Source organism: Coturnix japonica, chromosome 1, assembly GCF_001577835.2.
Source record: "Coturnix japonica isolate 7356 chromosome 1, Coturnix japonica 2.1, whole genome shotgun sequence".
NCBI classification, from domain to species: Eukaryota; Metazoa; Chordata; class Aves; order Galliformes; family Phasianidae; genus Coturnix; species Coturnix japonica.
This window is the reverse complement of record NC_029516.1, coordinates 59,427,531-59,677,106: the sequence shown is the minus strand read 5'-3', so window position 1 is coordinate 59,677,106 and position 249,576 is coordinate 59,427,531. Positions and strand designations below refer to the sequence as shown.

At 39.8% G+C, this 249,576-nt stretch overlaps 2 protein-coding genes and 1 long non-coding RNA gene across 3 annotated transcripts in view; 1 reads left to right on the top strand and 2 right to left on the bottom strand.

Annotated features, from left to right (window-relative positions):
• PDE3A (phosphodiesterase 3A) overlaps positions 1-3,781 on the bottom strand; it is an 83,518-nt gene extending 79,737 nt beyond the window's left edge. Inside the window, exon 1 of the mRNA XM_015868474.2 lies at positions 3,268-3,781. Coding sequence (XP_015723960.1) covers positions 3,268-3,330 — 63 coding nt within the window. The 5' untranslated portion in view covers positions 3,331-3,781. The remainder of the gene's footprint in view (positions 1-3,267) is intronic.
• A 17,260-nt stretch (positions 3,782-21,041) lies between these two features.
• Positions 21,042-217,163, bottom strand: LOC116653694 (vicilin-like seed storage protein At2g18540; the record flags this gene model as incomplete). The annotated part of the gene is given in 5 exon segments (XM_032446017.1): positions 21,042-24,582; positions 59,799-59,825; positions 135,189-135,221; positions 191,961-191,987; positions 216,807-217,163. Coding segments are annotated over 5 exon segments (969 nt in total), but the record flags the coding sequence as incomplete, so codon positions are not given.
• Positions 151,987-155,579, top strand: LOC107316694. The gene is made up of 2 exons (XR_001556515.2): positions 151,987-154,364; positions 155,014-155,579. It is a non-coding gene; the product is annotated as an uncharacterized LOC107316694 (long non-coding RNA).
• Positions 217,164-249,576: the final 32,413 nt, after the last annotated feature.

The following is a 249,576-nucleotide window of genomic DNA, read 5'->3' as shown; positions in this document are numbered from 1 at the left end:
TGGAGACTTCTGTGATGAGTCTGTAAGCTTACATGATGAACCTCAAATTAAAAATGAAATTATGTAACTCTGTCATACCCCTCCAAAAGCACTGTCTATATCCATTGTAACTGCTCATGTTTTTTCTCTCCCCCTAATTTCAACCTGTTCACTTTTGTCTTTCCTGAATGGGTGTTATTTGAACTGATGGAAAGTTTGTAGGATGAGGAGTAAAAATCTCTGGGTCACTGTTTTAGATTATGTGATACATTCAGTCAGAGAATCAAGCTTCACTGTGAAGTTATGGCTTTATTTCCTTCTTTTAGGATGTGGGATTATTTCTTTCTTTATTTCTTTCTTTATTTTTCTGTGTGTATGTTGACATTGTAGTTTTGTAATAATAATTTTTAAAAAGGAATGAAAATAAAGGTAAATTGGTTTGGAGGGTTTTTGTCATTCACTAAAATAAACACATTTCATATTCTATGAATAGAGAAATAACCTACAGTGTTACTGACTGCCTATCTAACAAGCTATAATGTGATTTGTTCAAGGTTATTCTGGACCAATAAGCCAGCACGTCCTTTGTAGAGCTGAGTAACAAACTGGCACCAGAAGGCAGCAATATTATTTTGCATAATAACTATTTAGCACCATCAGCCTAAGATGCTGAAGAATTTGCCTGTTGCCTTGTGGTCATGATCTTAGGCAGTGAGTGCATCTTCATGCAAGGTGTTGTCAAACAAGTTCCTGTCATGCATCAGCCCCACTCCGCCTGTGCTGCTCAGCACAACATCGATTCAGCAGCCAGAAATCTCTATGGGACTGAAGAGAAACACCATTTTACTCTCTTAGTGTACCTTCAAAAAATCCTTACCTGTTCAGTTCACATGGTCACAAAGAATCACAGAATCACAGGGGTTGAAACAGACCTCAGTAGATCACTGAAGTACAACACCCCTGTCAAAGCAGATACCCTGCAACAGGTTGCTCAGGTAGGTGTCCAGATGGGTACAGAGTATCTCCATAGAAGAAGACTCTACAACCTCTCTGGGCAACCTGTTTCTGTGCTCCATCATCCTTACCATAAAGATGTTATTCTGCATACTTGTATGGAACTTCCTATGTTCAAGTTTTAGGCCATTGCTCCTTGTCCTACCACTGCACACCGCTAAGAAGAGCCTGGCTGCATCCACTTGCCTTCTACCTCACTGAAGATATTTATAAACATTTATCAGATCTCCTCTCAGTCTTCTTTTCCCCAAGCTGAACAGACCCAGATTACTCAACCTTTACTCATACAGGAGATGCTCCAGCCTTAATCATTTTTATGGCCCTCTACTGGACTCCTTCTAGGAAATCCCTTTCTGAACTGGGGAGCCCAGAACTGGACGCACTACACTAAATGCAGCCTCACCAGGGCAGACTAGAGGTCAGCTCCATCTACATGTTTCACTTACTGAATCTTGCTTTTCCCCAAGTGGTAGATGGGCCAGGGAAATTTCCTCTTCTCTTTTAAAATCTTCCAGAGTCATTCGGGTGCTCACAATGAAAAGGATACACAGTTCAGCAAGGTCAAGGAAACACATCACACCTAGTTAAGGACTATCGATTTCTTCCAGATACTTCATACCTAACAGAGCTAGAGTGATTTAAAGGAAACACTGGAAAAATGAAGTGATTAAGAATCAAAATACTGCAGGTATCCCTTGATGGTAAAGTATTTGATCATAACAAACCAAGGATATGCATTTATGTGAGAGGAAAAAGGAAATCAAGAGGCAGCTTAACACTATATCACTATGTCTTCCAAACAAGAACAACAAATGAGACACTCGCAATACAGCATTTATTTACGCCTCTTTTACCAGGACATTTATGAATGCCTGACTGAGCTGGATCAATATGTTCAGTTAGCAGAACATCTGATTCCTTTGAAACTCAGTATTTCAGCTAGGTTAAATGATAGCTAGAAATCAGAAGAATAGCCTGAGTACCTGTTCAGCAAAAATAAATAAATAAATAGATTCTGAAAGAAGGCTTTTTTATTTTTATCATTCAAAGTTGTAGCAAATGAATATGGTTATAGATTTAAATTAGGCAAAGTCATATGTGCAACATTCACGTGTGTATTAAACAAAATGGGACAACTTATCAAGAGTATATGGTAAATTATTATTCATCTGAAGCCTTTAAATTAGGAAAAGGCATATTCTTATTTAAACAGAAAACATAGGAAGGAGATGACAACATGGTATTTTTCTGACTATTACTATGCATGAGATCTCTAGATGTTCACATCAGTCCAATCTGGTTTCAAAATCTACAGCCCTATAGAATACAGCATGGAGCCTCCCCTCCTTGCCCCCTCTCAACAAAAAGAGTACAAGAGAATCCTTCTGAAGAACTAGGAAGTATTTCTGCTTTCCTTCTTTGTTTCCAATGAAAAAAAATTCTACCAAATTGTTGCTTTCCCATCAGTAACAGCATCCAAAGACACACTTCATAGTCAACTGCTCTACAAAGAGAAAACCTGACTTGGTGCATGTAATAAGCCACTTCCTCCATTATCCTTTATATATTATTTCTCAAATTATTTCTTTTAGTGCCTTCAGAAAGAAAAAAAAAAAGCCCACAGAACTCTACAGGACTTGGTGCAAGAGCAGGTTATGTACAAATCCTACTCCCATTTATGACATATTAGGCTTGCCTATGGTTTACAGTTTTTACATTACATCTGGTCTATATCATTTACATCTGCTTTATTCCAGTCCTTGTTAACATACTTGAAATGATGCATCAACCAAGATAATGCTGGAAAAGCTGAGGTTCTGCTAGTGCATTACACCCATGTGTAAGAAGGCTTTTCACACACACATAGACACATATATGTAAGATTAGAAATGCAACAAAGATATGCACAAAGAAACCACCAGGAGTAGATTACACAATTCCTCAGCTGATTTGTTTAAAATACTTGCAATTCACACCTTCCTTTTAATTAAACCTTTAACAAACATTTAATTTGGGAACAGGAACATTCTTTTGGTTACTTAAGCCTGCAATAGTGAGCTGCAGTGGCACCTCCACACTCACATGCACATGCTCTTGTAAAATTGGCTTTGCCTGCATTTTTGTGGTATTAATCATGGAATCAACAGGCAAAAATCAGCTGGATCTCACTGTATTTGGAGAACCTCAAGCATCACAACTAAATCACTGCAGGTCTGTTTGCAGTGGCATTGCAAGGGAGCACAGTGACACAACAGATTCACCAGAACACAGTACCTGGTCAGTAGTGGGAATCGACTCCCATCTACGCTTCAGCAAGTACAGAGATTTCCGGCTCATGGTTTTGAATCTGCTCTAGAGGCTTTTCACACTCAAGAAAAACGCTTCTTCCAAACCAGTGCCGAGAACCTTATTTCTGACTCCTCTGCTTCATGGCTGTAGATGGCAGAGCTCCCCGACGTACAGAAGTTTTGTATGCTGCAGGGTTCAGACCAGTTTTGCCCAAGCTTCCTCCGTTTCTTTAAAGCATCTGTCTCCTTACAGTGCCATGACAAAGGGAATCAGGCGAGATAGTGAAAAGCCTAGCTTTCACTGACGAATTACCTCGCAGAAGCATGAAGTAGGTAGACAACACCAGACGCACTCAATCTGAAAATAGCTGTTGCTTAGGAACTGGAGGGGTAAAACGCAGCACCTCAGATATATAATTGAGAGCTTTTTATATTTAAAGAGAATTAAAACACTGGACCTCACTGTTTCTCTCCCTGATCACCATCCCTTTACGATGCTGGAGGAACGATCACTCAATTCCACTGAATCCTGGGGCTACGCCTACATCTTCAGCAAGCCAAACAAGGCTTGATGACAGAGCAGCAAACAACTCCCATGCACTCAAGGTCCTTGAAAATGTCTGCAGAAAGTGTATTATGGATGACACTTGAAATACCATCGAATAATTAAAATACAATTTGCCTAAATGCCAAGAATTGATTCCAGTAGTCACATTTCCATTTTACACGTACTGACATAAGAAATAAGCATGGATAGCATGGATATTTCCCCTTGCACAAGCTAGACGATGTGGTTTTACAGACCACCTGAATACATGTGAGAAAGATTTTCTTAGGTGAGGTAAAAATTCCTAAACATTTGGGAATTTTTTTAACTTGCAATTCTAATTTTGCAGTTGCGGTTGTGGATCTCAGTCTGTATTAATCTTAAAACTTAAGCATGGAACATAATAAAATCCACTTTGCACTTTCTGCATGATATCACATCTAGAGAATAAATTCTTTGCAGGAAGAATTAACAGCAGGAAGTCTTATCTCTAGAGATTAAAAAGTGAAGGAAGAAATGAAGAGGTATGTACTCCCATTTACTCTTTGTAAATCAACGCGAGATTCAAGCTAGTAACAAGAGTTTTAAAGAAAGGCTATCCTAACTAAAAACTAAAACATATGTTTACAACTATTCAAGGGCTGCTCTGAAAGTAATGCCTTCTACCCTACTGTATTGGCCCACAATGTCAGACGTGGATACTGTAGAGGCTGAACCTTCCCACCAATATCCTGTTACATTTTGTTGCTGTGTGGGAACAGACAGCAGAGGGGCAGTTCGACAAAATGCTGTTTGACATGGAAGTACATGTGAAGCAGAGGTGGGGCACTGAATTCCACCATGCAGGAAAAATGGAAGACAGTGATTCATTCATGTTTCCTGAATGTTCACGGAGGCCAAAGAGTAGATGTGAGCACAGTGAGGGTGGTAGGTAGTGCATTTTGAACAAATATGAGGCTGAAGATAACAGTTTTCTGGACAATAGTGTTAACTGGTAACCATTACAAGCTGGAGTCAAAAGGGCAGTCCATGGAGCAGCAACATGGGAATTCCCCATCAAAGTTCAAGGCACAGTCCTTGGTGGGTAAAGTGATGCTCACTATCTTCTAGGATAGGAAAGGGTTGATCATTCTGTATTTCCTGGAAGCCATATAAACCATCAACTCTGACACTGACTAAACTGAAGTTTCAAACTTTCAGAGTCAAGCCAAAGAAGAAGACAACTTTTCTCTTACAACATGATAACACCAGGTCCCATAGCAGTTTGAAGACCGTGGAGTACATTGCCAATCTTGGCTGGACTGCCCTACCACACCCACTGTATGGTCTAGATTTGGTGCTTTCTGACTTCTGTCTGTTGGAGCCAATGAAAAATGAACTGTGTGAGCAACATTTTCCTACCAATGACACTGTCATGGAAGCTGTGAAAAAGTGGGTCACTTCTGCTCGTGCAGATTTTTATGAGCATGACATGAAAGCTCTTGTTCATCACTGGCAAAACATGCATAGCTAATGCTGGTGACTGTTGGAAAATTGCATTTTGTAGCTGAGAACTTGCTCTACAAAATAGTGCTGTTGTGCTCTTTCTAACTGTTTCCATGGAAATAAATAGGAGGCATTACTTTCAGAGCGATCCCTGTACTTAGGTGTACAGTCTGTAAAGGACCGAGTGAGGTGCTAGTATGGAAGTCAGGAGCAAGTTAAACACTGTAAAGCTTTTTACTTATCCCATATGTTCTACTGAATTATGGATGCTGATCAGGAGACAACCTCCTGCAAACAGAAATTCCCATAAGACTAAAGACTATCTGACATCAAGTGCTACTAGCAACGTCTTCAGTTTGCTCTTAACTCCTACAAGCAGAAAAATTAACATATTTTTGAAATGGTCCATTAAGAACTATGACACGCACAGGAATATTTTCCTCTTATATTTCAAACATAAACCATAGAAAATCTACTAGTTCTAAAACAAATCATGACAGGATTAGAGTTCTATTTAATGAGTCTAGATAGAATAATATGATGAGTTTATATGTGAGTTTTAGCTTTACATTATGGTAACCCAGTGGTTCACTTCCTTTCAAGTGACACACAGGAGGCTTCTTGTCTTTCCACTTTCCTCATAAGATCTAAAGGATCACTGAAGACCACGAGAAACCATGCCCCCTTTCTTCCCCTCTTATTACTTGCCCAGTCACTGGCCAACAGACACCTCTCTTTCCACATTCCATATATTGCTGCTGGAGGAAAGCCCCTCAGACCTAGGGAAACCGCACAAGCAATCATATGGCAGTTCCCACAGGCAATTTCCAGTCCATCTTTAAAGAAGATTACTCACCTTAATCTTTAAACAGGATCTTATTTAATAAAGGGTAAGTTTATTAAGGATAGAAATTAGAAACAATGCAACTGAATCAAAAAAAGGATTAAGCTTCCAATCTTTTATATTGTATGTAAAAATTCTCCTCAGCTTTTCCTCACCTTCAAAGGAATTATGTTAAACATCTGCTATCATGAGACTGTTTTCATAGTCATATAAAAAAGTCTGAGGCTACAGCAAAATGAAATAAGCTTCTTTTTGTTCCCCCGCTAAAAAATTTCTTATTTCCTGTGATGGAGTATTAGGACACCACATGCTGCTTTGAGAGCCTGGATCATTTCTTTTCCCATCCTTTTCAAGAGCCCATAACATTTCTGTGGTATATACTGATTGACAGATTTACAACATTCTTCCAAGATTTATAATACTTTCTAGAAATTTGGATAGCACCCACACATGGAAAAAATGAAATAAAAGTGTACTGAGAAATAACTTGATCAAAATTATGTACTTAAAGATGAACATCTATGCAGATTTTCATAGAACCATAGAATCATAGAATGGCTTGGGTAGGAAAGAACCTGCCTCAAAGATTATTTAGTTTCAACCTCCATGCCAGAGCCAGAGTTGTCAACCACTAAATCAGGCATTCGATCAGATTGCCCAGGGCCCCATCCAACCTGGCCTTGAACACCTCCAGGGACGGGGCACCCACAACCTCTCTGGACAACCTGTTCCAGCACCTCACTGCTCTCTCAATAAAAAATTCCCCCCCTAATCTAAATCTCCCCTCTTTGAGTTCAAAACCGGTCTCCCTTGTTCTATCACCATCTACCTGTGTAAAAAGTTTATTTTCCTTAGGCAGTTTTTTGCAGTTTTGAAGGAACACACTTTCAGGGGGTACCATGACTTAACAGTTTTCAAAAGTTCTCAAACAACTGGATAGAATTTTCTGAATTTTCTATACTTCCATCAAAAACTAGCTTGCTGTTACCAGAAAAATCAGATCGTAACCCAACTTACACTGTGTAATGAAATGCTAAACATCCTGCAAATTTCAAGATGGATTTGAAATAAGATGTGAGGCAAAAGATTAAAAATCTTAGGGGAAAAAAAAATAAATAGATGTAGAATTCTGCAATTACAAGGACAAGAAAGTAAAAGTACTGCTTAGTAAAAGAGCTATGCATTGGAAACAGCAAACCTTGTATATTAACAAAACAAGTAGCAGCTTTCAGATCAACATACAATATTTTGTTAATAAAAAGGCCGCTTCTCCAGTGATTTTTGCAAGGGAAAATACGAAGGATACTCCAGGAACTACCCTACTGAAATTAAGGCTGCAAATAGCAGGTAGCTTCTTAGAAGTAGGGATTGTTTATTATCAATTTAGACATAGGTATTCACAGATCTTTCATCTGAAAGAAAAGCAAATCTAAAATACAGAAGCCCTAATAGCATACGTATATAATTTCAGTACCAGATGGGACATACTGCTTTTCCCAAGCGTGAAAATTTATGAGCATCGTATTAGTAGCAATATCTCCCTTGCAGTAATTCTAATTCTACAGATAATTGTAAAGAGTTTCAGAGTGATGCTATTAACTGTAATAGCGTAACTTCCTTTCAGCGATGAGTCAACAGCAAACCAGTAACTACACATAGTTTCCCCCCACCTCCCTTTACAGTTCTAACACCACTAATCCCTTTATTATTGAACAAGATGAGAAGACCGTCCAAGTTTTACAAGTTTGTCAGGATTTTTTGAAAGAGTATACATTATTTGAAATTGCATTCCTTTGCGTTGCTATCCTGTTGAAGACAGCAGGGTAAGAAATGCTTTTTCAGCACATGTAATCCATCCTTCTGATGCTAAAATAAACTTCTTTCTGCTGTAATACTCAGCTCTGCCTGGTTCAACTGCTTGGATTAGAGATCAGAAATTACAGTAGAGAAAGCTATCACAATTTTATGCTTTTTTTCTACTGGTGCAATCCTTCACATATTAATAAAATGAACGATTTTGTCAATCTTAGAAAACCTTCTCGAATACCTCAGACTTACAAAAGGAAATACATGATGTCAAGTAACTGACCTGTGATCCTCTGGGTCCTCGTTTGTGATCCCATTCAGAATGTCCCATAAGCTAAAAATAGAGCACAAAGAAAAGCACAGGTAAGTGATAAATTGCACCAATTTGCTTTAGTTGAAATATTCACATTTTGATGTCCATTAAGAAATCCCTTTGGGGAAAACAAAAAAGAAAAAAAAATTATTTAATTCACACAGCTTTTAGCTTCACAATGAGTGAGAATTTATCAGATGCATCATTCTAGGTTTGTACCTTTATGGTCAGAGCCAAATCACATCAAGCACCACCATGAGCACAATGCTACTAATGCCAATAAAATTCCCACTGTCAGACTCAGTGTTAGCCAAACATCTGCAGTTGAACTGGCAAAAGGAGAGCTGACATTTCAATGAGATCACCAAAACCAGTGGACACTTGGTTAAGTAGCAGTGTATTTTTTCATACCAGACATGAAAGTCAGCAACAGCCTAAATTTTGTCCCACCACTGAATTATTCTAGAACTTCTCCAGGTAATAAATGAATGGAGGTACATTGTCAGAAGGTAAGCTGGGATTCATTGCATAAAAGAGGAAAGTAAAGACAGAGCATAGAGATGATGGATTCTTGGGGAAATTATGAAGATGTGCAACGGTAGTATGCTGCTCTCGAGTTAAAGAGAAGCATTAATTAAAGCTCAACTTAAGATCTCAGATCCTCTGCAAAGCACTTCAGGGGGCTGTGTTGTGAAACTTATTCAGGCATTGGTTTGTCTAAGATGGACTCCAGAAGAAAAGCTGTGACGCTCAGTGACTTACAGTTGTAAGCATTTTCTTACTCCTTTCCCCTCCCCCAGAATTCCTTCCTAAAGGAAAAGCCTTCTCCCATATTAGAGGTAGGCAAAGAGATTTACAACCTATGCTTATTGCAAAACAGTCATCCTAGGACAAAAGAGACTAAAAATACTTTGGAAAAAAGAGGAAAGGCAGAGACATATGAAATCTGTATTCTCTCCATCAGTTGTTCCTAGATATCCTCCTATCTATAAGTTACTGCATATAACTGGCCACTCCCATAACTGGAGACAAACTAGCCACACAGGTTAAGTATCAAAGATCAGAAGTTTCATACTGTAAAAAAAAAAACAACAAACTGATGCAGCCTTATGACTAACCTTGTTTTAATACAATTATTTTTCTTTCTCATATTCTCTTGGTGGAAATACTGGCAGTGTCAGGTTTCCTGAGTGTTTCTCCATACTGTAGTGTTTGCTTATTTCTGTATTAAGCAGTTTATGAAAACTGGCCTCTTGGTAAATGGTTGGTATGGGAAGGATACAAGATACCTGCTACTTCCAGTATGAAAAAGAACATCTTTACTAGCAATGTCCTAATAGTGAACTTAACACAAAAATTATGGGTTCCATTTCACAGTTTTAAAAAAAGCATAATGCTACAGGTCTGACTGTGGTTGTTGTGGTTCTCTTATAGATGCTTGGAAGCACACATCACCTCAAAAAATAATGCAGCATGAGATCCCACTGCTTCTACCCCCACTGACTCCACAGTCTACTGAAGAGCAAAGGATGGCCTAACTAACAACGCGACGATTAAGAAACATAATTAAGTGTCAAACTCAATTATGTATAAAAAATATTAAGTGTCGAGCTCAAAGGAACCAGGCTGATGTGTGGCAGAGGTGATTACATGTGATCCCCACCAATCCTCAGGCTCACATCCAGTCCTCTGCAACATGTAGCCACTTCAAGCACAACTGACCCTGTTCTTCAGTCATAGTCTGATGTTTTGCATCTCTGACAGCTCCTAGAGCACTTTCCTGCAATTCCTTGACCCTGCTACCACCCCCTGTTGTGCCCTGCTGCTCCTCCTGTGCCAGGGCCTTTTGGCCAGGTCAGATAAGGCAGCTAAGATGATAGTCATTGCCTCTAACAACTAGTCACCAAGGCAGAGTAGACATTGAGGATCACCATCCTCAATGCTCTTTTTAACACACCACAGGATACCATTGGCCTTCTTAGCTACAAGAGCACACTGTTGGCTCATGGCCAACCTGCTATCAATAAGAACATCCAGGTTCTTCTCTGCAGAGCTCTTTTGTAGCTCCTTTCCTACACCTGTACTTATGCATGTAGTTATTCCCCCCCAGGTGCAGAACCCTACACATGCACTTGCTGAATTTCATCTGATGCGTCCTCCACCCAGCTCTCCAGCCTGTCCAGGTCTTGCTAAAGGGCAGCACAGCCCTCTAGTTTGTTAGCCATAATAACAACAGTCAGAAAGGACACACATAAACTACGTGAGTCAGAGGCAATCTTCTGAAACCAGAACATGAGGGAAAAATATATATATTTAATTGGTGTGTGCAAGAAAACAGAGAGGCAGACATAAAAGCACATTTGGAAGTAGAAGGATTTATGTTTATCACTAACAGAAGAGTTTGTTTCAGACCCTCCAATTTCCTCCCAAAACTACTAGGAATTGATTTGATCCAGAGTCATGGTAAATGACTTCAGATTACTCAGTTACTGACCGTGCTGGAGTATAAGCGTACCAGAAGCAGAAAAGGTAGGATAAATCTAAAATCAAATTCACATACGCTGACATGAAGTTTATCTTGCTCAGAAGGCAAGCATCTACTTTGAATTTTATCCAAAACTGCCCTGGAAGCCTAGATCTGGCAGTTTTAACACTTAGAGAGGAAGGCAGCTTTCAATAGCAAGAACTCCTGCATGTTTAAGAATGTTTAAAAAGATGGGCTCCATGGAAGCCAACTGGCTCACTCTACCCTACAAATTGGTTAACAGGTCCGTAGAGAAAACAGCCTCTCTTTTTCTCCTGGATCAACCAGACATGAGGGCCAGGAATGGAGGTGGGCAGGAATGGAAAGAGCCTAACATCAAAATCATAGAGAGAGTAAAAGAGGTGTGAAACAGAGCTAGTTCACTCTCTACGTTTAATGTGGGATCCTGTGCACTACACTACAGAGGTTCTTTGTTTGTTTGTTTGTTTTTTATAAACACTATGAAGTCTTCAGACTTTGTGCCCGTAAAAAAATTGTATGTAAAACAGATGTACACTAATGCAATTATACCTGCAAAGGAACAAGGAACAGTATGAGGGGCTGAGATATCTATGCTAAAGAAGAACAATTAGCATCTTTGGCTCAGTTCTCACCTCTCTATGTGCACTTCTATTTGGAGATTTAGTGAAACTCCCAGCATATGATTACATAAAAATCTCAACTATCATTAAAATTCATAAGCCATATTTCTAACCCTCTTCAGTATTAGAGAACTGCAGGCAAATGTGAGCTATGCATACTGCAAAAGATCTGAATAAATCAAGAGAGAAAGTGAAGAATGACAAGTCGAATCTTCATAAACAGTTTTTTAGGTCTCTTCATTGTCTTTTCTGCCTTGGTTTTGATTTTGGCACTTTTGAACTGCCAATACTACTAACTACGGTAAGGCTTCAAAAAAAAAAAAAAAAAAGATAGAAAAGGCATATTTTTTATAAAGTAACTTCTACAATTAGGCATAAATGTGGGGGGAACAAAGCATTTAAAATATGAGCAGTTTCATGCATATTATTAGGATGGGGAAGGAGACCACTAGCAGAAGGCAACAACGTTTGGAAACCGCAGGTTTTTTTTATTTAAGCAAATATAATACTGAGCAGAATTTTATTAGAGAGAATGAGCAAATCTTTTCATGTTAAGTACTTCTGAGAACCAACGAAGCAGAAATACTTAATGTTTAATAGAAGACTTTAAACCAATTCAGAGCCTACTCTAATTCTATTCAGATTATAGAGTCTATTGCTCTGGAATTTTATTTGGTACACATTCACAAGTACACAGTATTTTTACAGCTATAGAGTTAATTAGATAGTGATGACTATGAAAGGTGAATACAAAGCAGAGCACAGGAATGCTAGAGAAACATGTCCTCGGCCCTTTCTGAATGCAAGCTGACCACTTAGCATCCAATATTCTCTGGTGAACTGTTTGCAATACACAAATAGGATCACCTGAGCTCCTCAGAACAGCTGAGAACCTGGAAAAAAACTGCCTTTTTTGTCACTCCTACTAGTATTCAGGTCATGTAGCAACAGTAAAATTAATTACTGATGAGCTTCTGAGAAGTTCTGACTGGGTGTCAGTCAGCAATTTTAGGAGTTGCTTATACTTTGGGAACTAGTGTCCAGCAGCACTAGATATGAGCATCCAACCATTTTACAGGCTGGCACCAGGCCTCAACCTTTGCCAAAGAGCAGAGCCTGTATATAAACATGAGCATAACATCTTCCCTCTTTGGAAGAGATTTTGTTGAATGAGCATGTTGAGGTTGTGAAACAGTGTCTCACTGTTGAGTTCTCTGACACTGCCTCCTTACAGCTCCCACTGAATGCTGCACAGTCTGATACATATTCTCCGACTGAATGGGTATTAGCTACGCTTCAGTCTGGATCGTATTTCCACCGGTAAAAAGAAACTGTTTGTAACGAGCATGTAGGCACAAAATGTTCCCAATACATTTCTTTTTCAGTAAAAAAGAAAGAAAGAAAAGGCACAAATTATATCCCCGATTGCATATTAGAAGAAACATTTCTTAGAGGAGTCAGGTACATATTATTTTGTACATGCTATTTTGAATGGGACTACTGCTATGAAACAGGCTGACCCCTGTGCGCTCTGCTGGTACTAAACAAGGTGATCTGCTGACCTCACTGACTTAGCATCAGTTTGGTGTGAACACCATCCTTGTTGCATGATGAGCACGAAGGTACAGAGACACACAAGGGCACGACACAGAGAAAGCAGAATGCTCCAATATTTGGGAAACAATCCCTTTCCCACCACCGCCCGCCAGCTCCCAGGGTCAGCCACAGGCACGAGCTGTCAGAGCCTGAGCTGGGAGCCACATGCTTGCCTCATCGATCGCTCTGTCTGTGTCATCAGTGGGAAGAAAGCTCTCCACCCAAATGATCCCAGTGCTTCACAGCCCTATGAACTGTCAAAGTCAACCCCTGTTCTGAGGCTGGTTAAAGAAAGTAAACCAATAAGTCAAAATGAAAAAGACAAATAGCTAAGTGAATAAATTATATAGAAAAAGCAGACATTCAGCTGCCTCCTCATCAAGTAAGTTTGTGGGCAGCTGGACAACAGTTAGAAGCAGAGATGCAGTTTCTAAGCCACAGCACAGCCTGAAAAATTGCTTTTCTTGGTGATGCTTGAAACTGTAGGCAGGGACAGGGAGGTGGAAGGACAGGCCTGGCACACTGCAGCAGTGGGCAGTTTCCCCACAGAAGCACCCCCTGTAGACAGGGGTTGAAGCCCCCGAAGCTGGGGTGCTGGGGAAAAACACAGGCAGCATGAAGAGAACACGACACAGAGCCACGGTGGCAGGGTGGAAGGGAGGAAGCAGGGCAACATGCACATTGGGTGGATGCTGTGGCAGAGGAGAACAACCAGAAAGGCAAGAGGAGAAACCACCCTGAGTGCTTACCAAGGGACTCTGCTCCAAAAGAATAAAAGCCATGAGATCATATCTGGCGCTGGGTGAGACAGAAAGATAGACTACATTTTTGAGAACTTTTCTCATGGCTGCGTATGACCTTTTAGAGTATTTCCAGACAATAAACTGCATCTGACTTCTTCAGGGATGTTGGCTTCATTGTATGGAGGCAGGGAGATGTATGGCAAAGCAAAATGGCCCGGCAGGGAACTGCTGTGCCTATTGCTTCTTGCTGTCTTTTGAAATGAGCAGGTTTAGCTTTCAATAGTATGAAGTGAAATAAAAAATGTAGGTGGGAAAAAGAAAAGGCAGAGGAATATCCACCTCCACACCCTGTCTCTGGATTTATATAAATTTTTGTCACAACTACTTAAACAGATGACAGCAGTAAAACAAATCCCTACAGGTTTTTCTTATTTTGAGTCCTACCATTCAATTTCTCAGGTACCTATTAATCTTTCAGACATCAAAAGGGATTTTAAACAACAGGTTTTGAAGGCAAAAGCTGTAAGAAACTACTGAAAAGATCTGGATATTTTTTAAAATTATTATTCTTTTTTATTTTTATTTATTTTTTGGTTATTTTTAAAGAAAAGCAACTGTTTTAATTCAGTGACCCTCTAAGTATGGAACAGATGTGGATCTGTTGTGGATGCAGATGTGGAACAGATTTCTCCTAGCAAAGGCTTCCTAAGTTAATAGCCTTATCTGGATATTTAAAAGATTTCCGTAATGAATGAACAAAACAATTTAAATGACCATAAGCAGATTACTTATCCACTTAAACTGATCCGGTGGATGAATAATCGGCATGTTGACCTGGTGGACAAGTATTCAACAAGCCAAAGCATTCACCAAATTTTCCATTTACTCACTTTCCCATTTTGAGCACTGTGATGAAAACTAAAGCTCTAGAAAAAAAAAAAAAAAAAATCTGTTCTAGTGAAATAAAAAATGAGCCTCTGATATTTCCCTTCCTTAGCCATGGCCATAATTCACCAATAGTAACACACGAAAGAAGATTGCTTGGTATGGCAGCACTACCAAGACTCCTAAGTCTACCACCAAGCTGGCAAAAGAGCAAAAATAGAAAATTAAAAAGAAGAAAACAAATTACTATTTAAACCTTGCCTACTATTCGGAGTAGACACAGTAAGTGACTGGATTTCAGATCTACACAGTCAAGTCCATTCTGGTGTAATTAAGTTCCTCAAAAAAGTCAGAAAGCTTATTTACTTTTTTCCATTGGGAATCATTAACTACGCATTAAGAACCCCAGTTGCAATACCAAACCTCTCACAGGCTTGATAAACCTTGCTAGCAGCTGCAGCAAAGCCAGCATACAGCCTGAAAGCACTTTTTAGGTACGTAATTCTGATTTTTTTTCTTCTTTTTTTTTTTTTTTTTCAAGGAATCTGAACACTTCTACAAGAAATCTGCTATGTAATATATGCTTGTCATACTGTTTTCACTTCAGTTTTTTCTCTCAATCTTTTCAGAAATTCCAGTTTGCTATACAGTTTTTCTGTTCTTTCTGTTGTTACTCAACAAAAACTCTGAAGGCAACGTGTTCCTTGTTGCTCACCTATGCAAAGGAGTGTGAGTCCCGAGGAGGGCCACAAAGATTATCAGAGAGATGGATCATCACTCCTATGGCTGAGTGAGTTCAGCTTGTTCAGCTTGGAGAAAGCTGTGGGGAAACCTCACTGCAGCCTTCCAGTCCTAGAAATGAGCTTATAAGCAGGAGGGGAACCAACTTGTTGCAGAGTCTGATACTGACAAAACACGGAAGAATGGCTTTAAACTAAAAGAGAAGAGATTTAGATTAGGTACTAGAAGGAAATTTTTTACTCAGAGGACAGTGAGGCACTGGCACAGACTACCCAGAGAAGCTGTGGATGTGCAAGGCCAAGTTTGGTGGGGCCCTTGGCAGCCTGATCCAGGGGGTGGCAGGAATACGGAATTGAATTATTTTTATGATCCCCTGATTCTATGATTATGAGTGCCTGCTTCCTGAGAAATCAGTTCCTTGAAGAGACAGAGGACTCTTTTTGCATAGCAATCACAAACACTTTGGAGGCACAGAAAGACGTTTAAGTGTTTTTCAGTCAAGCTCTCAGTATATTAGGTGAATTACAGTGCTAACTCAAAACATGAAAGGTCATAGTGAAGGCAGCTGAGTCTCAATTAATTCAATCAGTGCACTAAGCTAACAGTTGAGTACTTTCTGGCACACGATATATAAACAGGAATTTCCCAATGCAATTCCCAGTGGATGATTGTCTACCTCATAGGAAAAAAAGAAAAAAAGAAAAAGAGAAAACCTTGTCAAATTGATATCCTTACTGGCAATCTCAACAGAGGGAAAAAGAAACAACAAAAAATTTAGAACTGAGTAGGCATGGAAGCTTGAGCAGAACCTTCAGAAGTGGTTCTTCTGTGAGGGAGCCTAGCCACAGTGATGTGGGAAGGATGAAGTATGACTCGCTTATGTATCTGTTGCATTTACTTTGTGCATACTGGAGGGTGTTTTGTCATGGCTGCCAAATTGGAAACTCTCACCAGAACAGACAGCTGCTTAAAGAAGGAAGGGCACGAAAGGGACCAAATGCTTTGGTCTGAAAAACTGAACGAGCACTGCCGTTCCCCTACAGAAATGGAAATCCAGTAAGCAGCAGAACAAATCAGGTCTCTGCTGCTACTGCATGCACTCACTGAAAAGAGAAAACCAAACATTTTAATGCGGCAACATGATGTCTGACTGGTGTGAAACACAAAGCCCAACAATCACAACAGTCAGCCCTTGGTGAGGCAAAAGAAGGTGTGGCAGAGAGGCACAAAAAGAGGCATAAACACCAGTGGGTTTTGTTAGGTTTTTGTGGGTTTTTTTTTTGAGTTTCAGGAGATAATTTTCCTGAAGCCCATTAACATAAACAGCAGCACAGTGAGGGAGAGCTGGGCTTTATTAATAACACGTCAAGACATCAAGAACGAGGCCTCTCTTGAATGCATTAGAAGGACAGTCCAGCAGTGCCTTCCACCAGCATGGGAGCAGCGCTGCGCCTGCCCAGGTGAAGCCTCAGCTCCCAGGGCTGCCTGGAAAACAGAGAACATCATCCTGCCAACCCTCATTCCAGCCTGACGCCCACACAAACTTCTATCATTAATACCATGTTTTCGTAGCTATGAGGTTTCCCAACACAGAAGAATATCACTGACATTTCAACAGCCAGATCCCAGCTAACAAATGTCCTAAAATCACAGCACACAGCCTGGTAGCTCGCTAAAAAACCTCAATGTCAAAACTCAAAGTACATTCGGTTTAAACACACCCTTGGGGGGATTTTATACTAACTACTTTCTATTTCAGACTATTCACTTTAAGCTCGACCAGCAGTGCCTCATCACTCACCCAGGAAAACTTCCCTCTCTGCCACCCAATCTCAATCAACCTGCCAAATTAATTATCACCCTGCATTTGTCTATTGCTAAGGGGGGGGTGGGGGGGAGGAAGCAAATAGATGAATGTAGCAGTGACCCGAGCAAAAATGAATCCTGTGAAACAGAACTAATTAAATCAGCTCAGTGATCTTCTCCCAGCACGACATGTTTTGCCCACCCCTTCCCCAGCAGCCCGGCTCCTGCATCTCTTCCAGCTGTCCTAGGCATGGCACTCACGTGTGATCAGAGCCCTGCCCAGCAGTAACCAGGGGTCTTTCCCATTCATCAAGACTGTTTCACACAGGCATTCACACGGAGATTCCTGGCTACGGAGTATGTTTAGGGCCAAAACCACAAGGATTGGATCACCCGCTTCAGACTTTGGGGCTCAAAGACACCCAACGGTGATGCTTCCCTATCTCAGTGAGGTTCTGCCTTGGCACTCCAGTGCAGCCTCACAGCAGAGCTGGCAGTACTAACACACAGAAAAGTGAAAGAACAGACCAAACCCTGAACTGTCTGCACTGCTAGCACGGTGAGCACATCCACATGTGTGACCGCAGCACTGCTCACCCTGCTGACGTTCACCCAACTGGCTCAGGAGAGCAAATTACATGCAGGTTTTAGATGTCTCTGTCCAAAGATGTGGACCGACAGTGCACATAAAAAATACATTTGGGCTGTAAATTTCACTGCTGCTCAAAGTGGCACCGTTTTCATGCCCTTGGAGAAGGTGTGAAGCTCTGTACTGGCCTGTAAGGGCATGCCCATGCAGCAAGGACATCAAAAGCTCTTGGTGTACAACAGCAGCAGCAACACCCACCTCTTCTCTTAGCAAACTTCCCACTGCTTTTCTATTTACACAGCACACATTCAGAGCAAGAGCAGGATAGGGAATGGCAGCTCAAACATGGGAAGAGATGCAGGATAACAGGCCTGTGTAGGGAACAACAAAGCACCAATGTGGGATATCTTTACTGGGGAGCTGCAATGCAGAGTCAATCCCACCTTGCTATTCTGCCTCTGCTTTTTAACACAATGGATGCTCCTTCAGATGGCAGGCACATCACTGATTGACTGCCGTACTGAAAGGCAGCAGAATGGGGATGCCTGCTCAGGATCTTTGTCAGGTTAGGTGAGGCCTTGCATGCCAGAGGCCTCTCTGATAAAGGTGCATGGGAACAAAACAACAACACACAGAGGCAGGACTCTGAGTAATATCTAGGTAGGTGCCTACACAGGCAACAGTTTGTCACTCGCACCCATCTGCCGCTCCAAATCACACACACGCTGTCACACGTGCTCTTCCCCATCTGGATTGCAGAGATACTGGATATAAACAGACAAAAGTCAGGCAGAGGAACGCTGGGCTTGTGCTGCACTCACTCAGCTTCTCCCCCTCCAACGGGAGCAGCTTCAGTGGAGGTTTCTGGAAGTCAAAGTAGATTTTCACAATGGCTGCAGGTTTTTTGTTTTTTTTTTTCCATGATTTTAAATCCTGCCTTTCAAACCAGTACATCTCTTCAAAGGCTTTATTTCTAAGATTTTATTTTTAAAGTAATAAAAGAGCGCACATTGTCCTACAGGGATATCATAAAATACATTCCCCTGCAATACTGTCTGCCAGCATTTAATTCCACGTGGTCACCAGGGCAGTGTTTCCATAGTGTCACACTGCTAACAGCAAAACCAGAGTCCACAAGAGTGGCAGACTCTATTGTAGTGCAGGTATAAAGGACATATAGGATATATGCCATCTGGGGGTATCACAGTGCAAATGAATACAGTGGAAGGACTTCTGGAGTGACTGAGAACATGGCAAGGAAGGGACCCCCCATAGAAAGAGGGATTTTGATGTAGGAAGATAAGAGTGGGCTTGAAAAGTGTGGCTACCCCTGTTCTCTGTTTCAGGACATGAATGTGTGGCTGGAAAGTTGTTGAAACATTTTTTTTTTTTTTTTTTTTTTTTGGAGAGACTCTGCTACTGAAAAAAAATATCTTCTACCAAAACTATGTTTATCAAATAGGCTTGACAAAATTAAGAAGCACTTCTGTGGCTGCATATCAAAAAACTCCATCTATTTCAAATGGAAAACTCTGAAATTTGCTTTCTTTCATATGAACAACTACCTGCCCCTTGACCACTGGCCCTTTCTTACCCAGACATTTATTTCGCACATAATCTGATTTTGTGTGTTGCTGAAATACAATTCTAAAACAAACTTGATAAAGAAAACCAACAGAACTTCCTTTTCTAATGACAAGCTGTTCTGCAGTCCCTCAAAAACAGAGCTTTCTTTTCCATTCAACCTCATTATAAAGGCTTCAGCCCCTATCATCTTTGATGAAAAAGTAATTTAAACTGCTTCTTCCTGTGTCCCAAATATTTTTCTTTCATCTTCGTATGTTCAACTTGGGTAAAATATATATTTTTCTTCACCAGGTATCATATTTTTGTAGACAGTAGTATACATCACTTTACTTTAACTCTGAGAGTCCAAATGGAAAGGTACTTGTATTTCTAGCTAGAAGGAAAAGAAAAGGAGAAGGGGAAAGGGAAGGGAAATGGAAAGAAGGAAGAGAAGAAAAAACTATAGCACCGCTAAGTGCTAAGGAGTAGAAGAGATCTGGTCCTGTGACTATCTGAAAGAGATCTCTAGATCTAATGACAGATGCACTAATGCTAATAACAGTATTTCCATCAATGCAGCATGGCCTGATGTTGTCCTTTATTTTTGCTCCTGTGCCTGGGAACCAGTCTGGTCCAGGAGATTAGGTTAAATGCAATTATCCTGACTCTGTAAGATAGCTTCGAGTCTCTCCCTATTATTATGGATCAGCTGCAAATCAGATAAGCCTTAGCAGCAACCACTTCTAAAGCACTTATTTCCAGATCACCATACAAACTTGTGGAAAACATTTGATTTACCTCCCTTTCACAGATGGATAACTGAGGCATTTACCCAGCACAGTTCTGTAAAACTGAGAACAGAAATTAAATACCTCCAGCTCATGAGACCAGACCATGGGCTTCTTTTTGACCAACTATTTATGTCCAAGTTCTTTTTTGGGGGAGTCGAGGCAATACACCAGGGAACTGAATTATTCTCATGTACAGCTGCCAGGAGATCTTATCACTCTTTTGGAAAATGTACTGTTCAGCCCTCTAAATATCAGAGAGAGGACAGGCTTCAAATATCAACAGCCTTCCTTTTTTAAGAAAGCACTGAAGTAAAATGGGAAAGCTAGGAAACCTCAAAGCATCAAAAATAGTGCAACTTTCTCCCCTGTGCTTGCAGCAGAACAGCCTGCAGTCCTCTTTACTCAGCAAGGGCCTTAGTTAGAGAAAACTACTTGAATGAAGAAGAAAACCAACAGCTGTGCCCCAAACCTGACCTAAACCTTTATCAAGCTTTAAACATGGTGAAACCACTTCAGCTCCACACCAGGACAGAGAGATTAACAGTGGGAGGAAGGGCTGCAGAGTCGAAATGCCAAGAGAATAAAGCATCCTCATGAAGCTTTCCAGTTTACTCACAGCAATCAAGTGATTGTGGTGCATGAGGCATCTCTGGCACAGAAGGATTCCCTACAAGAGCTTCATGAATTGAAAAGTATTTTCTCTCTTCCCCTTTCCATTTTTTTTCCATATTATTTCTTTTTCAAAAGGAAAAATGGTAGACTAACTGCAGTTTATCCATTTTATTAGCACCAAACCCCCTGTTCCATAAATGTGTCAAAACAGGAGGAAAACAGAAGGTTGAAAGCAGGGTGCCTGTGCACCTCTGATAGGCTCAATGGGTCCTTGATCAGAACAAAGACTCCTTGAAGGGGAACCAGGGCCACCAGCAATCTTGCTTCAAGCAGCAGTGACAAAAGGTGAGAAACAGATGCTTTATAAGCTTAAGAGAACTGCAGAAGAGAAAAAAAAAATCACTTCCCTTCTCATACCTAAACATAGAATGTAAACTAAAATGTATACTTACTAAATATTTTTCCTAACCTAATACTTTTCTTCCCCCACATCCGTCCCTCTCCCCTAACACACATGGTGTGGCCCTGGGACCAGGGCTTACAGCTGTCCTCAGTGAAAGGCAGGTCATGTTGAACACTAGTGCTGGTTAGGGATAAATCCAGAAAGCTTGGGGTAGTCTGGTGGGAGGAAATGGATTTTGTACCAAGAAGCTGCACAGAACTGAATAGGTGCATTGAAGAGAAAATGCCCTCCTCTGTGGCACTGTGCAGTGTGAAGACAAGGAAGATATGGCCATAAAAAAAGCAGAAGGGCTGCCAGGCAACCATTTGCTTAAAGCATATAATGGCATGCGTTGTTGACCCTAGGACTAAGAAATAGGGTTCAATCTCCATATATGTGATGCTATCAGCATTTTCCACAATGTTAAACACAAAGGTGCAAAAAATAAGGAAGTAAAAATACAGAGAGATAAAATATTTGCAAACCTCTTCCTGTGGTATTACTAAACACTCCCATTACAAGTTACAGAAGATGCATGTGCTGATTTTCTGCAGTTGTACAGATTATATCTGAAGAGACAATAATTCTCAAAGCATTTCATGTTTTCTTAGAAATTCCAGTTCCTGGAATCTGAATTACAGGGGGAGAAGAGGAAGAGATAAATTTCCTCTTTGTCAGACAGGAGCCTTCCAACTAGCAGGACTGTTCAGGGAGAAACAAACAAACACATGGATTGAAACCTGAGGGTTTGTAGCAGCTCCAGAACACAGCGGGTTGCCCTTGTACTGGTGGGAAAGCCCTGAAGGGCAAAGCTCAGCTCTGTTCAATATCGAAAGCTAGGACAGTAGATATGGTAAACCATAACAAACAAGCTGCATCCTTCCACCCTGCGAGGAGGATGGACAGGACAGAACAAAATGCCAGAACCAAAGCAAGAGATTGCTAAGAATAACTTTCTCTCTTCTACTTTATCTCAGGGGCCAGATTATCTTGGTTGCTACTTGAGAAGACAAGCCAGTGCCAGCATCAGAAAGGTCAGAAAGCATGTGAAAATTTACCCAGTAGCTTATCCACTGCCTAACTATCTACTGTTGCAGAAGGACAGACTACCATGAAATTCCTACCGACTTGCTGCGCAAATATACGCTGAGTTTTGATTTCAAGAGGTTGAGAGAAAATGTGCTAAATGGGTGCCATAGCTCTAAAGTCTTCACATATTAATAAGCAAATTCATTATGATTTCAGTTTGAGGAAAGTAAAACCATAATGAATTTATGAAATAGTTCATTTTGAATGCAAATACTGGAAGGGAGCAGAAGGACACTTCCAGGACACCAGAGCCTCCTGTTCCAATATCTAGGAATAACACCATATTATTTCATATTATTTTTTTGTTTGTTTTACTATATAGCATTGGAATTAAAAATTTGAAAAGTAAGAGGAAAAACCCATGGTATCGTTTCAGGTTCAAAAGTGTTTACTGACCCAAATCAGTTTTTCTGCTCTGGTGGTAATGAAACTTCACTCACAGAGTATTTCAAAATATTCAAGCTACTTCTTTTGGACAACAAATTGCTTTTGGAAACCTTTCCTGAAATCCCTGCACAAATCCAGCTGTTGGGTATCTCTCCATGTTGTGAGAGCAGCCAAACTCCCCACCTCCCAGACCAGCCAACCTTCCCAAGGCCAAGGGGTACCAGGCATGCACCCAGCAACCAGCTCAGCCCTGCACTCGTGGCTGGGGATGCTGCAGCTTAGTGCAATGGGATGGCATCGAGAGACAGCCCTAGGGAGAAAGGACCCAGCAGATTTCACAGAATGCAGACATCAGGGAGCAACGACAGAATGAGGTCAGAGTCTGATCTACAACCCATGGAGCACGGCAAGCTGTATCTAGGCCAACAGTTTGCTGTAATCTTGTTACTTAATGGGAGGCAGAGGAGAAGAGGGAATATCCTTGGAGCTCATACAAGAACCAAGTAATATGCACTTAAAAGCAGGCTTGAGCTGGGGCACAAACTTAGAGGACTCTCAGTTTCAGCACAAACACTTCAGCTAGCTGGCACTGCCTGTCACATAGCAACAAGGTGCAAAACGATGGGGGACTGTGTCTGCATGTCTTTCTGCCTGTGATGCACCTTGACAGCCATCTCCTGCAGGAACCCCCCTGGCCACAGACTCACCTCTGCTTGGGGACCTGCATCTAGAACAGGTTCCTTCATCTTCACGGCGCAGAATAGGGCTGCAGTTATTCCAAGAGCAGTCTTTAGTTTTGATTACCATCTATGTTAATATCCTAGTAGTAGGAGGCTGGAAGTAGGATGTCAACTTTCTTGGAAGAAAGAAGGAGAAAAAACAACAAACCCCAAACAGGAATGTACTAAGAACATGGCAAACAGATGGCTGTTTTTATTTTGCTGCATGTGGGGGAGTCATAGGTCTAGAATTTCATAGCAGGGAGGAATTTCACTTGTACAGATATCAACAGAAAGCCTTTCTAATGCTGCTTACACGCTGACTTTAGCCAAACATCTCCTGTGTACATCACACACATCTGATATGCTGGCTGCGTCACTCAATGCCAGCCCATCCTGCGCAAAGGGTGATGCTCGAGGACTGGGAGGCTAGCTTACCCAGGAGAGAATGCATTTCCTCTCCAACCCTTAGTAAGAGAGCCAAGAATCTTCCAGCTCTTTCATTATTAATTAATATGTATCTTACATAATAGTGGGAACATCCGCAGAATGAAACATTTACTGAACATCAGATCATCTAAACCTCTGTGAACAGGAAGGGCCATGATAAGCCCTTCAATTCTGCACTGAAGAAACAAAGGAAGGATGAGGATGGACAGAGCATATTGCGCATGCTTTGTCTCATACACCTAACTGCTCAAATTAACAGAAAAGTGTTTTTTCTTTTCCTTCTCTTCTCTTCTCTTCTCTTCTCTTCTCTTCTCTTCTCTTCTCTTCTCTTCTCTTCTCTTCTCTTCTCTTCTCTTCTCTTCTCTTTCTCCTCTCCTCTCCCTCTCCTTCCTCTCCCTCTCTCTCTCCTCTCCTCCTCCTCTCCTCTCCTCTCCTCTTCCTCTCCTCTCCTCTCCTCTCCTCCTCCTCTCCTCTCCTCTCCCTCTCCTTCTCCTCTCCTCTCCTCTCCTCTCCTCTCCTCTTCCTCTCCTCCTCTCCTCTCCTCTCTCTCTCCTCTCATCTCTCCCTCTCCTCCTCTCCTCCTCCTCTTCCCTCTCTTTCTCTTCTTTCTACTTTCTCTTCTCTTCTCTTCTCTTCTCTTCTCTTCTCTTCTCTTCTCTTCTCTTCTCTTCTCTTCTCTTCTCTTCTCTCTTCTCTCTTCTCTTCTCTCTTCTCTTCTCTCTTCTCTTCTCTCTTCTCTTTTCTCTTCTCTTTTCTCTTCTCCTCTTTAAGGGCCACCCTATTACCGTGGGATACATCCTTAATCAAGGTAGCAAGAGATAGAAATTAAATGGGCAATCTTCAGTGCTCCATTCTTCTTCACCAGTCTCCTCTGGTTGACCCCAAATCTCAGAGGGAGCAAGAGCAACAGAAGCTTCACTTGAGACTACAGACCCATGAGACCAGCTGAACCAGGATGCAGTTAATCTCTGATTTTTTGTCAGATCTTGGCTGAGACTGGTAGAAAAAGCCTGTTCCACTCATGTGACAGAAAGTGGCTTGAAGGCTCCTCACTCGAATAGATAAAAATGGCTCTGTTGAGAAAAACTCCACAGAACAATTGCAGAGGGATTCAGTGGTGCACAGTTGCCTGCCTGATGGCGTGTGAGCACAACCCACACTCACACACCCGGCTGTTCTGCCTTTTGCTCTGGGCTCTCCATTGCTCATGCAGGGGATCCCACCCACTCCTTCCAAGAGAATGGAGATGAAAAGCAACCTGCAAGTCACTTGTGATGCACAAGGATTTGAAATAACAGACCACAATATCTCAGCAGTTTCATTTGCAAGCACAAGGGAACGAAGTTATCTTTTTAAGGCAAACTGAAAACTGTGAAGTCTACTCTCACTGTGCACATTGTTTCTACCACACAGCAGATAAAGCAAAGGAAACTAAAATACAATGATTAAAACAAATATTTTACTACAAAGGTTTTTTCAGAACACAGGTATTTTGTGTGTGCTCTACAATCAGCTATAGAAATAACTACAGAGACTTAAGATATGGAGGTGGTACAGTGCATTGTCCAACAAACATTTGACTTCAAAAAAGTCCCACCAGGTTGACTACAAGGAACTGCTGGATAATTTGTACAGCCCTAAGAGCTGTCGGTGTACTGCCTGTGCTACACCTAAAGCTCAGCCTACAGCAGTCAAATAGATGCTCTAACACCAACTACAGCTGCATAAAGCCATAAATGCAACTTTCAGAGTAAGGAAATGGAGGGACGCACCCTCATGCCACACATACTATTTGGGGCTGGGGGTAGCGTTGAAACAGTTCACGATAAAACTGTCCTCAAGCCCCAACTCAGTCTGACTGTGAGTTCTTTAGGGCTGAAGGAAGTATCCTAGTTTTATGCAGCTTATAAGAAGCTGTATCCCAGTTTGAAGAACTCAGGGGCTGTTGTCCTGAAAATAACAAGCTCTCAAAGTAGCAGTCACACCAGACCCAAGGCCTCTTTGGCTATTGATAGAACTATAGATTTCACTGAGCAATCACTCTCAATGACGTATAAAGTTCAAGCATGAGCATTTGAAGTGACAGTTATCAAAGTAATTGATAGAAGAACAGAACGATCATGCGAGTCTTAATGCCTAGATCTGGGAAAAGCTTATTAAGGTTAGGTTGCAAGGGAAAGAAGTTTTGAAAACATATCCAAATAGCAACAATCCTCAAAAACAACTATGCTTATACTACCCTGTAATGATAAACTAACATAGGAGAAACAAGCAAGCAACAATCTTGAATATCTGAACCAAAAAAAGAAAAGAAGAATAGAACAGCAGGAGATACTTGGTCTATTCTGAGAAAGGTCTCAAAAATAAAATTTTCTTCTCATTACAGAAATGATTTCTCCTGACAAACTGCCTTCACTTTATATATGAAACAGAGCTAAAATAGCATAACTCCAGCCTAAAAAATCTAAGGAAAAAATAATATTGATATCAAGTTTCTGCTTCTCAGACTCCCTGACCTACAAGCTGATTAGGTTAAACAACAATATGATGAAAAAAGAGGCCATGCCCCTGGCATATGGTATTATAAACATGGGGAAGTGCCAGTATAAACCTTTATCAGGAGACTGGGTTCTTTGTCAAGCAGTGCCTTTCTTTCAAAACATCCCTGCTGCCATACGCCTGCAACCAGCCAGCTGCAGAACCTCATAAGAGAGTTCTTATTTGCCCTGCATAACGCTTTACAGCTTCACCACAGGGTTGCTGCAAGCCCTGACGTCACCACCTCAACTGGAGGCCGGAGGCCGGGAAGTGGCAGCTGAGGAGAGGCGGTGAGGGAGACCACAGGGAGTGGGGATGGAATGGCAGGCCTCCCTGCTGGGCCTTCAGCTCTCAAATAGACAGGAGAAAAGCAGAAATGAAAGGCAAATACATCTGATAATGTCTGTGAAGTCCACAAGATGGGGAACCTTGCACAGATGCTCACCTTTTTTTTCATATTTTTTTTTCTTCTCAGATGCTAAGAAGTCAACAGGCAAAACATTTTACTTTGTAGGGAAACAACTGCAATTGAAAGTTAGCTGGAAAACATGAGGCGAGTATTTCCATGGAAAGCTTAATTACTGCAGAAGTTGGTCTGATAAAACTCTTAATGCTTAAATGCCCTTTTTTTTTTCAGAGAAGAGACAGCAGATTTCTACATCCTTGTCTCTCATGCGATCCCCGCAGGATCAGAACAGGAGCATCAGAACACTGCATGAACTCTTAGGGTCATACAATCATGTAAGCACTGCAGTTAACACTTTGGAATAATGATTGTCTCCCAGTGTGAGCATGACCCATTGGAACAAACAAAACTCAGAAAACCAGCATAGGCAGATGAAGGTGAAAAGAGCACCCAAAGAGGCAAGAGAGAATGAAAGGGCCTATTGCATCATCTCCTATGCTTAAATTTATGCAGCATCAGTAGTATAGTAGAGCACTTGCAGGCTATAAATGCAACATCTGCACAAAGGCAACAAACCTGTGTGTATCCCCTCCCCATCCCTGTCTTCTGTAGGAAGGGAGAGCAGTGGAGGAGTAAAGCATTGTGGAGAAATCCAGAAATACACTGCTGAGCTCAAGAATCCTCTTGGTGGAGAAATATGGACCTTTCAGTTCAGTAATCAAAGCCGCAAATATCATTTCAGAGTTGTGACGTACTGTACAATAGCATGTTAAAATGACTGTTACAAGCACTCAAACTACAGTAGCTCTACTCAGAGTCCAGTTAATGAATGTACAGGAAGTGCACATACAAATGCATACACTCCTGTCAGCTAACCTATAAACACTGTGTGCACTAAATCCAAAGTCACGGTCCTGGTCTATTTTTTGCCATTCTTCCCATAAGAGAAACTAAAAATAGGCCCATGGGAACTGTGCATGGGACTCTAATCTTCAAATGTTTAACTCTTACAGTAAAAACTGCCTAGCAATGCTTCTGAAGGGATTCTTCATGGAGTTTGCATAATTATATGCATATGCATATGCATTATATATAATTATATTAGGCACACACGTATACAGGGATACATACCTCTGCAGGGATAATGATAGCCATGAGAAACTGTGGATGCATGCTACTGACTAGTTGCACACATCTCCAAAGTTTACTCATAAATGATCTATGAAGCTAAAAATAAAGATATGGAGAAACCTGGGCATGGCCTCTTTTAGCTCTCAAGTCCTGCCTGCTCACAGGCACAGGCCTAGGGGGAAAGAAACAAAAAATGCAGCTCTTGTAAAGAACAGCTGCTATGCTATCAAGCAAGGCTACAGAGCTGGACGTGAAAGAATATTGTCGATACTCTACAGACAGGAAATTGTTAAATTTAAAATAAAAGATACATCAGTAAGGAGGAAAAAAAAACAAGCAACAAAACAACTCCCTGCATAAGCAGCACTTACTGTCTGTGCTACAAGGCTTTTTGAATGCAGTATCTGAGGCAGCCACTCTGCAGGAGGATTACCCTCAAATGCTGCAAGTGGCAAGTATGAAAACCAACAGACCTCTTCCTTCACCCCTGCTGCTCCTCCAGAGAAATGCTGCCTTGGTGTTAGGATAGATAATCCTCCCTTTGCTATGTCTCACCCATTGTAAAGGGCACTTACAGTTTCTGGCTGCGCCAAGCTGAGGGAAGCATATGGCAGCAGGCACAGATGGCCGCATACACAGGTTCGGGCAGCTCAGAACACGCAGTGCTGAATTATCCAGCAAAGAAAACAAATGCTAGGAGACATCACATTGAGGCTGACTTGACATCCCCGAAGCCAGAGATGTTTATTCTTTGGGGCCAATGCTTTGAGGAAAAATGCTGCTAGATTTCTGCAGTAATGCCCAGCAGTAGAACGGCATGAAAGCCTCCCTGTGCCTTTGTGGAAAATTACCTGAGCACTTGCTATGGACTACAACCACTAACTTCACTTTGGTTTTATTTCCTTTCATTCATTAACAGTGGTGCTTAGTGCTTACAGACTGTTGAATTACTCCTTCATGGATTTTTAAATACTTTTGAGAAGATGACTAAACAGCAGTTTCTCCCTGATAAAAGATGGAAATGCAGGGCAGAGAGTCCTTCATTTTCCATCTTGTACTAGGAAAGCTGAGGGGTAGTGCCAGAATCACAAGTCACTGCCTGAGCATCACAAATCTAGAGTCAGGCTGCACCCACTTCAAAATGATATGGATATAGGAAACCAGAGGGGTGAGGGAGTGGTCCTGGGAAGAAACTTGCAGTATCAAAGGTTTTGAGCATGTACAAGTTTAGGGAAACGTGGTACTCAGAGAGGAGCAGATTTAGCCAGGTTCTAGTAGGAACCGATGGGGTGAGAGACATGGAGCCAGCACAGTGCAGTGGATAACAACAGGATGGAGTAAGGATGCGTAGACCAAGGTCTTCAACAACACATGTCAGTGGTGAACTCCTTAACACTAAGAACAGGCTAGGATGATGAACCAACAATAGAAATCTGGCCCAAAGAAAAGACTAGTAGGAATTGTCATGAGCTGTGAGAACTGGGAGGAGCATCCACCTGACAGAGTGCATGCTCATTTCCAGCTCTTATGGCCTGAATCATTCAAAACTCAGGAATGAAATAAATAAATAAATAAATAAATCTGGGGAAAAATAAATAAAAAAATCCACAAGGCATTTTTAACTGAAAAGTCCAATTCTACTTCACTCTTTCTTCTACTGCATGGCATACAGCTTAATTAAGTGACCACAAAGCACCTCACTACAGAGTCATTTCTCGTTCAACACCCATTCTGTGCGCTGCCTACAAATACCCAAATGCTTCTGAATGTTCTATTTTCTTCAGTGTATACAGCACTGAGATGTCTTAACTCCAAGCTATGACAATTCTCCTATTTTCTTTTTCAGTCTTCATAACCACGGTATCTGTGAGCTTTGGTAATATTTATTTGAATAAGACTTCCTTAAGGAAGAAGGCTAAGACAAAGAGTGTCAGGTCAAACACATCTACTGATTTGAAAGGTACAGTATGAAAAATCTGAGGCTTATTTCTGAGAATTTCTGGTGTTATATAACACTTTCCACATTCAAAACAGTTTCCATTGATCTCTGGAAGCATTCAGTAAATAAGATAAGGAGTCAGGCAGTCATAAAAACAGGAACTCACTTATAAGAATCAGGATTTTAAACAAATTGCCTAGTACTGCACAAAAAGTCAGCACTCTAGGGCATCATTCACCTATCTTAACCCTGATTTTTTCCTTCTGCAGTCTCCTGACTCATTCTCTAAACACATACTGACAGCCTCAAAAATGCGATCCAAGAAAATACTGCTTCCCTCAGTAGAGAACACGGATTTACACTCAACACAGGTTTCTATGCAATGACTGGATCAAGGAAGCTGTAGAAAAATAAATATGCAGGTATGTGTAGGTGATGCATATTGTTTAAAGGCTTTGGACATAGGGTGAAAATGAAAGGGTAATGCAATGTGGGCTAGTTAAGTTCATGTAAGCTATCCCAATTCTAACCTTCTCCTTTCTGAAAGCTCAATAAATTCTTTTATAATGTTTTTCAGAGAAATTTTATGAGGTACACAGTCAGAAAAGTGAGACCTTTCTGCTTCAAGTTTTGCAAACATTTAAAAGCAGGAGCAAGGGAAATTATTCAATGTGAACAGTCTCAGAAATGGTGGCCTGATAGAATGTAATCAAAAACGATTTTAGGCTCATGTTTGCTTTTTGTTTGTTTGTTTTTTTCTTACAGTTAGACAGGATGACTTCTATTTACCTAAAGGCTGTTGATGTAATCTGTCTAGACTTCAGCAAGGCCTTGGACATTGTATCCCACAGCATTCTCCTGGAGAAGCTGCCAGTCCCTGGTTCAGACAGGTACACTCTGCTGAGTAAAGAACTGGGTGGACGGACAGGCTCAGGGAGTGATGGTAAATGGAGTTAAATCCAGATGGTCACTGGTCATGAGTGGTGTTCCCCAGGGGTCAGTACTGGGGCCTGTCCTGTTCAATATCTTTATTGATGACCTGGCATTGAGCGCACCCTCAGCAAGTCTGCAGATGACACCAAGTCAGCAGAAGTGCTGATCTGCCTAAAGGTAAAAAGGCCCTACAGAGTGATGTGGACAGGTTGGATGGTTGGGCTGAAGCCAATGGGATGAAGTTCAACAAGACCAAGTGTCAAATCCTGCACTTTGGTCACAACAACCCCATGATGCACTACAGGCTTGGGACAGAATGGCTGGAAGACTGTGTAGAGGAAATGGACCTGGGGGTACTGGTTAACACTCAGCTGAGCACGAGCCTAGAAGGCCACTGGCATCCTGGCTTGTATCAGAAACAGCACTGCCAGTGGGAGCAGGGAAGTGATCATCCCTCTGTACTCAGCACTGGTGAGGCCACACCTTGAGTACAACATTCAGTTTTGGGACTATCACTACAAGAAAGACAGTGAGGCCCTGAAGTGTGTCCAGAGAAGAGCAACAAAGCTGGTGACACGTTTGGAGTAAAAACCTTAAGATAAGCAGCTGAGGGAGCCAGGATTGTTTAGTACAGAGAAGAAGAGGCTCACAAGGGACCTGATTGCTCTCTATAACTACCTGAGGCAGTTTGTGGTGAGGTGGGGATCAGCCTCTTCTCTTATGTAACTAGCAATAGGACTACAGGGAATGGCCTCAAGTTGCACCAGGGGTGATTTAAGTTGGATATTAGGAAATACTTCCCTGAGAGAGCGATCAGGAACTGGAATGGGCTGCCAGAGGTGGTGGAGTCACCAACACTGGATGCTTTCAAGAAATGTTTAGAAGTTGTACTGAGGGACATGGATAAGTGGGAAATATTGGTGATAGGTGGACAGTTGGACTGGATGATCTTAGAGGTCTTTTCCAACTTTGGTGATTCTATGAATCTACGATTCCATCTGATTCAGTAGAACCATCTGACTCCAAGTGAAGGAAGAAACAACCCATTCATGAGCTTATGAAACTATGTGCTACCTTTAAGAAAAAAAGAAAGCAGTTAACACTTCTCATAGTTTCTAAATGTATGTCTTCATTAATTTGCTTTCCTAACAGTCTGTTTTCCCAGAACATTGTCCTTTAGTCTAATAGCTTGTTAACTTCAGCTTTCAAGAATGCTTTCCCAGAGGGTTTTCTGACATGCACTGTAGTTCAGTTATAGGTACTTATACATAATTTACTACTTCAGAGGAAAGAAAAGTAAGAAACAGTGTTATAACAGAGCCTTGCTATTAGTGAATGGGCAGTTGCATTTTAGGCTACTTCTTTATCAGATCTCTGATTTAATGAAGAACGTTGATGTTTGTGCTCAGGTCAAGGGAAAGACAGAGGGAATGAATATTTCTTTGTCCAGTTTGCTTAACATTAATTAGCCGAGTACATGTAGACTGTAAAAACAAGGAAGGTTTAACATTCAATTTGCTTTTCATGCCTTTAGAAAAGTGACTTTCTCCCCCTCACTCACAGAATTGAGGTAGTTATTATTTTTGTACAACAAATAAGTCTGTAAGGCTTGTACATATTCTGAGTTCCAGGAACGAAATCTGAAAGTATCAGAACAACTAATTACAAAAACGATGAAGCATAAATCCTTCCTACAGCATCCTTACTACTTGCGGTAGCTCTAGTGACCTGGTCAACATGAAAAGATCTGCTTTATTAAAAAAGTACCTTTTCATATTCCACATAAGACATTTTCTCTCACCATCAATAGATCCTGAATTTGACCTTAAACCAGCTCTTATTTTCCACCATCTTTCAAAGACTAATGGTATACACTTCTGCACACATTGCATTAAAAAGTTGCAAAGTATAAGCACGTCTCAAAAAACCCCACTAAGTTTCTGCAGAAGTGAATAATCTTTAACTAAATATGTTCTAGTGCCAAGAATTACTTACACCTTAAAATTTAAATTCTATCCAAAAATCTAAGCTGCTTTCCCTTAATAAATAAATAAATACATAAATTAAAAATTCCTCACGCTTCTCACTTCAAAACAAAATATGCCAAATAACTGTACTGTCCCACACCTGGTGGTAAATACAGAATCATCAGTACCCCAAAACAAATCTCCTTCTCGGCAAAGAGACCCAGCTAACCTGCTGTTACTAGTATGAGCCCATCAAGTGCAGTGACAGCATGGCAGTGACATGGCTGTGTTAACATGACTGTTACAGTAACAGTCACCTGTATGGTAACCACAACATAAGAAATATCTGATTAAGGGGGACTTATAAAGGTTAAAACATCACTGCTTTATCCTCTCCTATGCATAAAGGCTCCCATGCAGAAAAGTGAATCTGTTCAGAGGGAGGAAAGTTCATTTCTGAGCCAAGGAGCTAAGGAATGGTTGGCAAAGCTGAAATGCTGTTGCCTCCAAGGCTCCTTCTCATGGCTGAAATGAGGGTACGTGGCTCCATATTTCTTCCTAAAAGGCGAGGAAAGGCAGTGAAGAAATAGGGCAGAAATTGCACCTGTCTCTCCCTCCTCTGCACACATCCACCTGGACATAGAAGCAAAGAACTGGAACAAGAAAAAAATATCTATCACGTTTTTCCAAAGCATTATTTAAAGCTCCGACTTTCTACTATGCTTTGGAAAGCTTGAAATGGAAGAAAGAAATTAAGCAATATCTTTTGATTACTGCCATGAGCATAGTGATATCACAAGTCACATCTGGTTTGCCAAGGTCAGCTTGCACATTTTAACATAAGTAAATTCTATAATGCAAAAAATCTGCTAACTTGCTCAACAGAGGCCACCCAGAATTATTCCTTTGACAAGACTGCGTAAAAGATACAAAAGGTCTTGACTTCAGATAATTATTAATTCTCTGGAGAAACACAGAAACTTTTAAGGGTAGGAAGACCTTTCCAAGCTAAAGATACAGAGCATTTTGCTTTCCTGCATCACAACCCAATGGACAGCCTTTAGTCACTAGGTACGTACTGAAGAGCTGCCACTGCAGTCACTTTATAAAGATTGTTTTAAGGTGTGTTTTTTTGTGTTTTTTTTTTCTCCAATAAACTGCCTTCTGCTGGAGGGATAACAAAATGAAAAAAAGGAAAAACAGAAAGGAATCCAAAGAAGTCAACCACACATCAGTGCCTCTCCTGTCAGGAGTGATCATACTTTCCAAAGTCAACATTTTTCTTCCCTCTCTCTGGTTTCAGGGGAGGGTAGAAGGGGAGAATCTATCAAGAGTTTATGAAGCAAAACAAGATAAGGCTGAATGTTTTTGGCTTTCATCTATACAGTGACAAATATGGGTTATAAACAGTCCTTCATTTCTTTTATCCAGGGCTGGAGCTGCTAGAGAGTGAGATTGAAAAATACCACTTCCACATTTTTATTCATTACATCACTAAATATGACTCTACAAGCAAAGGAGCACACATGATGCAAGCTAAACCACTTTGGAGAGGAAGACTGTTTCTCTTGGACTTCCTTACAACTTTCTGAGGCCAACAGCACAGTTGAAATTCAAGTGTCTGAAAATCCAAACATGGCATTTTCTTATTTGAATGCTCTACCTGGTTCTAGCACCATTCCCCCCAAGGAAGAGGGAGAAAAATAGATTCCTCCCATCTCTCTTTCTTAAAATTTTCATTTACTTATTTATTTATTCCACTTCCATAAAAGAAATCTCCTCCCATCCCTCTTTTTTTTTTTTGTGGTCAGGGATAGGGAAATAGGAACCTGAAGCAGTTTCTCAGCCCATTCTAAACATGTGGGCAGCCTGTTAGCTTCTCCAGCTCTCTAGCTGGCTCTTTTCCATAATGAGCTCAGAAAACACAGAGCCATCCCCAAACATTACAAACACCAGACTGTTCTGCTTCTGCAGACTCCATCAGTGAAAATGATGAAGCAAGGCAGGAAAATATCCCTCCTTCCTCTACCATTCATTTATAATTGACCTCTTTGATCTTCTCCCTGGAAGGGTCTGAACTTTTCCTTCAGGTAGGCCAGTGTAATGACAGTAAAAACAAAAACTCAGCATTCACTTTGAGAAATGTCAGGAGTGAAAAAAATGAAGTCCTTGAAAGAAATGTGAAAAGGAAAAGCTGGGGAGTAGTAAGGCTCCCAATCTCCTAAGAGAATAAATCCATGACAATGTTGTCTTTCTTTCAAGCAAGAAAATCTTTTTGCATTTTCTAGGTTACTCAAGCATTACTTTTGAATCCTAATTGCTAGGGCAACAAGTAACAAGAAGGAAAAATACCCAGCAAATTAGTACTTTTAGTACTTTTTTTTTTTTTAAATCACTTTTTTGTTGTTATTTTTGTCAGAAGAAACATGAGAGATCCATGAGATGGACAAGAGTTTGGGTTAATGGCACCTGAGATACAAAGAGTTAGAAAAAAAGCAAGTGAGTCTCTCTGGTATCACAGAGACTACAAAACTCAATACATTTGTCTAAAATACTTTATCACCTTTATTATTGCAAAAAACAAACACCTGGAGAGACAAAGAACTTTATTAATTGCTGTATTTGGCTTGCAGAGTGCACACTGCCACCATTGCAAAAAACAGGTGGCCACAAAGGCCCACAATACTAGGTACAACTTTGGAGATTCTATGCAGAAAAGAAGCTGGTACATCACTGCCACAGCTCCTGGTGAGGACGTGTGCTTTCTTGAAGAAAGAAATACAATTAAAACATTAAGGGTAAATCTCAGATTGGATTAAATGTAAGGTTTTGCTGGTTTTGCAATCACTGACGGAGAACCCACTCAAATAGGTAATTTATAGAATAATGAGAAATATAGTTTGAAATGGACCTCTGGAGGTGTTCTATGCCAAGTGCCTGTTTAAAGCACTAGGTTCTTCAGTGTTAGATTAGCTCAGGTTGCCAGTCCAGGTAAGCTTTCCATCTCCAAGTAAATGTGTCACAGTCATTCTGGAAGGGAAGAACTACCCACGATGAGAAAAACTCTTTCTGTCTTATTTTCTCTTGCTCTAACAACTATCTCTATATATTGTAACATACATGTCTAAGTAAAACCTGGTTCCACCTTCCTTATAATCCACTTTTAGGAAGACTGAAGAGAGCATAAAGATCTCCGCCATCACCTAAACATTTCCTCGCAGTCTTAGTGGTGACCTCCTCCTATTTATTGAGATTTCTTGCACAAGCAGCACATTGTGGGCAGTCTTAGGAGCCCCAGAGGGAAGGATCCCTTCCATCAGCTGGCCAGCTATGCTCTTGTAAGGGCAATGGGTTCCTGGTGAGGTTCCACAGCTGGGTGGTGCGGTGCTGACTCAAGGTTTGGCTTGACTCACTGCTGACTCATTTCTCTGGAGCCCTTGGTGCTTTTTGAGCTAATCAGTCAAGAGTGCTAATGGACTGCTGAAAAGGGTAAGTTGCTACTTTCGTCCTTATTAATGCACTATAATTAACAGTATTCTGCCTACCGCTATTAACAGAGCACTTAGACTGAGTGCATCAGAATTCACTGATACCATATTTGTGACAACTCTCACAGAATGGATTTTCTAAAATACAAAACAACAACAACAACAAAAAAAGCATCAGCACTGGGTGTAACAATGTCACCTATGCAACAATAAAAACTGTGAAAAAAAACATGTAGCCATAAGGCTGACAGCTGTTCAACAGATACTGGACTAATGCCACAGTCCTATAAAAATCTATCCTAAAATTAAAGAGTTCTTAGTGCTACAAAACAGGAGACAAGCAGCACCCTGAAATACCTCTCTTTCCCTCCTATTACCAGTATGCAACAAAAAAAAGAAAGCCACAGCAACTTTTCATCATACAGAACATCTGACTCCCACACAACCCCCAGCTCTGCACTCAATCACAGTTTTGAACTTGTCATAGCATGAACCTGGAGGAAATACTTTAATTTGAAAGGTATGTGTAATTATAATCAAGAAAGCGAGCAAGTGTTCAATCTACTGGCATCACTGCTACATTTAACTTCCTCCCAGCTGTTTCTTCCTATATAGAGGCATTTTACTTTCATAGCACTAAAGCGAGCAATTTTTCATAGTGTGCAGAGAATAAGTGCAAGGCTTCAGAATCCTCCCAAAGAATGCTTCTCTTACAGCAGGTACAGAATAACACTACCTTCATTGTCTGAATGGCCTGAATGCCAAAAACCTTTGAGGTTCTGTCAAGAATACTTCAGTGTATTCCCTTAGAAAGGCAGTTAATTTTTTTAAATTACTTTTTAATATATCAATATGTATATAAATATATGTGAATATATTAATATATGCCTTTTAATATGTAAACCACCCCGTAAACTAATAAGGTTAAAGAGAAGAAGAAAAGGTCCTTCTTTATTTGCATCTGATAATTATAGAGAACACCTCTGTCTGATGATGGATAACAGTCCTCCATGCAAGAAACAGAGTACTGAGTCCATAGCAAAGACTTGAGCAACAAGACCAAAGGTGGCTTAAATTAAAATATCAGCCTCAAAAAAAAACTTCTCAATGCTGTCTGACTAGTATGACTGAAAGTATCTGACTAGTGTTTGGTCTTTTGGAGTGGCAAGTGAAAAGGACACTGTAGACATCACTAAGCTGTATGACTGCCACATAAATCAGACTAAAAACGGTGGAATTCACATGAGGTAGCTTCAACTCCATTAACTTTCAATCAAGGAAGAATTAAATGATGTTTAATTCTTCCTTCTGCTGAGGGTAGATGAGAGTGGGCACCTGCAAACAACCAAGACTACACATCTCTAGCATGAGGTAGTTCAGATGGTTTTTACCGTAACACATAAAGAGATCTTTTAAAACTAATTTTAACATGATGTTTTTATGACATTTTCAAAATGAACTGTAACAAATTTCTCAGAGTTCAAAGCCAGAATATTAATATTTCTCAGACTTTCTCCAGGAAACTGTCAACAATCTTCATCTTATAAGCAAGATGCCTGACTATCTTAAACAAAAGAACAGATAATCAACTTAAAATTGCAATGGCAATATGGTAACTTGTGAGCTTACCATATCCTCAAACCAAGTTGAACTGGTGCTTATTTCCTTCATAATTTTCCCCTAAACTTAAATTCCACTTATCAGACCTTTTCCTCCAGCCCCCACTCCTGATTCTTCTGCATAAAACAGAGCTCTCATATATGTGATGGACTAATAGTACCTGATAAATAATTTTTTTCTCTATGTGGAATAAAATAAACAGAGCTCCTGGAATAATTCATGGAAACCTGTTCTTTGAAAACCTCAAATATTTTTTTCTTCACTTTGTTTTTGTGACGCTACTGTAGCCTTTAAATACAATGTATGATGCTACACATACCATGCTACACACACCGTTTTGTTACAGACTTTTGCCTTTCAACTGTATCACATATATTCCAACATACATCCCAATGTACTACAGATCCCACTTCAAGTAAGGCAGATAAATGATCACTGACGTGGTTATTGGGAAATTTATTGTACTGTCAATCTAACTGACAAAAGGAATTTGCTCTCAGCACAGACCCACAGTATCTCTTTTGTAAATTCAGCAGGCCAGCAGGCACCTCCACATCATATTAAAACATCTTAAGTACTCCAAACCCATATCAATTACCACATTGGATATTATGAGCAAAACTATGATTCAGTGCTCTTTTGAAAACCAAGGTAAGGAGGATAAAAAACGTCTCACACATTTGTCCACTGCATGTTGTTGAGGAGATGTGAACTACTGAAGGTTCAGTTTCAGTGCAGCTGAAAGTTCAGAGGAGTAAATAACTGAAGCCAGATTAGGATCTGAGAAGAGGGAATTAGAAGATCGTCCAGTTTCTGGGAGATGACATGTTGTTTAGGCATACTACCAATCAATACATTAAGGAGGAATTAATAACTTTTATCTGTAACTCTTGTCTTTATAATCACAACATGGTATCTAAGCATACCTGGAAATGAACAATTATGGACATGTGCTAGCAACCAAAGGAGCATATGCCTTTTGTAAAGAAAGACCCTTTTCAAGAATCCTTCCCCGTTTACAGCACAACCAGAGCTATGTTCATTCTTAACACCAACCAGCTACTCTTCCCCTTAGACCTCATCCCAGGATTGGGCCAACTTTCTAGTATTTCTTTGCTAAAAACAATAAGCAGAGTGTACTAGGCACCGGGTATATGTATGTTTTCTTCTGTACCTACAGATGAGTATCCATATTGCCAGGCTAACTTTACCAGCCAGCTAAACAGAGATGGCAAAGACTAGAAGAAAGGAAACTGATAGCGGTGAGACTATTAGCAGAATCACAGCTATTATTTTTCATTACTTTTGGGAGGGATGTGCAGAGGTCATGGATGACAGTGGGAAATAGGGAGCCGGTTGCTCCTCTAGAAAAGGCTCAAATATTTATAGCATATTACATGGATCACTGCTATTCTTCCTTTCCGACAGTATCTGAAAACATGAACTATGTAGTTACTGTCTGGTTGTTAAATGGTTCAGTCTATTGTTTGGAACTGCATATGGCTTGTACGTGACAAGGTAAGGATTGTCCCATAACTGTTGGGGCTGCTGTAGACATTTAGCAATGCAATGACAAATAGACACATCTGACAGGTGTTGATAAGGACTCACAGTATCCTTGATTTCCATTACTGAAATTTTTGCCAGTAAAAAAACAGAATTCTAAATGAAAAAAGGCCAATAAAGAAACCAACTTTTCTAAAAAATCTAGCCTTTAAAGGAAATAGACAAGCTAGAAAAATGAGTATTTTTTTTAATGTGATTGGGTGATGTTTTAACAACTTGCCTGTGGTTCCGATGAACTGGGGTATCGAAGATTAGTTGGATGAATAAACTGTATTACATCACGAAGAAAATGAAGTACTTAAATAGAATAGTCAGTCCAAACTTTACTGATTTTATTGCATTTTAAAGGGCTTGGTTTGTGTGTGCATGTTCAGACAAGCACATACTGACTAGCAGAGGCTTGGGAACAGAAAAGCACACATACCTATATATGGCTCTGTTAGACAGAACTACAAATAAGTGCAAAAACAAGTACAGTAAAATATATGGAAATACTCCTATGCTGAACAAAATAACAGCACAGACAGATTGGAGCATTTCCCACCAAAACAGAATTCATTCCTGAGGTATTCATTTCAACGGAAATATGCTTTTTCTTGTATTGAATTTAATAAGAAGATCTGCCAGTTATTACAAATGCAGAAGAAATAGCTACCCTGAGAGACCAAGCTGGTCAAGAACATTAAATCCTACAAGTCTCAAAAGGTTTGTTCCTTTTAATAAAAGGCTCAGACACTGTCTTTAGTAATCACAGCAATCCATAACAACTATTATGCTACATATCTCTACATAGGATGTAGAACTTGCCAGCTTATAGGTATGAGGTCAAATTCCCCCACATCACTACCAGCCAGAATCATTACCAGACCAGTAACTGTTCGGGGCTCCTGCAAAACAAGTTAGGTAAGTCTACACTGCATAATTACAACATTGTGCAAGGCTCCAGGAGCCAGCCCAGGTGCAGGAAGCTGCCTGGCCACGTCAGTGTGGCACACTGTCCAGCCTAATTAGCGGCTGCTCAGGGCACAACCATGCTGCTTTCCAAGACCACAGCTGTATTCCTGCACGGCACTTCACTGTCTGGACACACCGGCTGATTCAAACCTAGTCCTCCTGGCAAGGAAGGCTCCAGACCACTAACAGCCATTGTGCACTTGCCCTGGCTCTGCTTGCAGCCCTGACTCAAGCAAATGTGCAGAGCACAGAGTAGACATGAGCCCAATCTATCTCTGCTGAACAGGAATACGATCAAGCACATGTAGGGCACACAGCTGTACAAACCAGCACTGACTCCCCCAGTTTCACAGTAAGTAGGTCTGTGTAGCCAGACAGGCATGTGATAGTTAGGCATCCCATGGAACACTTTCAAGAGACTGGTAACTTTCTTCTGGAAATTGTAAAGAACACTACTGTTCTGCTTCACGTTATGAAAGACAGAAGTAGCAGGTGATGCTGTGAGCACATAAGAGTGCCTCAGGCACTTCCAATTAACCTATGCATCGTGATACCCTCATGAGGAAAATACCAATTTAGAAGTTGACAGAGTTGTTAAGAAACTGAACAGTGTGGTGTCTAACTGGTAGCAGAGTGCTGGTCATCCTTTGCTCTGGCCAATTTATTATGTGTTGGATTTCAAAGCAAAGAGCAATTTCCTTTCTGCTCTCTGTTGGTAAAGCAAATGTGGTAATGAATACAGTATTAAACATCTCAACTAACAAGCCCTAATAGTGGCAGAAATGCAGAAACATTCGCTTGCTCGCTCCGCTAAGCTTGGAAGTAAAGCAACAGATGACAACCTCATGCCTCAGTGCCTTGTGGTACTTATCTTAACAAGGATGAAGACGACACTCGTGGCAAATGTTAATGCCATTAAAAATCTTACATCTGATGCTCTTTAAAAATGGTTTAAAAAAGCAAGAAAACAAAAAAAACCAACCCATCATTTCAAATGATGAGTACAGCAGGACAGTGATTGTGTCTTCTACCCTGATAGTAGAAAGGCATTTAAAATTAAAGCAATATGTATATACATATATCAATACATATTGTAGCAACAGTTTAATTGCTTTCCATGATAAATTCAGTAACAAATCATAAACAATTCACATATTTAAATGTAAGATGTTAAGCAATCATTTTAAGAATATATCTATAGCTCCTAGACTCAATGAAATTATTCACCTTTGCATCCTGTTTGAGAAATTTAGCTACATGAACATGCAATAGAGCTAATGGTCACTGAGACAGAATGAAGTAGTAAATAAGGTGCACCAATAAACAAATAGAAGTGGGAAGTACTAGTGTTTTAGCAGATATCTTAGTTACAGTTTTACCACCCAGTATTTCTACAGTGTATTTCTCCCTTCCCATCTCAAAGCTGAACAGCTGCTTCTAAAACCTGTGTTGTGTTCTTTTTGTTTTTAACAGTTCACATTTCTCTTTACAATTTTTAACTTCACTGCAGAAACAGTTTTCTACATCAAGCTCTAATTAAGAGGGAGAACATTCATCTCGATATTTCTTAAAGGAAAAATTATGGGCAAACTTCACCCAGAAAGAAACTTCAAAAGACTCAAACTACAAATCATTCACATGGATGCAATCAAAGAGACAAAATAAAGTGCTCTTAAGAATTTGATAAGTTGCATATGTATGCATGAGTGTATTCTTCTCCAAGTTAGCTTTGATCTAGAGAGCAAAATCACAGTATAAAGAATTTTAGAGATTGGTCATCAACACATATATGTGCATAACTATTGCAAGGCACTGAAGTAAGTGAGAAACTGCCAGCCCACATAGAAGAAGAGGATCATTTCGAGCACAAGGCTGACATCACTCTTCTCTCAACCATCCTTTTCTGCTCCGTGTTTTTCTCTGACAAAATTTAACATCAGTTTAGGATTTTAAAAGAGCAAGAGTCAGTTACAATCATCTGGAATCACATTCAGTGGTCTCCACTGCCAAAAGTTACGCTACTATGCTGGGGGTCAGCTCATGGTCATCACTGAATCAAATGATGACTGGCAGGAGTTACCTGAGGTCATACATCCCCACCTTGAATCAGGATCACTTGTGGTGGTGACATTCCTGACAGACACTCAGCTCCCTTTGTTTGACAGCTCTGGTTCCACTGCCAGTGCAAATAATCCTATTCTCTGTTAACTTATGCAATAGATGACTATTTCCTCTTTGTGGGAACCTTTTAAAGACTCATGTTACTCCTCCAGCTTTTTTCGACTCAGCTCAAATTCTGTCAGTCTTTCTTCAGAGCTCATGTTTTCTTTATCTCCAGTCATTTTAAGTACTTGCCTCTGGACTTGGGTTTATATCTTTCCTGGAGCGTGAGGCCCAAAATTAGACATAGGCCCTCTGAAGCCAAATAACTTCAGAGAGAAGCAGAAAGGTTATGTGATTTGTCTTGCTGACACAACAGTTTAGCTTAGGTATTCATTATAGCACTAACCTTTTTCACAACCACATAACATTATTTTTCCAAGTACAGGCTGTGATCCACAACAAAATGAGACTTTTTTCTAAATAGCTGCTCTGAGCAAATTGTTCCCTGTCCTCATTACTATTGTCTAGCTACAGTATTCTGCACTTATCAAACTGAATTGTGCTGCATTTGCCACACTGCAAGTGCAGTCTGTCCAGATCAATTTTGACATTCAAATCTGGTCTGCAAGGCAGTGACAGTCTCCCTTAGCTCCATGCATTCTTCAAAGTTAAGGAACGTTCCTTGAAGTACATCATTTAGATTGTTTGTGCACTCTTCACATGAATTGTGCCAACCATCTTCTATATGACTGACCTTTTCCATAAAGACAGTCACTAGACAGCTAAATTTTGTAAATTTTGATGGTCTGTCAGGAGCTCTGCCATTCCACAAAGAACTGGATTGACTTTTTGTTGCACTCTGCGCACTTCTTATCATTTCTTATCTTTCTTATCATTCAACAACCATTCCTTGTTATTTTGGCTATATCTGACTATATTTAACTTACTTTTTGGCTTAGCTGTTCTAGTTTTGTACATTCCCCTTATGCCCCCAGGTGTTTGACTTAGTTTCCATGTTCTGTATATGTGTGTATATATACGCACACATAAAACTCCATTTTTTCCTTTGCTATCTGTAATTTTCATTCATGTCATATTCTGGATATACTCAACCCTTTGACTCCTATTGATTGCATCTGTATTTGAGAAAGTTTCCTGTTTTTCTGTGCCCTCCAACTCCTAAAATAAAAGCCGCTTCCACCACTTGGTGTCTCCTCATGCACCTAGGTAAACAGAGCTGCGTGCTGCAAATAGGCCTGCCATCAAATCCTTCTGACTGTGTACATTCACCACTGCAAATTCTGTGTTCTTTTCTTCTTTAGTTGCCCCACAAAGACTTTGGGCAAAGTTTCTCCTCCTATACACAGGATCTTAGAACAAGTATGTAACTGATGTACAAGGATGTAACCCTATGGCCTGCTTGTCCTTCTTCAGCCAAATTAGAACTTCAATATTTATGTTCTGATCAAGTTACTTAGTAGGTCAGATGCCTGCCCAGGGCAATATTGCTTATAGTCATCCAGGGTTTCTTTCATGGAACCTCTTCTCATTATAGTAATAAGCTCATGTACAAGGAGGCTCTTTTTTTCCCCTCATTTTCTCTCTCTCTCTTTTTTTTTTTCCCCTCCTTTAATGCTGAAAGATTCACTTATATTTGATCCGCCAGGTCAGAGTTCATCTGAGAATTTTGGTTGAAGTGATTTCCTTCTCTTCATGAGAAAAAAGGATGCTTTAGCATCAGTGTGTGCCATTTACCTATTATAACAATTATTTCAAAGTTACAAATGAATTGCCAAATAAGTGCTACAGACCATGCAGTGGAGAAATGAAATCAAGAGGCTATAAATAAGTAAGGCAATGAGAGAAGTAAATGCCAGGAGAGAATTCAGTCACACAGACTAAGCTCATTGTAATGCTGATGCTCTCGTTATACTCTCTACAGCAATGAGTACTGCCTATATAGTCAATAGGATTACAAGCCAAATACATAATTTGATAACTGCAGTAGTTTGGAATTGGCTGATATAATGCCTCTGAGATTTCCCTGCAATGTTCTGCTTCTGATAAGGCAAATTTAAGTTGGGAAGATTGAAGCTTCTGAATTATCCATGTTCTCACTGTTCCCAGTATATCATTAATGGCTGTTCTTCCCACATGATCTACACTGTATGACATCACAGCTTTCAGGAAATGGAGTGTAAATTAAAATTACCACACAGGTATCAAAGCAGCGTCTGTGACCTGAAAGACAATCAGCCAGTAATTCCATGCCAGGAAGGCATCATCGTTTCCTGTTAAGCTCACAACATGGATGCAATACACAGCTCTGTTCCTAAGAGACTGTATTTCAAATGGTGTCCTTCCTGCATCATGAGTCAGACAGCAGTCCCACACCGCCAGAATAATTAGCCACAGCTTTTTGTTCTTTGACAAAGATGTACAGCCTAACAGCTTGATTTTAATTCCCCACTGGAACAAGTAACTAATTATGACCTGCATTAAAAGTTAGCTGCAGTAATTTAGTAGGATAATTTTAGAGATCTGAAAGACTTCCAAATTGTATGTAAATAGATTACTATAAATGCTTTAGAAATACAAACTTAAAACTACCTAGAGAGCAAGATGAAGCCCTCCTACCTACATACATGAATCCTTCATCAGAGTAATTTCAGAAATCCCCATCACTGCATTTAATAAAGCTAAGAGTTCCCTATAGCTTCCAGCCTAAATAAATCATTAGCTGTCCAAAGACAAATGCAGCCTTCCTGAATGGAGAAAGGTCACTAAAGAAAAAGAAATAAACAAATAACATGAAACAAAACAAAGCTTCTAGAGAAGAAAATGGTAATTCTTCATTTTTAAAAGTACATAATTTTACCATTATGGGAAGGAGGAGACAATCTTTAGTCTTTGTCCCCTACAGCTGATGGTCATCTAACAGAATAACTTCCCAACAAGCACGACCAACTGCACTTTAAGCTTATTAGTACTACTACAACTAGATACAGAAGCCAGCAGTGGCTGTTCTTTGGTGCTAATGAATACTTTCACAAATGGAAGCTGCAGGGAAGGGAGAGGCAGATTCTCTTACTTAGCATTATTTTAAGAAGTGGAAATGTGAGGATATTATCTAGAGAATTTCTGAGAGTAAACAGAACACCTTAAAACTTCATAGTTCAGCAGAAAATGTTATTTAAGTTAGAAATCACATTACCACACACTGTGATCTCAAGAAGTTGAACAGAAAGAATAGAATCACTGAAGAATGTAACATGAAGAGATAAGAAGGTTTTGTGCTCCCATGGTCATTGTCCGCAAGACAAAAAAGGGGAGTTATAGATCAGTTTTGAGTTCCTAAGAGCCTTAAGCATCTCTCCTTTCACTTACATGGCTATGTGACAAAAGCTTGACCTATATGATACTGCTGCACTTCAACTCTAAATTCAACTCAACTTTCATACTACATTAGAATTCATTCATTCTTAAGTTTTCAATGGCAATTCACTGAGTATGGCATATTTCCTGATTTTTACTCACAGTAATGGTTCTATTTCTTTTCTATTTTCTCTCTCACTTTGCCTCTGCACCTGCTTAGACCTACTTTCTTTTTCCTCAGCATGTTACAGATATAGTGTATGCCACTTGGAACTCATTTGAGAACTCCTGGGTCCAAAAGCTCAACTACTGCAAGCCATTCCTTACAAAGAGCTGAGCAAAGCATTCCCTGAGCTCTGCGAGCTTCCCAGCTACACAGAGTACCATAATGATGACTCTTGCTGTCAGCAACAGGCAAATTTAAAAGGTTAAACAACTTAATCCGAAGAATAGAAAAGTTAACAGCAATGGCACAGTGTGTTAGATATTAGAAAGGACACTGACATAGCAACTTTATCAAAAAGAGTGCAAACACTTTAGACAATCACACAGTGTTTTGACATTATTAGCTATTCACACTCTCAATACTTCCCCTTCATAACAGAACATACCCTGAAATAACAGACTGCCACATTTGGTTTCACAGCACAAGGAGAAGCAGCATTTTTCCTGAACTCCAGTGAACTCAAGACATTTTCTAATGCAAACTTTCCTAAATCCTTCCCAGAGTACAAGCAATAAATAGAACATATTTTCATTTGCAGAACAATCCTATCCCTTTAAGCCATTGCAGATTTCTTTCTTGTGTGTATGAGTTTTTTAAATAATACATTTTTTTTTAAAATTTATTTATTTTTTTATTTATATCAAACATTAGCAGTTCAGGAGTTAATTACATCCTTAAAGCTTTCCCCACACATGGTCCTTTCACATCCACATCCACTGTGGTAAGACAGAACTCCAGCTAAGATAGCCCTGTTCCTTCTTGCCCTGTCACTAGTGGTTATCACAGTGCACCTCTAAGAAGTGCCTAAATTCTCCATGCATTGTCCAAATAGCTTCGAGCAGCACAAGTGAGGCAAAGTGCACCTGAAAAGTATTTCAGACCAAGTACAAAGCTAAAAGATCAAGAGCAAAAATGAAGTGGCTGCAGGTAAGTTGTCCTTTATCTCATTGGATGCATGAACATTCTTCTTGCAAAGTTCTCACACAAACTCACAGAAGGAGAATGAGCTTCATATAGGATATATGTCTAGGTAAAACCTTCTGCTTTCATACTTCTTTTTTTTTTTCCCCGATGCTGATCTTCAACAAGAAAACTGCAGCACGAAGACAGTTTTATTTACCACTGGTCACAGGCTCCCAAGAAGGCTACTAGGAATATTAAACTCCCTCAGACCTATCAGCCACTCTTACCCACATGGACACACATACTGCTACCCACACATCTCCTACTTATGCTGCAGAGAAGGCAGAATGCAGTGCTGACATACAGCAAAATCTGCTGATGATATCACAGAATATTCAGAAATGCAGTTTCTTTTGTAACTGTTAAAAAGTTACAATTTTGAAGTGAGGTATATACAATTACTCTGAATTAATCAGAACTGCAGTCCCTAGAAACAGTAGTTCAACCCACTATAAGTAGCTCAAGGCAGATTACTGTTCATGGAAATAACAATAAGGTTTCAGTATCCTTCAGCTTCTAGAAAGCATTTTTTGCAAACCCTTAGCACATAAAGCCAAAATACACTTCCAGAAAACTCACCTCAGAGCAGATTTCAGAAATTATAGTTTTACTGAAAACTGTATGATTAGATATAGCTATGCTATAAACTTTTAGCTAGGGGTTAGCCATACATTATTTCATTACACTTAATTTATCTTTCCCTCTCCACTGTGGTTGCTGAATTAGCAAAATATATTACGGCACACTGCTTATCATCAGTTTCTACAAGACAATTCTTTTGGTCCTTCCAGGACATGTGCAATTGCATTTATTTGCAATTATTTAGACATCAGAACACCTTTCTGTGCTGCAGTCATGTGCATTCTGGCTTTAGGACCTGTCCCATAGTCTGTAGAAAACTCCCTTTCTTCATGGTTTTATCCCACATACTGAACAGTTAGGGGTACCAGAAGCAATTCCCTTCAGGACCTACAGCTCAAGGAAACCCTATAGAACATGGCAGATGCAAATGTATCTACCACCACTACATTCTCTGTGAGGCTGGGAAATCTGGCCATGTCACTAATATCCCTCAACAAGAAAAATTCTATAGTTCATGCATTTGTCACTAGTTTTGCTTTTCAACACTGAAAAGCAATCTTTGTCCCATTTTGCTGGAATGCGGTTATTCCAGGCTATCTTGTCTCACCTATATGTAGGCCAACTTACTCACTTTCATCCCTGGACTCTGGTAGCAGACTCCACACAAGTTCTATCTTATCAGCTTTCCAAGCTCAAATTACTTTTTTTGTTCTTTTCAAGGCTTTGATTTAACATGTAAAAATTCCCCTTGAAACATGTTTAATACTGGTCCCCAGAGGTACAGTTTCCTCTTGCTGCCTCCTTATACTTGCACAGAGCAAACCTGAAATACCCAAACTCTGCTCCCACCACATGCTGATTTTGGCATGCTTAAGTGACCCCAGTGAGAGGAGAAGGCCTCTGCTTCAGACATGTGAGAAGCCACTGCTTAAACGGTGAAAAAGGTACTTGCTCTGGAACCGGTAGCACTAGAGAGATAAGGGCATCGTCAGACAGAATCCTCAACAGTGTAGCTGATAAACCTGCTATCTGCTATAGCTACCAGATAATGTATGAATCCAGTATTTCAGCCACTCAAGGAAACATGCAGCCTCAGCTTTCTGGATTTAACACACTTCAGAAATTACTCAGTCGTGTGCTTCAGACAATGATTGGCTGCTACTAGGCTGTCAGCAAGTGCTCCACACATCCAACCCTCTCTCAAGATGACTAGGTGTTAACCTTTGCAGCCAAGTAATCATCGGTAAGCTGTGCAAGAAATTTAGATTCTCTTTAATGACCAAAATAACCAAACTAATACTTCCAAAACAGCATATCTCAGGGATTTTAGCAAACTGGAAATTGTCTCATGCAACATCTAACAAAAGCACCATTCAGAAGAGAGATGTGGCATAACACTCTGATATAAACTATATTCGCTGAATTAATATATGCATCAAGTCTGTAAGATACCTCAGGAACATAAATCTTTAACATCATTTGGACGTTTGGAAATGCATTCAAATAAGCTTCATTTTGGATTCTCCACTATCCCTACAAGGAATGTTCTTGACAAACTAGCCAAAACAGCCCCATTAAACTGATAACTCCCACATAAATCCACGTATCTCATGCTGTAGAAAAAGGAACTCATCCAACTGACTACAAAAGTTATGGTGAAAAAAACTTTTTGACACATAGTCAACAACATAAAACAAAAAAAACCATCAAACCTCACTAAGCCCATCTGGTCATAACTGAAAGCACAACCCTATTTTCCTATGGAACAGGATGTCCAGAGAGGTTGTGGATGCCCCATCCCTGGAAGTGATCAAGGCCCAGCTGGGTGGGGCCCTGAGCAGCCTGGTTTAGTACCAGATACGGAGGCTGATAGCCCTGCCTACAGGAGGGCGGGTTTGAACTTGATGATCCTTGAGGTCCCTTCCAACCCAAGTCATTCTATGATTCTATGATTCCATGATTCTATGATTTAGAAGGTAAGGCAAAAAATCTTATTTCAGAGAGACACTGCACAGCAGTCTCTACAAGAAGACTGACTAGACATCTCCAGCTCAAGCATGGCCCTCTTTCTTTCTCAAGTCTACCAGAATTTGTTTTGATTTACACTGAAGAAGGTCCCATCCCACTCTACTCAACAGTTTCAGTATTGGATATAATGCCCAACCCTCTGTCTCCAATTACCTGCTCACTTGGTTGAATGTACATCACACAATAAAGAAAGAATCTCACTGGTATATTTGATTATATTTTCATGCAGGTATCTTGCAGCACTGCCTACCTTAGAATTGCATTCAGACTTCAGCATCTTCTGATGTCTCATCTTTAACCTCTGCTGCAAGCCAATGGCTGCATGACTTCTATATTTTCTCAGAAATAAGATGAGGGAAAGAAATAATGGAAAAAGGACTGTCTAGTAGAAATGGGAGAATTATGAGCTCTCAAGAAGTTGACACAGAGGAAGTATCCACAGAGAAGTAGCAGGTTCAGAGAAAGACCACGGCATGTAGAAATCTTAAGAAGAGAACCAAGCTCAGGTTGTTTCAAAGGACAGTGAAAGAAAGTGATTCACAGAGCTGGATTTTGAGCATTTGTACATTTCAAGCCAAGAACGTAAGCACTCACTGGTTCAATTTCTCTTCATTAGCATAAACAAAACCATACATCATATGTACACATATGGAACAGTTTGTGTGTTTAAGATAATTTTTGGTTTCTCTTTAGAGGGATTAAATCACAGTTGACACTTCAGGATTGCCAGCGTGTGACCTTACACAGCATCTGTGTTGCAATGCCTACACGGGTTGCTAGGGTAAGCTAAGGATAGAGTTAAGCCTCAGCTCTACATTTCCTGGCTTTTTTCAACTCATGTCAGCCCTTATTGTTATTTCCACACAGGGAGAGGAAGGTGCGATTAAAAGAAAGAACACTGTTGCTCAGCTTGACTGTTTCTTGGCAGTTGGTAGATTTTGCTAAAACCTTATCAGAGTGAACCTATTTCTTGCTTCCATGTCATGCAGAGGAAGCATTTCCACCTACAGAAACAGATAGGCTGTAAACGAGCCATTCCCCCCATCACTACAGGTAGCTTCCCTATCAGCAGGGGTTTGATCCCCACAACTTGCTCATGGGAAAGGGAGGCAGAGGTAGAATGATTTGAAGATGAACCTTTTCCAAAGTTCAGCATGTTGTGGGAACTAAAACACAAGCACACCTAGGCTGGCAGGTGGTTCACTTCCAGCTCTACCACTACCTCAATTTACCTTTCCTGGAAACACAACCTCCCTAGTATATTTTTGTTCTTTTCAGTCTCCCAGAAGCACAGTTAATACTTATTCAATTATAGACACCTGCATCCCTAAACAACAAAAAGTGAAAAACATATTATGAGCAATTTCAAAGTCTGCAGACAATGCTTGTTGTTCCTAGTAGGCAATAAAGAGGGATGAAAATTAATCACTGTCTGCTATCTGCACTTTAAAGGTGGCAATTATTGATAAATGTGTTCCCACTTCAAGCACATTACTTGGAACTGTTGCTGGTGAGAAGTCTGGACTACTACAAAGCCTTAAAATGTTAACTGGTCAAATAGCTTTTTAGGCCAGAACACAAATAAGAGCTCACTAATTGGAAAGATGACGTCATTGGACTGATTTATGAAAAGCACTGCTGATGTTTAGATTTGGAAAATTTACTTGAGGTGGCCAAAGTAAACTTCATGGCCTTTGTTTTGGATACTCCAGTTTATGAAGCTGTCATTTAAAAGAGCCATTAGAAATAAACAGATGCATGGCGATAGAAGCTATTGAAGGGGTTGGGTGGGGGCTGGTATTGTAGGGTTTTTTAAGCCCACCTACAGCTAGCACAGGGGTGCTGCCCATAGAATCCTGCTCTTTTATCTTCTAAATTAAAAGCTTTCAACTTAGCTTTCTGCCTCAAATATTGCTACAATGATAGCAGCATTTATGACATGGGTCTGCTTGGTGATCCAACAACTGAAAATTCATGAATATTTTACATTTCAAACAGCAGCAGGCTGAAAAGCTTCTCCTCATATCACAGCTTTTAGCTAACCCACAATTCAGTTAGTTTCCACAGCCTTCAAGTTTACCAGTGGCTGAAATTGATTTGTAGTCAAGATGGGTGAATTAAAACAGTTGTAAAGCACTGAAGCTATTATTGGCTTACAGAATTCAATTATAAGTCATTTTCTTTTCTTAGTAATTTTAGGGTTTGGTTGTTGTTTTTTGCTATGTAATGTATTTCACATTAACTACTCTATCCCAGCTGCAGACGGGACAGCAAGAACATTTTAAGGCAGCATACCCTCAGAGCCTGGAGCCTTCCTTGTTTCCTTCTGTGAAAACAAACCCCATGCCCTCCTGTGCACTACTTCATTGAGACAGGGCCAAGAACAGAAGCAACCAAGTGACACCCATTCTCACAATAAAGGGCAGGAACAAATGCAGAACCTAAGCGCCAGACAATGCTATGCACATATAGAAAGGCAGACTCATGCAATAAACTAAGCTTGTTCTGCTTTTACATAAATTTACCTGTGTAACATACCCATACATGAAGTTAAGAGTGTGGAAGCTGCTGCCCAACTAAAATGAGGAGGCTATCATCCACAAATAAATAACTCCCTGCTGTCAGTGGATCTAAAAAATAAAAAACCTGTAAAGGACCACCAAGGCATCAGGCCCAGCTGTTCAATATAAAGCAAAGTGAAGAAAGAAAAACACACACAAAAAAACACTAAAATATGCTTCATTGCTCACATAGACTTCAGACAGTCATCTCTAAATAACGTCTACTGGGACTCAAAATAATTATTGAAAGTTTGGGGTGAAATTGTGGTACAAAGATAAATACCCAGAAGAACAGGCGCAGAACTAAATAGAAAAAAAAAATGTAAATACCAAAATAGATGCTTTATAATAATGGAAAGGAAAAATGGAGAGAGAGGATAAGGAAAGCAGCTGAAGGAGGACATCTGTTCCAGTCATTTCTTATGGCAGCAAAAAGGGTTGCAAGCAAAAGCTCTTGCATATGGTGAGACCCAAAACTGTGGCAGTTATAGCCAGTGTTGCAAAACTAGATATAAATCATAGGATCCAATTTAACAAGAATAGTCTATGAATACTACAATGATGATACTACCTCTACTCTGCCCTGGTAAGGCCTCATCTGGAGTACTGTGCCCAGTTCTGGGCTCCCCAGTACAAAAAAGACAGGGATCTCTGGGAAAGAGTCCAGCAAAGGGCCACTAAGATGGTGAAGGGCCTGGAGCATCTCCCCTGTGAGGAGAGACTTAGGGAACTGGGTCTGTTTAGCCTTGAGAAAAGGAGACTGAGAGGGGACCTGATCCAGGTCTATAAATATCTGAGGTGTGGGGTCAAAGTGGGGAGGCCAGGCTCTTTTCAGCAGTGTATGGAGACAGGACAAGAGGAAATGGCCAGAAATTGGAGCATAGGAAGTTCCACACAAATGTGCGCAAGAACTTCTTTACGGTGAGGGTGACAGAGCACTGGAACAGGCTGCCCAGGGGGGTTGTGGAGTCTCCTTCTCTGGAGATATTCAAGACCTGCCTGGACGCCTACCTGTGGGACCTGCTAGGGAACCTGTTTTGGCAGGGGGGTTGGACTCGATGATCTCTGGAGGTCCCTTCCAACCCCTATAATTCTTGGATTCTGTGAAACAAAAGCATTGCCCTTAAAATGGACATTTTTTATTAAGATACGTACCATTCCATGAGCTTACAGAAGAACTTCAGGTCTTCCCAAAACAGATTTATTTAATTTGAATTTAAATGGTCCCTAGTATCCGAACAAGTATAAAATACAGAAACCATAAAATAATAAATAGCACACAGCACTGTGTGTTCTACAATAGTTTTCCAAAAGCAAAAAGTATCATCTCCATGAACACTACTAAAATATTTGTATCCACTGTCTATAGATTTTGGTATGAATCTCAACACTACAGTACCTTTGGAAGTATATGTTCTAATCATTCACATTTACCAATGCTACTGTATTACTTATTTTCTTAGCATACACTTACTATATGTTATTCAAAAGTAGGTGTCATTCCACTTTACCTGTTATAAAACAGGAACCAGTGTAGACAGCAACAACCCAAAACATACTGGGATGTCCATGAAAGTGTTAAAAGAGCACATTATTCTCTCAATTGGCATAGCATATTAATTTAAAAACCCTGCCTTCCAAATGCTCCACTTTACTCATTAAAACATGAGATATCACAAAACAGATAAGGCATGCCCATGAACACACTGTTGGTAACAATAGCATCTAATGTTTTTGGAAACTGTTTATCAGAGAAGAGTTGTTGTGAATTTGCAGAGCCATTTGCCTGTCTCTGGAGTGGGTTCTCTTTGGGTAAAAAGGAGAAAGAGTATTTGTGTCTACCGTAGGAACAGGAGTGAAAGAAAACTAGTAGACAGACTTGCAATGACAGTGGAAATACATAAAATACACTGCAAAAAGTCCTACATATACTGAATAATTTTAACAGCAATGGTGTATATATATATAAATATAAAAGTCTCCACCTTATTATGAATGCAACTTGAAAGCAAACATGCCTCAAAATTTCCAGCAATTTATAATCCTTGGGAGAATTTAAATAAACAAACAAGTAATTCCTGGGAATTTTAGATAAGTTAAGCACTAACTGTTGAAAGGAAAACAGAGTCATCTGGATAAGCTTCTCCTGTTTTCTACCCACTGAACCACAGTGGTATCTCCTACGTCCTATAAGAAGTAAAAGCAGTTCCAGTTGATTTCAGTAGTTTACACTGGGACTGAATTTATAACCTATATTAATCAATTGGCTTGCCAAGTCCTAGTACAGCACAAAGGCATTTCATGTATTTTACACCAAACAGGAATTAAATAGATTAAATCTAAAGGTGAATAGCACACCTATTAAAACATAAACAACAAAAAAGCAATTGCACAACTTTTCAAAAGTGAGGTCTAGGGGAACAACAACAACCCACTGAAATACTTCCCTTATGTTTTTAATATATTTTGTAGGCAATTAAGGAATTTATCCCTTCAACAGGAAGACAGAATGACTTTTCCAAGGTGAATCAGCAAATCATCAGCAGAGCCAAGATTAAAACCTTATTTTTCCCAATGGCGTGAATTTAGGAAGTTCTCTGTTTAGAAGAGGATTGTTAGGGAGGGGAAAAAAAAGCCTCCAAAACAGACATGCACACACTCCCTTTTGAAAATACCAAACAGCATTCCATTCCATTTTCCCCAAAACCCTTTGGAATGAGAATAAGGAAAAAAAAATCAGCCCTGAATTGCCTGAAAGTTAGCAGCTTCTGTTTTCACATACTTCTAACAAAAAAAAAAAACAAAAAAAAAAACCCTCATTACGTATGTACAGCGTTGTTCTTGCCATAGGAAATCTTTCAAATTACTTCCATGCTGCATGTGGAAGGTCATGCCCTCACTGGAATAAACACAGATAGCTCCAGCAAATCTGTGTTTCAGCTATCTGAAAACTAACCAACTTCCATATCCCTCAAAAGCTTTCACAGTAAAGTTGTGCTTGCTCCGATGTAACAAACCTCAGACCTCGATTTTCTAAGATTGCCTCTTTTCCCAGTAAAAAATGCTCTGCTTGGATTGACTGCGCTTACCCCCTGCAACCAACGCACACAAATCAGTAAGCAATTGGTGTCAATGGACCTTTTGGTACAGCTGCACCCATTTAGGAGAACAGCTGCTCAAGAAATAAAAGAATGTTCTTTTCATCGAGCCACAAAACTTTCAGAAACTTGAGTGACAAATCTGCCTAAGTGGATATTTATTAGCAACAGTAAGGGCTCCTCCTTAGATCCCCAGTGTTTTGTTCCAGGCCCAAATCTTCCCTAAGCATAAAATTACTCATTTTTGTGATTGTCCCAGCGTCTACAAGCATCTGCCTTTGCCAAACAATAATAATACAGATTTGTATTCCAGTACCATTTCTCACATACTAAGTGCAGACCATATACTGACAGCACACATGTGATTGCATCACAGAATGACCCCAAACGCCAGCTGCTCCCCATAGCTGCCCCACGCCTACCTACACAGCCTCCTCACTGCACCCACCCCACCAAGACCTACATCCCTTTGGTTTGAAAGAGGAACATCAGCATCTGGGATCGTGGCAAATGTGGAGTTTTTACTTTTTCCCATGGCCTCTGTGTCATATCCTGTCTCTCAGAGTCCTCCCATTCCTCTAAACATGACTTATCTCCCCAGCACTTCTCTTTCTCAGATTCTGGGCTGACTATCCTGCTGGCAGTGGCGCAATCAGAATGCCAGCTTTGCATATAATAAGATTCCAGCCACGCTCCACCGTTTCCCAGCAAGTCACTTTCAAGTACAGTAATTCTAACAAAAACTTGAGAATCTGAGGGTTTTTGAGTGTTTTGTTATCGTAAGACGATAAAGTACCAGACAGAAGTACTATTCATTTTCTTGTAATGTAATTTAATTCAAATAAACCTGGTGACAGAAGCAAATCTGCATTCATTTGCAAAACTCCACTAAATGGCTAAAATATGTGTTTCCATGCTGAGCTGTAGGTCACAAAAAAAGCGAGGTCCAAATTCAGCTATTCTTGATCAAGTACATGGACTCCAAAGCAGCTTCAAGTCTGAGGCTGCTTACATCGAGAAGAAACTGGAACAGAGTGTTTGAAAAGAGCTTGGCAGTCACCCCATATTAAAACACATAGAAGCCTAAGAACCGATGCTAGAAAGTACTGAATCTGGGGTAAGTTTGGGTGGGTTTGGTTTGGTTGGGGGTTTTGTAGTGTTTGGGGTTTTTCCCTCCCCCCTGATTTTATTTTATTTTTTCCTGGAAATAATCCAGGGACAGCATATGGAAAATAGAACAGAGATTACAGAAAGGAAGAATTGTTCCTGAGAAAAACAGTATTCTCAATAGATTTATGCACGGCTCAGGAAATGGACAAATGACCCTTGCTCGCAAAAGATTTTATCAATGAATAGCTTTTTGGTTTTATAATCAACATCACTGCAGAAGGGTGGAGAAAGACTATACAGATTATGATATCTGCTGTATTATTTCTCAGCTTTACACAGGAGATTTAAAACATCACTATCTAAATACTGGCCATTAGTATGCAAAAACCTTTTAAGGAGGAACTCAGAGCAGGGGTGAGTATCTGCTAAGCAGTTCCATCTGCTGAAGCCAGCAGTCCAAGCAGCCTCTGTGTAATATGAGTCCTTTTCCAAACACACACTTTGCCCTGCTAGCCAAAAAAATAAATACAAGATGTGCTCACATTTGGACCCAAATTAAAGCCTAGAAATTATTAAGAGTTCTAGAGAACATCAGTAAAAACAATCCATTTTCTGTTTTACAATTCTCCCCCCACACACACCTCTCAGGAACAACAAACGCTAGAGCAGAAATCATCTCAGTATTTACTTGGAACTGCAAAGATTGCACATAAGCCAACAAAAATCAGGTGATCCAGTAGTTCCAAAACAGGGGAACCCAGAAGCACCACTGGATGAAGTGCCTGGAAGACAGGATGGAGATGAAGGGGGGGAAAAAAAACACAATGCAAGTGACAAAAATCAGGGCTTGATGCCAAGTCTGAGCTCAGTTCTGTTCTCTAGTATGTAGGCACACATCATTACTTTGTGAAATGAACTACTGCGTTTACACACCAGAGCAGCAGTTGCTAATTTGAGAAGATACACTAAGAAATACACCAGAAGGTGCACGCAAATATGACATTACGTAGAGCCCATCCTGGACTCTGGTGAAACGAACAACTTACTTTCCACTATAAAAAGCTATATCAGAACCGCACAGGCAGCTCATAAAATAATGATTATGTATTTTCCTGTGTTAAACTCATGGAAGAAAGCACTGGCTACAGGCTTAAGGCTCACATTATTGGGCTCAGTTCAAATATTCCCAAATTTCAGGCCACAGACCTCAAAAATGGGTCACCTCATTTTTCTTTTCCTCATTTTTGAAAACACATGGCTGTAAGTCAGACACGCAACCATGGGAAATGAATGACTTTTGGAAGGATTCTTCACACAAGGTAAGGTATCACAAGAGGTCTTAAAACCATTGAGTTCGTACCAACACACTGTTAACAACTTTAAGCGGTGTACCTTATCCACACTGCTACAGGAACAGAGATAGGAGACGATACACACCTTTTAAATTGAATGATCTGATGCAGGGTAAGGGATTTAAAAAATAATAAAGAAGAGAGAGAGAAAGAGAGAGACAGAGAGAATGGTAGGCCTGCAGAATGAGATACCTCTAGGACTCTCAGGTAGTTTTTCATCCTTGGATCATAGATGATCTACTTCTCCATTCCTTTAGGAGATCACTTTGAAACACACAGATCAAGATCAAATGCATTTGCTACCTTTTGCAAATTCCTTAAAGTTCAGCTGAAAAAAAACAAAAAAACAACCCAGTAATTTCAAACCAAAATGTTGAGAATGGAGATAGATGGATAGCAAAACAACTGCTTATTTAATCAATAACTTGAATCTATAAAAAGGGCTGAGGTTTGTCCTAGGACAAAAGCCAGCACGCAATATAGCAATCTTACATTAGATTAAGTAGCAATTTTACTGAAAGGAAAAAATAAAAGTGAACTCCAGTGGGGTTTAGAGGAATGAACTAAAGTCTGGCGCTGTTGAACAGAAGTGAAATGCTTTCTGAAGAAAGTCCCATGAACCAACCTATGGATCTAGGAGGAACCTAAAAATTATCAGTGAAGTTGCTAAGAAGTAATCAGCAAAATGTATGTTACATTCAGTGTCATTTAACTCTGAGCCAGGGAACAGACACAAACCACTATCATCATTGGCATGATAGATATGATTTTTTATCATCTTTGTCTGTGGACTGTAGGAAAACATTCTTCCTTAACAACAGCAGATATTTAACAATAAATCTGTTTCTGAACTATAGTTCCACATCTCCACATCAAGTTCAGTCATCTTGGGCAGCACAAAAAGGCCATGCAGCTTTATCATCAGCCCGCTTTATAGGCAGTGGTAGCAGTGCTCTAAAGTTCAAAGTTCCCAGTTTCACCTACAGCACACGTGGACCAGTATGTGAGCCATTTGAAAACTCTCATGGAAGATTTTCAATCCCTCTTTGTTACAGCTACTTGGTTTGTTGTTGTTTAAATTCAATCTTCAAGGCTTTGACACTCTGGGGACTCCAGAGTCTGGCACCGGATTGCTCCTGCTACAAGAGGCTGCCAGGGGCTCAGCTGGAGAATCAAGACAGAGAGGCAAGCTGCCGAAATCCACACCAGCACGTTCTTGCATTTCAAGGACAACATGGTCAACTTCCATTTTTTGGTGTGATTTTAGAGCAGGGCTGATTTTTGAATGGTTTTATCAAAACAAATGCAAAAGGCTGTTAGTCACTTCTGGGACCACCAGTGCCATAATCTGAGAATGCATACTCCAGTACTCTTGCTATTTGACATATTTTCCCCTTGCCTTGAGACATTCTTTCCATTAAATTTGCAAAGGAATGAACATAAAACAGATTAAAAAAAGAAGAAAGAAAGAAAGAAAGAAAGAAAGAAAGAAAGAAAGAAAGAAAGAAAGAAAGAAAGAAAGAAAGAAAGAAAGAAAGAAAGAAAGAAANGAAAGAAAGAAAGAAAGAAAGAAAGAAAGAAAGAAAGAAAGAAAGAAAGAAAGAAAGAAAGAAAGAAAGAAAGAAAGAAAGAAAAAGGGCAATTAGTCTGAAATAATATCAAACAGACAAAGCTATAGTAATTTGTCATAGAACAAACTAGTGAAATTTAACAAATAGCCTCCCACCAAAGAACTAACTACATATAGATGAAAAGGATTAATCAGGATTAATCAAAAATTATTATTAAGCAAACTTGAATAAAGGAAAGCTTCAACCAAACACTAAAAGCATTTACAATGGCATCAGAGTTCCACACGTTTTTAGTAAGTCAAGAATTAGAAACTTGTTTGTTTTATGAAGAGGAATGCATAACATGGCTTGACCACGATAGGGAAGAATTGGAACAAATAACACCATATGTCCTTTCCAGAACTAAGATTTGAAGATGACTGGGTATTGAAAGCAAAATGATCCAGATGGTTATTTGACAGTCTGCAACCCTGTCCTCATGATTCCTCCTTTCTTTCTGCATTTAGTGCATTTTCTCTCAGCTTCTATTGTTCACTCAACTTCACATGAAATGTGGTCTCAGAAAACAGTACATTACTATAGAGCTCTAGGTTTTATGTAATTTATTAGTGGAACGGGATATTTTTAATGATCAATTAATCTGTTTAGCATTCTGAAGTGCCCAATTATATGGTTAACATAAGCATGTTAAGAGCTTGAAAGCATAGCAAAATGAGTAACTGAATTCTCTGGCTTGGTGACTGAGTTAAAATAAAAAAGAAGGTAAGGGAGCAGAAATCACCTTAGGCCAAAAAACAACATTTCAAATTAACCCAAGAGCAGTTTGTACTAAAGAACAAACTCTTTACATCATTTTGGTTAGCATATTTTCTATTCATCTTTACTAATTTAACATAACACAAGTGGCAAATTCTTTTAATAAGCAAGGTTTTACGATTATTTTTTTTTAACCAGATTGGTCTGACATTTCTTGTACTGCCCTCTTTAATTCCATGTCTGAAATGAACTGAACCATGCTAGTTCTCTTACTTTTCACAAAATAACAGAACTGCCAAAATGGTTCATAGGATTGGAAAGGAAGTCTGGCAATCACCTAGTCCAACCCCAATGCTGAAGCAGGTCTCCTGGAGTAGGTTACACAAGAAAGTGTCCTGGAGGGTTTTGAATATCTCCAGAGGAGACTCCACAACCTTTCTGGGCAGCCTGTTCCAGTGCTCTGTTACCATCAAAGTGAAGAAGCTTTTCCTCATGTTCAGATGGAAACTTCCAGTGTTACAGTTTGTGCTCATTGCTCCTTGTTCCGTCTTCTCCAGGCTGAATAGTCTTCAGTCCTTCCTGAAAGGGAGATGCTCCAGGCCCCTAATCATCTCTGTGGCCCTCTACTGGACTCTCTTCAGAAGTTCCCTGTCTTTCTTGAACTGGGGAGCCCAGAACTGGACACAATACTCCAGATGTGGCCTCACCAGCACAGAGTAGAGGGAAGGATCACCTCCCTTGACCTGCTGGCCATGCTCTTTTTAATGCACCCCAGGATACCATTGGTCTTATTGGCCACAAGGGCACACTGCTGGCTCACAACCAACCTATTATCCAGGAGGACACCCAGGTCCTTCTCTGCAGAGCTCCTTTACATCATACCAGTCCCTAACCTGCACTGATGTATGTGGTTATTCCTCCTCACGTGCAGAACACTACATTTACCCTTGATGAATCTCCTCAGGTTCTCTCTGCCCAGCTCTCCTGGTATATCAGCCATTCCTCCCAGCTTTGTATTATCAGCATATTTGCTGAAAGCGCACTCTGTCCCTTCACCGGGACAACGTACTGATGAAGGGGGAACAGGCCTCCAATGAGACTGGAAGTTTGGATGTCATTATTAAGAATGATGTTCTCCATTCTTTTCCAATTCAAAGGTTTGCATTTAAAAAAAAAAAAAGAAAAAAGAAAAAGAAACAAAACAAAACAAAACAAAAAAACCACACCATCTAAACATTATTTCTTTTGTTAGACTCAGACCATCATAGTTGAGAGAGACCAGGAAGCTCACACATCATGTGATTAATTTACTTGTATACCATTAAGTTCAAAGGTACAAACAGACTGAAGTCTTAGATGCATGCACCTGGGCTTTTGTCAGTGCACTTGTGTCTGCACATGACCTGAGAGAAAAACAAAGTCCTCCTATATGACCTTTAACAGGAATCTCAGGCGGGATTATTTCATATAAGTTGCTGAATATGCACTGCATTAGATTAAACTAGTCAAGCAGAACTCTCCTATAATTAGTAGAGACACACAAGAAACTCCAGCAAGTAATTCACTTTAGTGTAAAACAAGAAGAAAACTGAGAAGAACAGGAAGTAGAGGAATTTTTCAAAATAAGACACAGAATATCACACCTGATTTTCCCTTAAGCCTTCTGAAGTCTTTGACATGGATTTAAACACATATGTTTGAAGGAAGGCTAAGAACAAACACAACACAGTTTCAAGGAAATCAAGGCTAGATCTCAGGAGCTGGTTTTTCAGAAAAATTCTCTCTGCAATGAGAGATATACATTTCATTTACAACCAACCATGCTTAACTGTGCGATATCATATTCAATACAACTTGAGACTGTATTGTTCAGTACTTATTTTGTGCATAATTAACTTTAGATACCACAGAACAAAACCTGTCTTGGAACGTGAATGGCAGAAGGACATGCTTTACACTATTTCTCCTTTTCAAACGTGTCGTTACACTTCACTTAAAAATGTAGAATGGGGGCATAATACCTCATTCATTGCTAACAGCACTGTGAATGAAAGGCTCTCAGAACATCTGTTCAACAATATTTAGTGCATGGTCTAATAAGTATTGGCATTTCCCGCTCACAGATTTGCAGGAATTACATATGGGCTACAATTCTGTTGACAGATCCTTGCTCTTCTGTAAAGATTCTCTGCCCAGAGCTCAAGGCTTTAGTTCAATTCCTTATGGTCATTACCATATGTTTGCAACTCCGGCTAGTTACACTAAGCCAGGTTTGATCATGGCACTGGATACACACTGTCTGAATACCATACAGCATCAAAAACCACTTCCCAAATAAGCTGTTGCTAGGAGAGAAAGTGACGTCACAAAAACACAGGAATGGAACATAAAACAAAATGAACCAGAGTGAGTTTTTCAAAGGAAACTGAAACGAATAGAGTTTCTTTACAGAGCAAGCATTTCCTAGGCATTACTAAAGAACTTATCTACTCAGGTTCTCAGCCTCTTCCAGTTATACTTCCTTTAAGTCACAGCACAGTTAAGGCAGCTATCGCAGATAAGCAGCAAGGAAGCTCAAAAATGACTTTTCTCATTCTGATCAAACAGCAGAATATAAGGAGCACCTCAGTTTTTCACAGTTCAGTACTCTGAACTGCAAAAGCCCACAAGCTAGTTCTATTTTGTAAATTATGGTATATTTACCCCTATTTGTTCTTTTATAATCTAGTAGAGAAAGTCTGTTTCATGTTTCAGGGATTAATTTTGGGGTAGCGGAAGGACAAGCTATTGAGGAAGCTTTTCAAGTTTTACTGTTAGCATTTGAGCATGCATAGAGACAAAAATAAGATTTGAAATTTGTGCAATATTAGTCACACTAAAGAGATCCAAGATAATGACAATGCAAGAGCTAACACAACATCTGCATGGAAAGAAATCTGACCCGGCATAAGTAATATCTTTCTTGGTTTGTAAAGCTCCCTATGGACTTCATCCAACATACTTCATAGATCTGCTCTCTTCCTATTCCCCCTGCTACAAGTTTGCACTCATCTCAAGCTGGCTCCCTTCTCTGCTCTCCGGATAACCTCACTGCTTCTGCTACATAAGCCAACTCCTCTGCAGCTTCTGCTATCTGCAGTAATCTTCCTGTATACCTACACCTGTATAGCTCTCCTCCCCCATACCTTCCCTCTCCAATTATTCAGATTCATGAATGGTATTATACAGCCTTGTGAAGTAGTTTCGAAACACAGTTCATAGCAAGAAAAAAGAAAACCCTCAGTGAAAATAAAGCCGCTGGAAACAATGTGGTATTATCCAGCATTTACAGCTGTACACAGAAAATACTGAGAGCAGGAGAAATACAGAGATGAAAGCACAAATGCGTGCAACATCCAGAATAAGGAAAAGCTAAAAAATGAGCCAGCTGAAAGCACTTAACAGATACAGAATTTTCTGCATTGATCTTCACTGTTCAGTGTCTGTTATCCTCTTGGGCCCTGCATATAATTCCCCAAACAGACCCTTAGAAATCTTCCCTAGATGAAGGCATTGTTTAAATATGAGCAATCTCCTTCGTACACTTAGGACAGAAGTCTTTTTTGATGGTGACTGGCTGCCTGAATGGTCTGGTACAAGGCCATCCTTGCTTCATGCTTCTTGCTCAGATTAGCAAACCATATGGCCGCCACCTTAAACGTGTGCCATCCATATTTATTGCTCATTGACCAAACCTGGTTGGCCATTCAAATGGAGACAGATTTTTGAAGGCTAAATGAGCATTGAAGAGCACCTTCCTTTCTAGCAACAGTCAGCTGCTATGTTAAAATCAAGGCTGAAGCGCAAGGAGAAAGTTTTGCACCCTTCTCATTCTCATAAATTTACCTGGTATCATCTCTCATTGATGTCAATTTCTTGAGAAGTACTACAATGCATTCTTTCAGTATCTGAAGGGGAGCTACAGTAAAGAAGGAGACAGACCCATTATCAGGGTCTGTGGTGTCAAGACAAGAGGAAATGGTTTTAAACTTAAAGAGGGATTTAGGTTGGATATTAATAAGAAGTCTTTTACAGTGAGGGTGGTGAGGCACTGGAACAGGTTACCCAGAGATGCAGTGGATACCCCATCCCTGGGGATATTTAAGGCCAGGCTAGACCAGGCTCTGAGCAACCTCATCTAGCTGTAGGTGTTCCCATTCCCTGCAGGGCTGTTGGACTGGATGACCTTTAAAGGTCCCTTCCAACTCTAAGGATTCTATGACTCTCTGATTCTACCAGTGCCTAGAGTAGCCACACCCAGACCACATCTTTCCTAAAAAGCAATGATAATTCTTTGCACTTTTAGGAAATGAATAATAGAAATGGAGTAAGGTGTCTTTTAGTTAAATATGTCGAGATGTAGAAAGAATGCTGAAGTCATCCAGTTCAGTAAATCAGAAAGTAATAGCCTGAATTATACTCCTCATAATCAGGTTTGTGTAAATAGCACATACCATTCCTCCAATAATATACCACTGTGCATTTTCCACAGTGCACCTTCTTGTTGCCCTGTGTGTTGCTAAATGAAGAAATCCCACAGAAATTTCCCATAGGGAAGCACATGATAAACACTACTTGCACCCGGTTTCTCATATATACAACAAAGCAATAGTGGAATTTTGGGGAGACAGTTCTCCTACATGGGCAGCTTATTAACCATTAACCATTTCAAGACACTAGGTGTGAAACGAATGGTAGAAGTCTTACATATTTGGTCACCGGGCCCTCCATGTTATGTAAGCAGCAAGGATTGCCATAAGCTTATTAATAACATCTTGACACAAAAGATTGCTTAGGGCATGCAGAAAGCCCTCCTGGTCTGAGCTTTTTTCTCATGAAAAATCAATTAATAAAGTTAAAAGAACAACTAAAAGCATGAAATAAAGTGATGCATCGCTTTTCCCTTTGCACTTGATATTCAGGTGGTGATCAGAAGACATTAAATGATGCTTTGCTTTCACTGATGTAGAACAGTTGGATCCCCTAAAGGGACAGGTAAAAAAACAAACAAACAAACAAAAAAAAAACAACAAAGCAACAAAACAACAACAACAAAAGCCATCAAGCCACTCATCTTCAAAAAACCACAGATTTCATAGCTGCAGTATTAAATATGAGAAATGGAAAAATACAAACCTTTACTGAGCACTTCATACAAACAGGATGGAAAAAACGTACTGAAATTCAGACATACTATGAAAAGTGAATGGCCTGATTAAATATTTTTGCATTACTGAGTCTGCCTCAATTGCTCCTAGTAAACTGAAAGGCGTTTTTAGACAAGCTACAACTTCATGATGGCTGAAATAAAGTGAAACGAATTCCCTCAGTCAGTGCCACAACAGACACCTCAACAAAACATTTGTGCCCTGCAGCACAAGCACACCACAGAGACCTTGATCTTACAAGAGCCTACAAACATCCTGAAGCCAAAAGCTTAAGCAAATATTCTCATGATAGCCAGGAGAACTGAAGCTAACTAAATAAAGCAGATACACAGCTGGTGAGGGGGGAACTGCTTGTATCATTCCAGCTTACATGAATTTCCTCTCTGAAGCAATTGTTATGTTTGTTTCTGGATCCAAAGTTACTGACGAAAGAAAGAGGAGCCACAACCTTCCTTAAGCCAAAGTCTTTAAGCTCTTTAAAAGAGAATAACAATTCAGAAGGACAGGCAAATAATACCAGTTCAATGGTAACTTGAAGACTGAAAATTTCTCTCAGTGCTGGTATTTAGAGACGTGAACGTTATCCCCAAAACAGGTAGAACTTAAGAGAAGCAGAACTGTGCCTGGCAAACCAGGTGACTAGAAGAGTCCATGGCACAGCTGCCCTACGCTTGATATTTGCTATGGCACCTCAGCATGACCACTACTTGCTGGTCCAGACATTGGCAGCACTGCCACAAGGGAAAGAGGCAAAGGACATACAATCACCTCCTCTTATTGAAAATAGGAACAGAATGAAAACTGCATGTAAAATAAAACAACAAAAAAAGTAAAACCAACAGTATTTTTAATTAGAAAGCGCTTTCTCTAAGACAAAGCAAAACCCCACACACTGAACCTTCCAAATGAATGATGAGGAGGTTCAGCATTCATTTAAAGGTTTTGCTGTCAACCACTTTTGACCTAACTGTTATTATTTTACAGTCATATATCACTCACTGCTACGTATTGCAAGGAATAGGGGAGAATGAATAGGGGAAAGACATTTAATGACAGTAAGCAGAGTACTTACTAATTTAAATAACTCCCTGAAATGTTCTAATCTACTGAACAAACATTCCACTGTTTTAATTAAGTCAAGTAGACAGAGATCAGATGAAGACATATATTGCAATCTGGGAGTAGCACACAACTGTGCAAGATGCGCTTTTGTTCCTGAAGCCAAGCAGAGCCTTGAAGTCTTCCCTTCCCCCTTGAAATCAGAGTACAAGAGGAAAAATACACTAGAAAATAAGCCACAAAGAAGCTTGTTAAAGTAGTTTGCTACTTACTAGAAAAAATACTTTCAGCATGTCAACAAATAGATAAATCACTGGCATCACTATTACTCAAAAATAAATCAGCTGTTCGTGAGGCACAGCATTCAGTAGTACACACTTCAAGGATTCAAACAGAATTACCAACTACTGATCAAAACAAGGGATTAACATCACAGTATTTAAAGTCTACTTACATTGCTTTTTTTCCATTGGTGTGGCAAGATGGAGACCAGCCTAAACCATGACAGCCTCCCTGACTTGGAACTGCATACCCACAAATTTGAGTGCCTTTGAACATGCATAACCAAGCTTTCAAAAGAAAGCTAATTTTCTTGCTCAGCATCTGTCACAGCTATACATTCAGCACCAGAATTACACACGGGTACACAATGCAAGGCTCAGATAGCCATAAAATGGCTCTAGTGGTTTGCCTACATAGGAGGTGAGGAAGCAAGAAGACTGCTCTGAAGTTCAGATCTTCCTCATGCTCTTAACTAAACAACAAAGAGCTTGGAGGAGAGAACAACATGGACTTAAGCACTCGTAAAAGTCTTGGAATTAAAACTCAAGACGGGTGTGCCCCTGCAGATCGTGCACTGCTTGATTAAATGGGGCAGAGGGGGAAAATGTCTGTTTCTGAGATGAAAGTAACAAGAATGTGAGTTGGGCTTCTTGGACATCATCTCCAATTACACTTCTGCCCTATAAGTACTCAAATTTTGCTCAAAGGTAATCAAGCAAACACAAGTCTTTAACTGCTCAAGTTTTTCTTCTAAGTGCTTTGGAACTTCTACATGAACTTGCTGACTCTGAAATCATTATTTCTGTTAACTTTTCTAAAAGAAACGGTTTATCAGTGGTGAGGCACTGGCACAGGCTGCCCAGGAAAGCTGTGGATGCCCCATCCCTGGAAGAATTCAAGGCCAAGGTAGATGGGGCCTGGGGCAACCTGATCCAGTGAGTGTCAACCCTGTCCACAGCAGGGGATTACAACTAGATGATCACTAAGGTCCCATTCAACTTAAACCATTCTATGATTCTGTTATCTCTAACAAGCACAACAGGAATAACACATCATCAGTTGTAACCTGCTATGGCACTTGGAGTCTTGAGCAAAGCTGTGACAACATGCCACATGTTATAGAAGGTAAGCGTGTGTAGGTGGTGATGGGGGGAGGGTACGCTCATCTTTAACAACTATTTCTCCATGTAATGGAAAAATAAATTAACAGGCATTCTAAAACATAGGCAAAGAGACGAAGGTGCAAAGACATTGCAGTAAGATTATGGTCATCTCAGAATGGAACGATGCCCTTCAATGATTGATAAGGGTATGGTGGAACAAATATAGGTACAAAAATATTGTTTAAAGTATCCTTTAAAATAGAGGAAAGGAAAAACTTACTGCCCCCAAAGCCTATGTATGAATTCACATCAGAAACTGACCTGCAAAAGACCAAGAGGGGATACTGACAGTGTAAGACAGTTATTTCACTACTGGACAAAACAATTCACTCCTTCAGAGCAGGAAAGACATTTGCACCACTGCTCCACTGCATCACAAAATTGCTATGGAATGCTCTGCTTCTTCAACATGTGTCTGATTTCCTACATCAGCACAATAATTTCAGCTGCAATAGACACATAACCAGAAAATTAATGTCTTACAGCTGTCTTTACCTTATCATCAATCATACAAATATCAGAGGCCTTTATTTAAAAAAAGAGAGAGAGATTTAAATGCTTCCACTAGTCATTAAAAAAAATTGTGAGAAAATACAAGTCATGTATAGATTAATTTAAAAGCCACAGTTCTATACAGATTTCACTGCAGTTACTGGAAAACATCAAATCACTTCTACAGCATTCAAAGAAGCCCTATCAATTACAATATTCATCTGAAAAAATGAAGACTAGTGACTCATAGATTTATTTCATGTTTACATTTACAGTCCAGGAGTCAAGAACTGATACCCAAACTCACTGAACTTGAATTCCAGTTTAGGCACAGGACTTAGGGGATGGAGAAGCAGGAGGCAAGTAGTGTACAGGGAACCCTCGCAACACAGGAGACATGAGCTGATTCCAAGCAGTTTTTCCTGAGTCTGAAACAGATATAGAAAGCCAGTAGTCTCCCGGCTGCATCAACTGGGGAATGGCCAGTAAACTGTGGAAAGCAAGCGATTGTCACCTCTACTCAGAACTTCTTAGACCACAACTGGAATGCCACGTGTACAATTTTTGACCCTGGGTACAAGAATGTTGTGGACAAACTATCACAAGCTCAGCAGATGGCTACCAGGGTGGCTGTGACCTGCGGCAGCTGACCTGTGAGGAGAGTCTGAGAGAGCTGAGATGATTCAGCCTAGGGATAACATGGCTTTAGGCTGCATCCAGGGAGGGCATCCAAGAAATGAAGCCAGACTCTTCATGGCTGTCAAGAGACAACAGACATGAATGGAAAACAGAGTGTTTCAAATTGGTTGTAAAGAAGAATTTCTTAATGTGGGGCAGTCAGGAGGTGAGGCAGGCAGCCCAGAAAGGCTGCGCTGTCTCTGTGTTTACAAACTCTCAGGACCCAACAGGATAAGGCCTTGAGCAGCATGGTCTGAGCTCAGAGCTTGGACTGCTTTGTACAGCTTGGATCAGGGACCCGAGACCTCTTACAGCCCAAATCATTCTGTGATACTATGCTATGCCTCAGAATATCAGTTAAGTGTGATTGGCAACATGCTGTGAGGCAAAGAGATGATGCACTCACAGTAAAAACATCTAAATTGTTAATAGGACTGTACTCTTACTGATTTCCCCACTAACGTAATTTAAATACTTTCATCTGGACAAACTAGTGTCTTGAAAAGCAGCATGCAGATACTGTTGAAAACAGCATTAGACTAGAGGAAGATAGAAAAAAACATTTTAATTAGAAGGCTTCTCAAGTTCAAGGCTTCTCAACTGACTTTGTCTTATAGCAATAAATGTAACTTTCTCAATCCTTATAGTATTTTTCAACTTAAAGATGTTGAGGAGTCTAAAAATGAGGAGTCCATATCAAGAGGAGAGGAGACAGTACTACTTCTCCGCAGAAGGGATCACTTACCAATTCAGTTCCCTGGTGAACAGGGGTGTTTAAGACCTAGATAAACTACCTGCTTCACTATAAACAGCTTTCAAAAGGGTTGACCATGCAATATAATTAATATAATATTAATATAATTAATATATAAAAGCTTGTAACATCAGCACCTCCTGCACCTCAGCTTTGACCCAGACTAGACTTCCTCTCAAAGTTGCAGTCAACTATGTAAGACACTGGGAAAGTAGTGCCTCCTGTTTTCATGGAAGCTACAACAGATACAAAGAACACAATAATACTATTTGATAGACTCTCCGCTACAAAACACTACTTTTCAAGACAGTTGCCACCATAAGCTATGCATTTTTTGATAGAAAGCCGTGCTCATAAAAATCTGCGTGGCCATCCAGAACATGGTTTGTCTTTCGCAATGCCATCATACTGAAATGCACCACCTACCTCCTCACTGGGCTCACATCCACCGTTTGTTCCCCAGAAATGTTCAGCAAGCATTGATAAATGTCAGTGGGTGCTATTTCTTCCACATGGAGGAATTTAATGACACACACCTTTGCTTCAAACGCACTTCTGTGTCAGACTCCATTCTGTCAGACTGCCCTTCTGCTGCCATTTGCTTCATGGCAGCAAAATGTAATGGAACACTGGTGGGACTGCCATGCCACCAACATCCGCCTTTGATGTCATGGACCAAAAGAATAAAACAAGAGGTAGTACTTTCAAAGTAGGCCTTGCATATTTCTTGTTGACAGAAGAAAGCTGAATTCTGTTTGCTTTTATGGAGTAGGAGTATTTTGGTCTTTGTTTTTATTATGTTAACTATGCACATCAATAGTTAGTAACTAGCATTTCCAAATTCAATTTCTCTGTTAGTTTAACAGCAATATGACATGAGATGGATTACTCAATGAGTCTAGTACGTCACTTGTTTTTCCTCTGTAAGTAGAGACACAAAGGAGGGCCATTTATAATCAGCAAATAGAGCAGGCACTCAGCACAAGAAATAGGAAAGATCTGAGATGTGGAAAGCAAAGGTAGAAATGGAAAAACACACTGAGAAGTGCTTCCTAAGATCTACTGCCAACATAAAGTAGATGTTGCTCACAGATGAGTCTGTCTCAAGAGATATCAGTGACTGCTCTTAAAAATACAGTTCAGGTATCCAAAATAGCACAGCAACATTGCTGCAGCATCTATCTTGGCTGGCTGCTATTGTGTGAACAGCATTTTCACCCACTCAGCTTTGTAAGGTCAGCCACCACTCTGTTGATTACTTACCAGGAATAACCTTTCCTTTCTGTTGCTACAAGCAGAAAAGGTGGGGACTGGCTCTGAGGAACAAGTCAGTTGGCATCAGCCTGTTCAGCAAAGAAGTCCCTTTTTAAGGCCAACACATTGCAATTGCCAGTTTTCATAAACTCCAATTCTCAATCAGTCAAGCTCTGATGGAAAACAAAAACTAGCCAAAAGCAATGAAAAGACCCCTTCATAGGAATCCCCCACAGAACAGGCAATTTTCAGAGGGTTTAGTTCACAAACAGCAGCAATGACGTAAAAAGCAACATTGCCCTGGCCCTCTGACATCCAGGTTGATGTCTGCTAGGAACAGCATGTGGGCAGTTTTCACAAGAAGCATTGCATAACGGTGCAGGGCTCAGCACTGGACTAAAGGGTGGGACTGGGAGCTCACAGGGAGTATTTGGACATGATTTGAGAAAACAGATTTTCAAGCAGGCCATATTAAAGAAGCTTCCAAACTTTACAAGCCCCAAGAGCAGACGTTGTTTTATCCAGCCCAAACCAGAACAACTTACTGATTGCATTATTTTTTTCTTTCCTGCAAAGAGAAGGAACCAGTCTGGCATATTGATTCATGGCATTACTGCAGTCAGTGGCTTTCTTCAGCTGCAGCATTCCTTTAGCAATCCATGAAGGGCTATTAAAAATAAGTAAATCACAACAACTATCTGTCCTCTGTAGAGAGGGGCGAATGGGAAACTTCAGCGGCACTGTGCTGACCTCTTCCTGTTTGTGAGACCAACCTGCATTATCCTGGAGGCTGAACACTTACAACCAATATACAATATTTTTTTTGCTTAGCTAAACTTCAAGTTGCACAGAAAGAAGTATAAGCTTGACGCCCACCCCATGGGACATAAGTCAGCATAATGGTTATACAGAGAGAAAGAACATTATCTGTTTATTCCCTTCCCAAGCAGAACTTAGTCAGTTGGTTGGGTTTTTTGTTTGTTTTACATTACACCATCTTCTTCCACTTTAGTTGATATCCTTCCTTAAGACTAAAAGAAGTTAAACACTAGTAATTATTATATATATATATATTTGCAACAATTTTTATGGGTAGAGAAAAATATGGTTTTCAATGACAATTCACCACTTACAAGTGTCTGCTCCCAGTTTTTCATTGAAACATTATACAGAACTTTTATTCACACTGAAAGAATACTTTTCTGCCTTGTTTACTCTTCTGCTATCAACAAAGCAGTGAAAGACCACATTTAAGGAAGGATACACTTAAGTAAACGTGAAAACAAGAAAATGCAACACACCTGTAAATGAAACTGAAGAAGGAATGGAGGGAAAAAAAATCCAACAAACAAAACAGGCACTTTTGAAAATATCTTTTAAGAACAGTATGTTTTTGCTTTTAGATAGGCATCTAATCCTTTGTGCCTCATTAGGGGGAAACACTACTTGTCATCAAAGGAAGTTATTGTTCCTAGTTAATTAATGACCGTAACACGCCTTGGGATCTTGGAATGTAACTTATCACTGCTATTACACAATGCTGAGGTCTTTTCCATCAGTTAAGTATTTCTATTAATGCATATAACTCAAGTCTATTGCACTGTTTACTTCAAGCATATCCTTTCTAGGCAATTTCATAATCTTCCCCCAGTCCTGCAAAATATGGTTTGCAAAATCTGCAACACAATATCAACTCTGATTGATCCTCAAATAAAAGCACAGCCTACAGCCATTTTGCTGGAGGTGTGGTTACCCAGTGGCACGATTGTACACAGCATGACAACATTTTGCAGACAAAACAAATCCTTTTATGATTCTCTATACTGAACACAGCTGTGCTGAACTTGCAGAGATGCACACACAGTGCCTCTTTTCTGTTCCTGCAGCAGCCAGTGCACACATACCCCTCAATACTGCAAGTCCATCCTAACTCGGTGGAGCAACACACAGCATATGAGAGTAAGAGAATTTATAGAATGGAAACTTGACAGTGTCCAAGTCATTAGGGAAGAAAACATTCATTACTCTCTATCAAATGCACACATGGCAAATTTCTGTATTATTGGTTTTGGTTTTTTTACTTAAGAACAAATGAAAACATTATGGTAGATACTGTCTAAACTACTTCTTCTGACTTCTGAGTGTGGATACAAAAGGAATGGAATAAGTAGTATATGCTGCAGTACTTCCCTAATTAATGTTAACAGATCTTACCTCATGGATATCTTTACAATTTCATATTTACTAATCATCCTTTCCTATCTCATGGTTTGAAAGACTTTGTGACTTCTTTAAGAAGAATGGGAGACCAAAACATGTCGATCATTGCCAAGTGGTGCTAGACATGCAAAAATATTACTTAGGTCAATCAAAATGATAAAAGGGATCAATACACAGAGTGCACACTTGAAGCACTGAAGTTGAGAGATATGGAATATCTTCCCAAAGGTTTAAGAATTAGAGGAAAATAAAATGCTTCTGTTCACAGACACAGAAAATTTTTGTTATGCCTGAAGCATTTGCCAACAGAACAAATTGAAACTTGATTGCTAGAACCACATAGCCACAAAGAGCACCCCAGTCAGAACCAGCATAAAACCACAAATTAAAATCAGTCTCCTGTGCCAAAGGTCTCCTGAAACCAGGAGGATGCTAAAGCTCTTTATATATTAAAAGAGAGAGAGAAAGAGCGAGAGAAAGAGCGAGAGAGAGAGTCTGATGTGGTTGTCAGAGAGGAACATAGATCTGTGGAGGTACAGCCATGCCCTTCCACAGCTTCCCAGCCCCAAGGAAACTGCCCCGGCTCCTTTCACACAGCTCTGCACCGCAGCGCCAGTTTCTGGCTTTAAGGTCACGACCGAAAAAGCTTGATGCCAAGGAACCACTGCAAACAAAAGCACTTTCAGGAAGAACAGAAAGGGTCAGCGCTGAGGAAAAGCTGTCCTCTACTCGTTACGAAATGCTGAGTAGTCAGCAATTAGACAGGCATGAAGACTTAAGTTTAGAAATGAATTTAACTCTTGGAACTGGAAAGATGGTGGAAGTTGTCAGGTGTAGCCAAGTGGAACCCAACACCTGGTGGCGGGCTTTAAGGTCGTAAATCTTCTATTTCTATCAGGAAAACAGACCGGTAAACTGGGATTGCTGAGGACTCAGCCTCACTTGCTGGGTCATATACAAAGATGTTACCTCAGTTGGCCCCAGCGTAATTTGCAAAGCACAGATGTCACAAAAACTGCCTTGACAACATATGCCATTGGGGATGTGCTGGATTCTCTTCATTCAAGCTAAGAAAAGCATTCATCAAACTGCACTTGCACTTCTCATTCAGGGCCTATAGCCTGAGAAGATAAACTGTCAGAAAAGCACAGTGTTTAACATTTGAGGACAGTGCATTGCTTCAACTATTTTATTTTATTTTATTTTTTCTGAGAGAAAGTTTTAATGTGCAAGCAGCAGCACTATGACATCAAAGGCTCTGTGTAGCCTTGCTGCAATCCCAGTGAGCAACAGCACAAAAAAAAAACAGAGAAAAAGATCACACAGCAAGCACCACCTATGCTGACTGACTCGAAAAACTGTTCTCCCAGAGGTCAATAAGGTTTATGTATTGTTCTGAGGAACCACATATTACAAAAACACATCTACATAAACAAATTAAAAAGTCAGTAACAGTAACATGGTAACAAGGACGACAATGTCAAAAACAATGGAAGAGATGTGCAACGTAGTGCTGTTACCAAACCCTGACTGTCACTACAGGAGAAGGCACACATTAAATGGATAATCTAAACTTGTGTATCTCCTTCTTGCAATTTAACTCTTAGCTTTGTTTTTGCACAAACCATTTCATGGTTTATGTCTCTTAAGGGGCTTTCACTACAAGAAATACATACAGTGACAGTTACATGTGCTTGTATTTTACAGATGTAGCACAGATAATTCACCTATATTGTACACATACGTATACATTAACAGAGCATTCAAGAACCTGTACTGAAAGAGCCACCACACTTACTTGACTGAAGAACCATGTGATAAAGCTCACACAAAATAACTCATTTATTGCTTACTAGAATTAAAGTTGTTTCTAAGACTAAAACTGCTTCTGAAATATGAGCAAACAGGAACAACTTTAACACACTATTTTCAAAGAAATCTCGTTGAACTAACTTCTCCAAAGACTTTTCTACTCATATACATCAACACATTTTTAAATACACATTTTCCCTATGGTGAAATATTACAAGTTAATTCAGCTATCAGGTTCTGGTTTAGAAGTACTATTGTTTATAGTACAGACATAAAATAAAGTACAGCATTTTAGACCCTTAAGAAGGTACACTTTAACCAAACTCGTAGGCCCAAAAATGACATGTCAACATGTCAACTCTTCAATCAAAAGCATACTTTTGGAATCTACTCTATTAATAGAGAATTCTTTAAAAAATAAAAAATGCTTTTACATACCCAAAAGAACATAAGAGTATATTAGTGACATTATTTTCTCAATAACACTTATTTTAGGATGCATGACCTATGGACATGAGCGTGCCACTTACTGAGTACAGATCTGGATCTGCCTGAAAACCCCACAACTTATCCAAATATTTTCCTAATCTGATTTCCACACAATAATGTGCTACAGCATAAATCACTTTTTGACGCAATGTGGGATGAATGTTCCATTCCTTAGGGCAGAAAAAAATAGCAGAATATGCAAAGTGAGCGCAGAATATTTAGTAACTCAGAGCCCACTATATTTATAGTGAGAGAGAACAGGTTCTAGCATAAACCTGCACTTCTTGTCCTTTTTGTTGTAACAATCACAAAGAACAAAACTCTACTTAACACAGCAGAATTTTGAGTATTTCTTTTATACAAACACACCCATCGAGTCTCAGCTTAAAACAATTACAGACCTTTGTTCACCAGTAAACTTAAAGCTGACAGAGTCAGATAAAAAACTCAGCTGCACTAAATGTCTAGTCAACCCCAAGCCAAAATAAGCTTAGATTTGTTTTAATGTGCACTTCTGTTGGTTTTTCTGTTGCTACTACACCAAATACCCTGAGTAAAATACAAATACAGGCACAAATTCAGATTATGGTAGCTCCGTGTCTCCAAGACTCTTCCAAACAAACCAGAATTTACCTAAAACTTTCAATATGACTTCTCATGGCTAAATGAGCAAACTGGACCAGTAAAGTTCATCTTCCATTGGCCAACCACTTCTAAATACAGTAGTGACATCCAGATGGCTCACTAGTTCTTGCTAAAATAGAGAAACAAAGCGGTTTCTTGCAACCACTGAGCCAGTGCAATAACTGGCTGATGACGTAACAGTCTCAAACACATCGGCACTCAAGCGCTCTCTTTAGGACAGTAAATAGGGGGACAAAATGCATCTCATCTTGCATTAATTAAATCACACTCACACACACTTTCTTAGCGTATTTCTTGATTGCCTAGATTACTTTAGAAGTTTCCAAACTAAGTCTTTGCAAATCCCCCATAAGACACCGTGATTACAAGGGATATATAAAATAGTCAAATGGAAAAAAAAGGGGTATTAGGTTTTATTCAGCAGGACACAAGACCAGAGCTTCTAAACTTGCTTTCTCATATTGTTCCTGGTGTCCTCCTTCTAGTCTTATTGCTTTGATCTCAAGCACTTGATAGAGCAATACTGTTACCGTTCACAGCCTGAACTTTCAGGTTCATGAAAGATTACAAAACTCACACTTCCTGACAACGATAGGATGAAGCAGTCGGCGTGAAAATCTAAACATGAGCCTTTATGGGACACTATTTTAACAGAAAGGTAGTACCAGTAAGGTACAGGATTTTGCTTTTATTTCATTTTATTTTTATTTTTTCTTCCATTTCAGTCACCAAGAACAGATTTCAGCCAGAATAAGTAAAAAAAAAATTTTTTTTAAAAAGGAAAATTAATAAATAAATAAATAAAGATAGGCAGAAATAAAAATCAGACTTCCTGAAGTTAAAACATGAAAACTACATGCAACAAAACCTCTGTTTATGAAGGTCCTCCAAATGCTCATGGCCTTTAATTAGAGAAACAGAGCGCATGTCATGTCAACCAGAATCTCACCTGCAGCCAGAAGAAATTTAAATGAGGTTGCAAAAGACAGCTAAGAACTCTAGTCCAACTGCCATCCCACTATCGCAATGCCCACAAAACCATGTCACTAAGTGCCACATCTACCCTCTTGTAGAAAACCCCCAGGGATGGTAACTTTACCAACTCCCTGGGCAGCCTGGTCCAATGCCTCATCACTCCTTCTGAGAAGTTTCTTCCTAATATTCAGCCTGAACTTCCCATAGTGCATCTTAAGGCCATTACCTCTTGTTACTAGTTAACTAAAAGAAGAGGCTAACCCCACCATTGCCACTACCTCTCCTCATGACCTGCCCCTCATGAACTAATACTAGCTGCACCTAATTCTCTTTGTAGGGACAAAATGAAGAGTTAAATATACCTCCTTGAAATAAAAGTTTGATTCATCTCAACTTTCAAGGAGTTGCATAAAAAAACAAGAGAGGAGCAAGCCATAAAAATGAGGACATGTAATGGAAAGTCAGTGAGCCCTTTCATGTTGTCTGTGTATGAACAGAGTTTGTTGAGCCCACTGTAATAATAAAAGGCACCCAAATTAATATATGTGCTGTCTTGTGACTATATAAATACCATTACATTTTAAGTTGGTGACAAAGATTAAACAACCTGAAAAAGAAAAACATAAAAAACAAAATATCAGTTTTCATTAGGATCAGTCCCGATAGCTTACTATGCAACTGATCTGTGGGGAGTTGGTCTAGATGACCTTTAAGAGTCTCTTCCAACTGAAACGACTCCATGATTTAACAGCAGTGTTCATATAGAATGGAGCCACTTGAGTTTAAGAAGACTGCTNGAAACGACTCCATGATTTAACAGCAGTGTTCATATAGAATGGAGCCACTTGAGTTTAAGAAGACTGCTGTGGTTGGGCAATAAATAAATAAATAACCACAATGACAGTGACAGTAACCATGACAAGAAGCCACTACAAAATAGAGAGGGAGTAATGCAGCATGTAATAATCTTCATTTGCAAAAGAAATACATTTGTCTCTGTTTTCCTCTGAACAAAGACTCACATTTCTAGATAAACACAGTATCAGCTACAAAGCAAACTCCGCTTCCCTCCATTGCGACATTTTATCTAATAATCCATGCAGCACTGAAATTATTTTCACTCTCCAAAACAAAAGGAAGTCATGCAATTTTTTCCACTCATTGAAAAATTAAAACTTTGATGAAGTAATAAATAGTTCTTTTCACAAGACAAACAGGCTTGACTGTATTACGATGCAGACATAATAATTTATAGATTGGTTCAGGTGACTTTCTTTATAATGTGCTCTTCAAACTGCATCACTTTTTTTTGTTAATGCACTCAACACATTAGGAAAGAGTACACTCAAACATCTGGAAAACGGATTCTATGATTGTGAAATCCAGTTTGTAAGCAGAAAAATCCCTCTTCTGGGAGAGAAAAGAAAATGGACAGCCAAAGGAGGCAGAGATGGGATTTTTGCCTGCATTGAAATTCAGCATGGGTGAATAAAAACAGTTAGATAATCCATCCATCCAGTACACTTAAAAAGAAAAACAGTAAGGCCCAGAAGTGGGACTGCCACTCAATGAAAGCCAAGGCGCTTGCGTATTCCTGACAAGGGTTCTTCTAGATGGAGAGTTCTGTGGAAAGACCAGGAAATAAACTGAGCTCCAAAACTGAACACAGCTACCCTTATATTGGCACTGAAGAGGAAGAACAAAAATACCATGATAGTTTCTAATTTTTTTTTGTTTCTGTTTGTACAGATAGTTGGTTTGATCATTATGGTGTGCTTTTGTTTGTTTGTTTGTTTGTTTGTTGTTGTTTTGTTTTGTTTTCTTTTTTTTTTTTTTAACATAGGAGTGACTGAATCTCCCTGGTGTTCTAGCTCCGGCTGACACAGAGCAACTCCATCAAGAAAATGCATGGCTCATCCTTTACCACAGCTAGAATTGGCTGCAGACACAAACTCTCTAAAACGCAGTTCAAATTCTCACTTAATGTGCAAATTGCCCGGTCCATCAAAACCATCTGGAAAACTTCTCATATTAGGTAATAAGGTTCAGTCATCCACATTGGCTCTGTAATAGAATGTCTGGTTTAAACATGACAGCATCATAGCACTGTAGCAGAAAGTCTCAGAAGCGTTGTATTAAAAAGCTTGTGTTGGTATATATTAAATAAATAGATAAATAACTGCAGAGATGAGATCTAAAAAAAATGGAAACTGCATCTTCCAAACTGCTGAAAATACCACCAGCATTCAAGTTCTGTAAAAAAATACAGTTAAAGAAAAAAAAAAAAAAAAGAAAGAAAAAAAAAGAGCAATTAAATCTGTATATTTATTGAGGAAGATGAAAAGCCAAGGATCAGATATTGTGCCAATAGCCCAAAAAGTACCTGCAGACAGAAGCTTCTGACATAAACCAATACAAATGTTTGATTTGCAGGCAAGAAGCTGTCGAAGTAAAGTAGTTGTAGCGTCACAGGAAGAGGAGAAAAAAGCATCTGCTGTTGGTATGAGAAAAATCACAGGAACTACACAAGACAGACTGGATTGTGGTTTCCTTTGGGTTAGCAGAAATCATAAAGAGTATTCCGCCGATTGCCTTAGAGTTAAGTATTTGCCAGTAAATTACCACAATTGTTTCCACTTAAGAATAAAGCGTGCACTCGCATTATGATCCTATGTCACTAAAACAGACAATCTGTTATTGATTTGCAGTTATTAGCAAAAAAACCACGTACTAAATTCTTTGTATTGAATCTCTTTAAGGGCAAAACTTACACAGAAGTGAAAAGGTAGAGAGGACTTTATAGAAACAAGCTAAAAATGTGTTGTGTGGTAAATTTTGGCAAACGCTATCAATATAAACAGTGATAGCAAATAGAACTTTATTCCACTAAGCCTTGGGGAAAAGAAATACTCGGACATTTCTCTAGGTGTACATATATTAGTCTTTGTACGTCATTACGATATTTGTGTGTCAAGACCTTGCCTTACAACAGCTGCTTGCCTATTTATGTATTGTCACATTGATTTTGTGCTAAAAAGGAAATGAGACATGCACAACTTTTTCAGTTCACCGAAAGAAGTTTTCAACTCACAAATGATGTGAAGGGAGGGAAGATGATACTGCCTAATAAACACAAGACAAAACATCAACTGAGTTTTGATCTGATATTTTTGGCTACATTGTTTTTTTCTCAAGTATATCTGTTTAGAAACTACAATTAAATTACTTTCCCTTGAAGCTAGCATGGGAAAGAAGTTCAGCTACAAAAAATGCTGATAGCTACTAAATAAAAATGGCTTCTTCAGGAAAGTAAAGGAGTCTGGTAACCTTTTTTATTTTTCAACTTCAAGTCTAAAAGTACTTACTGAGTTGTAAATGACCTTTCAAGTATGCTGTGGCAAAGGAAAATATTCTGTGCTGAAAAGTATTGTCTAGATCACATGTTAAAGAGGCACCACAAATACCCAGCGTAACACTTGCTATTTAAAACTGATGTCTTTGAAACCCCACCACTGCCTCAATCTCCTTTCAGCAGATGCAGCAGAACAACCCAGCCTCCAGCTGGCTCTGTCCCACTCATTAAAATGAACTCATTTGCCTTCATTAAAGATGTGAACTGCATAATTAAATAAGATTTTCAGCTTTTAGTCTTTGAGCTCAGGCTTTTGCATCAATATGCCCTGCACGTATTTATGGTCAACAGAGCTCCCACTCTGCTTGGACATCAACAGTTTGTCTATACAAAAGTGTCAGTGAATAATTTTGATCAGAAGAGACCTCCAGAGGTCATCCAGTCCAAACCCTTGCTCTATGAAGAAACAGATCTCAGTGTGAGATAAAAAATAAGCATTCATACTGAAACAACCTTATTACAGAGTACTCAAAAAAAAAAAAATAAAAAAAAAAAAAAGTTTCTCAAAGTGATTTAACATCTCAGAGAAATGGCAAGAGACTTTACTAGAAATTCAATCATTTCTGCTGGGTACAGAGCTCTCGAAGGGCCAGGAAGCCACAGACCTGTTTCTTTGATCTGAGTGGAAACCCAGCATGATTCAACTCTTAGTCATCAGCAGGCCTAGCTCTCAGCCTTCAAAATCTCACCAGCTGGACTGGAATTGCATGAGAATATCTCTCTTCAGATTGTATGACAGTATCACTGTTTCCTCAAGAAAATTCAATTTGAAGACAACTCTACCATTCTGAATGGTTTATGAGGCAAGGTTTTGGTAGCAGGAAGCTGCAGGGGTGGCCTCTGTGAGCAGCCCCAGCACTGCCCCATGTCAGACCACAGCCAGCTCCAGCTGCTCCAACAGAGACCTGGCACTGCCACAGCCGAGCCATGAGCCACACTGGGTGTGCTCTGGGAAAGCTGAGTTAAGGAAGGGAACAACTGTGCAACAGCAGCCAGGAGAGGGGAGTAAGAAACTGAGAGAAGCAGCCCTGCAGGCACCAAGGAGGGCAGAGGTGCTTGAGGTGCAGAGCAGCAGCTCCCTGCAGCCCAGGAGAGGCCCATAGAGGAGCAGGCTGTACCTCTGCAGCCCATGGGCACCACATGGAGCAGATCTCCTCATGCAGGCACAGAGGAGCCTGTGGTGCAGCAGAGGATGGGGCCTGAAGGAGCTGCAGCCCATGGGCACCCCAATAGGAACAGCCCTGGGCTGTAGCTGCCACCTGTGGGGAGTGTCCGTGGTGGGGCAGAGGCAGAGTGACCATGAAGAAGCAGCAGAGACAAAGCATTGTGTAGTGACCACTGCTCCCATTCTTCATTCCCTTACCCCTCTTGGGGTGGAAGTGGTAGAACAGGGTTTATGTCAAGGAAGGTGTTTTTAGTTTACTTTGAGTTTCTCACTGCTGTAGTCTGTTAGCAATAGGCAATAAATTTATTTCCCTGCACTGAGTCTGTTTTGCCCATGATGGTAGCTGGTGAGTGACCTCCCTACACTTATCTAACTCCCAAGACCTTTTCCATTGTATTTTCTCCCCCTTTACCTTTGAAGAGGACAAATAAGAGAGCAGTTTGGTGGAATTCAGCTACCCATCAGGGTGAAACCACCACCAGGATATAGTCATTGCTCTTGTGTAATACCTACCACACCCTTCAGTAAAACTTATAAGAACAACCACAGAAAAATAAAATTACATAGCCCCCTCAAATCCAACATCATCTGTGAGTCACCTCTAGAAGGAAGCTGTAGTTAGGAATCTTATAATTCTGAATCAAACTACTATTTTCATTATTTTGTACCCTGCAGCCATCCTGCAGTAAGGTACTGCTTTCAGCTGCAAAGAATCCTGTGTTCTTGAGCAGTCACAGTGCTCAACAAGAAACCATGTGTGGGGGAAGCTTTATGACCTGGAAAGCAGACGTACTGTTTGAATGATGCACAGAACCCAGAGAGTAAGACGTCATCATTCTATTTATACCTATAGGCAGAGAAAAAAATGAGTTCAGTTTAATGATGCTGTATTTCATACTGTAAGATTTTTTGTTTGTTTGTTTGTTTATACAAACAAATCAGAAAATAAATCACAAAGCATCCTTATGATGCAAAAAATAAATTATCAAATACTTATCAAATTGCATAGTATTGGCCAGTTTGTTCTCCTGGGCATTCAGTTTGCCAGTCACCATCTGTCTAACATGAAGCAACAATCTGCGGTTTACAATATTGCTATCAAAGCCCATTTAAAACTTTTGTTCATCTGTTCCTGGTAATCTCATCAAATATTTTGAAATACAGTTCTTTTTTTCCCCAGTTTTTCTTCAATGAACATACATCTACTTTCCTCTCCTTTGGCTGCATACTCAGATGGGCATGTGAGCCAGAAACACTAGAACAGGTGAGGTCTGTCAGACCAAAGCAATGCCTGGATAGTTTGTGGAATGGCTTTCGGAGTTTACTGGAAACAGCAGAATTCATTCTGATTTTATTTCGATACAGATTAGTAAAGTGCAATGAGGAAGGGCAGGATGACATGAGGAGAACCCATCACTGACAGGAAATCACAAGGAAAGATGGCCTCAGTGTCCTCAGATCCCAGTGTAACTCACTAAGCGCTTTTAGCATTACGTTTCCTTACACTCTCTACTTAAGAAACAGCATCATCACTGAGTAGAGGAAAAACCTCCAAATTTTACTGCTTGATATCATTGAGTCCATTTGTAAGAAGTAGTTGTCATGACAAGAAGAATTTCCCTCCTAATTCTCCTACTCATTTAAGCCTAAATTCACACAATTGCCTCTCCCATTTTCATAATGTTCTGCGAGAACACTGGAAAGTACAAAAGAGTTGAGGGACCCACTCAAACACATTTAACCTACATACAAAGAGCTCAGGGAGCTATTACAGTGCTGTTATCCAAAAAAAATAAAAGCACATGCAAAATCAATTACCAGTTCTGACTTCTTGAGCCTCTGGATACAGCGGATATAGCTTACAGACTTTCTCGTATCACATGCTTATACGACAGCCCTGAGAGTACGTACTTTAGTCATGGAAAAAACAAAACTGTGATTTCCATTTCAGTTGTTTTCAAAACAGACCGAAACTTTATCTGCTTTTAGTCTGCATTTCCTTCCTTGTGTTCACCAGTTCAGCAAGATCTCTAGAAGATAAACTCTCAAAATATCTTTTCTAGAGGATTCCCAACCTGCAGTACGATGAGAAGCTGCACTGGTTTTCACAAGCACATCTTCTGACGTAGACCTGAAGTACATTTCCTCTGCATTATTCTTTAAGCACAAGGCATGTTCTCTTGGTGTACAACTGAAGTTGCTGCCAACTAGTGAGCAGGTCTAAACTCTTCAGAAACCCTCCACGAGCCTACTGAAACATAACTAACCAGTCACACAACAGTATTTCTTGCAGAACCAGGGTACTAAGAGAGAATGCACACAACTTCTAAATGTTCCACCTTAATTGAAATGCCAGTAAATACCACTATTTGCCTTCTTCAATAGTCACCAAAAGACCTTAGTGACCACAACGTTTACGTAGTTTCAAGTAGTTAATAGCTTATAGGATAAGAGAAAGAGTCCAGTGGGATGGGAGCTCAGAAAGAAATTAAATCCCACATCCTAACACGTATTTGACAATAATCTTAAGTCCAGTTAAAAACCAACATTAATTCCCTACAATTAAACACATGCCTGATGCAAAGAGTTAAACAACCAATTTCAGAAGCTTCCAGCACCTACAAAATCTGTTCTTTGTATATTTTACCTCATGTTTGGTTTGCCCACATTTTTCAGTGGAAACTATCGTTTGCCTCATATGCCAGCAGAATCTAGGCTAGAGGCTGCCAGCTCTGCACCACACCATGTGCTGTGTTCGGCATGCTGAAAAACGTTTGGTACAGTGAGACCTAAGAGTGCTAACTCATGGTCATGGAAAACAACAACTACACAAGCTAAGGACTGTTTTTTTTTGATGTTGGTGGTGGTGGTGGTGGTGTTTTTTTATTGTCTTTTGTTTTTGTTTTTTTAAATCCTTTGCAGGTTAAAGTACCTCATTAAAAAGTGGTAAGTTATATCTGTTTCTTATATCTGGCCTGCATGCATACAAAAATAAACTAAAGAGCATGTGGTCCATGATGTTTGCTCTATTCAGGCAGCGAAGTTAACAAATACAACTTTTTCTTCTCTTGAGCCATTGGGCTCAAAACTAAATAACTTCTTTTACGAAGAAGAAACTTTGGGCTACACTTAAACAGCAATGTGAAAATAGGTCAGTTTTTGACAAGTCTGAGTTACATGACAGAAAGTCTATGAGGAAACGGGAGATTTTTCTGGGAAACTAACCTACATCATATTTCCATTACTGAACAAATAATAAAATCATGAAAACAGAAATGAAGTTTTTCACTGTAGACTACTGCATTTGTTTCTTTGTCTTCTATTACATTTCACATCCTGTGGATATTTTTGAGTCCATTTATTCCTAGAATAAAAAAGTTAATTTTTGTTTACTTATATACACAGTAATACAAAAAATATACTTTTATAACAACCAACAGAAAAGTTCACCTTGGAAATCTAAGTTACTTCTTTTCAATGAGTCAACCTGTACATTTTATGGCAATATATATTCTTTTTTTCCCAAGGAAAAATTAGTGATAAAATCTAAATTTTCATTCTTTCCTGTTTTAGGCTGAGAACACAAATATAGATAGGTATGAAGTCACAAATGACAAGGTTTCTATTAGGAAAGCATCTGGGAATGAATGAATAACTTTGGTACTAACTGAGCACACAGGAAGATCATCTGACCTATGAGAAGGGCATGCTAGAAAACATCTGGCATGACTTCACCCTTTGTGGAACTCCAGTGAAGCATGACCAGGAATGAATCTCTGTCTGCAGAAACCAAACTGTTTCACCACTTTTAGGACAAACTTATTCAAGTGAGGACATGGGGACAAAGAAAGAAGTCCATTTGGGATATGCCAAACAGAGGACAGCCAATGTCAGGCAAACAGAGCTGAGAGATCTGCAGTTAACCGTTCTTCCCTTCCCCAAGATCTATCCAAGATGGGCCACAGTCCACAAAACCACATAAGGAGGTGCTCAAATTTAAGCAAGGAAAGAAAACCTTACTGAAATCACTGCAGTCTTCATTTCTATACTTTTGAGCTTTACACACATAGTTATAGAGCTCTTCTGGTTCAAGGCCAAAGTATTCAGTTTTTACTCAGTCATGCCCATAAAAAAGATTATCAATGATCTACTTAAAATGTTCCTTTGCAGTGTTTCCATCCTTCTGACTCCTCACCTATCTCTGTTGAAGATAACCTTTTTTACAATGATTTCGAGTTAATGATTCTCATTAGCGTACAAGGTGTACATCGTGTGCTTGGAAGAGATAAAGCCTTGTGCCCCATAAAAACTTACATTCAAAACAGACAAAAAGTATGTTGCTTTCACATTACTTTGTTTCAGCTTACTTACAGTCAGCTGTCATGAAGATCTGATATACTCCTCTCAACGATCACCATTTCAACAAAATTCAGGTTTCCAAATCCTTGCTAATCCCAAAAGACAATCTGAAATCAGGCCACAAATTCCTTATTTTCTTCAACATTCACTGATTTTATTCTGCAGAAAGTCTCATGGTGGCTGAGGTCCTCTGAAAAACACACATCTGTTGTAATCTCAAATACAAGACAAGATCTTCCCTTTCACTAAGGGAAAAAAAAAAAAATCATTAGCCCAAGTCTTGTATTTAAAGATTCTGAAAAACAAACTTCTGCAGGGATCGTGTGTGTTAGTAAGCATATTTACTTAAACAAAATACCCTCAGAATAGTTCCTATCTCATGATTTTCAAATTCCTCTCGTGAATATAAAGATGTTACATTAGCCTGTTTTGGCTTTTAAGACTGTTACATGTTGGTTGTATACAAATATTTATGCAAGAAACTGAATCGCTCCAGTTAGAAGTTGTTATACCAGCAGAGGGAGCACTCACTAAGTATCAGATTCAAGGGCATCCCTTTGAGCTTCCATAAACTCTAATTGCAGGGGCAATAAACACAGAGCGCCAGCTCACATTAACTAGAATAATAAAACAATGAGGTGATTTCTCCATAATGCTTATCAACATTTTATCTCAGGTAAATGATTTATAGTACTAGATTCTCTCAGGCTGCTCCCTTTTCCATATAGTCAAGCTATAGCTCACTGGCTTTCACCTTTCAAAAGAAGAAGAGACAATCTTCCCTCAATTTGATAGTTGACATTCTTCAACAATATGGTAAGATAATGTCTCAAACACACATAATCTTTTAAAAGGTATGTTTTCTCCTGAAACTAGACACAAAATCAATGAAGCATCTGTTGATACTTCACTATCTGCACTGATTCTCACAATGGTGTAAATATGCCTTTTACGCGCTGTGCAGGTGGCCAGGGCTTATTGGATAACTGATCCTATTCATTTGCACTTGAAAATAAATGAGCCCTTTGAGTGTAATCATCTCTGTTTGTCATTTCTCACACTTTTCTATTTTGAGGGTTATAAAGGATGCAATGTGCTCTCTTCTTTTGCTCCACAGGCCAAGCTTCTATAGTGCACACCAGAATAGAAGAGAAAAAGACAGAGGATTGGAGAGAAAACCAAGACACCTCACTCACTTCACCTTCACCACCACCTTTCTGCTTCCAATAGGATACTGCTTCAGCTCCCTCCCAATGATATACAAACAGACGAGATATGTGAGTGGCCAATTCTGCTTTTGAGAGCATGTAACAGAGGTGCCATTTTCTTCCTTAGGGATACTACATATGTTCACACATACATGAAGAGCATAAGTTTGTTTGTATACCTTCTAGTATACACCAGTATATATACACTAGTATACAACAGTATATATATACTAGTATACCACTAGTCTGGCCATATTATAATGAGAGACCAGAGCCTGCTCTTCCTGCCCCATGCATCTTCACTACTACAGGCTATTGAAGAATTGCTTCATCCAGTTCAGAGATGAAGACATTTCAGGCAGAGAAGGGGAAATTATGCATAAGCAGCTGGTAAAATAATTCCAAAGCATAATTTCTGATTCACGAGAACCCAAAGGTATTTATTTTACTTGTCACTGAATTGAACAGAGCCACTGACTTCAACTGCAGCACTGAACCAAAGGACACACAGCAAAGGACAGTGTTACCTGAAACTGCAACACTGAGAACTCCAGATTATTTTGACAGGGATGCAGGGTGACCTGGGAATGCTTGCCCTCAGCATCAGTTATGTAAATTTACTGAGTGTTAAACTTTTCTTGTCTAGGATGAAACTTGTCGTATGACATTGTCACCAAAGCTAATTCTCTGAAGCACACTGTGTAATTTGCACAAGTTGTCTAACAGCTTAGCCTGTTTATTTGTATTTTTCCTTTTCCTTACTGACTTCTTCTCCTCAGTTTTCACAGGTAAAGACAAATAAAATGAAAACAACAACAAACATCTGCATTGCACTTTCCTGTCTTGTCCTCCCACAGCCCACGTCATTGCAACCAGAAGGGGAAAGGAAAGCTCTGTTTGAAAGCAGGAGCAAGGAGCAGAGAGGTTAGGAGATACACCCATGGTTGTGCAGAAAGCAGCGTGAGAACCTGGAACTGAATGCTGCCGCCCCCACTAATTAAAACATTCAAATGACCACACTGTTTACCCCTCCACCCCCCGGTGTTCTTCGTTATTGACACTATATGTGAAACTGCACTTCATAGCCCTTGTGGGTCATTTTCTGCTTCTACATATTCTCTTTTCCCCATGAGAGGCTTACGCAATATCCTGATGTTCAAACAAGAATGGAGTCACGGAAAATGTGCTCTTGCATGACAACTTGAGGGGGATGGGAGGTGATGGAGAATTGTCCTATTATCCTCAAAGTTTCAATTTAAAACAGCTGTACAATAAATAACTTCCTGCACTCTGCCACACTGAAAGGCTGCTCTTTGAAAACAGATAATTTTGGGTCAAGTGTGTATATCCACTCTAATGATAACACCATGAGTACTTCCTGCTAACTCAGTGACAGCCAGATGGGATTCCGCACATTGCTACTTCTGAACGCTGTTCTGCCTCAGAATCACGACGTCCCTCTATATCCTTTCACCATGAGCAAGCAGTTTTCCCTAATGCTAAGTTTTGCCCTTTGCTATGGAAATCTGTCTGCAATCTCTTGTATTTCTTGGTGCACATGCTGCTAAGCCCAAGCTTTATCCCATGACAAGAGACTTAAACATCTCTGCCCCACATGGATGATCTCATGTAATACTCAAGATTAGGTCATTTTCTGTTTCTGCCTTCAATTGTGAGAGGGAGGGAACGCGTCCCTTTCTCTCTCCTTTGCCTGAACACCATTTTCCCCACAGAACTCATAGCAACTGAATTCCGTTCACTTCTATTGTCTGATCAGTTTGGCTGCAAACAGTCCATAGGCTCAACAGCTCTTAGCATACACAGCAAAAACCATGAATAATACAAACACTCTTGTCCAAGTGTTAAAAAGCTAAAAAAATTACTTCATGATCTGTTATCATGAGTTAATATATTTTCCATACAAAGAAGGCAACCATCAATATTCACTAGCAAGATATCACAGTGCACAAAAATTACCTAGAAGTTGTATCTCTTTCCAGACCATATAAGTTCATATAAATAATTCAGCATAAATACTGTAACTTCCCTTTTTCTTTTTTCTGTAATGGAAAGCAATATTCTTAAAGCTCAATTTTTCTTTGTGGAGCCACTATCACACTCCTACTACAAATATCTTTATGATATTTGCTATATATATTTGCTATTTTGACCAGAAATCTCAATGTCTTCTGGAAAGTAATAGTGATAAAATATCTTCGGTTTAAAAAGGAAGTTTAACAAGAAAATAGTTTAGGAAAAGTAAAATAAATGTACATTAAAACAAACAAACAAACAAACAAAAGAGCAAAAATCAGTATATGCACATTGATTAATATTAATACACACAAGTATAGCAAGTATATATTAACAAATATATACAGTCTACACAGAGGCTGTTTCTTTGTTTTTGTAACTATGGAATGCCAACACTCATTGAAGTAAATACCACAGTAATACATAATATACTTGTATGGGAAAGTGGAGCTGTGTTTCTTTTCTATCAAAACTTCTTGTGTTTGTATTGAGTTATGCTGCCCTATTTTGCCAAATACAGAAGCTGAAAAATGAGTCCAATCAAACAACTATGCAAAATACGCGTTTCATATCTAACCTGAATCTATCCGTCAAGTCTTTGTGGTTTCAACAGCCTCAACTATGACAGACTTAACTATTCTCTTTAAAATCTTGTTACCATTGAAGGCTTTTATAAGACTTTTACACAGAGCATCAAAGCACAAGACCAGTCACGCTACAGCAGGTCAAATATCTTCTGGAAGAACACCATCATGCCACCCATAGGAGCCGGGAGCAATCATGTCTCCACTGACCTCAAGTAGCTGTGCAAGCCCCATTTCTCAGAGGTCACTCTCTTTGGACTTCTGACCTTGATCCAAAAGCAGGGCAATTAGTTGCTGATCCAGGCAGCTCAGCTGTTCAAGACATCACAGTGGACAAATGTACCATTAAATCGCTTTTCCATGCACAGATAATAAATGAAGATATAGTCCATGTTAGGCAAGAAAAAATATGGATGTTTTGTGTAGATTGTATATGATTAACATATGAGCTAAGTTGACCATCATGGTGACACAGGACCTATTGCTCTCCAATCTGATGTGACACCCTTTTGTCTACTCTGAAACCATAGTGACACAGACATTCATGGCCTGGTCACTTTGACATCTATGTGACACTGCCATAGCTACCTGCCAGCTACAGGGAAACCTTGCTGGCACAGACTGCTGTCCTTCTGCCACTGTGACACCTCTACCCTGGTGCCCACAGTGATCCTTTACCAGCTGTCACCAACTGAGCAGCCATGGAAATTTACCACAATGAGAATCTCTCTCCAAAACGAGATTTTTTAAACCCATTGCTCACTATTTTTTATTACTAAAGAGGTGGAAAGATCTTTCTGTAGGTTGCTCCAACCTCATATTTATTTCCATGGAAACTGCAACAGATACAAAGAGCACAATAACACCATTTGATAGAGCAAATTCTCAGCTACAAAACACTATTTTGCAACAGCCATCAACATCAGCTGTGAATTTTTGCCAGTGAGCACACATGCTGCACTTGTAAAAATCTGCACTAATGAAGGTGACTCACTGTTTTACAGCTGCTACGACAGTGTCATTGCTAGAAAAATGTTGCCCATGCAGTCCAACTTTCACTGTGCTCACATCTACTGTTTGGTCTCCATAACCATTCAGCAAGTGTAAATGAATGTCAATGGGTGCCATTTTTTCTGCATGGAGGAATTCAATGACATACCTTCTGTGTAAGATGACCTTCTGACACATTGCCCCTCTGCTGCCATTTGTTGACGGACAACAAAACATAACGGAGTATTGGTGGGAAGGTTCAACCTCTACTGCCATACCACCAGCGTACACATCCAATGTCACAGGCCAACACAATAAAATAAGAGGCATTACTTTCGGGGCAGCATTTGAAGGTTATCTTTTCCTTGATACTAAATGCTTGTGTTGATTACCACCTTACCTTCCTTTGAACTCTGATAGTTAAGCTAATTGCTGAAAGAAGCAGGTCACTGACCTCCCTGTAGTGCTCCTGCTATACAAGTCAGCTGCCTTTTTACCTTTCTTCTATTTATTTATTTATTTATTTTTAAAGCCTTCATATGTGGAAAGTATAATGAAAGGCAGTGACAGAACTTGTAAGCATGAAGGCCAGTGAATACCTCACTCGTACTCAGTTACAGTACCCTGACAAATGCCAGCCTCTGCCTTCTAGCTCAGCTCCTGCTCTCCAGAGCCACCACCAACACCCCTCTATAACCTCCGCCTCCTTTAATTTTTTAGCATTCAGCTCTCAACACAGGCATAATGAGAACAGCTACTGGAGATTTTCCTGCTAATTTATTAATAACAACAGCCCAGAAGATTATTTGAAACAGCAAACAAAAAAACAACCCTTCAATTGCTTTTAGCAACTATCTCAGGATTCATTTGATAAGTCCCTTCTATACAGTCTTCTCTGTTAAGCCTGGGGCAGAAAGCAGAAGCATAAGGCGGGGAAGTCAGCACTGCTAAAGATGTTGGGAACAAAGCGACAGAAGCCCTGGGGTCTGGCTACCTCCATGCAAAAATATCCAGGCTTCCGAAGCCCTAAACCTGACTCTTCACATGGGGAACTCAGATTGCCGATACTCGCATTGCCCTACCAGGTGCTCAGCACACTTATCAGGATTATATGGGAGCCAAGGCCTGCCCCTGCCTCAGCCCCAGCTGCCCAGTCCCTCCAGGCTTCCCTCAACAACTGAACCCCTCTGGCTGTTGGTCCCTGCAGTACAGCTGTACTGTCTGTCCATGCCACATGCTGCTGGCTTCTCCCTGCAGCCCGCTTTTCCCATCTGAAGGGAAGCTTCTACCAGTGGGGCCATTAAAACATTGCTATTTACTTAGCCTGACGAAATCTTGATGACAAAACGGACCAGGTTTGCTGGCAAAGCACAAGAAGATAAACAGGCATAAAATAATCAAGAGTTAAAATGGTACTTTTCATCCCCATTTGATAAAGTCTGCAAAATCAACATATCAAATGTTCAGCACAGTGAACATCTGCACAGAACCAGGAGGGGGAACACATGTGGCCTGCTGCAGAATTTACCTTTAGAGTGTTGCAACAGAACTCAGAAGCAGAACAAAAATCACTTCAAAACCAAATCTAAAAGATGATACATTACCATGCTGGAAATAAAATCACAATAAAAAATTACTCTGGTGAGTTCCCCGCTTCTTTTATTTTTCATTTCTCATCTACATTTTTCCTCATTTATGCTTATAATCAACTTTAAAAACACCTTGTTCCAAATTTGTTTTAGATATCCTCCCTCACTGAAAGAGAAGGCTGGAGTAAAGTGGAAGGAGCTGGTGCTTTTTAATTCCTCATTCCCAAATAGAAAGATTGACCATCACCTTTGGATAGGAAGACATTGTATTGTGTGTACGTATCTCCACGTGTATGCATGTGTATGGTAACAACTGGTTTTTCACTGTTAGAACTATTTGCTTTAAGACTGGAACACTGTGATCCTGGCAAAATGACATAACTTATTAGTGGCAAGAAGTGACTCAGTGCCTTGCACTATCGTAGATAGCCAGATGAGTTGATCATTAAGTCTGCTTCTTCAAGTTTGTGTGCATTTCTAAATTCAAACTTTATTGTGGGAAAAAGGGGGGAAAAAACAGAAGTGCACTGGAAAAACTTCCAAATGAACCCATAAGGAAGTACAAAGAATACTATAGATCCTTCAACTTTTTCAGGTTGAGAATGAGAAAATACAAATACCTGACTGACTGTATCTTGTAATGAGCTCTCCTTCAACAGAAGAAGGCTGCTAGATGACATAGAGAATGAGTAGGGTTTACCAAGAAAGTCAAGCTTTTTCTCCATCGATAGCTCCTTTAAAAACAGCAAGGAGATCCACTCAACCCACCCTTATCCACGTCACACAAATACAATTACTACCCTCTGCCAGAGAAAGGAGATTGTAATCAGGAATCTGACACTGACTCAACAAATTAACCTGACTTGCAAAGGCATCTGTTAGCAGATGTGTACCATGGATTAATCAGTGCACCTATTACACAAAAATCCATTTATCTCAGGAAGCAAGATTATACTGAATCAAAAAAAACAAAACCAACACTCTCTCAAAAATGATTGAAATCAGGCACTGCATTATTTCAGACAATATTATTTTCAACCCAAAACACTATCAGGTATAATCTGGTACGATCTGGAAACACACAATCCCCACCCTTCTGGCTTAAACTGGGTGAAATTTGATGGAAGTTGACACACTCCCTAGAAGGGAACTGTAATATGCTAGTGTGTTTTATTCCACATTCAGCATCAGCCTCCCACATCGGGGCTCCCATGTAAACACACAAATCCATTACACGCTGTAGAAATGTGGTTCCTCTGCAAACCAGGCCAGGTCTGATGGGGCCGTGGGCAGCGTGACCTAGTGGATGGCAACCCTGCCCATGGCAGGGGATTGCAAGTGCATGACTTTTAAGATACTTTACTTCCCCAGACATTCTGAGATTCTACAGTTCTTTCATCTGCTATCAGCCCTGGCACGTCACACCCTCTGCTCCACACATCTCCCCAGGGAAGTTCATCTGGCTGAGGGCTGCCTGAGCTTGGACAGCCACACATTCCCATACACACCCAAGAGCAAAATTGAATAGAGGCAGGGAACAGCACTGAAATCTTACCACAGGCTCTTGAGAACACAATGGTGGCCATAGCCTGCCAATGGACTGTAAATTCTTCACCCCAGAACATACCACTCAGCCCCACAGGACTAGTGGCTGAACTGCAAGATCATGCATGTGAGGGAAAGCATAACTATAACCTACCATTAAAACAAATTTTTTTTTTCAACTTAAGCTGTGAGTGCCTCAATTTGGGCCTACACCATTAAGCTTCCAGGGGCTGATTAGCTTTTTGTTGCCACCTTCTTACCTTTTGCTATCTACTTCTACTTGCGAAACCAGAAGAACAGCTCCCACAACTCAATCTGGGAACTCATAAATACAGACTAGAAATGCAAAATCACCCATCACTACATGGGGGAAAACAAAACAAAACAAAAACAAAGCACCAGGGATACACTGTAGATTGTAGCATGTTGTTCCACAGCTCAGCTGAAGCATCCTAATGTTTAAAACAAATGTATAGAAAATGGACTTTTGTCCAACTCTCAACTACAGCACTGATTTACTGACCAGGTCATTCAATGTATTTTTTATTCAGCAGCTGCAATGTGAGATACAGACCTATAAGGCTTGGTCTGAAGAAGCTAGAAAATGCTTTGAAGAATAAGAAAGTAAGTGAAACAGTACAAATCATAAACATATGGTAGTGAAACGGTCACTATGTACTCAAATATTTCTCTTTTAGAACAACAAAAAAAGGTAAGGGGCAATGGAAGAAGTTAGCTCAAATTCTACTGTACTATAGTACATGGCTGGGATGTTCTGAAAGTTCTCTAAACAGCGAATTTACATCTCAGGGAGAGCAATGTTCCAGAAACACAGCTTTCTAACAAATTTATAACAGCATTCAGATATTCCTGATCTGTTAAGGTTTTGATTCTACCTGCTCCAATGCATGTGCATTTTTGATCTTTTCTACTCATTCTTTGTTATTTGCTGAAGCATTTGGCAAATACAGGTACTGAACATGGGAAACTTTGTCTCATATGCTAAGTATACCCTAAAAATCCTGAATTGTTTAGTACAGACAAGCAAATACGCAAGACTATGTAATATGAGCCTTTGTACATTTGACCTGGTTTGGAAACGACCACCTCTTTTTCCAGCTGGTTTCTGTTCTTTCCATTTGCACGGACACTGTCCTGCCCTCCCAGATTTTAGTTTCTCTGTTTAAAGAACAAATACCAATCATTCTCTGCTCCACAAATCCAACCTTCCCCCATCCTTTTTTAAGCAATACGTTTGAATGAAAGGATGAATGTCAATGGATGAAAATCGCATCTATGCTGCAGTCATTTTGGCAGTTCTAAACACATCAAGGAACAGAGCCATAGTCATAGCAGTTACCATATGGTCAGCCTTTCCCTGAATCTCACAAAAAGACAGGATACATGTGTCTGTAATCTGTATGTTTTATTCTTTGCATTACTGCCTTTTTCTTTTGATTTACAACACTAGCCATTCAACCAACAGCCACAGGCATTCAGCTTCTGAATTAAAACAATGAACTGTTCTGTTTACCTTGAACACCATTAAATCCACCACAATAAAAACAAGTGGAAGAAGGGGAAAGCATGCAGAAATGCAGGTTGCAGCATTTAACTTTGTCAGCTCAGAGATTAATTTATTCCAAAAATCTGTTAAATCGGGAGCATATCCCTGTAATTAACTCCACCCAGTATGTGCTACACAGCGTTCACCCAACAGCCTTGCTCTGCAATACTTTGCTTACTCATACACACACAGCACCAGGATCCCCTGGTCTTTAAAGTACACACGCTGCAGCCTGACTTCTTGCCAAGAAGGGATTTTGCACACTATATTAGCTGACTGTACACTTTTAAAACTTCAGCTTTTCAGTTTCAGTTAAAGAGAAAAATTCCATTCTTTTGACTGCTTTCTTGGGCTGACCTCTGCAACTGGGTAAGTAAAGCTCTTAAAATTACAGCATTTCAGCCACCATCCCTTACCCTATACCTCCCTCTGATAGCAAAGCAGCAAGCACTCTGGACAAGAGCTTCCTCACTTGTTAGCCACAAACCCCTTCTCAGAAAAACAGATATTTGTTGCTCAGCCCTTTGACAGTTCTCTTTAATTGCCAGCATCCACCTTACAAGTGAGCATCTCTGGTGTTTAACAACACACACAATTAGCTGGCCCTGGTACTGTTTATCTCAGAGGCAGGCACGGAAATTTCCAAGCGCGCGGTGCCTGCCGTACCCATTAGGAGGAAGAGCGAGGACATTAGTCTTTGTGACATATGGTATTCAGATGCACCCCACTGACACAGAACATAAATGGCCTTGGGGCACTGATGGCGAACACGTAACTCTTGAAGCCATCATGGTCCAACTGTCCACCAATTTATCACCATGTTACAAAAGCCATGTGTACTCAGTCACTCCTGCTAGCTATCAGTTCAAGGTGGGGGTGGGGGAGCAGTGTGTCATGATGAAAGGGACAGTCAATAACTGCCATGTACTCCTGAGCTTTTTCCTCACCGAGTGCTTTGCTTGCATGCCGAATTTTCTCCTGTGAGATGGGAATCACCAGAAGTTCTTCATGCACACCTCCTTTCCCTGCCTACAAACTTACCTTCAAGAGCAAACATTTAAAAGATCTCCACTGGGTGCAATGAAAATGAAAGCCAAGGTTCTCACCTCTCATTTCATTTCTTATATCCTGAGAATCCTCTCAGAAACTTCTTGTAACACAGCACAGAAAAAGAGATGCAAATGCAAGCAGAGGAACTAGTAAATAATTGACTGTCTGATTACTGTTGTCTGCTCCCGTGCAAGGCTCATTTGATAATTACACGGAACTGTAAGTAAGCCACATGCTGCTCTATGCATGAATTTAAAATCAACACATTTGGCAAAAATGAAGTGCTTTGGATCACACCTTGTGCATCGTTCTTCCTTTCCACTGCCTTTCTTGTTTTGTGTGCATGAAGGGCACTCAGTCAAAGATAAGCGTTCCGGCTGCTGCATTTAAGAGACATGAAAATCTTGCAATAATATCCTAGGATGCTGCGTAAGATGGTCACGCAATGACTGTTCTTGTATTTCTTGTTTATCTTAAATTACACATTTTCAAGATCAATTTCCTTTCAGACACATGCATAGAAGTACTATGTTTGGCACAGGAAAATGGTACATATCCAGTGCAACACAAAATAAAACAGGCCTTTGGCATTGCCGCTAAACCTAAAAATTTCCCATGCTACTTATAGTGACTGACAGGAAAAAAGAGAAATCAAACAACAGAGAAAGAAAAAAAGATCAGAAGGTGAAAGCTGAAGATGTTATGCTCAGTAAAACATAGAAATAACCTTTCTGTCTACAGTGATAGAACCCTATCAGAAGCCTTCTGCAATTGTTCTCTGAAGTATCTTTCACCAAAGGCAACAGAAGTTAAATGTGGGTGCTAAGGCCCCTTGTGCAGGTGACAGTTGTGTGCCTGCATCTCCGGATCCATTGGAGGAGGTCTTCTAAAGTTACCACATATGTGCAAAGCAAATGGAGAACCTTCTGAATACAGTCAGATATTTTTAATATTTGTTTGTGAAAATGAGAAAGAGCTACATTGACACGAACAGAGAACAGAAACAATGTATTTCAGAAATCCCCTTAGATCAATAAAGGGCTGTCATTAGTAGGAAAAGAAAAAATTCAACTGAAACATCTCTCTCATGTCTAGCATTTCTGGTAGATGTAATATATTTATAATTGCAAATGAATGTGATTCTGATTCCTGCCTGTTTTTAACCTTTTCTTTCCAGTCACTCTAAAAGTGGTCTTATTGAGCCAGGTAAGTATGCACAGACTATTCCAGCACAAATCCACAAGGTCATGGTGCTAGATAGGATTCTTGGCATTTCAGCCAACATTTTAAATTGTCAAAGAGCAAATAAGGAAAAGAAATCTGATTGCTCCCATGACGGCATTCTAACATGTTAAGTTAGGTAAAAAGAACGGAGTAGAACCCTAAGTTCCTGTCCATAAGTGTATCCAAGAGGAAGAAGCAACCAAACAACAACAAAAAATTAGAAAGTTAAATGCCAAACACTGAAAGTAATGGAAAAACAAGTTTAACTGTAGTTCATATAAAAACAGAGAAATGCAAAGCAAAGTTATTTTGAAAAGATACACAAACAGATTTAGAAAATTTTAGCATTCAAATCCATCACATTTCTATTAGACTGATCTTGATATGATTTTTAGTGTTTAAAGGCTTGAATTTGGAAAAATAATACACAAATGCCAAAGATCCAAGCACACAAATAATCACTTGTACTGACTAATGCAACTGCTCAAGTTTCCAAACAGAGAAGATCACAGCCAGGACTAAAAATGCTTTTGCTGCAAGGTGCAAACACTGTCCCAGTCCCTATTATAATTAGTAGGCACAGCCACACCACCCTTGGTGATGAAAACATACCAGCACAACATAGGTAACACTTTTCAGATTATGTAGGATGTACACTGTGCTCAGTTATTACAAGCCTCGGGGGAAAAAATATCCAGCACCTAAATAAAATGCCCTTGAAGACTGAAGTATGGATGTGGTTATGGCCAGTACTTCCCTGCTCACCATGCCAGACTAAAGCAGCTGCAGAGAACAGAAACATTGGTATTTTTGAACCACTTAGGACTCAGCTATTCTCTTCTGTTCTTTCCCAGATCTCTGCGTGAGGAGCATGAGCTGAGAGGCACTCACCTTCTCCACCCCACTGTGCTTTTGTTTCAGTACCAAATCTATAAGCCTGAAAGTGATTCTCATGGCATTCCATACAAATTGAATCTGGTTATTAGTGCTTTTTTTCTGAATGCAAGATTACAGGGGCACAAACAAGGATAACTGGGATGCCTTAAACAAGGTCTCCTCAGAGATTAACAGCAGAGCTGAAATAAGACTGTGAGGAAATACCTGCTAATTAACTGAAAGGTTGCCAAACCATTTTTTGTAGCGTATTCTTTCCAATTGTCATCTCTGCTAGAGGAGGGGATCCTAAAAGCAGCTTATGTTATTCAGCAGTGCTCAACACGGTTGCCTAATTGCCATGTCATAAAGCTCTATCTGACCACAATTCCACTGCCAAAACGCAACATTAATGACAATCATCCCTACATTTGACAGTCTAATTAATACAAATTTCAGAGATGTTGTGAGCCAGCAGAGGATCCATTCTCTTCTTTGAAAGTTACAGAAAAGCTTTACTTTACTTGTTTAGTGTACTTTTTCTTTACAGGCATGATTTCTATGGAGTGCACAATCTTTGAGAGGAGAAAGCAAAACGGAGGGGGAAACAGTAGTAAGAAACTTTTCACTTCAGCAGGCTACTAGAAATTTATTTTAAACCCCATAAAATTGGCACAGGTTTCAGTACGCATTTAAAATCACAGTGTCTCAAAATAAGATTAAAATTCATTTTCATTTCTGTTTAGAGCAAGCGTGAATTGCAAGTGTGAGAGCATTTCCTATACAAATCTAATACCTCACCTTCCCCAGTAAGTGACCCAGGGGACCAGATTACAGAGTTATACTGCAGATGTAGATCAAACATTTTTACAACCAGTGAACAAATCTTGACGTGTTCAAGGCTTTCCTCATGCATAGAAAAAGGCTTTGGAGCAGCATTTGAAACTAAGTTATTTAGAAACAAGGTCTTTTCCCTAAAAAGGCCCTGAATTGCTGACAAAATCAAAACGTATTTACGTAGGTTTGCAGAATTAGGACATCTACCCTAAATATTGTTACAAAACTGGGTATGGGGAAAAAAAGAATTGATTCTTTGAATATTAAAAAAGAGATGGTTTTATTTAGCACAGAAAGTTAAATACAAAGTGGGAGGGCTTGAAATGCCTTTGGCAAGACAACTAATGAAGCTGCTTATGTTTTCTGAGCTTTAGTAGACCTGATTTTATCCCTTAACTAATATTACTCAAGGTCCTGAGCGACGTTAATCCACTAATTTTACTGAGCTGGACTGAATATCTTCACCAAATCCTGCTAATTTGCAATAGATCGCCTTACCAGAGGGTGAACGTGCCTCAGCCCAGCCAAGTCTTGTTGGTCATGGTGCCTGCACAGTGAGAAACCACTGCGCTGCACTTCTGCAGCACTACACACACAGAAATCAGTTGTAAATAAATAATTACATAGATAAGGACATCTCCCTCAAGACAAGGTGTTACAGATCCCGATAGCAGCCTATTCTTTGTGTAGATGTAGTCCAGAGTACTGTGGAGTTAAGTTAAAAACTGCACATGGACAGGACTACCCGAGGAAAGCAGGACTGTGAATGATACAGCAACAACCTAATCATCACCAAAAATAATAACAATAATAATAATAATGAAAAGCATGTGTCCTTTCAGAATTTCACCTTCAGTTCCATTTAACGGTGATGACTGCAAAAAAAAAATGCAACCACAAGTCATAAGTTTGCCCGCTGATAAATGAATATCAAATCCTACACATAGGAGCAAGGTCTTTTGGTGCTAAATGCTAAGACTGTGGCTGAGATGAATCCAGTTCGAGGGTGATTAGAAGCAGGAAGTAATAAAGAAGGAGAGCCAGCTTAGACTCAGTAGAAAGTCTTTAGCACTCCATTACTATAACTATAAACAGCAGGAAAAGTTTTAAATTTTATTGAAATCAGGCTAACGATGCATGTGTCCCCATGTAGGTTGTTTGGTTGGGGTTTTTTTTGTTTGTTTTTTGATGAAACACCCTGCCACACTGATCAGCTTAAAGAAATAACTAACAAGTTTTAACACTGAACTTGCTATTAACAGCAGGAATTATTGGGCTTGCTATTGATTTGCCAATATAAGGTTAATGAGTCTTCATTACCTTACCGATTACAAGCAGAATTTATAGGAAACAAAGATTAGAAAACAGAGTTAATAAACAGCAAATTTAACGTAGAGCTCCAACTTCCCTTCACAAAAGGGGGAAATCCTAACAATATTTCAACCCTAATCCTAATTTTGCTTGCCACAATGGGTACAACTGGATCAAGTAGAAAGAAATGTTCTCACCCTGAACTACATCTAAACATGAAAGTTACTTTAAAAGGCAAGACCTGTGAAAACATGCTAATGTCACATAAAGTCGAGCCATAACTTAAGCACATTTACAAGAAGAAGATCCTATTAATCTCATACATAAAACATTATAATGCTTTAGGAATTAAGAATAAATATAGCTAGATCATTTGTGTACTACCCAATAAGATGCAGATGCCCGAAAAGCTCCCGAGTAGTTTGTGGATCGTGCCCTAAAAGTACCATTACCAAGCACCCTTACTCCCCTAGCCTCCAGTCAAGACAACAAAGACATAAATTCAGCTCCCAGCAAAAGGAGTCAACAAGCTTATTTATTATCAATAAAATTGTTAGTAGCAAGCATATAAACATATTTTGAAACTAGTTCCATATCTTAAGTCACGCCCTGTAAACTAGTTAGATTGGTGGTAATTGTTCAGTCCCCTACAATCCAGTTTTGCCTTGACTAACAAAATAAAGCTGGAACTAAAAAAAAAAAAAAAAACAAAACCTAAAAAACACCACTAACAACAAAACAAACAAAAAACAAAAAAAAAAAAAAAAACCCTTTGTTTCCTATTACAGTGTATGGGTTTGTTGATGCAAGCACCACCAAAAGAAGTCTAGACTTAATTCAGTACTTCACTCACAGGCAACTGTAGTTGAGTAGAGTAGATTCACGAGCAGGGCTACAAGCATTAATTTGCCCAATACTTCCCATGATATGGTTCATTTTAAGTTACATCTACAACGACTGATTCTTTTTTTTTTTTTTTTTTTTTTTTTTTTGGCCTGAGATTATGTATACGTATGGCTGAATGTTCGTTATGATTCACAACACGTTGTTTTGCTCATGAAGTCTTGGTTTGGATTATAAATCTGAGAGTTTGTAATGAGATATGCTATCGGATACATGCTGTTTGTTATCCCTTTAACAAGCTCCCTCAAACTGACCACAAAATAAGATAACAAAAGTTCATTTCACTAGCTTCATTAGCAAACCTGGAAGAACTTCCCACTCACTGTTCAGGCACCTTTGATGCCCAGTGAAGTTCTACCTTCTTCCTAGTGTGTCCTAGATAAAAGCTGCAAAAATTATCTTTAAAAAAAGATATAGGAAATTTAGTTTAGGCACCTCAGGCAAATATGGAAGAATTCAAAATGACCACAAAAATCACCCTAGAAGCTTGCAGAGAAAGCTGTAAATTGGTTGTGATTCAGGTCATCTCAACATTACTCTTTGATTGCTGTATGACCTCAGACAAGTTACTCCCCTGTCTCCAGGGCTCTGCTTTTTTACACCATGCTTGCCTCTGTTACCTTATAATTTCTTTCTGTAGTGGGCATTTTAAGAGCTGTACAAGAAATAAAAAGATGAGGTTACTCAACAGGGGCAGAGAATTAGAGATGATATTGAAACACATGGAAAAAAAGGATTCAAATAAGATAGTTAAAATTTTTTCTTAAGGCGTGTAAAAAAAGTGTGCATATAAGAATTAATCATATTTTAAATGGGGATAACTATAAGCTATTTGATAATACATAGAATCCAACTACTGTACATGTCAGAATTCCTCTGAGCAAGAGAAAATTTACAGTCCTACATATTTTTCCTTTGGTAACTCGTTATTTCTTTTGACATTCACAGTTTTATTTCCCTTTGCACTGAGGAAGAGGCACCTGTGTATCTTCAGTCATTTATAATATTCAAATCCTGCTTTTAAACTTTCCTTTGCCCCAGTTTCTTGTCATCACTGCTTAGCTATCAGTGCAGGGAAGCAAGCAAGTAGCTTTCTCTCTCCCTTCAGGCAATACCATTGCTGCACTTTGATTTGCGTCACAGAGACAAAAAAAAAGTAGAACAGCTGCAGCCCTTAATTGCAGAAACCACGTATGCAAAGCTGTAGCTGTTTCACTGTTGTTCTTTCAGCTAGAAAAATTATTAAAGGCCCAGAGCCGCTTGCCCAAAATCATTCTTACTGAGCTGCACAGCAACAGTGAAGCACAGTAAAAGAAAGAAAAACAACATTTTAAAAACAGATTAAAGGCAATTTTGAGAAACAGAGGTATCTATATGAGATTCATCACTTGTGCATTCCCCAAAAGACAGCATAACTATCATTGCTTCTTCTCCATCTCTCTACTCTGGAATAGACAATGCACTAATACCAGAGGCTGAAAAGAAGATGGAGCCAGACTCTTCGGTGTGATCCAGTGCCCGGAAAAGAGGTTCCCTCAGAGCAACAGGCAGCACTTCTGTGCTCTGCAGGTGACAGAACATTGACGTGGTTTGCCCAGAGGGGCTGTGGAATTTCCTCTGTGGAGATCTTCAAATGCTGCCAGGATGTGGTCTTGGGCACCCTGCTCTGGGCATCCCTACTAGAGCAGGGCTCAGAGCACATGGACACAGAGATCCCTTCCAGCTTCAGCCATCTCCTATTTCTGAAATATACTAATATCAGAGAAAAAGAGTATGGGTAAGGCTGAGCTTTTTCTTTAAGCTGTACAGGATTCTCATTTAGTCCAAGCAGTTTCAAAAAATATGTTTTCATACAGAAGAACAAATTAAGTAACACAGTAAGAAAGAGATGACTATCATTTGAGATCAGAAACAACACTGATGTATTAGGAAGAAAGCCTGCAGTAACTCAGGCCATCAGCAAATCACTATCACTAGGCAAATTCAGATGCAAAATGCAGTCAGACTGTGTAGTGAAGGGTGAGATACATCTGCAGAAGCCACGTGCTGGTGATGCAACAGCCAGATAAATCCACTCCCCCATCCAACCTCTACCAGCTGACTCAAGAACAACATAGAGCATGAGACATTTTTCATTAGATTGTGATCATTTGCCTGTTACAGATGCTTACATTGTCTTGCTTTCATGAAGAAAAAAAAAAAACAGACACACACACAAAAAAAAGCCTAAAGTAAGAATACCTTTAAAAAGCACTCTGTTATAGTTGCATTTAGGTTGCTACAGAAGTGTAAGGTTTGTATTATGAACATGGGCTATTCATCAGATTCCCAGAAAAAAAAAATGTAAAGTCTGAAAGATTTTGCCTTATTCAACTTCTTCAAGAAAAGTTAAATCCCTTCTAGACAATTCTGTAGCCTTGTTTAAACATGTTGCAATGCAGATGAAATTTGCATTTCACACACACAAAAAAAAACCCACAACCATCCATTTGCATTACCTTTCCAAAAGTCACCTCCAAAGCCTTATGCCATTGGCTTAAAGAACAAACATCCAGTAACACAAAAACACATCGCTAAGGTAAGTCTTCCACATTATTTATTCTGCACAGGTGAGCATGCTGAGGGGTTTCATCTTTAACATCAGCAAGTCCAGCCCTCCTTTGGAGAGAGCTCAGTTCTGCCATGGCAGCTGTTACTGCATAATGGTCAGGCAGAAATACAGCTTTTTCCATTTTGTTTTTAACAAACTCAGGCTTAAAGCACAGAACTGTACATTTTTCTGAGTACTCATTTTTGTGCTTCATGGTCAAGTTATTTGCTCTGAGCAGCTTCTATGACTTGTGCCCATGAACACACTTTGTTGCCAAATCTCCTTCCAGACATCAGGAAGAAAGAGTCTGACAGCAGAAAGGGAAAGGAGAGGGAAAGACAGCGGCAGAAATGTCTGCATCAGGGCAATTCTCACACTTCTGCTGCCAGGTCTAGGATGTACTTTTGGATTCATGGTTGCTAGCTTCTTTTAATTAAGTTTGTCATGGTAAATTCTGACTGACATGGAAGATAACCCTGTAATGTTCCAAAAGTCAAAATGTTTGGAGAATAATTTTCTCCTTTTGGTAAACATGCATATAGCCTGTCTTTTGTTTTTTACTTGGATGATATTTAAAGTGTTTTTAGAGCAGCCACTTTTCTATTTTCTGAAATACCAGCATCCTTACTTTCCATGCCTGCTCTCCAAAATGCAGTTCTACTGATCTCTTCAATCAGACACCCATCCCCACACTTTCAGGGCAGCTCACAATTCAAAACAGCCCATCTTGGCATTTGACTACCAAAGCAATACTTCAACAAGTAGCACCACTTAGACACTCCACTTATTAGTCTTACCTGGACAGCAGACAAAACAGTGCTATTTCTACTTGTCACAGGATTATGGACAAGAGACAGACCAATGGGACCACATCCAGATGAACAGGACAACTAGTCAGAGGAGATCTGTAGCGTGACAAGTTCATTCTGCCGCAGGCAACAAAAGTGTCACACCAAGATGAACCCAACTCTGAAGAGCATTGGCTGAATTCCATTTCTATCTTCCAGATAAGTACCTAATGTCCCTTAATTTCATTCAAGTTTAGCAAAAGCATCACATAGGAACAAGGCGTGCATGCTGGAAAGGCACCAAATGGTGACATGTTTGTACTGCTGTCTCACTAGAACAATACAGCATTTATCAAAAGTTAAACATTTACTCAAAACAAGGCTTCTGAACACTTTCTTTTGCAGTGTTAATTACTGTAATACGACATGAAGTTCCATGCAGAGGAGCACACACAATAGGAGAGGTAAAACAATCTTGCTAACTTGACCCAATGTTTTTCTTTTTTCAATTTATATTTATTTATTTATGTATTTATTTGGAGAGCCAGGAGAGAAAAAATGGAATAGAATTATTCCATGTTTGTCTTCAAGTAGATAATAAATTACAATAACACCTTTTCCGCTTGGATTTCACCTTGATCTAATGCAGGTAAGGAGAGAAATAAAGAACAAAGACAATCGTGCAACAAAGAAAGTAATGGATTTAGGCTCTGTTAACCCCATGACCTTGCTCCAGTTGCAGCTCTTGTGTTTAGGCAGCTAAACAAGAAAAGCCAGAAAAAACACTTGCTATTCTAAACAATCTATACAGCATTGATCAGTAAATTTTCAATCAAATTATCCAGCTTCTGGATGATGAAGAATTTATTTGAGGGCACCATACTGCAAGCTGACCATCAGCAATTTAAGGCCCTGGTCTAAAACCCTTTAACTTTCACCTCCTGTTTTAGAAGGGTAGAGGTCAGTGTGTAAAGGGTTCAACAAGCAGCTCTGCCATATGAAACTCTGTCAGTGTTCAAATGTTTAAGACTGGTGTTGCTCCAACACTGTATTGCCAGTTGAGCGGTGCTGATTTTCACGAGTGCTACAGTGAGCACACAAGGAGTTTATTCTTAGTTTTACTTGAGCTAATTATTAAGACACAATGCTCCCAGCCTCCAGAGGCAAGGGGATGGCCTGATACCTTTGGGAAAAACAAACAAACAAGCAGTAACTTGTGTGCTCCTTCAAGCCACTGTTACTCTAGTGTTTATGCATAATACATCTACAGATGGCCTACACATCTGAAACTTTCCCAGCACAGAAAATGGCAAGAAAGCCTACTCCTGTGCCCAGAAAGTATAATCTGGAAGAACTGTAAGCTGTCATCATAGAGATGAAAGGTGTTTTTTTTCTCCCCAAAAGTCTTGGCTGTCCTGCCCTACTGCCAGTATTGTCTATCGCCTGTTGAACTGCCATCTGACCAAGATTAGCATGAATTCGCCCATCCACAGATCTTTGTCAGCACAGAAGTGTACTTAAAACAGGCACCGTGGAGACATTTCCATAATTACCTAGCACGCAGGTCACAATGTGCTGTACTGACTCCTTCATGTATTATAAACATGCAATTTCTGCAGGACAGAAACACAGGCAACATTGTTTTGCTTACCTATTACAACGTCTCATCAAAACCATCATTACAAGAACAGAATACATAAGCAGAGAACAAAGTGATCTAAATGTCATCTTCCTCCTCCACCTCTCCCAGCACCACTTGAATCACAGTGGTAACCGTGCCTTCTCATTACATTCAACAGATCTGAGACCGATTTGGTCAGTTTCTGTCACAATCACTCACTTCCAGAAAGTTTTAGAAAAAATAAAATGACACACACGCCCCTTTTTTTGTACACCCAGGAATGACGCTCATTCTATGCCTGCTGGCAAGCCAGTCCTCTCAGTCCATAGCCTCTCAGCCTGCTCCCAGCCCTGGGGTTTCATTTACACAGTGCTCGTGTTTCTGCCATCTGCCCACCATATTGGTGGTAAAGTTTGAAAAAGCACAGAACAAAGCAGAGCTTGTCTCTCTCCAACAGCCAATATGAAGCCTGTACTGGCACCCAGCAGGCAGTCTCTACATCAACAACTAGTCAGCAGTCTGCGAGGGCTAAAAACAGCAAAAGATCTTCTAGTTTCTAAGAAAGAATTTAAACAGAGTTAAGACTATAGCAAGAGTTGGAAAAAGAGCCTACTAAATATATATATATAAAAGAAAAAAAAAAGAAAAAAAAAAGAAGAAGTAAAAGACCTCATTATATATCTGTAATAGAAGACAGAACGAAAATCAAAATGACATACAAATTTATTCTTCCCACTTCTGTGAAGCTTCTTGATTCATACCTCTCTAGACGTGTATCCACATTCCAGTTACTGACTGGGTGTGCTGGCACCACCTCTCGAAAAAGCAGTTTACCAGAGCTCCTATTTCTGAGCTAGTTTTTACATGTATTGTCATAGACTACCCTGAAGTTCAGAGAGCAGCTCCAAGTTCAGGACCTTGCTTCTGCAGCTTCTGGAGCAGCAGGGATGCTCAGAGTGCTCTGGAGTGACACAGTCCAGGGGTCCGGGTTGTCAGTATTGTAATAAATGTGCTGTCTAATTGACTGCTCCTTCTTCACTGGTGTAATTGCATCACAGACCTGCTAACAGCATCACAGTTCAGTCACGGCCCTGCTACTGAGAATACACCATAATTAAAAAAGCAAATATGTTTATGTGAAATGAGTTAACACAGGCAAAAACTACATAAGATGAGGGAACAGAGCTTCAATGTGTTCAATATCTTTTCCAGAAATAGAAATTCTTTGCTGGAGGTTTGGAGGGTAGGCCCACAGGTTACCTCCAATGACTCCAGGCAAGAAACTAGGACTGAAGACACTAATGTGTCAGTAAAGTCACCTGCTTCATGCTAAAAGTAGACACTGCCACAATAATGGGTGATGTCTGACACTTCTGTAAAAAGAATTTTTGAGCAGACTAGAAGGAAATTTCCAAAACTAGATCTTACATCAGTGAAGAACAAAAATACCACAGGGTGCTCAGTCACTCCCTCAGCTTGCAGTTTACCTTTTTCTAGTGAGAACAGTTGTAAAACACTAAACAGCAACAACATGGGTTCTACACAAAACTAAACATTTCTGAATAGGTGCTAACAATCTGGAGCCCTAGTTGGATGTTTAATAAACAGCTGCTGGAATAAAAACCATATGTGACCCAAACCAACCAGAATACATACACTGATCTTGACATCTCCAAGGGAGATGTCTACTGCATTAGTCTACTGCATTACACAGCTCCTTTACCAGTTATCAAGGGTGGAGAATGCAGGTCTGACTGAGGACTGGAAAGAGTTAATTGTTTCCAAAAAAGCAAAGAAAAAGCAAATAAGAAGTATTAAAAGAAGCAATAAATTGGAGAACTAAAACAAATCTTGTAATTTTCAGATTAAAATAAGTTAACATGGTCTGAAAATTAAAAACATCCCAGATTAAAACTCAGTCAGCCACACCATTAATACATTCCTCCCAGACCAAGTGGTCTGAGGAATTTATACATTTGGCATCGTATAAAATGCACTATTCCTGGCAGGACATTGAAACACGGGAAGTGAGAGGGCCAGCAAGACAGGCAGAGCAACAGGGCCAGCCTCAGGAGTGGGGGAAGGAGCTGTAGGGCTGCTGGGCCAGGTTTTAATCACAGGCTGCCTGTTGTCTCCCAATCTCAAGCCCAATCTACTAAGCCCAATCTCAAGCACGTTCTACTTAAGCCCAGTGTTCACCTTCCCAAGTCAGATCCTTCTCTGCTCCCTTGTTCTTCTCTCCTACATAGATGGCTAATAAACTTTCAGTTGTTTTTAACAAGTGCATTAAGGACCCCGTAACACAACAGTCAGGGCTGCAAGTGCTAATGAACCACCCACATCACGCAGAACTCTACTACATGCACTGGCTGCAGTTTCCACTTCAGCCATCTGCTGCTGGGCTAACTGGGTTGACAACCAGTTACAATGCCTGAGCATTGCTGCGGCCTAAGTATTTTATTTCCCAATCCCAGAGCATCAAAGAGTGTTAACACAGTGTGCTTATCAGCCTGCACTCTGCTCCTGTACCTGTTGCAAACTGTGGGAAATTGACAGCAAGTTTAGTCATGTTATATTTTCAAATAGCAACATGTAGTCTCTTTTTAGTCATTTAATTTAAAAGTATAAAAGTCATGAATAGGTAGAGATATCCATTTTAAGAGATGTCCCTTTAAAGAGGTTTAACATGGAGCAATTCTGAACTAGAAAACACTAAATCTCTTCCTTTTTCCGTGCTAAACCAATACTTCTGAAAATAAAAAAAAAAGAAGAAAAAAAAAAGACTGAAAGCAATACAACATTCTTTTCCAAGTCTCAATGTATAAAGTTACCTTCCACAGACTAAGCAGTTGGTCTGCTACAGGATAGAAAGACCTGGGAGGTATCTGTCACACACACCAGCAACATGCGAAACTGCAAGGAACACACAGAAGAACAAACTGCCCAACTAGCAAATTGCAGGGTTTTTTCTTCCCAGAGCAACAGCATCAACATAGGAACAACAAAGCACTTCTTGGTAGGGTTGGATCTTTTTATGTTTTAAACATTCATTGCAAATATAGAGCTCCTCCCAGATTTTGGGAAGATCTTTGAAAAGCAGGCAGCTCTCATCCCATATACAAAACAGCTCCATTACTGACTTCCTGACTGAAAGGAAAAGAAGGACCATGGAGTCAGTTGGCATCTGCCCCAACAAGCTACATGGCTGTCAGCCGTACCAACTGCATCATACAGCTCCAGTAACTGAGTTTGTTGACACAGATCAATCTCGCACCAGTCCAGGTGCACAGCAATCATTCACTCCAGCAAAAGTGGGAGAAATGCTACACTGTGCTTGAAAACAGGTTTGTTCTGCGTCTTGGCAATTAAATCTTCTGCAGTTAAACAGGATGTCTTATTTTTTTTTGCCTATGGTAACAAGCCTCACAACTACTACTTATTGAAAGGAGTGCTATGTATAATGTGCTTACACCTATTCCAAAGCATGTTCAAGAGAACCAAGCTGTCTCAGGGCAGCCTGAACACTCTGGCCAGCAGGTCTGAAACCAGGAATTTGGGCTACGGGGTGGCTTGCGTCCATGCTGGGAACTGGGAGGGAGGGGAAGAGCTGTCGGTTGTGAGATTATCAGAAATACAGCTGCAGTGTGCCCATAGGTCAGCTCCTCAAAAGGCATTTTGGAACCAGTTCTCCAGCTGCTCCTGACATACACCAAAAGTTAAAGAAGAAGACACAAACAAAATACTTGCCTTAGAAAGCAAGTGAGGGAACCAGCACTGCTGAAGCAAGCAGCAGTTCTGTTTCTGCATCACACCCACACAATGGCTTCTTCAAACCCTTTGGCATACCTGCCATCACATCCCACCTCTCTCCTCAAATGCCTAGAAGTTTAGTTTGCAGAAGACAGAATACTTGTAGGTAACAACGATCCTACATGCTTAGAGGCTTGGGAATCCTTGCACAATTACAACAAACAAGGAAGGGCAAAGGCAACATTTTAAATCAGAGGCACAGTGTTGAGGCAAAAGCACAGACTGGAAGGATAAAGAAGGGAATGCTAACAACCAGAGGAAGAAATTCCCCATACTTCACACATCCTCATGTTCCCCACTTCCTTTGCACTCCCTTAATTCAATTTTTTGTCCGTCTGAATAAACATGTGTAATGGGAACTCGGCTCGTGGCCTTGCTCCCATTACTGTATCTCGCATTTAATTTCAATGTGTAATCTCACAGAAGCCCAGACATTTAACCCATTTGGGAGGGGTGACTTTTAATAAAAGCTTGGTGTTTTTTCCTAAAGCTCCAGCTGCTGAAATCATGAGACTCAATGAAAATCCAAGAGTCTCAGTTGCAGGACTTTTGCTTTGTTTATTTTAAGATATCTCAAGTTCTCATGCTTGTGGGGAAAAAAATAAATATTTTTTTTTAAAGCTTGAGAACATGGTCTGCAAGTCCCTTAAAGGCTCAGGAACAAGAAGAGGAGATAAACTTTCCATCTAAAAAATTCTTTAATGCTAGTCTCCTAGCTGTTAGCTCCTGCTTTGGGGGATGAGGTGTTTGTTTTTTCAGTGTTTTATCTCCAATGGAATTTTTCTACAGAATCAAATTATTCCTAATGAAAGCAATGGATGATGGGCCATTCCTTCTGTAGCCTTGCTGAAGATGATTATCCATTTAGTGTGTCCAAAGTAATTTCTCTTCTGTGCATATAAGGAGGTGCAAAGCTATTTCAGGAGTTAATTGAGACTGCAGTACATCAGGTGAGGCGGACAGACATATGGATCTATCACAAGATTTTTTAGACAAAATATTAAATGGGTAACAAATTGTCTGTGCAGCTTCAAAACAAAGGAACTGGGCCGAAGCTGATCCAGTCAGTGCCCACGATAAACAAATGCCTGAACTAAGCTACTCTTTACAGGCATCTCAACAGGAATTCACTGGAATGCCTTACCTGCAATACCAACACCATTCAATTCAAGAAATAAAACCACAAAACTACTTTAAAAGTTGCTTCATTACTTTTTAATGGAAATTTCAAGTTATTTCCTGACTATGTCTTAAGTTTAATTGCCTGATTCATGGTGGATTTTTGTTTTGTTTTGAATGTGCACTTTAGAATTGCAATAGCAGCTTATGCAGTGTTCCTTACTCCATAGCACAAGAAGACATTACATGCAACATGCTAGCAGTACAGCTAGTTGCAGCCCCTGCACTGGAAGAGTAAAAGAGAACTCATTTTCTTCCTTGTTGTTATGAGAGAATTAACACATACTTTGCCCAGCTCTTGCATGTTTGCATTTTCCTTGAGAAAATGAAATCAACATATTTTCTACACAACTTCCATCTTCAGGAATCTCAAGCTAGATAATTGAAGTCCAGGAAGTATAACAAGCTGACTGGTAATGGAGATGGTAGAGAGAGAAACAGAGAATGAGAGTGCAAGGAAGAGAGCACGTGTTTATGTGTCTAATATTGTATTAAGCTATGCATAAACACAGCTTGGACAAATTAATTTATCAATTAAACTCCCATTACTGAAACATAGATAACATACAGTTAGTTTAAAAATACCTTTTAATGATGCTTGCTGAGTGAAGTACACTACAGCTACATAATGGCAATGGAAACCTTTACCAAAATTCAGATAAATCACTGTGGCAGTTAAATAAGTTAAATAGGTTAAATAGGTTAAGTATTATAAAAGAGAGTGGACTGGTTCACTGCAATCTCACCATTATGTTGCACCCTCAGGAAGTCTAATTGGCTGAAATGGACTGACCCAGTTGCTACAGCTGCTTCCAAGCAGATCTAGCCATTCACATGTGCTTACAGTATTCCTGTCTCTTCTACGGGGCATCATCAGCTTTCTAGCTGACCACAGCTGGAATGGTGGTCCAGAATGGACTGAGCATGCACTTCAGGGCAGTGACTTTTCAGACCAACAAATGAAGGAAGAAACTGTTTCATCTGTCAGTCTCTTGTATCAGAACGTTTACCAAACAGCTTTTACATAGACCCTGTCCTAGTGATACATTTTATTGCATCCAAGCTTCTCATGCTGCCCCAGTAGGTATTTCAGCTTCAAAGGAATCATGAAGCCCCTGAATGCCAGGTTGCATAGAGAAGACTTAATTATCCATCAAAGGAGTTTCAGAAAGAAAAAAAACAAAATAAAACAAATGAAACAAAAAACATGCCACCATTACTATGAGGGACTAGGGAAAAAAATAGGAAACAAATCAATAATGAATAAATAATGTTGAAGTAAACAAAGTCCTTGTTGTGTTGAGCACAGCTGTTCTACAGCATTTCTGAAGTCTCTGGCTACAGTGAGAGAGCTGTTTCCCAAGAAAGGCATTGTATTGTACAAAAGGGATATACACTGACTTACTAGCAGGGGAGAAGATCAGCAATCTACAGCAATTTTAAGAAAATAACCAACCTGATGCTGTCACTGGGTTTACACTAGGATGATTACACAGGAGGCAGGATTCTTGCAATGTCAACATTCAACTTACCGCGTCAGGCATCTACTTATGTGCAACAAATTTACCTCCTGGAAGCAGTTATATGGATTACAGAACAAACTATTATATAAATGGTAGACGCAGAGTAAATCATTGCCCTTGCTCAATTCTAGAAGAAAGAACAGGTTGTTCTACTTTGTTCTGGACTTCTCATCCCTTTTCAGTACATACATTATTGACTTCATGTATGTGTAATCTGTTGACCTATCCATTCCTGCACAGAGATATGAAGATAAGTAAAAGATGTTCAAGAGAGCAAATACGTAGAAAACTGAAGAGGTAAAGTGTACCGATGAACCATAGAGTTGTTCAGTTTCAACTACATTAAATTAGAGTAGAATTTTCCTTTAAACTCAGAACAATTCATAGGCAACGAAGCTCTCTCCTTTCTCAAGGCAACAAAAAACAAGCAAAATAGCAGCAAAATTAAGTGGGAAATTATCTTTTCTGGCAAGCATGGAAGAGTACTGGAACACACTTTCCATCTCTGAAGATCGATGTATGTACACATGTAACTACAAGAACAATCTTTTAATGTCTAAGACTTGATCTTCTCAATCTGATGCAGTGTTAGTTCAGTTACAGTTAGTTCAAATAGCCCTAGCAGCAGAGGTGGACATTTGAGCCGGGGTTCATCAGCTCAGTCAGAGAGAAGTTATGTTCCTTCTGATATGGAAAACAGCTTAGATGGTTGCTTATAGTATTTATAAAGATTTATAAAGTGCTAAATATATATGTGTGTGTGTGTGTGTGTGTGTGTGTGTATACACACATATTTAGACATATATATACACACACACTAAGACACAGGTAAATCTTACTCCTGTGTTTACTACCTTTGTATTTGTTGCTCCAAGTCATCCCATCTTGCAAAACCGGGTTTTCTGCTTAACATTTACAGATGATTGTGGTGTAACAATTTCATTCTGAAAATGAAAAACCCATGCTTTCCAGTTCAAGAAAGCAAACCATTAGTCAGAGCAATCTCCTGGCGGTAAGAAACCGCTGATTGAGTTTTTACTCCACCCAATTCAAAGGTCAGAGAGTAGTTTTCCATCCCACATCTCTCTGTACCACACAGACCAGGAAGCTGAACCAAGTCTTCCACATCTCAAGCCAGTCCCTTAGCTACCCACCACACTTTACACATCTGCACACCCATGAACCCTACAATCTCTCTGGATTTTTTCAGAACTCTCTATTTCAAACACACTTCCCCCAAAAGACAGTATCAAAACTGATGAGTCTTGCAAAAGACTTTGGCTCCAAAAAGAAAAAGCATTTCAACAAAATTTCAAATCCAAGTTTTCTGAGTAACGCTAGTATCACCAACAATTGCCAAGATAACAAAACCAAAGTGCACTGGCAGAGTAAGTCTAACAGTATGAGACCATGAGCTAATTAGGATGGGAAACAGACTTCTGTGGTATTAGGTTTGTATTGCTCAATTCTTGTGAGGTTTCAGGTGGTGTTAAATAGTTCCGTATTCTGTGCTGTTTTACTGGCACACATCTAGAGCAACTGTTACACACACAATAATGTAGCTTTAATATTATTAGGGAAGGGGGCAAAGGAAGGTAAATCAAAAGTAGACAAAAAGTAAAAATCTAACATACTCTGTTCTTTAAAACATCAAGGGAATATTGCACCGAAAAGGCATTTTATTTAGAAAGCCATTTTACTCTGATTGACCAGAGGGAGAGAGAAGCGAAAGAGAAGGGAAAAAAAGAATCAGAAGCCACATTCCTACTCCTTTGACTTCTTGAATGAATCCATTATGAAGCTGATTTAATTAAATCAGTTCCACTTACCAACCAAACCCTACCTATTTCTTTGCCAGAGACACCATTCCTTCTTGTTCCCAAGGGGTTGTTGGGAGGAGGCAGAAAGGAGGAGCAAAATGGATTTTAAGAGCAGGAAAGCAGAGGGTTATCCAATTTAAAAATAAAAAATAAAAATAAAAAATAAAATTAAAAATTAAAAATTAAAAAATAAAAAAAAAATAAAAAATAAAAAATAAAAAAATAAAAAATAAAAAATAAAAAATAAAAAATAAAAAATAAAAAATAAAAAATAAAAAATAAAAAATAAAAAATAAAAATAAAACCCAAGCAGTGACATCAAGGCATTTGTTAGTGCCAAGGCACCGCCACTAGGACTCTTCTCATGAGGATGTACGGTACCACATGCAGAACTCTTGGATACTAAAAATAAGTACATATTCAGAAAGAGCTTCTGCTGAATTGTACTTTCACAGCACAAGCTGGACCAGTTCCAAGAAGAACCATGAAACTAAGGCTTTCTGTATATTACAGCCACTAAAATATGCAGTATGTTAAAGGACTGCAAGGAAAGCCTCTACTGTGGTAGCCTCTGCTAAACCTCATAACCAGCTCTTTCTTCCCAACTGTTGTACTAGGGGAAAAAAATATCATTATCACTGAAAATCAAGAATCAACTTCTTTAAACAGATGAGTCAGCAGCTGCAAACTTAGCAAAACTAATTCTCCAAGTGGATGACATCACCACACACAAGAGAGACCACCTAGGAATTACTGCAAGTATTTTACAGGCCTGAAAATCAGGGCATGACGCAGAACAATCTCTGTGATGCTACATAGGTACTGTTTTACCATCCAACTATGATTACCCAGGGAAAGTGCCTCTGGTTATCCTAGATATTCTGAGCGCTATGGGTTTTGTTACTTAGACTTTCCTCATTACATCAGTTCACACCTATTAGCTTTTGACTATGTGCCTGGCCTTGTTCCCCTATCTGAGCAAACAGCACAGGTCCTCGCAACATCCAAAGCTCTGTGATAGTGTCTGAGGGCAGATGAGAATTTGCTTCTGCAGAGGAACATCCCCACGCACCCATCATCTCAGCTCAGCAGCTCATCATTTCCCAGGTGCATGCCATGGCAGCTGCCTTTACAGACTGCTTGGAGGTGGCTCATGTCACCAGTGCTCTGCAGTCAGGGAACCTTCAGACAAATTATCCAGTCCTCAGTGTGTGGGAGGAGAGGTATAGCACAGGACCACAAGGGTGGCTCAGCACAGAACCAGACTGTGACACAATCCCAAACTGCGGGGCTGAACCCAGGTTTCACTTCTGCAGAAACCCAAGGTCAATTGTCCCTCAACCTCTGTGGGATGCCTGAGCTTCTCAAAGCTCAACAGTCGCCCAGTGCTGTCATAAATCACACTGCCGTCTCTGCTGTGACATTACAGTGTAGGTTCACATTCACTACTGGACACATACCGCACTGCAGCAGGACGCCAGTTCTCACGAACAAAGGATCCAGCTAGTTAAACAGAAAAATAAATCTCAGTTGCCATTAGGAGAAAAGTGAATTTACAGTTTAAGTAGCTGCAGTGTTTCTTAGGATTGTTGGTTGTTGTTTTTTTTGTTGTTGTTGTTGTTCTTGTTGTTAAGGCTGGAATAACTCGGACCTTAAAGAGTCGAGAGTCCTATTATGCCAAACACGGAAAGTTAAATCCCAAACCACACTCAATTTAGGCACCTAGCCTGCTAAGAAGGCTGCATTTTTCAGCCTACCTAAATGACAGCATAGAAGAAAATCTCACCATGGTTATGGCTACAGTTCCTTTGACAGTAAAAACTTATCACCTTGTAGATACAAAAAACTGTATTTATAATACAGATGAAAATAAGGATAACATTATAAAAGATCTCAGCAAACCATACTTTTTCTTCTATTTATCTTAGCAAAGGTGGGAAAAAGTAGATGAAGGAGTTGTTCACTATCTGTTTTGAAGATTAGAGTGACACTGACAAATGAACAGTCAATTTGCCAAAAATTTGAAGAACTTTGTAAAAGGAAAGAGATTCTGAGTGTATTACAGCCTGTCACTAACTTTGTAATACAAAACACTGTGCTTACCCATGAAAATCAGAAAGCTACTCTGACTTGAAAACAGAGCAGTCTACAATTTACTGTAAGTAGTAAACAAGTGAAAGGTTTCTTCTTGATGATTTTTAAGTATACTATAATAAACAGATTATTGTACTTTTTCCCACTCACCATCAACAACTATCTGCCTTTTGATATTTGTGCATTCTACAGCAAATTACTCATTTTCAAAACAAGTATTCAGAGCCTCTCCAGAAATTTTGTAGCCAGTTTATCCTTGAGATGCCTGTGCAACACATGCATTACCTGCCTGAGATAAAAGCTCATCCCTAGTCAAATAAAGCACAAATAAAAGTTTGACTACTTAGCTATGTAAGCAAACGAGATCATCAGAAGATTCAGCATATATGATTTTACATTCTTAACAAAGGCTTAAAATCAGGCTCTACAATGTTCTAGGTTAAGAGTGATCCCTACAGCTATGCAGCAACCCACCAACAGAATAAAAATGAGCAAGATAATGACTACTCACATACGCTGACAGTGTTATGTAGAAAAACCTACATTATTTACTCACAAGTCATATCAAACAATGCTGCTACACCTTTCAAATTAAAAAGAAAAAAAGCAGCGTAATCTTTTGCAAGATGTCCACTAAAATGACGTGATCAAAATTAAGAGCATTTGTTTCAATTTATACAAATGTATAGATCCCATGTCCTCCCTTCATGATGCACTTTTGCATGCTGCCCTTGCTGAGGATTAAAAAGACTTAAGTAAGACAAAACTGCATAACATGGCTGAGAATAGAGAGCCTCTGTTCATGTTCAAGAACCAGGGAGTGTTTTCAAAACGTTGCAGGCTCCCCCGGCAGCTCGCTGAGGAAACAGAGAGATTCACGCTGCACATCGGTGTCACTTCCAAGTTGTCACACAGCATACCACGGAGATAAACACCGCACATGTGAATTAGCTGTCAGTTACTTGAGACTGTCAAACATTTCAATGGAACATTGTCATCATAGTGGCAGATGAGCAAAATAACTGTGTTTATTCCAGTCTACAGTCATCCAAAACACACCTCATGAAATCCCAAGCTCTCAAGAGGGGGTGGTGGGAGGACAGATAGAAGGCAACCTTCATTTGTTCTTATCACATGTCAGAAGTTCATGACAAAGCACTTAATACCACATTTAATATCTATTTGCATAGCATTAACTCCAATTACTACAAATCCCTCAAGCACAGTAGTGCAACTCCGGTATCTCAATGTCATGCCCACCGCCCTCTGGGGCACAGCCTTTCCCTCACCCCCACCTGCCCTCCCCTGACACAGCTCCATGTGTTCCCTCAGACCCTGTGGCTGTCAGAGAGCAGAGCTCAGTGCTGCCCTCCACTCCCTATGAGGAGCTGCAGCTGCCATCAGGCCTCCCCTCAGCTCCTCTGCTCTGGGCTCAAAACACCAAGGGACCTCAGCTGCTTCTCACACACCTTGCTCTCTGGATCCTCCCCCATCTTCATAGCCCTCCAAAACTGCGCACCTTAAAAGCTCTGTTATTTCAGCTGGCAAAGACAAAATGAAACTACAAGAAACACAGGCAGGTGTGTAGAGCTTCAGCTATGCAGACAGGCTAGGGTTGGGCCTACACTTTTTTTAATGAGATGGAAAAGGTTCAAAATCTACCATGGAGACAAAGCTGGTGCCAGTGCAGCACTACTTGGCAACATAGACATCTTGGGCATCCACCATAGGGTCACTGGCTAGTTTTAGGCACAGAACACAGCACAGATGAATGCTTGATGTTGAAGCATAAATCTGTTATCCCAGCTACAGTATGCATTGAGACACCTTACCACGGAGAGGAGCATGTGCATGGAGGCTTCAATAACTCCACTCCTTAATTCCACTCAAGCTATAGAAAGCGAGCCCTGGGGATTCATTGGGAATGAGTGTCTGGTGAACATGTGCTGTTCTCCACAAGGGGAAGAGACATCAGACAATTCTTTCACTGGGACACAGAGAGAGAAACAACTCAGACTGCAACATATGACACCAGCCACTGCAGCTCCATACATGATGTTCATATGTATACTCCAACCATCCTGGTAGGCTGATTCATAGAATCAAGACCATGTGAAATGATACATGTATAAAGATAAGAGAGAAAAAATATATATATACAGACCTTTTACACTTCTCCTAAAGGTGAATTCTTCTACTCAGACAGCCAATTCATAACAAACTTCATATGGATGCAAGGTGTGTAAAAGACGCTTCCAAGAAATACACCTCCATTTCACAAGTACAGCTTAATCCACATTGACTAAATACATTTGTAAGAGGGAAGTTGTGATTATTTATCTATAAAGGGAAAACTAAAATGACAACACATGCACAGCCACTAGCTAAGCTCCTTCTCTTCTTTCATGCTTTTTCCCTGTTCATTTTCTTTCATCTTTTTTTCATCCCTACTTCTTACTCTGCTCTCCCTCCCCATTTTCCTTTGAAAGATTTAAGAGAAAAGACAGAAATACCTCCCTGTCTCTTTTGCATGATGTGTCCAGACCTAACCATTGCTTGTGCTTCCATCCACATGCAAAATTCAACACAAAAACTGGGGTAACTGAAACTCTGGGCATCAGCAGATTCATTTTTTCAGGGCAGGTGCCCAATTAAGTACTACCTGTTCAGACTACACACAAACGTTAAGCACTGGCCAGCATCGCACGCACCCTTTATTACCAAAACAAAGCAATCTGATTTTAACTAGGCACTCTCCATCAAAAATCTGTAACTAAGTAAAATGGTATCACTAATTTTCTTCAGGCATCAATGGAACTGCAAAGCTGTCAAAATATGGCTTGGGAATTTCTAGTCACTCAAATTCCACAAGCCTAAGCCAAACCCTTCGGGCCTTCTACAAGGATTTACCTTTTAGTAAGATTCACCACACTGTCATAGACCACATAAATATCAAGAAAGCTGTTTTCTTCCCCACACCCTAATTGCGGCACAAAAATCAGATGGTGCAGACTATCCACATAACTAGAGATTACAGAAACCCTGCTCACTTATCATCCATTGCCACTGTGAAATGCAGTCAAGGCCACATCAGTATTTCATGCCAAAAAAGCAACAAGGTTACCTACGCTTACAGAGAACTCTCCTGTGAGCAACTTACAAGAGACTTTGCAGACTAGGAACCGATTGCAGAAGTCTAGAAAACTGAATATTTTAAGTACCCATTAAAGAATGACAAGACTATGAAGAGACACAGCAAGAAACTTCTTAAACATTAAAAAGATAGAGCAAAGAGCCCAACATTCCCACTGGAACTCCATATGCAGAAAGATTCCAGCTGGCCATTAAAAGAGCTATGGTGGAGAAGTAATACTGAAACCCTGGGCTAGGTTCCTCAGCTTCCCTGAGCATCACTGCAATCATCAGTCCAGAATGTTTTAGGTAAAATTAGTCCCACTGCAATGGAAAATAATAAACTGAATAGCCTCCTAGATGTTACTTTCCAAGCCTATTTTTTTTTTTTTTTAATTATGAGCAAAATATTCTATTTTATTAGAGTACAAGAGAAGGTTTATCATGTCATGTGTCACAGAAGCACTAATTAACGCTAACATGGGAGGCAAAATATTCTTTGACTCTTCTGGTAAGACCATGCCTGGATATTCTGATTTAAGTACAGACAAGTCAACTATAATCTCTCCACCAGAATGTATCTACCTCCAACAGGACAGAATGTAAGGTAATTTTATCTCCTCACCATCTGCTTGCAATACACTGCACAGCCCTCAAGGCTAAGACTACTGCAAGTAGTGCAAGGCCTGACAAACAATGTCTTGACCTAAGCTGTTACCTTCAGAGAGAGTTTTTCAGATTGTGTCAGTACTTTGCCATTTAACAGCAAACACATCTTAGGTTGCAAACAATTACATCAATTAAATGAAGAATTTTTGGAAGGGTTCTCCTGCTCTGGAAAAGCTGGGGGATTTTACAACAGGACCACAAATGGCCACAAATTGCCTCTTCAACAATACTTAACATCTAAACCACTAGCATTATTAAAAAGAAAATACTTTAGTTAACTAAAATACGGCAAATAAAATTACTTATTTTAAAGAATAAGCTAGTCTCTTGGTTTCTGGAGGCCTGATTTTCATTAATGTAATATTTCTGTTAACAGCCTCGTCTATGTAAGGCATCTGTAGAAAGTTTTTATTGTTAACTTAATAGTGAAAATCTAATAAAGGTTGTATTTGAATTTTCCTATTAAACTGACGTCAATGGCAGTCTGAGAATCAGATTGTTACAACCCAGACTATGAAACAAACATTCAAGTCAGATGCTATAAATGTAGCCATTGCATGCTGGTAAGTGTGTTTTAACATTTTTAATCAGGTCTCTGGGTAGAGCCAAGATACACTTGGCATAGAGAAGGGGGGGGAAATTATAAAAATGTACACATTTTTACTTGGAAAGTTGATTATAATTTATTTCCAGGAAAATGGAATGAAAATTTAGAATACACACAAACATACAGAGTTGCACTTGTGCAAGCATATGTACAAATACTGGAACATGGCCAAGTTGCTGGATTTTGATGTGACTGTCAGTACTTGCCACAAGACAGACTAAAGCTGACATGTTATCATCCCTGCAAGGTTCCATCCAGGAACCCGTGTGGCACATGGCACCCTAAAAAGAGAAAGGAAACATGAGAACCAATGGCACAGGAAACAACATGCTGGTAGGATGCAGAAATAAGAAAAGGAAGGTGTGTGTGTAGGGAGACATGCTTGTGGTTGGGGATCTGAAGAGTTTCCTGAGAGCAAGGTTACAGGAAATTTGAAAATTCCACCTGGGATTTCCATCAAAGGGAAGAAGGGGTCCTACACCTAATCAAAACCCTTGCTCTGTTTAGGAAAATAATTTACCTTCTTCAGTGTTTCAGACTTTTAAAATGACAAAAACAAACAAACAAACAACAGAAAACCAGATAAAACCATCAGAACAGAAAGGCTGTGGTAAGGAAGAACTGGTTGGGAGTTGAAAATGGCTTTGTTGGCCATTGCCATTTTGGTCTCTGGAAATCTGCCACTATGGGCACTGGTTGCCCACAAGCACACTGCAGATCTCCTGGTAGAGTAGCACACAGCGGGGCACCAACAAGTACCATGCTCCTGTATGTGCTGACAGCTTTTCTTGCCAGAAGCCATGATAAGATCAAAGAGAGACTGGAAGAGTAAACAAAAAGTCAACACACACGTACATATGGCTGTATGATCTGGAATTGTTTATTGCAACCATGCAGAGTCCGATCCTTATCAGATTTCAAAACCTTTCAAATGTGTGAAAGAAGGATATATTGGAGTAGATAAGTCTCCATTTTTTTCCCCACAGAGAAGGATTATACATTTGTATTTTCAACTCAAACAGAAAGGAAAAGCACTGGAGCTTTGTAATAATTATGAAATTACTTTGAATATAATCCCAATCACAGATTATTTCATTAACTAGAGAACTAGTGTTTAAAGCTTTCTCCTCTTTCAATCCACAATGTTTTTAAAGCCTGCAATAATTAAGTTTGAAATCAAGGAGAAAAACAAACAAAAACAAACAAAAAAAAGCCTGCTTTAAAGATCAACTACAGTTCACAGAACTTTGGGCTATTTTTTATTTGATGCTAAAGAAGCAGCAATTTACAGATAAATGTCAGAAAACTGAATTCTGTTGCCAAATATATTCAAGACTCTTGGCAGTAATCAGCAGCTTGGTCTTGGATGCCAGATTGGGAAGGGATGCAGCGCAGAAGGGAAAGGGGCCTTTTGCCCCACGTTGTGTGTAAAGTTAGGACCAAGAAATGGCAGCGCCAGTGCAGAATCAGGTTGCCTGCTGCATGTACAAATCTATCTGCAGGCTAGGGATATGCTGTGACATTGTACTGGAGAATGGAGTGATGCCAATACTTCAGAAGAAGATGGAAGTGCTGAAGTCCCTTCAATCCCTTCCCCTTTCAAAGCCACATCTGTAAAAAGCAAAGTCACAGTAAAGGAGAATAAAGAATATTCTCTTGAATAATGTATTTTCTTGATGTGAAAATAAAAACATTCACCTTCCTTCCAGTCAGTGGTACACTGAGACGCTGCAGATGCTGAAGCTGTGGCTTATCACAGCCTGCTGGAGCACAGCCTGGTTCTGGTTACACCGATGGATGTTTGCACTGTGCAGAGCACTGGGGAGGTTTCCTGTGCAAGGCTGAAATGATCTCAAGCTTGATTTACGGTATATTGTTACACCACCGTCTAGACGTGACTAGCTAGCTCAGGAACCGATAACAGCAAGCCCCTGACAATAAGCTCAACAGAGGCTAAAATATCCTGCCAACACTATAGAGCTGGCATACCTCTGTGGGACAAAACGTCTCTTGCACACAACCACCTCAACAGACCAGCCTCCTATTCTTGACTTTCTCTGGGTGAGGGAAATGCAAAGTAAACTTTAGGAAGCTGTGACGCAGTTCGCACAATCTCCCTGAGGTCAGCTATGGGGAATTTTACAGCCCCTTTATGACATCTTGCCCAATTGCAAAAAGGAAGGGTTGTTCAAGTTACGGTTCCAGCTTACAGAGTCTCCCTGGTGCAGGTCAGGCATACTAGGAAAGTGCCGCGTGACTGCTGCAGGGTCTTGGAAAGGATCTGATGGATTACTTCTGAAATACCAGTAAATGGCATTGTCTAGCCAAGGTGGAGCTTACTTTGGCAGAAGATTCTGCAGGAGGATTAGCAACAGCACCAAAAGGACTTCCATGCTTGGAATAAGTGCAGCTACACCTGGGCTTCTGTTGACAGAATTATGCTGGTAAGAGTGGAGCAGGGGGAGGGAAAAAAAAAAAAGAAAAAAAAAAGAAATTACTTCCTGACCAACCCAAATGTGCCAGTGAAATCTGTAAGCATTGATTCAGGCTTTAGAAGAAAGCACTCTGCAACTCCTGACACCTGTCGTTATAGTGGAAGTTTCAATCACAGTAACCTGCAGTAATTAAATGGACCACAGAAGGACTTGTGCCCTCAGGGAAGGGATAAGAAGAATAATATTTCCTTCAGCAAGATGGAGTACATCCAGCACCAGTACAACTGGGCAGGACTGGATGCAAAGGAATCAGTGTCTCATGTGTCAGCTGCTGGCACAGAAATCAGATACAGGAGGTGTGGGAAATCTGAGTCATGTAGCTTTTCATCTTTACCAGAAGCTCCTATTCCACTGTAAGGAAAACAAATTGACACAGCTGACCAATAAGTCAGCTGCAATGCACTGCTGCATGAAGAGCTAGGTGTGAAGTTGAACAGCAAGTTTGGAATGTTCTTGGAGAAGCACGTGTCTGCCCCTCCTTCCTTCCTGCAGGAAGCTCATTTAAAACTTTAGTTCATCAACAGCAGGTCCTGGGCATGGCTGGTCAGACAATACAGCTCTCACAGAGGATGGAATGCAGAAGACTTCAATAAGGAGAAGAGCCAGGTAAGTTTCCAGTAGGTTCCTAGGAGCTTCTGCAATCCAAGCTGCATGTGATAAGAACATTGGGTCCAGCAATAACATGTCATCAGTTTCATATGCTCAATTCTCCGGTATGAGCAGAAAGAGAAATTTCAGGACCGCCACACAAAAAAATAAAAGCTCAACGTTCTGAAATTCGTCTTCATTTTCAAAAGCTGAAGACCTCATCCAACGTAGTTTAACAACCATTTTTCAACCAGACCCACTTATTTATCCAACATGCAAGCCTTCAAAAGATGATAGGATTAATTGTTTTCCTATTCCCACCAGAATACCAGCTTTCATTAAAACTACGCATCTTCAAAGATAAATAGTTACCAATTCTCCGTATGGTAACATTCATCCTATTTTGTCATTCCATTGCAGACTTGTTAATGAAAAGTGTTATTCTGAGCTGAATTTAGTTCTTTCTGGTTGACTTAGCAAATCTTGCCCAAATCAAATGTTAGTCACAGATATATTCTATAAAACGTAATGCTTAGTAACATCCAAAATAATAAACTCATGAGTATTTTTATGGGTCAATTCATCTAAACTCTTGCCTACTAAACATTCTAAAACTTCTTCTCTGATGATCTGGCACTGGCTACTAAGACTAACCCTGTGGCCACACTCATGCATTTAGGAGACCTTTTTATAATTCTTTTCTAATGTATTCAGAAGTTTTCAGGGGGAAAAAAATCCACACACAAAGTTGGTGACTTCCAATAAAGTAAGTAAGAAAGTAAAAAAATAAAGCAGGCTGTGCTAGCAGAAATATAACTGGAGATCTGCTTGTTCTCTTCACTATTTAAGTCTGTCTGTCTCTACCACTTCAGTACCCCAGTGGCCTCTCGTTTCTCAAGGAAATTCTGACTCATCATATACAAAGTGAGATGTTAGAAAAGAGATGGAAAAGGAAAATGACATGAATTTATTACTTTTAATTTTAGGGATGCTGCTCCTCCCTAGCACAGCAATTCACATTGGATCAGCTACCATACATGCGGGGGAAACTGTTCTAAAGACAGGGATTTGGATTAGGCTCTAAAAGTGCCCAGCGAGTACATTTGCTAAGCAGAAATGTGTTAGCTCCATGACGAAGTTTAATACAAAGCCAGTAGGGGCAAGCTTCTAAACAGTACCAGGTAGCAGCAAAATAAATCTTCAGTAAGACACCTAGATGGTCAATAGCACATTGTATTACCTCTCTAGGAGCTTGCAATAAGCCTTTCAGCTACATAAGAAAGATACACTAAGTGTCAGATCTTTTAGTACCAGAAAACTATTTTATTGTTATTCTGTTATTCTTCATATTTGTCAAAAGATTCAAAGTACATTCAACAACTCTGAGTACAACAGAGAGAGCAAGATCTTTCACAGAGCTAAGCTAATAGACATATATGAATAGTAGGACCAAGTGTTTTTACAGCATATTACTAAACAACAGCCATTTAGATCTGAGGTAATGAACAACAGCACTGTTGACATCAAAGAAACAAGACCACTACAGCAGGCCTGACTCTCACCAAGAGCTTTTCTCCACGCAGGGCAATCTGTAGCAGCACAAGGGTGAGAGGTACCCATAAAGAAACCCCATAAAGCAGGTTGACCCCAAAGGACCTAAGATGCCTGGAACTAAGTCCAAGAGCTCACAGATGGCAAAGACAACAATCATGTGCTGATTTACAAGCAGAGATCATTGAAAACTTCTACTGGAAGTACAGATTCTCTTCCTTCTTCTGCTTACAAACTTCTGAGACAGTTCCTAGAAGTATCTAGCTATCACCAAGCCAGTAGCCAGCACTAATCTTCAGTAAGCCAAGCCTCTGATTGAAAGGTACATTTAAAAGCAACCTGGGAAACAAACAAACAAACACATCACTGAGTACAAATCCTACCAAATTCCTAAACATGGACAATTGCAAATAAAAGTTCACTGGAGGCATAAGCATCGTTAGTATTCACAATACATAGTACAAAGTATAACACAAAATTTGTCTCTCTAGAAGAGCTGGCTTGAAACAGGCAGCTCTAGCAGCTGTAATCGCCTTAGTTCTCAGTACCAGAAACAAAGTTTCTATTTCCACTGGCTTTTTAATCTTTTTTGAGAAACATCTTGTAGCAAGTGAGAACCCCACTTTAAAGTTGGAACTAGAAGTAAACGCTTCAAGTTTTTTTATTTACTGAAAACATATTGTATACTACATGAAACATGGTATCAAAATCTACGTCACCCGGATACAATGGAAATGAATAGTATCACAAACAGAGAGAGCTTCTGAGAAAAAACATATGGAAAACAACTCATCTGATCTCAGAGAAAGAAGAAGTTGAACACACCTATGAAGTGAAAACTAAATGGGTTTAATGATCAAAATCTTCTGTCAAGCAGGAAGGGATTACACTGCTTTTAACAACAAGGGAAGGAACAACACTATCAAGGATATCACTAGCAGAAGCTGTCACCAGCATGCTTTGCCTCAGGTCACCACCATTGGTATTACCATGGGCAAAGAAAGGGGTAAAATCTCCTTTCACCAATCAATGAGTCCTGGTTCCAGCAGCTACCTATAATGGAAGTGCACGTATCTCTAGGTTAGAGACCAGAGGTAATAATCACGTTAGGAAGTTCAACTTTGCCCTGTTATATCACTGTTTATTTATACTATAAAAAAGAAAAATCAGATTAAGGTACATCTCTTAAGCACACGTATACACACCACCAGGTACAAGGTGATCTTGGTTTGCCTGGGGCCTCTAAATATCTAAATATCATCATGAACAATAAAGAGGTACGTTTGCCTCTTGATCTGAATAGTTTCTTCACCAGAAGAAAGAAATAACTGAAATAAAATACAGAAATATCCTATTCTTAATTACAGACATGTGCCTCTAAGGTACAAAACCAAAAGGAACCCACATACCCTACTCTCACTCGAGTACACTTACGTACTAGTACTTTCCAATTACATAATGAAATTGGCCTCCAATGTCACCATTGGAAAGAGAGGAACCACCAACCTGTTTCAAAACCCATGCAGCAGAATGAGTCAGTGTAAGGATCTGCAAACTTCCCCTCAGGAAGTAACAAAGAATGGATACATATGATTCCCAGTCAATGCTTTCATCAAATGTCATCTGCATGTTCTTCACTATCAAAAAAATTTCTACAAGGATAACAACCTAACGGGACAACTTAATGTAGCTCACATTGTTGTTCAGTGCTCACTATATTGCATTTCCCATCAGACAAATCATCCTCTTACTATAGTACTGTTTGTGCTAAGGATCCAGTGCATTGTGTCCCTTGAAGTCCTTAATCAGCTGTCAATATACAAAGTATTAATGCTGAAACCTGTCCTCTGTGCTTCAGTTAGATTGCAGGACAGCACCCAAGTACCAAAGTACCCAAGTAAGCAAGAGCTTTACATCAGGATGCACATATATGCAGTAGAATATCACTACATGTAAGTATAAAATATAAATGTATGTGCAAATGTTGCTCAGAAGCAGAAAAACTCTTCAATAAATGAGCAATTAACATCCAGTAACCAGAGTAGCGTTACTCGTGCTTCATGCACAAAGTCAAAGCATCCTGACTATGGTTTCTGCAAAGACTAAAATCAGCTTGCAGTCAGACACCACTCTGGGATAGAAAGTCTTGTAAGAAAGAATCAATCTGAAAGTTACAGGATGATTTTTGCCCCGATGACCACATAGTTTCCAGAAAACTGTAAACAGGGAAGGCAGAAAAAAAACAGCAGACATGATCCCTTCAAGCAATTTGCTGTTGCAATCAAACTTTAAACATGCCATCAATAAATAAAACTCAAAGGATTCTAAAGCTAACACATATGCATTTAATTCAGAACATTTTTCATTGAGAATCATGCAAGACACACATCCTTCTTTTGTTAGCAAAGATAATTTTTCATTACACTCAATGCTATGGAAATGTCATAAAACAAGGCATCTCAGTTTTGATTAGCAGACCATCACCATTTAAGCTTTTCTTATTACTGATGAGGTTTCTTAAGATAAAAAGATCTTAAGTCCCTTAAAGCCAGTTAATGCCTGTTCTAGTGGAAAAAGTTAACTTTTTCCAGCTGTGAAGCAACCCTAAACTCCTAAAGGACTAAAGTCTCACAGTAAGATTTTACTTGAGAGGGTTTTCAGGACCAAAGAATTGTTTTGAGCTCAGGGTGCACTGTCAGGACACAGTAAAAGGAAAATGAATGCAATATGCTGGAAATACAGCAGTAGTTATACACACACACAAAATAATCCAACACTTTCTTACAGTGTTAACGATGCCACTGTGCCTGCCAGTCTTATCAGACACAACCACACTACAGACCGCTAGGCTGTCATATGAAGTATGACAACACAGCAACAGTAAGCCACAAAAGACAAAGCAACGTTGAGTCGCACTGTGTACATCACAAACTTCTGGGCTGCAGTGCATGGCTGAGATGTATGCTGGGTGCAGTGGGCCAGCCCAGTCCCTCCAGCCAGAGTAAAACCAGAGGCACAAGGTGTGAATGCTACTGGATCATGCAGGGCTCTGCCACACAAACCGCTACTAGGAGAACAAGTTCCCAGACAGAGAGGTGGAATCTGTGTTCACAGGATTGTGGGGATTGAAAGGGACTCACAGATCACAGAGCCCAACTCCCTGCTAAAGCAGTTCCTTACAGAAGATCACACAGGAAGGCATCCAGACAGGTCTTTAATATCTCCAGAGTAGGGGATTCCACAGCCTCTCTAGGCAGCCTGTTCCTGTGCCCCTTGTTCTGCTGTTGCCCTCTCATGGACATGGCTCTCAGATTTCGGATATTTATAAGCAGTGATGAGATCCTCTCTCAGCCTTCTCTTCCCCAGACCTCTCAGCACTTCCTCAGAAGGGAGATGCTCCAGACATTTAATCATCTTCATCACCCTCTGCTGGACTCTTTCCATGAGATCCCTGTCTTTTTTGAACAAAGGAGCCCAGACCTGGACACAGAACTCCACATGAGGCTTCACCAAGGCAAAGTAGAAGGGGAGGATCACCTCCCTTGTCCAGCTAACCACACTTGTAGGGACTGGAGTGCATTGAAAAAAGTTTGACAAAACAGTTAATTTGATCAAGGCCAGTTCTTCTTCTTCCTTCGTAGTGAAGCAATAACCTTATTGTACAATAAATCACTGTCACGCACAGTAACACTCCCTGTTAACAGATTCCAAGTATGTGGTATTCCTTTTACAACACTGCTTTTAAAGAAACACCCCCAGGTACAAGCACACACCCCAAACAGAACGCCCAGGTTACAACATCAAGCAGCAGCAGTTCAGAGTTAGCACTGTACAAGGAAGCAATATACATATCTGCACTTTTATTCCAACCACAATGAAGAGATGAAACAAATATACAACTGGGTGTGTGAGCTAGTTGGAGTTCTTCCTGTATGCATAATCAGTGTAGCTCAGTTCCTAGAAACAACCTGCTGCCCTGAGAACCCTGTAGATGCCGCTGCTTCATTTGTCAGCAGTCACAATGTCTGCCGCTCCTTTTCAAACATGCGCCATGTCCTCTGCCTGGCCATCCTGCAGCGCCTACTCTTAAAAGTATCTCTTTTTCTTTTCTTCCTTTTTTCCCCCCATTTTCAATTTTAAAAATACAAATGCTTTCCCATTGTCAGTAAGCGTGCCAATAATTACTTTCAGTTCTCAAGCCTTTTCCCATTATGTTGTAGCAATTGGTCCAGTTTGTGATTACAGTTTGACACATTTGGCATGTCAGTAGCTGAAACTGTGTTTTAGAAGTTGCAGACACTGAAATTATACAAGTCCCCTTTTAAATTAGTAAATCATTTCTTCCGTTTAAAATTTAAATATAAGAGAGAGTGCAATAATAATGAATCTCTGATGAGAGTTAAGGAAGCAGTTGGCAGCCTCTTGCCTTTTCCAGCAGCAAAGAAGGGAGCTGCTCGATTTTTGTGTCTCAAACCAATTGAGTTAAATACTGTATTATACTGTATATAAATTGCTGTACCCATACACTACATATCACTTGCTCTTTGAGCAAGGTGATTCCAGGCAATTCCTACAAAACCTTAGAAATTTGTCATATAAAAGACCTGCTAATTGGGGGGGACTGAGTGGGGCTAGAGAAATGCAGTAAATGGCTTGGGTTTCAAGTATTTGTGAAAGTTTTAGTCTATATGGAAATGTTAAAGGTTCCAAAATGCTTTAGCCCTGTTTGCTTGGAAAGAAAACACAGCATCTAGCACAAACTGAAAGAATATCAAAAATAAGGTTTGAAGAGGAACAGGCTGAATAAACCTTAAGAGACAGCAGAAGTGTGCTTCATTTCAGAGCCCATTACTGCATAAGTTATTACAGTCATTTTGTTGGTTTCTTGCACTCCAATTCCATACCACTCCACGAAGTAAAAAGCAGAAGACTGCATAAAACATGTTATAGTGAAGAACTGAGACAGCTCCATCTCTACCTCTGATATTCAGCTTTGCCTGTAAAAAATGCCTTCAAGTATTAATCTTTTGGTGGCTGAAAGCACAGAAAAAGTAAACCAAAAGCTGACATTTAATACGAAGGGATTATACACAGCACATCACTGATCTTGAACAGCAAACAACATCACACATGCAAAGCCACTTAAGCCAATACTATACTTAAGCCAATACTATTTGCCATCAAGAAAAAAAAAAAAAAAAAAAAAAGCTTGATTATTATTTTATCAATGAAATTTGACTTTGCTATGACCAATCCCAACACACTCTCCCCAGCTCTGGAGCTCCAGACAATGCTATAACATGATAGAACATGCTATAACGTGATAGAAAGTAGAGCAGTTATGCAGGATAAGTAAGTCTCTGGCTACAGCAAATGAGGACAAACCCAAGTGCAGCAGCTGTGGACACAGAAACAAAGGAAAAAAGCTGCTTACCTTTAGAAGGTCTCAGGTACATAATAATCTCCAGTGAGATACTCTTACCTCCACTGCCAATCTTTAAATGAGGTCTGGGAAGGGATGGATCCTGACTCCACCCATTCTGGTCACTCAGATGCACTGCATGCACCAGCTCCCCTGGGTTGGCTCTGCCTTCCCATGAGGTCCTCATTCAGGAGTTCAGGCCTTGACTTAGCAACTCTGCTACAAGTCCATCATAGGGGCTACTGCCTGTCCCCACAGCACCCTCCACCTCACCATGAGAGACAGCAAAATTAACCACAGGTCAAATTGTAGATTCATTAGCAGATTATAGAATTGTAAGGCTGACAGACAGAACAGCCTGCTTGGAAAATAAAACCCCTCTGTTGACCTACTTCCATTGCTACTTATTCCTTCCCATTCTTAGGTGTGGTAGTTGAGGATGCTGATTTCCCTCCTCCACTGCTTCTCACTGTGAGGAATGCCAGCCAAGCCCAGGATCTTTGGAGCTGGTTGGTAACTAGCTGCTGCAAGTTTAAAAGGCAGACCCAGAGCACTTAAAAAACAGGTTTCCATTCACCGAGTAAACTCATTACCCTATTTTCATTGCTGCTGTCATGAGAAAAACATACAGTCTTCCTTTTATCTTCACTAAGATAGGATTTTATTGTAGCTTGATGGCATGAACTTTTATCTTGAATGAAAGTCACCATGAGCCTTAGCATGGCCACACAGTTGCCAAGTGAAGCCTTTTGCATGCTTGTTAGGTACACATTTCCCACCTGTGCTAATGGCACAGCTCTCCTGCTAGCTGGAACTACTCCCCTCTATGCAGAGAAGCTGTTTTCCCCACCACAGCCCCTCCTAGGTATCTCCTTGTCCTTTTCCTACACTTCAACTTTGTAAAATCAAGTAACGTGCTTACAAAGTGTTCTTGAAATAAACCATTTGTATCAAGCAGAATAAAGTTTTACTAGCATTTTCCCCAAAACAAACATTCCAGATGAATTTCAGTTTTGGTCAAAAAGCTATTCATAGTTACTTTGATTAGGTATCCCTTTTTATAAATAAAGAGGCAATTTAAAACACCTGGAATATAAAATACTTCTTTGTATGCAATGTTTTGAGTACGAGGCCATTAATTTCATGAAATTTACCTTGTGCTTCAAAGTTAACTGAGGTGACTGAACTAGGTGTTACCTTTGAGCAGCTGAGCAACAGTTCAGTGCTTGTGTGCAGAGCCCTGCCATCACCATGCAGCAGCCAGCAGTCTTTGGGAAGGATCACACCACCACTGGCTTAGGAAACACGGATATAAGCTGCACAGAACAGCCCCAAGCACAACAGCAGCACCAGAAACCTAAGCAATCTCACAAATATTTCTTTTAGGAAGAAAAATGCAGGAGCATAAGCAGCATCAGCCTCTGTCAGAGAACAAAATTATGTACCTGTTCTGATGAGAGGCGACAAGTGATAGGGCACTTTAGGGCTACCAACTGCAAGGTTGCTGCCAGGTCTCCGGTCCCTTCAAACTGTTTTAATACACCTCCCTTGGATAATGAAGACTGTAAGTGGTGGTTTTGCTACTGCTGAACAATATGTTGAGAAAGTTTGAGCCACAACATGACAGACAAAGGAGAAGGGCACCTCACCACAGAGCCTCCAGGAAGGCTGCTGCCTGCAGTCAGGTAAATGCCCTGCCACCCAGTAAGTGCGTCTGTCAGTAGTTGCTTTGCCTCATGGTTACTCATATTTGAGTGCAAAAGGACAGAAGAGTCAGGATTTGGGCTGGTGGCTTTGTAAAAGTTTCCCTATTTATTTCAGAAGCATGAGTAGTTTGGGGTTGATTGCTTCACTCCAGCACCCAGTACACCATCAGGAATGGATTAAATTCTACGAGGCAATGCTACCACAAGCTAGGCTTTCCAAGTTTCACCAAGGCACCATGCAGGGCAGCAGGTCTGTTAGAGATTGTGCTTTGTCCTGCAGGAGCTGGCCCACCTGCTAGCACTTTGCAGCCTCATACAATGATAATGATTCAGGCTGGGGAGACCTGGTGAGCTGTTAAGACTGCACCACTGTCTGGGCTGAATCCCTTTCCCCTTTTATCTCATTAAAGTTCTGCAAAGCAATGGCCCTCTCCAGAGGTATTCTCCTATGTAATTTCCAGCAATTACAAATTCCCTCCGACACCAGGGACCCCTGTGTGTCAGCTATCATTATATGCACATCCTTTGTCAGGCCCTCCCCCAGAAAGACTCTTACACCATGGCTTTGACTTAAGATCTAAATTAATAAAGCAAAGGATGTGGAAAATGACACAGTAATTCCATTATAAAGGAAGTCACAGATACTTCAACATAAGCTGCCCAAAGCAGTTGAGCAACAGGCGAGAACTGATGTCAAATCTGATTCCCAGGCTGAAGTTTAATCCCCAAACCATGCAGAATGCTGGATAAAAGCACCCTACTGATGTCGTTCTCCAAAGCTATTCCATCTCTGACTGCAATTTCCTGACCTGTTCCCACATCAAGAGGAATTTCCGTTACCTTCACGCTGACTCCCGCTCCTACACAGGCAAATGACTGAGTTCTTTTCCCTCCCTGTCCTCCTTTCACGCAGTCTCAGTAACCAGTGTGCTCCAAAAAGACTGCTTTCATAGTATTTTTGCTAGACTTTGCCCACACAGCAAGACAGACGGACCAACAGCCACACAACACGCGGTACATACAGGGTCCGCTGTATCCAGGGTAAAAAGGGTTGGGGGCCCAACATCACCACGCCCCCTAGCAGTGTGGTTTTAAACACCAGAGAAGAACCCAAAGAACTCCCCATGAGGCCATCTTAGTCGTGATGCAGCAGAAAATGCCCCTTAACCACAGACCCCCTCAAAGAACTCTGATTCCTTTAAATGCTGGAGCCACTTCAACACTGTGCAAGTAGTTGGCCCTCATTATTTCTCCTTTCCCCCCAAGTCAGTCTTTTACGCTACATTTACGATATGTACTGGCATTTGAAAACAACAGTCTCATCATCAAATGTTAAGATAATCACTGGAGAGAAATATGAAAAGCCTCAGCATGACGTCTTTGGCTCATTCCTTTCAAACGGTCATGCTCAGTTACAGGATAGAGAAGACCTCCAGGTTATGTTTCTTGCAAATGCTTTCCCATCTTGCATTGTGCCACCATAATACCTACAGCTCCATGCAGAAACAGCATCTCAATACGTTTTTAAAGGCAATTGTGGGGTTTCTGTTGTTTGTTTGTTTGTTAAATCAATTCAGGTCACGGATTATATTAACAAGATTTGTTTTCATTCCTAGTTGCTCTTCAAATTATTAATATGATTCCCTGCAGATAGATCGAGTGTTTGTGGTTTGCAGTGCACACTGACAAAAGTTTATTAGGACAAGGCATTCAAAGCCTTGCTGCCAAAAAAATAAACAAAACAAAACAAAATTAAAAATAAATAAATAGGGAAACTTCTCTGGGCAGCAGAAAGTAGAGCTTCTGAAGTACTTCAAACACACACACACTTTTTTTCCCCCTTTCTTTTTCCTTTTTTTTCTTTCACTTTTTTTCCCTACTTTTTTAACCTAATAAAGTCTCTGGCTTGTATTTTCTTAATCCTCATCTTTGACAGACCATTGAAACAGGAATCTTATTAAGCGAAGTTAGGGACATCTTTTTTAATAGCAAAGATAATTGAATGCAAGAGAGCTTTAGGGACTAGCAGGGTGTTAACCAGAGTGCAGCCCTCAGGCAATTGACACTGTATGGAATGAGCCTGAGATGCCCTAAGAGCTATCTATCTTCAGCCCTTCATTGCACCCTATGTTTTCCAGGTGATTATGCTCAAGTTGCTTCCCTCCATTAATCTAATCAAATATGGTGCCTGGAACATTTCACAGTTAAATGCTGGACTAAACCAATGAATATTACAGATGCAGTTTCACACACTGCGTCAAAAGATCAGCTAAGAACCATTTAACAAGAGAAAAGAAAGAAGATCAAGAACAAACAAAAAACCTACAGTAAAACCCAATGTCAACAGAAATGGGGGAGCAGAGAAATAGTTACTTGGAAGTGACCCTTGAGGGGGGCAGCAGGGAAGTCTGTCTGATTTTCTTTGGATGCAGCAATGCAGGAAATCGTTGAGGTGGGTTAAAATACCTTTCTTGTACATGCTTTACAAAGAATTTCCTCTGATTACCAGAGTAATATTTGTTTTCACATCAATCTTTATAAATCACAGCTGTGGTGCTTTATTTCCTCTCTCCCCTCCCCTTATTTTCATCTATTAATAGGTTTGCAGGTACCCACACATCAATTAAAAATAGGCATATATACTTATTCTATATATAAACACTTCCACTTTGCAAACATGTTCTCTACGTAACATAGCCCTGCTTCTGAACTGTGTCATTTGCACTTGTACTGCTGAGACCACAGCACAACCCTCCCGTCCCTGTTTCTGAGCCCAGGATGCCCGAATCCACAGAGCCCCATGCAGAAGGAGAGAGACATAAATATCAAGGATGTAATTCAATTAACAGCCCTCTAACCGCTGCAGACTCACAACTGGACACACCAGAATGACAGAAGCATCATCCTAAGCAATATTCCCTGTTATTTGGTTTGTGGTGTGTTTTGGGGGGAAGGTTGTTTTAATTTTTAATTAATTCTGCTTTCCCAGTTTAGGGGAAGGAAGGTAAGACATATGAAGGAACTTGCTTAAATATAATGTAGAGCTATACAGTTTTGCATTTTCAAACCTACAGAAGTCTCTGCAAATAATTTTAACCAGGTATTTTAAGCCATCAGTGTGGTCAGCATCACTCTCCAAATGCCATTCTCCAATTTTGGAACCTAGCATGAGAAGGAAGGAAGGGGTTTATCTTTCAAGTTCAATAGATCAAAACACACCGCACTCTCTTCTTCCTTTGATCTAAAGGAGAATCGTGAAAATCTTAGTTCTTGTCACAGCTTATTCTCCCCAAGGGCATCACCACCCCACCGAATACACAGTTCAGTCCTCAGACCACAACTCATTGTGCTCCCTGAACTCCTATGGAAGGTGGAATGCTCCAGCTCTGGACTACACCGCCCCAGCCTACTGACATTCATCCAGCTGAGAAACTCTTCCTCATCTGAGGCTTTTTTTTTTAAAAAAGAACCTTCTCACAGTCAAAGCAGCTGCTTTATTTCTGTGATAAGCAGCATTAACTAGGCAGTTCTTTAAGAGGATTTAACACAACTTTAAAAGAGGGCTTTTATTACAGGTCATAATACAGGTACTTAGTTCTTAACAAGGCAGGTAAGTTTTGGAAAACTAGACTCCTTTCTCCGAAAGATACCTGAGGGCATCTGATGTATTCCTAATGACTGTTAAAGCATTCAGAGGTATCCTCTGGGAATTATTATCTTCTGGAGTCGACTGGGCAATTTTACAGTTGGCAAGCAGAGATTCTAACAGACATTTAAGAACCATACAGTGAGCTCAGGCTGAGGACACAAAAAGAAGGAGGAGAGGAAGGAGGGAAGAGAAGAAGGAGGGAGGGAGGGAGAGGAGGGAAGAGAAGGAAGAGGAAGGGTAAGGGAAGGAAGGGAAAGGGAAGGGAAGGGTAGGGAAGGGAAGGGGAAGGGGGAGGGAAGAAGGAATGGAAGGAAGGGAAGGGAAAGGAAGGGGAAGGTGGAGAATGGGAAAAAGGGCGGGAAGAGGGAAGGGAGTGAAGGGAAGGAAGGGAAGGAAGGGAAGGAAGGGAAGAGAGGAAGGAAGGGAGGGGAAAGGACGGAAGGGGAAAGGAAGGAAGGGGAAAGGAGAAGGAGGAAAGGAGGAGGGAAAAGGAGGAAGGGGAAAGGAAGAAAGAAGGAGAGAGGCGAGAATGGAGGAGAGGGGCAGAGGACGAGGAGGAAGGAGAGAGAGGAGAGGCAGAGTGAGAGCGAGAGGAGAGAGAGAGAGAGAGAGGAGAGGAGGAGAGATGAAGGAGAGAGAGGAGAGAAGGAGAGGAGGAGAGGGAGAGAGGAGGGAGGAGAGGAGAGGAGAGGGGGAGGGAGAGGAGAGGAGAGGAGAGGAGAGGAGAGGAGAGGAGAGGAGAGGAGAATGAAAGAGGGGAAAAAATAATCAAAGAAAGAGAGAAATAAAAGGAAAAAAATAAAAGAGAGAAGAAAAAAAAGAAACAACCCAAGACAGAGCGACAAGCATACAAAAAAACAACCATGCAAGAACTGCTAGGTGGGGTGGAGGGGTGTCACACCTTGAACGTGCTGTACTTGACCTGAACATATCCCCAGGCCCTCCCTCACGTGCAAGCTCTCCCCAGACTGGAGCTCTGCTAGCTGACGTAAGCGGGGACAGAAAGGCCTGGCCCTTGGTGCTTTGTCACGTCCTTCAGACTTCCGTCTCTTACCTAGCTCCTGGCTGCTCCATCTCACTCACACCACACAGTGCTCTGCTGGCAGCCACAGAGGCACAGAGCTAACAAGTGAGCTTCATAAATCAACCTGTAGCTCGGCCAAAACAAAGAGCAGTGAGAAGCCTACCTGGGACCCAAAGCTACCACTGAAAGGGAAGAAAAAAGAAAAGTAAACAAAACTCTGCCACCAATCACAACTTGATAATGCAAACCAAACAGCACAGCAGCTCCTGAATCAGGGACGGGTAAAGCAGCAGAGGCATGAAACTCTCTGTTTATTTTCTGGGAACACTGGCCTAAGAAAAAACAGGCGTCCAGATCCGCGTGGAAGAATATCCAAAGGTTTATTTTAAAAACAGCCTCTCACGTACACATGAAATTTCCTTTGTGCTTTACTACCATTACTGCTAGAAAGTCTTTCCCCAACATCCAAACCAGTCCTCCTTTGTTACAAAATAAGCAGGATGAAAAAGAAGTCAACTACCAGCAGACGCAGAGCACACTATTCTTTTCTGGTATCTTCTGACATATCAGAAAAGATCTGGGTTTTGTTTGTAGCCATTTCCACCCTCTCCAGTCCCCTCAAAGAATGTTGTTTGTATATACAAAGCAGGGAGGAGCTGTCAAGTACGAGAAGAATTCAGGGGGAACTCTGGACTTCCAGCGGACACCGGATGCGATGCATTTGGCCTCTGTGGCAGACAAGGGGAGACTGAGAAACATGTTTCCCTTCAGAATAAGTGTAATTCAAATTCCTTAACAGGCTCATTTTGCTGAGCATGAAGTTAGCCAGTCTCAGGCAAGTCACGCATTTGAAGGAAGGAAGATTAGATGTGACAAATGAAGAATACGGCACTGATTCTTAAACTCACTTAATGTGGTATTTTAAATGCCTCAATGATGGCCAACAAGATAGAGCTCACTCAAGAAGAGTTCAGCTTCCTGGAAACCTAAAGAGAAGCACTGCAGCCCTTCAACTTGGAGTAGCTCAATATTAAAACAGAATTTACAACTTCGGTACCCCACCTCTTATCCCTGCCCCTGGGCCAACAAGAACTAAGCCTAACTTCTACGGCTTTTCCACAACCATGTTTAATATGAAATCTGACATGAGATGAGTCTATCTGCCGGTTCATTCTCACTGCTCACCAAGTTCAGCATGGGTTGAACACAAGATGAACCACACAAGGTAAGGCCAGAATTATGCAGGGCTTGCTAAAGGTGAGGAGAACTGTAAAAATGCTACATAAAATCAGCAGAGGGGAACACCAATTCAACACTCGGTATTAAACATCAAAGGAGTAACATATCTCAATACTGGTAGCTCTATTCAGGATCATCTGATAAAGCAACTTAAAACCTACTGGCCCAACAAAGTGTCTTCTCCTGTAGCATTGCTCCTCTCCAAAGTGACACAAAAAAAGCAAAAACAGAAGTAGAAGGCAGGTGGTGATGACATTTCAGAATTTTTACCAATAGTTAATGAAGAAGAACTGCGCCGTCTTAGGAACCCAAAGAACATCATGGCAAGTGCTACCATCATGGGAGCAGAGCCCTGGGACTTCAGATATGAACCTCCATCATCTGTGGGATATCAATCCCACCCATGGTGGGGCAAAGATTTACCCTTCATACTGTCACCAGATGAAGGAAAGAGGCCAAAGACAAGTCCATGGGAGCTGTCTCTCCAGCTCCATAAGCAGCATCTCATGGAGAAGATTTTTATAAAATACAAATGATTTTCTCATCCAGACAGGGATTCCTTCCTGTTTTCCCCTTACTTTTCTTGTTGCTTTATTCCCCTGAAAGGGTTATAACATCAAGGAAAGTGCTAAGAGCAGAACTCAAATTTACATGCTTTTAAGACATGGAAGTAAATAAAGACAAAGATCTTGCTCATAAGCCAGCCCTGAGAGCTACGTTTTTGCTTCCTATTTCAAATCAGTATGTGCTCACATCAAGAGTGAGCTTGGCATACTGTTCTCACTGGGAAAAATAATACACATATGGAAAAAGTACAAGATGCTCACTGGCACATGGATCACTTAAAGATCTAAAACAAAATGTCTTGCCTAATTACACGCCTAGCTCATTAAAGAAACAATTTAAAGGAAACTAGGAATTGTTTCAATTACATATGCAACAGGAATTGGGAAGAAATATTGTTCAGAATATTAGAAACCAATTCTACAATGAAAAGCTCTACCCACTTGCAAAGAACACATTCAGGTATTTTGTTTATAACAGATTTTTGCCTGAATGTACTATACATTATAGTAAAAATTGAGAATAATAATTTTAAGTGGAAACCCCACTGTAGCTACACAGACAAGCCCATGTAGCTTGGCATGCACCAAGCATCACAGGGATCTCCCCAGGCCAGTATCAAAACCACTAGGAGGAACCTTTCAGCTGACTGCTGGCCCTGGGCTTGCTCTCCTCTTACTGCACACACATTTCAATACACACCACACAGCAGGCTGAATGAATTAAAGGCTGAAGGAGGATTTCTTTCAGCAGTATGATAGAGGGACTTGTGCTGTCGACAGCAAATGTGAAATAAGTATGCTGATTGTGACACGCAGGGCACTGTTCTTGGGAGCCTTGCTGCCAGTGGCAGGAGAGCCAGTGAGGGTCCCAAAGCTATAGACTGGCTGAAATGAATACATACAAACAAGCATTGCTCAGCTGAGTCACAGAATGACAAAACTAGAGCCACCTACTATAAGGCTTGGAACCACAAAACCCATTATAAACAGATGAACTATGAAATTCAGATCCTGTTCTCGGCTCTCAGAGTCAGCGTAAGTTCAGATCCAAGCACCAAGGACATGAATTATGATTTCCCATCCATGATGCAGTTTCTTTACAGCCATCACGTTCTGTAGCTGAACAATATTACTCCCTTATAAATCGCCTTAATTATGAGAGCAACATAAGACATCTTGGGACATTTGGTAGAAGATCTCACAGCAAGGCAACTCTTAAATCTTTGCTAAGAAACAAAAAAGACATCTGTTTTGCACTGTCTTTGAAATAATTAACTGATTTGTGCCTTACCAAAGTGAAAATTAATTTCATTCTACTGTGAGAAAGTTAGGAAAAAGTGGAAGTTTTCAGTAATCTTTAAAAGGAGGGAAAAAAATGCATTGAGATTAGGCCAGACAAAGAGCCAGTTCCCACAAAAGGCATGATGGAGCTGTGCCAAATGCTTCTAAGAACAGAGCATTTTTTGGTTGTTCTTTCGGAGCCAAATTTCTTATGCCTTCATTCTGTCTTTTATGGGTATTAATAAGATTTCCACATAAATCTGTCTCTACTTAGTCATCTTCACCACTGTCAGATTACAGAGTCTTTCATCAGGAACAACTGCCAACAAAAATGTTTCTGATGTCACAGGAGCCGTGCTATCGCTTCAGCCATCACTCAGAACAAACAGTCCCAAAAAGGTGAAAGGCCACTACTGTGTATGGAAAGCACTAAAAAAGAGCAGTGTTAAAATTAAGAGATTCCATAAAGAGGAGGAGAGGTTAAACAAGAAAGTAAGAGTGGTAATCAGCTGAATGCATTTCTTGATTTGGTGCTAGCAAATGGGAAACTTTCAAACATCTTTTTCAAATGAATATACATTCTTAAGTCAGACATCACATAACACTTGGAAATTATAGCCATGATTTTCTGAAAGAGCTTTTTTTTTTTTCTTTCTTTAACTCTCCTTCTATTTATTTACATGCCCTTCACACTCATACCAAATATTATAACCAGAGCATATCTGTCATCATTGTATGGAAGTTTCCGACAAGGCACCAAAGAATCCTCACCAAAGCCTTTGCATTTCTTAGAACAAGATAACTTGCCCCTTGCTCTAGAATCTGATTGAAAGGAAAGCAGTGAGATGAGCTAAGGAAAAGCTATCACCAGGCAAGATGTTAACGTTTCATGGGCAGCAGTCACACTCTGAAGCAAGTCTAACTTGGCTTCCTTACACATGGGAGCAGAGCAGAACTGAGTGTCCAAAGCCCACCCTTCACTTTTTTAGGCCTGTTTTTAATGTAGGGGGATAGGTTTCAGATTTCCTGGACTGTAAGACAGAGGATAAGAAAGGAACACCCAGCTCATTGATGGCAACCATTCCTAGCTTAAAATGCAACACTGAACCACTCATCACATCTCAGAAGAGTGGCACTAAGTAAGCTGCTAACTCAGAGCATGTGGGTATCAAAGCCATGGGATTCTTCCTACAGTTATTTTTTACTGAACAAAAAATAACGAATCTGCCTCATGGTCAATTCTGTCCCCAAATCATTACCTTCCATCTAACCAGAAGAATAACATCCCACGTTTTGGGACTAGATTGATTCAGCAGGCACATGAGAAAAGAAATGTGAAATAAAGACTGGATAGATTTAAGAGGAAGGAGATGGACAATCTTTCTTCACCGCTTCACTTAAAAATGTTTGGTTTTGCCATCTCTCTCTCACCACATCACACGTACCCAGAAAGCTCGGTTTGGATGTCCTAAATTTCAGCTAAGCCCCAGTGCTGTGTATTTCCTATTAGCTGGCTCTGACTCCAAAGGTGCCTTGCCAAGAGGAAACAACAGGCTTGGATCCTCAAGTGGAATTTAAGCTTGACTATGTGCTGAAGTGCTGGCACCACGACCCATCGAATTGTTGCACTATCATCATATGCTCCTCTATTACACTGCTTGACACAAAGACGGCAAGCTCTGTAAGAATGAGCATGTTGTTTTCTGCAACCCAGAAGGCAGTTTTCAGTATCAGTTCAACACAGACAATATTTCTATTTGCCACTGAGCGGTTTCTCAGGGCAGCCTGCAGCAAGACTGGGACACAGGCAGCACTGTCTGAAACAAAGCAATCCAGCTGTATACCCCTAGTTATACACCTGCCTGCTCCTGGGAGTTATGGAAACAAAAGAGCTCTGCACATCTAAGCAGAGAACTTTCACGGAGAAGTGTAAGGTTCCCCTTCCACCTTCATGCCCCCTCTAGTCCCTGAGCCTCTAGCTGAGTCCTCTTCACCACTCAGCTCCTTACATACACACAGGCAGCACAGCACCAAATCCTGCAGTAAGAAATGTTTATTCATTTCAGCTTTTTATGAAATCAGTAGACAATTAGGACTGCATTTAAGAATGAACCATGCATATGAATTAAGCTTAAAATAAAAGTCAGTAATGGAGTAAGAATTATGTTGCAACGTTTGACCTCCTAAAGAATTTAGAAGTCGACAGAAACAGTGAATCTCTGGGAATAAAGTCTACAGAGGTGGGATTTCTGCCACTCATTTTCAGAGCTGTCTTAATAAATAACCAATGGTAATGAGTTGACAGCTGCTTTGAAACTAGGTACGCTGCAGTAGTAATATATTCATTATACAGAACAGAACAAGTTTTGCCAGCTGAAGATCATCATTCTTATCTGCAAAAATTTAAGTCTCCTATTTATTTCAGTTGCTCTTATCGCACTTCTGACCAGGCAGAGCTCCACACTGAACAAGCTCCCATTTATGCCCATGAGAACATCGCTGGCTCTGGCAGTGAGGAGAGCTTATCAGCTGCTCACGTCTGGCCAGCTCTCAGCCCCACGTCACGGCCAAAATTAGCGGTAAGCCAGGCTAGGTACCAAAGGCACCATATAAAGCAAGCACCTAGTGCCAGGCGCCTTTAGAACTAAGTTGCAGCACCAAGTTCAGCTGTCATATTGGAATGTATGCACTTAGAGCATGTAAGTATGCGTGCACTTATCAAAGTCACCACTGAAGCGCTTAACAGCAAAAAAGGAGAAATTTGGCAGGTTGGGAAAAAAAAAAAAGAGAGTTAAAACTATCAAAAGTCAAGTGGTGATTACAAAGGATGTGATATTAAAAAACATGCCCACCTGTGACATCGGAAATCACTATTAAATATCTGGGAAGGATGGTGTCGTATGTAACTTAGTCCGCAGACTGTACTCTCAAAGACAAACAGTGCCATCCCTCTATGATACCGTAACAATTGCTCTTCGGAAACACCAGAGGAAAAAATGACCAAAAAACCCCATGATCATCCCATTTCTAATTTGAATATGTACTATTCTGAGAAGCTGGAGAAGGGTCTGCAGCATAAGTTTTATGAGAAGTAGCTGAGAGCACTGAAATTGTTCAGTATGGAGAAGAAAAGCTCAGGGGAAGCCTCATTGCACTCTACAGTTCCCTGGAAGGAGGTTGTAGTGAGGTTGGGGTCAGCCTCTTCTCCCAGGTAACACCAGAAGGACAAGAGGGAATGGCCTCATGTTGTGCCAGGGGAGGTTCATGCTGGATATTAGGAAACATTTCTCCTAAGAAGGAGCGGTGATACATTAGAACAGGCTGCTTAAGGAGGTGGTGCAGTCACCATCCCTGGACATTTATCCAGAACAAACATGTGGATGTAGCACTGAGGGACATGGCAGATGGGCATGGTAGTGGTGGGCTGCTGGTGGGACTAGATGATCTCAGAAGTCTATATTTATGCACACACCTGTACATGAATATGTACATATAAAGGTATGATTTCTGAATATGCATGTACATGCACACACAAAAATAAGCTACAAGATCTCCGGTGACTATCCAAGAAGCACAACCAACAGTCATTTTGAATTTCATCCTTTAAGAAGACAAAATGAATAGCTATCTGCTACAAAATAATAAAATAAAATAAAATAAAATAAAATAAAATAAAATAAAATAAAATAAAATAAAATAAAATAAAAATAAAATAAAAAAATAAAATAAAATAAAATAAAATAAAATAAAATACTCTCGAGCAGCTTCCAGGTGTTCCATGAGGAGTTAAAGGTGTTCACACAAGTGAGACACAGAGCTACAGCTCCGCATTGTGACAACCGCATTTGCAGACTCAAACATCCAATTTGTTACCTTACAACTATAAATTTATCCAATCACAATGGAATTCCTTATCAGTGCAAGATACAGCAATCACACATTTTCAATAGCAACCTGTTGTTAACATTGCTAGTAAAATAAAAAAGAAATACATCTTAGAACTTCACCAGCATCTGCCACTTTCTGCTGCTCACCTGGTGAATGTCAGGACGAGAATTTCAGGCTCCCCAACACAGAAATGGCTGTAACAGGTGAGCTCTATAAGGCTATGATAAGAAAAGCCAAAAATCTCCTACTAAAAGTACTTCAAGCCATGCAGTAACGGGAGGGATAACACATAAAATGTGATTGTGCAGCCCTTTTGGATCTGCTCTTCTGCAGAGGTTTGCACCTTTCTAGCTGTCATCTGAAGTGACATTTAATAGACAAAAACAGATGAGGTATTGTTTTATTCTTCAGGCTATGCAAAGCTTGGGCCGGTCTACCTGGATTAGAAGTAGAAAAAAACATTACTCAGATGCAGCTTCTCAGCTGCTACCTCACCCTTCCCATGTTACTTCTTCTTACACTGATCACAAAAACCCCTTGGTTTATTTAAAACTATAGCAAAAGCAAGTGCAAGAGACAAGCAGAAGTGTCTGTTCTCTGGGGTAAGAAAAAGCTCTGGTTCTTGCTTGTGCCATAAGTGCAGCTCCAGCATACAGAGATGTATGAAAGTATAATTGTCCTGCTGGAACTCTTTAAGCGCAGGAACTCAAAAAAAATGGTTAACCTTTGGCATTCAAACACTCACACCTTTCCATATGGATTTCATTTCACAAGCAAGCTCGTGAACAAACAGCAGCTAGAAAGATGCCACTCCGAATAAGCAACATTCAGTTTCAAAGTTAAGTTACATCATCTCCCTACAATTTTGACACTTTTACACTGAGGAAGCTGGAGTCCGTCATGTTATTCTAATACACAGGTTTAGTTAAACCAAATGAAGGAAACAAGAAAAATCCAACAGCTATCAGTGTATCGATCCTCAGAAAACAATAAGTTCTACAGCTTTCCAATAGACACTGATGTAGTAATACCTTACACAGCTCTCAGTCAGACTTAAGGAAATAAGGAAATTTCTAAAAGAAATATTTAGCCACCCTAAGAGGAATGGTTAGCCAAAGTTTAATCAGTTTTTAGTTACTGAACTTAGATATAGAGTATCATATATACATATATATATAAATGTATATGTGTATATATATACATATAAATAGGTAAGTAGTTAAGACACACACACACAGTTTCTCAGTGCCAAATGCTGCCAGCTGACACAAAGTCTTTTTCCTGGTGGGTTTCAGAAGTAACAATGCAATGTCACCAGCCAAACTCGCACAACCAATATCTTTCCTGCAGGTTCTATTTCACCTTCTGTTTGGCAGCACCGTAGGGTGGCACCTGGACCACAGGGCTGCCTTCTGCATGTAGAAAGACAAAAAGACTGGAATAACAATGCTGTTCCATCAGCATCTCTTTGCATGGCATTTCCAGTTTTCTTTATTAATAAACACCTGTACAGACAAAGAACTGTGAGATGCCACCATACATAAAGCAACGGTGACTTCTGTTCTTGCAGATTCTCTGCACCAGGATTTCCAGTTACTCATGTGGCTTTGCAAGAAGACTACCAAAAGCCTAAAAGAAAGTTTCAAAGACTTCCAAAAAGAAAAAGAAAAAGAAGAAAAAGAGAAAGAAAAATCGCAAAGCAGTTATAATCACGTGGATATGTGGGGGGGGGGGGGGAGAAAAAGTAAAAAAAAAAAAAAAAAAAAAGGAAAAAAAGAAGAAAAAGCCATTCCGTTAAGTACCACGGACAGATTTTAGCGCTGCCGGGGCCGTGCAGGGGTTCGCGTGCCCCCTAGGGGAGCGGTGCGGCCACGGCCCGGCCCGACCCGCGATGCAGCTTGCAGCGGGAGGGCAGCGGGAGAGAGCGGCCCTTCCTCGTCCCATCTCATTTCGTCTCCCGGATTCAGCCGAGAGAGGAAAACACCGATACAAACACCGATGCATCTCCCCATCTGGGCAGACACGGAGTTTTTATCTGCCTGTTTGCTGTACCTTTTCCTTTCTCCCTCACAGATCCATGATCCGATGCTGATGATCCTGCTGCACTCCGGGCAGGGCTCACAGCAAAAACACACACACACATGCAACCTAAAACCTGAAAAACAGGTCCAAAGCTGCAGTGCTCACTGCTAAGAGGGGACTCCAAAGAGCAGCTCTCACTTTGCTCTCTGGGCCTTCACCTTTATTCCCCCATCTGCAATAAGCTGCACATCTCTACCAACATTCCCTACACAAATCACTGCCCCTCGCCCAACGCTTTCATTGCAACAGCTCTCTCCTTCCTCCAAAAGCACTGCTTTCCCCTCCAGCCCCGGGAAGCTCTGCAGAATACCTCTCTCACACACACAGGTCACTGTTGGGCTGTTTATTTAATTAACACGATGGCCGACACACACAGGATGGCTTTCAGTCAGTCCCACAGCTCTGCATTTTCACACCGTGCAGAAAGAGCCAAAAGTCACTGCTGGACTTCACTTTTTTTTTTGGCCAATACATTTCTGGATTCATCCGATTGGGTCAGAACTCTATTTCTGTCTATCGTGACAGTTCGACCAGCAGTTTCTTTATATATTTTTGTGAGGCTGAAAGAGTAAAAAACCACATAGGTGTGTTTGCCTAAATGAAATCATGCAATAAATAAATAAATATGTATGTGTGTATGTATGAAACATCTGGAATCACAGCGTGATTCCTCCTGGAGCCTTACGTAGAGCTCACACCCAGCTGGGTTGCAGCAGTCACTGGGTGACAGCTATGCAGTGTTACACAGCTTCTGGTGACCCCAATGGTACCGGTGGTAAATCTTATTGGAGTAATTACAGCTCAGTAATATGTATTAGAAGAAGGAGGTTAATACACCCCGTGTCTAATAGGAGACGTGCATTAGGAAGTGTCCATATGTATCTGTTTTTAATTCTTCCTGAGTGTGTTGCACACAGACCTACCCTACCCCCATGCCAAGGGGCAGGATATGCAGCACTAAGCATTGGTTATAAGAGAAGACTATATCAGAGAGCCAGGAAAGAGGGGAGGGGGAAAGTTCCTTGCACTGACAGAGCTCCCACTGTCAAAACAGTGAGAAGAATGGATAAAGGCTTAATTTCTCCTAAATAAATAAATAAATAAATAAATAAATAAAAATAAAAATAAAAAACAAAAATCCAACAAATCCATTTCTTTTTCTCATCCACTCCCCTGATCTTATTGCTGGAACGCCATCTCTGACCATGCAAACTGTCACAGCACTGTCCCCTAGACCTGTGATAAGGAGCTCACGGCTCATGGAAGCTTTCCATGAGGACAGGCAGAGCCACCTTCACTGCCACCAGAAGGGACAGGCCAGGCTCCCACGGCCGCTGGTTGATGGCAGGGCAGGTGGCACCAGCACTGCTTATTAGCCTCCAGAATACAACGGCCATACAAGGTTGTAAACATCAAGGCACAGACCACTCTGTAAAAACATCTGCAAAAACCTGAAGAAGAAACTCTGAAAGCCGCTTGTGCATCTGCCGGGGAAAAAAAAAAAAAACCAACAAAACTTGCTCATTCATTCATTCATTCATTGTCTGTCTCATTCTCACCCATTCACAATTTCTCCCTGCTCTGAGCTGGGTGAGCTGAGTTGAGCCCTGCAGGAGCTGCACATCCTCAGCAGTGCCAGCAGAACCACCATAGCAGAGCTCAGCTGCGGGCAGGAGCAGGCTGGGAATGGGAAATACACTCATGGCAGCACGGAACCTTTCATCCAGGGAACAGGATGGATTGGAGGGAGAGAAGGCATCAAAATGAGCCCCCAACCAGAATGAAATCAGAACTTGTTAAGAGCTCCTTTAGAAAGAAAAGAAGGTTCTGAGTGCGCGTGTGTGTATCGGTAGCAGCGGTGTTTCTCTTAATTAAACTTTCTCAGTTCCTTTTGGAACTGACAAGCGATTCAGATGAGATGTTTCAGTAGACTGAGTAATATACAGTGACACGCACACATGCAGCTATTCCTATGAGAGTCTTGAACACAGTTTATGTACTCTTAATCATATTGATGCACCTCTCTGTGATGTTGCTTTGCGACTCCTGGTACGGCTCTTTGTATCACAAGGCCAAAGAAATCCACATATGTGTTCTAGTGGGGGAAAAATCAGAATGTAACCAAAATATGTGTGACCAAACAAAACTCAGTTCAGCTGGAGAAAGCTCCAACTTTTTCAGACTCTCCTATTCACAGAAGCAAACAGGGAGGGGGGGGAAAGTTTAAGTGCTCAGCAAAGGGAAAGCATACATGGGCAGCAATGGGAAGCACCTCTAAAACCTCTCCGACAGTTACCCAGCAGCTGTGTACAGACGTTTCAGCACAACGGTACAGATCCATTTCCTGATAAAGATGGGTGGTGGCTCTTGGACACACCACCAAAAGTGCCTTTGGGCCCAGGGCATGGTTTCTAATGTCAGGGGTAAGGGCAAGCCCACTCTGGTTTGTCAAGCCCTCCTCTCTATTTTTAACAAGTTATATTTAAAAGCTGTCCAAAAGAGAAACATTTACCTATGGTTTCTGTAAGTCTGCAGGGAGATGATGTTTGGCTACAAACAGACGTGCTGTTTGCTGGGAGAGCCCCACTGCCCATAGCACTTTCCCAAGATCCGGGGTCTCTGTCCCTCCACACTGCCACAATTATTGAGGAAGTCCATTCATGTAAGGACAAAACACGCTTAAAGACGAGAGAAAAACTCTCCCCAGCCGTGGAAGTAGTGATCCATTTCAAACCACGCAGTGACGCAGGCAACACCAGATCTCACTATTGATTAATACCGAGCGAGAACAAAAGAAAGCAAAATTTGCCAAAATTCTGCAGCGGGTGCACAGTGCAGCGCCAGCACCCAGCAGATCAACCTGGCATGGGGTCACAGCCAGCACTGCCCTACAGGGAGCACAAGAAAGGTGTGATACCACCTCGGGTCCACAGCAGCCCTCCATGGTGTCAGTGCCTCTATCACAGAGAGAACGATGCGGCCACAACCAGGGAACCCCATCCCCAAATGGTTACACTCAAACACATGAACTGGAGAAGTGTGAGTGGATGGAAATGTGTTTAAAACATTACAAGTGCCTGCTGTAAAAAGCCACCAGAAAAGCTGAGCGTCATTGAGGAGAAGCGGTGTTAATTCCTTGCCTTACATATTGCATTTACCAATCATTCTCATCCCCTCCTCTCCCGGTTTGTGTGAAAACAGAGTCAGAACTGAGTCCAACTTCTATTTTTTCACACCGTATTTGCTGGGATGCCGCGGTCAATATTTGGTTCATCTAAACAGAAACGCTAAATCAATAAGTACATTGGTTGTAAAATATGCCTCAGGTGTATCAAGCTGTCGGGCCCTCCGCTAGCAAATGTCAGAACCAACCACAGAGGGATGCAACCAAACCATGTCCAGAAACAAACCACCCACCTTCACCGTTTGGTTCAGTGCCATTATCGAGAAAACACGGCAGTGCTCATCCACCGAATGACCCAGTGAAACCTTTGGTGTGGGGCAGCAGCTCCAGGTGAGCTCTGCTCGTACAGTCCTTTGCAAAACTGATTGGAAAATAAAGTTTTGTCCGGGTCTCCCCCTTGCACCACCGCACAGGGCTGCATACCCGGCCGGGGACAGCTCTGTTGGGGTTCAGCCCTACAGCCCCAAAAACAAGGGCACTCTTCGGGCAGGCAAACTCTGCCGAACTCGTGCTCGCGGCAGGGCTCTCTGCAGCCGTGCGGTAAAGATGCCCGTGTGTTTCTTCCCTCGTTTTTTCAGGTGCGCATTTATAAGGCTGCGTGACCGGAGAGAAAGTTTTCCCCGCTCCGTGCGAACCGCGGCCACTTAAGGGCAGCGAAGTTGAGATGAACGGCAGCACCCCGTGTCGGTTCGCACGCCGAGCCGAGGGACGGCGTCAGGCACAGCCCCGGGGAGGCAAAGTGCAGCGAAGCACGGCGGGCCGCTCGCAGGGGAGGCGATCCGCGTCCCGATCAGGGGCCGCTCCCGCCGCGCCCCGAACGCACCCTGCCGGGTCCGAGCCGGCTCAGCGGGGCGGCCGAGACTCCGGGGGGCACGGCGGTGCGGTACCGTAATACCACCTCAACTTTCCGCCGCGCTCACGAAGAGAAAACCCCGCTCTGGGCTGTGAGACGCCAACCGCTCCGAGCTCCGTCCCCAGCGCCCGGGACAGAGCGGCCCGGGTCCGCCCGCGGCTCCCGGCTCCGCGTGTCCGTCCCCTCGGGTGAGCAGCCACGCTCCGCTCCCCGCCGCCGCGCTCCGCGCCTTACCTGCTCGCGGGGGATGCAGGGCAGCGAGGTCCGCCGGTGGCTCTTGCCGCCGCCGCCGCTCGACATCTCGGCGGAGATCATGGAGCTGGACCGCCGCCGCCGCCTGAGCGCCGGGGCTTCGTCCGCGGCCGGGGGGGCGGCGGGAGGCTCCGCCAGCGGGGCGGCCCGCCGCGGGGGCCAGAGCCGCTCGGCGTAGCCGGCCAGCAGGACGCCCAGCAGCCCCAGCAGGTAGGCCAGGTAGGGCCGCCAGGACGCCGGGACCCTCTCCAAGGCGACGAGGGACGTGGTCCTGGCCGCGCTAGTGACGGCGAGCATGAGGACGCCCTGCCGCAGCCTCAGCACCAGCCATGTCGCGGCGGCCAGGCAGCTCAGCACCACCCCCGCGGCGGCCAGGGAGCGCCGCCGGTCCTCCCCCGCCGCCAGCGCCGTCCGCGCCACCGCCTCCCCCCCGCAGCAGGCGGCCAGCAGCAGCGCCGCCGTCCGCGGCCGCGCTCCGCCTCGCAGCAGGTAGCGGCCCGCGCCCAGGAAGGCGCCCGCCAGCCCTAGGGGCACGGCGCCGGGGGGCAGCCAGCCCCAGCCCCAGCCCCGGCCCCGCGGCCCCGCGCCGCCCTCGGCCGCCAGCTCCCCCCGCGCCGGCCGCGCCGCCAGCGCCAGCGGCAGCCGGAGCGAGCCCGGGGCCGCCCCAAAGCCGCCCCAACGCCCCGGTGCCGTCCGGCAGCGCCCGCCGGAGGATGCCCCGACGGCCCCGTCGCCGGAGGGGGTTTGTCCGGCCCGGTCAGCGCCGAGAGCCGGGGGGACGGCGGGTCGGGGCCGCCCCCGGAGCCGGCGTTCCTCGCGGGGCGCCCCCCGGCAGCCTGAGAGCCCCCGCGCCGCGCATGGGGGGCACGGGGCTCCCCCGCTGCTCCGCCACTGCCGCGAGAGGACAGGGAGAGCCGCGGGCAGACACACAGGGGAGCGGCGCAACCGTACCGCCGCGGAGCGCAGCGCTGTTTCTAGGCCATCACCTCCCCCCGGGCGCTGCCCGCCGGAGGGGCCCGGCCGTGCCCCGCGGGGGGGGGGGACAAACAGCCGAACCTCGGCGAGAAAAGGGCACGGGGCCGGGGTTCGGGAGTGCTGCTGGGAGAGCGGGAGGAACCGGGAGGCAGCCTGCCTGGGAAGCGGGGAAAGAGGAAGAGAGGGAAAGCGTTTCCCTTTCGAACGGCGCCGGGACGGTCCGTGACTTTTGCACGGAAAATTCAGGTGATGGGAGTGAGGCCGCTCCTCGTCCCGGGACCGGGGGCAGCTGAGAGTCCGGCAGCAAACCCCAGCCCTATGGGAGCAACAGAGAGAGCAGCGCGGGGGGCTGCTGGAGGCGACAGTTCGGCAGAAGGCGGACGGGGGGAGGGGGGTTTAAGGCTGCAGCCGCTCCGCGTTCCCCCGCAGGAGCCAGCGGTGCCAGGAGGGCAGCGGAGCTCCCCGTACCGGGCCGGGCATAAATCCTCCTGTCAGAGAGGGGGCAATTACGAGGCCGTAAAAAAGTCAGGAAGATGGATGCTCTCGAATGATGACTGATTGCTATTTGTGGTGGTGTTCGTATGGGAAGCCCGAAGCTGGATCCCGAAGCCTGCGGACGACGCTCCTGCCAACGCTCCGGGCTCTCCGGCTCAGCGCTGTGCCCGCCGCCGGGTGCCCCGGGGCGCTGCCGTAGGGCAGGGGCAGCCCGCAGCCCCACAGCGGCACGGTCCCACTGCAGGGCACGGAGCAGAGTGCAGTGCACCAACCACGGAGGAATGGAATCGGCAGTTGGGAAGTTACAGAACACTAAGAGCCAGGAAATGAGCAGATTAGAAAACTGAATTTCCTCGCTGTCTTCCCCCTCGCGTGTACACAAATAGCTAATCTGAGACAGGTTTATGGCCTTCACTTATTTACTGGTGTGTCTCTCTGGCTATCGTGCCCATCATCTGAGATGTAAGCAGCAGAAGGGGAGCATCAGAAAGGTGCAGTTGGGATTTTTACTAGAAATGGGTCGTAAAAAACGAGTATGTTTTTAAATAATGGCCTTCCAGCCTATTATGGGATATAGATTTATTAGTCACTTTTATGTTTGAAGCCAGGTTTGAAAACAACCTAGATGTTGTTAGCGAAGTTTGGCTCTGAGGAATGGAAAGCTGGTGTGTTATGTTTGTGGGGTGTTTTTTTATTAAAGGTTAAGGGACCAGATTAAGAACAGCTGGAAAGGGTCACAGCTTGCGCGAGCGAGAGAGCAATCAGCAGATTGCCAGATACACCTCGAGAAACAGAGCTGGTTTCCATCTATGCAATGAGCCAACTTCATGGAGGCAGAAGCAGGGCCCCGAGAGCTGTGAGCACGTGACTCCTAACGGCTTCCCAGCATTTGGTAAATAACCGTGCCCAGGAGATGCCTTTTAAGTCTAGGTGCATCAAAACAGCACAGATGTATTGCAGTACTGGATGGAGTCATTGAACCATTAAGGTTGTAGAAGACCTCTAAGATCATCCAGTCTAATTGTCCACTTACCACCAATATTGCCTACTAAACCATTTCCCTCAGTACTGCATCACCACATTTCTTGAACGCCTCCAGGGACAGTGACTCTGCCACCTCCCCTGGCAACCTGTTACGGGACTTTACCACTGTTTCTGGGAAGACATTTTTTCCTAACATCCAACCTGAACCTCCCCTGGCACAACTTAAGGCCATTACCTCTAATCACTAGGAAAAAGAGCCCAACTCTCACCACAATCTCCTTTCCAGGAGCTGTAGAGAGAAATGAGGTCTCTCCTGAGTAGCCTTCTCCAGACAGAACAATACCCCAGTTCCCACAGACATTCCCCATAAGACCTGTGCTCCAAATCCTTCACAGCTTCACTTCTCTTCTCTGGACACACTCCAGGACTTCAATGTCTTTCTACAAGTAGTGAGAGGCCCCAAACTGAACACAGTACTGGAGGTGCGGCCTCACCAGTGGATGACAACACATACCAACAGCTGCAGTTCAGGTTGATCAAACCTTTGTTGTTCACTGAAATCTTAATTTATCTCCCCTTTGTTACCTTTGCATCATTTTTTTAGCTGGACACATTCTAGGTTGATTTAATGGAACAGCTTTGCAATAGCACTTATAGCAGTGGTTGGACCCTACCAGCAAGGGAAAGTTCCTTCCTGCAACCCCAGTTATTGTGACTGAAGCATCCTACTGAGCTTTGCTGTCTGGATCCTTGAGGTCACCACCAGTTGAAAAACTCTTAGGAGTGGTGAGCTTCACTTAGGATCAGGGCTTCAGCCACCAACAGCTGAGCTTGCCTGAAGCTGGCAATCATGCCAACGACAGCACCTTTCCAGCCTCATGTGATAGGCGTCAGACAGCCTCAAGCCATCTGCTGAGGCTTACTGAACTCAAGTATATGGATTGTTTTTTCTTGGTATCTTGATTTCCACATCAGGGAGATTTTTATTATCATTATTATTACTTAAAATAAGAACCTCTAGATTTCCTCAAAGCACACTCAAACTTGTATCAGTTCACTCGTCCACAATACCAAGTTGCAGAATATTGTGCTCTGCACTGTGTGAGAAATGACTGCAGATGCTTTTTGACTTTCCTGATTTAAACAAAGTAATTGTTTCTTACTCATCCCCTGACTACAGGTGTTCTGCACATACTGTTTCTGAAGGTCTCCAACAAAAAGGCAGCAGTCATTTAATGCTGTAGGTGATGAGCCAAGAAGAAGATAAGTTCTACAAAAGACAAGGAACACTTCCCATTTTGGAGACTTCTCATGCATTGGCCTAAAAACACAAAAGTTGTTGGTTGTGGTTCATTATTCATGATACTATTCTACCAGATGGCTATCAACAGGTAAGAGCATCTCAAGCAATATCTTGAACAAATAGTTACAGGCAACTGAAAATCCTATCTTTCTCCTCTGGTGAAGAGACCTTTTGGGAAGGCCCATTCTTATCCTGCATTAAGTGAACAGCTCAGTAATTCACTGAAGTTCTGGGGATGTGGACTTTTCTGCACTTGTGGAGCCAGGCTCCTTATAATGAACAGACATCTTAAATAACCCAAAGAAACATTTTCATATAATTAGTTTATCAAAGCAATGTATTTAAATGTCATTTTCCTGTTGTTTGAAAAAGAATGAGAGTCCAGAGATGAAGCTCTGGTATATTAAAAAGCAAATAGAAATAAATATTATGTTCCATGGTTATGATTTTGTTCAAAATCATAGAACCACCAAGGTTGGAAAAGACCCACAAGATCATTCAGTCTAACCATCCACCCATCACCAAGAGCTCTCACTAAATGTCCCTCAACACAATGTTCACATGTTCCTTGAACACCTCCAGGGTTGGTGACTCCACCACCTCCCTGTGCAGCCCATTCCACTGCCTGAACATAATTTCAGAGAAGTAGTAGTTCCTAACATCCAGCCTGAACCTCCCCTGGCACAGCTTGAGGCCATTCCCTCTAGTCCTACCACCAGTTAAACAAGATGCCGACCCCCAGCTCACTACAACCTCCCTCCAGATACGTGAGGTGGGGGAAAACTCTATGCAATTATCNACATCTCACTTTTGGGCAAGTATTTGGCAGATAGTGAAGAGGTACCATTGATAGAATTTGCTACCCTAAATAAAACCTATTCAGGAAGGCTTTCTTGGAAGCATCCATTCTGGAATAAAATAAACAAAAAACGCTCAACAACCTAACAGAATATATCACAGAGTTAAGAATTAAAGCATTTAATCCACCAAACGGAGGCGTTAGTGATACCCCATTGTATAAATGTGCTGGTGCAATATCACCATCCACCAGAGAAACTGCCTCTTGTTGAATATTATGCTATGGTACAAACCTAGCAAATCCCTTCCATCTTCTACCCAGAGAACCATCTCTCTTAGTAATGGTAGAGGTTTCCTCTAGGCTTTAAAGAAAATGAAACCATGAAGCTTTTTGGGTACCATCTCTGGAAGGTCTGGAGGAGAAGAAAGGCAAATGTCCATTTACATAAGAAAGTCAAAATACATTCACTTGATGAAAAAAACATAATACAAAACAAAAGCAATTTGCTCTGAACAACAAAGAGATCTCAGGGGATTTGGGGCAACCAGTACTTCCCCAAGTCATATTTGTCTGTCTCAGCATCACTCCTTTCTTAATAGTCATGGGTTCCTCCTGTCAGTTCTTGATAAAGCAACCCATCTTTTTTGCCAAGTTAAATGTTAAATGAGTGGAGAAGTTGAGGTACCTTTCATTCATTACCATGTCCAGCAGGTTGTATTCTTATCTAACTTACCCAAGTGACTTTCTCATGAAGTACCTCTGCAGGACACATGGTTCTCTATCTAAATGAGGGAAATAGCTTCCCTGGCCAGTTCTTATGGAAGGCAGGAAAAATTTCATAACAGAACTACTTAGATCAACTACATGCCCCTCCTGTCTGTCCAGGATTGGGTAGCCACCACTTGTTTGGTTTGTCCACCCTTCCCTAGGGTCTCATCTCATACTGCTGCTGGTTTGAGGTTACAGTCAGCGGCCCACAGCTGGTCTGGGAAACCACAATAAGCACGTACATATCCCTTAGCAGGTTGCACAGACTGTCCTCCCAAAAGAAATACAACAAAAGGGAAGTTCCAGTTCATGCAGCAGTGCTGTGGTTAAGCTGAAGTGATGAGAGACGTTACTGGGGTAAAAGAACTGTAGAGAGAAACAAATACACACTTCATCATCTTGGAGAGTACTATGGGAGGAAAGAGAAATATGGACAGTCTCCATGGCTTATTCACCCAGCTTTACACGTGTCACTCTTGGTCTATATTTCATGTATTTTGATCATTTTTATCACTTCTTTCTTCCTTATAATTAGTTTTTTCTTACATTCTTCTGACTTTGCACAGCATACGTGGATAGTTCTACCTGCATTTCGGTCTCTCTGTTTTTTGAATATTACTTTAACAACTGTAGTTGAGTTTCCCCTATTTGTGAAACGCACTGCAATTAATATCTATACAGAATGGCAACAGTTTGCACAGCAGTGACACTTTTCCCTCTTAGGAATTCAAATAATTGTACTAATATTTTCCAGAACATTTTATAACCTTACCAAACAATTCTCGTCACCTCTAGGTCATCTAAATTCTGGGAAGATTAGATGAAGACCAATAGATTGAATGACATTTATGGTTGTCTGTCTTCTGGAGAATGTGAAAGAATGTTGTTGCTGTCATTTTAAATGGGTGTTTTTCTGACTTCATTGGCAGTTCACAACAAATATCACACAAAATCCAAGTTAAAGTTTTGACAGTGATAAATTGTCATGTAGCCCTAACCACCAAGTAAAAGATTTTTTCAAGTAAGTTGTCTCACTGACTCAGTGATTTTGATAGTCAAAGTGTCACTGTAATGTAGTTGATGTATGGGTTACATCATCTTTCATCCAATTTGTCAGTGGGAAAGTAGTAAATAATGCTATTTTGAGGTTAAGTGCAGGCATACTCACAACGTCAACACTGCATTAGCTTCATTTCATTCACGTTTTCAAGAATCGTTTTTTCACTATGGGATGATTGTGGCACGCATTGAACAAAACTGAAGTCCTAAATGGAGGAGAGGATCCATTTGATGAATAAAACCTTCATCAAATATATTAATTCATGAAAATTTCCGTTGGCATACTGGAGTAGACTTGCTATAATACAAGAGTAATATTCTGATCTGGGAAAGAAAGGATGTGGCTGAATCATTCTTTTATAACTATTTTATAGTATTTTTTTTTTTGTGGGTATATCTTTTATCAATACACATGTATGCATTGGGGAGGGTCTTTTTATAAGGGCACGTAGAAACAGAATGAGGGAAAATGGTTTTAAACTGAAAGAAAGTAGATTTGGACTAGATTTTATGAAGAAATTCTTTACTGTGAATGAGGTAAGAAACTGGAGCAGGTTGACCAGAGTGATTGTGAATGCTCCCTCCCTGGAAGGATTCAGCACCAGGCTGGATGGGGCTTTGAGCAACCTGCTATAGAGGAAAGTGTCCCTACCTGTAGCAGGGGGTTGGAACTAGGTGATCTTAAAGGTCTCGTTCAACCCAAACCATTCTGTGATTTTACGATATAGGGTAAAAGGTAGATTCTAGGTAAAGGTAGTGCATCCTGGCACCATGGAGCTGCTTAGAAGGTCAAGGGTGAAGTATTCAGGGATTTTTTCCCTATTTTAAGTGCAAACTTCCATCTAGTTTTAGCTGTAGGATTCTCAAAGGATGTTTACAACTGACACATAATTTAACAGCTTTTAAAAATACAATGTATTCAATGCTTCCCATGAAACAAAACTAGTCTTCAAAGGGTGATACTATTTTATCACATCTGATAGTTCACACTCTGTGTAAATTTTTACTTCAATATTGAACATGATGCTACTCTACAGAAAATTAATATACTGTGCATACGTATATAAGCAATACCTTTGAGACACCCTCCTCTGGAGCAAGGCGTATTTTATGCTTACCTCTGTTGTACAAACAAGTCATGGAGCAAAGTTGAACTATGAGAAAATGAGGCATGTAAATGCAGACTTGAGTCCTTCAGAAAAGCTCTGCCTCATTGTGAAGGAGCTGTCACTGTCCCTTGGGGGTTGGAAGAAACAAAATTCAATGAGTATATGAATATTTGCAGGATATGGGGCCATACTTCCCATAGATTTTCATTTCACTGTAGGATCCAGCTACTGCACCTATAAAGACAGTATTTTCTTGGACTTTCTCATCATCAGTTTTCTTTCTACTGCTTAAAAATATTCTGCAGAAGGCTCAAGAAGGTCACCAGTTAATCAAACAGGAATTTCAAAGCTGATGCTCAGCTTGCCTCTGACATAACCTGTTTTGTGACAGTCCTGGGTGATGACCCTGAAAACTCATGTGGTATTTACTAACATGCAGCAGTGTCTTTGGGCTAGTTCCATATTATCGCGTGTCTCAGAATGTATGCTGCCAAAAATGCTAGCAGAAAATGATTATTTTTTAAGAATTGCTTATGTACAGTAGCATTTTATGGGTTTCTTCTATTTTTGTGATTTATAAGTGTGCACGCAACCCCTTAGCGAGGCAGCCTCAGAAATAGGAGAGGAATTTTCAAAGTGCCTTTTCCTGGTAGGAAACAAAATGCATTTTTGTTTTAGTAGCAGTGACACAGTACTGTGGGCTGAAAGTAACAGTTCCAGCTAACATATTTCAAACAAAAGGATCAGATCTCTCAGAGTAAAGGGAAGCTGAGCATGAATTCTTGTCCTGCTGATTAGAGAAAAAAAAAAAAAAAAAAAAAAAAAAAGTAATTTATTTCATTGAAATAATTCTTGCTTGACATGTAATGAACACAATCAAAGTTACAGGCTCATTAATGACTTACTAATGACAGTCTCCCTCTGAGTCACATTAGGAAACCACTTTTAGAGTGGAAAAAAAAAAATCATTAAGGGAAAAGTCTTAAAATAACATGCAAGAAGCATGAGTATTTAAATTGAGCTGAAATCAAACTGTTGCAGTTACTTAGGTACCTAAAGATGCAAATAAGTATTTAGTAAGATTTTTAAAATATATGGTTGATCTTAAGGCGCCTGCATCCAAATATTTTTCAGCTACCAATAAGTCCTCTGCTTTTAGTATTAAACCAAGTGCCTGATGTTTCTGAGTGTGCCCAGGAGTCTTTCAGTGACAGCAGAGCCCATGTCCCCCACTGTCCCCCATGTCTAATTCGCGCCCGACAGGTTCCACAAGCATGTTCCTCTGCCTCTGTCACCTGAGGAGCTATATCCTGTGTGGCAGGAACATTCACTGAGGGCCAAAGACACCTGGATCTCAGCCTGTGCTTATTTTTATATAAGATTTCTGATGTAGATGTTAAATATAAGATAAAAATATATTTTATATACATAAACCAACCAGCGAAGCAAGGACTGGGAGCCAGGTGTCTATACTTACTCCCAAGTATCTCCATTTTTTGTAGATGCCACCTTCTTTGCCTCTGTGTGCTGCTCACTGACATCTTTATATGGCTGGAGGCCACAACACACACACATATTACTAATGCAGGTAGGCTGAGGGAAGTGGAAGCTCTCAGGAGGAGCTGATGATGGCTCATTAGGAATCCCACCAGTCCATTTCAGGGTTAGACTGAATTAGCCATGCAGTTCAATCACAGAATGAAGGAAATAATATCATCCCCAAAAGCCTGGGCTGCCAGACTCCCTCCTGCAAATAGAAGTTGAGATTTCTCCATGACCCACTGCAACAATTCATAGCACCAGCACTTATCATACAGCCAAGGTGCCCCTAGAAACCACCTGCTGCTCAGGAACTGTATGTGGTACAGGTCAGTGTGGAGTCATTGAAGTGCAACTCTTGTTTTCTCTTGATTTGGAAAACAACTTCTAGCAATACATCAAAGTTTGAGGCAATTAAATTTTTCAGTGAACATTTTTATGTGCATTGACTGCTCTGAAAGTAATTCTTCCAATTTATTTCTATGGAAACAACAACAGATACAAGGAGCACAGTAACAGTGTTTGATAAAGCAAATTCTTAGCTACAAAACACTATTTTTCAACATAATCACTACCATTAGCTATTTCCTGTGTGGATGAGCTGATAGAGACAGTCTTCATTTCATGGTATGACAGCTGGGCATGGCCATTGGAACGTCACTTGTCTTTCATGTTGCTGACACCACTGCTAAAACACACCACCTTCCTCCTCACTGTGCTCACATCCACTGTTTGATCTCCAGAAACATTCAGCAAGCATCACCAAATGTCAGTGAGTATGCTTTTTCTACATGGAGGAATTCAGTGACACACCTTCGCTTACACACTTCCATGTCAGACATCATTTTGTCAGACTGCACCCCTGCTGACATCTGTTGCACATCATGTAATGGAATATTGGTGGAAAGGTTCAACCTCTACTGCCATACTGCCAATGTCTGTCTCTGTCATAGTTTGCCAACAAAACAACATGGGAAGCATTACTTTCAGAGCAGCCCTTGTAGTATGCCAGTGTTGCATAGATGAACCATGCTGCCCTTTGGAACCAAAGACTTCTGTCTTCTTTCTGGAAGGAGAACATCTTGTTTCCACTCCCAAATTTTATTTATTTATTTACTTATTCTGGTCATTTATTCTATCATTTTTCAATGATCCATGAACTAACTCTGAAGATGGAGCAAGGACCCAATACTTGCTTCTCCCTTTTCCCTATTTGCAGGGCTGCTGCTGGATGGTATGTTCTTGCTCATTTCCTTTTGGGTTTTGTGCATCTCTCTTGTTGTAGCTTTCTCTTGGGAATTTGCTATCAAGGGACTGAGAAGTTAATACACTAAAAATGGCTGCAAAGTAATTCTGACCTGTAGGTATTTAGAAAACTGTTTCACTGAATGCTAGAGCAGTGTAGTACAGTAGTATGCTTGTAGAATCATAGAGTCATAGAATTGTTCAGACTGGAAAAGACTTTAAAGGCTGAGTCCAACCAGTGAGAGCTGTACTGAGACCTTTATAGGCTTCTTTTGAGAATGCTATTCTAAATCCTGAAATTTAGACATTTTTGAGCAGCCCCTTTTAACCACAAATAACACATACCTAAATTGAAGATGATCTAAGCACATCCTTTTTAATATCAGCTTGTTTTGTATGTTTAAATATATCTACCACCATCACCAAAAGGAGCAAGCAACATCCATTTCTAGGTCTGTGTAGTCCTGCATCATGTCAGAACATTTAGATATATATTAATGCAGCAAGATCTCACGCTTGCTTTGAGATGATTTTAATGTGAAAATGAGAAACTGAAGAGTGTGCTCAAGTGGCTTGCAAGCTTATGCACCATACTGTAACATTTTTATGTGATACAGGTAGTTGTAACCTTAAGAACATCAGGGGAGCTGCATATTTCCATCTCAGGTTTGAAATGACTCAGCCACTCTTGTATCAATAGAACACAGCAATTTTTAACAGCAACTTTGTGGAGCTTAATGGAATTCATTTCCTATTCATACTACCTCTTTCGGTTTGTTTCCAGGCCTAATACAGGAACCATATGGAGGAAAGAACAGGAAGATAAGTAGGCATTGCATGCCATTACTCACCATCTGCTTAGGTGTGCTGTGCTGAGCTGAACAAGGAACAGGTTGTGGCTCTGGCAACATTCATGTTTGGACTGCAAGAGCACCCCCTGCTAGGGAATGCATGGGAAGGTTTTCCTGGGATTTCTGTGTGAGATAAGGGTGACAAGAGGCTGACTGATGAGGGAGGAACAGTGACTGAAGACAAAAAGCAGCTGAGAAATTAGAGCCTGTGTTGAGAGAAGGGATGAAAAGTGAATGAGGGTAGGCAGATGGTAAAGGCATTAGTGATATGGCAGCACGTGATGTTGGGATGTAGATTTTGATGGCAATACATAGTTCTGCCCTCATTGAAAGTTTGCAGGTTTTGCCCTAAGTTTCTTAGCTGATATTATTCCACCTGGCATTTTATCAGTGAGATCCTCTCTCAGCAAAAATTATAACACTGAAAATGTATGTTAAATCATATGGCATGCATTTGCTTGAGATTTATAGGTGAACTTACCCACCGTAAAGCTGTGCTCTCACAGAACCTTCACCACACTTCCCTGCACCTGCAGAGGGCTGGGAGTGGGAGGATAATTACAAGCATTGAGAGGCTCAGCCAGATGTTCCAGGAATGGAGGAATTTCATTTTTGGTTGACTGGCCTCTCTGGGCAGGAAAACAGAAAGAGGAAGCAGCCTTGTTTGAGCTGGCCTGCGCCATGCAGTCCAGGCCTGGTGAGTGCCAGGCCTCGTTGTTACCACAGACCAGGCAAAGACAAACACTGAGGGGATAGGGAAGGCTGAAGTGTTAAAGGAAACATGGATGTGAAATAGGAGTGTGTGCAGATGATGAGAGCATGAGCCTGACATGATACGGTAAGCTAACACATTCCGCAGTGCGTTGTGCCAAAAAGATGAGGTGTCACTTCTGCGATTCTTAGACATACGTATTTCCGCTTTCTACCTGAACAAAAGTAGATAAATCATCCAGCAAATACATTTTCATCTTATATCTTTTTGTTTTGTTACCAAGATGATTCATAATTTTCTTTTGCCATGAAAAGACCAACTTTGAGCTCATATTTTTCACAGCAGTGAAATATCCATTTTCACTTCCTCTCAGCATAATAGGCATACCAGTAAGGCAGTCCTGAGTGCAATTCAGAAGAAGGATTTCTGCCTCCAGGCAGCAGCCTTAATTTTTAAAATTATTCATTATAAATTGAAGAATAGAATATATTCTGAATCATACATTGCAGACTGGTACTTCAGTTTCCTCCTTCTCTTAATTTTCTTTTCAGTAGAGCAACTTAGATTCACTGTTAGTTTAATAATAATAAACAAATCTTTGTCAGTCACTTCCGACTCCTTTTACATTAATTCGTATAAAACTGTCAACATGTCAGCAGACTGCAGTGCTTGATTTCAGAGACGTCTGAAGGAGTAAGGAAAGCATTTAATGGACAATGTATTATTGAAAACAGAAATATCTCAACTGAATTTCACAGAGGGCCATTTTAAGATTAAAATAACAAATGCATAGAATGAATGAAAATGCCCAGTTGATGCAGCAGTGATAGGCAATGGAATGAGGCTTCTATGATGCTGGCTGTGGTCAGAATGCATTGTGACAGGGCTTACTCTTTCTCACTTCAGTGTGAAGGACACAGAATATTTTCTGATGAATTGTTACCAAATGATTGCAGTGCAAATCCTGTGATGTATAACTGTAGCCTTGAGACCCTACATCTCAATGACAGGCAACCTCTGGTCCTTGCCTGTGGGATACTTGCTGCAGGAGCTGCATCCAGGGTCTCCACACCACCACATACCTCTCTGTTGCATACCCTTCACTTCTCCCACTCCACACATTTGAAGAATGGCTTTGATGACGACATTACAACTGTTATCAAGTTGTTGTTCTGCTCAGACAGAAGGTGGATGAGCCACTACAGAAAGTGAGCCATATACTGAGGGCAGCTACTGTAGGTAACATCTGTTCTGCTGTTCCATCAGAGAGGCAGTGATGTCCAGAAAGCAGCCAGACGGCTCAGGACCCTGCACCTGAAGGAAGGGGAAAATGTCAGTGAGAATGGCAATCCCTAAAACACTCTGATTACATGGTTTACAGGCTTGGTTTAACCAAAACTGCTACAGGATATCTATCTGTACTATTGTTAGCAATTCTGGTGGGCTAGACTTTTTGGAGAAGTTTGTTTAATATTTGTTGTTCTTGTTTTTAAATGCAGAAGAGGAAAAATAAAAGTTTAGGGAAAATAGAAAACATCAACAAAGGGTTTCATGATTAAGGGTGAAAAAATACTGAAGGGTAAATTAAGATAATGCTTCTGTAAAATAAGGGAACAACAGAAGTACACTATGGGCTGAAGCCTTTTCCCTCAGAACCACATTTAATTAATTATCAGTGCTTGAGCAACCATTTTTGAAGCAAATTTGAGGGACAGACTATCCTTGCTTTAATAGTTGAAAATTGCATAGATTAGTTTAAGTTCATCACCTCTACAGGAGACTTCAGTAAGCCATAGTTAACTACCACAATTTAGATTTATTGTTGTTCCAGTGACACATGTAGTCTAGAAGGTTTTAGAATGTAAATAGAAGTTTCATTCACTTTTCAGCTCATTGCTGGCTAAATGAACATTCATGCCCAAGTAAATTTTGGAGAACTTGAGCAATTTTCCTTTTCTAAGTGACAAATATTGTGAACAGTTTCTTAGAAGATGAAACACATTTTAGCTCTTGCCTGGTGCCTGTGCGTGGAGTAGATCAGGTGTCTAGATGAACTTCATGTATGGTGACTGAGTACAGGAGTTGGATTTAATCTGTGACTCCAGTCCATGTGCAGCAGCTTGATGAGGCCTAACCAATCACAGGGACAAGTTAGGCAGCAGCAATGTTTCCTCAGCCAGCAGGAGAGATGCTGAGCTGCCGGACTGGTGCTTTTATCTAACACATTGCAAAAAGTTTTTATTTGTGGATGTGCAGATGTGTAACCAAACTAAATGAAAAATGCCAGGAACGGTTTTGGGAGTTAGTCTCTTATGCTGCTCAAAACATTGCTATTGCATGTGGAAGCTGCTGAACATAGTACGCTGAGGAATGTACCCAAAACTGAGCGAACCAGAGCCTGGACTGTTACAAATTCAGAGCCTCACCAGATTTTCCAAGTTTCACAAAATGTTTTAATCAACTTTGACTATTCCAAACATGTCTAAAATTTCAGTGACACCTCCTCTTACAAGGCTCTTAATAATTTGAAAGGGGGGAGAATGAATGGATTTTGGAACACCAAATTGTGCAGGGAAGAACTAGAGAAAACAGAAAGCCATTACCATATTAAGTAATTCAAGATTCAGAAAGACAAAAGAGATGATTTTTTAATATGTCGTTCCCTCAAGGAAAAGGTACAGTAACAGGAGACTGAAATGAAAGAATTAAAGTTGAAGAACAATTTCTCATTCATAAATACAGTGCAAAAGAAAAACCACCATGTAAGACACTGTTTTGCTCATCAATGTTCAGTAGCCATCCCAAGGAAGATGGAGAGCACTGTGAGGTTAAGTTATCACTGCTGTATAAATCTCATTCAAAGTAGCTACTGTAACTTAACTCTGGGTGAAATGCAGGCTGTTCCACTGTTTATGCAGGCTTTCAAAACCATGCCATAATAGAAAGAAAATTTAGACATGTATATTTCAAACAATAAGATTTAATGCTGAGCAAAAGTGAAACTTAAGATCCACAATGAGACCACAGGGCCCACTTCTCCATGAATTTCCTCTCATTTACACAACCATAATGCAAGTAGGTGAAGGTATGTCAGCCAAGAGCCATTTTCTTAGCTCTTAAGCTTTAGCCTAGCCCAACTATCCAAGTACTGTATGTGGATCTATTCCAGAGATCTGAAATACCGACCAGAAAATGTTAGTGGTTTTTTTTGTTTGTTTGTTTGTTTGTTTGTTTTTTCTTCTGCAGGAAGAGTTCACCCACAGTGCATTTAATGACATATTTTGAGTTCAAGCATTCAGCTTTGCATTTATGAATCTTTGTATTATCTCAAATATAAGAATAGAATTTGTCAAGAGCCTCTACATCTGAAAACCTCAAGCAGAGATCTTGCTTTTGTCTGACAGGTTTTACAAACAAAAGTTCAGTCTGAAAAAATAAACAGATTCTGGAAAGAAAACAAAGTACTTCTTATACTTTCATTCTTTTTAGGTAGTTGGTGATGCAAGGCACAGTATAGAATCATAGAATTACACAGGTTGGAAAGACCTCAAAGATCAGGTCCAACCGCAGCCTAACCATAGTACCCTAACTCTAACAATCCTCTGCTAAATCATATCTCTGAGCACCACATCCAAACGGATCTTAAACAGATCCAGACATGGTGACTCAACCACCACCCTGCAAGAGCCTGTGAAATTTTTCATCCAGTACATCTTTCTATAAATTCTATAAATTCAAAAATGAAATATGAAAAGAAATCTTGTTTTATCTATTATTTAAGAAAAGAAATCATGTTATGTTTTGTTTGAGTAAAAGAAAAAATAGACACGTTTGAAATGAAGTCTAATTTACACAGCTATACATTGAATCAAACAAATTTAAGTTGCTCGTGGCTCAACAGAAGCTGATTCCAGAAGGAATATGTAGGATTGTGTTAAAATAGGACTCTGACATTTTAGTTCCCCCCTTTCCCTTCTTTCTCTGTGTTCAGATGTATTCAACTGACATGTTTATTGTGCATTCCTCCTAGAGGACTCAACTGCAATGACATTCATATTTGAACTGAGTATTTTAACAAGACACTACCAAATTATGATGAAAAGACTTCTTATTTAGAATGGGATCTCACATGGGAAGAAAGGAGCATTTTCAGTGGTTTTGCTAAAAATTAGTGTACTCTAATATTTTTCAGGTCCAAAAGAAGTGAGTGAATCTTTGAAGTGGAGAGTTCAGCCTTTCCTCCCTGTGCACTGGATTTAATACCAAACAAAACTGCAAATTGAGGTGTTCTTCATGTTGTATTTTAGCTTGCAGCTAGGCCTGATACATAACAAAGAAACTGCCAAAGTCTATCTGAGAAGTCTTAAGACAGTCTCTCAAATCTGAGTCATTTCAATTTCATCATGAAATCTTAAACCGCATAAGTTTCATTTAACAGCTGACCCTGATGTAAACACAACTGATAAAAGGTGGGGAAAAAAGGGTATTTCAGTTTCAAAAGTAAGAGAACAGTTATCTGCAAAGCAGGAAACATCCAGAAATGATGGATCACTATATGGTAGTTAATAATAAGTCATGGTAGATGTGGTTTAGCAAGCTGAATTAGATATCCATTATCATGTGACCATTACCTCTATTTCTGTGTGACAGAAAAAGGAAAACTTGGAAAAAATTACTGTGAATACAAGGCCAATTAAGTGCAACGTAGGATTTGAGTAAACAAAATGTTTGCATACGGCCACACTCTGGATATCGTTGTATTATCTTGTAGAACAACGAAAGAGACTTTGATAGAACACTGAGAAATAACACACTGCTTCCCAGTTAGTAAACATGACGGTAATTGTAATATCTTAGTTATTAATTGGCATTCCTATGCTTGCACACAGGTGTTTGTAATGGAACACAGGCTAGGACTGATAGTGCTGTAGGTGTTAGTTCTAAGTTTAGATCACAAAAATCCATAACAACAAAGACAAAAGTCTTTTAAAGAATCATATTTATAAAGCTTATGAATTAATATGCTGACTGGGACTCGCTTCTGACAGGCCCAGCACATTAGGTTCAGATATACTGGCACGATCAAGTCTATCAGGAGCCTGAAAGTCTCTGAGAACATTCAGAATGACGTTTGGGATAACGACAATGAATTTGGGCCAGGTCCTTCATATGCCCATTTGCTGTTCTATATTTTTGGCTCCAAATGTGTGCCAAGTTGAAATTCCCAGACTTTCTCAGTGCCTGAGAAAATATTGTTAAACCCAGATTTGGAACATTCATAAAACACAGACACAGCATGTTAATGTACATGCCTGTTGTTACACAAACGCATTCAGAGAGAGAGTGAGAAACCAAAGATGATGGTGTGTTGAGCTTCATGTAGCTCTGACATGTTGTATGCCATGAATAGTGAGATTGCATTTGCCATGTGATGATATATTCATAAAAATACTTTATCCCATTGAGGTTAACCTCCTGTGTTCCCTTCAACAAGCTTAAAGAGGAGGAGATATGTTACTTGTGGCAGCAGTTTAGTGACTAAATTGAACTCTTACTCTGAATCTCCTTCTGGGGGAACCTCTCTCTCCCTCTTTACCACAGGAAAAGCTTAGAATGCTGAGCTTGGCTTAGTTAACAAAAGCTAGCAAAAGACTAGGATCAATTTCGGAAGTCAGATCAACATTTCTTTCTTTTCTCCCTACCTGAAGATGACATTACTTTAGCTAATAGATGATGTCAGATAAAATGACAGTGCACTTGGGAGTTATGGCAGGCTGCTCTCACAGTACAGTGCCTAAAATCAAGGCTAGATTTTATGCTTACGTCAAGAGGGGCTCTAGGGGCAGGAACAGTCCACGTCACTGCTAACTTACAGCAGAGGATTCAGCCAAGAATATGTGCAGATGTCTAAGATGCCTTCTGCCATGTTGCTGACTAAGCCTCTTTATCTTTCATGAGAAAGATTCCACTGCCTCCTTTTATGATGAACTCCTACAAGGCATTTTAAACATTCATAGAAATTAACTATTATTTCCAAAGACAAATTCCTTCCACCCTGGCTACTGAGGCTGTCTTCTTCCACAGAAAATAGGCTAACGCCTTCACTTATTTCTTCAGAGCAATAACTTTGAAAAAATAAAAGATAATAGGTTATAACTGTTGTATAGGAATATATATATATATACATATATGTGTGTGTGTGTGTGTTTCAAATGTTTCTAATTAAAAGAGACAGAACGAGTCCTGCCTCAGTGAGTGCTTGATGGGGATCTAACAGTAACTCCACAGCTGTCAGCACTGGGATAGAAACTACAGAGCTTCTCAGGGTTCCTTTGTCTTCCCTTTTATAACCTTCTTTCTTTTTCTGCAAGGCTTGATTCACCTAGTTAAAATTATTTGGTTCTCTTGTCTTGGATTTACAGCAGTTATAAATTTAAGATGAAGGCACGGGAAGTAAAAAAAGTAGGAAAAAAATGAAGGAAATCTTAGTATTCACATGGTTTGAGTGATGAGGACATGGTCATACAAGCTCCCAGCCAATGCTTCTGATGTGTTCTAGTCTAGAGACTGAAACAGTTAAAACTATTATAGTATCCCCTGTATTTATTTTCTTCCTAGTACAACCAAAAAAACCCACTGAAAATAAAAATGGTGGAACAGAGTTCCAAAGCAGCATTCTTTTCAGAAAATATTTAATATTGAAAATATTGTCCCCACCAAAAAGGAAGAGTAATCCTTTTTTTTTTTTAAGGGAGAGAAAAGAAAACAAAACTAGCAACACAACTAAATAAGATGAAAATAAAATATTAATAGAAACCGTAAAGTGACAAGCCCTGTCTTGGCTGGTGGAAGAAATTGATCCTGAATAAGCCACCAAACTGGAATTTACTGTCAGAGTGAAAGTTGCTTTTCAAGATTAAAAAACAAACAAACTGATACAGTCATGTGTTTAGTGCCAACATTAACACAGTCATGCTCAACCACTTCAAAATGAAAGAGGTTATCTAAGAGTTCAGAAAATGAGTCCACTTGTAAACTGAAATGCAGATCAAGATGGAGAAGGGTAGCATGGTAGACCCCTTTGTTTTTTTGACTTAACATCTTCATGAAATATTCAAAAGGATCTGAATATTTCTTACCTCACTTTGATCACATGAAGAATGTGTATGTACACAAGAAAGATTTTCTTCCAAAGATATGAAAATCCATTCAGGATATAAAAAAGTCTCTCATCATAGGCAATCATGAAATGTTTGAGTCTCCTTATGATGCTAAAGGGTGATAATATGAAAGGAAAATAAGACATTGATGTATCCTACATGTGTGGTTGCAGTTAATTTTTGCTATGTCTGCAAAGGAACATTCAGAATTGAGATACATCATCTGAAGATATGAAACCGCTTACTTTCTTACAGACCAACATTTAGATAATATCATTGTACCACAATAAAAGCATCAGTTTCTCCTGTACATATCATTTAAAAAAAAAAATGTTCCTAAGCATAACATTTGGAGCATAAATCCCCAAAAGATCATTTCATCAAGTTACTTATAATTCTTATCTTAATAAAGAAAGGAAAAGAATATTCATTTGTGTTCAAAGGCTATCATGTTTTGTTTGTTTTATTTTGTTTTTATTTTATGAATCTGAAAATGTTTGACATAGAGAAAAAATTGCTGTATTCAAAGGAGATGTATCCATTAGGATAACAGTTACTAAACACAGAAAGCGCTACATCATGCTTTCATCAGACAGTTAGACTGCAGTACAAGATCATGTATAACCTAACTATACTTGCAATCTGATGTTATCATTCACTGGGCAACAACATTAGAAATATAAGGGCTGCTCTTAAAGTAATGTTTTCCATTTTATTACATTGGCCCACGATGTCAGAAGTGGATGTTGGTGGTATGGCAATAGACGTTGAGCCTTCCCATCAATATTCTGTTACATTGTGTTTCCGTGTGACAGACGGCAGCAGAGGGGCAATGAGACAGAATGGTGTCTGGTATGGAAATGTATACGATGCAAAAGCATGTCACTGCATTCCTTCATGTGGGAAAAATGGCACACATTGACATTCATCAACACTTACTGAACATTAATGGAGATCAAACAGTGGAAGTGAGCACAGTGAGGTGATGGGTGGTGTACTTCAGTAATGATGACAGTGATGTGAAAGACAATTCACATTCTGGATCTCCATGCACAGTTATCACACCTCAAAATAAGGAGCGTCTAGATCAGCTCATTTGCATGAACCTGGGGATTATGACCAGGGGACTCTATACAAAGCTGCATACTGGCTTCAGTGTGTTAGAAATGATTTTGGCAATGTTAGAATATAGCAAAGTTTGTGCCGTGCAAGTCCCACAAATGCTCACACAGGAACAGAAAGAACACTGTATTCAAGTTTGTCAGTACCTATTGAACCAATACAGAGCTGAAGGTGTTAGTCTCCTTGATTGCGTCATTACCAGTGTTGAGATGAGATGTCATCATTACAAGCCAGCATTGAAACTGCAGTTCTTGTAGCGGTGACATGGGAATTCCCCACTAAAAAAGTTCAAGGCATAGCCCTTGTAATGTAAAGTGAAGTCTGCTGCCTTTTGGGATAAGGAAGTGGTGAACCTTCTGGATTTCCTCATTACTAAACTGCAAATGTGGCAGCATTAAGCAGAAAAAAATTATATACCTATATACACATATATGTATATACATACGTACATGTATATTTATGTACTATTTAAGATGGTATATGGAAGCTCATTGCACCTATGGTTTTATCAAATGTAAACTGAGCCCTCGGTAAAAATGGAGTGAAAAGGACATTTATATTTAAAAAACAAACAAACAAACAAAACACAGATGGCTTCCATTACCTATATTTCTTATTTAGAAAACTAGCTTTTTTAGGTTGAATGAGGTAATGAATTTATGACTCAGTATAAGCATGTTTGGTTCTACCGTTTATTGTTAGGGACACAGGCATGGTTTTGTAGCTGGTACCATTTGTTTGATTTACTGATAAGCATAAATTTCCTGGAAGTTTCCTAGTATTTGAAGGATATGAATAGATTTTGAATTTTATCTCTGCTTCAAGAAGCTGACGAAATTAGGACATTTGTTTTTTTTCTTCTATATTAGAGCAGAACTAATCTGCTAAGTTATCAAATGCTGCCAATTTAATTGCATTCTTTCACTAGTTCCTTTAATGGTTCTAAGGGAAAATCCGAGTTGAATCTTAATTAGTGTGAGGTTCTAAAAGATCGTTCTGAGGCTCATTATTCAGATTAAGAAAGAACATTTAATTAATTTTTTTTCCCATGCCTAGCATTGGTAAGACCTCCACATGGCAGTGAGGGATCTTCCTAACATTCTATAGGTGTGTATGGTACAGATTTCAGAGAGGTCTCTTTTGTTGATGTATGGCTTTGATATTTCTTTTATGTATAAAGACAGAGAAAGGATATTCTCCTAAAAATAGCTCCTCGTTTTTCTCTCTCCAGAACGTTATCCTCCAGATATCAGATCACATTTAGAAAACAACATTTGTTGCTAAGTTTTAGAAGCATTCCAAATTTCCAAAATCAAGATAAGGAGGAAGGCAGTTTGGAAAAGCTTTCCTGAATTTCATTAGGGAGTCTCAGAAAAGCATGTGACGTTCTTAATGAACCCAATGAAAGTTTCATTTATTTGTACCACGGTTCAACTGCTTCGGCTCAGACTGAGAAGCACAGAGATATGAAATCACGTCTTCAATAGCTGTCATTAGACAAATGAACAAAACAATACAAAATGTGCCAGTCAAAGGCCAAATTCCTGCTGTACGTAAATATGAAAACATTAGAAAACTGTCTAAAATGGTAGTCCTTCTCTAGCTAAAGCTCTAACTGTTCCTTGGTCAGCTATGTCACAGATGTACATCCTGGAAGCCACTTATTTTGAGAAACTGTTGATTTTTAACTTCTAATGACAGACATAATTCATTATTGTTTTCAGTGAGAGTAGCTTTGAACAGATGTGTAAAGTTACTCTACCCTATGTGTACCCATACTAGTGACAGAGATAAATTATTGATTTGGTGCTATACCCTTCTTTTTTTTGTGTGTGGTAAGTCCCTGTTTCAGTAGTTGCAGAATGAAACAGAGAATGGAGGTCAAGATAACTAAAATGAAATCATAAATTCTAGTCATGAATGTATTTATATCATTTATCATCTTTTATCAAAATAGTTTAAATATTTTTGAAATTTAAATTATTTTGGAGCTGGTAAGGAATTAATATCTTCTGCATGGGAAAGTTTAATGTTTCCATCATTTCTCTCCCTATACTGCAGGGGGTGAGAAGGGTAGGGAGAAGAAGGTGAGGAAGTTGTTGAAAAGGGAAGGTGATCAACATAAAATAAGGTTTAGTTGAAATGTATTTTCACCAAAATGTTTTCTCAGCAGAAGAGTTGTCTATCACTCTAGTGCTGAGAAATCAACACTAATTTTACACAAGCTATAAAAAGAGAATGAAAACTAAGCTAATCGCTATAAATCAACCGTGAAGTGCCAAGAATCTTCCAATAATTCAGAAAGAGTTTTTTACTCACACTTTGGGGTTAGCATATCCCAACTGTAATTTACCACTGAAATGATGTACAGATGCCAGTAATTCCAAGATTAAGCACATTCCCCAAACAGGATCAACAGGGAATAGAATTTATTATTGCACTTGATATCCAAAGTTAGAAAGGTTTAAGAAGAAAAAAATATACTGTCAGTTAAAGCTTCTTTAAATTAGGAATATTCCCTGTAGTTGGACTATCCCCAAGAAACTTAGTAATTGCTTGCTTTATATCACTATTAGCATCTTCTTGCTGATGGAAACCCGTTGGGCCATCCACTTCTATAAATTACATCAACAATCAGGAAAGCTTACTAGATGTGTTGATGAGTATGGAATACAGCTTGACTGAACTTTTATGAAGCCCCTACTTTGGTCAACAAATAAAGTATATCTAAACACAGAATCTCCTTGGTAAGAAAGTGCAAGCATGATAGTGTTCTCCAAGTGACTACGTAAAAGTTAATTAAGAATAGGGAAAGATGGGAAATAGGATTGTGATATGATTTTGTTTCAAAATCTCCATGAAATAAAGAAACATACACATCTTTTCCCCCTCAGTAGGACAAGGAAAATTACATTAGTAACATGATCATGTTTGGATAAGGAATGATCTAGAATAGTAGGAGAAGACATCCAGGAACTTGGTCCAATAAACTAGATTACAGACAACCTAAGAAATGACAGCATAAGGCAGCAACAGAATTACGTAATTAAATTCCTTTCAGCAAATGCATTTAGTCAGAGAAAAAGTTTTTATGATGCCCACTCCAGTGCATTCAAACTGGGGTCAGTTCTTCATTTAGAAATAACATGAAGAGCATCAGAAAATATACTGTAAGAGTGTGTATGTATGTACATATGTTTTGCATTCCCATCACCCTCATAAGATAACTGAGTGTACTGAAGGCGAGCTGTAGCATAAAAAAAGTCAAGGAAGGGAGCAGAAGTTCTCTTGGTTGCTCTTTAAAATAATGCTACTTTCTGCAGTTATATTTATTTTACCTTTTACATAGCTATAAAACACTTATTTCAATAGATGAGACACATTCCAACTTGCAGGTGTGTCCCAGCACAGATCCCACCAGTGCTGGCTGCGAAGGCCGTAGTTATACCCAGGTCACACGCAAGTCTTCCACAATAGGATCAAAGGCCACAAGCAGTTTTTGCAGTGTATGGAAGAAAAATGTGGTTGAAAAGTGTCTTTACACAGCTCTATTGGAAGGTACTGCATCTGTAAGCAGCATAGGCCAGATACTCTGTTTCTATGTAAAGCCTTTTTAAAAGAATGCACATTATTTTGTTGGAGTCATTAGAGACACAAGGAGAAAGCTGTAGAGGAAAACAGCTGAACAACTCAGCAGGCAGCAGTGGGCTCTAAGAAGTATTAGCAACAGAAAGCTGAAACCCGCTACTGGAAGGTTCCCTTATGAACTTTAAAAGTGATTGTCACAAGGTCTTTTTTTCTTCCTTATAGTTTGCTTCTAGTAACAGTATCTAAATCCACATAGCCACACAGGTAGGTGCATTTCTTTTTTGGCTTTTGGTCCAGATAGATAATTATATTTTGTGTATTTGGACCAGAGCTTCTCAAATTCATGTAACTATCAAACATGGAGTTTTATTTCAAGTATAGCTTGATTATACTTAAGACTTGGTTTAATGAGTTGGAGACCAAGACTCCTACAACATGCATTTTTCAAACAAACTTTGCTATTTGGATTCTAAGACAAGCAGCCAAAAGGATCGTTTCCTTAAGAAAATGTTGCAGTGTCATGTCTATGCCAATTGCTGAAGAGGCACCTGCCTTACATACTCATGGAGTTTTGGCTATCAGCAAAATAAACAAGCAGTGGGTGTGATTTTATAGTCTCCATGCCTGTGAGATCCCACCAGCTTTTTATTCATCTCAGAAACCCTCCTCCTTCCATCCCCAGCAAACAAATCCCCATGTTTCAGCTTTTGGCAATGAATCCAGTACAAATACTCACAAATACCTAATTACTGGAATTACATATCTCTGTTGCCTGTTGCAATTCACTCCTATCATTTTTCAGCAGGAAAAAAAACATGCTTTCTGTCGTTTGGGTAGTAGTTAGTCGTTCCTGTGGAAAGGCAGCTGTGTGCTGGCACTTGGAGCCAATGCAAGTCCAGCTCCTCACTGGTGTTAGCATGCAGCGTGTCAGGGTCAGGGTACAGAGGGAAGTTGTCTCATTAGCATCTCTTGACTGAAAAGGGATAAACCTTAAAATGAATCCATCTGTTTTCAGTACGGCTTTGTTTATACTTTCTAATGCTGCGTTTTGGCAGTTTGAGGCACTATGTATTCATCACTGTTGTCACTTATCCATTCATCTAGCCACGGAATTTTGAATAGGAACATTCACTTATTTAGGCAAAATTTTCTCTGCTTATTTGCTTGTCTTCCTGGATACAAGTGCAAACATATTTTTTTGAAAGTAAAAACCTGAACAAGCAGTCATTTGCAAAAAGAACACTGGGCAAAAAAAGGAACAAGGAATGTTTGATGGCACTTACGGCATAGTTTCTATCAACAGATCATACCTATTTCTGCATAATGATATTCCTTTGCTGCACTGGGTACCTCTCCCTTATGCTGGGAAACTTCAAGATGTTCTGGCACTTGTTCGCAAGCTGCTTGTTTGGCAACTGGATTTTTTTTATAGATACGAATTTTTTAGTCCTTTCCTCCTATCTGCAGAAAGGAGTCCCTGTGAGACCCAAATCGGGGAAGAGGGAAACTACAAGGTAAACGGGCATACCTAAAACTATGGAAAAGCTGACAGCTTACAGAGGGACTGTGTGTTGTAAGAGGGAAAGCAAAGTGGCAGTAAATTTGATATGCATGTTGCACAATCTCTCGACAAAGATAATAGTTGTGGGAAACACTTGCTGAAAAGGATTTCCTGAGGTTACTGATAAATGATTGCATCCATTCAGGGCTTGAGTGACTTCTCAGTCAGGGTGCAGATGATGGTTTCAAACACAGTCATTAAGGTTAATGTTTAGAGAAAGTATGGCTAAACTATCTAATAAAAAAAGTCTTAACAGATAATGGAATTGCTGAAATCACAGCTAAAAGTTGTTTATTCACCAGTTGCATTATATATACACACATATATATATTACCCCTAAATCTTTATCATACAAAGGTCAGAAGAGAAAACAAATGAGGAGAGATTAAAATAAATTCTGTAGACTTTAAAACTCAAGGTCCTCAGGAGATGGTTTTTTTTTTAATTTAAAGTCTGAAATGCCAGCCTAAATATTTCTTTATTTAGATATACCTGAACTACTCTCCAGCTTCCAGAAATCTACCCATTTCTATGAAAGCTTTGTTAACTGCAGCCCTAAAATTTCACAAGAGCTCTAACCCACGGTTCTTTAATTTCTTCACTCAATTAGACCACTTTAAGGGTGAACCTCTGCTCACCACAGTAAATCTACTGCTCATATATAGAGAGTCACTTGGGGGGAGTATCATTATTAATATGCTACATCAGGTTCAGCTGTTCAGATGTTGTATTTACAACATTTTATACTGTACATAATTTGGGGACTGGGAGATTTTCACTGGTAAGAAAGAGCATGTTTACCTTTAAGAAAATGTTTACTTACAAATCAAAGACCATTTCAACCTGTTTGTGTACCTACATAGTACTGATGTAGTTGCACGGGTTCAGAAATGGAGTCTTATTTGTTGCTAAATACTTGTAGCTGCATTACCTAGTAATTAATCAGGACATAATGGGTTCATTCATTCTGAAAAGAAATTGTTTGCCAAAGATACTGTGAGTAGATCAACTTAAATGTGACAGGATAAGGATTAGAATGAATTTATTCAAATAAATAACAGTGAATAATCTTTCACTTGCAGAAGAATTTGTATGGGCATATACAATGTTTTGTTTTGTTTTGTTTTGTTGAATTTTAGATCTATTTTTAAATGAGAAGTCTCAGAATTAAAACCTTTTTTAAAGAATTATAAATAATGACCATGTGCCTATAAGAAACTCCAGCTGTTTCCTCTATTGCAGTTTTATTCTGAGAAAAATACTAAAGTAACTTTCAGTTTCCATTGCCCTTCAAAAGTACAAATATACATCATCTGAGCTGTTAGAAGCCTTATCTTTAAATGAAGCTGCCCCAGTGTCTGGGAAGCTACAATATCTGGGTAAGTATTACATTTATGCTTTGTTTTTTTGGAGGACACTGCAGTATTTGGACCTGTAATTCTTCCTCATTGTGTTGGATAAACCCTTGAGGCCTTCCCATTAGATTCTATTAGCCTTCCCAGATAGGGCTGGTGAGAAGGAGAATAGAGTTGATCCTATTTCCTCAAACACTTGAAGGATCCTATTTCCTCAAACACCTATCTTTCTGATAGTTTACAAATGTTTTCCTTTTTGCTGGAGAGTCTCCAACACTCCCACTTACACTCAGAGCCTGCGATAATATCTAAAAAGACAAAAACTGGACAAAAGTTTACATTAAAAATATCACCTCTCCTAATCTCTCCCAATCCTTTTCTAAGAGTAAAATTTGATTTACTCAGCTAGACGTTCTAGGGGGTTAAGTTCCATGTTAAGAAGTATTGTGCCTGTTTCCCCCATGTTAAGAAGTATTGTGCCTGTTTTCCAAGTAGCATCTCTCAGTAGCTGTCTTTACCATTCTAGTTGTATTGAACAGCTGTGCAATATTAAGATTGCAAGATGAAGATCTCAAACAAACAACAACAACAACAACAAAAGCCAAAATAAAATAAAATAACAATAAAATAACTTTGCTCCTCAAATGTCATCCAAGTCCATTGAGTGTTCACATATTCTACTACAAACCTTTGGAAGAAAAGAACAAAGAAAATAGTCCCTTTGGCTTGAGATTAGTAAAAATTCAGAGATTCTTTGTATTGCAGGGAGAAGCTGAGTGTTATGATACATTTGGCAAAACGCACACAGCTGTTTCTCCTACTTTTCTGCTTGCAACAGGCAGAGTTAGCAGGAGGTAGTTGCACTCTTTGTTGCAGTGGGGTGGCCCGTAAAGCTCTGATGTGACCTACATGCAGGCTAATGGCAGCAAGTCCATCTCCCCATCACTTTTTGTTACATGAAGAGCTCTTGGTCATCCCTCCAGTTGAGCTCATTAAATGTACTTTGCTCATTAACTGGCTTATTGCAAACTGCTGTACTCTTTGGGTCCTCAACCACTCCCCTCTTTAGTGCAGCAGTTCAGCGTATAGGCAGTCTTGCTCCCCTAATTTATTGCTGATTTAACAGGCTATTAAAACTGGTGTATTATTACAATGTTACATAGCAAATAGTATACAGAATAGATGTTGTAGGGCTCAGCAGCATTATATTAATGACAGCATTCATTAAGATCAATCTTCTACTGTTAAACTTATTTTAAAATGGTCATTAAAAATTGAGTCAACAAATAGCTATAATGAACAATTAGACTTGAAAAATATTTGGGTTTGCATTCACTACTCCTTGAAAGTACTAAATTTCATCTTGAAAATTGTTACTCATATATTCAGTAGATCCCTGTAATTGTTATGCTAATTTTCATACATGTAGTATCTCAGTTTCTAATAGATAACATAGCTGGAGCATTATATAAGCAGGCTTAAATCAAATTATTACCCAGTTCTTATTTTTTATTCATTTCTTTTGGGAGAGGGGAGATGGGAAGGGGAACAGATGGAAGCAGCTTGAACACAGTATCTGGAAATCCTGAATCTGATATGGCATCTCTCAGTAATCAGCATCAATTGTCATGGTCTGCCCCCATTTTCCTGTTAGACTGTTTCAGTCACCATAAAAAAGATTGCAAAAAAAGTGTCATTTCACATTTCAGTGCCTTAGGAGGCATTTGTACATTGGCATTTTCAGCTCGCAAGCAATCTTATTCATGTCTCCTTGTCAACAGAGATCAGCCTCCGTTCCTTGAGAGGATAAGGTGATATTAAAGATTTCAGTTTTCGTCATTCAACTGATATCACCTTTCCCTGCAGCAAACCCTTTCGCTAGTTTAGAGCCTTGCTAGTTCTGATGTTTGAGTCTCTGCCTGTTTAACTTGAAGTAAAACTAGATCCTTTGTGCGTCAGACCCACATTTTTCTTCCCATCTATTAAATGCTTTAAGGGGAACCTAATTTCTGGCTTCATCAATATAAACGACATTTCAAAAGATACATTCTTCCACTTCCTTCCACTGACATTTGTTCCCAGTCACCACTTTTCTTAACTTGTTTGGATATCCTGTTAAATTTCTAAAATTCAAATTAAGAAAGAACATAGTTGTTGTGCTCTGAATGCTTACGTTTGTCTTGGACACAGAAGAAGGGAAATTTCCTCTTTAAAATTATATCTATAGATAATCTTGTAGAGGAGAACTGGTTCTTTCTTCCTGACAGTTGAAAAAAATTATTTTAGCTGTACTCAAACAAAACTGAGCTCTTTGCTGCGCAACCTACTGTAGGGAATCTGCTTTATCAGATCCCTAGAAGTCCTCTCCAACACCTACAGTTCTCTGCTTCTGTGGAAAATCACTGGTTCAGGCAGACAGGCAAAGCAGGCCCTGCTTGCACACATCTTTTTATTTTGAAGGGAAGGATTAAGAAAATGGAGCTGCATTAAGTTTGTGCATATGAACATGCATGGCCCCCGAAAATCACAGAAATGTCTGTGCAAGCTAATTTTTAAATGTGGTGGGAAAAAGGTGTTGAGAAGTTGTGCTATAAAGCAGCCTTCATTTCATGCTAGATTTCTAGCTTTGCTTCAGTCCTCAGAAGGCTCTCTGGGGAGGAGGGGGAGCCAGAGATGGTGTTCTTGTTTGGCACACACAAGACTGATAATGTTAAGGGTTAATTTGAAATTACACATAACAACCACAAGTGTTGGTTTTAGTGTTAAGAGACACTAAGTGTTTGCTTAATGTCAGCAAGAAAGGTGCATTTGAAGGAGTCCCTGTACTAAAGAGGCCATCAGATCAGCAGACCAGTGCTTTCCCTTCTATGAAGAAGGACAAGGAACAGTAGTTACTAGAGATAAAATGAAAATCTTGGATGTTTTTTGACACAGTTTTTTGATCCTTGTATAAAGACCTACAGCCCATGAAGCTGCACAGTGCAGCCATCTCGGGTGTTGATGAAAGAGGAGCCAAGGACTGTCAGTACTCCTCCCTGTGCATGACATCCCACAAGCCAGGGTGACAACAAAGGCAGGTCCACATTAACAGTCATAAACAAGGCAAGGCAATGTAATGAGTCAGGTCTAGGAGTCAGAAATATCTATCAGAAGCCTGAGGTCAAACCCAGAGACATAGAATCATAGAATTACCCAGGTTGGAAAAGACCTTGAAGATCATCAAGTTCAACCAACCAGACGTGTTGCCTGCAGAAACAGAACCATAAAACTAGTGGGATCCGTGATTGTGTTTTTGTGAAACTAACGCATCACCCTTGTTTGATGGCACTTGTTGCACTTCTCAGTGAGCTCTAAGGGGGCTCATCAGAGATTACTAACAAAATTTTACTCTTTGTGTAATTCATCCATCAAAATAGTCAAACAGTCCATTTGAGAATTCACAAGTAATCTATTTATGCTGACAGAAAATGGAGCTGCAAATGAATCAAAAATGTGACAATTTCTTAGGCAATCTTAAAACTTATTCTCAAATTTCTTTATCAAAATGGAAAGCACAGTTTTTTTTTGCTATTCACAGGACTGTGTTTAGTCAACATATGAAAATCCATAAACTTATTTGTAATCACTTGAGCTGTCACTGCACTGCACTGCAAGACTCTGCCCTGGTCTCAGCCAAGATGGGGTTAAGAGAGCACCGGTGCTAAGCTGGTGCTGAGGGGCTGAACCAATCAGTGGATCAGAGCCACCATGGTGGCATGGGGCAGGGAGCAGCCATCGTGTGATGTGGGCTGGACTGCATATTGGACATATGCCTGTATTAATGCAATAATGGTGAAGAAGTTACAAGAAGGATGAAATTCTTTTTCTCCTTTTTTCATCATCCTCTATCTTTTTTACCCTTTCACACTGGAATAATCTTACTTTTTTTTTGTTAAACTTAAGTGCATATAAAATTCATAGGTTTTGCACAGCCACTCTGGTCTTATGTTTAGCTGCTCAGATCTAGAATGTTGATCTGTGTAATCTGCTCCAGTTGCACAGAGCTACTTTGTTTTTCTACTCCAATTTCATCTCTAAACTAAGTGCCAGTCACATTTTTCTTTTTCACACTAACTCAACCATTAAGAGCTGTTATGTAGATTCTTTTCAGGACGAGTACATATATATTCTGATTTTGTTTGATTTTCACATGGTACTACAGTTTTATTGTGTGGGGTAAACCTTCCTCAGCTCATGTGGGAAGCTCCACTTTGAAGTCACTGGAACTAATTGCGTGTGTAAAGTAAGTGTGATACAATATGCATAAGCCAAAGGTACTTAATGTGCAGTAAGATGTCCTACTTTCATAGAATTGTCCTACTTTTCAGCATTTTGCTTTCTTTCTCTAAAATAAATTGGCCAAATATCCTACTTTTTGACATTACATCTTAGTTTTCTTTCCTTTGGGGAAAGTAAGGATGATAAAGCAGACAGGGAATGTGCACGTGAAGAACATTATTTTCCAGGGTATTGGGTAGTGTTCATCCTGTATTTCTCCTTTTTTGATCTCTCAGCATTTGTCTCAGCACTTGTGAATACTAAGAGTGGATTTTTCTCCAGTGATGCCTTGCATTTGAAAAACTGATCAAAGCTGAGAGAAATTTGTAAAGCTTAATTAAGCTGAGAACAGGTATAAATACATATAAACTTGACTTGTTACTGGAGCAGGAAAGGTTAAATAACTTCCATGTGTCATTCTGGTCAGTCATAGAAACAAAGAATATGTCAGAATTACTACACTGCTCCCTTTCTCAAATCACCTCTGCTTCACAAGTTTTATATACAAGGACCTTGACTGACATGGTGAAGCATGTACTACAGTGTCCATCAGAGTCTGGTTCATGTGTATAAGGGGAGACTTTTGTAACTAATATAGTGGAGTGGGGCCGAGATAGGAAAAAATTATTGGCTAATCACAGTTTAACTACAAACATAATTAAACCATCATGAGTGTTTTTCTATTCCAAACTATGCACGTATCAAGGACTAATTAAATAAATGACTGAAATTACTAGTAACTACCATGAAAAAAAAGAGAAGTGTTGACAAAGTCAACAAGAACTTAAGAACAGGGCTGAACATTTCTGTAACTTCTCCCCATTACTCCATTCTCTATTCCTCTGTTCCTTCAGTTCTGGGCTCCTAAAGCTCAGCTTTCTTTCCATAAATAACCTTTTATAAAACATACCAACAAAGTGGACTTTAAAATCTTTTCAGGTTGTTGTGTTTTTTCTTGGAAGAATGCCCTGAAAGAGTGGCCCCAAAAGACCTTTCAGCTGGGTAATGCAGGCCTGTCATCATTCCCTCTGTTTTTACACAAACACATTCCTCCTTTCCACTCCCTCACACCAGGAAATGTCTAAGTCTCTTCTCCCACACCTGCCTGAGAAACAGACTAGTATCTCTCTTGCTATTCAGCTGTAAAGTGTCTGAACAGCTATTTGTGATGACACTTTCCATACAGACAGAGGACAAGGCCATTGTGTTGAACTTGATACAATGTATGGCAAAACTATACATATATTTTTTGCCTGTGTTTACAGTGAGCTTTTATTCCCGAAACTGTATCAGTTGTGATGCACTGAATTCCAAGGATTTGACTGAAATTAAGAATGAGTTTGGGCTCACTTGTAACATGAACAAAAATACTTTGGTTTCTCATCTGAGAAATGTTCATCAGTCATCTTTCTTAATTATGAAAGTTCACTTTGCTGACCACTATGAAAAGAAAGAGAACATTCATGTGAGGACACATGTACGAGCAAAGGAAATTCAACTATGTCTCTCTGGAGTGTAGAACTGTGGATGCTGAAACTGAGGCCTTAGTCACTGTTAATTGAAACAATGACCTCTTCTCACAGAATCTGAGCTAGTATCCATGCACAGAGATTTCCCATCCTAGATCAGAACTGTACTACAACTCTGGGTAAAAGGGAACTGTTTAAGAGAATGCTTCCTGAATACTTTCTGAATGCTCCCTTGCAGAGGCTTGTAATGAGCTGATCTTTGACTTGCTTATTTGCTCATCGATTTCTTTGTAGAACCGTTTTTTGTTACAGAATTGTTGAAACCTGGGCATATTTGCAATGGAACAGTCTAGCATCCCAGTTTCACAAAGATACAAAGCCATCATGAAACAGTGCTAAGTCCAGCTACCAAAGGACTGCTGAATGCAAACTGCTAACCATTATCAGATTCTTCATGGCTTTGTCTCATATTTACAATTCTCTTAGCCAGCCAACATCTTGACATGCTTTCCAAATAACTTGACTGATTAGGAAACTCCTGTCAAGATGCCTCATTACAAGTGTTTCAAGTAAGGTATGACTTCACATCCATGAGCTGTAACCTTTATCCCTGATAACTATCAAATTTTGCATACTTACTGGAAGAATCAAATAGCCTTTTGCCCTTTAGTTCTGTATACTATACTAAAATCACATTATTCCTAGCAGAATATTTTCCGCAGCTGTTGTAATTAAATTGTACTCACAACAGCTGCTGAGAGCTCATCAGCCATTTCAGTATGGAAGCTAGCTGAAGTGTTCGTACCTGCTCATTGAAATCTCCATTTCTCAGTAGAGCTTAATTTAAAAATTCAGCCCAGAGTTCAAAGGAATGTTGCACACCAGAGATGACAACCAATTATTCACTTATGAGTAATCAACCTATTTCCCTGAAGAATAACATATATTCTAATAGTATGCTGTTACTATTAATTAACCTTTAGCCCTCACTATATTATTGGTGAATCCCATTTTAGACAGTGTGTGACCAGACACAAACCAACATACTAGTGCCCTCTGCTGCACATATTTAAGTGAAAGGGCTCAAGGCCAACCTTTTCATTTCTATGTTGGCAGAAGTTTGTTCAGCAACCCAAATCCCTCTAATTCAATCCAAGCCACTTCTATTATGAGTTCAGCCTTATGTTTCAAAGGTCTACCTCATCAAAATGTTATAACATGCACAGCAAATACATGCTGGGCCAGATGTGTGGTAGGCAGCCAATGGACTGCCTTTCACCCTAAAAATATTCTTCTCCCCAAAGTCTTGCATTTAAGCAAGAGTAGTACCCAGATCTTCTGATGGTCAGACTGAGGAAAGGCTTCACAAACCTCTTCACAGTGCTACTCATGTCCCACTGAAACAACAGGGTTTCCCCACAGTGACTAGAAACTGAATTCCTCATGTTCACTAGTGGTTGTTGCTCTGGAACCAGACTGTGTTACAGTGGATGCTTCAGGGTCACCGAGTGCATTAATAGATCCTACTGCACTCAACTCCTTCCACTGAATCTTCCATGTGGAGTGGATTCACCACATGTATGCTCTGAGATCCTCTTGTGTAAGGGTTGCCCACACAGCCGTAGCTGCAAACTCCAGCATTGCTTCACACTTCATTTCCTGTACTCCCTTCCCTGTCTTCCCCTCTCACCTCAACACTACCACCTGGAAAGTGTGTGCAGCAGCACAGACTCCCCAGTGCAGTCAGCCTAACTGCTGTGACACCTCCTTGCATTCAGCCATACATCTTGACAGCTGCTAGCAAAGAATTGTTCCACAGGCAGAAAGACGCCATAAATGAGCTATTATGATTCACATAAGTGACAACAGAGACATGCCAAATGCTTTCAATCTCACTACGCTTTCTTCTTTATTTTCTTTCTTTTATTTTTTGGTAATATTTAGTCAGTAATCTGAGAAATGCAGTGAGTCATTCAGGCAGCCTGCAAAAACTGACCAGCACCTTGCCATTTTGGCACCACGTTTAAAAGAATTTGTCTAGGAATGGATAACTGAGAGGAGCCAGAATAAATGTAGGTAGAAGTAGCTGCTTTTCCAGGCAGACTCCCTTCCTCAGTCTAACAGAAGCTGCACACATTCAGGCTGCCAAACTGATATCTGGCTTCAATGTCTGCTCCCTTCACATAGATATTAGGGGTGTCCCAGGGGTTCTTCACCCCAAGCCCAGAAGTGAGCAGTATAGATCAAAGCCACAAAACCAGCAGCTTTCTGGCAGCTGTTGTTTTCCCTTGTACCTCCCAAACTTGGCTTCTTGCTCAACAGTTAAGCTCCTACTTCTCTGTGATGAGTAGGAACACTGAATCTGATAGCTGACATCCCACTTACTCCTTACACCATACTTGATCTCAGCTTCATTTGGAGTTTGGCAGAGTTCTAACTTCTAGTTCTCCTGCCTGTCATTAACAGTCTCTCATCATAGACAGCAAGACATTAGACAGATCATGATCTTTTTTGGTTACAGTTTCATCATTGCTGCAGGCTTTCTCTATTCCTAACAGTTTTGTCTGATTCTTCTTTGCTGCCAAGCAAAGGCTTCTGCAAAGCAACACATGCACTGTTATACTGTAGAGGTGCAAGAGTTGCATGATGAGATCATTGCATGTTATAAAGTTGAAGCACATCCCAAGAGTGACACAGATTAACATCTACTTCCACATTTTACCAGAAAATTATTGCTATAGAGGTACATATCTCTGCTATTCAATCTTAAAATGGAAGAAATAATTCAGAAGTCTCCTTCCCCTATCTAAAGTGGTGCTTTAAGAAAGAAGGGGACACACTCCTTGGCAGGGTCTGTTTTGACAGGACAAGAGGAAATGGTTTCAAACTAAAAGGGAAGATTTAGATTGGATATAATAAAAATGTTATTTAAGGGTGGTGAGGCACTGGCACAGGTTGCCCAAGGTGGATCCCTGTCCCCGAAGGTGTTCAAAGTCAGTCTGAACAGGGATCTGAGCAACCTGACATATAGCTGTAGGTATCCTTGCTCATTGCAGGGGAGTTAGATAAGATGACCATTAACAATCCCTTTCAGTTCAAATGATTCTGTGATTCTAAGCTCATTATCAAAGAGCAAAGCAGCATATAGTGTGTTTGAGCCCTAGATGTACTTGGATCCTGGGAGCAGTTTGCACTGAAATTAGGGGGGAAAAAATATCTAACTGCAGATTGCCTGACTCTCCCTAACCTCCTTTTGGTAGCAAAGATAATAAATACTCAAACTGCATAATTCTGTCTTCTCCTTCAGCAGGAAAGCAGTTTTTAAAAACTATCACTATAAACTTCAGATTTATGAGTACTCTGAGATTCTCAGATGAAAAAGCAAAGTACCTTATAAAGGCCTCTGTGATTCTTGCAGCCTTGTATCATCCATTTAGCAGAACTGTTATGTCTTTTGTGATCACAAAGTGACAAAAGCTCCTTGCAAGACTTTCTCTTCCAGAAGGCCCAGAGCCACATACCACAGCCCACAAAGTGATCAGGCTTGGTGAGGGAGATGCTCTGGTGCAGTTCTTGTCTTGGACAGTCCCCATCTAGGAGGGCTCCAAGGAAAGCCTGGCAGCAGTTTTAAACTTCTCCCCCAGTGAAATCTCAAGAAAAACTGCAGTGGTACTTCTGCTCCTGGTAATTCCATTAGTACAGTGGGGACCAGTTTGCATCCTTTGTGAAAGCTCTCTACTTCCCACATTAAGTACTGTTCTGCATGTCACACAAGTCTGCTGGTCCTCAGGGAGATAACTTTAGTATTTTCTCAGAGAGGGAACTGCTATTTTTACTCCATTTGTATTCAGAAGGCAATACTGCCCTCTTACTTCACTGAGACTACTCAAGGATGAAAGACCAGGTCTGTAGCTGTGTGTAAACATCTGGCTGCCCTTCAAGGCCTGGTCTCTGGGAATACTGTCATGTAAAAGCATCATGGCACTAACTGAGAATTCCCTTCTGCCACAGTTACTTTACTCCTACCCTTTTTATTTTCTCATGCCCCAAGTTTCTAGTCCATGTGGAACAGACTTGCAGACCATGTACAGTCATGGTAACCTTTGCAGGCTAGATCTATTATTATACATCTCCACAGATGTATGACAACTGCTGATATGAGCAATAAAAAGCTTGCAATTAAAGGTTGGGCATCTGCAAATGTTGTCAATCATGTACTGACTGATAATTGCAGTGACTGCTTACACAACCTTTCCTCCACACAAAGTTGACTGAAGTATGTCTCTACAGATACCACAGTTTCAATAACAATCACTTTGTGGAGGCTTAAGCTATCATCCACTATTGGCGTGGGTTTTTTCTGAATAAAACTCATCAAAAGCTGTGTTCTTTTCTTGAAAGTCTTTTATCTGGTGGACCAAAACATAATTCAGCAAACAAAAGTAAACCAGGAATACATTCATATAGCACTTTCTGTGTAAATTACACCGCCTTTGGAAGTGTGACTAGAGGAAAGAAAGAGCACATTGTAGATCCTTTTGGCACATAATGGCTGCATGTTTATAATGTTAAGAACAGTTGCGCAAGTTAAATGAGACTTAAGATAGCACTACAGTAAAAATGCACCCAAAATAGCCACTAATCCATCATTTTGAACACGTGTAGACAAGTAGACAAGGTAGATATTGTGATAGTTTTTATAGTAACAAGAATATTTCAGAACATTTGAGCTTGAGGACTCAGAAGTTCATCTGCTGAATGTATTATTATAAAGATTACAGGAATAATTCTTGGTTCAATAAAAGATATCGTGTTATCTGTACTGTCTGAAGTTGGCAGTTCACACTCTTGGACCGACACAGCTACAAATATCTTTTTTATACTGTCAGATATTCATATTTTCCATTATTCTGAGTAAACTCTGCAGTATTCAAACACTTCTTTGAAAAAACAATTAAGTATTCCCAAAAGAGACTTTTACATAAAGATTCAGGGCTGCCTCTGAGTCAGTTTCACAGCCAGCAAAGCAGCTTACTGAAATCTGAGAGAAATTAAGGTCTAAATTTTCGGTTAGACCTGCAGAATACTACCCAAACCATGTTATTTTAAAAAATTGTGGGTTTTTTTTTTTGCCTTTTTTTTTTATTTTTTTTTTTCTGTTTACAATTAAACTCCATCTTTATTAATAAATAAATTCAGACAAAGCTAGGATGAGTACATGGAGTAAGTGCAATGAAAATTTTGGCTCACAATGAGAGCACCTTTTATCAAAACACAATTTGGGCTTTGATACATGAAACTTTGGAACTTATAAACTTTTAATTAAACACTCATCTACTGCTATTACCTCCTGAATGACTAAGCCTATGCTTGAGAACATAGGAGCCTTGATATTCTGCATCTTCACAGTAGAGTTACCTCCTCCAGGCTCAGGAGTACATGGGTTCAAAGATGTATTAGAATTCCCACACAATGAAGATTTAACTGCTTGACTAATGATGAAGCCTCTCAGTTTTTCTTTTTTCTTAAGATATTAAAAATGGCTTTAAAAGTTCAGTTTGGCTACTTAAAAGTTTGTTAATGTAACCAGCAGATGAATTAGGCCATGAGATCTTTACAAGTGCATTGATTTCAGTAATAAAACTAGATAATTCCCAAGCTAATTTATTAGTAAGAATTCTAAGTTTGAACTTACGGCTTTTGCTGGAAGGTGGCATTGAGAGAAGAGGCCTTTCTTTTGCATTTTGTAGACATACTTCAGCTCAGTTTTGCTCATGCTAAGTTGAACTGCATTACGTTGTTCTATCTAACAATTTCTAACATTTCACTAAAATTGCACTATAAGTCTCTGTTCAACTCTTTTGGAAGACAGAAAAGGCAGTTCCAACTCTTTTATAAAGCCTGCTCTTGTGAAGAGTTGCCTAAAATCTAGCCACGTGGCAACAAGGATTTTTCTTTCCAAAAGTGCTCTTAGGAGAAATGTACAGTATGGTGTTGAAAAGTTTGACAGTGCAAACACATCAGGACTCTTTCTTCACCACTCAAACCACAAAGTAATTTAGACAGCCAGAAACATTATCATAACGGGGTCTTAAAAGGAACATCGCCAAGCCATGCTTGATTTTGTTTCAGCTAAGCTGATCAAGAACTTCCTTGTTATCCTTAGCATTGAGATATAAAAATACAAGCAAACAAACAAAGAAAAAACAAACAAACAAACAAACAGCAAAATCTGAACAGAGTAACAAGAAAGAAAAAATATTACATAAAACTGTAATCCAGAGACACTTGGAAGAATATTTAGACACCAGCTAAGCAGAAAGTCATTTCTTCTATAACTTAAGTCATCATTATAAATCTTGTTTTCAGTAACTGACAAAGGGAACCCTAGAGAAGCTTTAATGTATACACACTCATGCAGTCTTTGTCCTCTGTTGGTAGATGGGACACTTATCTGCCCTGTATGGGTCTTGGTGAAGAACTGGCAGTGAGTCCAGATGCAGTAAGTACTATCATCATGTCAGAGAAAAGGAGGAGGGCAGTGTTTCCCCCCAGCTGTGAGTAAAAGTAATCCTTTTCTGTCATGACACAAGATGCTTTTACAGAATCTTTTTTGTACTTGCAAAAATCAGAACAATGGCAGCACCCAAGCCAATATGGAAGAGAACCGAATGGAAACTTTTAACTGTAACTTTTATTCTTTTCAAAATATTCTGAAAACAATTACGTTCTGTCAGTAGTGGGAAAGTTTTATCGTTGCCTTGTTTTAGCTCCAGGGAAAGGATTAGAGCTTAACCTTTGGGCTAGGAGAACATTAAGACTCTTTCCTGGAACTGGGAGTCCATCTCTCAGCAAAATCAACTTAATTTCTCATTCTTAAAGAGTAAATGGGAAAAGTAACATGCCTGTATGCATGAAGAGGCTAGTTAACATTACTGTGCTAGGATCACTGAAACTGACTGAAAAAGGTCAGGAATTAACCTAATTAATTTGTTTCTCCCATTTCCTTTCTTTTTATCTTCTTCTCATGTAGTGTCTTAGGTTAAAAACAGAACAAAACAAAAACAAACAAACAAACAAACAAAAAAACCACCACCAACAGATTCCACCCTAAACCATTACGTAGGCCACTACCTCAGACTCCTGCCACGCAGCGTTATAGAGCAGTCTCATCAGTTGTCACTTATGTGGACCAACACACTGAGGGCACTGGGGCACCCTGCTGTTAAAATTTGTTCATACCTGATAGCCAGGGGTGAGCACTACCACTCATGGGGCTGGTTGCAGTCCTCACTCAGGGGAAAAATGCTGATGAGATGAACAATTCTTCCATGTTCTTAAGCTGAGGGAGAATCATTGCTGTACATCTCAGGCCTGGCTGGGTCTGCCACCCTCTTTTTGTCACTGTGGTCTCTTCAGCTATCCAGCAGTCTCTGCTAACCAAGTTTTTCACCCAGCTCCATTTTTTTCAGCCAGTAAGAAAGCAGCAAGCGTCTGGGAACTAGAGAAGCAGAGCTACCACCACGACTCCTATGAGTGAATGTATAAACGGAAGTTTCAGGTTGCCCATTGAAGCATGATATGGCCACCATTTTTTGTAGAGCTAAGTAAGTAGCAATATTCCTATTGATTTTAGAGGAATAAAAAGAAGATGACAAAAAGACTTGGAGGTTTTCCTTTCTCTTGGGGTCTAACGAAATGACCAAATACTATGAGTCACTTAGGAAGAATTTCATATTGAACTTCTTTTAACGTCAGTGAAGTTTCCACTAATATGGAAAAGTCTTCAGTCCTTTGGACCACTGTTTTACTGGAGCTAAAAGCACTTCAAAAATGGCTGAAAGAACATATGAAATTTATGGGCAGGATGTAGCCCCTGGCTTGCTTTTATTTCTTTTATTTTTTCCAATTTTAACTCCACTGTCCTGCTTTCATCATCCCACTTTCACAAACGGGCCCCTGCTTTTTCTGTCTTCTTAAGAAAGATGATTTTTTTAAAGCTGACTTCTACTTTGCTTGCAGCAGTTTCACTGACAGAGCATTCCTCATTTTACTGTCCTTTTGGGAAGTAGCTCTTTCTCTCAAGTCCCAGCTTCTTAGTTTCTCACTTAGTCTTTATAGCTTTCACATTCATCACTAGCTCTGAAGAAAGACACTAATGTACTCAAACTGCCTCTTCCTCCCTTTCATTAATCTTCTGGGCTTCAGCTGCACTTTTTCAGCTGCTACTCTCACTGAGGTGAAATGTACAAGTGAAAAGGCACAGGAATGAGAAGTTCAACACTTCCTTTAAAAAAAAAATCACTTTAAAACTTCCTCTCAGATTTCATAACACTTTCTGAGGAACTGACTTCAAATAGTGTTAATTTTATTGCACAGCTCCGTGCTTTCCTGTAACAACCAAGCTGTTCTGAGTAAGTGTGGAGTTGTAGTGTCTTGTCATTTGAATGGATTTCTTCCAAATACATCTCTGCAAGTTTAGTAAAATTCAGGTCTAATGGTTTCAAAGCCACATCTTCTTTGAGAATTCAAATAATAAGGAACTATATGAAGCCTGTTATGAAGATGAAGTTTCATTAATTAATTACTTACACCTACAGTAGTGTAGCTTTAGCACTCTTCAACATGAAGTACAGTGGAACAATGACACTGAATACTCAGTGATACTCAGCTCACAGATTTTGGGGCTCCGGTCAGTGTAACTATTCCATGGGAAAAAAGTGCAGAACTTACATAGCAAGTTTCCTGGGTACAAATATAGGATGCCTTATCTGTCCTCACCAGCTTGGAGCACATGAAGTCACTTGGTAAGACTTCACACTGCTCCGATCTCACACACCGTAGAGAGAGACTAGTTTAACTCACTAGTTTACTGTGTTAACTGTTTTATGATACTGCTAGATTCAGTGTCTGAAGGTGCCCTCCATGGTTTCCTCATGCCATCACCTGGGAGTGTCCAATATGCTGACCTGCCATCCTTCAGCCTCACGACTCCCATCTCTTTTATTTGAATTTCTTGTGATAACATGAGTCTTTAGGTGGACTTCAGCCTTTTGACTGTTGAGCAAGAGTACAGGATCCAAATTTTCCACTTGTGAAATTAAAACGCATCGATAACAAAATGGTTTGCCCTAGTTTATGGGAAGAGACTGCTGAATTTGACCATCTAACTGACATTGTAGAATATGATAAGAAAATGCAAATTTAGTAGTAAACTGCTAACAGTTACCACCAGCACCAAAAGATGCCTTTCACCTTAAAGACACTTGAAACCACCTGTTGTAGTAGGCATTTGTGAGGATTCGGGTTGTGACGCAGCAGGACCAACCCACTCTGTACCCTGCTCTGTGATGTAAACTTGGCACACGTTTTTGATGTATGCTTAAGGGGTGTAGACTAAACTAGTAATGTATTTAAGATGTTAACTGTGCCACAATAAATGCCATTTTGCTATTCATCATATTGGTGTCAGTATAGCTGATGGCCCTGGCGAGGTGATGGGCCAGATTGAGAGCAGGGGGTGGTTGAACCATAGGAGAACAGGGTAACACCACCTGACATCAGACAGAGCACAGTTCATAGGTACTCATCACCCTGACACAGAAACACAATCAAACAATACCTATGGGAAGAGTTGGCAGGAGTAAACAGCAGCAGGTCTTCATTACAATGAATAGCTCAAGCTTGCATGATCAACTTTTGCTAAATATGTTAGAAAAGTCACAGCAGAAGTTAATGTTCAGTGAAAGCTCGATAGTGATCGTTGGCTAAACACCACAGCAGGGAATCTTCCTCTTATTTTGCAAATACCCATCCTGACAAAACGCAGAATGTCTAGTGACTGCACATCTTTGTCTAGATAACTGCATTGCAGATGCAGTGGAGGCTGACTCTGCATTGCTCCTTTAACATAACTCAGTATTAACAACATAATTCTCATATAACCTGAAGCCTCTCCAACTATGCAAGGTGCCAATGCAGCAGCCCACTGTGCATTTCCAAAGCTGAGAATGAGAGCTTTTGGAGAGCAAAACCAGTAGATTTTGCTGGTCCAGCAGACTGAGCTCTGCTCCATATAGAATTATAACTGTGGTCATTCATTGTATGAAGTTAATGTAGCACTAAAAAGCTCCAACAAAATATTTTCATGGACATTTTAATAACATCAGATGAGCAAACAACTCTCTTCGGCAGACAAGATGCTAGTGAAGTTCCCACAGACTCAGCTAAAGGGAGGCTCCTTCTTTAACACATACTATCCATGAGTGCAACTCTGCTAAGCTTAATCTACAAAGCCTTCAAAGTATCGCCATTTCTTGTCAAGAAGAATGATGATGTTCTGAACTCTGGAAAAGAATTTGGCCGATTTTGAGAAAGAGTGGGAATTCAGGAGTTTTAACACTTCTTTCAACTGATTCCAATTCTTCAAATAACCTCCCCCGAGTTCCCAAAAATCAATGGATGAACAGAACCATAGTGCAGTGTCAAGATCTCCCTCTGTTAACAGACAAGAATCAGAATGTGATCTGCTAAAATGACAAGTGAGCTGCAGGTTTGTCCCTTGGTTACAAAGTTACATGAATCCATGAGATTAGGCATAGATCTGAGATAGGACTCTACAGTTCAGTTGCAAGGACACCAGACTGTTCAATATAATTAACCCTAGCTAGCAGAAAATAACTGAGATTATTATTTTCATAAACCTTTTGCTGTCTCTCAGATTCTGTTTGTGGATGGCTCCACTTGAGTTTCCAGTAATTCTACCTTTGAGATCATAACACTATCTGTGTAGAAATTATGGGAAATATATTAAAAAGTATCAAAGACTATAAAACGACTAAAAATAAGAGCCCACAACCTTTAACAAAATTTTTGCTAGCTCTGTCATCAAATAACCACTGCCCCTTTAGTACTGAAATTTCTGTGTTTCCTACAGTTTCTTCTGAAAAAATAGAGGGTCTTATTTCTCCTCACATAATTCATTTTTCATTATTTTAACTTTGCTCTCAAATTATTAATGCAAATAAGATTACATCTAACTATATACAAACTGGAAAATATTTTGCTTTCTAATATAGGTACTAAAATCTTTGAATTACCACGTACGTCACTGTTACCTAGAAAGAAACTGTTATCAGTTCAACAGACTTGTCTCGTGGTTTATAAAGCTTTCGTAGCAACATAGCTCAGCAACAGTAATATTTGCAGTGTATGTATTAGAGGTATGAAAAATAAATCATTGCAGAACAGGCTTGATTTAATCTTCTGTTAGGAAGCTGAAAAACCCAGACTAGGTTTAAACAAAATAAGAAGGTATTGCATAGAGTCACAGAATCATTAAGCTTGGAAAAGACTACTAAGACTATCTAGTCCAACCATCAATGCATTACCACCATACCTACTAACCACATCCCTCTGTGTCACATTTCCTTCCTTCTTGAACACTTCCAAGGATGGTGACTCCACCACCTTCTGGGCATATTGTCTTGACCTAATAACTGAGATTTACATCTATATTCATAGATCAACACCTACACACATAGTATAGTATATGCTTGGATTCCATGCAAGGCAAAATTTCAACTCTGGAGCTCAACTTTGCAGCGCATGCTCCAAGTTCCGGAGGGGATCAGGTCAAGCCTCTGGATTTAAAATAGTACCAACTCTTAGTAAACCAAATTGTCTTGCAGGACAATAGCTTGCTATGCAGTACCATAGAACCTAATTTTAGCACTAATTTGCAGCTTATCTCTTGCAATATTCCACATAGGGTGGGAAACAACATAAAGAGTTTCTTCCCTTTTCTGGGAATTTATCCATAAAAGCCAAAAAATGATGAAGGACTCAATTCACTGCTAATATATTTGACTGACTTGTGATTATGTTAATTCAGAAAACTCAGGAACGGAACAAAGTGTGGTCACTAATATTCTATTCTATTGTATAGACAGCAATTAGTGGTGCAGCTATTTCAAATACAAGTTTGCATTATGAACTGTCATAAAAACTGTACAATATAATTACAGTAAAACAAAACACATAGATCAACTCAGCATATTTACTATTGCTATTTCTAATTAATCCATGGCTATACCACAAAGTTTTATGCTCTAGATGCTGCGCTCAGAGAGGTAGCAAGCATGCACAGCCCCACCTGCTTTCCTTGGAAGCAGTCAGTGATTGGCATCTTAGCAGTAGATCAAGAAGCTTAAAAAAAATAATCAGTCAATTACTATGGGAGGAGCTGTGATGTAGGCTGGTTTGTTTAGCAATAGGGATCAGTATATTAGCTTAAGGATCAATATACTAGTTTAGCAAAAGGAATCAGTGAGTGCAAGTTCCGTTTCAGCTTTGCTTGGTGCGTGAACAGCATTGTTTTCCTCAATGATTCTGCTTCACAAGAAGCACTGGAGTCATAATAGACTACTTTTATCTTTGTATCCACCAGGTGCAAGGACTTTTTCCTCAGATTTCACATATATTGTTTTGGAAGTTGCTTATTATGGCCTAACAAGCAATGGGAGTTTGCCAATTTGGGGATAAACAACTAAGGTCAGCCAGAAGTCTCTGTGATTAAGCTGTTGGTGGGAAAACAGGGATAAAGTAGGTGATCATACCACCACTCTGGATGAAACAGCGCATGCTCAGAGGGATATTAGCATATATTAATGAGTTATTGGAAAAGAATGAATATGTATGACAATGTATTGCATATGTATGTTTTAACCATTTAAATGTAGAACCCGAATTCTGAGAAAGCATGCCTATTTTGTCAAGTCACCTGGTACATATTGTGAGGAATAAAGGAATGCTGCTTTCTAACACCACAATGAAGTTAGTTTTTTTTCTCAGATTTTGAATGACAGCTGCAACACTGGAGATGGAATCATACAGCTTGTATTTAATTTAATCCCTGAAATCATTTGTGACCTAGGAGGAAGTGATTTTACAAAATGCTATCAAGCATGCATTGTAAATGTAATTCTTTCTTTGACAGTAGTTTTTTCATAAGAAAGAGACTTCAGGACATAACTGTGAAAAGCAGACATGCCCCAGCTGTCTTCTAACACATGGGAGATATCAGCAAAGCTCACAGCAAAATATGGCTTGTATTAAAAAAGCCCAGAATAAGTATCTATTAATAATAGATTCTCAGTATTCCAAACAGTACCTTTCAGAGATTTCAGAAATGTTTATAAAACATTAATCTTTGGAACACGTGCTTCTTTAAGGGATGTAAGGAACATTTTATCACAAATATATTGCTTTGCAACTAGACTTCCAGGTGCTTTAATACAGTTGTGTAAAAAAAAGGCTGTTACCCACAATCTGCAAGTGAGGGAACTGAGATGAAAGGTGCTTGACTCAAAGTCTCACATCAGATCAGTGACAGGGCTTGAAACTTGGTTCATATCTCTTGGTTTTCAGAGGTGGCTTACTGATCATGGAATTTTGGGAACATTGGACAGGTTCCTGAAAATGAATTTAGAAAGCTCAGTGTCTATGAACATAAGTAATGAATTGAAAAATGGCTACCTCAAACCTTCACAAAGTTGCCTTGAATGCTTTTCTTACAGAAGGTCAGCTCAAGGAAAGTTCCATAGTATCTACAATAAGCAGAAGATAATGAAAAAAGATATATAGTGATCTTGTGGGAACGCTGGAAAACAAGAAAACAAAATGCAGCAGCTGAGACAAATCAATAGCCTACAGTGCTTAGGACTGAAGCTGTACTTTCTGATAGTTTCAGATTAGACAGAGAGTCATGGCAACCTTTTTTACTAACTCTCCATATGGGATACACTTCATAACTTGCCTTTGCTAGAGGGAAATCTGTCTTTGTGGGTGTTTAAGCCAGGCTGAATACCTCAAATTTAAAATGAAGAGTTCTCTGCTGTTTAATTACGTTTGTCTGATGGAGAATCTGAACTAGCTATTTACTTATTTAAAAATCCAATAAACTCATTTTACTGTTGTTTTAGTTCAGGTAAACCATATCTTCACTAATCTGTAGGACAAATACGCAGCAGATACGAAGTGAATACTCTTGAGTACCATGCTACAAACATACCCAAGAGATCAAATCAGCGTTGTTTTTCACTTTTGCTTTTAATATCTGTGGCTTGATTTGGTTAAGTCAAAGTTTTTTTAGAAGACAAATATTACTTAATGGATGCTTTATTTGGGAAGTCTATAGATACCTGTTGACAGAAGCAGTAGACACTGGTGGTTAGAGATTATTACATCTTTGGATTATTTTACTGAATTATTCACAGCAGTCAAAAGGGCTGTGAATTTCCCAGGAAATCAGAACAAAGTTTTAGGGGAAACCTGTCTCTGATTCCTTTATAGAAACTATCATTTAAAAGAAAGGGACACTGTACAGAGGTGGAAGAAGAAACCCAGTACAACTAAAATTTGTTTTTGCAATACATGATTCATTATGTTTTGGGGAAAAAACACAGAAAATCAGGTTAAGTTTAAAAAAGAAAGCCTGGCTCTCTTTCCCCCTTCTCTTACTGAAATACTAGAAGGCCAGCAGTAAATCACAGGAAATTCATTTTTAATAATCAGAGCATATCTAGGAATTTCAGTTATGCTACCTGGTTTGTTGTGAACAGTCTCGTAACATAGTCTGCTATTAAGACTGCATAATACTTCTGATTTATATAAGCTTGTTTGAAGTCAAGGAAAGCTGTAATACAATGAAGCCTCCTGTACTTATGTTACCTATGTTGAGCATATGCCTTAGGCTGATTTTGTGTGGAAATTTTCAGCCAAAATGGTTTGGTGAATCCTAAGCACACAGTCAAGGAAAGATCTGTTGTTACTTAAGTCCTATCTCTTCCCCTTCTGTTTAGAGAATTAAGTTCTCATTCCTCAAATCATTTAAATACTTCAAAGCATTAATCAGATTTTGAATAATTGAACGTAACTTGGTGGTCTGGTGCCAGAAGGCACAACATTTCATCCCCTTGAACCATGGTCTAATTCAAACACGTTGCAAGTACTTGAAAAACCTCAATGCACATGTTCTGTGGGATTTTCCTCAAATTAATAGTGAAAATCCCCCCTAGAGATGTCAGTACTGAGCATGTGACCAATATTTTCAGCTGGTGAAGGATGGGCATCTCAATGTCCGCTGTGCTCTTCATTCCCCCACCTTCCAGCCCTGTGAGCAATCTCACCAAATGCAACACAGACAAGAGAGTTTGATGCAGAAAAAGAGAGGATTGGACAAGGACAGACAGCTGGGACAAAGGACAGAAAAGACAGTGGGGCTGGCTGGGGCAACCATGAAGGAGGAAGAATTTCTGGTGTTTCAATAATCCCTCAGTTTTCTTTGACCTGTCAGACAGAGAGCCAGGAAGGAGCGGAATACAACCTGCTTCCAAAACACTGAACTGTTTGTGCGGTGGAAACAGTCTCTGCTTACTGAAATGAAATATTGCTGAGTTTTGGATGGGCAAAAAATGCAGTGGCTGGGTGCTAGGAGAAAAGGTGGAGGGAATGTCTGTCAGCTTGCATTTGAAAGTACAAATCCCAGGAGCTCAAGGAAATATTCATAAATTTGGATCATTGTTTCTTGATTTGGTATTAAGAGTTATAGAGGAAGGAAAAGAAAAATCTTGCAACAGATGAAAGCTGACCAGATAACTGGATTTTGGTCCTGCCTCTGTTAAAGACTGAGTAAACATTAAAAATATATAATTTTAGTAGTAGCCATTAACACTGCACCTTGATTTTACAGATGTTGAACTTATAGTTCCACATAAATCCTGGTTATAACTCATGTTGGGAAAGTATTGGCTTCTCATATTAGGCATCAGAAAATATTGTGTAGTTTCAAATTAATTCTGCCTGGGCTTCATTTTTTTATTTTTTATTTTAATTTTTATAAAAAGGTAATGATATTGACCCCCTTACATCACAGGCCTCTGGTGAAAATAAAAGAAAGCCTAAGCATCACTCAAACACTCATTACTGGGCACCACCGAAAAGCAAGAGTAGAAATAATTCTCCCTTCTGACAGTGTTTTAGTAGTGGTGGCCAAGCAATGAAGTTAACACAAGATTACAAAATGAGCACTATTCATCTTGTACACCAAATGAAGCATGGATCCTGTCAAAAAAATAATATAGGAACATTGTTAAAAATAGTATTTTAATACGTACAGCAAAGATGTTGAACTGAAAATGTAGACAAGAGCATACAGGCGGGGAATTGCTTTCTGGGGGCTCATTTTGAAGGCTTAATAAAGTGTTTTTTTAAAAACCTCAGTTGTTACTACTGTTTTGAAATCTATGATGAAGGAATGGGCAATTTCTATGCGCATACATATAGCCTCTTTCACTTGATTTAGCTGTACTTTTAATTGAATATGCAGAGTTAAAGCTAGGTCACACAATAACAAGCGCAGACTTGCAGAGAATGCATATTCCCAATTGTACACAACCCACTTACATCTATTATAGATGACTCCAAAATGTCTGAGTCTACATTGATACTTTTAACAAGGTTCACAGTCAGCTCCTTCCATTTCAGTAGTGCACAGTATTAAAGCTCTTAGCTTCTATAGTTTTGGTAATAAAACTCTCGAAGTAATTACCAGTATTTTCAAATGAGCCTTTCTGCTTCCCATGAAAGGCACAAGTGACTGAAGGATGTTTGCATCTTCACCCAAAGGATGTTCAATTTGGTCACAAAAACACTTCTAGAGCACAAAGTGTTCACAGGAATTGCTGTACCTGTGTTGTGAATAGATCCACCTCTGGATCTTACGAAAGCAGTTGTGTAACATATCATACAAACTTTAGAGTGAGAAATTAAGCCTGAATAAAAGGAAATGACTGTGCTTAACTGCAGACTATTGGAAAGACAGAACAGAATTAAGCAACACAGATTTTTTTTCCTTGTACCCTAAAACTGTTACACCTAAACTAAAACAAAAGAAAATGCAATAATATACTTACATTTCCAGAAACAGATTGGACTTTAGGCTTTTCTATTGCCTTAAATGCTGTAATTCCAGCAAGAAAGTTTTATAAGGCGCAAATTCAGTATAATCTTCAGAACAGCCTCTGTTACAAATGCAAGAAGGAAATAACTTGTATTTTTGCTTTGACAGTTTTGTTATATCTAATCCAAGAAAGTGAGTAATAGAACACATTCTCTACTAGAGAAAGACAGAATTTTAACTAGCTCCTTAATCAGACTTAAATGAATCCATTGTTCATATCTCTCTGAACTAGACATGTAGATGGTTTCTGAATTATCTTTTTAAAAGCAAGCCTTCACCACCAAAAAATCCTGCGCAAAACAGAAGAATAAATGCAAGCTGATTAAAATAAATAAACTGCTGATACTCACTTTCTTACAGTGAAAACAACAGCTTTTCTCAAACTAAGTAAATATCTCAAAAGTCAAAAGACATTCATAACCTAAAGACTGCTCAAACTGTTCAGCACGAAGTCAGCATACAGTCACAGAGTCAGGTTTACAGCTGCTGAGCTTACTATGGGAGCCTGCCTGATTCTGCAAGAGTATTTTGGTGTTGTGCAGTTCACAATTCGATAGTTCTTGCATAAAACATAGCTACTTATTATATCTGCACAATAGAAAGTGACACATCTGTTCCATTTATTCATGCAGGCTCATTGTCTTCCAGCCTTATACATGAAGAATGTAGTGTTCAAAATGTTTTCCTAACTAAAGGGAAGAAAGGCAAAATATCAGCCCTCGATCTTTGTGGCAGATAAAAGCAAAAGCAGGAGGAATTTGTAAGCTTTTCAAACCTCTGGATTTCAAATACTTTCCAGCTTTTGGACACTGAAATACACACAGAAGACTTTCATTCATGTCTGAGTTAAAGAAAAAAGAAAAAAAAGGGCTGGAGTATGCCACACCTGGTGGAAGACTGAACCTTGGATTTTTCTGTGTTTGTTCTCTAGCACAAAACAAATTGGGCTAAAGTAACAAGTAACTGCCAGGATACTACTCTCTATTCATTCAGAGATGAATTCAGTAGGTTTGGATATGGTTGTATCAAGTTAAATGAAGAACTAATCTGTTTCAAAATATACCTGCATGCTCAGGACAGAGCAAGACATCTCAGAAAATACTGTGTAAAAGATGATACCTACACTACAACAAAGCCTCCAACACTGCCTTCTGCAGTATTCTCCTGGAGAAGCTGGCAGCCCATGGCTTGGACAGGTAGACTCTTTGATGGGTGAAAAACTGGCTGGAGGGCTGGGCCCAGGTAGTGGTGGTAAATGGAGTTAAATCCAGCTTGTGACCAGTGCACCCCATGGTGTTCCACAGGGGTTTTGGGGTTGGTCCTGTTCAATATCTTTATTGATTGTTTGAATGAGGGCATTGAGTGCACCCTCAGCAAGTTTGCGGATGACACCAGGTTGGCAGGAGGTGCTGATCTGCCTGAGAGTAGGAAGGCCTGACAGGGGAATCTGGACAGGCTGGATAACTGTGCTGAGGCCAAGGGAATGAAGTTCAGCAAGACCAAGTGCCGGCTTCTGCACTTTGGCCATAACAGCTCCAGGCAGTGTTACACGATTGGGATAGAGTGGCTGAAAGACTGGGCAGAGAAAATGGACCTGGGGGCATTGGTCGATGTTCATCTGAAGATGGACTAGCTGTAAGCCCACGTGGCCAAGAAGACAAATGGTATCCTGGCTTGTATCAGAAGTAGCGCTGCCAGCAGGAGCAAGAAAGTGATCATCACTCTGTACACAGCACTGTGTTCCCTTTTGGGCCCTTCTCTGCAAAAAAAGGCATTGAGGCCCTGGAGCACAATCAGGAAAGGGCAACAGAGCTGGTGAGGGGTCTGGAGCACAAGTCTTATAAGGGGTGACTGAGGGAGCTGGGTTTATTCAGTCTGGAAAAGAGGAGGTTCAGGGGTGACTTTATCACTCTGTATAACTATTTGAAGAGAGGTTGTGGTGAGGTGAGTATTGGCTGCTTCTCCAGTGTAATTAGCAATAGGACTAGAGGGAATGGCCTCAAACTGTGCCAGGGGGATTCAGGTTGGATGTTAGGAAACAGTTCTACAAAAGAATGGTCAGGTACTGAAACAAGCTGCCCAGGGAAGCAGTAGAGTCACCATCCCTGGAGACATTCAAGAAAGACTTTAATGTTGTACTAAAGGACATGGTTTAGTGGGAAATATGAGATTTCTGATGCTTTCAGTTTACACATTTTGTTTCAGTTCTCACATATAAATGTAACTGCACAAATTCCAAGCTTAATACAAAAGAAAATTATATATATCCATTATCCTGCTGATTGATTAAAAGTTGTCCGGTATCTACTAAGTATAAGTATTTCAAAAACAAATAGAAAATAACTATGATATTGAAAAAGGATTGTGAAAAAAAAGGGCATTTATGAATATTTGAAATTAGCAAGTCAACTCAATAGAATTTTGAACTGATCCTGATGTTTTCTGCACTATCATCTGTGGCGTATTTTTGATATGGAGGAGACTGAAAAGAAAGCAATGTCTTGGAGTTTGGTTTCAATAAAAAATATATATATTATAAATCTTAAGCCATTTACATATTTCACAGGAAGATAAACCATGTAACTTCACATATGTCCAGGGTATTACATTATTCTCTGGTAAAGAAATAATTGTATTATCAACCTCATTTCAAGAGACTGTTCCTTTTGAACCTATAGTTCTTAAGGAAAAAAATATATATATATTCATGAAAGTAAAATTCACAAGGCTAAAGCTTTAGCCCCCAAGCCTAATACCAGATGATTCTGCACATGAAAGTAGTTGTTCTGATCTCATCTGAACACTCAACAAACTACAGGGTAGAAAGTCCAGTGGAGTCAACTCTGAAGTCATTCAAGCTCACAAGTCTATTCAAGATCAATGCATTGTTTTGCAATCTGGGAAATGTCAGGAGTTGACCTGTTATATAAACTTCTGAAGAACTTCAATATTACTTTGTTTATTCAGTTAGTCTAGTAAGCTATAGAAACTAATTTTTATGCAAGAATAATTTCCATTCTACAGCCCCAGATGTTTTCCTGGATGTAATTTTAACATTGTGTATTGTATTTGATGCCTTTGATTAAATTTGCAATGCATTTAAAATATCAGTTTGTTCAATCAAGAGTAAAGAGATGTGAAAATGAAGTGAGTCATGCAACAGGAATTAAATCTAACACTACTTTGTCACCTATACTTTTAAGGACAGATTTCATTTACAACTTAAGTGAATCTGTGCTTCTGTCACACATCACCAGCAATGCGAACAGTCTAGAAAACATGCTGCACATTCATTAAACATAGGTTTGAAATCTCATGCTAACATGTTAAATTTTGTAGATGAACCATAATCATTCTTTCTTCCGCAAGAAGTGCATAAATGCATACAAGTAGAACTTTATTTCAACAATTTTGTAGAAATACCATAATTAAAACTTGCAAAGCTCCTTTATAAAGATAATTAAATCAGCAGTAAACTAAGTAAGGCTTGTCAGAAGCCAGTGTTTCCAAAGCATCTTCATACCAACAAAGTTCAATGGAGGAAAAGCCATTTCTGAATTCAGAGATGAGAAAATTGTGAGCCAGACCTTAACTCTCAGCAAACTAAAAGCAACAGAGCAAAGCTGATATTGGTGAAAGAGAGATGAAATATACAAGATACTGAATTACACCTTTAACTAAGGAAAACAACATAGAACGACACAGACAAGAATAGTGAGTTTCCCTAGTGCTGCTCTGTGGTCTGTTTCCTCTTCTTCTCCTTTTCCACCAATGTTTATAATTCAATTAAAAGAAGTTTCTGTGCTTCCTTTTGTTACTGGCTCTATGTACACAAGGAACATTAAGGACAATGGCAAAACAAAGCCTGCCTAATCCACTCTGTGGATTACTCTATGATGCCATGACAGTCCAAAACAGGAGATGTACCCAAAATTCAGCTTAGCAATATAAACTTATGTGAGTGTTAAGGGGCATCATGATGTTGTGGCCTTGCATTAGGTGTGCATGTCTCTGGAGTTACTCAAATCTTTTCTGCTAATGTATCAGTATTAGCTGAGAAGCCACCAGTTCACTAAAACTCAAATGCAGTCTGTGAAGCTTCAGGTCTCTAATGTGAAAGTCTCTAGCACTGCATGTCCCCTGGTCACACAGGGGCAGCCCTGAGGCTGCTTGGGACTGGGCTTCTCCTCCAAGACTGCTAAGGCTGAGGTAGTGCAGTTTGCAGTCAGACCATTGGGCCACTAGAATGACATCAACCACCTTCTTCCCACAGGCAGTCAGGAATCAGGAATTTTGTTCCGGGCCAAGAAGAGGGGAGAATGTGGGACAGCAGTGAAGAACCAGCAGGTTTAACAACTTAAATGAACAGTAACATATAAAAGCTGTCCAAAGTGCCAACTTCTCTCAGATTTATTTACAAATGCTATCTTCATCACAGGTATTATGATGCTGCTTACAAGGTTAGATAATGAAGGGAACAATGCTGAATTACCAGAAATGTGACATCTCGTGTCTTTCTAGGCTGATGGAACTAAATTGAATACATAATCATCACATCTGTGATCCTCTTAGGAACAGCCATTTTGATAATGCCAGGAAGTGATTTCATTGACATCCATTTTGTAGTGACTCTGGATTGCAAAATTCACTGTGTGTGGTTGTGTTCATTTGAATAGTATACTAAGTAAAAATATTAAACATTTTCCAGAGTTACAACACTTCTGGATTTGAGTTATGTTGAAGCATGAATATCTATCCTGAGATAACTGGTGTCACATAGAAGCAGCACTGGGCAGAGAAGTGAGAATTCCAAAGTAATTATGCTGACAATATTTTTCTGTTTTCTCTTGTTACTACCGTGATTGTATTTACTCGATCACAGACATTTCCTCTTCTCAACCCTCTTTGTCTTAATAATTTCACAAGCATGTGTTTACAAACTCAGTCTATTGTCTAGAGCATGAGTTTATGTGGATGGTTGTCTTTTTTTTTTTTTTTTTTTAAAGTCTTTATGCAAAAACCTGGGAAAACAGCACAAATAGCTGTGTTGACTAAAAGTACACTGGAAAGAGAAGACCTCTTTCCCTGGCAGATTTAATTCCAGAACACGTTCCATCGCTACAAGACTGAGTAATTTTAGTAGCTACTATCCCATCCCTTAAAATAAGCATGCTTAAGCAACTATTTTACATATAGTATATATCAATATACTAATTAGTTTGCTTCCCTACTTCACTTTTGGAGTCCTAAAAGCAGAGCACCGGAGGGGTCCATTAACAGTACAGCCCCAACCGCTATGAGATGCATATGCTGTCCCATCTTCTCTCTTAACCCTATGCTAGTACATACCACACACAATAACAAAAGTCAGAAAAACTTTATCAGCCCTCAAGCTATGTTTTCCATCTGTGCTTTCTGCATAACTTCTGATCATTCCCCCCCCCCCAACTGTTACTAGTTTTCAGAATTTGCTGTGATATACATGACATTTGTTTTGACTGACATTCTGAATATCTGAAATGAAGCGGGCCAGAGTTTCACATTTGCTTTCTTTTTGTTTTGCCAAGAAAGACCCATTATTCTCAACCATAACTTAGAAATCCCAAAAACAAAGATGCACCAGAATGACTTGGAAACACAAAAGAAATAAAAAGGAAAAGTCACATTTTGAATAGGAGGGGAGAGAGAAAGTCAGGCTTCAACTTAAGAAGTCATAACACACAGGCAAGTAACATTTCTTTTACTCATCGGAAGAGACACAGCTGCTCTTAACATGAGCAAACTTCTGCAGAGAAAGATGCTGTTTTCAGCTGGATAAAAACCTTTCCTCCAGAACTACTGGAAATTGGAGAAGTGAAGATACACATATGCTATTCATATGTGTAGCAGAAAAATAAGTCTAGACCTGAACATTCAAATAGTTTATGAAACTTCCAGATAACTTCTCTTTATGAATTTGGATTTAGATGAGCAAATTCACACATTCTATTTGGTTACTAATAATTTTTACTTACATGAAATTCAGGAAGCATTAGAAAATGTGATTACTGTCACAAAACCTGTAGGTTTTTTTCTTCAACTATATTTTCACCTTCCACTGAGATTAACAATTCCACTGTTAATTACTTTAACATCTTCTAGGTTAAAGGAATCATAATGCCCTCATGATCTGTCCTCAAAAGAGCCCGAGAAACACTGACACTTGTAAGATGCAGCAAAGAAGGATAGTACTGATTACAACCTACTAAGCACAAATAAAATTTGCATTTTTTCCTCCATTTCTTTCTGAAACTCTTGAAGCAGAAATCCTCTCTAACAAAGAGTGACATTCTCCCTGTTTCCTCACTGCAGGTAATGTTAAAGGGAGACTATGGAAGCAACACCTCAACCACTTCTACTTGCAGACTGAGCCCCATGTTTTAAGCTTGGCTCCTACAGTGACCACAAAGGCAGTGTGGCAGTTCCTTGGTTTTTGCTGGTAGCACTGGATAGCACAAAGCAATCATTCCTCGAAGCCTTGAGCTTCAGCAGCAGTCTTCAAGGCTTCTTTGCTGCAAAGAACACAGAGGCCAGCCTCAGGCCACCTTTTCACCTCCAGTCTCTAAGGAAGACGCTTCATTTCTGTCCCTTGAAAGTCAGAACTTTTATGTTAAGAAGTTTTTCACATGCACCCGTATTTATGCATCCCTTCAGGCAAATCTTTTTCTGCTAAGTTTGGAAAAATCACTCTGGAAAATTAGCAACAGAACCAGCAGAGCCCAATGGCCTTTCATTTCCTAGCTGGACACCAAAGACATTCTGCTGATATAAACAGTAAAACCTCAGGGTCATGATTCCCTTCCCTGCCCTAAAATAAGTTTTCAGAAGCCAGCCTTATACACGAATCTTTTGTGATAAAGCAAAAGTAGTTCAGAAACTTCCTGCAAACAGCTCAACTCAGAAACACTGAAACTACCTTGAGGGAAGCTTTCTTCTCTCATTAATAATAGATTAAACTGGAGAACAAGGGAGACACTAAAAGGAGCTCTGACTTACAGCTGCAGCTCTTAAAGAAAACTTAAACTCCTCAAAAAAATTAAAAAAAATAAAAAAATACAGGCTTCTGCAAAAGTGTGTACCTATTTTCTTCTCAGAACATTGTGACAACTAAAGAAAATTAAGATCAGGCTTGTCAAAGTAAAGCAGGGAAAAGAGTGATCCTTGTTATCTTGTATTACTAAGCTAATATTTAACAGATAGTAAAATCAGAACCTCAGATGCCTTGGATCTGCTTAGAAGAGAGCTAAGCAATAATTTCTCGAACTTTTCTTGGAGCAGCTAGTTTAACTGCTGATTTTAATTACCTCTGGCCCACAGCAGCTTCTTCCTTGTGTTGAAGGATGTATAAACATCACTTCATGTCTGATTTGAAAGATTCCAGGCCACCTAAAGTTTAAAGAGGCCTTCTGGAGTATGTTGAACTGGATCTCCCCCATTTAGACCAATGGCTATTTACACCCACCCTATATGGTGGCTAGTAGGAGACTAAATTCAAGAGGAGGATCAGGAGTTAATTTTAACAGATATATTTATAAGTGTAAAAGACTGTGCAGCCAAATGATGCTTTTCAAATATGTAGATGTAGAGCATGCAAGTTCACATTTTTCTCCTTAAGGAAAAAACCCATTTAACAACACTCAGCAAATTTAGAGAAAACTAATTATACTCTGTTCCTGATAGCACTGGAGATTTTAGCAGAGCTTAATATAAAATGTACCAAGCAGGTGGTTTTTATTAAGACTGCTGATGTCATGTGTTACTTGGAAGTCACACAAAGCATGCAGGGAACATTGTGAAATGAAGTTAACGTGGGGGTCACAAACTCTGTAGCTTCTGTAAGAGCTTAAAGCATGCCATAGAAGTTTATTGCTTTCCTTCAGAGTTTCTCCTTCACAGTCCAAATCAGTTTTGCTACAAATCCTTCTTCTTCACTCCCATTCATTCTGTCTTTCACATCACTGTCACTTCCACTGCTTCAGTGAAGATAAAGAATTTCTCCCCATTCCCTTGCATTGTCCCATTTCAAAGCAGCAAGTCCTCCCCACCACCAGCACAGCACGATTCTTCAAGTGTACCTTACAGAACCTGCTCTTACTGCAGACCGCTGACACACTACACACATTACAGCCTCCTTTTTTTTGGCCTTGAATTTGTCACAACATTAATTCCTTCCCGGAAGCTGAATATCCAAATCACTCTGGTTCAATAGGGCTAGAAGCTACCTTTTGCACTTACCATTTCTACTCTGTAACACCAGTCTCTTCTCTCGGGTCTGCACATTCCTGTTCGCTCTCTTTCTCTGTTGGCATTGGAAATGTTGGCTTTCATCTATAGGAAGGACATTCTAATTCTCAACAGACTATCTAGGTGGCACTTCATGACATCCCTCATTTTCTCCTTCATCTCTCACCATTGACACTTTCCTAGGAGGCAGTTAATCAGAATAATAACATTTTAAACTACTACAAGAAGCAGCATTTTTACTCTATTACGCTGGTGCCATTAACCAAGTCTCTGATTTAACAAGACTGAAATTTTGCTTGTACTTAAGAGAGAGCAGAAGCTCCATGTGTCTCTCATTTTCTATTACTGCTTTTCTGCAAAATCAACAAGGTTCTGGCTATCAAAGCCTGTAACTTTCCCTTAAAGTTTTGAAAGCAAACAGGTTTGATATTTGGAAGTTACTGTTTTACAGATAAATGCCATTGAGATGAGCCTCTGGCCTCTTGAGCTAAGCCAAAAACCAGAATAGATGTCCTCCTGAAATAATTCCACTCCAGCTGAAAAGTAAAATAGGACCCTGCTCAGTTCCAAAACACAAACAGTAAGATTTCTGAAAGTGCACTTGCATAAGACTTTAAGAATAAATGTTGACCTCTATTCCATGATCAAAGCTGACAGTTAAACTCCATTGACATAAGGGTTTTCAGCATGCAACTGATTTCCTGGATCCAGTTGTAGGTCTTCATATTTAATTGGCTTTATATGTACAGTTCCGTGTAAACCAGAGTCAGATCCAGTCATCTATAAAGCCTGGGCATAAGAGTTGCATTTAGGACTCTTTACCATCTCATTTCCTAGGTGGAGACCAACAAAAAACCTTTAACCAAACACAGTTCTTGACTTAGAAGTTCAAGGGTTTCCATCTTAGATCATATCTGCTCACTCATTTTAATTAGCAGCAAAAATATTATTTGTAGTTTTTTATATAACAGAAAAGGAAATTCTGGCATCATTTAGAATTGTGTTTTTGAAGTAGAACACAAATAATAATAAAAACATGCACCAAAAACAAAAAACCCAAGCTGGAGCTGTACACTTCAAAGACTCTGTTTCACTCACTGACTTTTTTAGTCAGCACTTTGTAATGTGAAGACCTTATGTGGAAAGTGACAGTGCTGTTCTTTGAAAAATCAAAGACAACGCACAGGCACCTATTCATATTCTGATGGTTATATTTACTATGCTCAGTAATGTGGAAGAAATAGCTCCATAGCTGAGTGTTAAGCAGAGTTCCACTTTTAAAGCTGTGCTCCAAAAAGAACTTGAAAGCATAATATCACTAGTGCTCTTTCATTGGTCATTACCAACTTCTGTTCACCATGTTCAAAAGAAGAGAAACACATTTATTCTGTGATCTAGGTGCATTTGATATTCCCTTAGGCCCTCAGCAACAAATAACCCCCTCAAATATTGCTGACAAAACTGTGAGTGAGAAAATACATAAGAAGTTTTACAAGGTTCACAGATGCTCCTAGGCTCCTTTACATCAAAGAAATTCCAGATTTAGCATTTCTATCTTGAACTGGTATGCAGAAGGTTAGGCAACTATCAAATTATACTTGAGCTCACAGAATAAAATCAACATTTCAGACAACTGAAAATCTGAGTTAGCAATTGCAATGCCATTAAGATCAGGAAAGACTGAGAAAATAACTATCTATTTGCTTCCAAATACACTTAAGATATTATCCCAAGCAAAAAACAAAAACTGGAATAGCTAGATTCTCAGAGAGAGATATGATTTAGGAGCAGGGATCTGGCAGCCAAAAGTAAAGACCTTGTATCAACTACAGCCAAATTCAAACAAAAGAAAGATGTCCTGGCCACTGTTCAATCATTGTCACACAAAGAGAGCTGCAAAAGTTGAATTCCCAAGCATGCCTGAAAGTGCTCCTGATCAGAGAGGCAAAAATTGAATTTTTCTCTAATTTTCAGCCTTCCAAGAGTAGGCACATGTTTCCCAAGAGACTGTGATATAACCATCCATGAGAAAGAAAATTAAATATCTTTCGCATGTAAGTGAAATAATCAACTACTTACTCTTCATCAGCTTTCTTACCAGATTTTTGGACATCCCAGCACGTAAAAGCAAGGTAAGACAAAATGAACCTTCTTCAAAGAACCTGATTATAGCGCACATTTTGATTTAGAATAATTAAAAAGAAACTTCCTTGAAAACTTCTCTCTAGAATCTCTCCTAGAAGGGATTCTAGAGAAAAGATAAGGACATGAAAGATGTACACATAAAAGTACATCAAGCTGTCTACTTTCTTCCAGTCCTGAAAGAGAAATCATTGCACTCCTGGGGTAAAAAGTAACACAAACAAAAGCTCTACTGATACCATCAGGATTTTAAGACAATACATTAAAAGATCAAATTCACCATCTGTGTGACACCTGGACTGCTATCCAGACTATCTGAGCTTAGAAGTCCAAGTAACTCAACTGAAGCTTTTCTCACAAACTCAAACGGTAAAACCAGACTTTAATATTGATATCCCACAACCATCGTATAAGCAGCAGCTCTATCTATGTTTCCTGGGGGGAAAATAATCATAATAATAATAACTAAAAAACTTGTTTTCCCAAGAGTAGGAGACAAACAGCTACTGATCAGTATAACAAGTTTTTCCTTTTCTGCTGATATCAGACAGTCAGCACCTGTGGACCTAGAGATTCAAGTTCTTGATTGAATCAGATCACAGCCATATTAGCTTTGCACTAAGCACTTTTGTGACTTCCAGTACCTTTCTGAAAAGAATAAGCGAAAAAAAAAAAGAAATTGCAAGTGAGAGCTGAAAAAGAAGACAAAAAATCACAATGCCCAGAAAACATATCAAACAACGGGCGCTCCTCATTTTTTCTCCTCTTCTAATTGATGTTAATTCTTTCCATGTAATACCTCTCATCCCACACAAGACCCCACGCTGGTAATACTCACCTGCCCTGTTCCCATCCCATATCACAATTATCGTACTGGAAGTTATATCAGCATAAAAAATAGACAATAAATACCAACATTTATTACTATTTCACATATTTTATTATAATTTCTAGTCTGAAATTTCTTGCCTTATAATACATCTATTTATAGATTTAAGGTGTTTAGCTTTCAAGCAGAACAGGTTCCTTAGTGGTCTATGTGTTTTATTTTTTTGTTTACATGTTTCATCTCTCACATATTTGTATTCTGATAAACACTGCTTAGACATAAATTACTCTGATGATGCAGCTTGCAAGTGGCTTAGCCACATACTCTGCTGAAAACTGAAAGACAGTTGCTGGAAATTATCGTCTCACTGTCGCTTCAGCAAGTTCCTATTTGGGTTTCACAAATATAAATAAGGTGCTCCCTACAACACAGGTATATTCATTCCTGTTTGCGTCCTGGCTAAAGATCTCATCTAATATTAACCTCCACCTGTGCCCCCGACCCCTTTTTTTTTTTTTTTGTCTTCTTCCACTTAGAATTACAATTACATAAGCTTTACCACAGTATCTTTACTATTGGAAGGGATAGGGAGACTTACCCACCTATAAGCAAAAGATGCTTAGGGATTTTGGGGTTGTTCTAGGAAGAAAATATTTTCCCCAGACTGTATCTGAATATATTGCAAATGCTGGTGTATAGTTGGAATAATACAAATGTATAGTTGCAACTAGAGCAAACGAATAGCCAGAAGGTATCTAACAAAAGACCAGTAGTAAGGCTTTCAGTCAAGAAGGATGCTCACAGAGGTTGAAGCTCACCACAAAAACTCCAGAAAGAAATGCTACCTTAGTGGTGGTCAGCCCTGATATGGAATCTAGGAGAGGTCAAGCTCCAACCCTTCCAGGAGCACAGCTGAATTACCTTCACCTGTTGTTTGTCTCAGCTGGTTAATCAGAGGTTCAGGCTGTGATCAACAGTTTCCCTTACACTGGTCATATAATTAATATAGTTGCATGATACATAATGTTAATGTGTGGAGTTCTTTAAAATTAGATTCTACTGACTTAAACACTTTTTTTTCTTCTTTTTTCAAGAGCATGCTAATAGGCTGGCCTAAATTTTCCTAAAAAAGCCTTCGAAAATCCATAGTTCTTAATAAATGCTGTATAAAAAGCATTTTTCCTTGAGAAGAAGCAATTCAGTTTGTTTTTCAATTTCTCAAAATTTTGCCATGACTATACAAGTAATAAAGATTATTAAGACTAGCAGAGTCTCTATTTCTCTTAAAAATGTAGCTCTATATTTCTGCTAATAACAATCTTTGGGTGTGCTCTCAGAAAAACCAACAAACAAAAACAGCACAGCAAGATCCTCTTTCAAGCTGAGCTGAAGCATAGAAAAGTCACTTTTAATATTCCTCATTACTACTGGGAGCACCAATTTGTGTCCTTTGCCTTAGGAATTCTGCTTTATCTTTCCCAAAGCTGGGTGAAAACAAAAATTGTATTTTCTAGGTCGTATGTGTGGGTTGTTATTCACTGAAGTCCTGCTCAACAATTGGCTAGCTCTCCTTTTGACATTAGGATGGTGGTATCTTGAGCCTGTACCAACAATCCCAGATGAAATCAGCAGCTCTTCCTCATTCTTAACTGTTCTACTTTGTAAATGTCTGTTTGATTTGGATTTCTTAATATGGACAAGGCTCATAAAAAGGATAGGGCATAGCAGAATTATTGTGTGTGCTATTTCATGGCACTCTTGCCACCTCATTTTCAATTTGTTTACGCTGCTTAGCTTAGTATGATATTTTTTATGTAGATGATAACACCAATAGGCTCTGCAAAGAAAATCAGCATGGCTGCTGATTGTACCAGACTCATTGTAGTATTCTACTTCTTTTTTTTTATTTTCCATTAAACTACCTCAAAAAAGCAGACTTTTTATGAAGTCACACAACTTGCAGAGCTTGTTGTGTTTCAAAAAGCCTGATGTCCTTAATGTAGTCCTGCATGGCAGGTTGGGGTACATGATTTCACTTTCTTCTATGTCTGAACTTCAAACTATGCCCTTTCCCATATTCAGTCCCACTACCTTGGTTTTCACATCAGTATTTTCTTCCCAGTATACCTAATAACTGTATAAAATAGATTCTAAATTAAGTAATCAAGCTTTATTGCATAAAAACAATCAAAAGAATAGAAAAATCCATCCCAATGAGCAACCCTTGCCTCCAGTTTTCTTTGAAGTCTTTCAGTTTGGTTTGGAAGGATTGACTTCAGAAAAAAAAACTCAACTCATTTCAATCTAGACCTTAACAGACAATCTTTTTATAAGATTAGTACCACTCATCTTTTATCTCTTTCTAAGAGTTACACCATTCATCTTTTTCTACTCCTTTGAGGCAAGACTGCAATTCAAAGTTCTTTTTAAGACCCAAAACTTGGAAACAAGAGACCCTACCCTTGTCTTCAGCAATGTTTGCTGTTTCATTCCGCATGGGGCTTGTATACTTGGATACACCTTTTAAAGGAACTGTTTACAGTGTTACAAACATCTTCAGACAAACAGCTAACAGTGGTACCTCTTTTAAGTGTCAGGCTCTTGGTAATTTCCTTACCACTCAAAGGGTGTGATTTTGTCAGTGCATTACCCTGCTGCTGTAGTTTGCTGGAGGAAAGTATAAGTAAAAAATGAAAATAAAAATAACCATACAAAATTACTGGGCTACAAAACTAGTCAGACCAGGGAGTCCTTCCAGCCTCCAGTAGATTTGGCACAGGAATATGGATGGGCTATTATTGACCAAGTTTTGGAAATCAGAGCAAAGCAAACATTCACACTGCCTGGACTTAACATCTGTTTACTGCTGGCATTGCTGCCACTGGGCACATCACCATGTGACACAGTCCTCAGAGATGACATTTTGAGAGGAAGATCAATGTAGTCCCATTAAATTAGGTTTTCATGTTAAATCCTTCTAAGAAGGAAAAAGGGAAATCATTAACATTTGATTTTTGTACTTGGAGCATTCTGAAAGGCAGGGCTTTCTTCCCAATATGTTCAGGCTCTACAAACAGGAAACTAAATAGTATTTTCAGGTCCTGAAACAAACAGACCTTTCAGCACAAGAGGAAGCAATATTTTTCTAAGCAGCACCTCTTGCACATCTGAACATTTAGTTCACTGTAGTTAATACTGTCCAGTACCTTGTATACCTTGTTCAATATCCTTGCTTCTGTTAAAACAGTAAAGATGCCATCATATTTGGCTTGATTTAATATTTTCTGGAATTAAATATTAATGTTCAGAGTACAAATGTAGTCTAATATCTACTAAAGCAATCCTCACTGGGTATTTATTTTCAGAATATCTTCTTGTATATAGTTACACATCCTTGAATACCCATCCAAAGATCTTTGCAATACATTTTGATTTAGGAGCTTGGTTCTGAACCTGAATTCTATTTTTGATGTTTTGGACCCCACAGACCTTTCATATTTCAGATTAGTCCCAGGTTTTCAGAGTTTGGGTTTGCTCATTTGTTCTAACAGACAGCATAAGAAAGAAAGTCAGCTGAAGCTGTCACAAAAGTACAGCAGTTTCCAAGTGTGTCCTGTGGAGCATCTCAGCCTGTCCACGGTCTCTGCGGGCCTGCCTCTGAGCCGGGGCTGATGCTGTGCATGCAAACGTTTGACTTCCCCAAGGTAGTAATTATGCACGTTAACGAGCTATAGATCCTAACTCTGCATGGTGTTTCAGACATATTATATCAGTCTGTTACAATTTAATTTTAACAGATGCCATGTAGCTTTATGGCATTGGTAGTCCAAAGCACAACAAAGTGGCTGAGGATTAAACTTTAACAGGCAGGAACTGAACTGCAGTGCCCTGTGTTTAATCACTTTGGAAACAAGTCCTGTGTAAAAAGCCCACAGGCAGAGTTGTTTTTACTCCATGAGATTTGAAATGAGAATGTAAAGCCAAAGAGGACTTACAATAAAAATGCAGTTAAAAAAAAAATAGAGCAGAGTTATGAGAATTCTTATTCTGCACCCCCAAACAAGATGTGTCTTTCTTTAAACATGATTATCTCAAAATAGTACTAATTTAACAAATTAATAATCCAAGAAACTATAGTCAAATCTATCATTGGAAGTACTAATAAAAACAGTCCATAACAAAGCTTCTCACAAAGTCTTGTATCTTCTGATATTTTTCTGGTTTCTTTCCCTCAGTAGGCGATCCCCGTCTTTTCTTGAGAATTTCTGGTTATTCCCTGCTATTTTTTTGTTTTGCTTTGTTTTGTTTCTCAGTAAGCTAGTAGATAGCAGATAAAGATATCAATATTCTACACTTTACATTGCGCTATGAGGCAGTGCCACAGAGCAGAGCTGGAAGCCTTCCATTTGCAGAAAATCACTCACCTGCTAAACAAATGAGATCATCCATCTGTTCTATATAATTCTTCTGTTGCTATTTACCAGCATCTTGAGATGGTAACAAAATGCTTTGACCTCATATTTATTTGGTCCAATCACCATGAAAAAGAAAATACAGTGAGCTGTATTGTTCTAAGCAAAAATCTGAGATCTAGAGATCTCAAGTGATGGTGTAGCATCACACGTAGAAATATGTGTCTGAGAATTGCAAGTCCTGGCACATACCCAGTTGTAACCACTACAACCATTAGAAAATGCCTTGTTAAAGCTGGTATTATTTACTGGCAGTAATTTTAACGTAGCTCTTTCCTTTTCTCTTCTCTTTTTCTTTCTTCTTTTCTCTTTCCTTCTTCTTTCTTTTCTTTCTTTCTTTCTTCTTTCTTTCTTCTTCTTTCTTTCTTTCTTTCTTTCTTTCTTTCTTTCTCCTTCCTCTTCCTTCCTTCCTTTCCTCCTTCCTTCCTTCTTTCCTTCCTTCCTTCCTTCCTTCTCCTTCCTTCTTCCTTCTTCCTTCCTTCTACTTTTCCTTCTCCCTTTACCTTCCCTTCCTTCCTCTTCCTTGCATTCCTTGTACTCTTTCCTTCTTCCTTCCTTTCCTTCCTCTTCCTTCCTGTTGTCCTTCCTTCCTTCCTTCCTTCCTTGCTTCTTCCTGCCTTCTTCCTTCTTCCTTCCTGTTCTTCCTTCCTTCCTTCCTTCCTTCCTTCTTGCCTTCCTTCGTTTCTTCCTTCCTCCGTTCCTATCCTTCCTTCACTTCCTTTCCTCCTTCCTTCTTTCCTTCCTTCTCCTTCTTTTTAAACCTCTAAGTCATAATAAATACAAGGAACATTTGTTTTAAAGAATAATCTATGATGTAAGGATATAAGCACCTTGGTTTTGAAATTCAGGTTTGTAGTAGTACATTTGTTTAAGATCAAAACAACAGAAAGACACAGTTACACAAAAATGGGAAGACCTTTTCCATTAATACACTGAGTGAAATCCATGCCCTACAGGTATCAGATGGTAGGAAAGACACTAAATCCTAGAATACAGAAGGTTAAATCACCACATGCTGTTAGCTTACACAAAAGGCTGACTCAGTGTCTTCCTTGACTCATATGAGGAAGAGACATAAGTAAAGTGCAGCAAAACCTGTGAAACAAATATCTTAGAGCCTTATGAGAAACACTGCTCTTCCTTGGAAGGCATCTATGCAGGGATTCATTTTTAAAGTAATTATAAAACCAGAGGGCTAACCTAAAGGTAACAATACTCTGTACTCCACTGGGGATTATTGCTTCCTCCAAGTCAGTGCTAACCATATCCAGCAGCAAATGGTCTCTGTATGAAATCACAGTGTATTTCAAACCCCCAAGCAAATTTCTTAATAGTAACTTTTTCACACTATTGGGAAATAAACTCCTGGAGTTAGGGAGTCGTGTCTGTTAAATGAAATTAAATCAGAAACTGTGAGAATGAATAAGAAACCAATTTAGTCATTTGGATTTGAAATACACATAACACATTATTGACTGCTGACTGCTGATAGTCAAATGAAACAACGATTAAGTACCTTCAGCACACACAAGTTTGGCTGCCAGTTTCATTCCCTAACGTTCTTCCTCATCAGTGAGCTCAAGTGAACATTGAAGCACTTTGATATTAGTGAACCAACATTAGAAACTGGAACTATGTGACAAGAAAGGTTTACAAAGATAATGTCTCTTTAATTAGGGAGGAGATAAAACTACTGCTGACTCTGTCAGAAAGTTTTGCTTACACAAGAAGCTTGATTGATTTATCTTCAGCTTCATGTGGTCATTCACAGCATTGTAACAAAGATGGGTACCATATAACTTTGTTTTATATCACTAAGTTTTTATAATTATCAGTAGATTCTGCACTGCCACCTCCACTTTTCATTAATGAATAGGCCTGTGTCATGTTGCACAGAACAGATACATGGAATAAGAAGCTGCTGGCTGAAAGTATGCAGACTAAAGATGAGTTGTATCTTGGTAGCTTACACTGTGCTGAATTTTGCAGGCAACATTCCATATTCTTGAATGGCCCTCTGAGTTGGACTTCTGGTCATCTCTAGGGAATGTTCTCTAGCAAAGGGTTGGACTCAGTGATCTCCAGAGTTCCCTTCCAACCCATATGGTTCTGTGATTTTGTGATTCTTCCTTCATCAAAAGGAATAGAGGGAGGAAACCTGAAGAACATAAAGAGGAAAGGAAGGACCATATAGCCCTGACAGTGCTGATCTGCCCTTTACTGCCACAGCGGTTCTCTAGCCTTTAAAGTGCTGAAAGCTGAGTTCCCACAGTCTGCAATATGGCTTACAGACAGCAGGCTCTCCTTTCAATTGCATGGATGATCAAAACTTGAGCTCATGGATTCCCATTGCAAATTTGCTCTCAACTCTGAGAAGAGAGCTGCATGCCAAAAGAAGAGGTCAGGCCAAGAGAGTGACCAATACTAAAATATGGCTCTTTTCTCTCTGTAAATGTGGATTTCAGATGTTTTGGAAGGTGTGCTCACTCAAAAACAGTGTGATCTATGAAAAATCAGGATGATTTTTAGCCTAACATCTTTAAAGAAAATAAAAATCTAAAAATCATTTTAATAAAAATAGTTGACAATGTGTTTCCACAACTTATATCAAAGTGTACAAGTTTTACTATAAGTAAAGGGGTTTGTTGGTTAAATAAGCTAAATTAGTGTAGTTGGAACAACTTGGAACAGATGTTTCCAGCTCAGGTGCTAAAGCTGGAACAGGAGTGATGATAGAAAACCCTCAGTTTGAGTCAGCTGCTTACTAGGACAAAATACAGCACCATTTAGGTTTTTAACCTGGCTCTACAAGTAACAAAAGCCAAACTATTTCATGATTTAAAAACAAAAAGCCGCCTCACTCCATTGGACATAATGCAAGCTACTGCTTGCTTCTAGCCTCATCTGGCAAGAGTGCCACGGGGAGATAAAGACTGTCAGCTTGTGAGCTAGCCACATCACATTGGGAACAAATAAAGGAGTTTGAAGCATTGAAAAAAAGCATCTCATTCACTTGCTGGCCTGGAACCTGTGTGTGGCAGCTACTCAACAAGCACTCAGGCTTTCAGCAGGATGTGTATTACATGCAGAATTGACATTAAATAATATTGAGAGTGCAAAGTCAAACACTTAAGAGTTAGGAAACACAATAGAATTGCGATTGCCCTGGAGCATATCCTGATGTAATTCTAAAAACATTCACATAAAGGAAGTACCATTCAAAGAAAAACAAACAGAACAATTAAAAAATAAAAAATAAAATAAAAAAGGTATTTTTTTTTTCCTTATCATATTGCTTTTGGCATCTGAAGCATGTGAAGGAAAAATGTACGGTTTTCTGTGTGGATGTACTACAAATTAGTATTGATAAAGAATATAATTTGGCATGTGTGCAGGCCATTCCACTTAAAAATATCTGTCACTTCAACAAATTATCATGGTTTTAAGTGGTTCTCTCTTATATGAGTAGACAGCATTTTCAAGGTCATTCTAAATTAGGAAATTAACAAAAAACAAATTACAATTATATCCATCTTGTGTTTACCTATAACATAGATACTGGATACAGCAGTCTAACATGTCTTACTATGCACCTTTTGAACCCTATGGCCTGGTTTCTTGCTAGTAGGAAAGAATTAGTAGAAGAATCCCTGTTGAAAACTACTCATTTAAATTGAGCAAAAAACATTTCCTTTTTTGAATATTCATTGATGCAATATATTTTGGAATATAATTTCCATTTGGTGTTAAAGAGCTGTTTCAATAGGTTTTATTTTGTTTTTCTTCCCCAATATTTTCATATGCAGTGTTTTATTTTATAGCCAGTATTCAGAAAACAGCTCCTCAGCTGAGAGAGAAAGAGAGGCAGAAAGTTCCAAATGAAATACTAAACCATGGAATACACCATACAAAACCCATACCAATTACAATCTGTGGTGTGGCAATTATGTACAAACGTTATAATGAAAAGTGCTTTTAAGTTGCAACTCATTTCATCCTTAAACAAGTATCTAAAAATCAATCAAAGGAGACATTCTCAATACTCAGTGCTTTCTTCTTTCCTCTGTTTACTGTTAAAAGACTGAATACTAACTCAAAAGCGAATATTTCCCACAACCTGTTCCTAAGCTACTGCAGCCACAGGACTTTTATGGTGTTTGTTCTACAAAAACTTTTTAGATTTCAAATAAAAATTCACTGGATTGATTTTAACATTTGAAAATTATTCTGCAGATTTATCCATCTTTTTAGTGAAAACAAATGATCTGTTTCTGTATCAGTATCCTCTGGAAGTGGGTTAGCTTCCTTCCTTGGGACTATAACAGTTATTTCCTATATCTTTCAGCTGGGATTTCAGCTTTCTAGTAGTCCAGCTCCTGGGACTCCAGGAGTTGCTGCAGATTTGTTCCTCATTTTGTGCCAGTGGAAAACTTATGACATTCAAGCTTGTTCATGCTGTAGGATGAAGTCCAATGCTTGCCTGCAGTACCCTTCTCAGGGCTTGGGGTGCTGACAATTTCTGATCATCTTTCTTCTGAACATTCCCTGGGCAGTGCTGGAGAGAATTGTCCAGGTCTAAATGTGTATCCTCGAGTTATCAGTACAAATGCTAAAAAACAGCCAGAAAACTAGTATCTTTAGCAATACTCTCTATCAGCATCTTTTAGAAAGGTGGAAATCTTAGAAAGACCCATATGGTCTTTGGTTGCACATTTGAGGACAGGTTTTCCACACAGCCTACAAGGCCAAAGACAGAACCAAGTACAGGCATATTCAATCCAATGGAAATACAGGCTTGTCATCTCACTCTCCTTCAAGCAGTAATAATATACATCTCCAGTGATCCGCTCTTGAAATTATCAAGAGATAATGATGTTCAACCCTTCACCTGAAAAGCACTACAGAATTACTGTGACATTTCAAAGCCAGCTCAAAAGTAAAGAAGCAACAACCCGGAGTCCCAAGATACCTCTCAGGGTTTGGTTGTTTTAATAGTTCTGGCTCCATTAGCATTGTTAAATTTTGGTCTGCTTTACATAATTAATGCACTCTCCCAAGAGTAAAATTCAAAGTCCAGTAACATAATAAACCTACAGTGTGCTTTCAGAAATTCCATTTCGATTCTATCAAAGCACTTTACACTGAGAGAATATTGTTCTTATTCTGCAGCTGAAAAAATGAAAAGAAGGAAAAAAATAAGCCATTCTCAAAGTGCCACAGCAAAAAAAAGACTATAGTAGACCTTATATCTACTGAAATGTGTCTCTTAGTCTAATGTTGAATGCATACTCAGATTCTTGTTCCAGGGCTGAAAAAAAGTCAGGCCTATCTCATCAGTACTGTGCCTGGTACTGCTGCTATGCCATAAAATACTGGGTAAAAACCAAACATTCAGATGAATGAATCAGTTCAGAAGCACTTCAAATCAGATTCTAGGAGCATAAATTTGGTTACTCACAAAACCAAGGCAGGTCCTCCTGTTCCTACTTGATTTTCTACCAAGATAAGGTACTAGAGGTAAGGGTGCAAGCATCCTGCAATTAACAGCCCTACAGCCCTGAGAGTTTTAATTACTGTCTTTAATGGATGAAAAAACAGACAAACAAACAAAAAAGAGCTATGAGTCCATTTGATTTGACAGGTGGAACAGTTTTCCAGTCATCAGAACTGTTGCATGGAACATAAGAACCATTAAAAACCTTACCCCGAGCATCTTAAATGAATATGCAAGTCATGTAATAGGACTGTGCTCAGACAGAACCTTGAGGTGCTTCTGCCTGAGCCTCTTCCAACAGTGGAAGGTACAGAAAAGGGAAGGTTCCCATCTGCCTCTCCACAGGCAACCAAGAAGTTCTTAGAAATAAATAAATAAATAAATAGATAGATAAATAAATAAATAAAAAGAAAAAGGCATATTTTACAAGGATGAAAGCTATTATAGGCAACTTCTAAACACAGGGTTACTAGGTAAGGGGAGATAAAATCTATGAGCAAATGGCTGTTTTCTAGCAGACAGAGCTCTTCTTTCAGATTTTATTTTAGATTTTGTGTCCTTGATTTTCAGCAAACACAATCCGTTTTGCTGTGATTTTCAGAAACCTCTCTTCCAAAATCTGCAAGGCTTGGATATCATGTAGTGTCTCTACATGATCCTCGGGCTCCTTTTCTCTTCTGGTACCTCCTGATCTGCCCCATGTGGCCATGTCTGGAAGCAAGCTCAGTAGCTCCATGGCACAGAAACCCACCAAGGGAAAAGAGCCTTCTGCAGTGGATTACAGAAATGAAAAACAAAAAAAAAACCATCAGCATTGTGAATAAGAGTAGAAACAAATGACACATCAACCACAAGAAATTTCCTTCTAGATATGGGACGTCATATATGGGTGTAGGCACTCAATATCTTGAGGTCAGATACCACCAAAAGATGAAGATGCCCCTTTCAGGCTTAGTGGGAATGGGACAGAACTTGACGTATCTATTGGGATAGCAACGCACCTTAGGATCAGATCTAAAGCCCAGAACTTCTCCTTACTTATATTTACTAAGGCAGCAGCATGGGAAAAGCAGCTAGATATGCTCCTCTGAGTTCCAAACATTTAATGGATGGGGAAAAAACACACTATTGTTTTTGTATTCCATTCCTGATGCACTGCATGAAAGTGCCCCATGTTTCCTACAGGCTGGGTTCACCAAACATTTTCTTCCTGAATGAGTGGCAATAAAAGTCCTCCAAAAAAAACAGCTAAACAACAACAACAACAAAAAAGTTGAATCAGGCCGGTTTTGTCTGGTATTGTGTTAAAACTCTGGATTTTTGTATATAAAACACAATGGAACTACCAAACCGACCATGCTCACTTTGGAACAGGTTATACTGAAGCTGTACAATGCTTTTTCATACTCACACTCTATGAGAGTTCACTTAGGATCAGAATGAAAAAGATTTCAAAATCACAAAAATTTACAAGATGCAGCTCAGTGAAGGAAGGAAGGGAAACACAGAAGAGTTTTAACCAAGATGTTAGGTAAGAAAAAGCAATGCAAGTCTGTGTCAGATTAAAAGAGACTTATTTTGAGCAGAAGCATCTTCTTGTAATCGTGGGAAGAGAATTTTCTCCTGGGAACAGTGATGTTCTCTTCTTCCACTGCAGTAACAGAGTTGTTTTGGGTTAAATATCAGGCAAACAGTTATCATAAAAGATAAACAGAAAGATCTTCTCAGGAAAAACACTGGAGATATCCAGGTGAGAAACTGAGTTTTCATAGGAAGGGGCAGGAAGGCTAGAATGAGGCTTCTAGATCCATAGTAAAATATACTGGGATTTTCAGAGGTGCTGAACATCACAGCAACATACCAGCTTAACTAAAATGACCCCTGAGACTTCTTGTACCGGTATAGCTCAGCCTTGCCATGATCACCAGGTCTGATTGGCACACCATCTTTTTGTCTTCACTGAGCCCTTCTCCCCACTGCTGCACTCAACAAGACTGGTGCTCCCTAGAGAAGTGCTCAAAACATAGTAAGTAACACAAAGACTTGTAAGCAGTCATCATTCACAAAAACCTCTTAATCTTGTCCTGTGCCAGGCTGGATCACTGCGTAAAAGCTGCGGTTAGTGTAGGTGACTGCTGTTCTCCCAGGGACTCAGGAGAGACATTTCTCTGTCTTCTTTCTGAGACTGCTTGATCTGTGCCTTGAGGATGCCAGGGAAGCTGTCCACCGCCATCAGAGTTTAATCAGATTTTGAGAGCTCTTATAAGTAGATAATGGGGGCTTTTATCTTCCTTCCTTTCCCTTTTGAAGGAAGCAAGAAATCAGCAGGTGCTTGCTTTGGCTGTACTGGGAGATCACCACCAGGGACTGAAAAGGGTCAGCACACATGGAAGTGCTGACCTGACTCTGTGTGTTTTGCTTAGCAGGAGAAACATAAGCATTCTAAAATTCAGTATTGCTCAACACCAGCAACAGGTCTATAGATTAATATTTTTACTAACCACAAAACTTCATTCCTGGTTGCAGAAGTATGTAATACCCTCTATAAAGTGTGACACTTTTACATTATGTAAAATTACAGTATTTACAGGGTTCCTATGCAGCATGGGGTTGTATAAACGATTCCTTGTTTTGCTAAGGATATTATTACACTATGTACACTGCACAGTAGGGCTGAAGCTAGTTCAAAACTACTGTGTATGCTTTTTCTTTTCTTCCCAACTTAAAAATCTATATAAACTGTACTTCTGTGTACTGGAAGAAAAAAAAAAAAAAAAGCCTGCCAATGATGATCTATCTTTCTTAGAAGAATAATTAACTACCTACTTTTTCTATGATAAAACAATTTGTTGTCTATTGTTTCTTTGCTTGCTTTGGAATTTGTTCCCCTGAAGTCATCTAAGGCATAATATTTGTTCAGGTTACTTGTGGAGAAAGGGAGTCCAAGCTGCTAACCAAAATAAAAAGCAAAGAGTTTGTCTAGTTTGCAGCTCGAAATGAGCACAGTATTTTCTTTCTGACATTACCAGAGGTCTTTTTTTGTGAAGGAGAAGGGGTAAAAAAAAACCCAACTTATTTATATTTATATATTTAATATTAGAGGGTTTAGTGTTTTATTGTTTGTTTGTTTGTTTTCGAGTAACAACATTATTCTGTTTAAAATACTAAATATGGAATTTTGCATGCAAGGAGGAAAGGTGTTTTGGAGCACTAACTCTGTGGAGCACTTTCACATTATAAACTTCCTTCACAGCACTGGAGGATGATCTTAGCACTTCTTCCTCAGTGTCATTCTTTGAAGTGAACATTTTTTTGCAGAAAAGAGCTATGGATATAGTGGCTCTAAAACCACAATGGATTTAAGTACTTTGTGTTTTATACGATGGTGAGCGATGCTAGTTGGTCTGGTCTTGCCTTGGTTTTCAGTAGATGTTACTGAGTTTAACACTTTTAGGTGTTAGAGCAAGATGCCTGCTACAGGCCAGTAACCTGACTACTGCATTTGAAGCATTGGATGACAGAAAGAGAGCCTTGGCCTTCCCCGTGCCAAATGTTTGGTTTTTTTTTAGATACGCTGTCCTCTGGGTTTGCGTACTGCACCCTTTATTCTGATGTTAATGTTTAGAGTGTACTAGTTGCTACTTACACTACTGAAAAGTTACTCACTACCCCAATAAGCTTAGAAGGGCAAAAGTAAGGAAACAGCTTTTGACAGGAACTGGCTTCCAGGAGTTACTGGGCAGTCTCCTAGAATATTTTATTAAAGCTATATTCTTCCAGTTACTCTGGGATAACTGCACAAAGCAGCACTGTGAAGCAATTTTCTTTTCTTTACATATTTCTTTTTAAGAGAAGCAAGCTGTAGAATGGAGGCAATATATTCCTACACACCTTACTTTCCCCTCAGTCTTCATACCATCGCTGTTACAAAAACACTAGCTATATTGTTTGAGGTGAAATACTGGTGTGTTAAAATATTAAATACAATGAATTTTTGGAACAAGATACTGAATCTTTTATGTGACAGCCAGACATTTCTTCCTCAAAAAGTAAATGAAGAATATTGCAGCATTCCAGACCCTTGGAATAGAATACAAAGAACCAGCAAGGAAATAATGAAGCAAGAGATTCTAGTGAGAAATTCCTGGCTTCTGAGAAATCATTTGAAGAAAGAGAAGAAAAAAGAGGAACAAAAAGAAAAAGATTAAAGCACTTGTATCAACTTTTCTGAAGGACTGATGGACTGTTAGGTAGCTACCATAAGTCTGTAAAAGTTTATTTAGGGCAAATTGTGCTGAACTTATGGAAATCTGTCTGAAAGACAGTTATTTCATATTTCAGCTGCATGTAATCTCAAAAAATAAAAGGATTAGATGGTTTGAGTATTCTATAAGCAAAGTCTGGAAAATAACACTCAAATAAACATCCTGAAGATTTTTTCCTATTAAGCTACGGTACAAGAAATGCCTTAATTCTGTTAGTATGTGAATCAAGTCCATCACAGCAGCAATGCAGAGCAGCCAACCTCCACTTTTGCAACAAATCAGAAAGTGTGAAAACAGAAAAGAGATGTTGTTTGACCTATGTATAGAGGTGTTTCAATAGCTAAACTGACAGCCATTAAAGATGTGGATTGAGTATTTTTGTTTGACTGGTTTTGCACACCTATCTATGTCCTATAAAAACTTCCCAACAGAATGTTTTGCATTATTGATACATGCTGCAAATCCGAAGTAGACTGAACAGAGAGAAAGTTTCTGCTCCCACAAGGCTGAGCACATGCACCGACAAGGCAGGCAGCATGCCACCAGACATGTCTCCAGTGAAGAGCAGGAAAAGCTCACTTTGCTCTGGTTTGCCTTAGCCTCTGATCCCAGGGAAGAAAGGGCACTGAATCTATGCCTGATAGTTCTCAACCCTCATTGCTGCATCTCCCCAGTCACTTGCATCCTTGCAACCTCTACCCACCCCACAGCCTCACGTCTTCTGCTACATCAATGAGGCAATAAAACAGTACCCCAGGGCTATCTGAGGAGTTTGGATGAGAGCGTCTGTCCTAAGGCTGATCCAGGTGCTGCTCTTTTATTTTTTTTATTATTATGTTATTTTTTTTCTCCCTTCAGATTTGGAGCTGGATATGATCTTCAAGTGACATCTCTAGGCAGCCTGCCTCATGGAAGGCAACAGCAATATATCCCCTATGCTTCCTATCTCCCGTGGATGATCTTATCTTCTACATTAATATTTTTCATCAGTCATTCATTGCCATTTGAATTTTCTCTGTTCTTGAGCATTTTCAGTTCTCATTGCCATCTGTCCCCTTTCCACATGATTACAGTAACATGGTGAGAAATTTACTATCTAGCAGTTATGCATATCATAATTCGTGAGATCACGCTCAGCTCCAGGTTGTCAGTGAAGAATTTGGATTCTTTTATTTAATTTCCACCCATCTTCCCTGAGAAAAGTAAGTAAATCTGCCTAGGTAATACCATGAGTTATCATCTGACTGACACACTGTCTGCAAGGTATTTGGTCTCACTTAACACATAGTGCAAGCAAAGAAACAGAGCAAACCCCAGCTTCCTAGACACATTAGGATATGGCTACTCTGTTTCTACGACTACATGACGAGAGAACCATGAATAACTTTTCAATGTTACCTACACATCCTCTACACTTTCTTCTGTCAGTTGAATGTTGAGCAGTATATACCAATACTAAACACTGAGATTTTCCTGCAACTTCCATCCCCTAAACAGATGAGTAGGACCATAATAAAGCAGGCAGAGATCAATAATTACATGCTACCACATACATTCCCTTTCCCTTTGTACTTCGTACTTTGCCCATTAGGCAGCCTACCAATCTTCTCCTGAGTGGTTGTTCAACATTTCTTTTTCCTTTTATCTAAAAATGTAGAACAATACCCTCTTCAAATGGATTTCCACTGATCTGGTATACCCAGTGATGTTCTCCCCCAACATACGAGCTAGTTTAACATCACCTAAGCCCTTTTTAATTTTCATTTTTATGTTGTAACTACATTACTATTGATGATTGTAGCAGTAGATGCCTGAGCCAAAGTCAATTGCAGTCTATTGAGTTTTTCCATTGACTAGACTTTGGACTGTATGCTTCAGTTCTCTGTACTGACAATTAAGAAGTTAATTAAATAACCCTAAACACAAATAAAAGCTGTATCCAGGCAACACATGAATTGACATTCATTAGTACATCCCACATTTACTTGTAAAATGTGCTCTTTATTTGTCTACTACAGGGCAATTAGTTAGCGTGTCTGAGAATGCCAGATGATAGTTAAGTAATCTGAGACTGAGAGCATGAGAAAGGAAATTGGTGGCTAACCAAATAACCACCATCATATTTTTAATACCCTATGATAAATTTGCATTTAGGTCACACAACAAAAATGGTCTTGTTGAGTTTTACAACACATGTAAAATCAAAAGTTGAAACAAAGAATAAAAACATGGGCTGAATAGTGATTTTATTTTGTTCTTAACAGTGAGAGTCACAGCTGATTCTACAGAAAAGATCAATATGAAGAAAAAATAATTTAACCTTATAGGACATTTGTCTTCTTAACTCTCTAGGGTTTCTGATGGTTATCACTCTGGAAAAAAAATCATTTCCTGTCCTAGAGGTCATAAAAGTCTTGATGGACTATACACAATGAGTAATTTCATGTTCTTAATAAAAAGTTGTTTTGTTTTCTTTTCCAAGTACATCTTTTATACTTTGCTATGTCATTCCCTTTGAAATCTCTCTATACCATTACCTGCAGTACAAAATATCTCTTGTTCCTAGTGTTACTGAATAATTATAGAATGGTGATACTGGAAACAGTCTGAAATGCAAGCGTGGAACCTTTTCTGTCATGTCAAAAGAAAATGGTAAGAAAATGGTAATTCTGATGAACTACACTTCCAAAACAAATAACTGTATTCCATCATCACTGCAAAACACTGAGATGCATTTTCACAGTCATTCACAATAAATTTGAATGCTCTTTATGAATAAAAATGTATGGTAAACAACACATTTTTATAAAATGTAAACAGTAGCTACAACTTAGCTACTTAGCAACTTTCCCTAAATAAAAGACAGTAGTTGGCAGAATATTGTGATTGGTTTTGTTTGTTTTTTGCCTGGGTTAATAGAAGGTGAAGAGATAGTGAATCACTCTGGGGACATTTTAGCTGACATTCCATGAATTGATCTATGCAACATGTCAAATAATCCTAACCACCTAAAGCACCAGCTTACTTATTCCACAAAAAAAAAAACCCACAAAAAACAAAAAACAACCACCACACAAATATATTGGTTTGGAGAGTACATTATTACACCTACAAGGGTCTTTAAATAAAACCAAGTAGACATGAACACACTCCAGGCCTGAAATCTACACTGCCAACATATGACAAAGCTAAAACCAATTAGACGTACTCTGCTGAGATATATACAAAATAAAAATATCTGCTTTCTGGAAAAAATAATAATAATAATAATAATGTTTTGCTTGCAGACATGCCTTTCTTCTATTAGAATAAAAGAATTATCTGTTCCTACTCAGATATATTGTTGCACTTTTTCTTATCTAGATTAATTAATAATAAGAAAGACATATACTTTTATTCATGCAGATATGGACATAAGTCAGAATTGCTGTACGTTCAAGTTGGTCCTTCTTCTATAGCCTTCTGAGTGTGGTACATGCTTGCTGGCTCCAAGTTTAGACACAGATCCAAGCTACAGTCGTGGGATCCAAATGTGAGACCATGTGGACCCACCTTGCTACTTTCAGCCTCCCTACCAAATGATTTCCACCGAAGAAAAGGTCACTTTCTTTGGCTATAGAATTTTCTGGCAAAGTAATTTTAATTGCTTTTCATGTTGCCATTTCTTTTCCATCTCTCTCATTATGCCTGGGGAGATGGAATTAAGTGTACTGAATTAATTTTAAGCTAACATCTAGTTCTCACTTCTTTAAAAAGCTCTGTTACATGTTCCCAGTATTTGACAATCTATCCTTTACATATTGAGGGTTGTAGAGAACTTGAAGTAATAGCTGTGTGAGTCAAGCTGCACTAAAATCTGTTTTCAAAATGACTTAAAGTTTTCCTCGTATCAAAAAACATTTAAATGATGCAGGAGTTAGGTAGGAAACATGTTACATTACCCACGTAGGCAGCCAAATGGTCCAAGTTGTTAGGACATCTAGAACCTGCTAGTTAGTCAAACTGTACTCAACAAAAGCTATGCCCCATGTTGCTGTTCCTGTTAAGGAATCTACAGATGTATTTCTGGTTGTGGACTTTATTTTATTCTTAAAACAAGCAAACAAAACAATAAAGCAATTTTCATAATAGAATAAGCTGCATTTCTCCTACACAGAGACAATGAGTCAGGTTCTGTATTTGCCTTATGGGCATAAGCCTTGTATAAAAAATATAGCTTGTTTATGCATTGAGAATCCAAACGCAGCTAACTGTAAACACTTAAAACAAAGCCATTAATTAGGATTAGAATAACAAAAGGTTTTCTTTGTTTACATATTGAAGGGAGTCTTTGGTAATACCCCCATAGATAATGACAGAGCAAGTAAAAAGGACTTCATTTGTCACTGGTGGACCTTCTGTTCCAGCTTTCCTATACATAAGCACTTGACCACTTCTGTATGTGAATAAGGCAGTGGTCTCAATAATATCCTTGATGACCTGATATTACAGTAACAAAGTGTTAAGAGACTTCCATCTGCAACACCAAGAAACAGCAGGTCCTGCACTCTGCCCATGATGCAGGTAGGGAACCTGTGAGCTGGTCACCTAAGGTTCCAGTCTCCAGTACTTCTCAAAACTGTAGATGCTCATGCATGTCCACAGTTAAGTTCTGATTCTGGCGCCATGACTCATCATGAAAGAATTAATGACAATATGCAATTGTTTAAAAATACTTCTGGTGTACCTTTATTTTTTGAGGTCATTTGCTTTCTAGTGAATTTTTAGTCAGGGGATATTTCCTTATTATATTTCACCCCCCACACCTCACTCCATCCCCTGCCCCCCTTTTTCTTTTGGTGACCAATAGATTCTATATTTTGTTGTACTGAATGTTTGAACTACAACTGTTCAAACACAAGTGCCTTCAGGAAAGAGTTGCCTTTTCTGGATTATACTGACAGCCAGTTGCACCACAGAACAAAGTCGTGGACACAAAGAGTGTCCATCACCAAATCATAACCTTACAATCTTAGTTTCACACTAATAGAAAACAAGAATAAATCTATTATCTGATTTACAATCTGGAAGTGTTAACAGTTAATATGGAAAATATAGTGTCTTATTGGAAATGAATTGCAATTGAGGAATGTAATACATCTCTGATTCTGGAAAAATAATCCTCTTAGAATGGAGGCAATAGACTTTTGAATGAGTAAAATAATAAAAGCATACACAGAAACACATACATAAGAAGCCTTAAAGAGGCAAATAAAAATATTTTTCTGATATAGTGGTTTTTGAACCAGTTCTTGATTCAAAGTGATTTGACAGTTTGTCATTGATTTCAGCGTGAGTAGAATTAGCTCTCTGACACTGGAGTTTTGGAAGCTGCATGGCTTCTCCTTGCATAGTTTTACAACTGTGTGTGCTTTCTAGCTTCTCAGACCCGTTTTGGATTTTGATTTGTGAAGCCAGTTCATTAGCAGTGTTCTTTCTAGAAGGAGATTTCTTTTTGTCCAGTTTCTCTATCAAGTATAAAAAAGGCTAAATAATCTCCAATGACACACACCCTTTTACTGACAGTTCCTCAAAATGACATTCCTGATTTGAATGTCTGTGCCAAAGGGATTGCTAGCCTAAATCAATCTACACTGTCAGCCTTCAAAATCTGGCCTAAGACATCCTGACAATAATTTTTACCACTCCACCAGGTTTCCAGTCACAGACAGACAAATACAGTGTTGGGAAAGTTTCCAAACTCTTCAGTTATTTAAGATCCTTTGTAGAACTTGGGTAAACATTTCAGGCATTAGGAGCACTTACCTTGTTGGAGGAAGGGTAAAAACTCATAGATCACTGGAGGAATGTTATTTGGTTATGAACTTGCCTATGTAAAACCAAAAAAATTCTATTAAGAGGGAAATCAGTTTCCACCTTTGTCGCCATATAGTAAAAATCACAATTTCTACCACTGTCTTCTCTGTGATGGTATTACTGCCCACAATGCTGCCACAAGAGAAAATAGTTCATTTTGATATTATTACTTGTAATAATAATTCCACTCTAAAAAGGTTTTCTACTTTTGCCCATAGCTTTTATTTGTACCCCATAAGCATATACTACCAATCAAAGAAAAAGACACTCGTGTGTAACACAGGGTGGCATGAGTTAAAGCTCTGCATTACCTTGGAAGAAAACCAAGTCAAAATTAAACCATGTGATTTCTTCAGAAGTTCAGAAGAGAGAGCACACACTATTGCAGGCTCCTTGGCAGGGCAGCAGGGAGCCTTTTGCAGTCCTGTACATTCCTGGGAACATTATTTTTTAAAGGATGGTAGAGTGTCGGTCCCTCATTCCAAGCCTGTGACTGGAACTCCCAAACCAGATGTGCCTGGCCTTCACACGGCTGCACAGATTTAAATTCAATAAATGTTTCCAATCATTAGAGGGCAGGATGAGGACCAAGGACACTCACAGACTTTGTGCTCAGCTCATCTCTGTAAGACATGCATGAAAACATAGGGAGCAGGCAGGGAGGAGGGAGAAGGGGAACGGAATGAGCATATGCACAGAAGCAGTGCATGAGAAAACATTGCCAAGGCCAGCAGGGCAAATGTCCCTGGTGTGCTAAAACATTCAAGCACTGTGTTCTCATCCTGATCTCTTTGGCTATGTGCTCTGCCTATTCCAGTAAACACACCAAAGCCAGGACGCAAACTGAGTGCTGGGCCACAGTCATCTGCTCCATCTTGCTCTTAGCATGTTCCCTGGCATGGCTATGGTGCATTTGAAGGCACGATCTCCCCAGTCAGTGCTTGGACCTGGCTCAGGGGATAGCTCATATGAACACTGCCCATGGTTTGAAGCCTGGATGCAGCCATGCCACTTGAAAGAGACAGAAGCAGGGGGCATGAGGAAGGACATGAGTTTAAGCTTATAGGCACAAGACACACTGTGTTGTACCACTTGGCCATATAGTCACGGAATTACACCTGGCCTTTTAAATAGTACGGATACCTCTTTCTGAATGTTAGGAAGTACACCAGGTCTCATACATTGCTCTGGCAAAGTACATGAAATTAAAACATTCAGGTAATTGAATACATATTTACAGGTACAGTTGATTAAAACAGGCTGCCAACAAGCAATGCATGGTGCATCCACCTTCTGTCTCTGTTGGCTCCAAGGCTGCTTTTCAGATACTGTGAACCCTCTCTCCTGACACCAGAATTTAACAAAGGGAGGGAAAGCCTTTTCTGAGAGGACTTTCTTCTTCTTCTGTGTCTACCCAAGGGCTGCCTGTGGCCACTTTGCAATATAGAGTTGTATGGCATCTCAGAAAAGGCAGTAGAAAAGAGGGTGGTAGAAGTATGAGCAAATACCCTGTGTGCTCATGCAAGACTTTGAAAGCCATGCAGAAGGGTTTACCATGAAATGCCCGCCTTTATTTGGAGGATTTCTAACTGACAGTGGATTGAATGAAATCTCACTGTGCAGCCATACACTGCTGTTCAGAACAGCAATCTTGGCATAAATTCTGCTTTAGATTTTGCAGGGATTCTTTTCTTTTGCTCATTTGTTTTTGCAAGGTGCCTCACTCTGACTTGTCAGCTTAGAACATACTTCCTACTCATCACTTTCCCTGCAAAAGCATGGTTCAGCTGGCAAATTAATAAGGCTGTGTTGAAAAACAATATTCTTCTAAAGCTGCCTATAGGTTCTTCTGAAGAGAATTTGTGCTTTGAAATATATGTTTTATTTATGGAATGTCCCTTGGAAACCAGGCCAGGAAGTTGCAGCTGCTGAGAAGTTTGATGTTCTGTTTAATTTTTAAACAAAATTCTAAACAATGTATTCTAGTATAAAGAAGGCTTTTATGAATCATGAGTCATTTTCTGCTGATGGAAATATGATTGGTATCTCATATAAGTTATTACTTCCCTGTCCTGCCTCCGCTCTTTCCTACTAAATTTATCTAACAATCTATTCTTGCTATTTATAACACACCGAGGTAGTCTGATAACTGAAAAGCAAAAAAGACTGTTCCCATTCAAAAAGTATTTCTAATGCTTCTTAGTTCCTCATCACCTGCCACATGCCATCACCTTAAACTACAGAAAAAGTTAAACAGAACTGAGGTAAAGAGTGTGTACTGCTTAACAAATTCTGAATCTTTTATCTACGAGCTGCATTACCAAAACATTGAATAAATTATCATTTCAATCACTTTCATGATCTTTTACACTGAAATATCTCAGTATAGCCATCTTTTTCAGGTGATTCATAGCAGCAGATATTTATTCTCCACTCCCTTAAGCAATTGTCACTGCACTAGTTGCCTGTTACCTCGAGACAGTACCTTTCTCAGGTTCCCAATAAGCTTATTTCATAAGAAGACTTATTTATTTATATATATTGTACTTTTAACCCATGTCAAAAGTTGGAGTGTAATCCTGCAGCAGGCTGGGGAAAACAGTTGGAATAAACAAAGGTGTTATGCTTCTTCTGTCTGGGCTTTAAACATTACAATAACTGAAGTCTATTTTAATACATTAAAATAAATAACATAAAAATAAAATAAAAAGTTCATTAAAAAAAACATTGCAGCACGGCAAAAAATAGCTTTTACTACAGAAGGCATAATTTATTGGGTTGGCAAACTCAGCATAGCAACACTCTAATACTACTGCCTTCTTTCTGAATTAGAACGCGTGCATGAGTGTAGCAGATGAGCTAAGTGAACGCAGCTCTATATGCACATTTCTATTAACATACCCTGTCTTTTCTAAGGGACCTTTCTTTTGGCTATTCCACCACTTCCTCAGAGAGAAAAGCTAGCTGTATTCAAATGGAAATCAAGTTAATCCATTATTTGAGATGTTGAAAACATGGACTAATTTTAGATAGGTACCTACTTAAATAGGGGTTTTCCTTAGGAAGCTTAAACCTCAAAGTAGTGGCAACTTTGATAGCTGCAATAGTAGGAGGGAACTGCTGTTGTAGGAGGGAACAAGTAATAGCTAATAAAGCAGCACAGTAAAGCAATGCTAAGGCTTAAGAAATAACAACACCAAGAGGAGGGGGGAAAACGGAAGAAAAAGAGGTACTTTCACATCTTCAGGAAGGAAGGATGAGATTTTATTTCACAGGTTATTCTTTTTATCTTCATCTCTCCCTGCAAGCATGCCTGGATGCACAGAGTCTATTATACTATACTGGTATGGTCTTTATTACTCTAAAATGGTCTCCCATCACAGTGTCAGTCCTTCTATATGAAACTACAAAGAAAAGAGACTCTGAAACTTTGTCCTTAAATCAGTTCCAGCAGGCAGCATACCCTAATGTAGAAGGAAAAGTTATGAATGTCTACCAGAACAAGGAGAAAAACAGAGCCTGGGCACACTGGTGACAGATCCCTCTATTGAGGTCAAGGCCTCGTATCCCTAAAAGGCATCAGAGGTACTACTGTTGTTGACATCTAGAGTGGACTCAGGAACCACAAAGAGAAACAACTGGAAAGTTGTGGCAGCTGAGCTACCTGAAACATCCGAAGCCTTCTACACCAGCAGATATAAGGTGTTGACCATGGCTATAACTTGGCATCACACATATAGTCCAGGCCCCAGGGCATCTTAGACTTTGACTTTATCTGGACTTAGCTTACCTAAATCTTTGCTGGTTGGTTGCAATAGAAATTGTCTAATAACCTTGTGATTGTTAACCTGGTTTCTTGCATCATTCACATGCTTAGTGCTGTACATTTGTGTGACATAATGCTTGTTATTGTAATGATGTATCAAAGACCCCAGCACAAAGACACAACACACTGATCAGGTGCCAAGCACTACCATACTGACGGTTTTAATCTTATGACAGTGGGGGCAATTGGCAGGCCAACAAAAAACACCAAAAAAAGAAGAGCTGCAGAGTTTCTTTGTATGTGAACTGCATATAATTTCAAGGATAAATACTAGTATCAACTCAACATGACTAATAATGTGTATTTGATTAGACTAACAATCAACACCTGTCTTTGCACACAAAGTCCTTAAAACAGTGCTGAGTGAAACAAAACAGTGGGAATTCAAGCAGCTTTTCTGCAACTTAAACTCAGCAAACAGGTAACATTAGAAGGCAAGAGAAGAACATAGATCTCTAAACAGCTCCCTGCAGGAAAATGTGTTTTTGATATTTTTTTCTATTTCTTAGAAGTGGTGTTGTACAGAAGGAAGGTTGATTGCAATAAGGCATAAGACCATCTATCTTTACAGTCAAGCAAAATTCTGAAGCAACTGGAATCTTCTAGGATGTACAAAATTTATCAAGGGAGTATATAAATATACAAGTATATATTAGAGAGAGACATAGATAAATAGTAAAGTGGAACTAAGATTAACCCAGAAGAGGCAAATGCTTTATTTGCATAACTCTCAGGTACTGAATCTATAGTGTACACTTACTGACTGCACACAACACAAACTTGATCACTAAATTACTGTGTCAGTTTCGCTCCACCCTGGAAAATGAAATGCACAAAATGTTAATAGTTCAGCAGCAAGCTTCTCATTTACAGTAAAATCTCTTAATAACAAAGTAGATAAAGAAGCCTCCTTTCATCAAGACATGCTGGCATCCAGATTGACTTTTTCTCTTCTTGAAGTTGGAGCAGACTTTCCTTTACTTTTCTGACAAGATCCTAGTGGTTGCTTCCTTTCTCTTTTTGAAAGAATCCATCTCTATTTGGCGTCCTTTCTTAGTCTGCTCTTTCTCTTCTCCCACTCTGTTTACTCATACAAACAATGATTTTCAATTTTCTTGGTTTGCCTTTCTCTATTGCTTTGCCTTTAATGACACTGTGTATCATTAAATACCATTCAGTTAAAAATTTGAAAAAGAAAATGATAAGGAAGTTAGAGTTCTTGATTAAATTCGCTATTTAATCAAAAACTGGATTTTTCCATTACCTCTGTTAGTTTCTTCATGGTACAGTCTGCTTACTAACAAAAACAGTGGTTTGAAAAGGAAAGAAATACCCTGTTTTCTTACTTTGTCTTTCCTATTACTCAAAATCTCTGCCACTGTAAGAAGTTTACAGACAGTTTAGCAAGAAAATAAAATACCAACTTCTTGTTTGCAGAGTACTGCTACTTAATTAATAATTTTGTAGGGAAAATCTTATTTATTTCATAATCTTGTATAATCAAAGTCAAGTATCTAAAAACAAAACTTAAAGTGAGACATATTCAAAACCTCCAAAAGGCTGGTTAAGTATATGCATTTGAAATATTTACATAGTACAAACAGAAACATAAAAAATTAGACTAGATATAAATTAAAGACTGTAAATATTTCCTTTGTGGTTGAGATACAATAAGCTTTCCCTGGGATTCCTAGTCTGTTGTTAGAAAGTTAAACTGATGATATATGAAATGAACAAAATGTCTTATCTAATAATAATTTCTATAAAGATGGTAAAAACCTTGTGAATTAAGAAAACTAGTATTTTTCTTTTTGTCTGTGGATTGTTGAGTGCACCTCTGGAGCTGCTGAATTAAAACTAGGGCAAATCAATCGGATGAATGGATGGGGCAAACAAACACAACATAATTCAATCATTATCTATCTTCTATCATCCTTGCTCAGTAATTTAATGGATAAATGCATCATTAACTCATACTTAATGCTTATGGTCTTAACTTATGCTCATGGTCATTTTCTCCGTTGTGTGTGATACTGAACATGTCATAAGACAAAACTGAATGATATGTTAAGGCATCTGCTTTGAAATTTCTCAGATACAAGGGAATATCCTGATTTATCACCCTCATCCTCTTCAATTGCTTCATTTCTTTTTCACAGAATCATAGGATGGCTTAGATCAGAAGGAAGGGTTCCTACCATCACTGCAGGCAGCTTTACCATCCACGATGTTGCTGCTGGCCTTGAACACCACTAGGGATGGGGCATCCACAACTTTTCTGGGCAGCCTCCACCAGTTCCACACCATTCTCTGAGATAAAAAAAAAATAAAAATAAAAAAAATCTTCCTAATATCTAACCTAAGCCTTCCCTCTTTAGTTTACAACCTTTCCTATTTGTACTGTCACTTTCAGACTGCAAAAAGTCAGTCTCACTCTGTTTATAAGCCACTTTTAAGTAATGCAAAGCCACAACTGGGTCTCCCCAGAGCCTTCTCTTCTCCCAGCAAAACAAGTCCAGCTCCCTCAATCTTTCTTCATAAGAAACGTTATCTAGCTCTCTAAGTATCCATCTGGCCCTTCTTCGGACCCTCTCCAACAACTCCACACCTTTCTTGTTTTACATGCTCTAGGGGACACCACTTGTGACCAGCCCTCACTTGAACACGGAGTTGTTGACCACAAATCTGTGACTGTGACCATCCAGCTAATTTCACCAAACAGTCTACCCATCAAGTCCACAAGAATGTGTTGTGGGATCATGTGAAAGGCCTTGCACAAGTCAAGGCAGGTTACATCAATTATCTTCCTTTTATCTACTGATATAATCACTCCATTGTAGAAGGACACCAGATTGGTCAAGTGCGATCTGCCCTTGGTGAAGCCATGCTGGTTGTCCTGGATCACATCCCTCTCTTTCTTGTGCTCTTAACATTGCTTCCAGGAAGATCTGCTGCACAGTCTTCCCAGGCACAGATCTGAGGCTCACTAGCTTGTAATTGCCCTGCCTTCCTCGGCCCTTTTTTTTAAAGTGGGAATGATGTTTCCCTTTATCCAGTCACCATAGATTTCACCTGGCAGTCACAGCTTTTCAAATATGGCAGAAAGAAGCTCAGCTGCTGCGTCAGTCAGTTCATTCAGAACCCTGGGATGCATATCATCTGGTGCCATAGACTTGTACAAATTCAGTCTCATGAGGTGGTCTCAGATTTTTTCTTCTCTTACACTGGGAGGGAATTCCCCCCCCTGACCCCCACCTAAAGGTTCACAGATATGAGAGGTGTGGAAAACCCATCTACCAGTGAAGTCAGAAGCAAATAACTTGATGAGTACTTCAACCTACTCTATTACCACCAGTTCCCTCTTTTCATTTATTGGAGTTCTTACTCTTTCCTTCCTGTGTCTCTTCTGACCAATTTACCTGTAGAACCCCTTGTTTTTCACATCTCTCACCAAATTCAGTTCCGAGTCTTTTTTCCTAATCCCATCTCTGCATTTCCAGATAACATCCCTGTATTATTCCCAGAGCACACACTCCTGGTTCTACTGCTTTCCTTCTTCTCCCTCAGGTTGCTCGATCATGCCTGTTTTCTGCCTCCTCTGCTTGATTTCTTATGGTGGGGGGTGGAACATGCTCTCAGGATGGCATCCAAAAAGAGCTGCCAGCTTTGTTCTGTTCCAACATCCCAAGGACAGTTTCTCAGGGGTTCCCATCCAATAAATCTTTAAAACAGCCTGATTTTCAGGGTCCTGACTCTGCTCTTTGCCATGCCCATATTCTTCATGATCGTGAACTCAACTATGGCATGGTCACTACAACCCAGATTGTCTCCAGTCTTAACCTCTTTAACGATCCTCTGAATTGGTGTGCACCAGGTCTTCAGTTCTGGTTGATTTGCCCAATATCTGGATCAGGAAGTTATTCTCAATGGGCTACAGGAGTGTCCTGGATTGTTTGCAGCTTGCTGTGTTGTTCTTCCCAGGAAATATCTGAGTAGTTGAAATTACCAATCAGGATAAGTGCCTAAAAGCACAACATCTCTTGAAGCAGGAGCAGAAGGTCTCATCAACATGTTTCCCTTGATCAGGCAGCCTGTAGTAGATCTTGATCACCAGATGTCCTTCACTGGTCTTGTCCCTAATTCTAACCCACAAACTTTCAAACTGTTCTTGACTGTTTCTCAGAGATAGCTCTTTACATCCATTTAGCATAGAAGGCAACAGCCCTGCCCTTCCTGCCTTGCCTATCCTTTCAAAAAACTTGTAGCCCCCAGCCTTAGTATTCCAGTTGCGCAATTCTCCCATCGTGTGGAATTTGATCATAGTTTAGTCATTGCACCACAGTTTTCATCTCCTTTTTATTTCCCATACTGTGTACGCTGGTGTAGAGGCACTTCAGCCGGTCTACTGGCTGCACTACCTTCTACGTACCAGCATCTAGCAGCTAAAGTGTATTTTCTCAATGTTCTCCAAGTATGGGCCAGGTTCTGTACCTCTATTGAAGACAAAGGCAATTTAAATCAGTCTCAGCACTACACTGGACCCAATCCAATATGCCACTGTTCCTATTTTATTTTGTTACCTTGCAAGTTCTTTAACTATACACTGGCGATTTTTATATTATAACAGCCAAGGTAGGAAATTGCCCCTAAAGTTTTAGACTCACTGTTGCTTGCCAGAGATGCTGATGGGTGTAGCACTCAGCACAAAGGCAGGCAACTGTCATGCTTTTGGTTCAGTCAAGAGGCTATTTCCTTTATCACTAGTGTGCAAAGTACACTGGTATTTGGCTGCACTCTCCTGCTTCCTTATCTTCTCTTGATGTTGATAACTATTACTGCATAACAGACAAGTACATAGAATTTTTATTTCAAATATCAGGGAATTTTCAGTTCTTATTGGGTAAGACTCCCAAGCTGTTACTTTTTTTCTTTATTTTTATTTTTTTTTTCCCACTCATAGTAAGTCTACAGAAACTCCCATAGAATCAGTGCAAATCCTCTGCTGCAAGGCAGAAAAATCCATGGATGCCTGGAGTTGTGAGCTTGAATTTCATAAAGCTAACAAGTCTCTTCTTTGAAATCTAGCAATTGAATCTCCTATGAAGTGAAGTAGCATACTGGCAAAAGTGGAGTCAAGGTAACATAATGAAAGAACTTTTTTAAGCTGAAATGATGGCAAACTGTATGCATATAGAACTGTAGTATATTCTGACTTGGAAAGGGACACACAAGGATCACAGAATTCAATTTCTGACTCCACACAGGACCATCCAAAATTCAAACCTCATGTCTGAGAGTATTGTTGAAACACCCCTCGAACTGGCACTTGGTGCCATTCCCACCGCCCCCTGGTGCAGAACATTTTACTAACACCAACGTGAGTCTCCCCTGACATAGCTCCATGCTGTTCCCTTAGCTCCATGCTAAGGTCACTGTAGCTGTCAGTGGCTGCCCTTCTGCTCTCCTGTGAGGAGCTGTAGAATGCCATGAAGCATTGCCACAGGCTCTGCTTCTATGGGCTGAGCAAACCAAGGGACCTCAGCTGTTCTTCACAAATCTTCCCCTCTAGACACCATCCTCATAGTCCTCACCTGACAGTCTCTTATAGCTTTATGTTCTTATATCACTGCCCCAAACCTGCACGGCGTGCTTGAGGTGACACAGTACAGAGCACAGCAGGAGAACCCCTTCCCTGTTGCACTCCAGGGCATGGTTTGTCCTTTTGTCTGTCAGGATGCACTGCTGACTCAAATTCAACTTGCTGTCAGACAGAACACCCACATCTCTTTGCATCTGCTCTCCTGCCTCTTATCCCCTTCACATGTATGTCTAGGGTTTGTCCATCTCAGGTATAAGAACTGGCACTCACTCTTGTTAAAATTAACGGTGGCTGGTGATTTCCCAACCCTTTACTTTGTCAAGATCTCTCTGCAAGGCCTCTCTACCCTCAAGGGATTCGACAGCTTCTCTCAGTTTACTGAATTAACTTCCTGTAACTGCTTTGCTGAGATTTTAAAGAAACTTGATTACTCTGCAGTGGTCCTGAATTCCTGCACAAAGCAGGAACTATGTAACAGTTATCATCAGTATTAGTGATGAATAAACTGTGCATATGAAAAATTAATAATATGAAGAAAATGCTAACAAGTCTCTGTATGCATCTTTAAACCCCATATAAAACAGTATCTTGCTGAATCTCTGTATTTAAAACAACCTATAGACTGTAGGAAACTATTTTTCCATAGACTGTAACAACCAGCCATTTCATGGATCTAATATAGTAGAAAATCTAATAAATATAAGTTTTTAAATCTTTATGATGAATGAGCTTCATGCACGAAAGGCAGAAGACTGAAATATTATTTTCTAGACAAAAACATTATGTCAGTTGTAGACTGACATTTGAATGGTACTGAATACAACCAAATGCTTTTCAGTCACTGAAAATATGAACAGCAACTTCAAGTACAGTCTCAGAAGTGCAGATCTGATGCTAAACATAAAGCAGAAACTCATCTGACAGCTCTTCAGTTTGTATCTGAATGGTAAAGAATTAGATCTCATTACTAACTCATTAAATGTCTGAATACAAAGGACCCAGAAATGTAAGACAGCTAATGTAAGTATCTCTTGAAGAAGTTGCAAGGGTAAGTTTGAAAAATAAGTCTTCAGTCATTAGAAACATGGAGAGTTCCATCAGTGCTGAAAGTTTGGCAGGTATCTCAGTAGGCTTTGTTTCCAGAGCAAACAAATGCAGCCCAGAGCAACTGATATGTTGGATATGTACATGTGATAACCTTGGCTCTGATCTACCCTTCTGATGTAAAGAGCTTCAGTGATAGACTATATCTTCCACTGGACTATTCCGTGAGGTCTATTCTTTCCCCTGTTTTACTTCTTCAGTGTCACTGGCTATTTATTTTGTCTGTATGAATGACAATACTTTGTTCTTGTTATCAGTTACACATTGCTCTTGTTATCACTTTGAAGGTTCTATCTCCACCCATTTAGGAGTTAAAAAATCAATATCACAGTAAAGACAGTTTAATATTTCAGTGAAAGTACCTGTTGTGCCTCTGTGGAGGGCAATCTTAGAGATACTGTTGTCACCATTTGTACTGTTCCAAGCGTGTCTTCACAATAATTTATTTTCAGAGTCTCAAAATGCTAGATTTACTAAAACAACTATATTTTCACCAGTTTTCAAGAAAGAGGAAAAATTCTTCATTATTCATCAACAGTATTTAAAGCATGTAAGGTGGTTCCATTAACATAATTATTTTTGTGCTTTCAGAGTATCCCTAATAGTTTTTGCTACTCTTCCACATCCCTAGCTCTGCTAAATTCCAGCTCCACTTTAGCCTAACACTTATTTTCCCTTCTTCATGTTTCTCCTTCATAATATTTCCATGATCAGGCCAGTGTTCCCCACTCTTCATATTTTTGTTTTGTTTCTTTTTTTTTTCCATGGTATTTCTTTCTTCATATTTCAGCCAAATCCTCCCTCCAGGGGAATGGAGTTCTATGCCTCTACTTACAGTTTTTCCCCTTTCATCCTCTCCAGCTTTCTGATTCATTGTCTCAAGAAATACCGTACCTCCTTCATCTCATCAATTTTCTCCAAGAAAGTGTTGAAAAGATGTGTAATTTCAATGCTCCCGTCTTATCCTCTGTCTTCTTGTGTATTTTTTATTCATTTGTATTTTCAGAAGGTTATCCATTATTTTAAAGATCAGAAACTTCTGAAATAAGTGAAAATGGCAATCTTCAAGTAAATCACAAGGTTCTTGAAGTTGACTTCAAAAATACATTCAAACTGATGATAAATATTGGAAGTAGGGACATTAGGAAGATAAAGTATGCTCCAGAGTTCTGGAAAACTTTGGATTACATCCAGTATGCCATTAGAGGCACTCTGGTGACTATGATATTGGAAGGCTCCCATTTCTCACTACATTTTTTGTAGATATGGCACATGTATCTCTCCAATCTTTTCTAAAAACCATCCTGATAATCTTAAAGAGAAGGTTTATTGAGTCTAGCACAATCTTTAATGTAGAAGTGAGTGCCTATAGTCTACAACTTCATAAGAAGGAAGTGGCAGGTCTTCACACAGAGGAATGAATGCTGAAGTTACTAAGATACTTTAGAGGCTGGAAGAAATGTTTGCAGTAAGGCAAAATAATGCTTTAACTGATTGGCTTGCAAGGAATATGTACTTCATGAATTAAGAATTTTGTGCATTAGGAACATGCTCTGCTACAGAGAAGTTATGAGATTCATCCTGGGCAAGATCTTGGTAACCATAGGACTAACTGTAGTTATTGAATGCAAATTATACCTGTCAACAACTGAAGCGCACGGATGTTAAAAATATTACACTGTCATGCACTAACTAATCTACCTATTTCCATTATCAGAGAGTCTATTTCACTTTATTTATCTTCAACCCCTTTTCTGAAAACCAGAGAATCTTACAGGTGAGAGGACATGCCTGGAGGTCATCTAATCCAACCTGCTGCTCAAAGTTGCAGCAGCTCTGTGAGTGTCTCTGTAGGTTAAGTTTTAATATCACCATTCTGTCACCACCTTCAAAGTCAGAAAACCTGTCCAGTTGCATCCAACTCATCACTCACTTACCCAACTCCATATGTCACCAATTTGACTATAGTAATGCTATAGGAGGCCATGCTGGAGAAATCAATTTGTCTCTCCAGGCAAGACTTTGGAACATTTATCACGGCAGAGCTCTGAAAAAAGGAAATACTTCTGGTGTCTCAAAATACAGTAAAATTCATGAGATAAATCACACATCAAATATTTCACTTGCAGCAATACACCTTCATGTAGCTCTAGACAGAGATTCTTCTGAACTGTCATAACTGCAAAAATGACATGGTGAAGTTCCTTTGGCCAGACAAGTTGTATAGCAGTAATACCTTAAGATTCAACCGAGTTGTAACGAAATTCTCCTTCTTTCAGAAATCTCTGTTAAATAGTGTACGAGAGCAAATTTGCATATATTCTCCAAATCAAATTATTTGTTTAGATGCTACAGGTTTATTTCTGCAGAGGAGTAGGAATTTCCTGTTGATTTCAATAAATCAATGTTTTGACATCCCTCCATATCAATATATAAATTCTCAAAAACATCCTTGAGCTCCTCAAAGTATGTAAATTTCATAAAATTTGTTTTCACTGTGTACTACTTAGATGGACTTCACTCAGAAATGTTACATGAACTGCGTTCCTATCTTTGAAATTTATTATAAAATCCAAATGTCAATTTGATTTACTTTTAAAATTTCTCACAAACCCTTAATTAGGTAAGAATACAGTTCTACAAAATACAGCAGAGAAAAAATTAGATCCTCAAAAACTGTAGGGGACTCACATGCAGTTCTGCACAAAAGCACCTGATTCAATTACTTTCAACTCTGAGTTAAAACTATCAAAATAATTTAGAAATATGAAAATGACATCATCTGTATCTTTTCTTTTTATAAGTTCTCCAAAAAGTATCCAGAAATACTTCTTTGACTTTTAAACACATTTGTAGGCATTCATAAGAGTACAGCAATTAAAAAAACCCTTTCATTTTACGTCAGCAGTATTCAAAATGCTTGAAAAATTGGCTCTGACAGTATTCTCATTTTATGTATACACTCCATTAATTTCTGCACTGTCTTTGGTCTACCAACTAACTTTAACATTTAAAGGTAGGATAAAGTAAACCATTCTTGCACCCTTTAAATATCTAGCTAACCTTTAACTTTTATTAAAATCAAGTTTTCAAGAGCCTTGTCTTCAGTCTGTAGAAAATAAACATACTCTTTACAATGGAGCATTTAGGTCTTGGCTGTTCAGAGCTTTGTAAGTATGCATGCCCGGAGCCAAACAGCAGGAGTTTGCACTGCACAACCTAAGCCTTAGCAGGCAGGCCCTTCCACAGGGGAGATTTTTTTCCTAGTCACTTCTCAAATCCCATAAACCAGTTTGTGATTGCTCGCTACTTAGATGGATGGTTGTACAAAGGGCTAGAGTAAGAAAAGACAGCAGTCACTGAGACCATTTGTAGCACATGTCAACAGCATGGGAAAGCCTAGTTTGGATATGTTGAACATAAATGGTAGATGTTGTTATTTTATTTGTCACATGTTCGAATTAGGAAAGTCATATTACATCCTTCAACTAAGCCTGTGAACAGTGATAGTTATTTTAACAAACCACTCAGACACATATTAAAAGGTTTTGCACTCACTGTGTACAGTTTTGAAGCAAATAACAAAACTAAGGACAGTACTAATTGCATGATTTTTTTGTTGTTTTTTTAAGGATTTGTCAGGGTGGGAGCTCTGACAATCTGAACAATAGCTGACTTGCTGTGTTTATTTTTTCCATGAGCTTTCGTACTACACTACATGACTATAGCAATCCTTTGCTTAATTAACAAAAGGTAGCTTGGTTAATCTGATGTCTTATATTAGACAAACAATTTAAGAGAGACTGTTTGCCCAAGGGCGTCTGCTACTGTAAACTGAACGTAGGGCTCTATGAAATACATTGTGTTGTCACTGTTGGACGTCAGCAGACATTCTCAAGATTTACATTTAGCATTATCTTAATACAGAACCTGGTCCTGTATTTACATGTACAAGAATTTTTCTTTTGCTTAGCCTAACAATCCCGATAGCTTAATAAATGACTTCTCAGGAAAACATGTAACTACTGATCAATTCCACACTTTCTTGCCCCTTGGTATAAGTAGTTCTAATAATCATTCAGCCAACAGCCACTCACAAACTTTCTTAATGTGATTCTCTAAGAAGACTTGGATGGGTGGTACATTTTTTAATCCCTGAACCCACATTTGAACTAAGAACTAAAATAGAGAAAAGAGGGTTCCTTTACTGGATGGGAAAAAATGAAAATGAACAACCATGAAAAAACCTCAAGGAAACATTCAAGGACAGCTCCTCATTTGCTGGCTTGCTTTTATATCCATTCCTATGAACACACACACCTCTATAACAAAACCTCCTGGCAGATCAAAGGCGATCTACAGTAACAGGCCTTGTTTTGCAATTAAAATTGCATTCAAGGTCCTTTATCAATATTGCCTTCATGCTTCTTAAAACATGCAGCAGTTTTTAATCACAGACCATGCACAAGTATACTGCTCATCATGCATATGAGCAGCCACTCCAAATCTCTAAAGGCACAGAGGAATTTACACAGAAAAATATGGAAAGATTCACTTAGTTCTAGTTCCTAACCGAGAAGAGATGAGACTTGGTACTCTGCTATCATAAGAAAATTTTAGAAGATGCTAAAAACCAACAAATCCACCAATGTATGTTGCATGCTTCCAGAGCATGAATTTCTAGCTTCTGTTGAAAACCACAGGAACATGTTGTATACAGGCTGCACAAACTGTGGGCCAGATAACTCCATGACAAATCCTCTATTCTATTAAGTGACTGTGGTTGCAGGTGCAACTTCAATACAGTGAAAGCAGAGGCTCCTATTCACTTAACAGATTTGGCTTTTTAATGGGAAACCAAAGAACTTCCTGCTGCTTGGAAGAAAAAGTAGCTAAAGCATCCCCACAAAACAACAAAATGAACAACAGACTATGATAGCAGACTCCTAAGTGGCAACAGCTCATAGAGATATGAGAGCTGACAGGCAAAGTCAGAATGGTTTCCCAAAGTCTAAATAATTTTGAAGCTACTACAGAAGCAAAAAATTGCTCTTTAGTTTATGATATAAAACTGATAGAAGAATTTGCTCACAGGCATTACATTAATGCCCTCACATTATATTAATGCACATACATTAATGCCCTCACAAAAATTCAGATTACTTTCTGAGATGTGATAAAACCTTAGAAAAAGTCTACCTATTGACAGCTCCCTGCCCCTCCCAGCCATTCAGCATCCACAAGTGCATCTCTCAGTATTTCCATGGCACTCAGGCTATTGCTGTTTTTGAGATGTTAACAACAGAAGATTAGCAGAAGCTAATATTAAGCCTTGTACTGGACAATGTCAATTTATTGAGCATGTATATGTTGTAAATAAATACTGAGCAACAATTCACAGCATGAGATAGAGTGGAGAGATAGATGTGCATGTGTGATCTACTTGCTATTTTGCTACCTTAATACCTTCATTAAGCTGCAAAGTGTATGAATTGCATCCATAGTGATAACTGGGGCACTGAGGAATATTGGCATGGAGCTTTGGACAAGAATTCATCAACTAGCATATTTCTAATGTGATCACTGTCAGGTATGGAATCTGTTTATACACCATGTAGCCTGTTGCTGAGATGGTCTTAACACCAATGGCAATCAGGACCATTGGGCACTTCAGTACTGCAAAACCACAGACCTGCTCAGAAACCAGAGAATTGCTAATTGAAGACAGAGATTTGTCTAGAACATACTACAAAAATATGTCAAACTTGGAGAATTCCCTTATGAGGAAAGGCTGAGTAACCTGTGTCTTCTGCCTGGGGAAAAGAAGGCTGAGGGGACTTCTGATAAATGTTTATAAACATCTAATGGGAAGTGGGAGGCAAATGGATGTAGCCAGGCTCTTCTCAGTGGCGTGTAGTGTTAGGACAAGGAGCAATGGCCTTGAACTTGAACATAGGAAGTTCCAGACAAACATGCAGAAGAACTTATTTATGGTGAAAGTGACAGAGAACTGGAGCAGACTGCCTAGAGAATCTCCTTCTCTGGAGATATTCAAGACCGACTTGGATGCCTTCATGCACAACCTATTGTAGGAAACTCAATCTCTTGAGGTCCCTCCCCGCCCAGAATTTTGTGATTCCATGATTTGTTTTTAAATACACATTTTCTTTGCAGTACCTTAAATAAATTTTTGGATTTTACCTTAATGAGTTAATTCTGCATTGATGGTTGAATAAGCAACTACTACTTGCCAAGACACCCTTGTAAAAGCAGCTGTTGAAATCAAGTGGCTCTTTCCTGCCTATTTTTAAGATTTAAATAAACAATGTTTTTATCAACAAAGCAGCCTCATTTGTGAATTATAGACTGAAGACAAAAAAAGACTATTTTCAGTGTAAAGAGCAACACACAGTGAAGTACGGAGCGTAGTTTTCCACTCTATAGTAACTCTAAGTTAAACACTATTTGCACAGGCAGAATAGGCTAATCATAAAACCTTATTAAACATTGGCTAATAATTACACCTTTTACTTATTAAGTGCTTTTCTCTTGATCATCTCAGAGCCTTCTGCAAACACACATTCATTTTTACAACACTGTAGAAGTAGCTAAACAATAGCTGAAGATACCAGATCCCTGCAGTGGAAATGGGCCTTCTATTCTATAGAACAGGAAGATATTCAACACATTTCAGAGGCAAGGGAGGATTCAGTAACACTGCTGTGAACTGTATGAATCTGATTCTCAGCTCTCATGGAATTTTTATGTTAAAGGTAGCATAAAAAAATGAAGCGATAATTTCTTTGTGCTCTGTTCATAACAAAAAACACGTTTCTCATAATTACACGTCCAGTTCTTCATCCAGTGACACAAAAGCATCCCACTAAACAAACCAC